At 46.9% G+C, this 288,358-nt stretch overlaps 1 protein-coding gene across 7 annotated transcripts; it reads right to left on the reverse strand.

The window, feature by feature from the left end:
- Nucleotides 1-31,628: 31,628 nt before the first annotated feature.
- Nucleotides 31,629-208,278, reverse strand: LOC116950725 (semaphorin-6A-like). 7 transcript variants are annotated; one of them, XM_076073000.1, is made up of 20 exons: nt 208,017-208,278; nt 204,262-204,317; nt 153,468-153,560; nt 126,976-127,169; nt 126,039-126,168; nt 112,590-112,650; nt 109,359-109,421; nt 105,215-105,316; nt 100,084-100,174; nt 99,458-99,577; nt 98,204-98,292; nt 89,069-89,286; nt 84,486-84,617; nt 80,153-80,308; nt 77,062-77,238; nt 70,878-71,018; nt 66,157-66,231; nt 56,775-56,833; nt 48,225-48,398; nt 31,629-44,630 (listed from the first exon to the last, which is right to left on the reverse strand). In XM_076073000.1, exons 4-20 carry the CDS (start codon nt 127,103-127,105, stop codon nt 42,829-42,831), a joined length of 3,720 nt encoding a protein of 1,239 aa, XP_075929115.1. In that variant the 5' UTR covers nt 127,106-127,169; nt 153,468-153,560; nt 204,262-204,317; nt 208,017-208,278; the 3' UTR covers nt 31,629-42,828. The 7 variants fall into 7 exon arrangements, with proteins under 7 accessions (XP_075929115.1, XP_075929114.1, XP_032824613.2 ...); XM_076072999.1 differs by having other exon boundaries at nt 204,262-204,352; XM_032968722.2 differs by lacking the exon at nt 153,468-153,560.
- Between the last annotated feature and the right edge of the window lie 80,080 nt (nt 208,279-288,358).

A 288,358-nucleotide genomic window follows, 5' to 3' on the forward strand; every position in this document is an offset into this window, starting at 1 on the left:
AGACGAATACATTTTCTCAGGACGGTTACATCAACAAGTGAACGTTCCTGGGAAAACCGGGACAGGTGGCAACCCTAGCCAGTGTTGGCGGGGCCCGTGCACATTAATTAATTTGGGGCCCCCTCTTTTCCAAATTCGTCGGCTCCGAGTGAGATGAGAGAAGATATCTAGACGAGAGAGAGGGATGTAGCGAATTGAGATGAATATAAGACCCAGGGTAGAGATTCAGCAAGATGAGAGATGCAGCCGATCGGGGCGAGATATTAATTGGCCCGATGTTAATTCGCTTGTCATGTTTAGCAGGATTTTCTTTTCGCCGATATTTGATGCTAATATCGGAGGCGCGAAATTCATTCGGGGGTGCGAGTGCCCGTCACTGGCTAGGCCATGGCAGTGCACGTGGGGGGGGTTTCCCCCCAATCCCAGTTTGTTCCTGCGGGTGGAGAATGAATTCGGGTTCACGGCTGTTAATTCAACCACAGTGCGATCTGGTTTCCCTTGTAATGGCTACACACACGCGCGTGTATATATACGTTTGACCAATTTATTGACCGGTTTAAATATTAAGCAATCTGTCACTGTGGGAAATCTCGCGGTACATTATGATTAGTAGCAAAGCAGAGGAGAGCACATTTTCAGAATGTAACATTTCATAGTGGGGGGTGGGGGGGTAGACTGTCTGATTCCGTATCGACTGTAGACCCCATACCGCTCGTGTGTGTGTGTACCGTGCCGTGGTATGGGGAGCGGTAGCGTCGTGGTTAGCGCGTTGCACTACGAACCAAGCGACCAGAGTTCGACTCCCGCTGACGGCCAACACCAGTGACGATTATCTGAACCGGTCCTGGGCCCCCCTCTAGGTCGGCTCAGCCTCAAATGAGTACCTGGTGCGGTGTGTAAACATCGCCACTGGGGAGACAAATGCGGTCCACGCACCCCCTCGTGTGCCGTGCCGGCATTCTTAGGTGCTAACAGCACTTGTCCCAACAGTCTGTTCAGGCTATACGGGGGCTCTTTGTCGTTGTAGTAGAGGTGAGTAGAGGTGAGTGGAGGTGAGTAGAGGCGGGTAGGTGGTAGGTTAGGTTGGTGGGTAAGATGGTTAAGTGGGTAGGATGATTCTGTAATGGGGTGAGTGAGTAGAGGCGAGAAGGTGGGTTCTGTAGATGGGTAAGTGGGTAGAGGTGAGTAAGTGGGTTCTGTAAGTGGGTAGGTGAGTGGGTTCTGTAAGTGGGTAGGTGAGTGGGTAGGTGAGTGGGTAGAGGTGAGTAAGTGGATTCTGTGAGTACGGGTGGGTAGTTTGGCGAGTGGGTGGGTGGTTCTTGAGGTGCGTCTGTAGGCAACTGCGTGCAAGGCCTCTCAAGATGGCTGACAGCCCATTGTGTCGTCACCCATTTACCCCGCGCCTTCTCAGCGACAACCTGCGTCTGGCCACCCACCCCCTCGTGTGCCGTGTCGGCCCTCCATCGGTGCCGCTCGATAACAGCACTTGCCCCAACAGTCTGTTAAGGCTACACGGGGTCGGGGTGGGAGAATCTTTGTCTTTGGTGCCTTCGTACAATTTACAACGCGAGGTTTTTATTTATTTATTATAAACTTGGCGCCGTTCTTCGCAAACGTTTGGCGAGCAACCTCGCAGCAAATTGATCCAACACGGAATGCGCCTTGCCCCGAGGATAGCGATTCAGAGCTGTTCTTCCGCTATGTGGATAGTTAAACGTTGTTGTTGTTGGGCATATACACGGTGATCCATTCATAGATAACCTACCGAGTTCTAATTTTCATCGTTTACAACTTGAAGGGCTCGCTTGAAAAGCTGAAAAGTTGAAAATATTACCTCCCAATTATGATCGGGCGGGGTGGGCTGGATCCACAAATGTTTTTCAGACGTCTCCAGCTATGGATGTTGACCCAACAATAAATGATGCAAACTGTCTATTATTATCACTATAATATACATCACTCCCGACCGCCTGTGACGAGTATTAGACAATCGACGATACGTTTCTGATCACAGTGAGCCTCTCCTATCCTTTTATGGCCCTCGGGCAGATTTGTAAACTCTACATTCCCATGACAGAGGTCAAATATTACTCCAACATGGTTGCCAAAAATGTGGATTTTAAAGTTTGCGTCGCCACAGTTTGTTGAAGGTTGGCGTGGGGATGGGATGGAACCCAGGACCGGCGCGGATATAATTTGCCACTGACGTTAGCCGCAGCTGGGAATCACACTCAGGCCACCGGGGTTTGTAGTCCAGTGCCCTCACCGCTGGACCACCGCTCGAACACACCCCCCTCGAGTTGCGGGCGTGAACTCTGGGCAATCTGAAACCGCGGAGTGAACGCGTTGGCGGCCCGGCGCGTTGTTCTCCAGGGGCAGCAACTACGTGGGGTCCATCTGCGAGGGCAGGGTCTTCCTGCGAGACGTGTTCGTGCACCGCCCAGTGACTTCCTTGCCCCACGCCGGGTCAAAGAAAAAACATTTCCACGGCCACGTTCGCCATCGGCGTGCAGAAATAAAAAGTTCGAGTGGCTACTTAGTTAAAAAAAATCATTTAAAGCCGAGTGGGTGAGTGGGGAGCCAGTGGAGACGGAACGTCTCGACTACAAGGAAAACCAGGGTAAGCAGAGTCCAACAACGGTGGAGACAACATCCCTGAAACTGGTCAAAAACAAAGGCAGAAGCATATATATACACATCCCGTGTGTATACGTTGGTGAAATTGATGGTGGGATGGCCTGTTGCTAAGCTCACCGAATGATTTAAAGATATTTGTTTGAGAGGCGCATATAGAGAAATATGCATAACTCTGGCAGTTGTTGAAGGCAGAGACCGGGATTAAAATGATGATTTAAAGAGGCGGATGGGAGGAGATTTCAGTGATTTTAAAAAATTTGATCCTACTAGGCATGTAAAAAATACACTGCATATCGTTTCAAATTGTGCATAGAAGATTCATACTCTTAGATTAGCATGCTGTATATATAGTGACATTTATGACGTATGAAACCTAAAGCCACGATAGATTCCAAATGCGCCATTGGAGCTAAACATGTTTGATTGCTTTTTTAGCCAGGCAGTGGTGGCTACGCTGCACGTGGGCTGCCTATAGCCCAGCCCCGTGTGGAGGCAGTGGCTAGGGTTGGTGGATCACACGCGGACGCTGCGAAACTCCCCGTGTGCGCCGAGGTGCCCTTCTCCTGACTAGCCAGGAGAAGTCAGCGCAGAAAATGTGGACTCCTGCAGATAGAGGGCACTCCCCCCCCCCACCCATGTGCTCCGCTTTCCTCCCACGTGTAAACACTCATTCATTGGCCGATAGCACCTTCATATGTAGAGGATTGCAGAGCTTGGGGGTGGGGGGTGTGGCTGCTGCTGCCCGCGACTGAGGTTGCTGTTGAGTCGCCCTCCCTCGTGGGCAGCGAGGAGAAAACAGCCGTGCTGCGACCTCGCATGTTGAAACTGTTATTTATTAAATTATCCAATGGGACCGTGACCCTGAATCGTGGCAATTAATTTGACCGTGAAGGTGGGGGATCGTTACAAGGCCTAGATGCTATACAAGTCTATTTGTTTGCGTCTCTCGAGCTACGCATGCCTCGACATCCACGTTTGTCTCAAGAGCCGATGTAAATCGATGGGTCCGATTCACGTAGAGATCTTTGGCCGTCAGTCCATCACTCTCTCGGCGTGATGACGGCAGTTTTTGTCTTACAATTCATGTAGGGCAAGATTCTGCATAAAACCACAACCATTCCACAACCGTCACTCGTTCCACAACCGTGGAATGGGCCGAAGTGGGTGGGGTTAATGAAGGGGATAGGGCGGAGCAAGCGGTGGTATGAATGTAAACCACAACTTCTGATCCGCCTGCATCACCACGGTCGTCTCGTGCCGGGCATCGAGTCTGCCCTGACAGCACAACACCGATCCACTGAGTGGACAACTCTGCTCAGATTCCCAAATGAAATGTCACATTTTTTCTCAATTGTTGCTGCAATTAAAAAAAAACTATTAACTCTTCTTTGGTTCTTTCGGTAAAATCACGTAGAATGAGAATAAAATAAAGACAATAAAATTCTAACGACGTTTCGGCCACAACACAAGTAGCCTTCTTCAGGTGAACAGAACTGTCGGGACGACAGAGCTTCAATGAACGCTGCTAGGATTCGTAGCGTTTTTAAGCTGGGTGAGAGAAGTGAGGCACCTTGACCATGGAGTTTACCTATCAAACAGGAGAATTTATTAAGTACATTTATTATATTGATGTAATTTAGACTTAGTTTTTTTCACATCGGTTTACTGTATGATAGTTGGGTAGTTGCAGCCCTTTGGCGTCCATGTACTGGGTGCCTCTGTTGATGTGTAAACTTTGACTTTAACATAGCTATCTCTGTGACTAGTCACAAGCTAATCCCTCAGCTATTTCAATGCTAAATTATACTGTTTGATATGTAAACTCCTTTGTCAAGATGCCTCACTTCTCTCACCCAGCTTAAAAGACGCTACGAATCTTAGCAGCGTTCATTGAAGCTCTGTCGTCCCGACAGTTCTGTTCACCTGAAGAAGGCTACTTGTGTTGTAGCCGAAACGTCGGGATAATTTTATTGTCTTATTTCATTTTATTATTTTATTCTCAGTCTACGTGACTTTACCGAAAGAACCAAAGAAGATGAATCGTTGCAGTCACGAAAGCTTTAAATCGAAACTATTAACTCTCTTTATCCTTCTTCATCACTACCCCGGTCTAATTGACACACACCACAAACAAAAGTTAGATCGCTGTCGCACGTTTTACGTTTTTAATTTGTTTATCAAGCTAAAACAAACACTTGCGCAAATAGATGAAACGGGTGGGGCGTTTAAAGGGGAACGTTGGGACCTCGCCTCTTTAAATCGAGAGCATCGCTCCGCGCCGCAATGGCAGTCAAGCGGATTGAGCGAACCCCCGCATCTTTACTCGACTTGTGGACATTTTATTTTTACGATTCTATGACGGGACCCCTGGTACGTCCTGACACGGCTCAAAACGAAAGGTGTGGGTGCGTCGCTTTCCGAGTCCACAGGCGTACGCCACCACTGTCACGCCGACAAGACGAAGCGATTCCAATTATATTATTTTTAATTTTAAATATGCACCTGAGAATAGCGATGTAAAATGTTCAGTCATGCATTTAAGCCAATTTAGTTTCGGCGGCAATAGGAACCCATATCAATGCGCATGACTCGTGAAATCCCGCCGAATAAATAATTGAAGGGGACAGAATCTGTGCAGAGTTGATGACTCTTCCGGTCATTTCCATCGCGCCTCTCTCTGCCCCTTTTTACCGACTGGGTCCCACACGGAGCGAGGCTCCTTCAATTCCGTGCATTCAAGCTCGCTGTTTGTAACGTCACCAAAAACGCACCTCCAATTCCTCCTTTTGAGGGCCACCTCTGGAACGTTTGATGGCGCTTCTCTGTGGCTCCGTCGGGTCGAATACTCGCACATTTCATTCCATCGCTCTCACGCTCATGCCGCGCCCCTGACACTGGGTTTGGATGTCCTCCCCCCGCGGTATTCGCGGTGGTACATTCGCCGCCGCCCGCGAAGTTTACAGGCGCCACGCGCATCGCCCCCAATCTCCAACCTTTGCGGAGTACACGGGAAGACCAACAGATGTCCGCACGAAATGAGGTTTCCTTTGAGGCGACGACGATAAAAGGCGAGAAACTGTGAGCCGACATTTTTGGAAGAGCGGGAATATAATGAGCTGCATGAATGGTTGGAGACCGGGGTGGCATGCAGCCCAGCACCTAGACTCTCCAGCCCAGCACCCAGACTCTCCAGTTCAACACCCAGACTCTCCAGTTCAACACCTAGACTCTCCAGTTCAACACCCAGACTCTCCAGTTCAGCACCCAGACTCTCCAGTTCAGCACCCAGACTCTTCAGTTCAGCACCCAGACTCTCCAGTTCAACACCCAGACTCTCCAGTTCAGCACCCAGACTCTCCAGCCCAACACCCAGACTCTCCAGTTCAACACCCAGACTCTCCAGTTCAACACCCAGACTCTCCAGTTCAACACCCAGACTCTCCAGTTCAGCACCCAGACTCTCCAGTTCAGCACCCAGACTCTCCAGTTCAACACCCAGACTCTCCATCCCAACACCCAGACTCTCCAGTTCAACACCCAGACTCTCCATCCCAACACCCAGACTCTCCAGTTCAACACCCAGACTCTCCAGCCCAACACCCAGACTCTCCAGTTCAACACCTAGACTCTCCAGTTCAGCACCCAGACTCTCCAGTTCAGCACCTAGACTCTCCAGTTCAGCACCCAGACTCTCCAGTTCAACACCCAGACTCTCCAGTTCAACACCTAGACTCTCCAGTTCAGCACCTAGACTCTCCAGCCCAGCACCCAGACTCTCCAGTTCAACACCCAGACTTTCTAGCCCAGCACCCAGACTCTCCAGTTCAACACCCAGACTCTCCAGTTCAGCACCCAGACTCTCCAGTTCAACACCCATACTCTCCAGTTCAACACCCAGACTCTCCAGTTCAGCACCCAGACTCTCCAGTTCAACACCTAGACTCTCCAGTTCAACACCCAGACTCTCCAGTTCAACACCCAGACTCTCCAGTTCAGCACCCAGACTCTCCAGCCCAACACCCAGACTCTCCAGTTCAACACCCAGACTCTCCAGTTCAACACCCAGACTCTCCAGTTCAACACCCAGACTCTCCAGTTCAGCACCCAGACTCTCCAGTTCAACACCTAGACTCTCCAGTTCAACACCCAGACTCTCCAGTTCAACACCCAGACTCTCCAGTTCAGCACCCAGACTCTCCAGCCCAACACCCAGACTCTCCAGTTCAACACCCAGACTCTCCAGTTCAACACCCAGACTCTCCAGTTCAACACCCAGACTCTCCAGTTCAGCACCCAGACTCTCCAGTTCAGCACCCAGACTCTCCAGTTCAACACCCAGACTCTCCATCCCAACACCAGACTCTCCAGTTCAACACGCAGACTCTCCATCCCAACACCCAGACTCTCCAGTTCAACACCCAGACTCTCCAGCCCAACACCCAGACTCTCCAGTTCAACACCTAGACTCTCCAGTTCAGCACCCAGACTCTCCAGTTCAGCACCTAGACTCTCCAGTTCAGCACCCAGACTCTCCAGTTCAACACCCAGACTCTCCAGTTCAACACCTAGACTCTCCAGTTCAGCACCTAGACTCTCCAGCCCAGCACCCAGACTCTCCAGTTCAACACCCAGACTTTCTAGCCCAGCACTCAGACTCTCCAGTTCAACACCCAGACTCTCCAGTTCAGCACCCAGACTCTCCAGTTCAACACCCAGACTCTCCAGTTCAACACCCAGACTCTCCAGTTCAGCACCCAGACTCTCCAGTTCAACACCTAGACTCTCCAGTTCAACACCCAGACTCTCCAGTTCAACACCCAGACTCTCCAGTTCAGCACCCAGACTCTCCAGCCCAACACCCAGACTCTCCAGTTCAACACCCAGACTCTCCAGTTCAACACCCAGACTCTCCAGTTCAACACCCAGACTCTCCAGTTCAGCACCCAGACTCTCCAGTTCAACACCTAGACTCTCCAGTTCAACACCCAGACTCTCCAGTTCAACACCCAGACTCTCCAGTTCAGCACCCAGACTCTCCAGCCCAACACCCAGACTCTCCAGTTCAACACCCAGACTCTCCAGTTCAGCACCCAGACTCTCCAGTTCAGCACCCAGACTCTCCAGTTCAACACCCAGACTCTCCATCCCAACACCAGACTCTCCAGTTCAACACGCAGACTCTCCATCCCAACACCCAGACTCTCCAGTTCAACACCCAGACTCTCCAGCCCAACACCCAGACTCTCCAGTTCAACACCTAGACTCTCCAGTTCAGCACCCAGACTCTCCAGTTCAGCACCTAGACTCTCCAGTTCAGCACCCAGACTCTCCAGTTCAACACCCAGACTCTCCAGTTCAACACCTAGACTCTCCAGTTCAGCACCTAGACTCTCCAGCCCAGCACCCAGACTCTCCAGTTCAACACCCAGACTTTCTAGCCCAGCACCCAGACTCTCCAGTTCAACACCCAGACTCTCCAGTTCAGCACCCAGACTCTCCAGTTCAACACCCAGACTCTCCAGTTCAACACCCAGACTCTCCAGTTCAGCACCCAGACTCTCCAGTTCAACACCTAGACTCTCCAGTTCAACACCCAGACTCTCCAGTTCAGCACCCAGACTCTCCAGTTCAGCACCCAGACTCTCCAGTTCAGCACCCAGACTCTCCAGTTCAGCGCCCAGACTCTCCAGCCCAACACCCAGACTCTCCAGTTCAACACCCAGACTCTCCAGTTCAACACCCAGACTCTCCAGTTCAACACCCAGACTCTCCAGTTCAGCACCCAGACTCTCCAGTTCAGCACCCAGACTCTCCAGTTCAACACCCAGACTCTCCATCCCAACACTCAGACTCTCCAGCTCAACACCCAGACTCTCCATCCCAACACCCAGACTCTCCAGTTCAACACCCAGACTCTCCAGCCCAACACCCAGACTCTCCAGTTCAGCACCTAGACTCTCCAGTTCAGCACCCAGACTCTCCAGTTCAACACCCAGACTCTCCAGTTCAACACCTAGACTCTCCAGTTCAGCACCCAGACTCTCCAGTTCAGCACCTAGACTCTCCAGTTCAACACCCAGACTCTCCAGTTCAACACCCAGACTCTCCAGTTCAACACCTAGACTCTCCAGTTCAACACCCAGACTCTCCAGTTCAACACCCAGACTCTCCAGTTCAGCACCCAGACTCTCCAGCTCAACACCCAGACTCTCCAGTTCAACACCCAGACTCTCCAACCCAGCACCCAGACTCTCCAGTTCAACACCCAGACTCTCCAACCCAGCACCCAGACTCTCCAGTTCAACACCCAGACTCTCCAGTTCAGCACCCAGACTCTCCAGTTCAACACCCAAACTCTCCAGTTCAACACCCAGACTCTCCAGTTCAACACCCAGACTCTCCATCCCAACACCCAGACTCTCCAGTTCAACACCCAGACTCTCCAGTTCAACACCCAGACTCTCCAGTTCAACACCCAGACTCTCCAGTTCAACACCCAGACTCTCCAGTTCAACACCCAGACTCTCCAGCCCAGCACCCAGACTCTCCAGCTCAACACTCAGATCTAGGAAATGAGGGACGAATGTTTGGTCGAACATCGGTCAAACGTTGCTCCAACGTTGGACCAACGTTGGAGCAACGTTGAACCAACGTTAGACTGTTTACGAGGGTGAATGCCAAATAAATAAGTGGCCCATACGCCTCCTTGCCATGTCGGTTCCTGCCCACTAAATATAGAACATATAAGAAGGATTTATTCCATCTACATGCCAACGTTGGTCCAACGTTGGCATGTTTGCCGGAGGTGAAGGCCAAATACATAAGCAGACAATACGCCTCCTCGCCACATCTGTCTCTCCCCACATTTTTAGTAATAATCATCATCATCATCATAATGTATGTTACACACTGCCCGTCAGCCGCACGGCCCCCCTTCTTTTTTAGAATTGCACAATTTTAGCGGCACTGTTCAAACGCAACACAAACGTTGGGTCCCATTTCGACATTCGGTGTCTCATCAGCAGTCAGGCATGCCCGGACTGGCGAGACCAAGTTGTTTATAGGCTACGACACTCTCTCTTTCCCTCTGTGTGTGTCTGCCACGGGTGTTCGTTAAACACGCAAACCACACGTGAAATACATCACCCGAAGGGACTTGCGTGGCGAGTGTAGAGGAAGGCAACGAGTAAATAATAATAATAATGTGAAGGCCGACGAGCTGTGGTGTAGCAGCAGTCTAGGCAGACCGACTGACAACGACGTGGCGCTGAGGCAGGGGGAAGTGAAACACTGCGGTACTGTGGAGGATAGGACTCGTGGTTGCCACCTGCCCGGGGTTCGAGGTGTTGGCACGCGCGATCAGGAGCTGACCTGTGCCGAGATGGTGGCAGCCAGCCCCGGACACCTTCGTCGTGCAGAACGACGACTGGCAGCACGTTTGGACGAAGCCGGGGCCGAGCGAGCCGTGTCGCAGCTGACGAAAGAAAGAAGATCGTGCAGTGGAACCAAGGAGAAAAAAAAAACCTTCGGGGTTTACTTGCCAAAGCTTTTGTTTAATCATTTATTGATATCCCCCACCGTGTCCTTGATAACGGTCGCGGCCGAGGAAAGATCTCAGGCACTGGGGTCAGGGGTCAACACGAGGTGGCAGCCTGCGTCGGTTTGTGTACGCGCCAGTCTAAAAAGGTTTCCAGTTTGGGGATAATAATTAATAATTAATAATAATTAAAGTCTATTATTGCGCATTCCATCCTAGGATCCCAATGCCCAATGCATGGAAAGCAGAAAAAAAAACCCAGTGCAGGAGGGGGCAACCGACCGAACGAGAGAGGGGAAGGCCACTTTAAAGAGATGGGGTTCTCAAAGCAGACAAATCGATCTACCGACTCCCATTGCCCCCTGATTTCAAGCGGAAAGGCGTTGTGGGTGCCGCGCGAACAGAAGCACTGATGGCCAAAAAGATGTGGCGTTGGAGATGAGAAGAGGTGAAGTTGTAGGTGAGAAGAGGTGAAGTTGGGGGTGAGAAGAGGTGAAGTTGTAGATGAGAAGAGGTGAAGTTGTAGGTGAGAAGAGGTGAAGTTGTAGGTGAGAAGAGGTGAAGTTGTAGATGAGAAGAGGTGAAGTTGGGGGTGAGAAGAGGTGAAGTTGTAGATGAGAAGAGGTGAAGTTGAAGATGAGAAGAGGTGAAGTTGTAGATGAGAAGAGGTGAAGTTGTAGATGAGAAGAGGTGAAGTTGGGGTGAGAAGAGGTGAAGTTGTAGATGAGAAGAGGTGAAGTTGTAGATGAGAAGAGGTGAAGTTGGGGGTGAGAAGAGGTGAAGTTGTAGATGAGAAGAGGTGAAGTTGTAGATGAGAAGATGTGAAGTTGTAGATGAGAAGAGGTGAAGTTGTAGATGAGAAGAGGTGAAGTTGGGGGTGAGAAGAGGTGAAGTTGTAGGTGAGAAGAGGTGAAGTTGGGGGTGAGAAGAGGTGAAGTTGAAGATGAGAAGAGGTGAAGTTGTAGATGAGAAGAGGTGAAGTTGGGGTGAGAAGAGGTGAAGTTGGGGGTGAGAAGAGGTGAAGTTGGGGGTGAGAAGAGGTGAAGTTGTAGGTGAGAAGAGGTGAAGTTGAAGATGAGAAGAGGTGAAGTTGAAGATGAGAAGAGGTGAAGTTGTAGATGAGAAGAGGTGAAGTTGGAGATGAGAAGAGGTGAAGGACCTTGATGGAATCCCGGCGAGGGTGAATTCTGGCTCGCGAACACCACAATCACGGCCTTCTCTGGGTTCAGCGGGCGGCAGATCGACCCGGCGAGGCTGTACAAGGCCAATGATGCACAGACTCGCGGTGCGGCCTTTTATAAGTCGAGGAGGTCTATTAAGGCGATACACGATCCGTGCCAAGAGGCCCGGGTATTATCGTCGGCCTATCAAGGCAGGACGTGACCCAAGAAACAGATCTTGTCGCTACACAACCGGTGTGTGTTCCGGGCCTCCCGGCACGGGTCTGAGGGGACCTTAATGAGAATTAAGACCTTGATGGTGACAGAAAGATGCCTCCATTATATCACCCTCCCCCCCTCGTGTGACATCGCTGCTGTGTCGCTCTCATGCAACCGGTCTCAGTTTTCAAAGCTAAAAGACGAACGCGTCACAGGCAGCCGTAACGATAACGACGATGGTGGTAACGGCACACAGCGCTCCGTCAACCCACCGGCGGATGAAGACCACAAGCACGTCGCGTCACTCAAGGGCGCTGTTTGACCATTCTTCACAACGCTGGCCAATGCAGGTTGGTGAAGGGGGAAGCGTGGGCGAAGCGTGGGGTCAGGTTGGTCCAGATGACAGTCACCCGTCGCTTCAGCTGCTGCTGCTCTGCAGAGAGTGGGAGATTGATGATTGATGGTCATCAATGTTCCGTCGCATGCTTGACGGTGGCATTCGCCGTGAATTCTCGCTCAACAGACCGCCTGGCAGCTTCCACTCGACTCGTCACGGACGTTCGCCGCGTCCCGGAGTCGAACTCAGGTGGCGGGGGATAGGGGTCATAGCGCAGCGTGCGAACCACTGACCTCCACCGCCCCACCCATTCACGCAGCCCAAACACGGAAACATCTCTCAGCCAGCCGAGGTCCGTTATCAGTTCAGTTCAGTTCCATTTATTTGGTATAGCCCTGTGAGCCATTCGGCTCTTGAATCGGGTGCAACCGCAACAAACTAAAAACATGAACAAGAAAAACATCTTAAAGTGACTTTGTGTGACTGTGCAAACAGAAAATACAGGAAAAAAACCAGCAAAAATATTCCTGAAATAGCACCGTACACCAAACGCTGTGTGCAAAGATCCCAGTGGGATGCAAGTCAAACAACAACAACAACCACAAGACAACTAAGATTAAGGTCATCAGTCTAACTCCGTACTACAATAAACAAAAACATGGCCAGACCAAAACAATGCCGGTAGGAGATCTCGGTTGCAAATGAACTCCTGTTGCCACCCGAACACCGCCGGCAAACCTCGGTCTGTCCGAATAATCCCGGGTTTAAGCGGGACCGGGTGGCAACCCCAGAGCCACATTATACCGATTTGTCGACATTGGCAAAGCGTTGGAAAAATAAACTGCCAGCGAATGCAGCAATGAGGCAACCCGCGCGTCACACAGCGCACAGGGGACACTTTGACGTGCTTTTATTTGTTTGTGTTGTTGTTGTTGGTGTGACAACGCATCGCACGGGAATCAACACGGGGGCTGAACCCGTTCCATTTGCCGCTTGAGCGCTCTCGAGCTCGGCATCACAGAGCGAGCGAGCGGGCGGGCGAGCGGGCGGGCGAGCGGGCGGGCGAGCGGGCGGGCGAGCGGGCGGGCGAGCGGGCGGGCGAGCGGGCGGGCGGGCGGGCGGGCGCCACGTGGTGGCCGCGTGGCTCTCCACGTCCCCTCACCAGCTCCCCAGGTTGTTTCGCGCGCCCGGTGTCCCAGCGAGGCTGCGTTTTTGGAACCAATTTTCGTCGCCCGGTTTTGTTGTTGTTGTTGTTGTCGTCGTCACGCGTCGTTAACGAACATCGTAACTAATGCGAGTCGTCGCCTCCTCCCCCTCCTCCTCCTCGGCCGCCTCCTGTTGATATAACAAAGAAATAATGAAACAGCAGCAGCAGCCGCCGTGTCACGTCGTGGAGCCGAGGGCTCAGTCCATCACGAGGAGGCCGAGCTCCCTGGGATACGAATCAGGGATATTGATGCCCCGGGACAGCGGGCAATACCCGCGCATCCATCCTCGCGGCTCCCCCGTGCGTCACGATCACAACAAAGACCCCCCCGTGCGCGTGCGCCTGTGAAGGGTCGACACGGTGCACGAGGGGGTGGTGTGGCCGGAAAAACCCACGCCCGGCCACCTTTGTCTCCCAGCGATGTTCATACATCGCACCAGACACTCGTTTTAAGGTTGAGTTCGAGCTAAGGGGAGGCGCCCATGACCGGGTTTAGATAATCATCACAGGCGTTGGCCGTGAGCGGGAGTCGAACTCGGGTTGCTGGATTCGGAGCGCAGCGTAGCTCTAACCGCTGCACCACCGCTCCCCACAAACACGCGAACCGCCTTTCACCACTCAGTGGCGGTGAAGTCAGCATGGCGCTTGTGCCAGGCTAGGTGCACTATCAAGGCCAGACGGAACAGAGCCAAATGCCATGGGTTGACTGCTATGATGGCTGGCCGATGAACTAGCTGTACTCGCCACTGTGCCATCCGTCTGCGTTTTAGGCACCCGGCGCTCCGCTAATTGTTGTGAGCGTCGCTCCTCTGCCCTCCGTTGTTGCTGGAGGATGACTGTACCATATCAATCCATCTCTTCTCTAGCCCGTGCCTTGTCCGTTTGGCCCCATCTATCCGACCGAACAGAAGCTGTTTGGGCATGCGGTGGCTGGGCATGCGGGCCACTTGACCCAGCCAGCGCAGCCTTGCCTGCCAGGGGAGCTCACTGTTGGGACTGTGTCCAGATCTTTAATGGATCTGTAAACTCATCACACTGTGCAGTCTGCTTAAACCCAGGATGGATCGTAGGCAGGCCAGCCTGAATGTTTTGAACCAGCGCAGATATTCCTTTAGAGGGCTCCACGTTTCGCAAGCATAGAGAAGGGAGGGCATGACTGTGTCCTAGAAGACCCGGAGCTCCATGTGCAGCGACAGGCCAGGTAGCTGCCACACAGCGTTATGCAGCCGATGTTCAGAAATGCCGCTCGACTCACTCGGCTTGAGACCAAACCGGAGCTGGTCATGAGCACCCTGCTCAAGTACAGAAACTTCTCCACTCTCTCCACAACTGCCCCACCGCAAGCACAACACGGACGAAGGCAAACACAACACGGACAAGCACACAAAAAACAAAAGCCACACAGGCGAGGCTACTACCGCCACTACGGCCATCTCCAACACGTCATCACCTTCACGGTGCCCCTCACCAGGGGTCCATCTTGACACGAGTCGAGAGAAAGTCGACTCCGCTCCACGTCCTCCTGGACCTCGTAACCCCGTGCGCTATCCCGGTGAACCCTCTCCATCTGCCACCGTTCCACGACTGAGCAAGGGGGACCCCACCAGGGCAATCTCGGCATCGTCGATGGAACCCGTTCTGCAGTCCAGGAAGCCGAAATTATGTTACGCAAGGCAGCCTGTGCGCATAATCGCCACCCTCGCTCAGCAAATTGATTGTAAGATCTGCCCTGGCCAGCGCTGTACCTGGCCTCAGGCTCCGGATCGCTCTTCGCGCATCATGAATAGGCGGCAGGAGCAGCCAACCGCTCACAGGGGTTAGCGACTGTTTCCAACCTTGCCACGTGACGTTGTTGTCTGGGCTGAAGGTGGTTTGCCTGAGACCTCACAGACATGGTCAGTATATCTGCAGACCTGATATAGAGCCCATCATTTTTTTTTACATTAAAAAAAATGTTTTTACCAGGCAAGACCCGCTGAGCTACATAGCTGTTTTTTTTTAGAAGCGACCTGGCCACAGATGATGGCTCAACGAAAGTGTCTCATCGCGTGGACACTCATAGCAGCAGTCGCATACTCGAAACGCACGTTTCTAAACGTGGAAGGGAAAAGACCGGAGGAGGACTTGGAGAAAAATCCACGCGACCACGGGGAGACAGACGTACAAACTTCTAATATTACAGCAGGCGTCAGGGTCGGAATAGAATCACAATTTCAGAGATCAGATCACAAATATCCTCCGTTAAAATACGGCTTCAAGGGTAGCGCTGTTACAGGGTGCCAGTACTCTTGGATGGAAAAATTGGTTTGCGATCGCGAGCCGTGACAAACAAATATTTGTCCATCTCTTCCGCAACTTTGCGACCATCAACTTCCACCCACGGTGGGAGTGGGGTGGTGCGAGGTGCCAAGCGGCTCCCCTGAAAACTCTTTGAGTCGAAGTGAATCCCACTGCTCGGACGTGTGTGGGATTCCGCTTTGGGTGAGAATGGGCCGGCCGCTCTCTCTCTCAGCCATGGAACAAATCCCCGCAACCACCCTCAAAAACATCACCAACCATCGTCAAGGCCACCACAGCCAGCCATAGCTTCAACACCGCTACACTGGTACACCGTCACCGCTTCTCACCACCACCAATATCCCTGCCATTCGACACTGAGTGACGGTGACGTCACCACGCCTGTGCCAGGCCAGGTGCACGTTGAGGCCACGTGAAGTGTCGAAGGCTCGCTGGAGGTCACGGGATAGACCCAGCAGGTGTCATGGGTTTGGCTGACTGAGATGACTGGTACTGTAGATGCACCACCTATACTCTCCCCACCCCACCTAATGTGCCAACTCGCTGAATTTTATATGCCCGTTCGCTCCGCTCGTTGTTGTGAGTGTCGCTCCTGTGCCCTCAGTTTGTGTTGGAGGGCGACTGCCTCCAACTGCTCAGCAGCGGCGTCTTTCACGAGCCTCCTTCCACCACCACCACCTCCTCCTCCTCCCCCACCCGACAACTGTAACCGCATTCTCCTTCTTTAACCACCTTGATCACGGCTGCCTCCCTCACTCCCTCCCTCCCTCCCGTGTTCCCGATGGTTTGGATTGTTGTTTACGTTACTGGATGAGTAATGCCACAGACTAGGGGTGACATTGCCGTATTGACTGACCGATCTCCTCTCCCGTGCGGAGCAGGCGCGAGCCGATGCAGATTTCTTATCTAAAGTGCGTTGGGGTTACGCACAGTGAGCGCAAGCGACCTTGGCCGACGCGTCTAAGTGGGGCCTGGCGTGCGGTATTCCCCGTCTGCTTTGTTCACACGCTGGAATTTTCCTTTTTGATGTTGTTTATGCATTTTTTTTTACATTTCGTACAAGTTGTAACCATGTGTAGTGACATGGAATGGGTCACATGCACCGCAGTTTCCACCCGGTGTTACGTGTGTGCGGTGGCTGCGTAACCGCGCTGTAATACGATAAAATCGTACGCATTAATATAAAAACGGACGCAAACATATAAATAAACATTAAAAATACCGGGGTTAATCGCATTGCCAATAGAGCCATGGATCGAGTAACAATGTGACACGCGCCCTTCTTTTGATGTCAGCAATTTCGGCGATTCCTTCGCAGTCCGCTTTGATTGTGACCACAGCGCCTTGCACGGCAATGGACCGCGTGAGTGAGAACCTCTGGAAGCTGTGCCCCCCCCCCCGCTCTCTCCCATGCCACACGAACGACCGTGGCAGCCGTGATGAGCGCGCCACTGTTGTACGGTACTGCTGGGACGCATGGACAGCTCACGATGAATGTGAGACCAATGCCATGGAATGCGCCAAAAAATTCCCCCTGTGACTGAAATCAATCGTGAAACGCGATACATTCACGGGCCGTGTGCCTTTCTTGCGGTTCCGCCGCGCCAGAATGGATGTCCGCGGATTTAGTTTTGGACCTATGTACCCTGTGTGTGTTGACCTTCTTTCGCACCGCACGTAGCCATCCGTGCTAATCGGAGGTGCGGGGAGAAGGACGAATCCGGTGGCCGGGACTTTTCGACGCGGCATGTCGGGCTCGCATTTTGTTGCAACAACACAAAAAAAACAGACCATACCGCCTCCTTCTCATCTTTATCTCTCCACGTCAATAAATAAAGGTGCGGTTTTTAACACATCCCGCCGGGGAAACTGCCTTCTGGGAGTGCAATTTGTTGTTGGTGGCGTTGCAGGATTGGTTGAATAGGAGCGAAACTCTGGACCGGTTTCGACATTCGGTGTCTCGACCAGGGCTGGAAAGGGAAGACGTTGACTGGGGGAACTCCCCCCCCCCCCATTCCCCACGAGATCTGGACCGTGCACTCGATCTGAGGAGCTTCACTCCGTGTGTGGTTATCTGAGCGTGTCTGTGGGTCACTGTGTGTGTCTATGGGTCTCTGACCGTGTCTGTGGGTCACTGTGTGTGCCTGTGGGTCACTGTGTGTATCTGTGAGTATCTGTGCGTGTCTGTGGGTCTCTGTGCTCGTGTGTGGGTCTCTGACCGTCTCTGTGGGTCTCTGACCGTGTCTGTGGGTCACTGTGTGTGTCTGTGGGTCACTGTGTGTGTCTATGGGTCTCTGACCGTGTCTGTGGGTCACTGTGTGTGCCTGTGGGTCACTGTGTGTGTCTGTGGGTCACTGTGTGTGCCTGTAGGTCACTGTGTGTGTCTGTGGGTCACTGTGTGTGCCTGTGGGTCACTGTGTGTGTCTGTGGGTCACTGTGTGTGTTTATGGGTCTCTGACCGTGTATGTGGGTCACTGTGTGTGCCTGTGGGTCACTGTGGGTCTCTGACCGTGTCTGTGGGTCACTGTGTGTATCTGTGAGTATCTGTGCGTGTCTGTGGGTCTCTGTGCGTGTCTGTGGGTCTCTGACCGTGTCTGTGGGTCTCTGTGCGTGTCTGTGGGTCTCTGACCGTGTCTGTGGGTCTCTGACCGTCTCTGTGGGTCTCTGTACGTGTCTGTGGGTCTCTGTGCGTGTCTGTGGGTCTCTGTGCGTATCTGTGGGTCTCTGTGCGTGTCTGTGGGTCTCTGTGCGTGTCTGTGGGTCTCTGTGCGTGTATGTGGGTATCTGTGCGTGTCTGTGGGTATCTGTGCGTGTCTGTGGGTCTCTGTGCGTGTCTGTGGGTCTCTGTGCGTGTCTGTGGGTCTCTGTGCGTGTCTGTGGGTCTCTGTGCTCGTGTGTGGGTCTCTGACCGTGTCTGTGGGTCTCTGACCGTGTCTGTGGGTTACTGTGTGTGTCTGTGGGTCTCTGTGCGTGTCTGTGGGTCTCTGTGCGTGTCTGTGGGTATCTGTGCGTATCTGTGGGTATCTGAGCATGTCTGTGGGTCTCTGTGCGTGTCTGTGGGTCTCTGTGCGTGTCTGTGGGTCTCTGTGCGTGTCTGTGGGTATCTGTGCGTGTCTGTGGGTCTCTGTGCGTGTCTGTGGGTCTCTGTGCGTGCCTGTGGGTATCTGTGCGTGTCTGTGGGTATCTGTGCGTGTCTGTGGGTCTCTGTGCGTGTCTGTGGGTCTCTGTGCGTGTCTGTGGGTCTCTGTGCTCGTGTGTGGGTCTCTGACCGTGTCTGTGGGTCTCTGACCGTGTCTGTGGGTTACTGTGTGTGTCTGTGGGTCTCTGTGCGTGTCTGTGGGTCTCTGTGCGTGTCTGTGGGTATCTGTGCGTATCTGTGGGTATCTGAGCATGTCTGTGGGTCTCTGTGCGTGTCTGTGGGTCTCTGTGCGTGTCTGTGGGTCTCTGTGCGTGTCTGTGGGTATCTGTGCGTGTCTGTGGGTCTCTGTGCGTGTCTGTGGGTCTCTGTGCGTGCCTGTGGGTATCTGTGCGTGTCTGTGGGTATCTGTGCGTGTCTGTGGGTCTCTGAGCATGTCTGTGGGTCTCTCTCTCTCTTCGTCTAGGGGTCTATCTGAGAGTCAAAAAAACATTCCTTGCTAGATTCCTTCCGGAACGCAGTCGTTCCCACCACGGCAAATGGGATGTAATATTTTATTTTATTTGGAGTGACAAACATGAAAAGGCATATTTTTCTCCACGCGACAGAGATTAGTTCACGGCAATATATGTCATGGTTTGAGGATGCCATGAGCTCGGGTCACTCACGATCTCCAAGAATGACAGAGTCCGTGATTCAGGCCCCGAAACAGCACAGTATACACATCTGAACTCTACACTACCGACCTCTTGTACCAAATAAACACTGTTGAACCATTCACTCGCATTGTAATAAATGGCGATAACGCAGTGCAACTACTTAGATTACACTGTAACAAAAAAATGTTGTTCCTGGTTAGTGTAATTTCCAAATTGCTTATGCCTCAAAAGAACAGAAAAGGGCTATTATTCCCCGCAAACTTTGCCAGTAATATAAATAGTAGTATAAATACAGGGGCCTTAAGCACACCAGTTCAGTTTAGTTTCAGCTGCCTAAGTGGCACATACATCTCTGCATCTTTCTGAGATGGCATCAAGAGGCTGCAAGCATCCGGCAGACGCATTTTGCTTTGTCTGTGGCCAATTTATCAAGACAAGAGCGAGAAAGTACTCTGTGGAAGCATCTGCTAAGATGTGTGAGGCCAACAAGACATATTTCGGCATGCCTGTCGGGGATCAGGACAAACCCTGGGCACCTCATTTCACCTTGAGCAATGCAAAATAACTCTGGAAGGTAAGATGTACAATTGTTGCTCGAAATTTTATGTTATAAAATTTGTTAAAATTGTGAAAGTTTTTAATTTTAAAATGTTTTACAATTCTCAATGTTATTGAAAAAATATATATCATATTTGAAAAATGTTACCAGAATCTCTTGCACATTAGTCATGGATGAAAGAAATTTATTTTTGTAGGATGGTACAAAGGGGAACAGAGAGCCATACAGTTCGCTATCCCAAGAATTTGGCGGGAATGTGGCGGTGCCACGACCGTGGTGCCACTCCGCAAGCGCCGCGACTCCCCCCCTACCCCCGCCCTGAACGCACACATGCACACACACACACACACGCCGCACATACACACACACACACACGCCGCGCACACACACACACACGCCGAACGCACACACGCCACGCACACACACGGAGTGCCCCATCGGGGGATCGCCTAGCACCACGAGGTTTCATCCAAAGGGCCCCTAGAGGGGAAGTCCCACGGTTTCCCGGTGCCAGGAGATTGGCCAATCCCCCCCTCCCCACCCAGGACAAATTACAGTGCGGCCCCCCTAAATTGCGCTTACAATTGTATGGGCGTACAGAAGCTCACCCGGGCTAACCGCAATGCGATGCTCACAGCACCGGGGAGGCTTCCGGGTGAAATGTTACGCGAGCAGCGCAGACGAGGAGGTAGGAGAGAAATCCCCGTGCACACCGCGGGTGTGTATTGGGCAGCCGGCGGCCTCCCGGATTAAACCGGCTGAGTCAGGGGTAAGGAATGCAGGCGCGGAGACAATGGGCCGGGAGATAGCGTAACGTAATGCCCTAGGTGACGGCAGCGAAACGTGTGAAAATTCAAAAGGTAGGCGCACGATTGGCTGCGCAGAATGACGTAATGTAACCCTGGATTTTCGAAATCCCAGGGCATAAGAAGGGGAACCGGAAACGGTTCAAAGGTCTTTTCTGACCCAGACCGACTCCCCGCCAGCCCACCTCTTTGAGCCGCTCACAGCGTCCGTGAGATGCCAGCGTGTGCCACCACGAGACAGCGAGAGGCAAGGTTCTCTCCTACCTCCGTCCTCCACCTCTCTCAGTGTCCGTGCGATGCCGTGAGAATGGCTGCGAGGTACGTAACAGGGCGCGTAAGTATTTGGGGGACTGGGTAGGGATAGGATAGGCTCTGCTCGCAGTATATTTCCCCCGGGCAGCGCAGAGTTTTTGCACCGCAAATAAAGACGTTAGCACAGAGCGTCGACGCAGTGTTGGTGTTTCGAGTGTGCGTGTTCGTGCAACTACTTTCCAGCGAGTCCTAGCGCGGGTGCAGGGCAGCGATTAATCACCCGCTGGCGCGCGCATTCGCGCAGCCATTTAACGCGAGCCTTTGTGTAGAACAACTGCGTGGGTGGACGTGTGGCGAGAATGAGGGCAGAGTCGCAGCACGAGCGCTCGTTAAAATAATTTCCTGCAGAAGCTCGCGCGTTGGTGCTGCCGCTGCAGTGCTGGTCATAGTGCGTGCTGCGGGTTAGGATATGAACCGCCTGCAGAAGCGCGCGCGTTCGCGCGGCCGTTTAGCGGCAGGCTTAGTGCGGGCGCATATTAGTGTCTGATCGCCGGCAGGGGCGTGTGCGTGCTCGCCGCCGCCATAATCTTAACATTGGTGTATGGGCACGGGGCGGAGTAACCCCATGCGGCTGTGAGCCAGCAATTTAGCGATGTCCCTCAGAGGGGGCGCTAACTCGGGGGGCCGATCACTCGGTCGGCGGGGGCCCGGCGGGGCCGATCGACGCGGTAGAGGAGGGAGTGGAAGGGGCAGACGTCGCGCCTCAACTGCCTGGCAAGGGCGTTGGGGTGGATGCCGGCCTCCACAGGAACCCTCTGACCACTCAAACAGCTGCTATTTCTGCATGGTGGACCCTTCCAAACGTCGGACTGGCAAGAATGCACCTGCTATCACGAATCCAGACCTTCCTTCATCCATCGCCCCGGTGCCACACTGCCATGAGCTCCCTGTACCCACTCCTCCGGAAAGAGAGCAGCCGTCTTTAGAAGAGAGCAGCAAGTCACAGAGCGAGGAAGACGTTGTAGATCAAGATGACAATTTCAGAGGTGGAGCTGAGGAGAGAAACCCATATTACCCCAACCAAAAAGACATCAACGACTTGATCAGAGATCTTGGTCTCACCAAGTCCAATGCCGAGATTTTGACGTCTTGGCTCAAGTAGTGGAACCTTGCTGGACGCCTTGAAGTATGATGAGTATGGCTGGGAGGTCATCAGAGACTTCAAAATGGTGGCATTCCTGATGGGTCTCCAAGGCGGTTTTACCAAGTTTCCCTGCTATCTTTGCCTTTGGGACAGCAGGGACACCAAGGCGCACTACCACAGGCGGGACTGGCCACAGGGACCGAGTTCTCTGTGGGGAGAAGCAGGAACCCGACATGCCGCATCGAAAAGTCCCGGCAACCGGATTTGTCCTTCTCCCCGCACATCAAATTGGGCCTTATGAAAAAATTGTCAGAGCTGTAGATAAGGAGTTGGCAGCCTTCAAGTAACTTCAAGACTTCTTCCCGAAGCTGTCTGAGGCAAAAGTCAAAGCCGGTGTCTTCGTCGGACCACAAATAAAGATCCTGGAGTGCAATGAATTCCCCAAGAAGCTCACTAGTAAGGAGAAAGCGGCTTGGGACAGCTTTGTCGCAGTGGTTCGTGGCTTCCTGGGCAATCACAAGGTCGAAAACTACGTGGAGCTGGTTGAGACTCTGGTGAAGAACTACGGCACAATGGGCTGAAGGATGTCCGTCAAAATCCTATTCTTGATGCTCATCTTGACAAATTCAAGGAGAACATGGGAGCGTACTCGGAGGAGCAAGGCGAGCGCTTCCACCAGGACATACTGGACTTTGAACGCCGCTACCAAGAACATTATAACGAGAACATGATGGGGGACTACATTTGGAGGCTGATTCGTGAAAGTTATTTACAGTATAATTGTAAATCTTGAAAAACTACTCACTTCTAAATCTGATAATAGGTTTTTCCTTTTTTCTGGCAACAACACAAGTGTGTTTTAACATCTTAACACCTGATTTAAAGCTTTCGTGACTGCAGGGATTCATATTCTTGGTTCTTTCAGTAAAGTCATGTAGAAGGGAAACAATCAAATAATAAAAATATATAACAATAAAATTATTTTATAACAATAAAATTGTTATATATTTTTATTATTATTTTATTGTTTCCCTTCTACGTGACTTTACCGAAAGAACCAAGAAAATCTTAACACCTGTTTTGTTGCCAGAAAAAATGGGAAAACCTATTCTCAGATTTTGGTACTGGCAAAGGAGGTCCCATGCTGTCGTCACTTCTAAATCTTTTGTAGTATTTTTTTTATTACTTTAGTATAAAGACATGTTAATTTTGATTCATATGTTGTTTTTTTCTGACTTTATGTGAACGAAAAGACACAGATTCGCTGGTTTTCTTATTGAAAATAGATACATTTCAAAATATAACTGTCCTGGTACAAAAATCAAAGTTTGTGGGGAATAATATGAATTTTCTATACTTTTTAGGCATAAGCAATTACGAAATTTTCTTACTACCCAGGAACAAAAATTGTGTTACATAGTGTTATAAACCATCTGAACGCACCACGATTCGGGGTCATGATTCGATTCGAGAATCTTCTTTTGCCCACTGGTGAAAGTTCTGCCTCTGGCAGCTGCGCAGGACGCACGCGGACCCACAGTACAGAACCAGACGAGTTGATCCGCCCGGCTCAGTACTGATGAGTATTTGAATGCGCACCATCCGATACGTGGCATCGCGAGTGTCGAGAATCCCGGTGTCGATGCATTCCTAAAATACACGGTGCCTAGACGTAATGACATGCGTCGCGTGTTACGTCTGACTTCGGCAGCTCGGGCGGGAAGTCTCCGAGGCACCGGGGGAGTTGCGTCTACAGGCGGCGGGACGCGTCAAGGTCGGCGTGCAGACGGTGACAGCTGAGCGCGCGCCGCTGCGCAGGCGCTGTTCCTGTCTCCGACGCCGCCTGTTGTACCCCGAGACCCACCGCCAAGCCCAGCGCTTCTCATCCACGTTCTCAATCGCAACACATTCCTCGCTCCTCTTCTTTCATTCCGTCTCTTCCTTCCTGTGGCCGCGCCTCTCTGTAAGTGCCCCCACCCCTACCACCTTGTTCTTCGCTGCAACTTCTCGCCTCTAACATTCATCCGCGTGCCACGGACAAGGCTACGGCGGCTGCCACCAGAGACAACGGGAGACGGATACGATTTGAGGCAAACGACAGTGGGAGGTGGTGGTGGTGGGGGGGGCCGAGCGGATGAGCCCGTGGTGATGCAGGGAGATGAGGAGAGGTGGCAGCGCGGCGATAAGCAGGCGATGGAAATGCGCGGAAGCTCCCCGCTCCCTGCTCCCCCCCCTCACCGAGTACGCCGCTCACCACTTCGCTGGATGTCAAAACGGCGAGGGAGGCGACTTCCGCAGGGTCGACGCACCAGGGCCCGCACTGAGACGCATTAGGCGCCAAGGGGCGAGTGCTTTTCGTTCAAGAAATAAATTAAACTCGCCTCAAGGTGTGTCCGTGAATTTCAATTGCGCCTGGCGATAGCGCCTGGCGATAAGGAATTGGTGGGGATGGGGAAGGGGGTGCCAGGAGCAGAGGGAGAGGCCGCTACGGCAGAGGGAAGCTCGTGGAGAGAGAGGGAGGGAGAGTTGGGAGGGGTGGGTGGGGGGGACGCGCAGGCGAGAGGGAGTCCGGACGAAGATCAAGAGACATGGACACGCTGAGCCGAGGGGAGGATGGAGGAGGATTGAGTGAGCCGGCGAGCGAGGCATTAATGAGGGGTGGCGCGCGCTGCGGCGATGGCAGAGCCAGAGTGGGACCACGGTTGTTCAGAGCGGTGGTTCTCACCCTTGGGGGTGCGAGATGCCCATTCTGGGGGTGCGAGACATGGCTAGAAGGTAAATCATCTAAACACAAATTAAGCACGGGACACTCACGCACAACTACTTTGTTTCATCAAGCCAATGTATTTATTAACATTGTACATTTGTTTCACAATTGAAAACCAAAGGGGTGCAAGGCTGCAGCAAAGTGTAAGAAGCACCGGTTTAAATACATCCATTCAAGCGGGCTCAATCAGCCGGAGCCTCCCCGTAAATCACGTGACTCGTGTGGCCACGCCCACTCTGAACCCCTCTCCCCGCCCACTGTGAAAACAGACGCCACTCCTCCGTGCAGCGCGCTCGGGGCCTTTGTGCAGCCCCCTTCGATCCGCATCTCTTCCCGACCCCTCTGCTACCCCCCCCCCCCCCCCACCTAAAACGTTTGCACATTTCTTTTTGGTTCTTTGGGTAAAGTCACGTAGAAGGGAAACAATAAAATTCTCACGACGTTTCGACTGCAACACAAGCAATCATCATCAGGTGTGAAAACCACAGCAAAAATTTTGAAAAAAGTGGCGGTTTTCTTTTTTAACGTTAGCACCACGGAGAGCGATTTGGCAGTTATTCAGATGGACGAGTCCATCTATGTTCGGAAGAGAGGAGGGGGGAGACGAAAATAATGGATGCGGTCTGAAAGCCACCGTAAGCGTCAACAATCAATTAAGACCCGAAATGGTTTATCAAATCCTTCCAATGATTGCTAAGCCAGAATCCATCTTCTCGGTTGAAATTGTCTCTGTGTTTGTATATGTGGATAGCCTCATGAACGAATCTCTCGTGGTAGCCAGATGGCTTGCAGAGAACCTCTGTCTTGGAGAAGTCAATGTCATGTGAGCCTACTAAATTTTAACAGTGATCTGCCATGGCCGAGGTGTTGGTCCTACCGTGTTTTAATTCTACTTTGTGTTCACGAATACGGTCCGAGATATGTCGTTTGGTTTCTCCAATGTAACTACTACCACAGAGGCAACTTAGTTTGTAGATGCCAGGGTACTGTATGTCCGGAATCACATCTTTTACAGACGGAACCAGATCATGGATTTTATGTAATGTGTTGAATCGGACCTGGATCTTGTGTTTAGTCAAGATTTTTGAGATCTTTTTTGTGATCCCCGCAATGTAGGGTAAAGTGATGGTTTTGAAAGGCTTCTCAAGAGGGTCTTTCTTCATGGTTTGAGTGATAGCTTTGCGGATTGTGTGTCCCCAGACGACCTGCTTGTCAGTTTTGATGTAGTTTCCTTATTCACCAAAGTTCCTGTAGCTGACAATTATTGAAGACTTGGTTCATAAAGGACTAAACACTGAGGTACCCCCCCCCCCCCTGGTGAGACACTGCTTAACCAATACATACTTCACTTGGAATGGAACGTTCTACAAACTGAGGGCACCCCAATGGGCTCCCTCCTATCTCCGGTTGTAGCCAACATTTTCATGGAGAAATTTGAGACTCACGCCATCCAGACTACCACTCTGCGCCCAACCTTATGGAAGAGGTACGTGGATGACACTTTTGTCATCTGGCCACATGGCCGGCCTGCTCTAGACCAATCCCTCGACCACATCAATTCCATACACCCAGCCATCAGATTTACCATGGAAGTCGAAAAAGATGGCAAGCTACCTTTTTTGAATGTCCTAATAAAAAAAGAGACCTGATAGTTCAATGAGCCACTGTCTACAGGAAAGCTACCCATACGGATGCTTATCTGAAACCGTATTCCCACCACCATCCATCCCAGAAGAATTCCCTCATCAAGACTCTGCACCATAGAGCCCAATGCATATCCGTCCAGGAACATATAGCCAGTGAACTCAAGCACGTACACCAAGCTCTTAAGGCTAATGGTTACTCCGACTACACAATCCGCAAAGCTATCACTCCAACCATGAAGAAGGACCCTCTTGAGAAGCCTTTCAAAACCATCACTTTACCCTACATTTTGGGGATCACAAAAAAGATCTCCAAAATCTTGAATGAACACAAGATCCAGGTCCGATTCAACACATTACATAAAATCCGTGATCTGGTTCCGTCTGTAAAAAATGTGATTCCGGACATACAGTACCCTGGCGTCTACAAACTAAGTTGCCTCTGTGGTAGTAGTTACATTGGAGAAACCAAACGACATGTCTCGGACCGCATTCGTGAACACAAAGCAGACCTGAAACACGGTAGGACCAACACCTCGGCCGTAGCAGATCACTGTTATAATTCAGTAGGCTCACATGACATTGAATTCTCCAAGACAGAGGTTCTTTGCAAGCCATCTGGCTACCATGAGAGATTCGTTCATGAGGCTATCCACAGACAATTTCAACCGAGAAGATGGATTCTGGCTTAGCAATCATTCGAAGGATTTGATCAACCATTTCGGGTCTTAATTGATTGTTCACGCTTACGGTGGCTTTCAGACCGCATCCATTATTTTCGTCTCCCCCCTCCTCTTTTCCGAACATAGATGGACTCATCCATCTGAATAACTGCCAAATCGCTCTCCGTGGTGCTAACATTAAAAAAACGCCACTTTTTTCCAATTTTCTTGCTGTGGTTTTCACACCTGATGATGATTACTTGTGTTGCAGTCGAAACGTCGTGAGAATTTTATTGTTTTATATTTGTATTATTTTATTGTTTCCCTTCTACGTGACTTTACCGAAAGAACCAAGAATATGAATCCCTGCAGTCACGAAAGCTTTAAATCAAAATTTGCACAGTTGTTAGGGATAAGCCTCGTACACACATAATAAGTTATTATTAATTCGCCCTTGGTTTTGTGCTTTAATTGAAATATTGTAACGTCCCTTTGACGCCGTGAAAAAGCCATCCAGGGCATCGGCACAAAGAGAACTTATCATCTTCACGTGGTGTTCACTTCCTGCTGGAGCGACTTTACATCGAACGTAGACATCTCCAGCAAGCAAGCGATGGTCCGCCAACATCGGCCCACAATATCTGTCATTGTCTGCAAAAAAATGTTAGAATAATTGACGTGCGCGTGTGTTTTGAGTAAAAAGGCCATTATTGACGACAAACAAGGTTCCTGCCGCAAAGCCAACCCGGGGCATAATGAACTGCCAAATATGCCGAATCAACGGCCATTTACTTTCATTGAAAGATATTAAATAAATAAAGTGCCACCACCTGTCCCCCCACCCACGCACCCGTTCATTCATTTTATAAGATCCATTTAAATGCTTTGCTTGGCATTCCATCGACTGAAAAATATTTTAAAATGAAAATCACAATACATGCAACATCGAGGTTAGAGTTGTTGAGTGTAATGCGAAAATGCGTGCGGTGCTACGAATTGAATTGATTAACAATGGAAATCTGTGAAGGACGCTTGCAAAGACCTCATCACCTTAACAAATCTTCAAGTAAACGGAGAAACAACAATGAATGGCTTGCTAAATATCTCCTTTTTTTGCACAGCCAATAAAAAAATGTCTATTTTGGTTGTAGCCTCTGTGCAGCAGAAGAGCAATAATTGATTATCTTACCTATAAACGTAATTTTTTGTCTGTCTGTCTGTGTCTGTGTGTGTGTCTGTGTGTGGACGAAAATTGCGAATTTGGCTCACAAACCGTGGGGTTTATGTTTTTTAAAAGTACCCAGGTACCACGCCATAAGTCCCGTGGTGAGCCAGCGCCATTCCATTTTCCCATCCGTCAACTTAAAAGTAGTTAAAGTAACAATTTAGTGCAATTGTATATTATTTATTAATTTCATTACGCCGCTCAGCGCTCGCCAAAGCACACGTTTGCTCATGCGCGACAAAGCTGACCGGGGGTTGTCCCTAGCAATGCACACGCGTTCGTTGCGAAGGGGGAAAATTATCTTTCACGTTTAAAATGCTAAAAAAATATACACAACGCGGAGGTAAATTCTAAGTATCATGTCCTCTTCTTCCCCCCCCCCCCACCCGAATGTGTGCACTTACTACTATAGGGTCGGTTGATATTCTTGGTTCTTTCGGTAAAGTCACGTAGATAGAAAATATAAATTAAAATAAAATAAGATTCAAAATAAATTAAGATAAAAGCAAAAAACCCACAGTGTTTCGATCGCAACACAAGCGGTCTTCATCAGGCGGAGGGAAAAGAGGGGGCAAGCCTCCAAATGCAACTCCTTATAAGGGCTTTCAGAGTGGGTGGGCGGGGACGAGAGTAGCGAGGCAGCAGCAAGGAAAGCTGCGCGGCGTAAACAGCAGGGGCGGGGCAGCCAGAGGCAATGTCGGAGTAAAGCGCGAGATAAAGGTGGAGCTGAAGGCGAGGGCGCAGTCCAAGTGTGTTAGACAATGAGAGGGGCTAGAGATAGGGGGAGAGAGATGGGAGGGGGGGCGGACATTGCACCTCGAAACACACATCCACACTGTTGACGGTAGGGGTTGACAAGGAAACACAAATCAAATCAAGTGGATACTAATATTATAGCGCTTAGATACTATTATTGTAGAGCAGACGGGAGGATGGTGGGGGTCAGGGGTAGCGGCCCAGCCCCCAGCCTGCCAAGGTGCCACCTCGGCCGGCTGGGCAATCTAGGCGAGGCCGGGGGCTCTGCACGGGACAAGGCCTCACGATGGCACTCTGTCAAGTTAGTAGTTTGTGCTATAGAGTCGATATATACTGCTATAGAGTCCGCATGTACTACTGTAGTGTCCATCGATTCCAGCTCAAGAGGACGACGTCTTGGGGCACCGCGTTGGGGAGATGTTAACTGCCTCGCCTGGTATGGAGGAGGTCGTGGGGATGAGCCCGAACCTGACGATGCCTGCTGCTATATATTTGGAGTCTGCGTGTGTCCCTTCCCGTGGTGGCGTGGATTTTTCTCCGGGGACTTCTGGGGGTTTCCCTCCACATTTAGAATCAACGTCACGCGTTTAGAGTGTTTGGCTGTTTTACATATTCCACGTGATCAGCCGCTTCGTTGAGCTATCATTTGTGAAAGCCAGGTCGCTTCTTAGAAAGAGCTTTTTAGCTCAGTAGGCCTTACCTGGTTAAATAAAATCAAAAGTTTGGTTTTAGTTCAGTCTTTACTCCACCAAGAGGTTCAGTTCAGCCGAGCCGGTGGCGTAGACGAGGCCGAGGGCAATGTTCGTACATGCAATGCGATGGTCACATGACACGCACGACAGGCATGATGGCAAGTCGTGCCGCCTTCCCGCTGCTTGGGAAGCGGCACACCTCGTCGCGTTGTTCAATTTGTCGGAGATCACGGCCATCACCCACGCGGTGCCATTTGAAAAACACCCAAACGGTACGGGGGGGGAGGGCGGACTCCTGGCGCAGCGAGACCCTCCCCGACTCCCCCCTCGAGACTCTCCCCTCGAGACTCTCCCCTCGAGACTCTCCCCTCGAGACTCTTCGTCGTGCGCCCAACCGCCACGCCTCGCGGAAGCCTCTCATGTTCGGCGACTTTGGGTAGAGGCATCGAGCCGACCGGTAGAGCGAGTACGTTCATTTTTGGATGAATACGCCTAACGCAGCTTACACTTTAATTAAAGGCCTGCAATCAAACTTCTTTTTGGCCATAACGTGAGGCCCGTTCAACGGATTCCCACCGCCAATTGTTGTAATAAAGAGACCTCGGGATCGGAGAGAGAGATAAAAAAAAACTTGCTGCTGTTGGAGTTTTGTAATCCACTCTGTGGAACGACAATGATTTTTTAATTTATCTCTTCAGAAAATTGGGCAGCGAAAAAAAAGATCACAAGTGGATTTTGGTCAGTCCTCTCTTCCAACAATAAGGCATAACAATGCTTATTTATAATCCAAATCCTACATTAGACTCTCAAATCCTATGAGTGGCATGTGCAGATTTAAACACATTCCTGCGGAGGGGGCTGGTAGGAAATTTTTCCTACCAGTAATGCCCACTAGGAGCGCATTTGTTATATATCCGGGTGTCCGGATACATGTGGACAGACATCCACAATTAATCCTCTGCCTCCTGGGAATTAATCCCGGTTGGGCTTCAGTACACTACGTTTCCTACCAGTATAATTATCCTTGCACTTGGTGGTGACATGGACGAGCGGCAGTCCAACTCCCGCTTGTTCGACAGATTCGCGATTCGAACTGGCAAGCCGCCCTGGTTATCACTGCGGCTGTATTAACCATGATATACCACGTTCCGTCTGCTTCAAAGTGGATGTTAACGATCCCGCAATGTCACGAGAAGTAGACCATTGTGCGCAGTCATCATGGTCCAAATTAGAAAAATTACTCGCAAATCACTTAACCGGAATGACAGACAGAAACATCACGGTGGCGAGATGTTAATTACCTCGCGTGGTATACACAAGGTCGTGGGTTTGATTCCGATCCTGACGCCTGCTGTATATTTGGAGTTTGCGTGCCTCTCTCCCTGTGGTCGCGTGGATTGTTTCTCCGGGTCCTCCGGTTTCTCTATCCGCATTAATAATTACGCGTTTAGAGTAGTTTGGCTGCTATAAATTTCCACACGACGATGAGCATTTCGTTGAGCCATCATTTGTGATAGGCAGGTCGCTGCTGAGAAAGAGTGGTATAACTCAGTGGGCCTTACCTGGTAAAATAAAAAAAAGTTTAGTTTTAAAGTTTAGTTGAACATCGCCCGTCCTGTGAAAAAAACCGTAGGACACCCACCTGAAAAATTCTCTCGAGACTCTGATGACGGACGCTTGTGTTGTGTTGCGCCCGAAACGTCGTGATTTATTTTATTTTATACCTACGTGACTTTACTGAAAGAACCAAAGAGTATAAATAAAGTGTGTAACCAATAACGAACAGCGCCTACCATCGGAGCTGACCTCAACCATCTGATCTCAACCATCCGTCCTTCCATCGGATCTGACCTCAATGGGATCTTCTGGCAGCGGCGTTCCGTCGGACAGTTACAGGGGAAGGGGTACACAGACTGGCGAGAAGGCAGCAGCAACAGCTTTCGTTGTTTTTATTCACCATTTAAAATGTTGCGTAACATCTTTGCACAATGCGTCTGACGATCAACGGGCGAGTGCCACCTCCCCATAGATAGAAGGAGAAGCACGACACACATCACAGCAAGTTGGGCCCCGTCGCTACGGGACGGGGGGGGTCCTCATGGGCGGCAGTACGGCCACACACACGGCCACACACACGCACGTACAACGTGGCATGTACATGAGATACCACCACACATTTATATATACTATGGTATTTATATATCACTGTGGCGCATACAAGTAAGGCCTATTGCTCTCCATATACAGCGGTTATGCATCAGTGTCAACGTAAGTCCATGCGGAAATTGAAATTCCGTTCCGGCTTGCTAGTCCGTAAGCGAAACACCTCGTTAATTATAGACAGCCCCGCTGACGTGTTCATACACAAGGTTGACCCCGAGTTGTTCGGGGGGTGGGGGTTGCCCCGCGTATCGTAATTTATTTATTTAATCTCCTTCCATTTGAATGGGCCGGTAAGTGGCGACGGTCTTGCGCAATTCTCGACGACTTGTGCCACGGACTCGTTACGGGATGACAATGTGCAACATTCGCCGACCAAAGGAGGAGGAGAAGGGAGGGAGGGAGGGGGGTCAAAGTCCCCTTGTAAATGTTCGCAGGCTCACTCTCGCATGTGCACGTGCGGTTTCATTTAATATCGATATATTTTGTTCACCGTTACGAGAAATTGGGGTTAAGCTATTAGGGAAAATAACGTGATGAGGTTGGGCGATAGGCCAGTGATGTGATGGTGTCCTAGGAGGTAGCGAGCGGCCTAATGCCGTATTTAGTGGCTCCGCGTTATTAACATGGAATTTGGTAAACGTGCCCCAATGAATTATAAGCAAAGCGGTCACAAAGTGGACCGGGTGTTAGAAAGTCAGTGGCTGATTCTAGAAAACACCACGGTGACATTTTGCCTTAAGTTGCACTACTTAAGCATAAACATCACGTGAACGGGTGCACTACTTGAGCATATTGGCACGAGACAGAGGAAAGTGGACACACGTGAGGAAATGTGCAGTGGATGCCTATTGCCCATGGATCGTGATGATGAACATGCCACTTGAGATTGCTATTCTTTATTCAATTCACGATTGGGACTGTGGGGCAAGGGATAGCCCCAGCTGCGTCTATAGCCGGACTAACAAAGAAGTTAACCTCCCCGTGATATCAGCCGGGCCAAACAAAGAAATTAGACTAAACCAAATCACACAATTTTTCTGGGTCAATGTTGGCCATCCAATTATGGCCTGGTACAGCATCCGAACTCAGCCAAGCCTTATCACTGTGAAATTCTCAAGATTAAATCTACAAATTTGGCCGTGAAAAAAAATCGCCGGCAAGCGTGTTCACTCCGCTCCGCGACCGCCCGCTCCCAACAGGTGACGCTTCACAGCGAGACCGCCTCCACCGTCATCAGCAACTTCCACCTCGACTCAGGGTGATAGAGACCCCTCCTTGCCAAGAACGAGCGGATAACGCCAAGGTCGGACGGAACAGAAGGTCGCGGGCGCTAATTAAGAACGCCCCGCGTGTGTGTGTGTGTTGCTTCAAGAGAGCGGGTGTGAAAATCCAGACCGCGGCTGCAGCGCGCGCCCCGCGGCCCCATTGTTCCGCACTCGCGTGGCCTTAATTGTTGACACTGGGCAAAAAATACGCCTCGTAAGACTTGGGGGAGGGGTGACAGGTGGAGGAGATGAGCCCTACGCGGGGCCGCGCGTGCACAGTGCTACCCCCCCCCCCACCCTTGACGTTCCCGATTTCCGCGTGCGCTCAGGTCGCGACTCGCATTTGTACCATCCGTGGAGGACAAATTAATTCCACGATTGTAAATCACTTTTTTGTTGTTGCGTGTAACAATGGCACACCTTTCATAGTGTTTTTTCTCCCTCCCCCCCCCCCCATTCAGGAAGTGCACTGCACAGTTGTGTTATTATATGAAGGGAGAATATTAGGTTACAAAAATGAATGAGCATCGCTGAATTCAGGGTTGAGCGTCATACCACGGCTGGAATGAACCTCCTGGTATGAATTGAGCCGCGCTGACAACGCGTGCCACAACCCTGCACACAGCGACTCGTTTCGTCACTTTGAACGTAACACGGGGACATTTACACAACACTTAGAAGTCGACTTATTCTGCTCACACACATTTAATTCCTTTAGATAAAACGTAGGTTGTTAGAATGGCAAAAAAAATGTGGCCTCAGAATCACTTCCATACATAACCGGATTATATTTTTTTAAAACGATGCTTGACGCATTCGGCACGCGCACTCCCAGCAGGGCAAGTCACATTTCCCAAACCGTATAACGCCGGGATCGGGACATTTTATGGGACAAACACGCTCCTACCCTTTTGCAACATCAATCAAATGACAAAGCCAATTGTTGTCCAGTTTACAACCCACTGGGGAGAAGACCGATGGATGTGTACGGAATACCCACTGCGTGAGCCACAAAAACTCGTGTTGCCAATCCTACTGGAGGAAATCCTCAAGAGGAAATTCTGCATTGCGTGCAGTAACACAGCACACAAGGGGGAAAGGGGGCTAGGCACGCACAACTTCAGGCCCTCAAGAGGACGCTGCCCATTCTTGATAGGAAAGTTTATCGGTCGGAAAGAATTTTAACAAAAACCCCTTCGCTGCACGAGAAATATCCACAGGAACCGAGACGCCGATGATCCCAAAGACAAAATGCGGACGGGAAGGTTGGAGCTGTGCATCCCAACCAGGTGTGAGCTGCTGCTGCCGCTTTACAGTGGAGCGCTGGTTACACTCACGGCTGAACCAAGTAGGTGGGGGAAGTGAGAAACGTGCCCACGGTTTCAACTGCTGCGCTGGGAGACAGAACCGGTGACCTGTGGACTGCTATTTGAGGGTCCTATCCGTTACACCATCGCAGCATCCCCCACCCCCGCCTCCTCGATTAGCGTGTTGGGGATTAATGCTGCGTGAGCTGAACAAGGGGCGGGGGGACGCAAGACGCTCCAGAGGCCACGAGCTGCGCCTTCCTTCCCCTACGGTGAACGCGCGCGAGCGCTCTCTAGCTTGACGAGTCGCTCGTCGCAACAGATTCTCGCCAACGACCCACGGACGCTAACTGCGAAGGTCCTTCCCCACTACGCGGTGGGACTTGGAGGGGGGAGGGGGCGAGCGAAAAATATTGAGAGGCAAATTAAGACGTCAGGACGCGGCCCAATTACGCACATAACGTGCCACGTAATAGCAAGACTTGTCTGGCTAATTAGGCACGCGAGTCGGATGGTTTCGGCTTCTGGCTGCCGAAGCTTCAGCCCGTGGCCTTCCCATCAGCGTGTTTGCGACTGTCAAAACAGCCCCTATGCGCGCGTCAGGAAAGCACCTGGGTGCCAGATCTGCGATGCGTCACGGTCTCGGTAACTCACGGGAGCTATGCGCATTCTTAAAAGAGAAACCGTCCTTACGTTCAACAACGCACCACCAACCCGCCCCCCCCCCCCCCAAATTAGCAGCCTTTGTTCAACGAAGACACGGACTGGAACTGCACCGGCGAGAGGCTGCGATGGCTGGGCGAGTTAACCCGCAGGTCATGTGGGGTTATTACGATCACCAGTGTGGAATGGGGGGGGGCAAGCATTGATTGGCGTACGCGTGCGTCACACGGGGGGGGGGGGGTCAAGAAGGTCTTTGGACTCGGTTATCGAGTCCGATGACTGGATGGAGAGAGGAAGAATAAACGTGGGCGAGCCGTATTTTTGGAGAACTTAGTCGTCGTGACCACGCAAAGAATAGACACGATACGATTCAGGTAATGTCCTTACCAAATTTTGTAAAAAAACAAAATTGTTGTATAATCATCCTAATTTTTAAGGACATCAAAGTATATTCATTGCTCGATTATTATTACTTATAAGGGGAAAAGGTGGGCAAAAAATATCGTTCATACCGAAATGCATTGTTGTCAGAGACCAATGTTTTACATTTGCCAATGTTGAGCAGCTGTTCTACGATTATAATATACAGAAATCAGTCGACTCTCAGTGTTGCATAAAATTGATCTAACTCATAAGACGACAACAACCACGGGCATCAAGGCTACCGAGGACAAACAGGAATCTTCTGGTAGTTACACTTTCCTTTCGTTTGTTGTCTAAAACAGTGCGCACTTTGGGATATTTTTTCATGAAGGATGTTTAATGCAGACTGGCCACTGGCCTGCAGGCTCCTGCCAAGACAAAGGAGTTACCAGATTAAAAAAAAAACACAAAAACAGGGGACTTAAACGAACAGGCAATCCAACGCACAAATGAGCTCTTATCTTCCGCTTACACACGCAGGCTGCGCTTCCAAGGCTGCCCAGACGGACATGGAGCTCGAAGCTTCGTTAATGAGAAAAGAGAGAAATTAAAGTAAAAGTCATGCGCTGCTACAGCGACGTCACCGTCGTTAATTGTAAAGATAACGTCGTCGTCGTCGCCGCCGCCGCAGTGATGTCACTGCGGTTGAACTCGCCCGTGAGTGTAAATCAGTAGATTGTTCTCATTAACGAGGCTTGAAACTCACATGGGATATGCCGGGACATGCACGTTAGGGTACGCATTTAATCATCGGCCACGATCAATCCACCGGTGGACGAAGGCCTGCCCCAGACGCTGCCCTCTCTCACGATCCTGCTGCGACTTTGCTAATGCACCAAGCACTCGCACACGAGCCAATTTTACCGCTCCATCTCCCCCGGTGGACGTGCCGTCGCGACGCATTCCATTCCTCGGCTGCCACTCCATCGTGACCATCGCCCATCATCCATTCGAGTGACGTGGCCTGCCCAAGCCGAGCAGACTTAACATTTATTAACAGTAGGCTCACATGACATTGAATTCTCCAAGACAGAGGTTATTTGCAAGCCATCTGGCTACCATGAGAGATTCGTTCATGAGGCTATCCAGATATACAAACACAGAGACAATTTCAACCAAGAAGATGGATTCTGGCTTAGCAATCATTGGAAGGATTTGATAAACCATTTCGGGTCTTAATTGATTGTTCACGCTTACGGTGGCTTTCAGACCGCATCCATTATTTTCGTCTCCCCCCTCCTCTCTTCCGAACATAGATGGACTCGTTCATCTGAAAAACTGCCAAATCGCTCTCCGTGGTGCTAACGTTAAAAAAACCGCCACTTTTTTCAAATTTTCTTGTTGTGGTTTTCACACCTGATGATTGCTTGTGTTGCAGTCGAAACGCCGTGAGAATTTTATTGTTTTATATTTTTATTATTTTATTGTTTCCCTTCTACGTGACTTTACCGAAAGAACCAAGAATATGAATCCCTGCAGTCACGAAAGCTTTAAATTAAAGTTTGAATGACGTTAATGGACCTCCGCATGTTCTCATATCGAAGAGCCATTTGGAGTCTTTCCATTACGTTTTCCCTTTAACTTTGTACGATCATAATTAGCACTTGTGTTGATGTGAAAAACCTAACATGTAGACGCACACAGCTTCAGGACGTGACTATGTTACACACACAGCTCAAAGCCCAACTTGACCTGGGACCACCCCCCAAACATGCAGGCACTTTATAAAAAAAACACCAATAAAAATAATTATAAACCTATTATGTGGTTCTCACAATAAACTTGAATTGAGAGGCTCCATTTTATCATCTGAGGCCTGAACGTGTTCACCAATGCCTGGCAGACAAGCGCAGGGGATATTCACGCGAGTAAAACTTTGCCCTTAAATTCCTGACGCAAAAAAACACAATGCCACTTGCAACAGTGGCGGTAATCACTGCCCCGCACACCCTGCAGAATGAGGACACCGTTCTGCACGTCAGGGTAGTATCGGTGCGCAGGACCTGTGGCGTTTTGGCCGATCATGTTCCGCCGTGGAATTTCGGAAACCTCAATTTGATTTTTGCGAGCGTGATGGGGAAAAATTTGCCGAGATTTGGGTTCGTTTGTTTTCGCTTGCGTGTGTAAAACTGTTTACCTCTTCAAATATGGAGTAAATATTTCGGTGAAAAAGGCAACAACACCACTGCCCGTGATTGTACGGGAGAGGATGGAGAAACGTTATGTTCCCATGGTGCTGCCACACACTTGGGACACAGGTACAATATACCGTACACACCTCGGTGCGCTTAACGCCGCGTAAGCTTACGCCGCGTTAAATGAGCCGAGAGCTTTGCTTGCCGGCAAAATAAGGTGATTGCAAGCAGCACTTGTGGCTATAACTGGAAGCACTTGTTGCAATCCTCATCAAGTCGCGAACATCTGCCAAACGCGACACACGTGAAAAGGCGAAGGAAGATTTGTACTCGAGTGTGCTGAACTTGGGAACGGTGAACCTCATAAAAATTCAACTTAGCGGACACTCAATTTATCAGATACACAAGTTAGAAACGAGTTAATTTAAAGAAAGGAAAACTCATTTCGTTAGATCATTGAAAAACAAGAGGACGGAATCAACATTCAAACAGATGCCCTCCTTCAAGATGGGGCTCAATTCTGTGCTCGACACTGCCAGCCAGCCAAAACGGCAATTGTTTTTCTCTGTTTAGGAGAACAACCCCCCCCCCCCCAACCCAAAAAACAATTCATATTTTGTCTCTCCCACATATAAACTACAATTATTTTCAGTGGCATCAGTATGCTGGAAGGCAGTGGACGTGATGAGTATGGATTTCCACAACTTGCGCTCGGTCGAAAGGACATTTAGAACTTCCAAAGACCATGGTGTGCTGGGCACCCCTGCCGTCCTCCTCTGGGATGATCAACGCCCAAGTGGGGTCGCACAACACCCAAGGAACCATCACTTTTCCTGTGCATTTTAATCCGTGCATTTGATTAGCAGGCACACGGCCGGTAGCCACGGAAAGTATATTCTCACTGCAGTGTGAGGGGTCCGTGGAAGAACGCAGTAACGACCCAACAATTTCAACGATTAGTAAGAGTCACAGGGCACCGACGCAAACGAAAGTGAACAGAAGAACACGCGTCCGTCCCGAGAAGCGGCACTTCCGTGTGCGACATAGCAAACAAATGAAGGCACAAATGAAAAGCCGGCTCCGTGTGTACGCACACCGTGTACATATATACAGCAAGCACATTGCACCTCTCTTGCTTAAAGGAAACTTCGTAAAATAAACGGTGAAATACACAATTCATATGTAAAAATAAACATATTCATGTTATAACATTTTGGAAGCAACATTCTCTTCAAGCAATGTAGTCAAATGTAAGGGCAAGTCAGTTTTCACAGTAGTCTGTGCAATTTTTTGTCTAGTTTTTTTTTTACAAAAAGTGACTGATAACACAATATTACAAGCCTCTGTATTATTATCATCATCATCACATACGCATGAACAACGGGGCTCTATTATTTTTGTTAAAGCTATGCATACGTAAAAAACAAAACCTTCGCCTTTGTTAAAACGGAACGGCTTATTATTTATCCTACGCCCGTATGGACCGACGGCGACGTAGCGCCACGCCGCCAAGACGCGCGGCGAGTTGGGAGTGCAGTCTGCGACGGGACACTTTGTCACGCGGCCTCGTCATCTCGTAATATTCCTCACCCGGCTTCCCAGTGCCCAACTCACACACACAACGCCTCCACTACGTCAGCGTGTTTTGGGGTGGGGGGGGGGCCACGCTCCGCATACGGAAGCGGCTCCGCTGAGCGTTGCAAAGGCGGGCGCTGAGAATTTTTCGCAAGGCCGCCCAGGTCGTGCCGAGCGTTTTGCATTACCCCCAACGCGGCGCGCGCGCTCGAGGCTGGCGTCGGGTGAGCTTCAGGACCTTTCGCAAAGCTTAGGGGTGGAGTTACTGGACTACGCGCCGCGACCAAATCAACTCCCGAGATAGAAAATAAAGCAAAGGAAAACAAAGTGTCCCTCCATTCGCGCACGGGGAGAGCTGCTACGTGAAACGTCTGGGGTGGGAGTTGGACTGTGTGCTTTTGTGATTATAGTATTAAAATAAATGTATACATGTAGATACAAAATTATTTGCAAGGTTACGCAGGGTTCAATGTTAAAGTCACGACCTGGAACTAACGGAGCCAAGTCTTCCTGTATTGCAGAGATCCTTATCGCACACTGTGCTCACACACTCCGGTGACCCGTGTTAAGAGTTTGACCTCAGTACCCAGCAAGGGCCCCCTCCAGGTTAGCTCAGCCTCAAATGAGCACCTGGAACCACAGATGCTGCGGGGGAGAAAGCAACAAACGCTGCCGGGGTGTGTGGTGGTGTCGATCACCAAAGTGGAAGTGCTTCCTCCCTATCGCACGCTGGTCGCACAACTCCGCACTTGTTTAAAAGGTTCTTATTTTTGTGCTATATATATAAACGAAACCGTGTTCTAATTACTCAATGTGTGGATTGTTTATATGGAAGCACTTTTTCCTTTTGGGGAATTTTAACACTGGACCAACGCTTAATTGGGAGTGGTAACAGCGGCAGTGTGCGGTAACTCTTCCTTGACAAAGGTATCGAGGAATATATATTTTTTAACGTCTGCAAAACGTTGCACAGGAATTCAATCAAGGCACCCTCCGTGTACTCGCGTGGTGCTTGTGATGTAAATAATGTAATAACACAAAAAACGTGAACTATTTACCCTGAGCCACTTGTAAAACTCCACTCCAAGCCACCCCGTGTCAAAGTCAGGAAAAATCGATTTTCTAAACAAGCAGCAACTCGATGAACTGTGTTCTCGTCAGCAAAGGGGGATTCTGATCACATTCGTTACGTGAAAGGCAGTTTTTTTTTCTTGAACGCAATGTGAAGCTTCGTCATTTTGGCCGCACATTTAATTAGCACACGCTGGCGTACTCTTGCAAATGCCGTCACAGCTTCTTATGAGGAGCAGACCACACAATTTGTCAATTACATGCACCAATTAGCTCTGTGCACCGTTGGCTTACTGGCCACAACACGCGGACCACTCGGCTACCCAGAATCCGTATAATTATCTGCATGACACGGGCAGCTAATCATCAGAGGGGCAAGAAAACAGAGCCCGGCCGGCAATGTATTGCCCTCGGGACCTTGGCAGCAAGAACCTTCTTGTTTCTCAGCATCTCATTCTGTATTCTGGACGGATAAATTAATTGAAATGAACCCCTCGCATCACCCGCCGAGGAATGTGTTAATCGGTAAATCCGGTGCAGCGATCTGAGCCACATCAACACGGCCACTGGCGAAACCCGGACTCTACGACTGTCTCGCCGCCACGCCAAGTTTTTTCACCGTAACCCCCCCGCCCCCCTCACCGCACCAAACGAGCGCACGCACGGAGGCGTTAATTGCCGAAGGATACGCGCGGAGCGTACACGCTCGAGGCGCTCATCCGGTGCAGCCGCAGCAGCAGCAGCGGCGGGGACCAATGGGCGCCGCTCAACCTGTGCAGCGTTGCAACCAGGTCACGTACGCGCGCAGGCGTACGTTAAGACGGCTGCGTGAGCTACTCCCCCCGCCACCCGGCCCCAGCCCCCCCACCGCCCCCTCTCTTGCAAACAACAGTGTAATAGGCTACCGTCGAGGTTAAAATATAAATTGTTGTTAATGAAATCTTCAAATGCCCCAATGAAGAAAGGGAGTTGCGGTACTGTCAATTCCGTGCACTCTTGCACCCACAACCTCGCCTGGCCTAACGTCAACGGGCCGGTGTTGTGTGTTTAAAATCAGATGCACATTTATCGTCTCAGTTGTTGTTATTAGGGGGAGGCGCTGGCGCAGTGGTTAAACTGGGCACCGTGCGACGATGGTAGCGACTTGAGTTTCATTTCCCGGTCACGGCTAACATCAGTGGCGAGTGGCATCTCAACTGCTCCTTCACCAACTTGCCACGGTCTAACATTGTGAAGTATGGTAAAAAAAAAATCACAATTCAATTGGCGTGCGGAGGCCTACAGCAATCAGTGGATTGACGAAGAGCTGTACATTATTAATTTTATAGTACGCCTGGGAATAAAACCTGGCACGAATGCTGCATTAAGTGCACTATCGATTAAAATAATTTAGTTATTCTAATGCACTATTTTAGAGGGTTTTTTTTCCCCTACGTAAAAAAAGAAACCACTGTGTAAGCGTACACGATCCTAGCACCCCCCTGGGCCCACCTACCCTTCCCCCCCCCCCCCCCGCTAACTCTGTCTGATTACTCCTTCGATAGCTGCCACAAGACATGTGCACCAAGCACTACCTTCACCACATGCCACATAGCTGCCAAATGCACCTTCAAATTGGCAGAAGGTACTGACCCCTAAGCCCGGCCCTCATCTACACCCAGTTTTGCGCGATGTCCTGGGCTTCGAGCGTTACTTCACCAGTGAACACAAACAGTAGTAAATTAAGGGACGCGTGTCAGTAGTGGCCCCATAGCGTGCGCTATGGGGCCACGGTGATGGCCGACGCGTCACCCTCCACTCAGTGTGCAGGGAAAAAGCGCACAGCTGTTCGACAAACAATTCCGAGTACAGTATTCGTCAAATTTAAGCGATACAGAAACACGTTCACGGTTTCCTGATTTTAAATTGGCTACTCTCTGCTTTTGCAGATTTCTACTGAATCATTGCTTCTACTTCTGGTAGGTTATGTTGAAATAAACTAGAACACTTGACGATGAATGGTAAGGTAATTTTTTTTGTTTAATTTTATATTCCATTTTTTTTTAGCTTTTTCTTTTCAATCATGAATAACAAAATATATACGTGGAATAGTCCTTTCTCTCCTTTTCTGAACGCACATTTTCTTTTTACTCGTGTTCATTTCACATTGACGTAATCTGTAAAATGTACAAAATGTTCCTAGAGTCGGGAGTGATGGGGCTGGCCATTTGTGACCTCTTCCATTCGCAAATTCCCTCAGTCCGCTCGGTCGACCGCTCGCTTGCAACACCCGCTACCAAAGCGCACAGCACAGCTGTGCAAGACCTTCAGCTCGGTGTCACGTGGCACTTTTAAAACGACTTAACTCCACCCGTTTAAAATCACCCGCTCTCTTACGCGCCACGCCAGCACACGGGCCACCCGTGGTGGCAACGAGTCCCTCTCGCGAAAGGCCGCGCACCCAGGCACGAACGGGCGCAGCTATTAAAATGCATGACGTTTAAATGTACAAGGATGAACACCTTGCGGACGCAGCCCCTTACACGATGATTTAATACTCAAACTGGTGCGAAGGCCCGGCCGCCTGGCTTGCCACTGTCAGGGAAGCAACGTTGGAGAAAGGCTTGGGCGGCACATCAGGCTTGGCGACCCTGGCCACGTGCCCCCTCCTACCGTGGGTACCCCTCGGCAGAGAATGGTATCCTCCGTTCGGCGTCGTGGCCATGTGCAGGCCAGTACCGATGAGCGATGCTGATGGGGAAGAGGCCGATGAGGGAGAAGCCAAATGAGGCTGCTGTTGCTGCTGCTGCTGCTGCTGTTGCTGATAGGTGGCGGCGCGCATCGATTCGGCGCGCGTTACCGGGCGCACGCGGCACGACTCGGCGCGGCACACCGGGTGCTGCCGCGCGTTGGCGTACGCCAGCGCCGTCTCCAGGGCGGCATCCGTCCGTGACCGTATCGAGTCAGTTCTCGCTGGCGCTGGCGGCGGCCGGCCGACCGCCAGCCGAGGACTGCAGCAAGACGTCGCCGGCACAATCATCGTGCAAGACGGCACGCCTAAGCCACCGCCGCCCCCGTTCCCACCGCTGTAGTTGCTGGAGCCCTGCTGCTGCTGCTGCTGCTGCTGCCGGTGGTGGCTGTGGTTGTGGTTGTGGCTGCGGCTCAGTGACCCCGAGCTGCTCCCAGAGCGCGTCGTGCTGGGCCGGCGCTCGAGCATCGGGCCTCCAGAGGAGGGCACGTCGACGCGCCGGCTCGGCGTGTGCTGCGAGGGCGTGCGCTTGAGCGACACGTCCCTGTGAGGCACCCGCGGCGGGGTCTCGTGCGAGGAGTCCGGCGACTCGACGCCACCGCCGCCGTCCAACCCGGCCACCTCCCCCCCTCTGCTCTCCGCCCGCTCGCCGCCCGCGGCCACGTCCAGGACGTCCTGGGACCTCTTTGCGTGCGGCGAGAAGGAGCCTCCCCCCGCCGGCGGCGGCCGGGGCAACGCCCATCCCGGGGAGCCGTGGCCCCCCACCACCGCGCCCTGGGGAGACTCGACCGTGGGGAAGATTGCGCCGAGGCGGACGCCGCGCTCCGAGTCGCTGTCGCACACGTCGCCGTACAGGAAGCTGCGCCCGCGCTCCGTGGGCAGGATGAGGGCGCGCGGCACCCGCTGCGGGCAGCGCTGCAGCGAGTGGCGGTTGGAGCCGCGGCCCGACGAGTCGCTGGAGCCCGAGTGGCCGTCCCTCTCCTGGACAACGACGACGCCGTAGCCCTGCGCGGCCGCGTCGTACTCGTTATTGTTGCTGCCCACGGCGGCGCTCTTCAGCTGCAGCACGGGCGTCGACTCGGGCGTCGGCAGCCCCGGCAGCTCCGGGTGCGGCGCCGGCGGCGGCGGCGGCGACGTCAACGCCTCGGGGGGCTTGCGCACCCCGTTGGGCACGCGCGCCTGCTTGTCGTGTCCCGGCACCGCCAGCAGGGCCGTGCCGACGGGCGCAATCAGGTGCTGGCGATGCTGCTGCTGCTGCTGCTGCAGCAGCAGCAGCTCGGACTTGGGCTTCTTGCGCTGGGCGGCGCCGTCCTTGTCCTCGCAGGCGGCGCCCACGAGGACGCCGTTTTTCTTGTGCGGCGGCGCCGGCACGCCCCGCGCGGCGGGGTGGAGGTCGCGGGGCTGCGGCGCTCCGTACAGCCGCCCCGGCGGGCTGTCCGAGGGCGCCTTGGAGTGGCGCTCGCGGCGCCGGCGGCCCACGTAGCAGTAGGTGACGAGCACGGCGAGGACGGCGCCTAACACGAACGCCGACACCACGCAGATGGCGAGCAGCGCCGCTGGCACCAGCGAGCTGCTCTCCGCCACTCGGGTCTCGCGCACGACACCTACGTCGTCGTCGGTGGGGGGGGGGTGAGGAAGGTGGGCGGTGGGAGGGCAGACGGCGGAACGGGGGACGAGAGGGGCCGGGGTCCGACGAGAAAGTGGGGGGCAAGCGACGGCGGAAGGTTGGCAGGGCAGCGAGGAGGTCGACAGCAGCGGCAGAAGCGTGTGGGCAGGCGGAAGCGAGGAGAGGAGAAACGAGGAAGCAAGGACATGCGGGTCATGTGGTGGCGGGCGTGGGAGAGTGAGAACGAGGGTGATGGGGGGTGTGAGATGTTGGTAGCCAAAGGCATTTACGTAACGAAAAACAAAAGTGGGGAGGAGAAGCGAGGGGGATAAAAAAAAACAGATAAAAACAAAAGTTACAAATCAAAAACTAAAACAATGGAGGTGGGGAGTTGCTGTGAGACGGGGAGAAATTCACGAAAAACGAACATCCACTCTAGAGACATCAAAGGCAAGAGAACACGGCCCACCTGCACATCCACTCGGTGCAGCGAAACCTGCAAATAAACAACCGCAACGGTGCCAATTACATCCCCATGTCTCCAAATGCCTGTGGAGATGAGAACGTAAGGATGTTAATGAGATGGAAGACAAGTATGTCGTGGGTCATACTCGTATAAAATAAATAAACAAATCGACAAAAGAAAACTAACAACAATTAACAACAACTTCCCATGAGCTTTGGCGTGCCAGTATGCGTGCGCAGGCACGCAAGGACACGCACACAACTAAGAACATAAACAATGCGACGCCAAGGGCGTTCAGCGCTGTGCGGTCTTGTCGCTGTCGTCGTCCCGTGATGAGCGGAGGGTAGTAAGCAAAAGCGCTCATTCAGCTTCCATACACACACACGCGCACACGTGTACAGCAATGCAAACTCTTGGTCTCGCAGCGTCACTCTGTGAACAGAAGGCAGCAGCTATGAAAACGAAAACAGGGTACAAGGAATGCATAAGCGCGTACAAAAAAAACACTTGTGCTCGCTCGCACGCACACACGCACGCACACACGCACGCACGCAACACAACACACTGTGCCTCGCCTGACATGCAAAGCAGGTGCGCGCGCACGCATACAAAGACGAGCACGCACGCACACAAACACATGCACGTGTATGCACAAACAAAAACGGATTACGGCACCGCCGAGATGAGGAATGGGGAGTGCTGGCAAGGTTCCCAGGACGACAGGCACAGGGGGCTGCACCGGGCCGTTCCTCTCCAGCAAGCTGCTACTAACGAGTCCCCGTGGTGAGCGGGACCGTGCAATGACACACGTGCGCGCGCGTGTACGCACGCACGCACGCAAACGTGGTTTGATTGGTGGGGGCAGGGAGGGAGGGAGCGGCGGGTGGCGCGGTCCACGGTCACCCACAGGCGGACGGGCGAGGGAGCGAGTAAGTAAGTGCGTTTCCTGTCTGCTCCTGCTTTGTGAAGAGAGTAGAGCGACGCGCGTTCAGAGTTGAAGCCAGGGAACAGCTGGTTGACTGCATTGTTTAGACTTGACTTAATTTGCGCTTTTGACAGCTTACACAGAATTAGTTTTTTTTCTCTTTCTTTTTTCCTTCAGGTAACATCCAGGTAGCAGCCAATTTTATTTAAATAAAATCAATAAAATACACAACAAAGCTGAAATGTGAAATCAATACGGAAATGAGGCAAAGATGCGAATGCAACAAAAACACACAGACATCAAAAAACGCATATCTCAACATATGCAAATGCAAAAGAGGGAGTTGAATTAAATTAAAATCAAGTTGCAATAACTCATGAACAGAAAGAAAGGGATGACATCTCAGGGGTACCCGATGCATTAGTGCTAATGGTGCTTGGTGTTACAGCCAAAACAAAATCCAATTAATTTTACGAAGCGCCACATACACAACACCGGCAAGCAGCGGCGAATGGGAGGAGCTGCTAATTCACCAGGAGTGCGGCGCACACGTAAGATTTGGCTTAACAAGAGGTATTGTAAGATCTTTTTTTTAAAATATATATTCTTGGTTCTTTCGTTAAAGTCCCGTGACTTTACCGAAAGAAACAAGAATATGAATTTCTGCAGTCACGAAAGTTTTACGTCAAAATCTTATTTTTTTTTTTACTCTTAGTTAAGTTCGCACGTTTGCACTTGCAAGTCCGATTAAAATACGGCACAGCTGCGCATTAAATTGCCAGGTAAAGTTGTAGCTGGAAAGAGTGCGACAGATTCTCCTCCGAGATCAAGTTGTAAAATGAAAGTGGCTCTCACACAAGGGTACCCCCCCCCCTTTTGCAACAAATGATAACATCATTAAAACAAAGCAAATAAAAAATGCAAATTTTCAAGTAAAATATAATCAGGCCTTTTGAAAACTGGAGAGGAGCAAGAGGGAATATTATATTTCGTGACACTTGAATTATATTAATATGCATAGACGCAAATTAATTAAGAAGTTTAATTAAAATACGTTTAATGCATATTACTAATATAATTGGTTTTGTGGGAACATAGATGGTAGTCAAAGAAGTCAGCATATGTAAGATTTTTAATACAAGATTCACCTTTGGAGAAAAATGAGTTCTGTATCCTGAGCGGTTTCATTTTTTTTGTTCATGTCGACAAGGGATTTGAGGGTGTTTGTTGTAAGCTCTCGCAGTTGTACCTGACAACGCAGTGACCGCATTTCATTCCATCGTGCGGAGGAATAGCCTGGTGTTCGAAAATTAAATTACTGGTCTCTGAACTCGGGTAAACATAAATATGTGAAATTTCTCCCAGCAGTCCTGACATAGCTAGAAGGCACAGTGATGTACGGAGGGGGGGGGGGGCAGCCGTCACGTGACTGTCCGAAGACATTTTCGGCAAAATCTAAATACGGGAGACGTCCTAAGTTAATGAGCCGACTTACATAAATCAAGCCAATTGTGGCAGGTGATAATTTACAACTAATCCTTGTGGAAAGATCGGCAGAGAAATTAACACTTTCAACGATAACGTTTAATCACTGTAGCAGCCTTTGTTAAGAGTCATGCACTGAGCGAGGCAAACACGAGTAACCCAAAATAGCCTCTTCACTCCTAATGAACAACGCTGTTGTCTGAGCAAAAGCTGGTGCAGACTTCGCGGTAAGGGAGGCTCAATGAATTAAATTGCCAGCAATTGATTCACACAGCAGAAAAAAGTTACTCACTGATGCCAATTTAACCGGCTTGCGGATAATCTCTAAGCGTACGAAACACGTCAACTGGTTTTATTTTATAAAGATCTATCTTGCTCTTGTTGCGCATATGTATAAAAAAAAATCTCCAAAGTGACAAGTACAAAAAAAAGCGAACAAAATTGAATCAAGAGACTTTTGTGGATTCTTTCTTTCTCCCTTAACCAATTTACAGCATCCCCAATTATCACGGGTGCTCCATCCCCTAGACATTCCACACCTTGGTTACAGAATCTCAGGTTTTCTCCAAAATTAATCGGCGTTGATTGGGCCTGAAAGGTGATGAGAGACAACACGCGTCTCTCAGTGACTTCTGGGTTCATTACAATTAGCTGATATTGAAAGTGGCTCTCCAGCCTCAAAGTTGACCTGGCTGCTCGCCTGAAGGCTGCCTTACCATCGGGGGGAAGCGCGCCCGTGGGCAGCGCCTCCGCAAGGTCATCGGCGTCGAGCCGGCGCCGGTCAGGGGACCAGGACCGACCGAGTGCCACCCGGCCCACATGCGGGGGCCTAAGGGGGGCCTCCGTTCCGACGGTGTCAGCGGCGGCAGCGCCATGGGCCACCTCTGTCACTGTCGGTACAACGGGAACATCGCCCCCTCCTTGAGAGTTACGCCCGCGCTGCCGTTCTGCCGTGCGTGCACGTGTGCCCCCCTTTCACGGGGAAGGGACTCCCCCGAGCGAAAGCGCTCGTCACTGGGGTGCTCGTGTGCGGATTTGTGCGCGCGCCCTCACACCTTGCGTATGCTCACGGGGAACTTTGAGCGAAACTGCAGACAAATTACGGAAGGTTGGCATACTACAAAACTTGCTGAACGAGGACGCATCGAGGGACAAATTAGGATGTAGCAAAGGATGTGTTTTTTTGCAAAAAATACGTATTGATTTCTTAATTCTACAAGTAAGTAAATGTTTTTTTAAAAGAAGAAATGCAAATGATTGAAAACAGGTTGCCATGTCATGGATATTTATACTCCAGAAAGAGTTGTAGGAATGAGCACAACTGCATACTGATGATGCATTTACACAATTTTTACGAATAAAGACACGCAACAGTTCTGCACCCTCACTGTACGTCTTGATAAAATACAAGATGCATGGACACAAGGGCCGCTAGGAAAATGCAAAGAGACAGAAAACCAACCAGAGGTACACAGACGCTGATAGATGGATGTCAGGATAAATGCGCGAATGAATGAGCTGGCTTCAAAGAACAAAGCAAATCGATGCTGTTTGCCCACAGACCTGTGTCCATATTCAAAACGCCAAAGACAGCCCTTAGTACAGCTAAGGGAAAAACATACTTCCATTGTATTCCGCAAGCCCATTCTGTGAGCTACTTAAGAGTCTGAACCAATTCTCTCTCTCGACTTGGCTGTTACCATTCTCACACGCTTTGCGTGGTCTCCGTGGAATTTGTGACGTGATGGCTACACAGCGGACTGCATCGCTGAAGATCACTGGGCCTCGGATGCAACGGGTCGGGGGAGGGGGCGGAAAAACGCTCCTCGCGTGTTTCCTGCACAGTTTTAAAGTTTAATTTCAAAACGGCGCCAAAAGATTTCGAGATGAAAACTGCTGAAGTGTCCCAGTGACACGCGATGGCAAGCCCACTGGCCACTGTACATTGCTAAGTTGGCTTCATTCACTGAATGAAATAAATTTTACAGAAGGGACAGCTGTTGAAACTGAAAACTCTCTTTCGCGTGGGGCTTTGTGCTCTCCCAGGCCGCTTGGGATGATGGCGGGTAACCTCGGCAATGACTTGACGTCAAAATAGATTTGTTGCAGAAACCCGCTGACCAAACACAAAAAAATATCTAATATTAAAGAATAAACTGCCTTTAAACGATCCAAAACCATATTTTATCCACTTAAAATAAGCAATGGAGTGCTTCAATGCAACAGTACGTAAGCAGGTAAGGCAGTCCCCACCCCCCCCCCCCCCCCCCGTTGTTGCTCATGCACGGGGTCCGGTTCGAGACCACTGCTGTCAGCGCAAGGAAAGATGGGAGGTAACATCCGTCCCGTCACCCCTCAAGCCGTGTCACGCGAGCCGTTTGGAAGGTAGCCAAGTACACGGTCATACTCTTCACACTATCCCATTCATACCCTCTGCCCCCAGACAACTAATCCCATTACTAGCGCCACTTGTCTGCCAGCCAAAATGCGGTCGTGTGGTAGAGGGGCACGGTGGGGAAGAAGCCCAGGCAGCACGGAGTATAAACGCTCCTTGATCTTGGAAGGTGGGTGGGAGGTGGGTGGGTGTTGGAAGACCATCTTCACTGGGCAGGTTGCGGTGTAAGAACATCGTCTGCTCGGAGGGTGTGAAATCCAGCGCAACGCAATAGATTCTCACGGCAATATCCGAAAACGCCTCGGGTGGTCTTTGGTTTTAGCGGCACTGCCGGATGAGTTGTTAGCGGCTGTGCGGGAAGCACAGATGCTCCGTGTGCTCACAAAAAAAAAACGAGGACATCAAGTTCCTCGGGCACTCTAGCAAAGCTTCAGGGTTGTAATTTATAATTTCCCTTTGCCGCTTTTGATGTTGTTGTTGAGACTCATTGTGGATGAGTCAGGCTCAAAACAAACCTGTCAAACCACTTTCTGAAACTGCAGGGGTTTCAGACTAACTTAATTAATATCTTTGAAATTGGGTAAAGGATTAGGCCGAATACGCCTGTAGTAAAATACAAGTAACGACTAAATGATGTACTATGGACCACAACAATAATGGGTTCATTTTTCAGCAAAACACACCTTCAGAGCATTTTTGTTGCTTAAAAATAGATCAAGAGTAGACCTGTCGGTGAAATAATAACTATTTAATGTTTTAGTTTTTTTCGCGTGGGTATGAAAATGAATAGCAACGATGTGTCAGTTTCCAGCCCCTCTGTAAGCAGAAGAAAAGCCCGATAACGCGATTTGCATGGAGAGGAAAGAATTAGGGAACAAAACGGAAAAACAGAAGAAAGACGAAGCTGCTGCTGACAAATGGAACAGGGGCGTTAGGAAAACACTGCGGAAGAAGCTTTTGTAAATGCTTTGGAAGTGACAACAGTGGTTTGGGGAGGACACAATGCAGCAAGGGTCAATATGCAACACCGGAGAGCACACACACACACACATTTGTAGAAGTACACACAAGAGCTCACGCACGTACACATGCACAGGGCACAAACACACGTTCGTGCAAACACACACACGGCACGCAAAAACACATACATTTGCAAAAACACGCGCGCGCAAACACACACACGTGTGCGTGAACAGCCTGTCCCTTTCCAGTGCGGACACGAACAAACGTATGCACCCCCCCTCCCCCGTCGCTTGCCCGTGCGCGTACCGCTGCGCGCGTACCGCTGCGCACGCACACAGATGCACCTCAACACGGGGAAATGACATTTTCACACGCTGGCTCACACTCTCTGCACTCTGAATAGACGGGGGGCAGTTTCACACACAGTGATTTTCCAGGCCCCATGCTGCGGGGCAAGCACAAAAGGAGCCAAAAACTCTGTCAATGCCCCGGCTGCCCCTCCCCTCAAATCCACCTCGCACTCCCACACGCCCAAGCAATATCTACTCCCACCCCCAGCATGTCCATCTTCAGATCAATAACAGATATCTCTTGCTATCCACCTACTCCAAACAAAACCCTAACTCCTCCTCGCCCTTGCATTGCCAGCCAAAGTGATTGGTGCACAAGCAGTTAATTGGCGTTAAGTTTTGGTGCCACCAAATGTCCGTTCTTTCTGTGTGAAACAAAGTATGAACACCTCTAGGGCTAGACGAGCAGAATCACACTTTGCTCTTTCCCTTCAGGCAGTCGAAAAGGGCAGCATTTTCTGCGTGAGCACGCAAATTGTGAGCAACTCCAGAGCAGATATGTGGTGTGTACAAACACAACTTTGATAAGCCTTGAAGGCTTGGAAGTGTACAGCATGAGGCACCGGCTTGGCCATGCTGCAGTAGCTGCAAGCTCACACTTTGCCAGTTAGTTGCAGCATGCGGTTAAATTGAGCTCCACACAAAGGCAAACATCTCATCGCAGATTTGCTTCATTGTGCCACAAAACTAAAATAAAGTGGCTTATTTGTTGCAGTGATTCTTTGTGACGTCCCATCAGCAAAAGGTGCCCCTAAGTAGGCACGCCATGCCTCAACGTGCAAACTATGAGCATGCAAATCGTTTGTGAACAATACTCACGTGGTTCAGGATCGGGTTCTACAGGCTTATCCTTTCTCCCCCCTCCCCCTAAAAAAGCCACCCTCCATCAAGGGATCCCCCCCCCACACACAGATATCGTGGGCGGCTGCTAAAGCTCGAGTTCTCCGCCCCAGCAATGACCAGACTCAGCGCCCGTCCCTCCCACATGAGCTCAGCTAGTCAATGGACAGGTCAAGGGGTCAAGCCGTGCAAAAAGGTTTTGAGGCCAGACAATGGGCCATCAATTCCACCATCGTTATGGCAACCGAGGTCAAAGGTGACCCAGCAAGATTGATTAGACCCAGTTGCGGGCAAGCCTTTAGGTGTGCTATAGTACTGCACTGCTTTAAAATCAGCTTAGTGCTTTATCGCCTTACTTACATAAGTCTCTTATATTGTTATTGTAACTCATAATAAAACTGGAATGATTTTTTTGCCATAAAACAATTCCTAGACCTCTTTAACCGCTTAAGGCCTCCGGTTACACGGCTCAGGTTATTTATTATTTTAAAGGCTCTGCAGAAAAGCGACTGTCATTATGGACCAATAGGCAGACAGCTGCTTCTGAATACTCCACTTACGGCGGTTCCAAAGTTGCCCATTGCCAGCATTGTGCAGATGAGCAGGCGAATTCAAGGGCAATGTTGCCTCTGGCAAAAAAAAACACAGCTTTGACGGCAGATTGAATTTAATGCCAAATGCCACCTGAGCTTTAGACAACACAGCATTGGGCAACCTTGGGCAGCTACCGATGCCTGCAACTCAAAACCAGCTCGAGCGCCACTCGCTCTTCACCCCACACCTTTGTGCTCCCACACCTTCATGGTCGACTCTTCCTCCGCGTTGCCCTCTGCTGCCCTCCTCCCTCTATCCTTCCACCTCTCAAACACCACGTAGACCCACCCTAAAGGTCTTCAACCTCTTTCAAATTTGTGCGTACCCTCAACCTCCCCCATCCAAAACCCATCCTCTCCCAAACGGCTGCAGCCTAAGACTATAAATGCGTCGAGGTACAAGGCTGCAGCCGATCGACCAAGCCTGGTCTCCCAAGTGCGACGCTTTATGGTAAAATTATGCTCATGCTCCCAGGAGGGAAAATTATTTTGAAATACATTAAGTCGGGTGTAATGGCAGACTAGCAGCACTCACTCGTGACCTCGTTTGCTGGCACCCTCTGCGGAGTAAGGAGTTTTCCCATGACAAATGTGGCTTTTTATATAATTAAAAAAATCCACAAAAAATTGTGGGCACTTTGGTTCTCTTCCCCCCCCAATTGACTGTCGAAATAAAGCCATATTGTCATCCTTGCACGAGACACACCGTGTGAAACACCACGTGGGAGAACGGTAAAACCCAAGTGTTTACTGCCAATGGGTTTCACCTCTCATGCCTTCCAATAACACAAAACCATCTGGTGTGTTGTGTGGAGGTGGGGAGTGCAAGGGCGAGCAGGGAGGCAGGTTGTATTTTCTTTGGAAACTAATTCTATGCATAACAAAAGGAACTATGACAAATTTTACTTCCACTGACGTGTCGTTACAGGTAAGTGTAGCAATATAACCTTGGTATATATTTTAAGAGTTGTCCAATTTATGCTGAATACAAATTTGTTTCCCCAGCCAGATAAGCTTACAAACTGGGTCACTGTAAAGCCAAAGCTAAACGTTTTGTATCATTCTCTAACCAAAATCTCCCCATCCGAAAAATAAACCACACCAATTTAACAATTATTCACAATGTTCTAAGAGATGGAATTGCTTGGCTGCAACACAATTAGTGTATTTTCTGCTTTCAATTTATTTAAAAAATCATCCCATTATCCCTTTCAAATTTTCTTGCTGTGATTTTCACACCTGATGATGATTGCTTGTGTTGCAGTCGAAACGTCGTGATAATTTTATTGTTTTATATTTTTATTTTATTGTTTCCCTTCTACGTGACTTTACCGAAAGAACCAAGAATATGAATCCCTGTAGTCACGAAAGCTTTAAATAAAAATTTATATTATGTCAAGCAGGACATTCTAGTGGACAGTGTGGCTCTGTCCATGTTCGGAGATCGTTGCTTTAAAAAAATCAATACTCTCTCCCATGATAATGAGCTGCTGGAACATAATCAAATACACATTACGTCTGCTAATTCGTGCAGACATAAAGAGCCCATGGCAATTGCAACAGTAAGCCATTGTGTGCTTGTGTCACAGCCCAACTTGAAGAATTATCCACAATTACTGAACTGCCCTTCCGTCAATGCTTTCGAGGGCTCTGTCACCCCCGTGTGTTGAGCTACCGAACAGACGAGCCTTGCGAAAAGACACGACGTTGATGATGACAACTACAACAATAACAAAGGCGATGAACATGGCACATTAATTACGGACACCTTTCCCACTACTTCACAATTAACGTGGCATTTGAAGGCATAATTTAACTGTGTACAGACCACATCACACACAGTAAATGCCTCCCCTTTCTGCTGTGGCCTCTCGTCTCTCGCTCTCTCTCTGGCCCCATAGAAATCACCATTTAACACGGGCATCGATACAACGTTCGCCTGAAAACCGCCCCCAGTGCTCGACAAACTGCATTCTGCCTTGAACCTTGCAGCGAGCATAATCCTGCTCGCAAGGGTGCCCTTCCCGTGGGTGTCTGCCTCGTGTTTTGTCGGCGTGCGTGGAGCGAGGTCTAACTCGTGGCTCCGGAGCGAGAGCAAGGACGTGCGCTCACAGCAATGAATGTGAGCAATGGCAGGCCATCAATTCCTAGAGAAAGAAGGGGACCAAGTGTATGGGTATCTAATGTAGTATGTAAACCAAATGGTACCACAAACCACCACCAGTCCTGACTCATACAAAGGCAGGGCACAGTTGCATGTCATATTGTGTTGAACCGAATGAAAATAAGGCCATGTCTTATTTGTCGGCGTTATAGAGATTGGATGGTATGACGGAAATTATTCAGTTTTTTTATTGTAAAGCCTGAAGTTGCAAAACTTTACATTTCAAAACTGAATTTTCCATTCAAATTGAAACTCTTTGACTGTGGTTCTAATTAACAAGGTTTACACCTTATATAATTAAACACTCAAATCAGAAACTATCAAAATATGTGCGTGTCCTCTTGTCCTTTTATTTGACTGGTGTAAAAAGCCACAGGTTATTTAGCACCTTGGACCACAATCCAGAGCTCGTTGTGTTCAGTCCCAGGGTGAGTGGCAGCAGGTTGCCAAAGGGGGTGTCCCGTTGAACAATGAAATTCCAGCTTGCCCATGCACCACTTTCGTTTTGGTAAAAATTCGGATGAGTTCTCTACTTTGAAGTTCCTTTCCCATGATGAGTTTTCGACCAGGAAATCACTCACCAGCCCAAGCAAGATGCTAAATAAAGAGTGCCAGATGACAAATCAATTCAGCCACACCGAGTCCAAATCCTACCAGAGTTATACATTGTGCACGAGCAAAATTATTGTCCCTTTCATTTTCATTTTCATCTCAAAAAGTGCAAAAACTTTGTGAAAACGCTTTGGTAAGGTGCTCGCTAATAAAGGTGGTGGGCTGCCAAAATGCACATCTGAACACTCTGTGACATTCTTTCAAAGGAAACGTATTCCAATTTCAACTGGTAAGTACCAGTGCCCCAAATCATAGCACTTAAGGGGAAGCGAAACAGAAGGCAAGAACATAAAAAAAAATATTATTACAAAGCGAAGAGGAATTATGTGACAATATTAAGGAAAATTGTGAAATAAAAACACACGGGCTTAGCCTTACGTGTGTTTCCATGTGCATACAAACACGCACAGATGCATACACACCCGTGTGTGTGTGTGTACACCTTACGTATTATGGATTCTCTCAAAGGCTATTAGGATTAAGCATTTTGGCTACAGTTGTATTCTCAGGGCCAAATACATTAGAGGTAAACGGGACCGTCTGTCAAAAGGGTCCAGAAAACCCACTTCAGGTGAATCTTTAATGAGGAATAGTTTTTGGTGCAGGCACACACGGTGTTACCATAATGGCCGCAAACAAAAATGTACCAGCTTTACACAGCAGCAATCGACACGACACAGCAAGCTTAAGAATTTTCTAGCCTCTAGCAGACAGAGATAACATGCAAATAAATGCAACATTAACACAAACTACGGCGTTTATTGTAATTGTTTTGGTTATCGGCTTGTTTCTGGATGCAGTAAACGTAGATGATTTCAGCTATTTGCGTGCTCTTTTTTTCCCCGCTTGCAGTCACCGCTTGATTAATTTAGAGTTTCCTTCAGGAAATGAGCATGCTGGGATGGGAATACTTCCTCCTCTTCTCACACACACACACTCCTTGCCCCATTTATGTGATTGTGCGCACACACACACACAGACACTGCTTTGGCAATGGCAGTCAGGCATTTATTTGGGCAGAATTGAAGTCCTGCCAAAAAAGTGTGGTAGTCTGCGGAGCGGTGAAAAAATATGACAGATTTCAATTTAGTTGGACGTGAACAAGTTATTGTCATTTCAAAATGCTGTGTGCTTGTAAAATTAACTACATTCTATGAAATGGCATTAGCGCTCCCACACATTTTCCAAGGCCTCGTTAATGTGTGCGTTGGTGCACGTGTGCGTAATCCAGATTGTGGCGAGGGGGCTGAGTGGTGAGGGGGCAGTGGGGGTTTAGCGTGTGGGTTTGGGTACTCGCCAAGTGGCAATGAATGAAATAAATAAAAAAAATATATGGGAAGTTTTCTGACCTTGGCAATCGGCCATCCCTTTCGTGTCACCAAAGTCCACATCCTGCTCATAGAGATCCCTGCGAGGAAGAAAAACAAAAAAAACGCCACAGTCGCGCCGCCGGAGGCTCATTCACGAGAACAACAGCGGCTGGTTTTTCACGTCTTAAAAATCCCGCCGCTTATTGTGCGGTCCTCCACGGAAAAACGCCGGAGCGTTTGAAAAGGCACCGCAGAGTGCGCCAGCATTCACTCCGGTGGCTTGCAATTAAAACAAGCGGTCCACTTACTCCACACTTGCCTTTCATTACTGCACACACACACAAATTGGCTAATTGTATTACAGGGAGGCTCTTTTTTCCTTAATATTAATTTCTACGAAACGCATTTTTGGTTTGATAATTGCATGTATGAATGGCATCTTAGTGACCGAATTTATCTGTGTGTGGCCAGTGGCGGCACAATGTTTTGCGCAAGGTACTACGAACCCAGCGACCCGAATTTATTCCTGTTCATTGACCACATTGGTGACCGATATCTGAACCGGCCCTGGACCCTCTCCAAGGTCAACTCAGCCTTAAAATGAGTACAGGTTTGCCTTGCGTTCTGCGGGTTCGGTTTGTGCAAATTTTGCGTATATGCGGCGAACCTATTTCCACCCAAAATTCGCTCTATGCGGTTTGAATTCACTCTCCACGTGGCTATGTGGTCAGACGTGGGACAACACTGTGCATGTACTGTGTGCGCTACTCGGTAGGCAGCTGTCCCCTCGTGCGGTTTCTCTTTGTGCACCCTTTTATTGGAATGTGTCTACCGCATAAAGCGAGGGAAGCCTGTACCTAGTGTGGTGGGTAAACCACAATGGGCAGACAAAGGCGTCTGGGCATGGTGCTGTCCACCCAACCCCTCGTGTGCCGTGCTGGCATTCAAAGCAGCTCACAAACAACACTTGCCTCAACAGCCAGTTTTTTTGTATAATGATTTTGTGGATTTTTTTTTCCACCAATAGTCTGTTAAAGGCTACATGGGGGAATCTTTTCACATGGTCTTACCATCTCAGGAACCTGGATTACATTCCCGGCTATCAATAACACCTTTAGCAACTAGCAATAATCTGTCTTAGAGCTCCCATAAGTAATTTAAGCCTTAAAATGAGAACTCTGTATAGTGCGCAAGTATTGGCACGGCGCAAATAAAGGTAGCCGAGTGTGTTTATGAGCACACCATCCTCTTCCATGAGATTCTGGCATTCACAGGAGATCGCTAACGGCACTCGACACAACATTTGGGAAATCTCTGTATGTGTGCGGTTGGGGAGAGGAATTCAATAAAGGCCGAGTTTAGGTTGCAGTGGCCACGGCACTACAACTGAACCAATGATGTGGGTCCAATCCCAAAAGGTAACTGCCTCGGGTGTGTGGCTTTTATAGGTCAACACAACCTAAACTAAGTGCACTGTGAGGTGTATTGACACAAAACGCCGGTAGAAAAACACAAAAGCAGTCGCGTGTTGTTATGTTTCCACAAAACCAAACCCGTGTGGAGCCAGCTGTAATTTGTGCTCACTCAAAAGAACTTCCGACAACGACTTGGGCAGTTTAAATAGGAAATTTAGCTAAATGTAACCAGAGATGAGAGCGGGTCTTGGCGGTTGGGTTAGCCGAGGTTTTCCAAAACCAATTACAAACAACGCACCGTAAACGACTCTGGTGGGAACTTCCGTAGACAAACAAGCAGTGCTGACTTAACAAGCTGCCACCCGTAGAACTTGCCATTAGGTTTGCTGACGTCGTGCAAACTGCCGGCGGAGCAAGGCTGACCTCTGACACGCTCTGGCAGTGTGGCCACAACTTTCTCACAGCTCTTTCAGCGCAGGTTTTTTTTTGGTTTTAGCCGCTTTGCAAATGTTGGTGGAGCCGTCCAAGTGGCTGGTACACTGGGTTGTTCACTCGGGTTGGCTGCATCGTCGCGAACGGGTGAGAACGCGCTCACTGGGGAGAAGCAATCGACGTCATGCGAAGAGCTTAAATGGGCCGTGACGTCAATGGCATCGAACTTGCTTGGTCTTACTGGGTATCATCGCACCTGTACACGCAAGTTGGTCTGCATTCGTTTGGCTTGTGTGTTTGACTCAATGTCAAATGATGCTTGCTCCGTGAATTTCTCAGTTCAAGGTCATCTATTTTAGCCACGTACCGTGGCCTCCGATTTGCCCGCAATCAAGCAATGATTAAATTACCAGGATAATAGTTGAATGTGCTATAGAAGTGAATGTTAAAGAGAAAATGTATTGGATGAAAAACACCCAGGAACTATGACCAGTGAACCTAACAGGCCATCTCTTTTCCCCACCCAAGTCTAAATTAAATTAAAAATGTCATTCAAATCAAATCTTGACTTAAAGCTTTCGTGACTGCAGGAATTCATATTCTTTGGGTCTTTCGGTAAAGTCATGTAATAAGGTTCAAAGAAATAGCAAAAATAACAAAAAACGACGACGTTTCAATCGCAACACAAGCAGTCGTCATCAGGAAAAGGGGGTTGTGGATGGGTGATGACGGCCGCTTGTGTTGCGATTGAAACGTCGTAGTTTTTGGTCATTTCTTTGAACCTTTCTATGTGACTTTACCGAAAGACCCAAAGAATATCATTCAAATCTAGATTTGAAGCTTTCGTGACTGCAAGGATTCATACTCTTTGGTTTTCATTCAAATCAATCAAGGAGCATCAATCAGGGACTTTCAAATAGCTGCCATAGTCACTCAGCTCATGACACAGCCGACATAAAAAGCTCATTGCTGCTTATTATGAAAACACACAAATGCACCGTTGCGTTATCTTTCCTCGCCAGCTATATTTGTTTTAGCGGGAACGGTCTGTGTACGCTGGATTGCTGCCAGCCAAGGCGCCGTTAATCTGACGTGGGTGAGAGATTTTCGTTATGAACTGTTTCTGCGAAAATTGTAAAGAAAACAGACACAAAAGTGTCCCTGAAAAGCAAAATAGAAATAAAACAAACAAACGAGCACGCACAGACACATAAATAAATAAATAAATGTCCGCAGAAACGACAAGCAGGCACGCACGTACTGACGGGGACACGGGTAGACAACTGTATGCACACACACGCACAAAGACCAAGATTCCCCCGTATAGCCTTGAGCTGATTGTTGGGGCATGTGCTGTTAAGCGAGTACCTATTAAGGCCAGCACGGCACATGTGAGGGTGGGGGGCCAGCACCACGCATGGCCTCCTTTGTCTCACCAGTGCTGATGTTTTCCATACCATACTAAGTAATCATTTGAGGCTGAGTCGACCTAGAGGAGGGCCCAGGACCAGTTCAAATATTCATCCCTGTTTTTGGTCATGAGCAGAAATAGAACTCGGGTCGCCGGGTTCGCGGTGCAGCGCGCTTATCGCTACACTACTGCTCCCCACACAAAACATGCTCCACATATAGTGAGGGAAAAAAGTATTTGATCCCCTGCTGATTTTGTACGTTTGCCCACTGACAAAGAAATGATCAGTCTATAATGTTAATGGTAGGTTTGTTTGAACAGTGAGGGACAGAATAATAACAAAAATCTAGAAAAACGCATGTCAAAAACGTTATAAATTGATTTGCATTTTAATGAGGGAAATAAGTATTTGACCCCTCTGCAAAACATGACTTAGTACTTGGTAGCAAAACCCTTGTTGGCAATCACAGAGCTCAGACAATTCTTGTAGTTGGTCACCAGGTTTTCACACATCTCAGGAGGGATTTTGTCCCACTCCTCTTTGCAGATCTTCTCCAAGTCATTAAGGTTTCGAGGCTGACGTTTGGCAACTCGAACCTTCAGCTCCCTCCACAGATTTTCTATGGGATTAAGGTCTGGAGACTGGCTAGGCCACTCCAGGACCTTAATGTGCTTCTTCTTGAGCAACTCCTTTGTTGCCTTGGCCGTGTGTTTTGAGTCACTGTCATGCTGGAATACCCATCCACGACCCATTTTCAATGCCCTGGCTGAGGGAAGGAGGTTCTTACCCAAGATTTGACGGTACATGGCCCCGTCCATCGTCCCTTTGATGCGGTGAATTTGTTCTGTCCCCTTAGCAGAAAAACACCCCTAAAGCATGTTTACACCTCCATGTTTGACGGTGGGGATGGTGTTCTTGGGGTCATAGGCAGCATTCCTCCTCCTCCAAACACGGCGAGTTGAGTTGATGCCAAAGAGCTCCATTTTGGTCTCATCTGACTACAACACTTTTACCCAGTTGTCCTCTGAATCATTCAGATGTTCATTGGCAAACTTCAGACGGGCATGTATATGCGCTTTCTTGAGCAGGGGGACCTTGTGGGCGCTGCAGGATTTCAGTCCTTCACGGCGTAGTGTGTTACCAATTGTTTTCTTGGTGACTATGTTCCCAGCTGCCTTGAGATCATTGACAAGATCCTCCCGTGCAGTTCTGGGATGATTCCTCACCGTTCTCATGATCATTGCAACTCCACGAGGTGAGATCTTGCATGGAGCCCCAGGCCGAGGGAGACTGACAGTTCATTTGTGTTTCTTCCATTTGCGAATAATCGCACCAACTGTTGTCACCTTCTCACCAAGCTGCTTGGCAATGGTCTTGTAGCCCAGTTCTACAATCTTGTCCCTGACATCCTTGGAGAGCTCTTTGGTCTTGGCCATGGTGGAGAGTTTGCAATCTGATTGATTGATTGCTTCTGTGGACAGGTGTCTTTTATACAGGTAACAAGCTGAGATTAGGAGCACTCCCTTTAAGAGTGTGCTCCTAATCTCAGCTCGTTACCTGTATAAAATACACCTGGGAGCAAGAAATCTTTCTGATTGAGAGGAGGTCAAATACTTATTTGCCTCATTAAAATGCAAATCAATTTATAACATTTTTCTGGATTTTTGTTGTTATTCTGACTCTCACTGTTCAAATAAACCTACCATTAAAAATAGAGACTGATCATTTCGTTGTCAGTGGGCAAACGTACAAAATCAGCAGGGGATCAAATACTTTTTTGCCTCACTGTAAACACACACATATTGCTATCAACTTCTCCGTTTGGTTCTTCTGAAAATTAATCTCTGAACTTGGATCCACTCCATTAAACAAAATGTGAAGGGCAAAACATGTATAAGCAGGTAGATAAACAAGATTTGGCTTTTACAGAAGTACAAAACAATATACTTAAGGGAGCCATTAAACAGAGACTACCAGAGTAGATAACGGTGTAAATAGATTTAAAGTATCCCAACTGGCTAGGTAGGAAAAAGCCACAATAAAAACATAGACATGAAGCCACACAAATACCCCTGTATAGCCTTTATGTATTATTGGGGCACACGTCATGAGTACCTATTCAGGTTTCCAAACTGCAAAAGGAAGCGGTGTAGCCAGCACCACGCCCAGATAAATTTGCATCCCAACAGTGGTGTTAGAAACAAAGACAAAGCTCCCCCGTTTAGCCTTAAAAATACTGTTGGACAAGTGCTGTTAGCGAGCACCTTTGAAGGCCGGCGAGGCATACGAGGGGGTGGGTGGCCAACATCACGCTCTAACATATATATGAACATATACACACAAAAAAACTAACGCATACACACACACTTATACAGGAGAGCACAAAGAGCCAAGGCCTTGCTATATGATTTGTTACCATACATTCCACCTTTCAAAACTGCAGAAGTCTCCCAACAGCGCCAAAACAATGAACTAAAGCGGAAATCAGGGGCACATGGAACAGTGAGACTACGGCACTAAACATGGAATTGTCTGAATGCTATGCACATTTGGTGACGTTCATCTCCACTTGAAGTCTTCAAAAGTTGAAATTCCACATTCCTTTGGTGGGTAACAGTTTCTTCACAGGACGACCACGATTGGCATCCGATAAATTGGTACTTGTTTTATTGACCTCGGAAGGATGATGAGCCAAGTTGCCTGCAGGCCGACATTTTACCTCGTAGTTTCCACTTTGAATTACATTGAGAGAAAGCAAAAAGAAACACGTGGATTGGAGAATATATGCAGGTCAAAGACAATTTAAGCTAATCCAAAACTAAACTATTTTATATTTTACCAGGTACGCCCCACTGAGCTATACAGTTCTTTGTCAGAAGCGACCTGGCCACGAATGACAGCTCAGTGAAGTGGCTTATCCATGAGGAAATTTACAGCAGCCAAATACCCTTCAACGCACGTTTCTAAACTTAAACTAGCAAGTGGGCTTGGGCAGGGCACATCGAGTGAAGGGACGATTGTCAGCGGTAAAGAAAAATGACGGTGTCGCAGCCAAGAAATTAAACGCATCCGAGAGGACATCTACCATGGAGATCAGCTCATGTCCAGGTGTAAGGTGGATTAATACATTGATCATTAGTTTCCACTTCGAGTCAATGCATCTACCCAGCTGGAATAAAACAGAAGAAGCTCTACCCATAGTAGTGAGACCTTCATTAAGCCAGTGGGCAGAGAACGGCTGCTGGTGGTACAGATCATATCCCCATATGCAAGCCGTCTGTTGTATACCAGCTGGCTGGGACAGTTGCTCTCCCTGGATTACTTAGCTGAAGAGCAGCCAAATGCAAGGACACCCAGAAACAATGAAAAAGGCATGTACTTTATTGCTGAGGGCCGGTTGGCAACCGAGTGTCAGGAAGGGTGAACAAACATCACTGTTCATGTGGGAAGCCTGCAGATGGTCGGAAAGGCAAGTGCTAATCAGCGCCGTTGGGAAATCCTCGGAAGCCCTAGCTCGTGTGATTGAGTTATGGAGGTCTGGCAGAATTTCTGACAAATGTCAATAAAATGTGGTCATGAACTAGTGGACCTGAAAAATAAAAATATGAACACTGTTCCCCAGAATAAATACATCGGGTCATATATTTTGCAAGCAGCAACATTGATTAACGCTTTGTGAACAGGAGTTGGGAGGTTCAGCAGATCTCTTTTGGCATCGGTGCAAGTGTATTTAAGAGATCGCCATTCGGTATAGAAGAGAGTGTGTGGGTTGTAAAAGCAGAGGGAGGCCCGTGGACTGTGGGTGTATTTAAAAACGATGAGAACTTGTCTGCTTTCACACCCACTAATTGCTTGTGCTTTCAAGATAAAAGAAAGAGACGAACAGTAAACAAAAAAAGCACTGTTACTTTCACACCCATCTCACTCCTTTCCATTTTTAATCTGTTTTTATAAGTCTCTACTTTTTGGCAGCAGAAAAATGCAAGACTAAACTCTATGCTGCCAGGTAGTGATGTCAGGCAGCTTAGTACAGCTGTCAGGCTGTACTGTGAAGAAAAAAAAATAACAATACAGATCTACAAAATAGCACAGATTCTCACGTAGCATGCATAACAGTGTCTGCAACTTTATCATTATCGCCAACACAAATTACAATCATGACATCTTCCCTATTATCCTCGAAAAAAATTTGGTTGAAATAAATTGCGGACAAAACAATAATGTCACGATCGCTTTCGGCTCAAAGTGAAGTTGCGTTTAAAAGGCCAGAGGAAAGTCTTAGGTAACAACGTCTGTTGTGGTGGGAAGCTTTTCTTGCAAGGTCACCCCAAAACAAATTTAATTTTCACAAATCCATCTTAACTGGATCTCCACCACGGTAGCCCGCACGACTCCCTCCATCCTTCTTGGCGGCAGATGCGACCTTGGTGATCCGCCTTTGCGGCACTTTTGGAGACAAACAATCCAACAAAGTCACTCTTTCCGCATCATCACACTAACCCACTGTAAGTTATAAGCCGTGTCCCTACCTCTGATCTATTACTATGCTAACTGTTTGACATATAGTCCTGCCAGTTTAGACTGGGATCATATGAATACCAAGGCTTTTTGAAAAGTACCCACGGTTGTATTGTCCCTGTTTAAGCATTGCCCTGCCTGTGATTGCATTCGTGTGCTAATGGTTTAAATATGTTCCACTCAGTCCATAATGATTTTCTTGTATTCCCAGACATCAGCCATTCAATTGCTTGCAAACGATGCTGCTGTAATACGTGCAGATTTAGCTCAACACATGCACATCAAGATGAAATCAATGATGCTGCTGCTGCTTAAGTTCAAGACTTTTACAAACTCCAATCAACTTGTGCAAATCCCGACGTGCAGTCCTATTAACATGTTTTGTCATACACTTACAAGACTTAAATCCTTCTTTTTAAAGCACAGATGTAAATATGACATCAAAGAATTGAACTCAGGACTGTAAAACTAAGCCATTATAACCAACCGGCCATGCTTACCAAATATATGAAAGGGAAAAGTCCTGCCATGACTGGATCGTCTGTATTTGCTGCCACTTAAAAAAAATACTCGGGTATAATGTGAATGTAAAACATGAGTAGAGGTAATTTGTATAATAATACAATAATTTACAGCTATTTGTCAACCCACTGCTGGAGTAAGGTCTCCTCCCTCGCTAACAGATTCCACAAATATTACCACACAAAGCACTGTTCCGTTTAGTTAGGAAGCCCTTGATGAGGAGGTAAGAACCCAAAAATGATAGCAAGTCTCTTGCAAAGGGGAAATGGGATTTAAGAAAAATAAATATTCATTGAGGTAAGAAGCAACAGCCAATGCCACGTGAGTTTTCTGAAACAATGCCGAGAAAGATGGGCAATCTAAGTGGTGAACTTCCAACCCAGAGGCGAGCACACAAACCACTGAAGCACCCGGCCACCCACTCTAAAAAAAAGACACAAACGCAGAGGAGACCTTGTATTGGGTGGCCCCTGATGGGCTAAACGCAGACAGGCAAATAAATAAGCCACAGTTCATTTGGCTGAGACGCCAACACACAGAGGCCTGTGAATTGCTCGACCGACAAGGTCGCTCTGTAGCCACTGTCCTTGTGGAAGTTCTGTACGATAAAAAATAATAGTAAAATACAAGAAAGCATAATAAATAAATAACCCCCACCACTGCGGGTGTACCTGACTCCCTGGAGAAATGTATCATCAGCGGACACAAAAGACGCTGTCCTAATTGTTTTGGGGAAACAGTTCTGTACCAGAGGCGACAGTCCATAAATTAAAATAATGCCAACGCGAGGCAGCTCATGCGGAGGAATGAAAAGCAGTGCAGGCTCACGATGACAAGCCCATTGATTAGTCTTCATCACCATAATAAATCAATTACAATGTTTCTAAATTGCTTCATTATTAAGGAGACTGTTTTTTTTTCTCCATCAAACACTGATGTCCATAAAGTACGCTCGTTCTTTTTTTTTCCCCTCCCCATTTTTCAAACGTCCACAGTCAACGGAGCGATTTGACCGCTTGGCGATTAAAGAAAATGGCTAAGACGGCGGTGAGCCCCACGCGAACGCGTTTCCCGGGTGTCGATGTACCCAGAGAATTAACGGCGCTAGTTAAACGCACTCACGTCGTGTGCGAGATGATTCGGGCGCAGGAGTCGTCCTGCCAGCCGCAGTATGGATCACGTGCCGCTATGCAGTTCCTGATGCACGATCGGGGCAAAAGGGCACACGCGCACACACATGTACGCCACATGTATTTAAAAAAAAACTGTCATCACAAAATATTCAATACTTTGAAAGTCATTCTCAGATATGAAACGTATAACACAGTTGTCTCAATGGGTTTCGAACGTGACTGAAGGAAAAAAAAGCGCAAGACCGTTTTATAGGTGGAAAAAATAAAAGGCGCATAAGTGTGACTTGGGGGAAATACACGAGAGTACAGGGAGCGTGTACGGATAAATACATGCAAACGGTGAAAAAAGACATCAGCACACGGGCACACAACACACTCTTGTCTCAATAACTTGATAATGGAAGCAATTACAGCTTTTTAATAGATATCTATATTTAGCAAGCCTGTATGTGTTAGGTCATAAATCCTATCTTAATGGAAAAATTCTTAAATAATTAACTTTTACATTAAGGGGTCACCTAATTAAAAGTTTGAACAATGCTTGTGTGCGTGGCAAGGTGAAGTGGTCGGGGAGGCGAGACAATGAAAAAGGTAACTGGTTGCATCTTGACAGTCCGCGTGCTCACCAACTTTCCCAGAGTCCGCACCCCCCTCCTTCTCCCCCCCCCGCACACCCCTCCCCCTCTCTCCCGCCAGCTCCCCAGCCGCACGTGGCATCTCAAACGTCCCCAGACTCCCCCGCCGAAGCCAGCGACCCTCACGGCACTTGGAAGTGGCGCGGTGCGCGAGGAGCGAGATGTGAAAGGTCTGCAGGCTTATTGGGACTCTCCCAGCCCCCAGCTGGGCGTGCAAAAAACTCATTGCCCGAGGCTCAAATGGCAACCCAAAGAGGCGGACGTGGGTCATTGTGAGGGAAAGCTCTAACTGGGGAAGGTGAGGCTGCAGATGGGGAAGGGGGTACCAGGCAGAAGCTTCCCCTTCAGAGGACTACACTACCACCAATGTATCACTCCCGCACATGCCGTGCTTTAATTGCAGTCTGCGTTACACGCAGGTGCGGGGGGGGGGTGGAATTAACTGGAGCGTACCATATGGCATGCAGAGAGGGCATCAAATCACATTGGTGCTGGTTCTGACGCCGGTTGGTAGGAATGGCACTTTGCAGCCACTGTCCGCTAGTGCTGTGCCACAAAGACTGCTGTGATGTGTAGGTAGGGGAGGTCATCGACTGGAGCGCGCTGCCTCATTGAGAGAGGCCTGCTTGAATCGCCACAGCCGCAATATGAATGTTGGCCGTTTTATGTGGAGATCGGGGCGTGGGAATGGTATGGCTCTCTATTGATATGCTGTCAGGCAGTACAGCTCATCTTCAACACGAGGTTGAAAACCTTTGGCCTATGGGCCTCATGCTATTTAACGAAACGGTTGACGGGCCAAGTGAATGGAACAACGATTTTCAATTTAGAAGATGCTCATTCTCTGATTAGAAAAAGTCAAGTTCATCTTATTTTGCATTCTTAATCAATACATGCTTGCTAACACATGCATGCAGGGTCTTTTTTTAGAGCGAGGCACTAATGAAAAATATTTCATCCCGGACTGGGGCGTGCAGATTAATCCTAAGTGATGATTAATTTATTTTGTCTCTCGGTCAAATATTTCTCATCATGGTTCATCTGACAAAAGCCACCAGTAAATAGTCCTTGGTGGCTGAGTTGCAAGGCCACAGCCTTAACATTTGTTCCATTTGCACTCGACACTGCTCTCCACATACATTGGTAAAAAAAACTGGACGATCGCAACCCAGGCTTCTGCAGCCTCGTTGCGATCTCTAAGGCTCAAAAATTTGGGCCATATCGCGAGAAGGATATCTCACAATACTGGAAGAGGGGAGGGGGGCCATGCATGTAAATTGATCGCCTTTAATGGTCTATTATTAGGCACCTGACAAAACTGGAACCTTTAGTGTGCTGGGGAAGACTTGCATATGCATGGCTACATAAAAAGGAGGATGTTCTGGGAAAACTGGGAATGGTGGCAAGACCCGTAGCTACAGAGCATTGCATACTACGCATCCAGAAAAGGGAGAAAAAAACATCCTCCCACTCAAAGCTGGTGGGGGCCCATCAATCCAGGCCTCTGTGTGCCACATTACAAGTGAGTGGCACTGTGCTCGGCGAAGATAAATAGTTTATAATCTCTTCTTTATAGGAAAGGGGATGAAGGAGGTGGTGGCTAAGGTGGGGGATTAGGAAGGTGGGTGATGAAGGAAGTTCTTTAGATTTCTCTTTATGAGTTTCTCCCCGCAGGGAGTTACTGCTATGGTTCCTCCAGCTATTATTATATATACTTATTTTTGATGTGTGTCAATACAAAAAGGTGAAAACTTTTCCATCAGTTTTTAAGCACGAAGCAAACCCACAGATGTGCATTTCAAAATAATTAAGTTCGTCTCAAAACTATAAACTTGGGAACTTTATTGCAATCCAAGAGAAATGTGCCTGGTAAGATGCGAGATACAAAGCTGGTCCAGAGAAGCCAGTGTTTGTTTAGTGAATGGCTGGGGAAATTTGGATCTGACGCAGAAACTGAAATGAAATTCCACTTGTTCATCTCTGCTCTCTCAGAATTTTGCAAGGAAGCCAAAATGCATTTTGCTAAAGGGCCTAAGTGCATACATAGCTTGTCATGGCTCTTGACAGCAGCAGCAATGTCAGACAAAACGTTATAGGACTGTAAGTGTTGCTGCCTTTTATGAGCTGCTGCTGGTGCTGAGGTCCTGGGTTTGACTGCAGTCAAGGTTTGGCGTTTATTGAAAGTCGATGAGAAACAATGGCAGGGCTTAGGCCACCTGTATATGTGGGGCTAAGGTACAGATTAAAGCAGCTGGCAACGTCCATACTCGCTGCCTCGCTGCGGTGTCAGCCTGGCACTGACACCTCTCACGGAGGCCTTCATTGTTAACTGTCCATCACTGTAGTGTAATATATTTAATCCAATTAAGGGAGAATATTTGAAGATTGTAATCTTGTGTGCAGTTCGCTGTCACCTGTTCCTTAAACCTCGCTGTACTAGCTATGCCATGTGATTTCACAATGCGTTGCACGAGTGTTGTTTTTACATTCACATTCAATGGGGCACAGACCATGAAGCTCACTGCACATGACAACCTCCGAAAGGCACCGGAGCTGAATGAGTTAAAATTTATCCTTCCTGAGTCAAAATCAAACTCAGAACCCAGAGGCACCAGCGCAGAACTCAGTACTGCGAGCACATCAAACCATCCGGCGGCCAGAAGAAACGCACGCACACACACACACATATGCTTACATATGCATAATTATGACTGAAATTTTGCCAAGAAGTCAAAGCCCCCTCACCCACAACCTCTGCATTTAAATTTAAAGAGCCTGGCATGAATCAGAATGACTCCATATATAAACAAGGCAAGGTCTCACGATCATACACTTCTTAATAAAGTATCAAAAGTTTGCCAGAAAAAGTAAAAATGTCCCCTGGACTAAAAAAAAAGCTCTCACCTTCAAGGTGAGTTTGCAAACAAAAAATTTCTGCACCGATTGCAGGCCTTCCCCTGGCACTGGCTGCTGCATGCAGAGAACCTGAGAGACTTTTTAATTGAGGCAGCACGCCCAACTTGATGCCTGTAACCACTTTTGCAGGCTCCAACCCAGTGAAGGATGCCAGCCTACATACTCATGAATAACTATATTAACCAGAAGCGCAAAGTGGAAACCGAAGAATATTATTAAATGGTTATTGCACCGTAACGATGACACCTCTTTCTACCTTGGGCAGTAAGATCTTTCCTTGCATAACCATCGAAAAATCCAAACTAAACAGCTGACACAAATATTTAAAGATGTAGTGGAATTGGGACGCTGACACGAAAAAAAATTATCTTGCCTATCTTTGCTACTAAGTAGCTGCTATCAGCTACCACGGTCCAACACATCTGAACCAGAATCCACGGATGAGCCATCCAATGGCCTGAGTATACATATGTATTATTATTTTGCCACGTGGTCTGCTAGTGGTAGCCTTGTGTTCTTTACTTATGGACATCAATTTAAGAAAATTCTGTTACTGAAGAAATATATGTCATGTATTTAAAACATTCAGTAAACCTTAATCCTTCATTAAGACTTTATGGTAAAAAACAGAGGTAGTACAGGATGCAACGTTATCCTAAGTTAAGCGTCCATTAAGAGCAATGTTTATTTAGTGTGTAAAATTACTTGCAGTGTGCCAGAAAACTCCCATTACCAGAAATGCTCTTCCCCAAATTCGTGCGGATTCAAGATGTTTTACTATATTTATACAATTGTGGAAAGGTTATGAAGCGCACTCCTCAATCACTCAGAAAATCTGAAGTCTTTGTACAGAACTCAGAGGCATCAATGCAGGGAAACCAAAGCACATGCAAGGTCAAAGAGCACGGCAAGAAAAAAATCCACTTCTTCCATGTCAAAGGTCAAAGGTCGAAGCCCTCAAAATGGCAAATGCAGAATGTGACTTGAAATCAAGAAAGCCTCATTACTCTTCAGTCCATGGGAGAATGCCTTCGCCCTTTTCAGACAGGTCAAACGCTGGGAGGGAAGGAAAATCGGTGACCCCTTTGTCACCACTGCATGCCGCCCCCCACCCCCAACTCTGAGGATGGTGCAAACCGATCAACTTAGCAGCGCTTACTTCCTACACCTGGCGTGGCGCTCGCAGCGACTCAGCGGCAAGCGAACGACGCAGGCGGAGAAGGCGACAAAGAGCGTGTGGCTCTCGACGTCCAGCTGGATGCCCAGGATGCGGCGGTCTTCCTTGTCCCCTCTGTTGCACCTGCAGCCAGGAGAATTTAACAGAGACATTGTCACATAGTTCTCCCATATGTTTTCTGGCTTTTTCCCGCATGTTGCTCAATGTAGCGTCTGACGGTTTCGCTGCACGTGATGGAACAGAATCGTATTTAGGCTGAAAACACATCAGAGAGACATTCAGCACAACCATAAAAAAAACCTAAACACCAAATGGTCAAGAGCTCGTTTACCACAGCGAATGGGATGGCAATTCAAAGCATGGTTTCCACTCGCAGCTATAGGCTTGGATGGGCTGCGTCTGGTACAGGCATCAGAATAAATTGGTCTCGCAACTACCTGAGTCCATGAGCTGGTTAAACCCCAGACTGCGTACGCACCACACCAGATCAATTACCGGTGTGGCATGTTAAAGTATGTACATTTAGATGACCTTTGGGGGAAAAAAACTGTCTACTTGTTTTGGATAACACATTGAATATTACTGGAATATTCCCCAAAATACTGTAGGGCAGCAGTAATGATAAATTTTTGGTTGGGACATGGAGCAATTACCTACAAGTGAAACTGCCTTCATCCAAAAAAACACAAATTTTCTGTAATGAGCCCAAATGACCTCAGTAGTGTGCAGTCTTGAACGTGTACACCATGATTAAGGAACTTAAAGTCCAACACGATGAGCGATTTCTCACAGAAATTTGGCCGCAGTGAATCACTGCCCCCCCAAACCCCCTGCTGTCCTCCACCAGCATTTGTCAGAAATGTTTGAATGATATGCTACTGGTCACAGAAAGGGATATAAAATGTGTAGATTTATAATAAAAAAGTCAGCACATTCATCAATAACACTGTGGCCGTAAAAAGAAAAAGTATCAAATAGCTGACGTTCTGGGCAATGGTCCTTTTTTCCCCAGCACAGACAAAGGCCAAAGAGGTATAGTAGCCTATGTGCTGTGAAGACAGACCATTGGCACAAACGTCGCCGATATGCTTTGCTTTTTTTTTATGAACGCTTTAAGATTTTTCGTGATTTGTGCTTGTGCGCCACTGCCGACGCGGCATCGCCAAATAATTTTACTTCAATAACACTGGTGTACAATTTTTTAGACGTTGTCTGCTTCAGAAATTAAATGTGCTGTTCATTATGGATTTTGATGCGCTGAATTCAAATATGATAATTAAAACAACTGATTGGCTACTGTTTCTAAGATATTTAACTTTTTACATTTTAAGTCGGTGTGACTGACATCGCGGATGTCAGTGTGGTGCCGGCCCTAGCGAGGCACGGCGTGCGATGTACTCACATCACAGACATCACGTGTGTAGTGACATCGTGGATGTGACATCGTGGATGTCACTGGGTAATTCCGGCTCTAGCGAGGCACGGCGTGCGATGTATTACCATCGCAGACACCACGTACATGTGGGTGTAGTACCAGCCCTATAGGGGCTCGGTGAGCGCAGATAGAGAGCGCCGAGTGGCACCACGCTCGGCGTGCAGTGCTGTCCCCTATAGGAGGGGGTGTGAGGGTGCCGGCCATGAATGTGGTTAAGGCCATGGCACTCTAGTTGACCCTGGAAGGCACGTGACGGGTAAGATCTACACAGGGGCCCCAAGTGAGGGCTAGGGGTGGTCATGTGTCGGGGCGAGATCCTGCTAGAGGGTTCGAGAAGGTGGCCGTGGCCAGTCATGACCAATGAGGATATAAACCGGGTCCCCAGAGGGACCGGGGTTCAGTGTTGCTGTTGTTATCCTGAAGATCTACATTCGACGTTCTACGTCCGAGAAGAGTCACCAACACGTGAACCTGGACCCAAGCCGGGGTCCTGTCCATTGTAGCTACTCCCAGTGTGATTAGTGTAGTTAGCGTGGTGGTCCACCACCATAGTGTGTAGTTAGCCTGGTGGTCCACCACCATAGTGTGTAGTTAGCCTGGTGGTCCACCACCATAATGTGTAGTTAGCCTGGTGGTCCACCACCATAATGTGTAGTTATCCTGGTGGTCCACCACCATAATGTGTAGTTAGCCTGGTGGTCCACCACCATAGTGTGTAGTTAGCCTGGTGGTCCACCACCATAGTGTGTAGTTAGCCTGGTGGTCCACCACCATAGTGTGTAGTTAGCCTGGTGGTCCACCACCATAGTGTGTAGTTAGCCTGGTGGTCCACCACCATAGTGTGTAGTTAGCCTGGTGGTCCACCACCATAGTGTGTAGTTAGCCTGGTGGTCCACCACCATAGTGTGTAGTTAGCCTGGTGGTCCACCACCATAGTGTGTAGTTAGCCTGGTGGTCCACCACCATAGTGTGTAGTTAGCCTGGTGGTCCACCACCATAGTGTGTAGTTAGCCTGGTGGTCCACCACCATAGTGTGTAGTTAGCCTGGTGATCCACCACCATAGTGTGGTTAGCCTGGTGGTCCACCACCATAGTGTGTAGTTAGCCTGGTGATCCACCACCATAGTGTGTAGTTAGCCTGGTGGTCCACCACCATAGTGTGTAGTTAGCCTGGTGATCCACCACCATAGTGTGTAGTTAGCCTGGTGGTCCACCACCATAGGCTGTTATTTGGTAAAAGGTCAGTTACCCCTTTGTGTCGGTATCAATAAATGTGTTGCCTCCAAAGAGGGCATCTGTGACTCAGTTGAATCCACTACATATGTATATTGTGTAGATAGTAGAGTTTTACTCATAAGTTGTAAACCTATGCGTTTTCATGTGTTTATGGTTGCTTAACATGATAACATGTCACCTGGCCTGTTCATGTAACACTTTAAACATCAGCAAAGGGGTTATATGCATAAAATGTATCATGAAACAAAAGGCAAAAAACTATAATGTATATATAAGAACATAGTTTAGTCCTTATTCAGTGTCTACTCTGCGCTTCTTGGCTTGTCTCTTGCATTCATTAATGGAGCACCTCTTGTCACTGTCCAGCCATAGTCTGCAAACATTGATGGGCTCCATTTGCCCTGATAGCGTTTCTCCATTGTTGCAATGTCCTGGTGAAATCGCTCCTCATGCTCGTCCCTCACTGCTCCGCAGTTCGGTGGGAAAAAATCTAGATGAGAGAGCAAAACATTTTTCTTTAGTGACATGTTGCAACCAAGGCTTTTGTATGCCTTGAGGAGGTTTTCCACCAATTCCCTGTAGTTGTTTGCCTTGTTTCCGAGAAAATGTGTTGCCACTAACTGGAAGGCTTTCCATTCCGTCTTTTCCTTGCCACGCAATGCACTGTGAAATGCATCATCTCGAAGATGTTCACGAATCTGAGGACTGACAAAGACACCTTCCTTTATCTTAGCTTCACTTAACCTGGGAGATTTTTCACGGAGGTACTTGAAAGCTGCTTGTGTTTTGTTCATGGCTTTGACAAAGTTCTTCATCAGACCTAGCTTGATGTGTAAGGGTGGTAATAAAATCTTACTTGATTCAACAAGTGGTGGTTGCTGAACACTTTTCCTCCCAGGCTCCAATGACTGTCAGAGTGGCCAATCTGTTTTGATGTAGCGGGAATCTCTCGCACGACTATCCCATTCGCAGAGAAAGCAGCAGTACTTTGTATATCCAGTCTACAGACCAAGTAAGAGGGCAACAACCTTCAAATTGCCACAAAGCTGCCACCGATGTTGGTCAAAGTTTATGCACCTCAAAAGTTATTTCATGTTGTCATAGGTTTCCTTCATATGGACTGCATGACTAACTGGAATTGATGGCAAAATATTGCCATTATGCAGCAAAACAGCTTTAAGACTCATCTTTGATGAATCAATGAACAGCCTCCACTCATCTGGATCATGAACGATGTTGAGGGCTGCCATCACACCATTTATGTTGTTGCAGGCTACAAGATCACCTTGCATGAAGAAACATGGGACAAGATCCTTTTGATGGTCAGAGAACATGGAAATCCCAACATCGCCTGCGAGGAGATTCCACTACTGCAGTCTGGAGCCCAACAGCTCTGCCTTGCTCTTGGGTAGTTCCAAATCCCAGATAAGGTCTTTCAGTTCACCTTGTGTTATAAGGTGTGGTTCAGAGGAGGAGGATGGTAGCAAATCTGGGTCATGTGACCTTGATGGTTCAGGACCAGAAGTCTCATCCTGTTCCTCTTCCTCGTCTGACTGATGTGAGAATAATTCTGGTGCATCAGGAACCGGCAGTCCTTCCCCGTGGGGTGCTGGGCGTATAGCTGATGGAATGTTTGGATAATGCAGTCCACTTTTTCTTCTTTGACACACCTTTCCCAACTGGAGGCACCATGCATGCTGATATGATCTGTTGGCTCTCTCTAAATCATTGGCACTGCAAAAGGCATAGATTTCCTTTTCCTGTTCAACCACTGGCGAAGATTTGTTGCACAAGTGTTGCAGCATGTGTCTTGTCCCGATCTCCAATTTTGCAGCTCAAAAAGCAAGTACTGTCCAAACCCAATCATAGATTTATTCATAGATCTAGTCAAAGATGTATTTGTCATTTCTGGTTTAAATTGAGATCCCTTCCCAACTCACTCATCCTCTGCCATTCCCAAGTCAAGGGTTGTATATACTGACCCAGTAACATATCTTGAAAACGAGAACCAATCAACAATTTTAAGCATCATTTTCATTTTTAGTGACCCAGAATTAGTAAAGTTGGACTAAATTTATTTCGGAAGCATTTTGGCTGTAGACCATTGTAATTTGACGTAGATAGAACATTGTTCTCACTTCCACGTCTTTTAAGAGTGTGCAGCAACAGCAGTAGCGCACCAAAAGTTATCCGGAGCTCTGCGCTACTCTTGGATCGGCATGTTGGCTCCACGTGATGCCAAACACACATCCCCCCCCACCTCAACCTTCAACCCCTACCTGCAAAATCTGGGGCACGTCGATCTCGAGCACTTATCCCAATTATAACCACTCGTGAGCCCGAGAGAGAGAGAGAGAGGGCTCTCACGGTGAAAATCAGCGTGCAGCGAAGTGAGGCATGCAACGAGAATGCTGCTGCAGGAAAATGGCTCTCGCAATTAAGATCCGCACATTGTTCGGGACAAAAGGGGGCAGCCGCATTTTTGTTAGCACAGAGATCTCCCCGCAGCGACAAAATGTTTGGAATTTTTTTATTTATATATTTTATATTTTTTACCGGGATAGCACATACTATTCCGTCGAGTATTCTTTTGTTAGCCAATGTCTTTGTAATGCATGCTAACAAGGAAAGTTTTAAAGAATCACTTGCTTTTGAAGTCATCTGTGTGAGTATTTTAATTTACCTTTGTCAATGCTGTTTGGATATATAAAAAACATTTTCATACAAAATCTTTTTTGCAAATATTTTCATGCATCTTCAACCCTGACATTTTTAAGTGTGGATATGCTTTCATAAGAATGTAATAATTACGTGAGCAAAACATTGAAGTGCAACTATAAAACAGTTATTTACAAAACAAGAGGCATAATGTAACTATTATTCCATACAAAAAAAGCAAGATGTATGCATTGTGCATGTGAGAATTCAAGTAAACTTATGGGCCTGCATGGGTAATACATCAGACAGATATTCTGCAAACTTTTCTTTTACTTGCAGTGTGGGAAAGTATTCAACAGTCCTGTACCATGGAACACTGGGAAATTTGGAGACATTTAATACGCATAGTATATGAAGACTGATTTTATACGCAACATTTTCAATTTTCACGTGGACTACTGGATGACACATGGGCCTCTCCCAACTTTAACCCGAACATTCTGGGTCTCCTATGTGGCCACAGAACCTGCCCATGAATGAACGAACCAACCTGCAGATGTGCCACTTTTACCCCCTTAACATTTGCACATCCAAACCCTGCCAGTATGGGGGCCAGCACAGCATGGGTGACTTTCCTTTGGTTATTTACTGAGTCGTGCTATGGCTGGCCTCACAAAACACCTCAATTTAGCTCGGGGCAGAACCAATGATTTGTACCATGGAGGGCTGACTTGAGGGCTGACCGAGGGAGGGGTGCGCAAGATCACCACGTATGCCAGTTGAGCTTCCGAAGAAATGTGGTAGCTTTGCACATCTCATGCACATTTGCACACTCACAGTTTGGGGTTATAGACGTCGATCTGCTCGAGGAGGAGGCTGCCAGGCGAGTCGGGTCCAGGTGGTGGCCATGACAACACCTTCAGCACCAGGCCCATCTCAGAACCCAGGAACAGCACTGTGTGGCGGCCGTGCGGGCCTGCCGAGGGGTCCACTGCCAGGCGGGTCACCCGGTATCTGTGGAGGCCCGGGATTGAAGTTGTCAGGGAACCAGGGGCACAGGCGGCAATGTCAGCAGCAAAGGCAACAGCTGCAGCAGCTGCAGCAATAGCTGCAGCAGTAGTATGAGATATGGTAACAAAAACTATTTTTATATTTTTAATTTTTGCAGTCACTTTTGTGACTGCAGAAATTCGTATTCTTGGTTCTTTCGGTAAAGTAACGTAGATAGAAAATAAAAATTGAATGAAATAAAAAAAGAAAGTTAAATTTAAAAAATTAAAGCAAAAACCCACGACGTTTCGATCGCAACACAAGCGGTCTTCATCAGGCGGAGAGAAAAGAGGGGGCAAGCCTCCAAAAGCAAATGCTTCTAAGGGCTTTCAGAGTGAGCAAATCTGTGCGGCGTCAACAGCATGGGCAGGGCAGCCAGCGCACATGTAGGAGCAAAGCACCGGAAGTACAAGTAAAACGAGTGCGTTCGACAAAGGTGGGTGGGAGGGGGCAGAGACAGGGGGAGAGAGAGGGGGGGGAGAGAGGGGGGGGTAGAGATAGGGGGAGAGAGAGGAGGGGGGAGAGGGGGGATAGAGATAGGGATGGAGCTGAAGGCAAGGGCGCAGTCCAAGTGTTAGACACGGTCTCGGACTGTGTTCGTGAACATAAGGCAGATCTGAATCACGGCAGGACCAACACTTCTGCCATGGCTGATTATTACTTTAATGTGGTTGGCTCACATGAAATTTATTTCTCTAAGACGATGGTACTTTGTAAGCCGACTGGCTATCAACAAAGATTCGTTCACGAAGCCATCCATATATACAGAGACAGACACAATTTCAACCGAGACGACGATTTTAAACTCAGTAATCATTGGAAAGATGTCATCAACCACTTTGGGTCATGACTCGATATGTGTTTTCTTGTCAACCTCTACTGTCAGCAGTGTGGATGGGTGTAGCGAGGTGCAATGCCCCCCCCCCCCCATCTCTACCCCCCTCTCTCCCCCTATCTCTACCCTCCCCCTCTCCATCCCCCCATCTCTACCCTCTTCCTCCCCCCATTGTTTAACACGCTTGGACTGCCTCTCGCCTTCAGCTCCACCTCTATCTCTACCCCCCCTCTCTCTCCCCCTATCTCTACCCCCTCACTCCCCCCCATTGTCTAACACTTGGACTGCGCCCTCGCCTTCAGCTCCACCGCTACCCCCCCCTCTCTCCGTGAAAGACTGGCTAAGTGTGTAAACACAGTTTAGCTAAATTTGAAACATACATGTAAAAATGTATGGTTTAATTGCTGCTAAACACTATTTTGGGCAGCAGGGATTCAAGAAAGGCATTTGAACAATCATGATGATTATGGAAGGATGTCCCCATAGCACTTTTACTTCACTGCCCGACATTAAAACGCGATTTGCGGTAAACATTTCATTTGTATAATTTCATTGGTGCGGTTCTCTTGAAAAAAAACAATGAGTAAGGAATCGTACTTATTTGTTTTTTTTATTAATTGTCTGGAGCATGGGATACTCGTATGTGATATTTTTCTTCAAAGGAGTTCATGAGAGAGCCATAGCAACCAACCGGCTGCTATGAATACCCAGATTGTTATAGGCAGGATGAAAGCATATTCGCCAGTCCAATGCCGGTGTACAAAACTCCATGGATACACAACATTTCTAAAGAACAAGCCATGCTTACAAATACAGTGAGTATTGCTTATAAAGCAATGCACTGTACTCGCTGTGTCAGGACACAAAACGTAGCAAAACAAAGTGCACCTTTTTGAAAACGTGTTCAACAGCCCTTGCCCAACATCAATCGAAATCCGCTGATGCACAAACATAAATTCACAAGTGTTGTACTGGCTTTTTCATTAAAAGGTTACAAAGCCACGGCAGCCTTTAATAGACATAACCAGGGGCCCTTTTTAAACCTTTCCAAATTTCGAACATTACTCCCAAAAGACGAGATGATGCTGTTAAAGGGAGTTTATCATTTCTTTCAATCCTCGTCTCTGACAACCGTAATATGTTGCCCACGGGCTAGTTACACGCATGCAATAACTCCTCGCTTAGACTAGATGTCCCAGTTATAGACACTCGTTCATACCACACGTGCTCAGATATGTCAGAACAACCAGGACATAAATACGGGAATAAGAATTATTTCACTATACCAGAATAGAGAACTACTTGTAAATGCAACGTCTTGAGTGGCATACTATCACATAGCTTACAAAAACTAGGACTTTTGGGCCTGTAATTTTAGTCACAGCTTGGCTCAGGCTTGGTTCTGGCTCAAGAGGGCTTTCTAAAAGCCACACTTAACTAGTGCTGGCTTCTAAGCATGGTCCCAATCATGCCCAGGAAGTCCATGAACTGAGCCAAGTGATATACGAAATGCTTATGCATCTTTGAGAGCAACCGAGTGGTCAAAGCATCAGCTGAGCCCATAGCCAAGCCATAGCCGAGCCGTGATTTGGAATATGGCCCTTAATGTGCAGAGAAGACCTACAGGGTGCACAGTGGCGAGATGTTAACGACCTCGCCTGGCATACAGAAGATCGTGAGTTCGATCCCGATCCTGACGCCTGTATATTTGGAGTTTAGATGTTTTCCCGTTGGTCGCGTAGATTTTTATCTGGGTTCTCCAGTTTTTTCCTCCACATTTAGAAACATGCGTTTAGAGTATTTGGTCGCTATACATTTCCCAATGGTAAGCCACTTCGTTGAACTATCATTTGTGGCCAGGTCGCTTCTGAAAAAGAGCTACACAGCTCAGTGGGCCTCGCCTGGTAATGAAAAATATATATATATATCCCTGGAGAGCTATCTCAACCAGAGGATGATTCTGGGAAAAACCAGGATAGGTGGCAACAGTAGCCTGATACCGAAGACATGAGCAGGCCGACCGACATACGAGAGTTGGCTCACCTGACGAGGGTTCTGATGAACCAAGGCTGCTCTGTGATGGAGCCCACGGCATCCTCCATCAGCGGGTGGGTTTTTATAAAGGCCAGGGTGTCGTCGGGGAAGTCCGAGGAACTCTTGTACTCGTCGGCAAAATCAGAGCCGGCGCAGCATCCCGGTCTGCGAAGAACGCGGGCGAAATTGAACGGCGCCTCAAACAGAATTTTAACATCAACCAAAACTCAAAGCTTCTTTTTCAAAGTCCAAGCTCCAATAGACTTCATTATGCTACCATGGCAACATCCGGGCCGAGAAAGGGATGGGGGAATTTTGAGTCTGGATGCTTTTTATGTGCGCACCCAGAATGATCTGAAAAGCTGTGTTCGCATTTCCGCTATATGCAACTCATTGGACATCGAGTCCAATATCTAAAAAGTTGAATACATAAGGTGATGTCGGTAGATGATGCAAATTCGTATAAAATCTACTGAAACGAATATTATTGTCCACCACTCTCATAGCAATTGTTAATGTGAGCAGACTCAGGCATGACATCTTCCCCAAAGAATTAACACACAAGGCTGGCAAATGATGAACAGCCAAGGAATATAATGCAAGGATAACACAGTTTGGTGAAACCAGTGAGATGCAGTCACAAACTATTATTAAATTCATATTTTTAATCAATAATTGACCCAGCGTGTGGAAGGCCATCCATCAGTGGATAGAGAATAGCCGATGGTGTTCATATTATATTCAAACAATTATTCCCACACTACACAGTGGCACACACAAATCTCCTCTGAGTTTTACACGAATAAATATAGAGGGGGGAAATCGTATGATAATGCGTCTCATTATAAACAATATTTCAGCTAAGCATGTTCAGTTTTAAATTGCATCAACAGGCCTATACATTCATCGTACACAGGGAATAGAGAAACGCACCTAATTTCACGTTATTATTAGGCCGAGGTATTCAACGTTACTAATTTCCATAACTGCGAATACTACACTTTTAATGAATCTACACTCACTTAATTCATGAGTCCAACTGCAAGAAGAATACTTGCGCAGTTCAACTTGGAACAGCTTATTAAGAACTTATTTATTGAAATCTACTGTGGATTCCTAAATCTGGCAGGGTTGTGAGAGGAAACCACCTCCTCTAAAATAGTATACAGAAGCGATCGTCCCACTTCTGACAAAAGCGACCATACGAACAGAGGTAACGCATGACCGTTAAGTAAAAACAAATCCTTATTATGACAGATGCTCAAAGTTCGCCTAAAACAGAATACGGGTGAGTGAGTCGATTACTTATTTATTATCAACTTTATTTTTGGTGACTGCCAACCGAGATAGTTCACCTTTGCCAGACAGACCAAAGTACGAACATAAATTATTACATATCCAATAAAAAAAGCAGCAATATGCCAGCAATAACACTCAGTAAGACGAACAAGAAGAAAACTTCAATCACAAAAAAAAACCAAGCACCACATAAAACAAAATCAAAACGACAGCCCTTTAAATTGTGAGCTTGAAATATAAAACTTAGTCAGGGAACACACAAGTAGCTTAATTGCAGAAAGTTGATTTGCTCACACACGTGTTTTAGCGAGGGAGTAATTTGAGTGAATTGATTGGGAAGAGGCCAAGCAGCGAGTGATCTCTGAAGAGGGAGGGTCTGCCAAATACATAAAATCGAATATAGAGCTGTTAATGGTCACTTCAAAAAGCTGCTTGCGGCGTGGAACTTAAAGGCTGTGCAATGGCCCAATAATGGAGCGAGTCAGATGCCAGCCATGGCTTTACTCAATAGGCACATGCCACATCCAGGCATAAACATACGCACACGGGCTACTGTGAGCCACTCAACTTTCAATTAATTTACAAAGTACAAAAAAATGTACGAAGCTGACTTTTACTTTATTTATTCAACTAATTCTCAATATACTACCTGATGAAGGCCTCTGTTCTGTTGACACTGGCTCATAGGCATGTCTCGCCGATATTTGTGTCACTTCCATTACTCGTTCACTGGTTCTGACTACAGTTATCTGCCCAAATATTCTTGTTTATACTCATGTTGATAATCATGCTTTGAATTCTTCAGTATTTTTATCAGTATTTTTTTATCCATGCATTCCTCCACATCTCCCTGGGTTAGTCAAAGCAGACATCTGGGTCACGCCAGTGTGCGAAGCAATGAAGGTGACGCATGGCCTCTAAACAATTAATTCCACAGCATATTCAAATCTCAATCCCAACCCAAATATATATTTTAAAGCCAAGCGCGGCATTGGCCAGCCAGAACCCTGGTGGGTGGGTGCGGCATCAGCGGTGCCGTCGGAAAAGATTCAGCCAGCCATGCGATGAGTCCGCACACATTAAAGATTCTACCACTCTCATTGAACATTGCGTACTGGTTCTGGTTACAAGCGGGAGCAGACCGTCACAGGGGGAGGCAAAACACCAAATCACCTTTTCAAAACAAATAAAAATGTTCCCAGGATTATTTTTAACTTCAAAAGACTGCATACTACGTGGAAGCACCTACTTTGAGGGAGCAATGTTTTTTTATACATCCAGGGTTAATAATGATTATTATTTGTATCACATCGCAAGACTTTGAGTGTTGGCGATGGCCCCCGGGAGGCCAAATCGTGGATTTATCATGACTCATGCTGATATTTTCACATCTGGACTCTCTTTTATATCACTGTTACCATGACACTTTAGTTTTTTTCGGGGAACTTAACAAATTTTTTAGATGTAATTGTCAAAATTAAATCTCTATGCTACTTGCAACCCAAATTTAGAATTTGAAAAGTATTTTTGGCTTTTTCTTTTCCAAACCTGTTGGGATCATGCTCACAAAAAAGTGACATTAAAGCAATGTCTGGCCTTGGAATAAGGTGAATGGAAACATAAAATTCTATACAATTTCATGGCACAGAAGTTTTATTTACCAAAAATATGCCAATTAACAGAATGTTTCAAAAGACCAAATTTGTTTGATATGATGCCATACATCTAGGGGTCTCTCTGATTACAGCTGAAAAAAGTAGATTGCAAATGAGTACATGCTGTGCAACTCCGGTGACTCCGCTTACAGAGTTTGGATTATATTCAGCACAACTCCATTTGGTATCTGGAGAAATGTAAAGACATTAAACTATTTAAAACTATTCAACGATTTTTTTTTTATCAGGTAAGGCCCACTGAGCTATTAGCTTCCTCTTCAGAAGCAACCTGGCCACAAATGATAGCTCAATGAAGTGGCTTATCATGTGGAAAATGTATAGCAGTCAAATACTTTAAACGTATGTTTCTAAATGTGAAGGGAAACACCAGAGGACCCAGAGAAAAATCCACACGACCACAGCGAGACACCGCACACCCCAAATAAACATTAGGCGTCAGGGTTGGGATCGAACCTGCGACCTCCTGAATACCTGTCGAGATAGTTAACATCTCGCCGCGGCGGCGCCCCATGCGGACGCGCACAAAGGCACTCACTCGCATTGGCATGTACAGATTACGCCATCCGAATGACAACTTCAATGGGGGTTAAACACGTAATCAACGTTGCCAAATCGTGCATTTCGTGAATTCAACGAAGTTACACTTGCACGTCGCTGCAAGATGCACGCAAAATGCCTTTGAAAAAGGCGCACTTATTGTTAATGGTGGGGTCCCAACAAATATCAAACAGGCATGCACGCCACGTTGCGCAGCACTCGAACGGGATCTGCTTGTCGTCGGGTGATAGGCAAATAAAAGGGCGCTCCCCCGCGGAGCAAAGGACGAGCTCTTTGGCTGCTCTTGGCCTTTTGTCTCCCGAAAGCTCACACGGCATGCGCCTGTCACTTGATTAAATGCAGCTTGCTGTGCGCACCCACGCACCGACACTCCCACATGCGAGCCATCCACGCCATCAACGCACGCATCCTTTGGCAATGAGACCTTTTTGCTTTTGAAAAAGTGATCTCATGGAGCTGACATGTGATCGTTGTAGCAGAAATTAGTGTACTATCTGCGAGTGTAAATAACCCGAGTGGGCGGGGGTGAGATACCGCAAAACACGCATTGCAAAATTATAAACATGGTGAACAAATATTCAGTTATCCCATGACCTTACACTTCCATTAGGACTACGATGCTAACGAGGTGCAGCGTCAGTGGAGGAAAATGGCAAAGCGACGTTTCTGTTACATCTGTTGAACCCGATTTCCAGCGTCAACTGACACCTCGGCTTGTCTGATGATATGTTAATTCCCGAACGAAGTTGATAATGGAAGCGGGAAAACACAAAGTGAAATGAACAAGAATCGAGGAAAGCGTGGCAGACCTGGGTTTGGGAAGCTTGTCCTCGGGCACTGTGGTCCAGCCCGAATCGGAACTTTTCTGCTCCTTAAACCGGCCGCGGAAGACGCTGAGCAGTTCCTCCATGTCGAACGCACACACGGCAGAGCCTGGGATGCTGGTCACGAGTGTGCACAACAAGGAGAGACGCACACACACGTACACAAAACACATGTTGAATGCATGCACGCACATACACACAGGACAATAATACACAAACGCAATACACACGCTCATACAAACCCTTACAAAGCACATAAAATACAAACACACGCTATTCACACAGGCGCACGTACATACGCACACACCCGTAAAGAAAACATGCAATACAGATGCGCACATAATGCACGCACGTACATCACACGCATGTGTGCACGCACAAACACACACACAGCACATGCAATTTCGACAACGCATTTCACACACACATTACACACACGTGCCTGCATGCCCACACACACAGTACACGCAATACACAAACACAGACACACACGCGCACCATGTCATACTTTCAGAACCGTGCCATTTTCGTAAAACTTTGAAATACCCATTGGGCAATTACATGACCTACACACAAATCTATAGAGCTGCACCAATGTCCACCTGCGCCTTTTCCTGACGGTGGGTCGTGGCAAGACGAGCGGCATTGAAAATCCATAAAAATCTATCCTCGCCGCAGGGCGTGTGGGCGTAGTTCATAATATAAGCGCAGCTCAGCGTGCAAACAAGTACCCAATACAATTCGGTATTACGGAGGACAACACAAAGACATCCGACAACCCTGCACGGTCATAATAGAGCAATGCATGAAAGAGCGAGGGAAGGCTCGGACATTTAAAAAAAAAATTACATAATAAGACGCAGACAGGCAGAGTGAAAGAATGTTTAATGAAATCAATCACAAAGGCCGAGGAGAATAAAACGCTTATCTACAAACGCAGGCAGAGGATCGTGAACAGGGGCAGCGCGGCTGAAGGCAACTCTAGGCTTGTGAAAATGGCAGAGGCGAAGAGTAACATCACAAATTGGAGATCCATGAGTAAATGAGCGACAAATCACTTTTACAAGCAGATGGGCCCCTTCTCTCCTCCTGAAACAATGGAAGAAGGGAAGTGGGCGCCATCACATTCTGCTTCAGACCCCCGCCAAGGCTAAGGAAGAAGGAGAAGCTCTGAATGCCTCGGCTGGCCAGATGTTGCCTTTAAAAAAAAGCAAACACTTCCTAACGACCAGATAAAGAAATCAGTGGTGCATGGCAGAACAAACACATGCCCCCAGGAAACGACTTCACCTCTCCCTGTTTTTATTTCTATTACTTAAGGACTGTCAAAACACAAAAGGGCTTATTTAATAATCTATTCATCATTCATCAAGAACGTAACCATTAAACCTGCTCTACCCACCCAACAGCCATGGCACGTTGTTGTTGTTGTTGCCTGGGGTTTTGTGTAGTGACTTGTAGAGGAATCTCTGTAGTCTTTGGAGCATGTTTTCTCTTTCAGCTGCGATTCGCTCACTGCGCTTCCATCGGATGTCATCCATCCCAGTGATTCGTCTTACCCAGTCCACTTGCTCCTTGTAATGGGGTGTGATGTCTTGGGCACTGGATTTTCCTCTGAACCATGCGTTTCACTTCATATCTTAGCTGGCGAGCTAGAACGCCAAAAACCTCTTCACGCTTCTCTGGGTGACTTGCAGCTGTCGTGCCAATTTACGTTGCCGCTGACCGCATTCGATGAGTGCTAAATCTGTCCTGGCAAATAATCAGTGGGGGGGGGGGGAATAAAAACCCCACGCACTTACAAAGCAGGCTCGTCTCTGTGCTTCCTTTGTATTCAGGTGCTAGTGGGCAATTTCTTAATTAACCCATTTCACCACGTGTTTAATCCGTGCCGGCAATCGGCGCGGGCATAAGTGAACTCATGTAAAAACACGGGCAATGTGCCAGTATCTGCTGCAACGGAAATTTTTTGCCTACAGCCTCTTGAGGAGCCAAAGCAATAGCCGTCGGTGCCAACTCGGCATCATGGCCAGGGGGACGGCGAACACGCGGCTCCATGTCCCAGTGAAACACCGCTATCACACACTGCCGAGGCTGAAAGAAGCAGATGTGGCTCGTTATCAGCTTTTAATTTATTCTAAGCATTTCAGCAAGGCATTACAATAATTCATGCCAATTTATTTCTGAAACCGTAGATAACACTGCCCAAAAAATTATAATTGCTAAATAAATAACGTCGACACCTGTATCCACGTACAAACGTGTAAACAAGCCAGGAAGGGCGAGATCGGCAGGTGAGCCCCACCGCACCTCGCGTGAGATTATAAATGCTGTGTCTTCCCACACACGCCAATCATCCTCAACAACACGGGGTTTTGTACCTATTCGCGCTATTGTTTCGCAATTTCTTGCAAATTGTACCACACGCCGCTGCTTCTGCTTTGTACGCCTGCCAAGTTTTGGTTTCCCAACCCCAAGCCTCAGGCATTTCCACTAAATCTCAACAATCCTGATGAAATCCCACACCCCGGCACAGCGTGCGGCTCGGATCAACCACACGTGCGTGCAATGGACAATTATATTTCTTCTGAAGCGTTTCCATCAACAGTGAAGGACATCTACGCATTTGTCTTGTCCATCATTCTCCATATATCACGGCGGCAACGTGGAAGGCCATTGCAACCTTTGTAAATCTCAACACATTTCAGGCACTCTTTGTTGGGGAGCATAAGGTTAGTCAGACACTCTTCCACTGTTCATGCAGTGCTCATCATGAGAATGTGGTCCGACAACAGCTAACTTGAAACCACTCAAATGCTTACTTGTATTAATGTCTGTAAATTATGAGAAAAACTGTGCAGGCTGAAATACTTTCAGTTTAAAACCACACACAAGACACTTCTAAAATGCACACAGCCATTTGTGCATATGCAAAAACCATCAGTATTTCCTAAAGATGTGCAGTGTAGAATTCTTGTCTTGCTGGTGCCCTAAGACAACAGGACCACAACGCACCTCTTCAGGAAATGCTGATTGTTTTTGCATAAGCAGAGAGGCTGAGTGCTGTTTATATGATTTTCTGAACTTAATAAATGTATATTCTTGGTTCTTTCGGTAAAGTCACGTAGAAGGGAAACAATAAAATAATTTTCTTGCTGTGGTTTTCACACCTGATGATGATTGCTTGTGTTGCAGTCGAAACGTCGTGATAATTTTATTGTTTTATATTTTTATTATTTTATTGTTTCCCTTCTACGTGACTTTACCGAACGAACCAAGAATATGAATCCCTGCAGTCACGAAAACTTTAAATCAAAATTTAATACATGTTTCACTTGTTTTCACAATTCGATGTGAGAAAAAAATAAAAAGTCCACCACACTCAATATATAATGAATACATATTTAGGTATTGTCTTTGCAAGATGGTTGATCCTTACTGTGTCTACGCACAGGACAGGTTATGATTAATGTCCATTAATTAAACCCATGTTCTGATCTCTAAACATCATTCAGGTAAGAGCGTTGAATGCTGGGGACTACCACACAGCCATGCAAAACTGGGTGCTTTTGACAAGCAAGGTGCAGGTGGTATTTTAAATAATATAATAAAAAAAGCCAAGGGTTCATTATACATGTGTATGAACAACCTCAGACCCAGGCGGAATAGCGACATTTTAATGAATATTTTACAAATGCCACGGATGGGTCACATGCTGCCTCAATTTCCTATTGTAAGCACGAGAGAGACATTTTTTTTGTTGCGCCTGCCACTGCCCTCTGACCGACACCAATACAAATAAAGGTGCCCAGGTCAACAGGTTAAAGGAGCCCGTTACAGAATCCACACTCAAAAGATAACAAGCACCGAAGCCAGCTGCCGTAATGTGAACATTAATCTTCTTTGGGTTCAAGGAGATGGTCAAGTAAATGTTTTACCAAGACTATGCAGAGGTCATTATTCAAAATAATAAGACAAAGAAGGAAAATTACGCAACCGCATGGATTGTCCTAAAACACTTTCCAACGTACATTTGTTCTCACAATTATTTACAAATAATGATAGGTGCAAAAGCAAAATATTGAGATGACATCGTACGGCACATGATGTAGGACATCGTAAGATGACATCACACGGTAATCGGGAGTGCATGCGCCAGTATGACGTGATGTAGAAAGATGACATCACACATAATGGTGTTATCGCCTTGGGCGCCTAGGATAATACTTTGAAGTTTGGCAAGTCCCTAAGAGAAAAATAACTTTATCATAAAATTGTATTTATATTGGATTATCTATACGGGAGTTATTGTACCCTTCTTCCAACAGCCAGGGCCATTGCATTAACACTGTCAACCTTCGTTGAAATGAGTTAAAACACTTACAGAAACAATAAAACATATTTTTTCTCAAAAATCCCCATTACTTTACAAGCTTTCTTTCTGTTAGAGCCAAGGACACTGAATTCAGCATCAAGGTCAAAATATGAGAAAAATAATTTGCACAGGGGACAAAAAAAAAGCGAGCAGAGGGTGAGGGGTCTGTGTCCGTCTGATTAAATGAGAGTACCTGTTGGCAGGGGTGGTGAAGACGCCCAGCACTACGTCTCTGCCGTTGATGGTGATAATGTCCGTCAGGGCCTGTAGCTCATTAAAGTAGAAGTGAGTGTCGCCGGGGACGGAGCAATTAAGGCGCGCTTTAACGAAGGACGTCCAATGCTTGTCCAGCACGCGCTGCGAGCCGCCGGCGTCGTCCTTGCACACGCGCGCCACGCGCGACACCACCACCTGGGGGCACGGGGACACGGGCACACATCAGCCACGCGCGACACCACCACCTGGGCACACGGGCACACATGCACACAGGCGCATGTGCACACATCAGTGGAGTGTCTTTCTGCGAGGAGTATGTATGTTCTCCCCCGGCATGGGTTTCCTCTAGGTTCTCTGGTTTCCTCCCACAGCTAAATAAAACATGCAGTGTAACTAGTATTGTCCAAATATCCAGATGCTGAAATTTTATCTGCAAATTACTCAATTGTGATGACGCATAGCAACATCATCCTCCCACTCCCCCCAACCTTCAATGTGAAAGCTTGGCAAGCATCTTCTAAAAAAGTATTGAGACCCAGTGAGGCTTTTCTGGGTAAAAAAGTATAAATAATAATGCTCACACTGAATGCAAAATGTCTAAATGCAATTCCATTTCAAGACATTTACATTTTTGATTTGCATCTTCCCCACCAATTTTATCCCAATTCTACAATCAATATCATGCCACTGATTGCAGCGTGACACTTCTTGTTAGAGAACTGCCAATGGAAAGATATGATAGAGCTACCTCTGAAATCCTTTTTAAGTGACTTCTGGTCAAGAAATTAGGGGGCAGCCCTTCCTATCCACTCTTGTCATTGAATGTAATATTCATTACACTCATATCGAAACGATATTTTTATATATAAGGCCTGCAATTAGGAACATTTATATGTAAACCAAATGGAATGTGGTGGAGGTGGGTGGGGTGGCGACGGTGCTGAGACTATCAACTCACTACGCTTGAGAACCCGGTATCAGCAGACAGGCGGATCTGAACCCAGGATCTCAGCGGTACCGACTCATTACTTTGACCTCTGCACCAACCATCACCCTTAACCAAGATGATGTAAATTAAGCGACGAGCATTAGATTTGAGGCGAGAGAGGTGATCACGACACAATTTGTGGTGGTCTTGAAGTTGTATTGGAAACTCCACATGACTATGACAGGGACTATGATGACGAAGGGAGGTGATAACCTTCTACATGAAAGAAGATTATCTATGATCTCGATCAGGCTGGAGGGAAAAGAGTTAAGAATTAGGTGTGGACTTGAAGATTGAAGAGAGGGAGGGAGGCAGCCACGTGGTCAGCCAGGGGGGAAGAGATAGCAATCACTCTTATTATTAATGGCTGCCTTTGCCAACAATTTTCACTGTCCCAAGCCTGCACTCAAAAATGTCTAAAATTACACTTCTTAATGTAAAAAAACTATAGAATTAAGACTTGAGAGGCAAAAAACTTTATATCAGTTTTCAACAATTGCCTTTTTTGCACAGAATACTAAATGCCACACGAACACGGAAAAGCCAATATTGGGTAGATTTCCCTTACACATGAATAACTGGCTCCATTAAAGTACCCTTAGAAATTATGCGTTGGGTTAGAAAAAATGCTGAACAATAAAAATTGTTAACTCGAGTCCTGCAGAAATGGGGGAATAGCCTGGTTATTTTTTTCAGCTTTCAAAACAGTTTATGCTCCTGCCACAATAATGCGACTGATAAAGACAGCTCAGTCACCACCCTCCACCCCACGAGCTCGCGGCTCTGCGCGCTCGCACACACCCCTGTGATTATTGGTCCTTTGTGTGTCATGAAAACGTCACAATACTTTACAAGGTCAAGGCCGACCTACACCAACTCAAAGAGCCAACAACTCGAAACCCTCCAGACAAACGGAGGGGGCTGGATAAATACAGCGTACAATGACAATGACGCTTCATCCATTCAGCCTCGACCGGAGCAAGCCGCTTCAACACAACCCAGTAATGAACCACCATCCCCCCCGCTCCATGACATGCGAGTGATAGAGCGGCAAAACATGAAAGGCAGGCACCCGGGGGTCGGTAGGCCCGGTAACCCAGATTTAGCGGCTATGACAAACTTGAAAATTACTACACGGGGGCACCCACAGCCGCCAATTGGGGACCGGGTCACACAGCATCAATCAGCCACCGAGTGCAGTGCCGGTGGAAGGGCACCAGTCGCGCCACCGTGCTCACTGGAGCTCACAGCGGAGCCGAGGCTGAGCAGCCATCCGTCTGCGGCACAGCTGACCCCGCCAATGTTTCATGTAAGGACGTGGAGAGTGTCGCGCTCGCGTGGCCCACGTATTCAGCTGCTTGGGTATTTGGGCCCTATTATAATGCTAATAAAATGCAGCTGGTTACATTTTAATTTTTTTAATTTAATGAGTTTCCCCTCCATCTCCTCTCTCACGCAGCTTTAGTCTGCTTCGCTATTATGCCGGCAATTAGAATGGCATCATCGCTTCAAGTCGAGAGAAGAAGAAAAAAACGCCGGGTTGATGTCTCAATCAGTAGTGACATGGCCCTTGAAGATATTGAAAATGATGTTTGTAGAGGGGGAGGGAAAATAAAAATGCACGTAAAAAAGATTAAATGAGAATGAGAAATTTAATTAATAATCAGGCCGCATATATATCTTGGCTTTGTGCATCGTGTTTACAAACAGAATTAAATGGGCAGCTTTTAGTTAGAACAACTGCCACATCTGCGCTCCGTTCGCTGGTTGGCTGTGCAGCCATGCAGATGGAGAACTGCCAGGTCTCTTCCATTAGCATTTGGAAAGGTTAAGCGATTCTGTCATTCCCTGGGCGCACGCCACGCTTTGACAGACTCAGGCTCAGGTGCCGGGCTCGACAAAAACGGGAATTTAATTCGGCTTGTTTCTATTTATTACCTCCATTACCGTTGGCTGCTGAATTTAAATGCGGCAGAGCGGGCGGGTAGGGTGGGATGGATTCCTGCGCAGATGGTGGTAATTGGATTGGGCCCGAATAGGAAATTGTGTTTGCAATCTGCATCTCTCGCAGTCTGGACCTTGCGATAAAAGCCAGTCTCCTATCCACCGCCCCTGCAGGCCGAAACTGGTCAAAGGGGCGCTTGAGTTGTTCTTAAAATGAGCGCGCGCGCACATATGCGGGCACGCGCTCGTGCCAACGCGCAACGCAATGCGAGAGAGGCTTAAGGATCCGCCAGGGTCTGGGGCTTATCCGTCTTTGGTGGTTCATCCTGCCGTGTCCAGGCTGTAGATCTCAGCGATACACTTGTGCACGCGAGCAAGTTGTGTTTAAAGAGGCGCGGGAGGTGCATCACTCCGTGTCGCACCGCCGCTGGCGACGCTCATGCTGGCCCACGGGCCGGGTGGGCGGGTTGGGGTTGCAGGGTGATATCGCCAGTGCGGTGTGCGCGGCGGCGGGCGGCACAGCGCGCCAGCAGGGGGGCTTCCCAATCTAAGCCTGGACTCAGGAGCTGCGAGGATGAAATCAACGCTAAGGGGAAGGCGCCCTCGTGAAACGTCGCTCGCTTCGCCTTTGCTCGTTTATATTCCGTTCGCACTACTCTCGCCATCCCAGGTTCAGAAGTCAAACAAAGGCGGCGAGATTGAAGTAAACCGAGTGAACTCTATTACAGAATGCTAATCCAGTTGGCTTGAGACGCCGCAATCTCATCCTACTCCCTGAGAACGTTTGTTCAATGACGAGGAAACAAAGGAATGTTTTTTTTTTACGCACAGCGTTAACCCCTTCTAGCAGAGCCTTCTCCATTCTATGCTCTATTCTTTGACAAGTATTCCACCAAAGCAGAAGTTGCAGGCTCAATAATTTGGTCTGATTCAGTTCAGCTTTTGTTTACCATCCCCACAGAATGGCAGAAGAGCAACACTGTTGGTTACACTGTGTGCAATGAGACGATTACTAACCACTGGCCTCTTTCATTAACAGCGCACGGTGTCAGAGATGAAATGAAGATTATTAAGCAGCAGCCCCGCAACTAGTTTACTTTGCACTTGTTTCCAGTAAGGTGCTTATGCTGTCTCGAACGAGTATATTCACAAAATAGCCTGTTGTGCCGACGTGATGCGTAAAGACTTTTTGCTAAAAAAAAAACCTCATGCAAGTATGGCTTTCAGTGCGTAATCCAGTGCAGAGTCCCGCAAAACCCTCCGCGATTATTTTGGCACGATCTAAAATTGTATTAAAATTACATGCGGTCGATACCACCACCACACCCCCACCACCCTCCCCCCACCCGCTCATCGGCCGCATCGCAAGCCGTTCATCATGCCAGGGCTGTGCCGCAGGCACAGCATTTAAAACTTCCTCGCGGCTGGTGGCAGGTTTTGCTTTAAGAGATTAGAGTCAAGCCTGGGAGGTGGGCGGACATTTCTGTACCTCCTGAAGAGGCAGGGTTTGATTTTTTTTCAGATGGGTGTGGAAAGTGCTGCTGTAAGGGTAAGTTGCGTCTGAAGAGCATTTATGGCCTACAGCTGGAGGCCTTATGTTGTCAGACTGGGGCAATGTGAACAACAAAGTGGCAACATTTAAAAGTAACCGTTCTTGTAAAAAAAAACCAGAGCAATTATTGATCCCAAAAAAAGACTCCAAAACCACATACCTAAATAATGGAGTGTTCTTTTGAGATTGCAGCAAGTAAAGTTAATAGGTTTTGGGTTAAGCAGATGGCCAGTATCGTGCAGCAGGTTATTTATGGAGCTTGGTCAGACCAATGTGAGTTATTGCTCAGAGAAATCTGGACCGTACAGAGCTAATGAAACACTTCCTAAATTACATACGCACGGTGTGTTCCTTTGAGCGTAGGGATAGTGCAAATTCAACGACGGGCTTGTGTATTCACTTTGTTTACAATTACCATATTGAATACCCGTGGGGAAGGGGAGAATAGAAACATAGGCATTTTATTGAAGTTACGTATCGCTGCGCAATTACATTTATATTTATAAACTTGGTGCTCTTACACGGAAAGTTTTAGGCCTAATGATTAAAAAAAGTTTACTCGGGGGGGGGGGGGACTGTCAACGTTTTCACTTTCTAAATTCCGTCATTTCCAGATGAAAAATAAACAAATGTCACCGTCATTGGATTCGGGAACTTCTTTGTGTGGTTTCTGCAGCTTACCCCAATGCAGGGCATGTAAGAAACCATTGTTACATCTTGCAGCCCCTTCTCGACACTTAAAGAGCTGTGGAGAATTTGGAGGCCTAGGTATCAAACCTGTCCCAAGACAATTGGCAGAGAAGAAACGATTTTGAATAAGCTGCACATATTTTCAAACTCGCTCTGCGCTTAATTTGATCTTTCTTGAAAGTAAAACATGCGCCTAGCTTTAATTAAATCTGTAATCGGACATTTATTGTAATCATAGCAATCGCCCAGCACAGAAATAATGTTCGTATAATATTCCCCTGCAAGCTTAACATTGCAACATCAAACAAAGGGATGTACAATGCTTGACTGAGACAAAAGAGCTAATAAACTAGGTGTTTTGAGGACACAAGTAAACACAGACAAATCTGCATGACGATATCAAAGGCTGCAGAGTAGGGCAGCTTTTGCGGATAGTGCAAGTGCCCTTGAGTAAAGACATACAATCTTGATTTGAATCTTTCGTGACTGCAGGAATCCATACTCTTTGGTTCTTTCGGTAAAGTCACGTAGGTAGAAAAATAAAATAATATATTATTTTTATATATATTATATATATTTTATTTTTCTACCTACGTGACTTAACGGAAAGAACCAAAGAGTATAGACATACATTCTTCCGTAATCCATTTAAAGCACAAAACAAGTACTTTTCTTTTTGGGTGGCGGCTGTGCCACGACACATGGCCACCCTTCAAAGAGAATTTCAGGAGAGGAATATACGCACACATCCACAGTGTGTTGCGAGCAAGAAAAACAAATCTGACTCTCAATAATCGTCACTTTCATTTTACCTTCCTCCCACCTGCTAATTCGCATGGATTTCTGCAGATGGATGTCTGGAATGCATCGGGGGTCTTTGGGCCGGATTGTAAATGGAGCTGAAAACATAATCGCCCACCCTCTTTCCCACCCCTCCTCACCTCTGATGGGTTCTGTGCCTACTTAAGCCTTTTTGAACGGTGGGGAAATGTTATACTTATGACTACAAGATCCCCTTACTGTAGAAAACACGCGTCACTTGTTAAGGCTGGTGAGGTTACGACTGCCGTACTCCCTAAATACAAACGCGACAAGAAATCCAACGTTTTGTTTTACAAGATTAGGCCAATGTGCGATGCTCTCATGGGCAAAACTGCTACACCACAATGAGCAGTTTCTCACCCACCACTTAAAATGCCCAATACACTGTTGCTGTGCCCTAAATGACTATCAAAAGCAATATTTAATGTCACTTAAAAATAAAGCAATGATTGTCGGTGGAAAGGAAATACTGTTCAAATGTGAGTACTGTACTCTCGCCTGGATGGATTATTTTTACCCACTGAATCCCATCACATTGGAAAATCGAGAAAATCATTTTGCTATAAGTCTGATCGAGTTAGGCGAAATTAATTCTGTAAAGCAAAATTGTTGGTTGAGTGATTTGAGGAGCCTATGGGCAGTGCTAACCAAGATCAAATATATATACTGAACCAGACATGCCAAGCCCTAGATTATAATCTTATGCCCTCAAAAGGTAAAAGCTTGTCATTGTGGGTATTTGGCCTTTATGGTTTCAGCCTGGTTATGAATAACTGAACTAAACAGTCATAAAAAATTGGTTTGCACTAACATCAGCTACTTTCGTGTGCGTTTCTTTCCTATTTTCTTCATTGTTGTACTTTTTATGCTATTGCTGTTGTCATTTTGGTGACCTGTGTCACTCATTCTACGTACTCTCCTGGTCTCTTGAAGATCTGGCCTGGCTAAACGAAATAAAAATTGAAACTTGAAACAGGCGCTGCTCTGAACCGCTTATTCAGCAAATGTGCGCATAGCAAAAAGCTGAAGAGAGCAAAGTTGAGTAGCGGAGTGTGAGACGACGCCTTGAAGGATGCCAAGTAAAATGTACAGATTGTCGCAACTCCACTCTCTCAGAAATCAATGTAAAGCCAATTGTCGAGAGATTCAATATTCTTCACAGTGCACTCGGCTGCCAAAAATTTGTGAAAATGCTTTAAAGAGATGAAAGAGACAAAAACACGAGGCATGGAAGTAACTTCTCGCTCTGCAATCTCTCTTCAAGGAAACACGTTGTTTGCAAGCGTCGTTTGGACCTGTGTGCCTACGCGGTCTCAAACGTTGTTCATTTTCTACAACATCCCACCTCCTCTTTCCATACTTGGGCTCATTAGCACCTTCAAGTGCTGCGGTCACAACGAGCACAGCGGGGAGGCAGGTCTCTCCTCCGCGAGATTTATTTTCATAATTCTTTTTTTTTAACCTCCCATGACGTCAAGCGTGAGTCAGCGGGGAGGGAAAAGATAAAGTGTTCGCACGTTGGCACGGTTGGCAGCGCGTGGGCACCGCTCACAGGCGTTTCCATCAGCATCGACGCAGAATGGGAACGGCTGTGCAGCTAACACCAAAGTTGCTCCGCTTACCACATCTTTGCGGTTTCCCGGCCCACATCTTTGGTCTTGTTCCACTCTTCTCTGCCTAATCCGGAAACACGTCTTGGGGCGGCATTCTCGCTCAAGGTCTGGTTACGTGGGGACCTGGCTACGGAGCCTCGAATTGGTTCACGTGAAATTAATTACGCGGGGAGTGGCTTGGTGCCCGCTCTTTGCGCGATTGCTGTGAATGCAGCAGCAATGGCACAGCAATGGCACAGCAAACTGCACTCCGAGGACCCCCAAATGAAATATAATAATTTGAACGGTGGCTTTGATGTAGTTTTTAAGAAATGTCCAAAACCATTTCCCAAGAGGTTGTAGTTGTTGAGTAATGTTCTCTTCGTTAAATGCATTATACTGACACAGAATAATGTGACCGCTGCCTCATTTACATCGCAAAACCTTTATAATAAAGTGAAAACAAAACAAATGTTAAATACAGTTTCTTGCAATGATTATGAATAACCCTTCACTTCAAACACCCTCACCGCAGTCAAGAACCTGTCAACAAGGAACGTCCAATTTTAATTCTTCCAAGGGAAGCACGTATCATGCGCATTAACCATTAACTGTAACGGTTAGATTAATTTGATGGATTATAAAGAGGAAGAAAACTTGTATTGGGCCGTGTAGTAGTGAGAGGGAATGGCTTGCTGAAGGAGATGATCGAGGGAACGTTATCGGGGGGGGGGGGGGGGGGGGGAATGCCGAGAGGAAGGAGAAGAATGGAGATGCTAGAAGACGTTCAACAAGGACGTACATACAGAAGTAGAGAGCAGCGGAGGACAGAGCAACACGGAGGAGAGCAGTGACACGTGCAAGTTGTTCATTGCAAGTGTGCAGGCATCCTGTGGATTCTCTGGAAGGAGGCAAGTTGGGCACAAATGGGCAGCTCCATGGCTGAGCGCAACACGGCGTGTGCGTGTTCACTAAAGCACAGGCCTGGTTCGTTGCAACACTCAAGCCCGTGAGATGCATTAACCACGCCCTGGGTAATCTTCAACGAGAAGACGCACACGCAAGATCGCCACTCTGTAGACACTTAGGCGCTGTCATGCAAACACGCGCATCCATAACACTTGTACGTGTCACTGTGCAAAAACGCAGACGGTAAAAAAGCAAACTGGGCTCAGGGATAATTTTAACAGCGCTGGGGACAAAGCCTTCCCACCAGGGGCACAGGCCGACTGCTATGTTTCCTTTGGTTCTCAAAAGAGCCACTGAGATTCCACGTGGACTAGCTTTCAGTTTACTTTTCTACGACAGGATAGCTGTCGCGCACTTTCACCAAAGTTTTGCCTTGGAGTTATTGCTATCGCGAGGACATTGCCTGCTACGTTAGCCACATGCACTCCATACAATGTACAAAAAAAGCCCTCACTATTGCCTGCACGCAGACACAAACGAGCTGTGTCACGTGGCGGCAGGACCGTGCCGCGCGTGTCGCTGGGCTGAGCGAGAAGTCTGCTGCTGCTGCTTTACCTTGCCGAAGACGCTGTACTCCACGGCGATCTCACGGAAGAAAAAGTAGACGTGCTCCCCGTACTCCACGGCGTGGACAAAATGGGGCTCTGCATTGTGCCCACACAAAGTGAGGGGACGTGGACCACGTGGGTGGGTCGGGGGGGGGGACCACGTACAAACATTATTGAACAGGGGGGCCATTACATACACATGCATGGCACCTCCAGATTGGCTTCGTATGGTGCGAAAGAAGTTCAACATACAGAGACACCCCGCCAACCGCATAGCTGTACAGACTTTTTGGAGAAAGTGCTGCTATCGCAAGCACCGTTAAGGCCTGCACGGCACACGAGGGGGCGAGTGGCCGGCACAACGCCCGGCTGCCTTTGTCTCCCGAGTGGCGATGTTTATACACCACACCAGGTACTCATTTAAGGCTGAGTCGACCTAGGAGAGGCCCAGGACCAGTTTAAATCATCGTGACAGATTCGAACTCGGGTTTCAGGTTTGCAGCGCAGCGTGCTTACTTTTGCGCCACCGATCCCCGCATAACATACGCACGAGTTGTTAAGTGTTTGAAACGCAAGCTTGACTGGTTGAGATGTTGCGATTTACTGTTGCCGGCGCTGCTGTGTACTGGGCCTGCCAATCGATTACACGTGGGTGCCGTCTCACACTGCATTGCGTGCATAATCAGAGGTTTGCTTCACGGGGGCGTGTTGGCCTGTCCTACTGCATTGTGCGCGCGTATGTGAGGAGTGGTGGCGGAGTGGTTAGCACGCTGCGCTACAAACCCCGGCGACCTGAGAAAGCACCAGTCAAAAGTGGGAAGGACACACAGCACCTGCCTCACATGATCATATTCTATTTAGTACGTCCTCATGAGGCACTGCATGCACGTCTTGAGACAGCAGCAGCACATTGGATTAATAAATGTATTCACGGAGGCTCACTACCTGCTTGTCTCATGCAACTCATGTGCCGCTTAATAACAGGTCTGTAAGATGACAGGTTATACAGCTAACGTACAGCCACTCATATCTGCTCCACCACGAGGCATAAATTGGTCTCCGCGTAACTTTTAATTCATCTCGTTTCAATTTCAATCTGACCTTTTCAGAAGCAGAGCATGTTAATATCCCGACCGCTGTAGGATGTCTGTAGCTCATTTATGTGGTAAATTATGAGGAGCAGGGAGTGAGTGCTAGGCAGGGGTTTAGAGGGAACAAGGGAGCTTAACGGTGACAATGGGTGGAGACAAAACAAGTGCACCTTTGAGCCACTTTGAGTCGTGCTTGATAGTTCTCAGTGTAGGACCCCCACCCATACTTCTGTACACGACTGCATCTATCGCCAGAAAGTCCGTGACCGTTCCAGAATACATCATTCCATCTGGGGAATAAAAAAAAAATTAAAAACACGCGTACGCACTCGAGTCAATAACACACGCACACCTGCCACAGCCACAGGGTCACAGATGTCGGCGCAATACCACTTTGCGGTTAATTGCTCAATGCATTATGTGGTCGCTTTGCCTGTGACGCACAAATTAATACGCTGAACGCAACATCTGTCAGCGCGGAGCGCGTGCGCGGGATTCGGTGCTTTATGGGAAATTGCATTACATCATTGAGCGGAAAAACCAGATTACGTGACCGCGACGTCCCCCGCCACCGTGCGCTAACGTGGCCTGCGTCGCAACCTGGGTCGCTTCGCAGCCATTCAGTCGGGAGTGCGCCAGACGACAGCCACCGGAACACGGCGAAAATATCAGAAGCGTAAACACTGCGGGGAGCAGATCGACGAGGCGTGCGCAAATGTCGGGTGCTGTTTGACGTCCGCCCAGCGACCACGCACGTGACGACCCGTCGGAGGGGGAAGAAGCGAGAGGTGCTCACCAGAAAAGAGTGCCACGTTGCTCTGCCGTGAATCGTAGGGACACTTTGCCATGCCACTGATGTCTTCTCCTTCCACCTCCAAGGTGTCAAGCTGTGTATCAGCGAGCACGAGAAAGGAGGAAGGAAATGGAGCAGTAGCACAGGTGAGAGAAAAAGCTTTGACAACAACTCCACAGCTGAAATCAAATTTTAAAAAATCGTAATGAAATCTGTGGGAAAAATAAACGCACACACAAAAGAACTTCTAACCTGATAAAATAACTGCCGCTGCTGTCAAAATGCTGTTGTCAGTTAATTAGTTTACCTCGAATGACATACGTTTTTATCTGCAGTGAGGAGTGCATTTTGGGGCTGTGGGTACACGTTTTCGGGTGTTCACGTGTTTTTTGCCGAATTTGTTCAATTAGCTGAGGTTTAAGGTGTCGGTTGAGAATTAATTTGAAAGGCACAAATTTGGTCCGGCGCCATCGGAGGTGATGGCCACAGAATCACCCCCCCCCCTTCCTCCGCCGCATTTCTCCAACACAGACAAGCGCTCAGGTTATAGCAGGCAGGCATCCACTTGGTTTATCATTCCAAGGGTGGGGCATCATGGTTTCTACTCCAGTCAATTTTACTCACCGATCCATCCACCCATGTTGAAGGCAGCCGTCTAACAGACAGACAGTTTCGTCCCATCCACACTTTGTTTCAACCACCACACTGCAGGTCACCTTACTTCTCTTTCTGCTTCTTTGCTCGTACTGCTCCACTTTGGAATTCCCTCCCATTGTATCTTTTTTTCCCAAGCTCTTAACAACAACAATAAGAACCATTCACAAATCAAGAAATATGTTAACTATTGTGAATTACAACTTTTAAAATGCTATTTTGTTGCTAAAACAATGATGTTTTTTCCATCCTTTGGGCCTGTGCTGGGCAATTGTGTTAAAAAAACATAAAATAAAAGTGAAGACAGGGTTGCTTCCACCACTCTAACATAAAACTGAAGCCCTTAACTGAACCAACGCGTGCAAACTCACGTCATGAGGCACAGGGCCCGTGTTCGCTCATCGTGATTAAATTTAATTTCCCTCTACTCTCTGCCAATTTATTATTACTAATACACACTTTTTAAGATTCGTTTCTTTTTAACCCACGATTTAATTTTTAGATAGCACAACTTTGCAATTAAGTAGACCTTGCGGCATGCAAGATAACGAAGTGGCAAAAAAATAGGGTTCCAAAAACAACCCAAGAGATTTTATCCAGATTAAGTATGCCATTTAAATGAAGTACAAAAATAATGCTAAATGATGGGGCAGTTTTTAAAAAGTGACTGCTAAATTGATTTGATAATGAGCAAGGAAATTATTCTATCAAGGTCACATAATTATGTGCAATAGTAAATTATGTGTCACAGAATTAATTATCAACTCATATGGGCACGCAACATTTATTTCACATTTACATACACCACGTGTGACAACACATAAGCTAAATTATTTTTAAAGCAAAGGAAGTGTGTATTTTTTTTATTTAAACTCTATCTACCACACCACAAAAGGGTTTAATAAACCACAATATATCCAGCTGCCAAAACGACTTTGTGGCCAAATAATGATGAAGTGCGTTCATATTCCCTGACACTGAACGCAAACGCATTTGTCTTCAATAAGGCTGATAGCACATTAACGGGAACGTTATAAAAAATTCTGGCAGGGTGATTAAATGCGAAATAATTAATTAGCATCGTAGCAGAATCGTTTAGGTGTACAACAGGTGACATGGCTGGTTTTTAGGGGGGGGTGGGGGCCTGAAAGTTAAATGCATGACAGCTGCCACACCTTGTCTTCACTCACACGATGTACAACGACAAAACCCCGACCTTCTCCTGCCTTCACAGGACGCATCCTTCACCAACTGCCACCCGCCGGCCCATTCGATCTGACATTTAATACTCATTCCTTGGTCAGGAGGCAATTACCCACTTCATTATTTCCAAAGAGCCCCAGAAAAACTTATCTGAATGTAGGTTGCCGAATGCGGGGAGAATCCGGCGCTGAAATCAATATATTTGAACCAAACCTCTCTTGTGATTTTGTTAATTTAATCAACTTTAATGTTACATGCGGAAAGCCGACGAGACACTTGGGAGATTTTGCTTGCACGTTTTACATTCGATGGTTACACGGTGCAATGGTGCCTGGTTTCTCAGGTGATAACACCTTAATTCTGTGACACAATTAATCCTAGACACACCTACAGGAGGCTCGATTAAGAATTCATTAGACATGTTGTAAATTGCCGTTCCGCTTTCATAATTCTACGAGGGAAACGAAATACCTAACTTCAGATTATTTTTTTTACGAATAGCCTATTAGTTTAACTGAAAGTCATTCTTTAAATGTGTTTTTATTTACAATCAATTTCTTTTTATATTATGTCTATGGGCAATAAGCAATATAATAGTATAGCAATGACTCTGATCTGTATAACAAAGTACATATATTTTGTTTTCAGGCCATGCCTTATGTACAATTTATTGAATTACCAGAAGTCTCCAATTGCTTCAATTATGGTTGTACATTTATGGGAAAGCTGCCATGCAGGGAGTTTGGTTTTGTTCAGATTTTGTATCATAAATATTTACTCTTTATGAATAAGGGTATTCAAAACAGCATTAAGTGCCTGCATGCTGTGATTCATTGCACTCTCTCCTACTGTGCATCTATATTTCTGAAAAGTGCTGATCTCTGCATTTGAACAAATTTGGTTCCATGCATACTCTATGCCGGAGGCAATTAACACCGCTATTGTAAACACTATAAGTCAGCAATTCCAGCACCTTCACCGCTATTGCTGTTGTCACAACTTTCGTTCACCACCATCAACACTATCATCATCCCCAACCACTGACATTTTAAATGAGCTAACAGCGCATAGAGCAGCAGTCTCAAGCAATGCATGTTTTTCATGTGCAGCGACATTTTTTTCCTCCAACCTCTTATAAAATAGGCACAAAGGAAACAATAGCCACAAAGGGTGACCTTCTCATGGTGCTGTGCCAGAAACAAGGAAGCATTCAGCTAGACGTTTTATTGTTTGTTTGATGTACATTAATCCTCTTTGCCATAACAAAGACATCAACGCGGCCTTTGGACCACTGAGCCCCCATGTAAGCTAATCCCTATTGAGGCAGAATGGCTTCTTGGGTAACATCAAGGCCGGTTAACCAATGCGAAACCGTCGCAAGTGTTTATTAATTTCTCCTCTGTTAACTTATCCCCGAAGCATGTGGTTTATACATTTTTCACAAGACCACCATTTTAGAAGGTTGCATAATTTCCCGTGGAATTTATTAATTTTTAGCCATGGATGCATTAATTATTTGGCAACAAATTCACGAGCTAACCTGAGGTTATTCCTTTTTTAAAATAAAAACCATTAAGTCCTGTTTTATACACGTGTATAGTACCGGAATAGCAGCTTTGACGATGCGTGTGCAAACGGTTTATTTGTTTCTTGTTACAGTTGCTTTTATTGCCACTGCAGATGCTGAATTAGATCATTCGTCCATCCTCAGAACCCCCCACCCCAACACCGACCACTGAGGACAAAGCCAGTGCAAAGATAACCCAAGTACAAAGCAAGTTTATTTTGAATTAATGGCAACATCACAGGGCCAATGATCTGGCCAGCAACTTTAAGGGGTTTCTCCACATTCATTTTGTGAGGCAGATCAAGGATAGGTACGACAGTGGGGATGGTCACTTTACTCACGGTCCACTTTAGACTACTCAAAAAGTTTACAACGTGTACGCCCATTTCTTTAACAGTGTATTTCTTTCCGGTTGCTAATAACACATAGGCTGAGGGATCAAAGTAAGCCTAAAGGCACAATTTGTTCTGTGTTTTTCAGGAGGAGATGCTCATTAGTAGGAAGCTACAAAAGCCTCATGCCGATAGAATTGTGTCTACAACAGTTGAAGTTAATTTAATTTTCATGTGCCTTTTGTTAATTAATAACATGCCACAGACATGTGTACATTTTGTACTATGGATTGACAGGACTTCCTAACGTGTATGTCTGTGATACAAATATGCTATGTTTAGCTATAACACTGTTCGGCGAGTGCTGTCAGCGAGCACCTATTAAGGCCAGCAGAGAACCCCAGGGTGTTGGTGTGACCAAAACTGCACCCAGTCATTTGCAGGTGGTTAGTGCACTGCTCAACAATCACCGCTACAGGGTGTTAGTTCAACTCCTGGCCACACAAAACACGAGTGGTAAATGGTATATAAACCTGATCTGGGATTCCCCTAGGCCGATTCAGCCTAAAACGAACAACGTACGTGATGGAAGACATGCTGCAACTCGCCGCTCAATCCACGTGATTTATTGAACTTGTCATGACCTGGGGATCATGGTGAGCTTCAGGAACGATTTTTTGTGTCTTGGTTATACTCTCCGTCTCATCTGTACTGACCTGGTCGTTCTGTTTCTCTTCATTCAAACCGTTAACGTAACGGAATAAGTTGCAGGAAGAAAAACCAGTCAAATTTTCCACGCACATTTCAAACCGCGTGTCACAGATTCAAACATCTATGTAAATTAATGAATTGTAACATGCATTGTGCATGAAGTTTCATCATCGCTACTTGAAAGACAAATCTGGTGGGACGGAGACATGGTGCTGACCACACCTTGCCCTCACGTGGCTCTCACGTGCCATGCTGGAACTCAAGAGGTGCTCGCTAACAGCACTGTCTAAACTATTTTTGTAACTAAAAAATGTTTTATTTTATCAGGTAAGGCCCACTGACCTATTAGCTCATTTTCAGAAGCGACCTGGCCACAAATGATAGCTCAACCAAGTGGAAAATTATAGCAGCCAAATACTCTAAACGCGTGTTGACTGTAAATGTGGAGGGAAAAAGTTGAGGAGCCGGAGAAAGATCCACGCGACCACAGGGAGAACATGCAAACTCAAAATATATAGGCGTCAGGGTTGGTATCGAACCCATGACCCCCTGTATACGAGGCAAGGTAGCAAACATCTCGCTTCCCAAGAGTCTCGACAGGAGTTGGGATTGTGTGCGTAAAAGTGTATGTTATACTGCGCATGCTTTTTGTGCTTTTTAATCTTACCAGGTAGTTCCTGCACATGGGGTTGAAGGCGTTGGTGCCACACACGAACATGCTGTTGTCTCCTCTCCTGAGCAGCACTTTAATGTAGTTCCGGCACTCCGCCTAGGCACAAGGGGTGAGCGTTTCTTCCCTCGGCACGATGTAAACACGATTTTGACGCACGAAAATACGACGAGTCATCCTCAAATGGAAACACCACTGGCTTTGAACAAATAGCCCAAACCCACAGGCGAGCCTAAACTTCGCAAGCAAGTGACCAAGAGAACCAAAGAGGCATGGAACGATTCACTACCCCCCCCCCCTGCTCCGAGATACTTTGGGATTTCCAGGATATAGGTCACAATTTGATTCAAGGAGTCATTAGCACCATCTTACTTGTAGTGTTTGTTTCATTGTCTTGTCTCATTCAGTCCGTTAGCCTAAAGTTAACATTTGCATATCATTTCCCTAAATCACCTAGCTGATCAATCCGTAGAGCATTATTTCATGCAAGTTTCATGAGCATGAGGAACTGTAATCATGACAAGCCGACAGTAGTTGTCGATACGTTATAAGCAATGGAAGTAAAGCGAGTGGATTTAATCCATCTGTGTGGCACTCGGCATTATCCCCTTCCATGTGTGGTTTGTCCACACATACTCTGGTTTCCTCTCGCGTGAAGCCAAACACACAAATTTAATTAGTCAATAATCCTAATGAAGGACCCTTCAACAAGAAAGTCTCAACATCGCAGTGAGGCTTCCCTGGATAAACAAAGGTTATTTTACCTTTTAAAATTGTCGGGACATAATTGGTGGTGCCAGGTAAAACGTGGACCTCACTAATGCCGCCCAAAGTAGAGTGATTCATATCTCTGCAAGATGTGTGTGTGGTTTGAAGAGTTAGCAGTGAAACAAAAAAAGGCCATTAACAATTTGAATGTAAATCCTTTCTCTGTGGGTTACTGAAGTTAATAATGTAAAACTGCTTTAATTTAAATCTCTATTGATTCAAAGTTGTACCAAACGTTCAGAGGATCTATTACAAAGACTCTGTATAGCCTAAGACAGGGGTCACCAAACTTTTTTCACAGTGGGCCGGATAACTGAAAGAATGACGAGCGCGGGCTGCATAATAAATAAATAAATATTTCTGGAGCGTCGGACCTGTGCTGACAGCTGGAAAATCTGGGGGCGGGAAAGATGCGTTTTTGTGTGTGTTGCCATGGAAACCATGGTAACGTGTTGCCATGACGTTGCCATGGAAACCATGGTAACGTCAGGGCGTAGGCGGAGCTACCACGAGCCGGGGAAGTACTTGGGATGGCGCGAAATAAGCCAACTTTACAAGAAACAAGAAAATCTAGATACAATAATTTAAAATTTAAAATAGTACATTTAAGGAACACAGCGGTAAGGAGGTCTTTGCACGCGTGAAGATCTCCTAGTATTCTAAACATAATATTTAAATTCTATCACAATGTCTCGTGTTCCATACGTTTTATCAACCAAATTCAAGTACCGTGTACCGTCGGCGGGCCTGATGGACTGACGTCGCGGGCCGTATCCGGCCCGCGGGCCGTAGTTTGGTGACCCCTGGCCTAAGAGACTAATTGACATTTGATTGTTTAATGAGAAAAAATGAAAGTGGGGCATTTTCTTTTTGTGATAAGAAAACAAAAGGTTCCTGGATTTCTTGTTCCGATTTAACATAAATCAACACGAAATCATAATTAGAGAAGTTGTGGAGAATCTAAGAACTACATCCCCCCCTCCTCCCCGGGTTGTCTGCTTGCCCCCCCTCATGAACCAGGACACGTACATGGTCCTGATGAATATTCGTGTGTGGTTATTGTTTGTCTCCCAACGTTCTGCATCGGGTAGCCTTTGTTCTTGTGTATAGCAAAAATTAAAAATAAAGCATGTTTTTTTTTTAAAGTTGCAACGACATAAGCAGACAATACACACCCTTCCACATCTGTTTCTTCACATAAACAAGAAATATTTAAAAAACATTTTAACACATCCCATCAGCCATACAGCCTTTTCAGAGTAAATAATTTCAACAGTATTTCGTCAAATCTTGACTTAAAGCTTTCGTGACTGTAGGAATTCATATTCTTTGGGTCTTTCGGTAGCTCTCCCGCTATATTTTTTAACCTGATGACGATTGCTCGTGTTGCGATCGAAACGTCGTGATAGTTTTCTTATTTTTCAATCTACGTGGCTTTACCGAAAGACCCAAAGGATATAAACAGTATTTCGTCAACACAAACTCTGAACCAGTTTTGACATTCAGTGTCTCATCAATAGTGTCAGGCTCAGCATCGCATCAGCAGATTCAGGTTCAGTGTCGCATCGCTGAGACACTGCATGTCAAAATCAATCCAAAGTCTGCTTTTTTTGAACCCATGTGGCCTAATGTCTGCTTATGTATTGTTACAAAAATTACCCGTTCCATTGTTTTAATAGCTGCGTTGCTACACCTGTGGGGAAAGTGTCTGGCCAGGTTGGGAAAATTACAGATTGGCTATGCGAGCGGTGGTTGTCCTAGCTATGTCTGGTTAGACCAAACAAGTGTCTCTCAGATGCCTGAAGTACCTCCTCACAGTATAACTGCATTTATTTGAACTGTACAACAGTCGGGCAAATAATATGGGTGATAACTGGAAATATCAAGTTCCACAGTTTATTGTTAATTTTCAACTTGAAAAGTGATATCTTTAGAAGGGCCCCCAAAATTGGATTTGAAAAACATGCAAACATTCCATTACATTTCTCCCTGTGATTGTTTAACATGTACATTTTCAAATGACTTCATCTGGATCCTTTCATTTTTTTATCGAGAAGAAATGAAGGCAACTGTAATGACAAGTTTAATTATAGTCCAGTGAATATTCTCTAAGTGGACTCGTTATTCCAATTGTATTTTCTTGTCTGCCTTGAGTGAAATTTTACCCAGTGCAACGCTGTTATCTATCCACAATTAAACAGAATTGCTTCACATTATTGTCACTTATCACAAACAACAACATACCTCGGGAGATGTTCACTGTTTGTTTCACTATGTTTCAAATTTTGCCATATAAAACAAATTTTGGTGACAGTTACATTTCTTCTTTCATGGGAGAGCAGTAGTGCAGTGGTTGGCAGAATGTTTTATGAACCCAGCTAACATAGTTTGATTCCGTGCCACTGTTAACATCAGTGGTGTGTCATATCTGAACTGATCCTGGGTCCCCTTGATATTAATCAATGCCCTTCATCAACCTGCGCTGACCAGTGAAGGTGAAGTATAGTGAAACAACCCCTATGACTCATCTGTTTTAGAGGGTCTTCATCCAGAAGTCGTTTTTACAAAAGGTGACAAATTATAAATTGTATTTATTTTATAAAACGTGACCACAAAACATCGGATGATTATAACACTTACGTGGGCTATCTTAGCCATGTGTATTCAACTTAAATGCTGTAAAAAATTATAACCACCCTTTTAAAAGCAACCATAACAATAATGTTTGTGGTGTATAATATTGATAATTATATAGTTTAAAAAAATGTGCATTTCAATCATAGCTGTGGAAAGATTACTGTAAAAGCTCCTAGTTTTTCTATCAGGTGAAATTCAGCTCAATGATGTCCATGGACAGACTGAAAGTGGCATTGTGCAGTCATATATCAGCGTGATGAAGCAACTCCTCTCAATACAAGATATGCCAAATGAGTGAACTGTATAACGAAATCGGGGAATGGGGGCATGGGGGCCTGGTGCATGCGGCCTCCTGCTGTCCTTGCAACCAGTGAGTGCTGAAATATGTATGAAGCCCTTCTGTTCATGCAATGTTCTGACCTGTAATGCAAGACCCCTGAGGGATGGATGCACCGCTGCTCCGGAGCACTAAAACCCTGCCAAAACCAGTGGCCACGTGCACGTGTGATGTGAGGGATAAAGAGAGGACGCCGGGAGCAGGAGGAACGGTGTGGAATGGAAGTGGACAACGGTGGGAATCAATGTAGGTGACTGTGGTTCTTAGGGGAGGGGTGAGGGTGGGAGAGGGCATAGACGAAATGTGAGCGAGGGGTAGAGGCTGGTAGGGGTGGGTAGAGGCTGGTGGAGGCTGCAAGGAGAGGAGGAAAGAGGGGTGTGGGCACACAGTTCGTCTCACCTCCTGTTTACCCTTCATGAAGCACGTCTCCCTCTCCTGTTTACTTGACCTCCAAGTTAGCCTCTGAGAGAAGGAAATGGACAAAGCAGCAGGATTTACACTTTACAGAGCTCCCTTCCCCCCTTTCAGAGCACACAGACAGGCCGCCACAGGGCTGCACGCTTTTACTGCTCACACTGAACACTGACAACCCTAAACCAAGGCAGTGCTAAGATTGATGCGATAAACTTATTCAATCAATACTCGAGTTTACAACTGTGTGTTGAGGTGAAAAAAAGGAACCCATAATATAAACATGGTTAAATTAAGGAAAGAAGTCTATAGTTTCAACAGTAGAGCCTCAACAGACCTCAAGCAGCTTTGGCAAAATGTAATTGCACTGCTATTAGCAACTCTGGACAATGCTGAAACAGCAAAGGTGCATGGTACAAGCAAGTGCTTGCTCACACCAGCCTAACGAGCCAATTTAGAGGATACTTGGCCTACTGTTCCATGCTGGCCAGACATGTTGGAAGGGCTGGGAGGAGCACTCACACTTTGCTCCACCACAACGAGGCGGTTGGGTGGGTGAACGTAATAAACGTTCACCTCTGGATTGCAAGCCCAGTGTGCTAACCATGACACCACGGCAGTATCGTTGCAGACTGTACTCGACAGCAAACACAGAATCTTGATTCACGTTGATTTTATTTTTGGTGGTGGATCACTGTTATATTTGCAAGCATTGTAAATCACTGAATTTTGTGGTCGTCTCATTTAAAGGTGAAAAAAAACCATCAAATCCGTTGCCTGCTTCTCTTGCAACGCAACCCAATACGTGCAACGGAGACAGGAAAGCGGGCAAAAAAAAGATCCCCGCAGGATGTCGAAGCCACACGTTTATTTTTATTTGCAGAGAAACATGGTAAACGCTATGCTTCCCAGCAATGCAAGCTTAACACACAAACCAGGTGTGGCTTCCTTTAGCCTTCCATTGTGCCAAGAAACATTAATCATTCTAGCTTCCGTCACAAATGCTGGCATTAATCTTAAACTGGCTACGAGCGTGCATTAACGCTTTCCACGCGTCACCGTGTATTCAGGCTTACGTACATAACGTTCAGCACGGAAATACAAATGGATAAATTTTAAACCATTTGGCACTTTTTTGTGCATCTCTGTTGTGTTTTTCAACTTGATCATCTTTTTTGATCCCTTCTGCATTAATGCACATGAATGGTGTTTCATTCCAATCGCTGGTCAGAAGAATTTCGGCAATCTCAGGGTTATGTGTCCCAAAGGCTTACTGCAGCCAATTTGATTGCAGTTAATTTGTACACTGTAATTACTGCTGTAAAAAAAGCCTTGACTGGGAAAGCAATTTGGCAGTTTTACCAACATAATGCGTCAACATCTTTTAGCAAAAATAAATGCACTGTGAAATTTGGTGAATAAATTTAATGGTGTTTGAATGGCCTTGTTAAATATGGAGAATTGGCCCAAAAATACGCTGAAAAGCTAATCACAAAACTGCCAATTATCATTAATGTATTTTAAACAATTGCCACAATTATTGAAAGGACCTTATTGTATGATCTCACTGTGAAACAAAAAATAAAAATTTTTGTTCCTGGGTAGTAAGTGTTATTTTCTAATTGCTTATGCCTCAAACGTACAGAAAATGGTTATTATTATTCCCCACAAACTTTGCTTTTGTGACCAGGACACAAAAGCAAAGTTAATAATCCACTCCATTAATAACACTGTGTAACAAATTTAATCATTTTTTGTTCCTGGGTAGTGTTATTTTTTAATTGTTTATGCCTCAAAAGAACAAAAAATGGCTATTATTCTTCACAAACTTTGCTTTTGTGACCAGGACAGTGATATTTTGAAATTTACCTATTTTCAATGAGAATTCGTGGTGTGCATTTGTGTCATTCCTTCACATAAAGTCCTGGTCACAAAAGCAAAGTTTGTGGGGAATATTAGCCATTTTCTATACTTTTGAGGCATAAGCAATTAGAAAATAACACTACCCAGGAACAAAAATCGTGTTACAGTGGATCTTTATTTAGTCTAAAATCAAATGAGATAAGAAATCAGGTTAAAAGAGAGATTTCATCCCACCTCTGTCTGTAGATTAATCTCTTGCACGAGCGATGAAATCATAGGTGCAAAGGCAGAAATTTGACATTTTGGAAGCTTAATTTGTATCTTGAGCCTTCATGGTAATTACACTGTAGCGGAATGCGTCTCCCGAAGCACAGACATAATAGCCTGGCACTTGTCATCTGGCTGTGAATTTTTTTTTTCCCTCATGAAAAAGAAAGATCAGAGAACACGCTTTTTTAGAATTATAATGTAGGTGTCAGACACTCTGCAAGTTCAAGACATTTTTTTTGTTCTTTCCCGTTTAATGGGCATTATCGGTTTACAGTCTTTTTTTTAAAAGGCAGAGGCACTCCGTGCGGACTTGAATATGGCGGAAGCAGCATCCAAACACTTTATCAAGGCAGAGTTTGCCATCTACTCGGAAATGAAATAATTACAAAAATAATTAAGATAAACAGAAACTGCAGCTACCACAACACCAGCACATTGAACTTTGTCATTAGGTGCACAAGGGTATGCAATTCACAACCTAAACGGCCCTGAATACGTTAATAGGGCAATGGAAATGAAATACCCCCCCCCTGCCCCCAATACTTTTCGCGTATGTAAATGGAAAGTTAATTAGACAAGAATTCTGGTTTGCTGCAACCCTGGAGCGTTCATAATTAGCAAATCAGTAATTCCCTGGTGAACGTGCAGTGGCCTGCTTGCCCATTCTTAATAGGTTCAACAGATCAAAGTGGGAGTCTCAACCAAATAAAAAAATACATTTTGTTAGTTTGTCTATTAAAAAAATATATAACACTGCAGACCTCAAAACAGTCCGGATGCATTCAAGCTCTGCTGCCTCAAATGTGTAACCAGGAAAAGTTATGCGGCCGAGCATGAGTGTAGCCGATGTGACTTAACAGGCTACCCTTTTAAACACACACACACACACCCTACCAGCCACGGAAATATTGCAATTAATGCATCGTCTAAAATTAAATTCAAAACTGTGCTCTCTTGCAAGCCGCACGAATTAGTCGGCAAAGTCGCTCTGCGGACCACTGCTCTCTCGCAGGGCATCATGCCGCTGAAACACGGCAACTGATCAAAAAAAGTCGCGCAAGGCAGTGATATTTCAGTTGACCTCACCTTGTCGTAATATATCTCATCTGATAGGGGCGCGTCCAAGTCGAGGCCATAGATGTGATCTCTGCAAAGGGAAAGGCACAAAGCTTCACGTGGTAGCTTTACATTTTTTCATTGAGCAATTTCTTTTTAAGCGAGCTTCCATGCGGAGCCTCACTTACTAAAACGATCAACTGTGCATGTGTTTGCATGAATACGTCTGCACATTGTCACCATTCATGCACGCGAGTGTGTGCATGGCAGCGCTGTGCTACGTTAAGTGCAATGGCCAGATAATTATTTAACTGTAACAGAGCCAAACTTTTCCACGACACCCAGGTGATATTTAAAAAAACTTTCACAAATGAAAACCCACGTCAGGCTCATGAGTGTGAAGTGAAAAGTAGAGGCGTGTATTGTGGTGTTAGCCAATCACCCTCTTTACTTATGAGGACCTGTTAATTATTTGGTGAGGCTGCTGCATCTGGCAGCGATGCAGACAATTGCCACAACAACTCACGTTCGTCAAGCACTGCCTTCACATTTTTTAAAAATAGGCGACGATTCAGCCATGGGCTCTTCTAAGAGCACACAGAGAGAGGCCTAGGTGCTGTGAATAAGAGCCATTGAAGGAAGGGCCATTACCAGAAACATGACCTATTATATTGTTATTAATGCGGTTTTATTGATGAATGTGTTTACATGTTTAGCGTGTGGATAAGTAGGCTCAAGTGGCATTTTGTTAAACATCATAGGCAACATCGTCCTAATAAGCTCAAAAAAATTAATTAAGAAAAAACTTCCAACTCAAAACAAATAAATGACAAGTACACTCCTGTAAAAGCTCTTGCCCTAGTGTAATAATTATGTAGATGTCTATCAGCAGAATGCAAATGCATATAATAACGTATTTTGTTCTCAGAAAAATGGAAAAAACCTCACACAAGATAACAGAGCATCACAATGCTGCCCTTTATGACTGAGATAATAAAATAACATTACTAATTGCCCAGCACACAACAAAGTACACAACAAAGGCTCTTTATTAAACTGGCTGGCCCAGTTTGGTTTCGGGGCACTTAGGACGCAACAGCTATTGCCGAGAGTGCCGTCGTCAAGGGCTGTGGGGGTGGTCCAAGGAAAACGCTACCCGAGCCCGTTTGCGCCACACATTTGAAACCCACACGCACTGCACCGCCCATACACGGCCGCCACCGGCGTATCCCTTACAGCTGTGCCGGTCCGCACGTAGGCACTTAACAGGTGGAGCGCGGGGGCCCACCTGTTAACGCACCACGGAGTGCGCCAACATACGTCAAGCCGAATGAGACTGCGCATTTTTTTCTCATCGAGCCGCACCTGGTATGTACCTGTTACCAGGTTACCCGCCGTGTGTGTGTGTACACGGTCGTCTTTGGCATACATCGCAGAAATGTTCAGCAGGTGACATGAGGGTAATCAACACAGAAACCCGTTCACTACTCCCCGCTTTGACATGGACCCTGTCCGTGATGATGAATAAAAACAAACAAACAAAAACTGTTTGCTCAAATAATTTAAACAATTTTCAACCAAAAAAATGATATGGGTCATATGTATCTTGCTTTTATTTCAAACAATATAAACCTTCCTTTTTTGACGGCCCCCAAGCTACCTGTGTAAATATTATATTCGAGTCACCCACACACCGTGCGCTCCCATTCACCCCCGGCGAGGCAACTCAATTTGCTGTGCACGTAGCATGTCAGCTGCAGTGCTTGTGAGAGGCTGCTGATGGGGTTGGTGGGGGCAGGGGCTCCGGGCGAGGCCAGGGCGGCTTTAAGGAGGCAGCCGGCAGCCGGTGGGGAAAGAGCGGGCGATGGGAGGGACTGGGACTGAACATTTGGGCGAAGAGCTCCGTCTTATCTTTGCCAAGCAGGGAGAAACAAATGCCCGCACCAAATCTCGGGCAGCTTTAAAGTGCATGGCTGCACCCTGCTCCACCGTCCCTCCCCTGCGCAGATAAGCTTGAATGGACAGCTCGACAGTATCTCTTGTGATTTTTCTCTTCTCCCCAGCCCAGCAAGCCTCCGTTACAAGCGGGAACAGAGCGGCAGTGTGCGAGACTGTCACCGCACTGAAGCGTGAGTGTCAGATGCACCCAAATCAGATTTTGCACGGTGGCATAAGGAGCGGAGTGTGGGGGTGGAGGGGTGGGAGGGAAGGTGGGGATGAGGGGCCCTACGATTGATGTTCCCGATTTCATCAATTTCATTTCCCGCAGCTCCCCGGAGAGCTGGCGGGGGTGGGGGTGGATGGGATGGGATAATTTGAGCAGCTCGGCGCACGACGCTAGATTGCTCATGGCACGGTCAGATTGAACGGTGGCGCCTGCAGCCGGCGCGATGGCGGCGGGTGGGGGGAGAGAAGCGCTGGCGGCCGGCGCGTCAAGCGAGCGGGCTATCCTGAAAAGCCATTTACCTAAAACACGCGGGCCTCGCTGGACACCCACACGCGAAACGAATCCGAAAGTAAGCGCCACGGGTGGGAGGGAGGGCGATTAAACACGGGTTAGGGGGCGCGATGGTCACACACATCTGTGAATCCAGTGCTCAAGAGGTGGGCGTTTGTGGATCGCACAGATGTCGTCAGTGTGTGCACGAGTCACCCAACCTACTGGACTAGGTGGCTGGTAGTTGGGAGTACAGCAGGTAGGCTCTGGAATTCTGCATGGAATGTTGATAGTTTTTTCCTTTAACATGTAGGCGTTCACGACCAATATTATTTATAGGAGGTTTTTTGGGTTAGATCGCATATATATAAATGCGTCGTTAAACCCCCCACCACCCAGCACAGCCAATTAGTAAGGTTTGTCACGTAAACAAAACGTGCCAATTAGTTACTAGCACAGCACATCGGTGTGTTGGTGAGTAAACCCACAACATTTACAATTCGAGTACGACGTTTCTCCAGCAATTATGAGCATTATCAGGCGACAGCCACATTTGTGGAGAAATCCTCCTGCTTCGTTCAAAATTACGAAATGTCACGATACTCGAATTGTAAATGTTGTGGGTTTACGCTCCAACACATTGGTGTGCTGTACCAGTCATGAATTGGCATGTTTTATTTACGTGACAAACCTTACTAATTGGCTGTGTCGGGTGGTAGCGGGTTTAACGACAAATTTATATTTACGTGATCTAACCCAAAAAAACCTGTTGAGTAATTTCCTTGTACCCTTTGATTTATTTAAGCGATCTGAATTCCTCGCACGCACAAAAATACTAGCAACGGACTGGCCAACTATCACAAAGGACACTGCTGAAAAATAGTCGTTGCACTCAGTGAGGGTTTCACGGCTAAATAAATATTGCATCGTTCATTACGGTTGTGGAACTCTAATTCACCATAAAACATACTTGTCCATCCAGGAGTTCATCTTTCAGTGAGTAAGTTTCGACGGGGAAAAATGCGTGCTCATTCTGACTGAAAAGAACCAAGTCCCTATGATATTCATCCTGAACAATATATGACATTTCACCTCGGTCAAAAAACATGTGATCATGTTTTTTAACCCTGCGAATATCATGGGGTCTGAGCCATTTGGGAATGGTTGTGTAAAAAAAATTGGTTCACATATGAAGGGGACAAAAGGAGTAATTTCAGTGGGCTTAAGCCATAACCTTTGTGAGGCATATTCTAATGAATTAAAAGCAGTTAAAATGGCACGGATAATTTCCTAGGCTGGAAGTTGTGTGGATATCACATGGTTGACATTTTATTATGCTTAGTGTGCGACACCGTGACATCCAAGCTATTTTTATTTTGATACGTTGACTGTAAATTTTACGAGACAGAAAGGCTTACCAAACCACACGTAATATGGCATTTTTGTCAATGTTTTAAAATCCCCGGCTAATGCTTTTTTCTGATTCCTTAATACCCCTTCTTACATGTAAACAAACAATGCGGTAAAAATACATTTTAAAATCCCAGGAGTTGCCAACAAATCTTTTAATCTGTGTGCAATACAAACCGATAGGATACTGTGGATGAAAAAGAACAGACGCAAAATTAAAGTTTATTTTCTCTTCTGCAAAAATTGCAAGTAATCCTTTTTCTTTTCTGATTAATTTGAATATCCTCCTGTATACTGGCTATTGGCCCCATTTTCAGAGTGAAAACTTTCCGTGCTCTATGAGAAGAGTATGCTTCTAAATAGCTGTGTAGATCCAGGATTTTATTTCAGAGCGCCAACTATTGTACGAATATATGTTAACTCTAAAGTTGGAGGTGTTGGCAACATTCATCAGCCTGAATGACAGAAGAGGCAGCTGCATTTTCTTGGCAGATATTATTCGTCGGGGCGTTATCTTTGCCAGGCTATTTGATAAGTCTGTGAAATGCAGTTTTTTTTTTACATCGAGCATGCAGGAAGTTTAAAAAAGAGTTAAGAAACATTTCTATTGCCAGAGTTTTGTATATGCGAAATAAGCCATCACATTCCGTGCTCAACCACGGAGTGAGATGCAATGTCTAAGTGGCATCTACTCGTCCACCAGAGGGTCTGTAGGGAAAATGTAATTGCAAGCTAGTTTGAAATTCAAAGCCTATTTAGGAATTCAATTCGGAGTGGTTACAAGCAACGAGTATCCAGTGTTTTTATCCACAGCTGATTACATCAGAACCTTGATGACATTTTATCTCAGACTTGCGGTTTCCCTTGGGCCTTTCAAGCAGCTTGCAGTTCAGGACTTCGGCACTGTTTACAGTACTGGACAGTGACATCACTGTTGGGTAAAGGCGCAGCCCTGAAATTGCTTGCTCGTGGCACTGCTGGCAGAAGAGCCTCCACGAAAGGGAAATATATAAAACCCCTTTTCGAGGCCATTTTTGGCCCAGTGTCTTGCTGGAGGTGGGAGTACCTACATTTTACCCCACCACTCACGACTTTCTGCTTGACTGTGGTGTACTCATTTCACCTGCTGGGTGGATAAGAGGTGGGGGGGGGGGGAGCGGAGAATTAAGAAACTTGCCCCATTGTTTCAACTGCCGTGCCGGGAGATTGCGCAGCGAATTTTGGATTGCAAGCCCAGTGTGCTGACCTGTTACACCCCCGGCAGCATATTAGTTAATAAATAATTGTATGCTTCACTCAGCGCAACTGAAGAGCCACATTTTACTGCAATTAAACGATGAACAAAGAAATACAAAGAATACACCGATAAATATATTTGGTGAATAGGGATATTATTCTGGTTCTTAAATGTACCAGGTGATATCTCTTATTCACAAGTGGGTCTTGGTTGTGTGACCGGGCACAATGACAGTCAGAATCAAGTATAAATCATGTGGAGAGCTGCACTGTTATGTGGAATAACAATGACGCATGCTCAGGATTTGAACAAAGCAGATAAGCCATAATTATGTTCTAGAAAGTAGCTTGTTCCAAATTGAAACAGACATTAGATATTCCATTTTGTAAAATTGGGACTTTATATACCATGTATTTATTTATTTATATTCCATTATTATTCCTTAATAAATTCACAGCGCGATTTTGTGCTACCAGGTATTTTATTATGAAAATGGGAAGCAAACAAAATGTGACAACTTCCCAACTTTTTCAGTAAATTATTTCATTGTCCGCAGCATGTCGAGCAAACATACTGAGCACAGAGGTAAAGTATAAACGGTCAAAGAGCTGGCGGGGAGAAGTGACCGTGTGAAATTCTGAAAGATTCCCACAAAAATAGTGTGTGTCAGACAAATAAAGTAATCTCTGTGGCTCTTGGCGTGTACACTACATTATGAACAAAAAACCTTTTGAAGGGTACGGCCGATGTGTACACGACTTCGATGGTAACACAATACGTTGGCGATGCACGTCTCTCACACATTGGGATTTCAACCAACATCAATGCCGTTACCCCCGTGGTGCAGTTCCTCATTGCATGCTGTACTGAGTACCCTACTGATTTCCACAGGAAGATACAATTGCATATAATACACACTCGTGCCTTGTCACATGCTGTGTGGCCATCGATACAACACCCTCAACCGCCACTCCCATCCCCTACCCACCTACCTACCAACCTACACAATAAGCGCAATGACCTCTGGGCAAGTTGGATTACTGCACTGGCAACTAAATATCCAAGACTTAATATTACTGCCTAACCGGGCTGCAAACTGCCACCCGTGCGACACTACGAAGCAACTTTTTACGTGACGGCTCTGCTCGGGCCAATTAAGCGGGAAGTCAGCCCAGTCTGTCGAGTGTGAAGGTGTCATCACTTCATGTGCGCAGCCAACATCTGCCCGTGCAGCAGCCGTGGGATGACACGCACTGGCGCGTGTGTGGCCGTGCACTGCCAGCCGGTGCCAAAGTGAGAGAGGGCCTCGATTTATCCCCGGAGCTGGTCGACTGGAGGGATAGTCTCATCGTGTCTCCATCCTGTCAGTCCGTCTGGCCAGCCATCTGCGTGCGTTCGTCCACCAAGCGGTCGGGGGGGGTGTGTGCGGGGTGGGGGGCTGGAGAAAAAAAATCTCAAGTAAAATGATTGAGTGAATACTCTGGGACGTTTTGGGGTTCCGAGCATGAAATGAACATAACACACCACTAGTAATGTTTATGGCCACTAGATAGCTCCTTCCTGCTAAATAAAGTTTTAAACAAATGTTCACGTCTCCAATTGCATGAACTTTAACCAAGAAATTCTAGCTCACATTTTCACGGATATTTAAATTTTGCATTAGTTTGTGTTCTCAAGTGGGGAAAAAAATGTACTCTGACCTTTTCGTAAGCATATTCATACAATGTGGTGGTTTTCACATACCAGGCCAAGCACCCTGAGAAAATATGCAAAACTACAAAAAGGTCAGTACACATGTAACGTGTACTTAAATATATATAAGCCTCGCGTTGTCTGTATGTATATATGCCACTTTGTGGGGAGCGGTAGTGTCGCGGTTAGCGCGCTGTGCTACGAAACTGACGGCTCGAGTTCAATTCCCGCTCACAGCCAAGACCAGTGACAATTATCTGAACGGGTCCTAGGTGTTCCCTAAATCAACTTGGCCTCAAATGAGTACCTGGTGCGGTGTGTAAACATCACCACTCAGGAGACAGACGGCCGGGAGTGGTGCTGGCCACCCACCCCCTCGTGTGCCGTGCTGGCCTTCATAGGTGCTTGCTAACAGCACTTGCCCAGTCTGTTACAAATCTATGGGACCTTTTGCATGCTATACGAGGGGTCTTTGTACGTGCCACTTTGAATCTTATAAACATCCACATTTTTAAGCTAAGTGTACAAATTTGGTGTCGATTTGAAGCCCGTTGTCTGTAGATGTGAAAGCTTGACTACGTTCTTTCCACGACCTTTCCTTGCAAAATTCTGGGTGCGAAACAGGACTGCAAGATTCAACCCGGGTACCCAAAAGCGCTTAAATGCATTGAAAAACCGTATGTTTTGCTCCTGTTCGCAAAGACTAACAAGTAGATCCTAGAATGAAGCCACACCCAGATGGCTTAACAGTTGTATTGTGTCAGTGTTTGTGTTGTGAAAACATTTTGGAAGCAAATTGCGATTCCTGCTCTAGCACAATGCACAAGTACATCTACGGTGGCTATGTTAGGAAAGATCTTCCTGAGAAAGCAAGCATATGGGGGGGAAAGAGAGAAAAAAATCTGATCGTCAACTAATGAATCTAAATTCAAAATTCCACTATACAAGGTTGCCGCTTAAAATGTAGGTAAACCTAGCAATCCTGTACCACGGTGTAAAGCTGAGAACTCAATTTCTAGGTGCGTCAGTTTTAATCTTCACAAAAATAAGTCAGCCACGATGTCATCAAGCCCTGTGGGTTTTGGGGACCGTCTTTGGAAAGCAAACACGTGCAAGATCTGTATTACCAACCCATCACAATAAAGCGGACAATTCATCACACTGTACACTTGAGTTTCGTTTGATATTGGCTACAATAAGGCAGCCAAGCCAACTCGAAAGGAAAGCATTCTCCTCACTGTGTGAAATCCGAGAAATGCTAACGACCGCTGTGCATAAAAAACTATAAGAGAAATGTTTTTGAATTGGGAGTATTTTACCAGAACGTCTGAGAATACAGCAATGATGTTTGCAGATTATAACACCGATAACCATATATCCCTTGGCGCATAATGGCCTTCTGACAGACCTGATGGTGGTGTTTTAAACATATCCTTTTTCCCAGATCTCAGAGAAAATAAGATTTAAATGTAATGTGCATGAATACAAGCGGGAGAAGACAATATCCTGAGGCGAACATGAAATTTTCAACGTACTCATATTTTTTACATTTCTAAATAGATATTGATTTAATTGGCCAGTAAACGCCACCACCAAGCTGCCATTACTATGCCAAAGCAATGAGCCCGACAGCAGAAATGAAACTACGCAGACACACAGTTGCACGTACGCACACACATGGGCGATCTTATCAAGTAGTTTCTGCATAAGGAAGGCTCACTTAAAAACATATTCCAATGGGCTGATAAAGCAGCAGGGAATTTGATAGAAGCTGTGGAGGCCCAGGCCTCTATTTTATACCACAGTGCCCTCTTAAATAGGTCACTCAACTACACTCAAGTGCAGCTCGAGTCCCTTTCCACCCCACTGTTCAGGGACTTATACGAGAATCGCAATAGAATTGGCAATCAGGGGCAGTATTGTGCAAACAGCTGTGGAGATTTTTTTTTCCCTTTAAACACTTGAGCATCTTGTTATTTATAGCATGTGCCCCTTTATTTCTGAATTCCTTAGGTACGGCAGACTCCCACTGCAGGGAGGAGTACACATGGACACTAAAAATATCTGCAAAATGTATTTAAAAGACACACAGTTGTGCTAGTTATGTGGGCTATTCCGACCCAACCTTGGAGTGGGAGGTCAACTAATGATGGATGAAGTAACACATTCACTTTTCTCCTCTTTCCATGCAAAGGCCGTTTTGATAAAGGGGCAAGATTGTAGAATAGGACATAAGTTGACATTATCATGTGCCCATTTCCATTATCTGCAGAGCAAATATGTCAAAATGGACACGGCACTCCTTGTATAGAAGCAAAGGGGGTGCAGGACACTTGTGCACACAAACACACAGAGTTGTCGATTTAAAGCTTTCGTGACTGCTAGGATCCATACTCTTTTGTTCTATTGGGTAAAGTCACGTAGGTGAAAATAAAATAACAAAAAATCACGACGTTTCGGCCACAACACAAGCGGCCTTCATCAGGTGAAGGGACGAGACTGTCTGGAGGACAGCGCTGGAGTGAGAGAAGCCACGTTTAGATCACGACCTTTAAGCTGTGTGAGAAGAAAACAAAGCGCCTTGACAAAGGAATTAGCATATAATTTAGCATTGAAATGGCTCATTGACATAGCTAAGTTAAAGTATACACATCCGCAGAGGTACCCCTTGACAAAGGAATTAGCATAGAATTGAAATAGCTGAGTGATTAGCTTGTAACTGGTCACAGAAATAGCTATGTTAAAGTCAGAGCATATACATTCACCAAGGCACCTAGTACTAATCAAACAGGAGAATTTAGCGAAACACAACCACGCTCAGACAGCGGACCTTTAAACTGTGTGCGAGCAAACAAGGTGTTCTGACAAAGAAATTAGCATAAAAATTAGCATTTGATTGGCCGATTTTAGGAAAGAGGTGGTGTACGTGCCGGTGGACTTGCCGTTTGGCGCGGGGGGGGGGGGGGGGGAGTTTACCTATTGATGGTGTGAAAAGGGAATTTATAAGAGCTGCGAAAGTTTGGGGTACCCACTACTTGAAAAAATATACTGTACCATTGAAATTAGTTTAATGTTTAGTTCGATTTAGAACATCTTTACAATGGTTGCTTAATTTGAAACCATCTTCTCGGTTGAAATTGTGTCTGTGTTTGTAGATCTGAATTGCTTCATGAACAAATCTCTGATAAAAGCCCGTGGGTTTGCAAAGAACCTTGGTATCGGAGAAAATTATATCGTGATCACCCACAGCGTTGTAACAGTGATCAGCAATGGCAGAAGAATTCGTTTTTGCCGTGTTTCAAATCTGATTTGTGCTCGCGAATTCGGTCAGAGACATGTCGCTTTGTCTCCCCAATATAGCAATCACCGCAGGTACAACTAAATTTGTAAACCCCGGGGTACTGTAAGTCAGGAATGACATCCTTCACGGATGGGATCAGATCACGAATTTTGTGTACTGTATTGATCCTAAAATCGGCCAATCAAATGCTAATTTGTATGCTAATTTCTTTGTCAGAACACCTTGTTTGCTCGCACACAGTTTAAAGGTCCGCTGTCTGAATGTGGTTGTGTTTCGCTAAATTCTCCTGTTTGATTAGTACTAGGTGCCTCGGTGAATGTATATGCTCTGACTTTAACATAGCTATTTCTGTGACCAGTTACAAGCTAATCACTCAGCTATTTCAATTCTATGCTAATTCCTTTGTCAAGGGGTACCTCTGTGGATGTGTATACTTTAACTTAGCTATTTCAATGAGCCATATCAATGCTAAATTATATGCTAATTCCTTTGTCAAGGCGCTTTGTTTTCTTCTCGCACAGCTTAAAGGTCGTGATCTAAGCGTGGCTTCTCTCACTCCAGCGCTGTCCTCCAGACAGTCTCGTCCCTTCACCTGATGAAGGCCGCTTGTGTTGTGGCAGAAACGTCGTGATTTTTTGTTATTTTATTTTCACCTACGTGACTTTACCCAATAGAACCAAAGAGTATACAGAGTTGTGTTCATCCTGCCCTCAAGACAGGATTTAAACATTAACGAGAAAATAATACACATGCAATAAGATGTGGTTGTTTTTGACCGCAGCTTATATTAGGGAAACATGCCAATTAGTATTGGATAGACATACTGGACAATGTACGCTAGTACAAACTTCATTTATAAAGTTGGAATGTATCATTCTTTTAGCTCTTCCAAACCCACACAAGGAAAGTGGCAAAGATGACTGGTCTTACATGCACACACTATTGGCTGGATGATAATGCTTTTGACTGTAATGTGCTTGAGAAGAGATTAAAGTTTGACAACGACTAAGATAGCAGGGCACACATTAAGAGAACTATAAGCTGCAGAGATGCATAAAACCAACGGCAGATTTTTGAACGGTAACTTTTTAAAAAGTACATATAAACACAGTGACAGTAAAATTAAGCAGCGGCTAGGAGAGACACATTGAGCTTAATAATGAAGCGGGCCAAAGTTTCCTCACCATCTCTACTAACAGAGGTGACAAGAAGAGCAATACCCTAATAAAAGCCAGCTACGTCTAGGTCAAAACACTAAAGAGCATTTTCACCTTGTCTAATCAAGGAACATCTCATCACAGCAACCACTCCAGAGCCACAGAGCAAGGCGTGTGTCTGAACAGACTGGCAATCCCGCCCTTGAATGGCACCAAATCACAGTTCTAAACATAAGCCTCTCCACGATGAATACAAATGCAAAAAGGCTGAAAAGCGGCCCGTTTGAAGACGAACACCGAGTGCACTCTATTCCAACCTAATGTGAATGTACGACTCGTGTGTGGCACAGTCGGTTACCGCCTGCTGCGAAGCGCGCATTTGTAAGTGTGTGTGTATGTGTGGTGTCGATGTTACTAACTGCCATAAAAAAGCAGAAACATAAATACAATGAAACTCAGCTATTTGGGCCCTTGCCTCTTTTTGCCACAATTTGAAAGGGTTCACACGTACATTGTGACAAAAAAACCCAAAACATTTGCAAGAACAATTTCAGAACAAATGTACAATTTAGTGCATGATACACAAGGTGCCCCATTGTAGGAACACTGACTTTAGAAGGAATTTAGAACACCGTGTCCTGCTAGACAGCTGAACATAGAACAAAGACAAAGATCACCAGTATAGCCATAACAGACTGTTGGGGCAAGCACTATTAGCGAGCACCTATGAAGGCCAACACGACACGTAAGGTGGCCAACATCACGGGCCAGCCACCCTTTGTCTCCCCAATGCTGATGTTTACACACAGCGCCAAGTACTCATTTAAGGATGAGTCGACCTAGGGGAGGCCCAGCCACAGTTCAGATATTCGCCGCTTATTTTTCCCGCAAGCAGGAATGGAATTCGGGTCACAAGGTTTGTAGCACAGTGCGGGCTAAACACCACACTCACACCTTCCACTTGCAAAAATACAAACACAAAACCTTGCCAAGACCAGCACTCCCACAAGTCTCCAACATCTAGAGCACGTATAGCACATGGCTAGACATGTTGATGGTCCGACCTCATCACATTGAGTACTGCCACCTTCCTCTGTCGCCCCAATTACCGAACCTCTAGATATGTCACTGCAAGGAGTGAAAAAATAATAAAGAGAAAAAAAGGCACTCACCTCAATCAGCCACGATGGGTTTCCTGAGCTTATGAGGGCCCAACACACTCAACGATCACTCACAGTGCGATAATAGCATCGTTGGTGGATGTCACCGCACTCACGCATTAAACACCCCCCCACCCCCCCCATACAGAGGCTCAGGGCCTCTGTAGCCGGGCTGCCTGCTTGTGATGTAAAGTTATCTCATATGCGATCTATTATTTAAGCGCCTTTCCATTCAGTGGGGCCCCACATTAACGAGAGCGCCATGCTGCGATGCAAACGCGCGCTTCTTTCTATTCTTTATTTCATAGCTGTGCCCTTTTCCCCGAACGTAAAAAGGCTTGGGAATGCTACTCTCGCATAACGCGTGCTCGGGCATTCCAATGCTGTAATAAATAACAATACCAGGGGACATGCTGGCTATGTTATTAGGAGGAATATGGTTTTGGTGGCACTTCTCAATGCAGTAGTGGACATTCTTTCCTTGAAAAAAAGATTGAAACAGATAACTACGCAAGAAATAATGGGACATGGGTGGCATATATTTATTAGCACCCTACACAGCAATGGTAAAACGATTCTTGGCAAATATGAGAACGCGTGCTCTTCCCTGGGTGAAGGATTTATGGGTATCATATATATTATGTAGGACTAAGAAAGGGGCAAGTGATCAGTCTTGGCACGATGACTTATTTTGTACAAGATAATTTCTTGAACAGATCATTCACAAAATAATTCATAGGAAAGGACAACACAAAAGTATATTTCCAGTACTATACACAATATGTTTACCGACAATACCATATATTTTACATGCTCATGAAATGTATTGTTGCGAATAATCAAAGTGCAATTATCGCCCGCAAATCCATCTTTGGAATAATAAGCGAGGCAATTAGGGGGGACTTTTGGCGAGCGCATATTTCACGCCAACTGCAAGATTTTTCCTATTAAAAAAGCGACAGCCATGATGAGGTTATTGAAGGAGGGAAAGGTTTTTTTTTTAATAAGTCAGCACACAAAAGACAAAGGATCCGAGATAATGGAGAACGAAGGCTGGGTGATGGATAGCCGCGTGTTTAATGTACCTCTCAGCGACGAGCAGCAAACGATCGAGCTTTAACATGAGCTGGTAATCGAGGCGGTGTGAACGGGTCTCCCCAATGCTGTCGTTCTCCTGCACCCGGTGGCCCAGAAACACCGGGTAACGACTGCTATCTGTCAACGAGAAAATTTCATAAAAACAACAAAAAGCCGATTTATTGTGGTCACAGGCCTAGCGCCTAGATTTTTAATTATCTTCCGGAGTCTCCGCCAGGCTGTAAATCGACGGCTCCAATTCCATTTCCTTGCAGTTTCGGTGGCAAGGAAGGGCATTTGATAAGAACAATAAATCTGCAAATGTAACAGATTGCCTGGAAAATTAAAAGACACGTTTTATTAACAGAGAAAGGTCACCGCTGCCTTGAATGCATCCATCAGGTGTACAAGGAGTTTTGAATGACCTATTCCTTTAATCAGAGTGTGTTGTGTGTCAAGAATTTATATTTAACTGTAACGGTAGCGTCGTATTAATTTTAAAATACATCATTCTGCATTTTAGAATGGAGTTTTTTTCTTTCAAAAAGATGAACTTGTTTTAAATCTTTCTTTTAAAATAATGAAACATTTTAACAGTACCCTAAGTTGATCACTATGATTATTTACACATAGAACATTTAAAATTGTGAAATGTAATAAAAAATACTTTGTAAAACACAAATTAGTTCAGCAATAGTAGTACATTTTATGGAACAGCAATAATACTATAAAAATACTATACACAGTAGAATAGCATCTAATAAAACATAACACTATTGACTTTCACATTTATGACCATCAAACTGCCCATGTGACCAGTTCCCATGGTGACAATAATGGACTTTGACAACAGCGTTATGAATGAAAGGTACACGCCGTTTACGGAAAACGTTTAACCACACAAGCAGGCACGGCGGGGGCTGGGCAGGACGGACGGCCACTCACATTTGGCGTCCAAGACGCTGATGGGCTTGGGGTCCTCAGGGAAGCAGCAGAGCGGAGTCGGGCGGAGCAAGGCCAGGAGGATGAGGGCCGTCGGGGGCAGCACCGGCAGGTGGGCCCCTCCGAGGCCCATCGTTACGCGCGGTGGGGGGGGAGGGGCGCGCGCCCGGTCGCTCTCAGCACGGCGCCTCGCTCACCTGATTGGTCACAACGATGACACGACGTGTGAAGGGAAGGCGTCGACCCCCCGCCGTGTCCCCGGTTCCCACTAACGCCGCGTGCACGAGCGTTCGGACTCTCGCCCTTGCCCTCTACAATTACGGTGAACTCTTGTCACCCGCGGGATTACTGTCCATTTCCCACCGATTTCGTGAACCCCCCCCCACCCCCTCACAGTTAAGGAATCGTCACGTAGGTGTCGGACCACCCCCTCTTGCAGCGCACGCACTACATCGCTGATCAATTCACATCAATCACAAGTGTTTTAACCTTTTATTCTATAAAATACTTTAGCACTAAAATTTGTCAACGTCTGTCTATGCTCAAATGCTTTTTTTATTTTTTAATGAAAAATTATCATTTTCCGTGAACCGCCATGTGGTAGTTTTCACTGGGACCAAACTGCACATAGACACCGTCCCCGATACCAGCAGTTGTGGGCATCTTGCGAAAGAAACAAAACGCCAAATGAAACCCATTATGAATGTCATTTTACCAATGGCACCCAGGCAACTGAAGGAGGAATGGTTAATCTGCTTTTTCTGCCTTACGTGCGACACAATTGAGGATGAAATTTGCAGCGAATTGCGGGTACGCGGCTACTCGAGCCATTTCTTTCCAATCTTACAGACTTACTGGCTTTAGTAGATTGCACGGTTTGAGCAGGTGATAAATAGCAACGGGCAATCACGGAAAAGATTGCTGCAATCACACAAAAAACCCACCTCAACACTGGCACTGACAGAATACACGGCGATTCCTAAGCCCTTAAATTCCAAGTTATTCTGATTGTGGTATGGGGGCCTACTAACTCAGATGAAGTCAACACTTCCAAACATTTACACTCAACTTGATTCGCCACAGGGCCCTTTTAGATGCTACACAGCACTGTTGAAAAATCAAACACTGAACAATTTTTTTCGGTGTTTTGCCAAGACAATTGAAATGCTGCATAGAAGGAATGGTTTCCGGAGAGGGTACAGAAAAAAATACCACTACAACTTTGTGCTACAAAGAGCCAAATATCATATCAATCATGTGACACAATGGATACACGAATCCTGTAATTTACCCCCTCTTCCCGATATAACTTGTAAACTTGTGATGGTAGACGCTCCACACACACACACACTATCAATCTCTGTAGAGCTATGCTGTGAGAAAAAGCAATGCGAATGAAAACTATGGGATTTAAATGTACACTATATGTAACCTAGCAAGAGACCCACACCACTTCTGATAGGAAACAAAAAAGCTATTAATCCAATCTCCAGAAAGTCAGTAGCCAGTAAACAGGTTCAAACTTTCAACTACTGCAGCCAAAGCACTACTTAAAACATCCAAATGGTCTTAGCAGCATTTCTGCAGCGTTGCAGATCAATTGACATCAATCGTGAGAGTGTTTTAAAGTCATGAGCTATGAGAAGCCAGGCCCCTTGCAACGATAGTTCTGCCCAAAGGGAGGTAAAAAAAGGAACACGCACGCAAACACACAAATTGGGTGTGATGCCAAGCAAAATCAGCAGAATACAAAAATTATCTAGGACTGATCTCATCAACTTTCAAACTCACTATCCACCACAGCCCAATTGAAAGAACGAAGTAAAACAAGCACAAAGAGAACACCGCAGTTCCAAGGGCTGTCTATGTACCAAAATAACATGGTTACATCACAGTAAATGTATATTTTTAGTATGAAACACACTAAGAAACCTAAAAATCAACACTTACCCAAACACCACTTATGCTGCAGTACTATAATCGCCAAATAAATACAGGTAGAATGATAATTTATTGAAAGTTTTACAAATACGAATTATTTTTGAAAATATTTAGTGCACCTGAAGCATAAGCATTGATTATTTTTATGATTAGCATTGCCATAGGACATAGAAGATTGGAAAAAGATCAACAAGATCCACGTAACGAGCATAATTAACATAAGATATTTAAAAAAAAAACGTAAAATTGCACAGAGAAACATGGAGAGATGCACGTCTGGAATCACAGTGAGAGACAGAAAGAGGAATACATGGATTAGAGAACTAACATGTGCATTAACAAAACCATCAAGAAAAGTAAAGTAGGCTCGGGCAATACACGTCGCTAGAAGGAATGATGGACAATGGCCAACAATAATAACTGAGTGGCAGCCAAGGTATGGAACGTGTCCGAGGGTACGTCAAATATTGAGAAGGAACAATGAGATCGGTGCATGTTTAGGCGCTGGTTGGATTGTTAAAGGTGGCGGTGGCTTGGGGAGGCCTTCTTCCAGCAGTGGATTGATCATGGCTGATGATGAAGATGATTACGAACGAGCAATAGCCCTTTTCTTTAGAGGAGAGATGGCGTTGTGAAAGTGGGTCAGGATGTACCTTCAGCATGCAGCTCTGAGAGTGCTTGCAAAAAAGATAACCTCAGAACTTTTCTTTAAAACTGTCACCGGGTGATAAAGGTACATTAGCACATTGAAAGATCCTTATACAGCACACTCGATTAGTCTGACAAACCGTGCACAGCCTTTCTGATATTACCCTAAAATGTGAAGGAATACTCAATAACCTAATAGGAAATTTGGTACAGTATGTCATATAAAATGGAGCAGCATTTCTTTTGTCAAAGCTACGAAGGTTATATATACGTTTTGAAGACTTATGTTATTGCACACCGTATCTGTAATGTAAAAAAAAGATCTAAAGGTACTGCGCCAGTACAATAATCTGAAAACCATCTACGATTCATACACAGGACAAAAAAAACCGTGCCATTAAAAAAAACACATCCCTTATCCACAGACGTTTGGTAATATGAAAACAAAACAATTATGACAAAAAAGTGGGATAAAACGTCAAATCAATAGAGCTGTATCAGCAAAAAAAATATACCGCTCCAGTAGCCTCACGCACACAAAGACAATATTTCCTTCCACAGAGACCGGCCCTAAAAGCTTTGAGCGACACGTGTGGTGGGGGCAATCAACAGCTGTATATCCGATCGCACAGACATTGCACGCGTCTGACATTAAAGCCCACCTGGCTCCAGGAACGGCTTTTTTGTTTTTGCATCATCTGCCAGCAAGCAAAATGGCTAAAAAAAAATGTGTGCTTGCCTCCACGGTCCTGGACAAAGTTGTAAGGTATTACTTTGGCGTGACTGCCATGCAACTATTCCCACGCCATGATTGGACCTCAAACAACTGATCACGTCAAGATAAATTTTGATTTAAAGCTTTCGTAACTGCAGTCATTCATATTCTTGGTTCTTTCGGCAAAGTTACGTTGATGATGACTGCTTGTGTTGCGGTCGAAACGTCGTGAGAATTTTATTGTTTTATATATTTTATTATTTTATTGTTTCCCTTCAACGTGACTTTACCGAAAGAACCAAGAATATACACGTCAAGATATATTTGTATATTCTGAGCCTTTAAAGATAGTTTCACTTTAGGCTACTTGTGAGCTTTGATAAGAACAACTTAGCCAAGTTTCACAGCTGTACTCTACCCCTAAGGTTGTAACGTATTCTAATTATTGATGACTACTGATCCAGAACACTCACGATCATTGCATTTATCTGAAACCTCGTCACCCACTCACAGTGCAGAGATGCGAGTGAAGCATTGTGGGTAGAGGGTAGGATAAGTCAGGAAGCAGCCCACTTTGTGCCCGTACCAAAAGCCTCTTTATGCACATGTCCGTGAGACCCTGCGGTAATTGCTAAACGTAATTAATCAACGTATACCGTAAAAAAAAACTCCCGTGGATTGGCGGCATTGATGGTGAAACACTTGGTTTTATAACGCAGCTGTTGGAAAAGTCCTTACAACGTGATTTTGACTCTTGTGCACAGCCACACCACAGGCCTTCAACCCGCAATGCAACGACTGCCTTGGAGGCAACGCCTGTCACTTATGGGGCCCCGCATCACACCCCACCGGAAGCCCTCAGTGTTGGAATATTTCTGTTCTGGCTGAGGCAGTGTCAGGTTCGTGAGAAATAAAACTAAACTCGTTTTTATTTTACCAGGTAAGGCCCACTGAGCTAGAGAGCTCTTTTTCAGAAGCGACCTGGCTACAAATGATAGCTCGTCGAAGTGGTTTATTTTGTGGAAACTTATAGCAGCTAAATACTTTAAATGCATATTCCTAAATGTGGAGTGAAAAATCAGAGAGGGAGAAAAATACACGCAACCACAGGAAAAACATGCAAACGCCAAATATACAGGCGCCAGGGTCGGGATCGAACCCACAACCTCCCGTATACCAGGCGAGGCAGTTAACATCTCGCCACTGGGACGAGAACATGCCGAAGATAAAAACATGCAGTGAGACGCATGCGTGTTAATTTACTATTTGTGTGTTAAATGATTTTGGGTTTAGCCACGTAATGATCTGGATAACTATTTGTTGTGTAACGTTCACCACCCAACACGGCCAAAATAATGTAATTGTCACATCTACAAACATTGAACGCACCAATTATTTTGATTTAAAGCTTTCGTGACTGCAGTAATTCATATTCTTAGTTTTTTCGGTAAAGTCACGTTGAAGAGAAACAACAAAATAACAAAATATATATAAAACAATAAAAAAATTCTCACGACGTTTCGACCATAACTCAAACGGTCATCATCAGGTGTGTCGGTTTGCATAAATTTATTTTGAAAACGGCATATTTATTTATATATATAGAAATAACGTTTGCGTCACGCGCAACGATGGCAGTTTGCCAGGACTAGTCCATCTATTTTTTGAAAAGAGGAGGGGGGAGACGAAATTTGTTTTTATGTATGCTGTCTGAAAGGCACTGTAAGCGTGAACAATCAATCAAGAACTGAAATGATTTATCAAATCTTTCCAATGATTGCTAAGATAGAATCCATCTTCTCGGTTGAAATTGTCTCTGTGTTTGTATATGTGGATAGCCTCATGAACGAATCTCTCATGGAAGCCAGATGGCTTACAAAGAACCTCCGTCTTGGAAAAGTCAATGGCATGTGAGCCTACTGAATTAGAACAATGATCTGCTACGGCCGAGGTGTTGGTCCTACCGTGTTTAAGGTCTGCTTTATGTTCACGAATGCGGTCCGAGATATGGCGTTTGGTTTCTCCAATGTAACTACTACCACAGAGGCAACTTAGTTTGTAGACACCAGGGTATTGTATGTCCGGAATCACATCTTTTACAGACGGAACCAGATCACGGATTTTATGTAATGTGTTGAAACGGACCTGGATCTTGTGTTTATTCAAGATTTTGGAGATCTTTTTTGTGATCCCAGCAATGTAGGGTAAAGTGATGGTTTTGAAAGGCTCCTCAAGAGGGTTCTTCTTCATGGTTTGAGTGATAGCTTTGCGGATTGTATAGTCGGAGTAACCATTAGCCCTAAGAGCTTGGTGTACGTGCTTGAGTTCACTGCTTATGTGTTCCTGGTCGGATATGCATTGGGCTCTATGATACAGAGTCTTGATGAGAGAATTCTTCTGTGATGGATGGTGGTGGGAATCCGGTTTCAGATAAGCATCCGTATGGGTAGCTTTCCTGTAGACAGAGTGGCTCATTGAACCATCAGGTCTCTTTTTAATTAGGACATCCAAAAAAGGTATCTTGCCATCTATTTCGACTTCCATGGTAAATCTGATGGCTGGGTGTATGGAATTGATGTGGTCGAAGAATTTGTCTAGAGCAGGCCGGCCATGTGGCCAGATGACAAAAGTGTCATCCACGTACCTCTTCCATAAGGTTGGGCGCAGAGTGGCAGTCTGGATGGCGTCAGTCTCAAATTTCTCCATGAAAATGTTAGCTATAACTGGAGAAAGGGGGGAGCCCATTGGGGTGCCCTCAGTTTGTTTGTAGAAAGTTCCATTCCAAGTGAAGTATGTATTGGTTAAACAGTGTCTCACCAGGGGGGGTACCTCAGTGTTTAGTCCTTGATGAACCAAGTCTTCAATGATTGCAATGGTGTCAGGTACAGGAACCTTGGTGAATAAGGAAACTACATCAAAACTGACAAGCAGGTCGTCTGGGGACAGGGAAATACCCTTGATTGTTGATACCAGGTGAGTAGAATTTTGTACCGCAGAGGTGGTCTTTCCAGTGAAAGGACGCAGGATTTCAGACAAAAAAAAACGAGCTAGTTTGTAGGTGGGGGAGCTGATAGTAGAGACTATGGGACGAAGAGGTGTATCAACTTTATGTATTTTTGGTAAGCCGTATAATCTTGGTGGCCTGGCAGCAGAAGGTTTCAACGAAAACTGTTTAGATTGATCAATTAATGCGGTTGAATCAGAAATTATTTTGTTGGTTTGTGTGACGAGGCTGTTGGTGGGATCTCTTTTTATTTTTGTATAACTACCATCGTCGAGTAATTCTTTAATTTTGTTGTTGTATTCTATTTTATCCATGATAACAGTAGCATTGCCTTTGTCAGCTGAGAGAACTACAATATCATTCCTCTTTTTTAATTTATATAATTCAAAACGCTCATCTTTGCTGAGGTTGCTAGCTGGCATCTTAGCGTTTTTGAGGGTTGCAGCGATTTCAGATCTTGCTACGTCTGCAGCGATGTGACCCAGGCCCCTGAGAGCAACGTCTACTTGGGCAATTATATCATTAACTGGTATGTGTTTAGGTGTGACTGCAAAGTTTAGACCTTTAGCTAAAACGGATTTCAGACCATCGGAAATAGAACTGTTACTGCGATTAATTACGACTTTATTAACGTCTAACTTTTTGGTGTGTGGGTCCGGTCTTTTGTTTAAGAGGAGGTTAAATTTGGAAATCAGGTTTTCCTTACATTTGGTCGACATAGCAGCAGCTGAAGAGGCAGTCATATTGTCTACATGTTCCCAATCCGATGTGGACATTATTGCCGTCAATGATAAGTGTGATTTGTAGAGTGTCTTGTCTAACTGATCTAGTTCTGTGCGTATAAGTCTGATTTTTTCTGAGATAAGAGCTAAGCTAGTTTTGAAAAGAATTCGTTTCGCATTAGAAGAAGTTACAGTAGCAGAGGTGAGTGTAAATGCGATTGGTATTACCCCAGAGTCGCGGCATCTCTTCAGGAAGGTGAGAGACTCGATCAGCTGAGCTTTCTTATCCCGGAGTTTGTTGAAAGATCTTAAAGTTATGTGAAAACCCTCCCCGTAGAGGCGATTAAATTTTGATTTAAAGCTTTCGTGACTGCAGTAATTCATATTCTTAGTTTTTTCGGTAAAGTCACGTTGAAGAGAAACAACAAAATAACAAAATATATATAAAACAATAAAAAAATTCTCACGACGTTTCGACCATAACTCAAACGGTCATCATCAGGTGTGTCGGTTTGCATAAATTTATTTTGAAAACGGCATATTTATTTATATATATAGAAATAACGTTTGCGTCACGCGCAACGATGGCAGTTTGCCAGGACTAGTCCATCTATTTTTTGAAAAGAGGAGGGGGGAGACGAAATTTGTTTTTATGTATGCTGTCTGAAAGGCACTGTAAGCGTGAACAATCAATCAAGAACTGAAATGATTTATCAAATCTTTCCAATGATTGCTAAGATAGAATCCATCTTCTCGGTTGAAATTGTCTCTGTGTTTGTATATGTGGATAGCCTCATGAACGAATCTCTCATGGAAGCCAGATGGCTTACAAAGAACCTCCGTCTTGGAAAAGTCAATGGCATGTGAGCCTACTGAATTAGAACAATGATCTGCTACGGCCGAGGTGTTGGTCCTACCGTGTTTAAGGTCTGCTTTATGTTCACGAATGCGGTCCGAGATATGGCGTTTGGTTTCTCCAATGTAACTACTACCACAGAGGCAACTTAGTTTGTAGACACCAGGGTATTGTATGTCCGGAATCACATCTTTTACAGACGGAACCAGATCACGGATTTTATGTAATGTGTTGAAACGGACCTGGATCTTGTGTTTATTCAAGATTTTGGAGATCTTTTTTGTGATCCCAGCAATGTAGGGTAAAGTGATGGTTTTGAAAGGCTCCTCAAGAGGGTTCTTCTTCATGGTTTGAGTGATAGCTTTGCGGATTGTATAGTCGGAGTAACCATTAGCCCTAAGAGCTTGGTGTACGTGCTTGAGTTCACTGCTTATGTGTTCCTGGTCGGATATGCATTGGGCTCTATGATACAGAGTCTTGATGAGAGAATTCTTCTGTGATGGATGGTGGTGGGAATCCGGTTTCAGATAAGCATCCGTATGGGTAGCTTTCCTGTAGACAGAGTGGCTCATTGAACCATCAGGTCTCTTTTTAATTAGGACATCCAAAAAAGGTATCTTGCCATCTATTTCGACTTCCATGGTAAATCTGATGGCTGGGTGTATGGAATTGATGTGGTCGAAGAATTTGTCTAGAGCAGGCCGGCCATGTGGCCAGATGACAAAAGTGTCATCCACGTACCTCTTCCATAAGGTTGGGCGCAGAGTGGCAGTCTGGATGGCGTCAGTCTCAAATTTCTCCATGAAAATGTTAGCTATAACTGGAGAAAGGGGGGAGCCCATTGGGGTGCCCTCAGTTTGTTTGTAGAAAGTTCCATTCCAAGTGAAGTATGTATTGGTTAAACAGTGTCTCACCAGGGGGGGTACCTCAGTGTTTAGTCCTTGATGAACCAAGTCTTCAATGATTGCAATGGTGTCAGGTACAGGAACCTTGGTGAATAAGGAAACTACATCAAAACTGACAAGCAGGTCGTCTGGGGACAGGGAAATACCCTTGATTGTTGATACCAGGTGAGTAGAATTTTGTACCGCAGAGGTGGTCTTTCCAGTGAAAGGACGCAGGATTTCAGACAAAAAACGAGCTAGTTTGTAGGTGGGGGAGCTGATAGTAGAGACTATGGGACGAAGAGGTGTATCAACTTTATGTATTTTTGGTAAGCCGTATAATCTTGGTGGCCTGGCAGCAGAAGGTTTCAACGAAAACTGTTTAGATTGATCAATTAATGCGGTTGAATCAGAAATTATTTTGTTGGTTTGTGTGACGAGGCTGTTGGTGGGATCTCTTTTTATTTTTGTATAACTACCATCGTCGAGTAATTCTTTAATTTTGTTGTTGTATTCTATTTTATCCATGATAACAGTAGCATTGCCTTTGTCAGCTGAGAGAACTACAATATCATTCCTCTTTTTTAATTTATATAATTCAAAACGCTCATCTTTGCTGAGGTTGCTAGCTGGCATCTTAGCGTTTTTGAGGGTTGCAGCGATTTCAGATCTTGCTACGTCTGCAGCGATGTGACCCAGGCCCCTGAGAGCAACGTCTACTTGGGCAATTATATCATTAACTGGTATGTGTTTAGGTGTGACTGCAAAGTTTAGACCTTTAGCTAAAACGGATTTCAGACCATCGGAAATAGAACTGTTACTGCGATTAATTACGACTTTATTAACGTCTAACTTTTTGGTGTGTGGGTCCGGTCTTTTGTTTAAGAGGAGGTTAAATTTGGAAATCAGGTTTTCCTTACATTTGGTCGACATAGCAGCAGCTGAAGAGGCAGTCATATTGTCTACATGTTCCCAATCCGATGTGGACATTATTGCCGTCAATGATAAGTGTGATTTGTAGAGTGTCTTGTCTAACTGATCTAGTTCTGTGCGTATAAGTCTGATTTTTTCTGAGATAAGAGCTAAGCTAGTTTTGAAAAGAATTCGTTTCGCATTAGAAGAAGTTACAGTAGCAGAGGTGAGTGTAAATGCGATTGGTATTACCCCAGAGTCGCGGCATCTCTTCAGGAAGGTGAGAGACTCGATCAGCTGAGCTTTCTTATCCCGGAGTTTGTTGAAAGATCTTAAAGTTATGTGAAAACCCTCCCCGTAGAGGCGATTAAATTTTGATTTAAAGCTTTCGTGACTGCAGTAATTCATATTCTTAGTTTTTTCGGTAAAGTCACGTTGAAGAGAAACAACAAAATAACAAAATATATATAAAACAATAAAAAAAATTCTCACGACGTTTCGACCATAACTCAAACGGTCATCATCAGGTGTGTCGGTTTGCATAAATTTATTTTGAAAACGGCATATTTATTTATATATATAGAAATAACGTTTGCGTCACGCGCAACGATGGCAGTTTGCCAGGACTAGTCCATCTATTTTTTGAAAAAAGGAGGGGGGAGACGAAATTTGTTTTTATGTATGCTGTCTGAAAGGCACTGTAAGCGTGAACAATCAATCAAGAACTGAAATGATTTATCAAATCTTTCCAATGATTGCTAAGATAGAATCCATCTTCTCGGTTGAAATTGTCTCTGTGTTTGTATATGTGGATAGCCTCATGAACGAATCTCTCATGGAAGCCAGATGGCTTACAAAGAACCTCCGTCTTGGAAAAGTCAATGGCATGTGAGCCTACTGAATTAGAACAATGATCTGCTACGGCCGAGGTGTTGGTCCTACCGTGTTTAAGGTCTGCTTTATGTTCACGAATGCGGTCCGAGATATGGCGTTTGGTTTCTCCAATGTAACTACTACCACAGAGGCAACTTAGTTTGTAGACACCAGGGTATTGTATGTCCGGAATCACATCTTTTACAGACGGAACCAGATCACGGATTTTATGTAATGTGTTGAAACGGACCTGGATCTTGTGTTTATTCAAGATTTTGGAGATCTTTTTTGTGATCCCAGCAATGTAGGGTAAAGTGATGGTTTTGAAAGGCTCCTCAAGAGGGTTCTTCTTCATGGTTTGAGTGATAGCTTTGCGGATTGTATAGTCGGAGTAACCATTAGCCCTAAGAGCTTGGTGTACGTGCTTGAGTTCACTGCTTATGTGTTCCTGGTCGGATATGCATTGGGCTCTATGATACAGAGTCTTGATGAGAGAATTCTTCTGTGATGGATGGTGGTGGGAATCCGGTTTCAGATAAGCATCCGTATGGGTAGCTTTCCTGTAGACAGAGTGGCTCATTGAACCATCAGGTCTCTTTTTAATTAGGACATCCAAAAAAGGTATCTTGCCATCTATTTCGACTTCCATGGTAAATCTGATGGCTGGGTGTATGGAATTGATGTGGTCGAAGAATTTGTCTAGAGCAGGCCGGCCATGTGGCCAGATGACAAAAGTGTCATCCACGTACCTCTTCCATAAGGTTGGGCGCAGAGTGGCAGTCTGGATGGCGTCAGTCTCAAATTTCTCCATGAAAATGTTAGCTATAACTGGAGAAAGGGGGGAGCCCATTGGGGTGCCCTCAGTTTGTTTGTAGAAAGTTCCATTCCAAGTGAAGTATGTATTGGTTAAACAGTGTCTCACCAGGGGGGGTACCTCAGTGTTTAGTCCTTGATGAACCAAGTCTTCAATGATTGCAATGGTGTCAGGTACAGGAACCTTGGTGAATAAGGAAACTACATCAAAACTGACAAGCAGGTCGTCTGGGGACAGGGAAATACCCTTGATTGTTGATACCAGGTGAGTAGAATTTTGTACCGCAGAGGTGGTCTTTCCAGTGAAAGGACGCAGGATTTCAGACAAAAAACGAGCTAGTTTGTAGGTGGGGGAGCTGATAGTAGAGACTATGGGACGAAGAGGTGTATCAACTTTATGTATTTTTGGTAAGCCGTATAATCTTGGTGGCCTGGCAGCAGAAGGTTTCAACGAAAACTGTTTAGATTGATCAATTAATGCGGTTGAATCAGAAATTATTTTGTTGGTTTGTGTGACGAGGCTGTTGGTGGGATCTCTTTTTATTTTTGTATAACTACCATCGTCGAGTAATTCTTTAATTTTGTTGTTGTATTCTATTTTATCCATGATAACAGTAGCATTGCCTTTGTCAGCTGAGAGAACTACAATATCATTCCTCTTTTTTAATTTATATAATTCAAAACGCTCATCTTTGCTGAGGTTGCTAGCTGGCATCTTAGCGTTTTTGAGGGTTGCAGCGATTTCAGATCTTGCTACGTCTGCAGCGATGTGACCCAGGCCCCTGAGAGCAACGTCTACTTGGGCAATTATATCATTAACTGGTATGTGTTTAGGTGTGACTGCAAAGTTTAGACCTTTAGCTAAAACGGATTTCAGACCATCGGAAATAGAACTGTTACTGCGATTAATTACGACTTTATTAACGTCTAACTTTTTGGTGTGTGGGTCCGGTCTTTTGTTTAAGAGGAGGTTAAATTTGGAAATCAGGTTTTCCTTACATTTGGTCGACATAGCAGCAGCTGAAGAGGCAGTCATATTGTCTACATGTTCCCAATCCGATGTGGACATTATTGCCGTCAATGATAAGTGTGATTTGTAGAGTGTCTTGTCTAACTGATCTAGTTCTGTGCGTATAAGTCTGATTTTTTCTGAGATAAGAGCTAAGCTAGTTTTGAAAAGAATTCGTTTCGCATTAGAAGAAGTTACAGTAGCAGAGGTGAGTGTAAATGCGATTGGTATTACCCCAGAGTCGCGGCATCTCTTCAGGAAGGTGAGAGACTCGATCAGCTGAGCTTTCTTATCCCGGAGTTTGTTGAAAGATCTTAAAGTTATGTGAAAACCCTCCCCGTAGAGGCGATTAAATTTTGATTTAAAGCTTTCGTGACTGCAGTAATTCATATTCTTAGTTTTTTCGGTAAAGTCACGTTGAAGAGAAACAACAAAATAACAAAATATATATAAAACAATAAAAAAATTCTCACGACGTTTCGACCATAACTCAAACGGTCATCATCAGGTGTGTCGGTTTGCATAAATTTATTTTGAAAACGGCATATTTATTTATATATATAGAAATAACGTTTGCGTCACGCGCAACGATGGCAGTTTGCCAGGACTAGTCCATCTATTTTTTGAAAAGAGGAGGGGGGAGACGAAATTTGTTTTTATGTATGCTGTCTGAAAGGCACTGTAAGCGTGAACAATCAATCAAGAACTGAAATGATTTATCAAATCTTTCCAATGATTGCTAAGATAGAATCCATCTTCTCGGTTGAAATTGTCTCTGTGTTTGTATATGTGGATAGCCTCATGAACGAATCTCTCATGGAAGCCAGATGGCTTACAAAGAACCTCCGTCTTGGAAAAGTCAATGGCATGTGAGCCTACTGAATTAGAACAATGATCTGCTACGGCCGAGGTGTTGGTCCTACCGTGTTTAAGGTCTGCTTTATGTTCACGAATGCGGTCCGAGATATGGCGTTTGGTTTCTCCAATGTAACTACTACCACAGAGGCAACTTAGTTTGTAGACACCAGGGTATTGTATGTCCGGAATCACATCTTTTACAGACGGAACCAGATCACGGATTTTATGTAATGTGTTGAAACGGACCTGGATCTTGTGTTTATTCAAGATTTTGGAGATCTTTTTTGTGATCCACAGCAATGTAGGGTAAAGTGATGGTTTTGAAAGGCTCCTCAAGAGGGTTCTTCTTCATGGTTTGAGTGATAGCTTTGCGGATTGTATAGTCGGAGTAACCATTAGCCCTAAGAGCTTGGTGTACGTGCTTGAGTTCACTGCTTATGTGTTCCTGGTCGGATATGCATTGGGCTCTATGATACAGAGTCTTGATGAGAGAATTCTTCTGTGATGGATGGTGGTGGGAATCCGGTTTCAGATAAGCATCCGTATGGGTAGCTTTCCTGTAGACAGAGTGGCTCATTGAACCATCAGGTCTCTTTTTAATTAGGACATCCAAAAAAGGTATCTTGCCATCTATAAATTTATGCAAACCGACACACCTGATGATGACCGTTTGAGTTATGGTCGAAACGTCGTGAGAATTTTTTTTTATTGTTTTATATATATTTTGTTATTTTGTTGTTTCTCTTCAACGTGACTTTACCGAAAAAACTAAGAATATGAATTACTGCAGTCACGAAAGCTTTAAATCAAAATTTAATCGCCTCTACGGGGAGGGTTTTCACATAACTTTAAGATCTTTCAACAAACTCCGGGATAAGAAAGCTCAGCTGATCGAGTCTCTCACCTTCCTGAAGAGATGCCGCGACTCTGGGGTAATACCAATCGCATTTACACTCACCTCTGCTACTGTAACTTCTTCTAATGCGAAACGAATTCTTTTCAAAACTAGCTTAGCTCTTATCTCAGAAAAAATCAGACTTATACGCACAGAACTAGATCAGTTAGACAAGACACTCTACAAATCACACTTATCATTGACGGCAATAATGTCCACATCGGATTGGGAACATGTAGACAATATGACTGCCTCTTCAGCTGCTGCTATGTCGACCAAATGTAAGGAAAACCTGATTTCCAAATTTAACCTCCTCTTAAACAAAAGACCGGACCCACACACCAAAAAGTTAGACGTTAATAAAGTCGTAATTAATCGCAGTAACAGTTCTATTTCCGATGGTCTGAAATCCGTTTTAGCTAAAGGTCTAAACTTTGCAGTCACACCTAAACACATACCAGTTAATGATATAATTGCCCAAGTAGACGTTGCTCTCAGGGGCCTGGGTCACATCGCTGCAGACGTAGCAAGATCTGAAATCGCTGCAACCCTCAAAAACGCTAAGATGCCAGCTAGCAACCTCAGCAAAGATGAGCGTTTTGAATTATATAAATTAAAAAAGAGGAATGATATTGTAGTTCTCTCAGCTGACAAAGGCAATGCTACTGTTATCATGGATAAAATAGAATACAACAACAAAATTAAAGAATTACTCGACGATGGTAGTTATACAAAAATAAAAAGAGATCCCACCAACAGCCTCGTCACACAAACCAACAAAATAATTTCTGATTCAACCGCATTAATTGATCAATCTAAACAGTTTTCGTTGAAACCTTCTGCTGCCAGGCCACCAAGATTATACGGCTTACCAAAAATACATAAAGTTGATACACCTCTTCGTCCCATAGTCTCTACTATCAGCTCCCCCACCTACAAACTAGCTCGTTTTTTGTCTGAAATCCTGCGTCCTTTCACTGGAAAGACCACCTCTGCGGTACAAAATTCTACTCACCTGGTATCAACAATCAAGGGTATTTCCCTGTCCCCAGACGACCTGCTTGTCAGTTTTGATGTAGTTTCCTTATTCACCAAGGTTCCTGTACCTGACACCATTGCAATCATTGAAGACTTGGTTCATCAAGGACTAAACACTGAGGTACCCCCCCTGGTGAGACACTGTTTAACCAATACATACTTCACTTGGAATGGAACTTTCTACAAACAAACTGAGGGCACCCCAATGGGCTCCCCCCTTTCTCCAGTTATAGCTAACATTTTCATGGAGAAATTTGAGACTGACGCCATCCAGACTGCCACTCTGCGCCCAACCTTATGGAAGAGGTACGTGGATGACACTTTTGTCATCTGGCCACATGGCCGGCCTGCTCTAGACAAATTCTTCGACCACATCAATTCCATACACCCAGCCATCAGATTTACCATGGAAGTCGAAATAGATGGCAAGATACCTTTTTTGGATGTCCTAATTAAAAAGAGACCTGATGGTTCAATGAGCCACTCTGTCTACAGGAAAGCTACCCATACGGATGCTTATCTGAAACCGGATTCCCACCACCATCCATCACAGAAGAATTCTCTCATCAAGACTCTGTATCATAGAGCCCAATGCATATCCGACCAGGAACACATAAGCAGTGAACTCAAGCACGTACACCAAGCTCTTAGGGCTAATGGTTACTCCGACTATACAATCCGCAAAGCTATCACTCAAACCATGAAGAAGAACCCTCTTGAGGAGCCTTTCAAAACCATCACTTTACCCTACATTGCTGGGATCACAAAAAAGATCTCCAAAATCTTGAATAAACACAAGATCCAGGTCCGTTTCAACACATTACATAAAATCCGTGATCTGGTTCCGTCTGTAAAAGATGTGATTCCGGACATACAATACCCTGGTGTCTACAAACTAAGTTGCCTCTGTGGTAGTAGTTACATTGGAGAAACCAAACGCCATATCTCGGACCGCATTCGTGAACATAAAGCAGACCTTAAACACGGTAGGACCAACACCTCGGCCGTAGCAGATCATTGTTCTAATTCAGTAGGCTCACATGCCATTGACTTTTCCAAGACGGAGGTTCTTTGTAAGCCATCTGGCTTCCATGAGAGATTCGTTCATGAGGCTATCCACATATACAAACACAGAGACAATTTCAACCGAGAAGATGGATTCTATCTTAGCAATCATTGGAAAGATTTGATAAATCATTTCAGTTCTTGATTGATTGTTCACGCTTACAGTGCCTTTCAGACAGCATACATAAAAACAAATTTCGTCTCCCCCCTCCTCTTTTCAAAAAATAGATGGACTAGTCCTGGCAAACTGCCATCGTTGCGCGTGACGCAAACGTTATTTCTATATATATAAATAAATATGCCGTTTTCAAAATAAATTTATGCAAACCGACACACCTGATGATGACCGTTTGAGTTATGGTCGAAACGTCGTGAGAATTTTTTTATTGTTTTATATATATTTTGTTATTTTGTTGTTTCTCTTCAACGTGACTTTACCGAAAAAACTAAGAATATGAATTACTGCAGTCACGAAAGCTTTAAATCAAAATTTAATCGCCTCTACGGGGAGGGTTTTCACATAACTTTAAGATCTTTCAACAAACTCCGGGATAAGAAAGCTCAGCTGATCGAGTCTCTCACCTTCCTGAAGAGATGCCGCGACTCTGGGGTAATACCAATCGCATTTACACTCACCTCTGCTACTGTAACTTCTTCTAATGCGAAACGAATTCTTTTCAAAACTAGCTTAGCTCTTATCTCAGAAAAAATCAGACTTATACGCACAGAACTAGATCAGTTAGACAAGACACTCTACAAATCACACTTATCATTGACGGCAATAATGTCCACATCGGATTGGGAACATGTAGACAATATGACTGCCTCTTCAGCTGCTGCTATGTCGACCAAATGTAAGGAAAACCTGATTTCCAAATTTAACCTCCTCTTAAACAAAAGACCGGACCCACACACCAAAAAGTTAGACGTTAATAAAGTCGTAATTAATCGCAGTAACAGTTCTATTTCCGATGGTCTGAAATCCGTTTTAGCTAAAGGTCTAAACTTTGCAGTCACACCTAAACACATACCAGTTAATGATATAATTGCCCAAGTAGACGTTGCTCTCAGGGGCCTGGGTCACATCGCTGCAGACGTAGCAAGATCTGAAATCGCTGCAACCCTCAAAAACGCTAAGATGCCAGCTAGCAACCTCAGCAAAGATGAGCGTTTTGAATTATATAAATTAAAAAAGAGGAATGATATTGTAGTTCTCTCAGCTGACAAAGGCAATGCTACTGTTATCATGGATAAAATAGAATACAACAACAAAATTAAAGAATTACTCGACGATGGTAGTTATACAAAAATAAAAAGAGATCCCACCAACAGCCTCGTCACACAAACCAACAAAATAATTTCTGATTCAACCGCATTAATTGATCAATCTAAACAGTTTTCGTTGAAACCTTCTGCTGCCAGGCCACCAAGATTATACGGCTTACCAAAAATACATAAAGTTGATACACCTCTTCGTCCCATAGTCTCTACTATCAGCTCCCCCACCTACAAACTAGCTCGTTTTTTGTCTGAAATCCTGCGTCCTTTCACTGGAAAGACCACCTCTGCGGTACAAAATTCTACTCACCTGGTATCAACAATCAAGGGTATTTCCCTGTCCCCAGACGACCTGCTTGTCAGTTTTGATGTAGTTTCCTTATTCACCAAGGTTCCTGTACCTGACACCATTGCAATCATTGAAGACTTGGTTCATCAAGGACTAAACACTGAGGTACCCCCCCTGGTGAGACACTGTTTAACCAATACATACTTCACTTGGAATGGAACTTTCTACAAACAAACTGAGGGCACCCCAATGGGCTCCCCCCTTTCTCCAGTTATAGCTAACATTTTCATGGAGAAATTTGAGACTGACGCCATCCAGACTGCCACTCTGCGCCCAACCTTATGGAAGAGGTACGTGGATGACACTTTTGTCATCTGGCCACATGGCCGGCCTGCTCTAGACAAATTCTTCGACCACATCAATTCCATACACCCAGCCATCAGATTTACCATGGAAGTCGAAATAGATGGCAAGATACCTTTTTTGGATGTCCTAATTAAAAAGAGACCTGATGGTTCAATGAGCCACTCTGTCTACAGGAAAGCTACCCATACGGATGCTTATCTGAAACCGGATTCCCACCACCATCCATCACAGAAGAATTCTCTCATCAAGACTCTGTATCATAGAGCCCAATGCATATCCGACCAGGAACACATAAGCAGTGAACTCAAGCACGTACACCAAGCTCTTAGGGCTAATGGTTACTCCGACTATACAATCCGCAAAGCTATCACTCAAACCATGAAGAAGAACCCTCTTGAGGAGCCTTTCAAAACCATCACTTTACCCTACATTGCTGGGATCACAAAAAAGATCTCCAAAATCTTGAATAAACACAAGATCCAGGTCCGTTTCAACACATTACATAAAATCCGTGATCTGGTTCCGTCTGTAAAAGATGTGATTCCGGACATACAATACCCTGGTGTCTACAAACTAAGTTGCCTCTGTGGTAGTAGTTACATTGGAGAAACCAAACGCCATATCTCGGACCGCATTCGTGAACATAAAGCAGACCTTAAACACGGTAGGACCAACACCTCGGCCGTAGCAGATCATTGTTCTAATTCAGTAGGCTCACATGCCATTGACTTTTCCAAGACGGAGGTTCTTTGTAAGCCATCTGGCTTCCATGAGAGATTCGTTCATGAGGCTATCCACATATACAAACACAGAGACAATTTCAACCGAGAAGATGGATTCTATCTTAGCAATCATTGGAAAGATTTGATAAATCATTTCAGTTCTTGATTGATTGTTCACGCTTACAGTGCCTTTCAGACAGCATACATAAAAACAAATTTCGTCTCCCCCCTCCTCTTTTCAAAAAATAGATGGACTAGTCCTGGCAAACTGCCATCGTTGCGCGTGACGCAAACGTTATTTCTATATATATAAATAAATATGCCGTTTTCAAAATAAATTTATGCAAACCGACACACCTGATGATGACCGTTTGAGTTATGGTCGAAACGTCGTGAGAATTTTTTTATTGTTTTATATATATTTTGTTATTTTGTTGTTTCTCTTCAACGTGACTTTACCGAAAAAACTAAGAATATGAATTACTGCAGTCACGAAAGCTTTAAATCAAAATTTAATCGCCTCTACGGGGAGGGTTTTCACATAACTTTAAGATCTTTCAACAAACTCCGGGATAAGAAAGCTCAGCTGATCGAGTCTCTCACCTTCCTGAAGAGATGCCGCGACTCTGGGGTAATACCAATCGCATTTACACTCACCTCTGCTACTGTAACTTCTTCTAATGCGAAACGAATTCTTTTCAAAACTAGCTTAGCTCTTATCTCAGAAAAAATCAGACTTATACGCACAGAACTAGATCAGTTAGACAAGACACTCTACAAATCACACTTATCATTGACGGCAATAATGTCCACATCGGATTGGGAACATGTAGACAATATGACTGCCTCTTCAGCTGCTGCTATGTCGACCAAATGTAAGGAAAACCTGATTTCCAAATTTAACCTCCTCTTAAACAAAAGACCGGACCCACACACCAAAAAGTTAGACGTTAATAAAGTCGTAATTAATCGCAGTAACAGTTCTATTTCCGATGGTCTGAAATCCGTTTTAGCTAAAGGTCTAAACTTTGCAGTCACACCTAAACACATACCAGTTAATGATATAATTGCCCAAGTAGACGTTGCTCTCAGGGGCCTGGGTCACATCGCTGCAGACGTAGCAAGATCTGAAATCGCTGCAACCCTCAAAAACGCTAAGATGCCAGCTAGCAACCTCAGCAAAGATGAGCGTTTTGAATTATATAAATTAAAAAAGAGGAATGATATTGTAGTTCTCTCAGCTGACAAAGGCAATGCTACTGTTATCATGGATAAAATAGAATACAACAACAAAATTAAAGAATTACTCGACGATGGTAGTTATACAAAAATAAAAAGAGATCCCACCAACAGCCTCGTCACACAAACCAACAAAATAATTTCTGATTCAACCGCATTAATTGATCAATCTAAACAGTTTTCGTTGAAACCTTCTGCTGCCAGGCCACCAAGATTATACGGCTTACCAAAAATACATAAAGTTGATACACCTCTTCGTCCCATAGTCTCTACTATCAGCTCCCCCACCTACAAACTAGCTCGTTTTTTGTCTGAAATCCTGCGTCCTTTCACTGGAAAGACCACCTCTGCGGTACAAAATTCTACTCACCTGGTATCAACAATCAAGGGTATTTCCCTGTCCCCAGACGACCTGCTTGTCAGTTTTGATGTAGTTTCCTTATTCACCAAGGTTCCTGTACCTGACACCATTGCAATCATTGAAGACTTGGTTCATCAAGGACTAAACACTGAGGTACCCCCCCTGGTGAGACACTGTTTAACCAATACATACTTCACTTGGAATGGAACTTTCTACAAACAAACTGAGGGCACCCCAATGGGCTCCCCCCTTTCTCCAGTTATAGCTAACATTTTCATGGAGAAATTTGAGACTGACGCCATCCAGACTGCCACTCTGCGCCCAACCTTATGGAAGAGGTACGTGGATGACACTTTTGTCATCTGGCCACATGGCCGGCCTGCTCTAGACAAATTCTTCGACCACATCAATTCCATACACCCAGCCATCAGATTTACCATGGAAGTCGAAATAGATGGCAAGATACCTTTTTTGGATGTCCTAATTAAAAAGAGACCTGATGGTTCAATGAGCCACTCTGTCTACAGGAAAGCTACCCATACGGATGCTTATCTGAAACCGGATTCCCACCACCATCCATCACAGAAGAATTCTCTCATCAAGACTCTGTATCATAGAGCCCAATGCATATCCGACCAGGAACACATAAGCAGTGAACTCAAGCACGTACACCAAGCTCTTAGGGCTAATGGTTACTCCGACTATACAATCCGCAAAGCTATCACTCAAACCATGAAGAAGAACCCTCTTGAGGAGCCTTTCAAAACCATCACTTTACCCTACATTGCTGGGATCACAAAAAAGATCTCCAAAATCTTGAATAAACACAAGATCCAGGTCCGTTTCAACACATCACATAAAATCCGTGATCTGGTTCCGTCTGTAAAAGATGTGATTCCGGACATACAATACCCTGGTGTCTACAAACTAAGTTGCCTCTGTGGTAGTAGTTACATTGGAGAAACCAAACGCCATATCTCGGACCGCATTCGTGAACATAAAGCAGACCTTAAACACGGTAGGACCAACACCTCGGCCGTAGCAGATCATTGTTCTAATTCAGTAGGCTCACATGCCATTGACTTTTCCAAGACGGAGGTTCTTTGTAAGCCATCTGGCTTCCATGAGAGATTCGTTCATGAGGCTATCCACATATACAAACACAGAGACAATTTCAACCGAGAAGATGGATTCTATCTTAGCAATCATTGGAAAGATTTGATAAATCATTTCAGTTCTTGATTGATTGTTCACGCTTACAGTGCCTTTCAGACAGCATACATAAAAACAAATTTCGTCTCCCCCCTCCTCTTTTCAAAAAATAGATGGACTAGTCCTGGCAAACTGCCATCGTTGCGCGTGACGCAAACGTTATTTCTATATATATAAATAAATATGCCGTTTTCAAAATAAATTTATGCAAACCGACACACCTGATGATGACCGTTTGAGTTATGGTCGAAACGTCGTGAGAATTTTTTTATTGTTTTATATATATTTTGTTATTTTGTTGTTTCTCTTCAACGTGACTTTACCGAAAAAACTAAGAATATGCACCAATTATTGTTTTAGCTTCCCGGTATGTTGAATAATCCTCACAACTAAACTTAGCAGATACTATAATCTTTGTTCTTTCGGTAAAGTCACGTAGAAGCGAAACAATAAAATAATAAAAATATAAAACAATACAATTCTCACGACGTTTCGACTGCAACACAAGCAATCATCATCAGGTGTGAAACCCACAGCAAGAAAATTTGAAAAAAGTGGCAGGTTTTTTTTAACGTTAGCACCACGGAAAGCGATTTGGCAGTTATTCAGATGGACGAGTCCATCTATGTTCGGAAAAGAGGAGGGGGGAGACGAAAATAATGGATGCGGTCTGAAAGCCACCGTAAGCGTGAACAATCAATTAAGACCCGAAATTGTTTATCAAATCCTTCCAATGAATGCTAATACAGAATCCCTCTTCTCAAAATTTAGCAGATACTTTTGATTTGTACAGCTGTGGGGTCAGGAACCTGCGGCTCTGCAGCCGCACACGTCTCTTTGAGGACTGTTCCATGACGTTATTTATCGAGGACCGTCTCATAATCACGTGCATTGCAGCTCTTGAAATATTGGGTTTTACCGAATTCGAAAAAAAATTCACTTTGTTATTTTGGTTACCAACCCCTGGTATTGTTTGTACGTAATGAGTTTAAACGACCACAAGGCCACCAGGCTTCACTCTATTTACATCTACACAACAGCATGTAAATTTCCTTGAACACTTGCTGTTTTATATTTATTTAACACCTCTAGGTTCACTTCTTAAGCACCTTGGACTGATATATCATTGCTACGCAGATGATACAGATATATCTCCATCTCTGCCTCCAATTCACTACAGCTAACTCACAACTCATCACTTCAATATAATTAATAAAGTCACTGCTGAATCAGAACTAGCTACAACTCAAAACATCCAAAACAAATATTTTAATAATCGGATCTCTGAAACAGCTGCTTTTCTGAGTGACTTAATAAACTGGAAATTGATCATGTACCCATTCGTTCTGTGAAACCTTGCCGTTTCTTTCGACCATTCACACTCCTTCAATAGGCATGTTTCTATGGTGGTCCAGACATCTTTCGTTCACCTAAGAAACATTGCCCGCTTACGTTACATTTTCACCTACTAACCTGGAATGACTAGTGCACATCCTCTTGTCTTCTTTCACATGGATTATTGCAATGCTTTGTTACTACTCAGCAAGGCCATAATCATCATATGCTTAAAATGTCCCCCCCAATATATTGCTATAAAATACATTTCTACTTATATGATTGTGGTTATGGTTGTACTTTATAAATCCCTAATCTCTGCCATTACATACAATGAAACAAGAGAAGGTAAAAAAGAAAAAGCAGAGCAATGTAATCCAATAGACTATTAGACACTATTGTAAAAAATAAATAAAAAGTCAATCCAATGTGTTAGTGAATTATTTTAATATTTTAGGCAGGAAATTATTTTACAAATTTAGATTTTTTTTTCTGGGGGGGGGACCCCCACACCCCCTGGAAGATTTGGTCTCACCCAATGTTGACTCTATGGCTACGGCCTTGCTACTCAGGGTTGCTACGAAGGTCTTGGCTTGACTACAGCTGGTCCAGAACGCTATTGCCAGGATGCTCACATGAAACTCATCCCGTGAGCACATTACCCCGATCATAAAATCTCTGCATTGGCTTCAAATTAAGTGTCGGATACAACTTAAAAGTATTGCTGCTAACATACCAGACCTTAAACGGCCTTGCACCATTTTACATTCAACAATTGATACACCTGCACGCACCGTCACGACCTCTCCGATCCACTGATTTACATCTGCTTCACGTCCCGAGAACTCGCCTCTATACCTGGGGTGACCGAGCCTGTGCATGCACTGCTCCAAGACTATAGAACACCCTCCCACCAGTGGTTAGAGAGGCGAGCTCACTCACCCCGTTTAGGTCTTCTCGAAAGACTCGCTCTTTTTTATGGCTGTCTTATACTTTTCATGTATGAACCAGTGGACTCTGGACGTTGTAGTATTTATAATTCCTAACTTCATGCATGGCGTACTAAGATCCTTAGATGAATTGCGCCTTATAAATGTAAATTATTATTACCTATCCTAGACTGTGCTAGATTATGCTGACATGATATACAAATCAATCGACACAAATCTCAAAAACAATTTGGATTTGCCTTACACGTTATCTTACAAACTATTCCACTCACCACCGTCACCTCTACTCCAAAGTGTTTATTCAGAACCCAACAACCTCGAAAATCTTGAAAACATCCACAAAACTAAAATGCATTGTACCAAGGAGAAAGCAAATACAGTACAAGGTTCTCCCTCATTATCTGTTATCGCCCCAAACTCCTGGATTTCCATCACTTCAAAAATGTCCTTGGTTACTCACTCTTCCATCCAAATTACAATTTTAAGTGAAGATGTCTAGTCTTTATTAAATATATAAGTAATCCAGCAGTGGAACTTAAAATATTTATATTATTTTATATTATTTATATTATATATAATTTTTTCCACCTGAGGACGATCGCTTATGTTGCGATCGAAACGTGATCTTTTTTTTATTTTTCTATGTACCTGAGGTTACCGAAAAACCCAAGAGTATGGATTCCTGCAGTCACGTAAGCTTCAAATCAAGATATTCTTTACAGCTTCAATTTCATTTGATATCATATATCCTTGTCTGTTTACATGCTAGTAAAATAATTACCCTATATCTGTTTCATGTACCTGTAACTTAATTTGTAATTGTACTACCATCGGTCTAAAAATCATCTGCTGGAGCACACCTGCGCTGCTGGGAATGTATTATTTTACATTGATTTATGTTTGTGCGATATTATTGCATTTTCTATTTATTTCATTGATTTACATTTGTTCAATTCCTGCATATTATTTTATTTGTTTTGCTCTTGTCATTTTGAGGACCCAAGTCACTCTCGCAAATCAGACTTATCCTGGTCTCTTGAGTTCTACTTGTAGAAAAACCACAGTGAACGTGAAACTCCATTCACTACAGGATAGGAAAGATGGAGTAAAACGTGACGTCCCAATCCCATCGCAAGGGCATCAGGTTGTTAAGCCTCAATAAACTACAGAAACCTTCCGACTACAGTCCTCTCGGAGGTCGTTTGTGTAATTTACACTGATAAACAGAGAGCACACACACACACAAAGAAATCCCTACGGATACACAGTGGCACACTTGCACCTAACTATAGTAAACCAAGGCAGGGGCTGGTCAAAACAACTGTTACAGAAGCTGCACACACACTTCGGGCCACTTCCTATTATTGCTCATGTAATTGAGTTTTTTTTGGGGATAACCACACTTGCACAGAAAATAATTTCAACGCCTTCATCGCTAACAAATGATGTACACGTAATGACGAGTGACACACTTCTCTTGAGATGGCACTTTATTGAAGACACGTTCACTTGACATCAGGCAGAGATCCCACTACAACAGCAGTCTCCCACGCATCTGCCTTATAATCAACACGAGACCACGCCCCGTTCTCGAGCATTCTCGCTGGCTCTGGATGGTTGCTCTACTGGCACTCAACCGTCCTCTTCCATCACCTGACCACGCTCCCTTCTTGAACATTCCCGTAGCCACCAGTCCCTTCGCACTCACAACAGATACCCGTGATTACCTCCCGTTGCCACTAGTGCATTCGTACTCTCGGTTGACCTCTCCATCATTACCTCCCGTGGCCACTCGTCCCCTCACACCGCATGCAGGCTCTACTGTCATGACATACGTATGTAGAACTTCTTTCACAGACGTACGTAGCCAACCGTGCTAATTAGAGGTGCGGAGGGGGCCTTTTGCTGTTCTTTCAAAAATATTGAGGTGTTTGTACGTAACTTTACTCGTACAGTACACAAATACTATCAAGCCTTAAACTAGACTGTGGCGTATTATTATAGCGTCTTGATCTCAAAACGTTTTTAACAGCACTTGCACGTCACAACCCATGCGCAATTTATACTGAATGAGTTTAAAAGTTTCTGTTCAAAAAGGTGAATGTTTGGCCAATTCCTTCTTTTAAAAAGTATTTGGCATTTGTGAGAGGAAGCCAGAGTACCTGGAGAAAACCCTCCCATACGGGGAGATAACATTGACAGATAAATGAGTGCCCACACCAGATGTGTTCACAAAACTACTTGCTGTCCTGCCATCACCTCGCAGCACAGCAGGTTTGGGAGTTTCACAAAATCTGTGATTATACCAACCCATGCCTCCAAAGTATACCGGGTTACAGGCATGCATATAAACACCATGCCCTGGCTCTTTGCATTCCTGTACAGATGCACTGGGACCAGGGGTTACAGATAGAGTCAGGGATTAAGCACAATACACAGTGTATGCGCATGTGTACCTGCATATAAACACAATACACGGCTGTGCTCTCTAAAATTACAAGGGCGCTCACCATATTCCAGAGGTTTATGTAATGAATGACCCGTAGTGGTCAGGCACTGAGCCATCATTGCCGGTCATCTGGTGACGGCTGCATTATTGTATTCTGGAGGGTGAAAAAAAAGACAGCCAAATTACAACATTAAGTAGAAACAAAATATAAAATGGTATTCTATTGAAAGCAGGCCTACTATACAATATGCTTTGTGTACAAAATACTATGTTTGCAATATTTAGGTTCATCCATACTGTGTTATCCGGGCCAGTGGCTCAGCGGTAGAGCAGGAGAGGCTCGAAATCGGAAGGCTTGCGAGTTAAAATGCTGGTGGAGGGTTTATACAGCCCATCATCCTTATGCATTGATACAATGAGTACCGGTTTGTTGGGGAGTCAACAGTCGTTGTCCTATGCATAGACTGGTCCCCGCCATAGGAGCAAGGAATTTCCACTGTTGCCTCAGGGCTGTAAACAAGAGAGGAGCTCTTTCGCTAAATTCTCCTGTTTGATTTGCACTAGGTGCCTCGGTGAATGTATATGCTCTGACTTTAACATAGCTATTTCTGTGACCAGTTACAAGCTAATCACTCAGCTATTTCAATGCAAATTCTATGCTAATTCCTGTGTCAAGGGGTGCCTCTGCGGATGTGTATACTTTAACTTAGTTATTTCAATGCTAAATTCTATGCTAATTCCTTTGTCAAGGGGTGCCTTTGCGGATGTGTATGCTTTAACTTTAACATAGCCATTTCTGTGACCAGTCACAAGCTAATCACTCAGCCATTTCAATGCTAAATTATATGCTAATTCCTTTGTCAAGGCGCTTTGTTTCTTCTCACACAGCTTAAAGGTCGTGATCTGAGTGTGACTTTTTTCACTCCAGCGCTGTCCTCCAGACAGTCTCGTCCCTTCACCTGATGAAGGCCGCTTGTGTTGTGGCCGAAACGTCGTGATTTTTGTTATTTTATTTTTAACCTACGTGACTTTACCCAATAGAACCAAAGAGTAAGAGAGGAGAACTACCTCGATGCTCATCTCACCAGAAAATCTCTTTGATTATATATATATTTTTAAAGCTAATGCAATGTAAGAAATAAGTGCAACTAAAATAGCAAAGCTGCTTTTAAAATATTACACTACAGTAGCGATGAGTGGCTCAGGTTGGTTTCTTGGCCTGGGGTCTCTGACAAATCTCTGCCACAATACGCTGGCATCAACTCATGGGACCCTTCAGATTAAAATAGGACTCCATCAAGGCTAGAAGATGCTATTCCTTTCGCCTTCTCTTGTGATACCAGCCGCTGGCCCAGTGGGCGGCAGATGCCAAATGAATAAGAGATTAAACAGTACTTTTGATCAGGGACAGTGAAACATGAACGTGCACCCCCACACCCCCCTAATTATGCTGCATTACACCCACAATGCACAGTTTGGGTTTCCTTATTTTTGTTTGGACACAATCACTCTTTTTATTGAAAGCCACCCGCCATATAAACTTGACCTCTGTACGAACTCTGGCTACACTGTAGGATGCCATCTCGTGTTTATAAGTTAAGAGCCAAAGCCTTTATAGAATGCAATGCAAGAATGCACACGAAGACAAATGACTTAACATCTTGTGCTGCCACTATGATTAGTCTATCAGGAAAACCCTGCTGAAGCAATGCACTAACATATCTACAGGGCGTGGGAAAATCTGGTGACATTGTAGTTAAAAAAATATTTTGTTAACAATTAGGCATATTAATAGACAACATGTCCATTGACACTCTAGACACCCTTGTAAACGAGATGTTCAATGTGGAGGGATTATTCCAGTTAAAGCACTTGAATACATAAAAAAATCGTTCATATGTATTATTGTGATACAATTCTTCCCAAAGTCTGCTGAACCAAACACCAATAAAAACCTACTTAAATATTGTGGACGCAACACATTTCATTAAAAGCATGCTGTGTTAGCAGATGGGTCACCTTTACACTGAGCCCATAATCAGGCTTCATCCTATCTTGAGAACAATTTCCTCCGGTTGTCAATGCCTACTTTCTCCGAAAACCCACCAATCATCTTTGACGTACCATAAACGGGGGTTAGCATGTGATCGTGTGATTGGTCGATTTAGTTTCTGACAGGCAGGCGGGCGGTGTGGGGTTATTGGTGTGAATCGGTCTAATGATTGAACAATGAGCCAGATATGACAGCAATCGCAAATCGATTGTAATAGAATTTCAGAAAATCAAGGCCCTTGTAGTGCACACACTACCAACCTCTAATGGTCTTAAATACCACGGTCACTCACGCTGATTTTATGGCGATGTCAGAAAGTGTTTCTGGATCAAGTCTTAATTTAGATTTAACAGTGGCTGTCTGAATCCAGGTTTACGAGGATGAAGTGTTTTGTTTACAAAAGCCTGGGCAGGTAATCTTCAGTGTGAGATGCACTGAAAATGACCTTAAGGGTGGCCCAAAATGTAGGACATTTATTTTAGCAAACGTTCAAACTGACTACCATTAACATTCATGCATGCATGAATTATCTTTTGCAATAAATGAAGGAAATAAGAATAAGATTTTAAGTGTAATATTTGAACATGATTCAATAGTTTTGTCTCAATTCATTCAGGGTCCTTGATCGAGTTTTGTAAACGACAGATTTGAGGTGACCCCACAGAAAGACGAAAAATATATTAACAATGATAATAGATCAAATATTCACTTAAACCACAAACAATTAAAATTGTATAATGGCAGTGTTAAAATGCATCAATTAACTCTATGCACCCTGACTTTTGGGCCACCCTGTATATACAGTAAATGTATACTTATATCAAACTGCAAACGGCGATCCAGCCCTGTCAACACAAGCCCAGATTAACTCCGTACCGAACGAGCATGACGCGTTATACTCTCAGCTGCCGCTGCTGCACTCTGGATACTGAAAACCACCGTCTTCCTCAAAAGGTCCAGATACAAAGTGCAAGGTGATCTGCTTTTGCTCCCAGTGCGCGCACACACACAGAAGCTGTATTTAAAAAGTTGCACTCTTAACACTATTTAAACAAAGAGCAATAAAATGGTTTGAACCGTTATGGAAAACAACTAAATATCAGACTGCGCTGGCAGTGGTGTACCATTATAAATAAACAATCGTTTTGGCCAGCGGTCGTCCTTCCATACGACAACAGACATAAATTAGGCAAACGTTTTGGACCATGGCCCTCCTCCACGGAGGCAGAGTTCGTGGCGAGAGTGGAGCCTTTTGTGTCACCGTTAAAACGGTGCTGCCCCTTGGTGAGCTTTGAGGATGCACCACTGACTGTATCCTGAGAGATACCCTCATGCTCAACACTTACCCTCCTCCCCTCGGACAGACTGGTGCCTTCTTCCGAGTAAAGGCACTCTCAGGGGAGAAGCCGCTTAACCCTTACCGTGAAACAAAGGCCACGGAATTGCACGGCTGCCTTTTCATATTGAGAAAGAGGGGAGAGCTTCTACAAAAGAGGAAATTAAGTTCAGAATGAAACCATTTTTAAATACTGCTTGCACAGTAAACATTAAATGCACCATCAGTACACACGACAAAGTTTATTAGTTTCATGTTCATATTTCAATTTAACACAGCTATAAACTCATCTTGCAAGCCAAAAATAATTAATTTAAATTCTCAATGAAAAGTACCATTATTGTTTTCTGCACAGCCACCAGGCATGCATTACATCATGAGTGACACGCCACAGCTGAACAACTGTTGTTAGATGCCCTGCAGGTTGGCTGAGTATATACTGATTCAATACATTTCCGTCAACTTTTTAGTTGAGAAAATATTTCCATCCACAAATGGGCACGAACCCCACCGACTTTCTTTTGACATAACATTGAAGAAAATATATATTTTCAAAGATTGTACTGCATATAGTTATTCAATTGCTCTAAACATCATGGAGTGTAAAGCTTGCTACCAGACATAACAATTTCTGAGCGGAGAATGTCTGCTATTCGCATGAAACAGGAGGAGAAAGTGCTCTCTTCATTATTCCCGTGTTGAAATAAAGAGTCCGTTTCACATTCCAAACACGTGAACACTGCTTGTGTGTTTAAAGCACGCATACAAAGGACAATTATGAGCTGTGTCAGTGGTGAAGGGGACCAACCGCTGTTGTTTAACAAGCGTTGCGAACACCACGCAACACGGTCAACAGACTCTGCACACAATTGTGTTTACCGTTCCTTCAGTAAGATCCTCTCTTACATGTGCAACCATGACATATTATAATGTCATTTAAAAATAATTACACGCTTATGTGTGTGTGTTGTGACGCAAGTGTACACGCGCCCGTGTGCTCCAAATGCCCGTCTCCATGTGGGCACACGCCACTCTTACACGAAGACAAAGATCACGCAAGTAGCCTTGAACAGACTGTTGGGGCAAGTGCTGCTAGCGAGCACCTATCATTATCATGGCGCGCGTAAGGACCCTCATTTTAACGGACGAGTGCCAGACCTGTAGGAGTTCGTGTGCGATTGCGTGTAAATGCGTGTGCAAGCCGTGTACACGTGTGTACCTCTGAGCTCATTAGGGAATTAATCTGACTGCCTCGCCAAAGCTGTTAACTCACTCGCTGCCCGTGAATGCACTTCCACCTTATTCACGTGTGAAAACGTCGCTCTTTTGTACACAAGCTATTCGGATACAAACATGAATGCTGTGTTTTTTATTATGACCAAGACCGTTGACTCTCGATTATCCGAGGGGAAGATTATCACGATTGCAGATTAACCACTCATCCAGACCTTTCACGTGCACAGCGCTGATTATGCGCTGATTATATTTTTTGCTGTTCTCCCTCGCCGAGGGGCAGTGACTCAATGCCCAAGTGACCACAAAAATGTCAGCGAGTAAACCGATTACTTAAAGAAAAACAATAAAACAGACATTATTATTCGTCTTCATGCCCAAACTACATTCATAAAGCAATACGTGTGTTTTAGAGCATAATTTTCTTCATTTTTTGCACTATTTGTGTTTTTGTTTTATACAGGCCACCCATCCAACCTATTATCTCGGTTAATCCAGAGTTGACCGTACACGGTACGTTAAGTACAATGCATGGTAATTGTAAACAAATATTCCAATGCATTATTCATATGCACCAATATAAACATGTGAGAAACCGGCCAAATTAACGGTCTTATGCCGCGAATGTTCATCCAGCCAATGAAGTAATGGCACAATAATAGTCCAATCTAGCCGTCTCCTCTCCTGTCCACTCACAAATTCCATTACACTCATTATTGCTGAAATCGATAATCTTGGAAATTAGTGCTAGCCGTCACGCTGGAGAGCTAATTAAATTAAATCCGATATGCATGTCACAGCTTCTAATATTGTACTACCCCACGATCGGTGCCATACGCTGCAAGGTGCTTTTCGTTAACGCCGAAATGAGCAGCAGAAAAGGTTCCGGATCATCATGATGTGATACATCGATACGACCCATCAGAACATTGATAGTATGGTTAGCATTGATGTATCCGTACTGTCCCGGCACACATGTGCACTCCCACAATACATAAATAATGCGCGCAGTAATGCACACTGACAAGGTGAAAGATGTTGCTTCACATTTCAGTACTAGACAGTTCCACAAATTAGTCAACCTTACAGTCGAACGTTTAGAAATCACCCTCATGATAATCATAATTAGGTGTTATTTTGTTGGTAATTATCTACAGTTTTACAAACTGTGGCCTATGTATGGAATATGTCCGTGAGTTGACACGTAATAAATTGATTTCCCCATTGCCCATCCCCGCGTCCATGAAAAAGACAGTTCGTCTAGAGTACGTCCGATAATGTGTTCTTTATGGCCCTTACTGACTTATCAAGACAGGTCGGCAAATTATTTACATCTCAAATTCCTGAATGGTTGATACACTATGCCCAAGTAAAGCACCACTCATGATTACAAAAATTATTTCCCACATCTTAAAAATATCTGAAGCGTACATCCAGAAATCGTCGAACCACCCTCCTACAATACAGTAAAGATGCAGGGCAGGGCAGAGCGAGCTACACAATTAAATAGCGCATATTTGAATAGTGAATGATTGAAGACCTAAACACCAAATCCAATATTAACAATGTCTAGGGATTTAGTTTCTCAATTAATACATGGATCCCAGTAAATCTCTTCATTAGCTCCACACACAATCACCAGCCAAGACCCCAATTACCATCTGCAAATTATTTTGTTGGAAAGCCTCTGAAGGTGACCACTAAACAACCGTACATTCTCCACAAAAACCCAGGAGGACCTTCTTCGGCTCTGGTGCAGTGTGGTCTGCTTTTTCATTTTTTCTTCCAGCTATCCAATTGGAGCACCATCAACGACGCTCATAGCCTGCGACTGTGGAAGACGTGACCGTCCCAAAAAAGTCTCCCTCGTCTCTAAATTATTCATAGCTGGGCTGTTTTTCATGGGAGGTTGGGCGCTGGCTCAAGTGATGTTCAGACACGAGACCCACCAACAGCCAGACACAAGTCCCATTGCATCCCTGGATGCGAATGCATTCCCTGTAATTTCACACGCACACACCACACGACTCATGCACATCCCTCACAACTGTAATACGTGGTCTAATTTTTACCATTTTAAACAGCCACTTTTTTCCCTTTACACCTGGCTGTGCTTGACTTTCAGAATATTTTTTATTTATTTATAATCGAGAGATCTGATGAGCTAGAGCTTTGTTTCACAGATGTCCAGTAGGGGAGGGTAAGAACGTTACAACAATACAACGTGCTAGTAGTGCAAAGTACAAAGGTCAACAAATCACCCAAAAACATACAAATACAACTAAACAATCCCCATCCTACTTTTAAAAGCCAATGAATTCATCGTATTTCTAAATTACCAAATGTTTCACTTTTACAATGTTTTTTTTTCTGATTAGATGGATTATCTGCTCCTGATGTTAACTGTTGACAACATAATGCACATCAGACAACTACTGTTTTAAGGTACTATCACAATTTTTTTTTTACTTTCAAGCATTACATACAATCAAAAAAAGTGCATGTAATTTAACAATATGAATAGTTGGTGTCTTGTTTGCTCACAGTAAATGCGCTTGCACGTCGATTCACAGCCTAGCCAATTGAAACACAATGTCGCTCCTTTGCACGGAGTTGGTGAGGTAGGGATAAATACTGGACATATAATGTTGCAACCCCTCATCGTGTGATTTTTGACGAGCTGTCATAATTTAGTGCAAAGATTAGATTTAATAACCAAATCTATTTTCGTATTTTTTTCGGAGTCTCGTCGGTTATTGCCCGTCACCTTTGCACCGTCTAATTCACACTGTCCGTACTGTGTTCAAGTGTTTCATATAATATATACCATCTTCAATGCCACTGCACGCAATCTCCCGTTTGTATTGTAGGTGCTTGAGCTTACACAAGGATGAACATAGGCAATTGTGAACATGGGCAATTACGTTATGGGGGGAGGGGTGGCAGTATGTTTCTGCCACCAGCAACAACTCCTCTTGCAAGCGCGCCTATGCCAATGCACTGCGAAACACATCATCATTTCGAAGCGCCGTCAGCTAATGTAAGCGGGTGCAAAAATATCCAATGACGGGAAGCCTCGGCTAGCATCGTCACGTCAAATAATGCGAGATGAGACGAGCAATTAAAACACTCCTCCTGTCTCCAGGAGCACATGTGCTATAAGCTTGGGGGGGGGGGGGATCTCCATACACGGGAGTAATACAATGTACCTGATCACTGACGATGGTGCTTTGTTAGTGAAAGTATAGATGGTGGTGTAGCGTGGTCGACGTGGGGCCCAGCAAGGTACTACATGGGCCCCCCCCCCCCTCTTTGTAGCCGATGCCTAGGACACTCCAGAATTGGCCCACGCCGCCCATAAACCGGATAGCTACACCACTGAGTTATGTAACAATGTTTTTTTGGCTCTAGATTACATCCTTTCGGAAGTGGTGCGTATAATTTATTACCCGTAGCATACTTACAAAAAAGTACAGTTGATTTGTTTTTTTACAATAATACAGAGTACTTAATACGGACTAAAATGCAATCTGGCAAAGTCTCTCAGACACAAAGGCAAAGCGTGCCACAGGATTGCTTCTTCACGGGTAGATTGGCCGACAGCGTCTTTCTCAATACGAATCAAAACATTTTCTCCTTTCTTTAGATTCAGCTGAGATTAATAATGAGATACAAAAGCTCTATTAAAATAAAGAGCACCCCCCATACGTTATCAGGTTGGTTGAGATAGTGCCGTGTGAATCCTGTGACCGGGAGGATCGAGAACTAGGCCGACCTCAATGACACACGTAACCGCCACTGCAAGGAGATCATCTTGTGATTTATAACTGAACTGCCAGTAAGCGGCTCACAGACTTCGTGAACTGCCGGTGCAGCTAATGATTAGGGTTATCAGATCTATACAACATTGTGTAATGTGATTGTACTGGGGTAATCTTTCTAAGCAAGGTGTTGCCTTTGAGATACATTGCTTTTCTCCTTCGCCCCTATTATTAAAAAGAACGGCGTGTGTTGTTCTTCGGTGCACAATATGCGAGTGGATTTTGCTGAAGCTTTCACGCAGCTTTGTGCCCAGCAAAAACCTCAGTAAGAGCCCCTTGAAAGCAATGGGTGTTCAAGATATACAGCCCCCTGTGCATGAAGACTGTATTTCTGAAGGCTGCGTCAGCCATGGGAATTTTTTTAGCATACTTCACCACGCTGGTCAGTGTGGATTGGTGAAATACATGGCTGAGGACCGGTTCAGATATCAATCATCAATCATGTTGGTTGTGACCAAAAATCACTGTCATAATTCTGGAATTATTGTGCAGTTTGCAAATCACGTACACACTTATTGTTATAAATGCCAGACGTAATCAGCCACATGCAACGCTGTTAACATCAATGGTCGGGCTACGTTTGTGGCACTCAAAACACTGGTGCCCTCCACACGATTACAAAATCTGCGCTGCTCACGATATCTGCAAATATGTTCATTTCTTGCCCTTCACCCGCACCTCTGATGAACACCGTTGTCTATGTACGGTACAAAAGAGGTTCAACATATGTACATATTGGCAACACTGAGCTGCATTGACGCCATGGCCTTATCTGTTTTCCCCTTAGTCTTGTTTTCACCGTAATGGGCCACTGATGCAATTTGGTACTGAATTAGATGCATTCATTACGATGTTTGTGCAACACTGCTGTGAAGCATTAGATAGCGAGAAAACAAATTAATAAAGGGCGCAGGGACACATCGGGCAGCTGCGGTAACGACGCACCGGCGTGCGCGAGCACTACGGGCGTCGCCGCACGCATGCGACTACAGAACCGTTAAAATCGACAGAGTGACACGGTCGCAATCGAACTCAAAAGACTATTTGTACACCGCCTAGGGCTCCCGTCACGTGAGGCATGGCACATCGAGCGTGGTGCGCTTCGGTGCGCTTCGCTGCGCCGCGCAGCCCGCAGCACCGGTTCGTGTCGGGAGCACGATCTCTGCCGCGGGAAATCAGTGCCAAAGGCGGCAGTCATGGCGAGCGTCCGCCCCGCGTCGAATGGACAGAGACTCTGCCCCCACTCCTCTCACGGCCGTGCCGCACCAGGTCGCCCCGCGTGGCCCAAACTGGGGCTGTGGTGCGGGAATTGTGCCGTGTCGCTGGGCAGATGCGCAGCTTAACGTTCACCATGTTAACGTGGCGCTGTGAACTGGTGTATGGACTCCCTGGAGCATAAAGAGCCCCTTTGAAACGATTTATATTTGCCCTCTGAGGATGGATCTGCAGTGGCATGCCCCTAAGGAGTAATTTTTATTCATGACCATATATACGCCTAAGAGTTACTAACATTTAACTCTATCCCTCGTAGCCAAACGTGGCCAGCTATGACAACGAACGATATGTCTATGTGTCTCTTTGTGATTCTATGGGTCTTTGTGCAAGTATATTGTCCCTGTGTGAGTCTATGGGTCTGTGTGTGTCTGTGTCTCTTTGTGATTCTATGGGTCTTTGTGCAAGTATATTGTCCCTGTGTGAGTCTATGGGTCTGTGTGAGTCTATGTGTCTCTGTGTGATTCAATGGGTTTTTATGAAAGTATTTTGTTTCTGTGTGAGGCTATGTAAGCTGTTATTTCCGACTCTGTGCGTCTTTCTCTCTCTCTCTGTGCATCTCTCCGATCTCTACTCCAGTGACCCGGGTGCTGCCGCGGGGTCCACTTTCTGCCCCGCCTCCTTCCCCCCCTTCTCTCTCCCCGCCTACTGCCGAGGCCCCTACTACTACGGCAGATCTCTCGCCTAATTCAGCAGTTTTTTTATTGCTGTGGTTGTCCCACCTGATGACGATTGCTTGTGTTGCGATCGAAACATCGGGATCTATTATTTTTCTACCTACGTGACTTTACCGAAAGAACCGAAGAGTATGGATTCCTGCAGTCACGAATGCTTCAAATCAAGATAGAATAATAAGAGTACAGTTATATCCAATAACGTGTGACCAGTACTCTAAGGTAGAGAGCACACATGGCCACAAACCTGTTTTTATTAAAACAAGTGCAAGCATAGGAACAATCCATCCCCACTTGTTTGGGTTTATCCAAAGGACACGCTGTCTGCATGATGCCAGGGTTTGTCACATCATTGAACGGCTGCCAATTTGGACATGGGCAGCCGCGGTGAAGTCAAGTCCACGCAGACTTTACTTATGGGATGCCTTCCTGGAGCCTTGTGCAAATTTTACCAAATCTGTAACATTTCAGTAGTTTAAAAAAAAATAACCTACTTAGAGCAACTAATAGTGACAGAGAACTGCTTTGTCTGTGGCACGCCTGAAACAAACATTATTGACTCCGTCCAAAGTTCAGGAAATGATTAAATGACGCAGTCACAATATTGTATTTTGGTTCGTTAAAACACACAAGAGAGATCTGTTGTATAAAAAGGCAACTATTACTGCAGCTAAATAGAACTATTGTATTAAATGTGCATGCCTGGACAGCTAAATATATTGCAATAGAGCACCAAGTGTGTTATATTTCTGGAAAATTACATACAGCATGTAAAGAACATGTTATAGCAGCTTCTTTGCACAATAGCAGGCAAAACAGCACAGTTCATAAAAAATCTATTCAGAAATGCTTAGAAAAATAAGTTGATTGAAATGAAACATGCTAACAATACGACAGGAACACAATAAACACGATTGTGATAAGTGAGGCGCTGCTAATGGACTTACTCAAACAGATTGATCTAATCTCAGCAGTTGCAGCAGACAGTTCACATGTACTAATTGTCAAATACTAAAGCATTTGTTCCAATATATACAACTTTCTACAACATTTGAAAAGGCATTAAAATATAATCTCATGAAAAATATAATGTATATGCTAAATAAAGTGGGAAAAAATATTTATTTATAGCTGAGAAAAATATGAATTGATGTTTCCATTGGCAGGTGTTTCCAGGTTATGAATGAATTCATATCCATAAACTGTACTTATTACTTCACATGTTGTTAAGTGTTGAGAAATGCTGTGAAACTCCCTTCCCGCGGGCATCGAGGTGCCATACCCCTGGCTTTCCAGATGCAGAAATAGTATGGACTGATATAATCTGTCCCTGTTGTATGGGATAGAGCGTTGCTCCCTCTCACACGCGTGGGATTTCTCCGCGTGCTGCGTTTTCCTCCCACATGTATAAACACTAATTGACTGCAATATCGTAAGATGTAGAGCACTGCAGAACTTGGGCCATTGTTGGTGCCGTCACATCGCCTGGCTGCCATCCAACTTCTCTGTAGCTCCTTAGTGATGCACTATTTGCATGAACAATTCTCAATAAAAACCTAAACATTATCATTACTCTTTGGTTCTTTCGATAAAGTCACACAGAAAAAATACATTAAATAATATAATACGACGTTTCGATTGCAACACAAGCAATCATCATCAGGTAGAAAACAAACATAGTGAACTTAGAAATACAATGCAATACAACACAGAGTCGGCTAACACAACAGTAAGCACCTTACCTGGTTGATTACGTTCTTCCAAAGATTGCTAAATTTTAGAGAGACAAAACACAGACACGGAGACACACAGACACACAAGCAGAGAGAGACAACACAGAGACACACAACATAGACAGACAGAGACCCAACGCCTCTGTATCGAGACCTTAAATAGAGAGGGGGGGGGTGGGGCAGAGAGAGAGGTGGGTCTGCTGGAGCAGAGAAATTATCATGTCAATGAGAGAACTGTGTGGAAATCCACCACTCGGCGACGGGGTAGAGAAAGACCGAACAAGCCTGGTAAATTTTAGAGAGAGTTGTGTGGAAATCCACCCCGAAGCGGCCAGGGGGCAGACAGAGCGAATGGACCGATGAGAGCCTGGTAAATTTTAGAGAGAGAAATAGGCAGTTTGAGAAAACAAACTTCGGAAATTTTTGGAAATGTAATGCAATGCAACACAGAGAGTCGGCTAACACACAGGCTAATACACAGTTAACGCATAGCCTGGTTGATTACGTTCTCCAAAGATTGCTAAATTAGAAGTTAAGTGTGAGATTTGACAGAGAGAGAAAGAGAAAACAAACTTAAATCATCCCTGTAGAGGTGGTTCAAACTTGATTTGAAGCTTTCGTGACTGCAGGAATTACTCTTTATTATCATTACTATCATACTGAATAAGGCCACTTGGCCAGATTTTTTACTCTTGCCTTTTGTCTCAGAATTGCTTCCCATGTTTATAATTTTTGTATTCTTTGGGTCTTTCGGTAAAGCCATGTAGTAAAAATATAATAAAAATAATAACAATATGACGTTTCGATCGCAACACATGATGATGATTGCTTGTGTTGTGATCGAAACGTGGTAATATTGTTATTGTTTTTATTATTTTTAGTAGTTTTTCAATCTACGTGGCTTTACCGAAAGATCCAAAGAATACCAGTGCCGAAAGCTTTAAGTCAAGATTGAAAATTTTTGGTTTAACACATAGTAGTTTTTCGCGACCAATATCCATAAGAGGTTTTTTGTTGTTCGATCGCGTAAATATAAATGTGTCATTAAAACCGCCATCACCAGACAGCCAATCAGTAAGGTTTATCACGTAAAAAAATGCGCCAATAAGTTGCTACATCAACACACCGATGTGTTGGAGAGTAAACCAACAACATTTACAATTCGAATATGACGTTTTGGCGGAAATTAATAAACTATTTCCTCACTATTTTTATTTGATCATGTAAGGCCGACTCAGCTAGAGAGCTTTTTTTCAGAAGCGACCTGGCTACAAATGATCGCTCAACGAAGTGGCTGCTTATCATCACGTGGAAATTTCGAGCGGCCAAATACTCAAACGCATGATTATAAATGTGGAGGGGAAAACCCAGAGGACCGGGAGAAAAATCCATGGGACCACTGGGAGAACATGGAAACTCCAAATATACAGCAGCAGGCGTCAGGGTTGGGATAGAACCCACGACCTCCTATATACCAGGCGAGGTAGTTAACATATCACCACCGTGGCACCCATAATTACAACCAACCTCATCAGGCGACAGCCAGAATTGTGGATAACGCCTCCTGTTTTGGTCTTAAATGTTTATTTATATAGCATGCATGTAGCCGCTAAATTAACAACAATAAAACATATAAAGAGTGCATAAATGCCAGCCTCCGACCAAATCACGTGGGAAGCACAATCTCTTCAGACCTCGGCAGTACAGCAACATCCATTGTTGCAATGTGGTTCTATGCTCCCCGCCCTTCATCAACCCTCATAGACGAGCGTGGTGTAGTACGGTCAAACAGCCCACACGACCTGCATGCGTAGGGAGGCCTTCGTCCAGCAGTAGACTGACAAAAGGGCTGTGCATGTACACGTGCATACAAAGGTTCCTGCTTAAAATGGAGAACAAAAAACCTTACAGAATAATCAATTATAAAATGCAAATTGCAATTAATGAGTCCCCTCAAATGAAATCATGTAATTGCTTTGTCAAAAAGACGGCTGCATTTGCATGCAAGTCCCCAGGCTTCCAGTGCAGGTACACTGAAATAATGTGATGTAACTGGCAAACAGGACTGTGGACACTAAACTGCAAACCTATCAATCACAAAACCCTCCAGCGGCTAGGTCCAACAGGGCTCAAGTCTCACACCAATCGAGCCTTAACCCACTCGTGCCCGAACTGCTTTTTTAAAATGGCAACTCGGTCTAACCGTAGTGTTGGCGCAACGAAAAACCACGCAACCGGTTTAAAGTGTACCCTGGTAGAATGAATTGCACATCCAAACTGGAAACACAGGTTCCCGAAAGAAAGGATAGGGAACAAGGCTAAAATTTAACGGAACCCATAAAGCAAACGGTTTATTTTAATCAGTGATAACACTTTACAAGGGGTGGTTTCAGACCACTTGGCCAAAGTAGGTCAAAGAGCATTTTCCTGCAGTTTGGCAGTGAAAGGCTTAACCCATTGGTTGGCCAATCCAAAGCAAACACTGTTGGTTGCATGGAAGAAATGTTTGGTTAGGGGCCTTGCAGATGCTGGCAGTTAAGAGTGCAGTAATTTATCCTGGGGGGCAATAAAAAGTAAGAAAATAAATAAATATGTAGGTATAGTGGCTTCCTCAGACGTTTTTTTGTTGGTGCCACTAGCGTGGTTTTGATGACCTGCACAAATGGGCGAGGGTGGTCTCACCATGGATTTTCTTGATGCAAACAACACAAGAAACAAACCCCCAACACACACCTCCATTTCATGAGGCCTGTAAAGCTAATCATTAGAAAAAATGGGGCTTTAAAAATGTTGAAAAACCAGCCGCAATGTCGAGTCCTCCTAGACTTGCAATGATAACGAGAATTTGTTATAGTTTTCTATGTAATGAAAGAGAATGGAATGGATTTAAGCCTCCTACCCCAGTTTCCAGCTGGTGATGTGTTTGGGATCATATCAATAAATCGTGGGCCAAGAATATAAACAAAACATTTAAAGATTTAAGGCAAAGAAGTCCATTGGGGGGAGTGGATGGAAGATGAAAAATATGGCACCAATTTTCATTACACTATGTTTACGCTTTGCAGCTCACATCAGCAAAGAGACGGTGCATAATTTATAACAAAAATGATCGATGATTTTTAAAATATATAAAGAAACTGAAAGCAAAGCAATGAGAAGATCCGATAGATGGGGATCCCTTTAGATTTAGATTCAATCACAAGACATTATTACAGTGATAATTTGGAATAAGCCTTCACTGTTTTCTGATCACGAGACAGATTTGAAATCTATATGATTATCCCATTCACCATTGCCAAATCATGAATCGTTATAATGCGACTTAATTTGGCTTTGTATTCTCGAGGGAGCAGATTTGTGCCTGCAGTGGCCACCACCACCCACGTAGCATGGGGTGGTGGTGGCATGGGCCCTGGGTCCAAGGAATTAAAATGTCGCCCTCATCCCCCATCTGATTCCCCACTGCATCAGTCCAAAAACTGGGCGCCCCTCTGGCCCGTGGGGCCACTGGTACAGTTGCACCTGCTGCACACTTTATAGCCACACCACTGTGCCCCCTTTCACATTAGACTTCAACATCACACACACACTCATATATATGGTGATATAACGATAGCGTACCTTTGTCTTATTGGTAGCCAACCAAAGAGTTCACTAAACAAAAACTTAAACCACAGCTGAAGGACAAAGCAAGTGGAGCAATGTTCCCTCTAATGAGAGCCAAGCACTTTCATTTTAATGTATTTCACCTCGTGTTATTTAAAGTTGAATAATGCATTTCCACCATTTACAAATTAGTCCCACTACGTAAGCTTGTTACGTAGTGGGACAATTTTTTTCTAGAAATCAGTGCTGTATTTCATTGATGTATTCCCAGTAACAACACGGGATCATGATACTGAAAAAACAGCAATGTCATCAGTGATTGACATAGTATAATTCAGTTTTAATCGACACATTGCATAAAAATAATTCCATGAAACTCGAGTCGGATAAAACAACCCTGGATAGCTGAATATGCAGAGTTTGAGGGGAGAAACCTAAATAATTGATTATCAGTTTTAACATCTTCTCGGCTTTCACATTGGCAAACAAAGATGAAAACACAAGCCTAGAGTTTTATGCTCGGCAATTTCACTTACGCACACTGAATCCAGACTCCTGAAATTAATGCAGTTCAATTTTATTGTTCAGTGTGCATCCCAAAGATAGTTTTTTTTTCTCCCTTGCATTTTACAGAGCGCCGAAATGGGATACGGGAGGTGACCCATGCGTGAGGCCGGCAATGCCCAGCAGCCGGGCTGCAACGGGTATAAATTATTCAGGTAACAATTGCCGATTGAGAGCCCTGCTTCAAAGCCCAAGCAGAGTAGACCCTTTTCCACCAGTATCAATTAGTTCCAGCAGGGGGTCATGAAAGGGGGGTTTTGTCCTCTCCAAGGGCGCTTTTAGTGCAGCTGGGGTATCGTACCTCGAAGGGAAAAAAAATCACCACCGCGAGTCATACGAGGAGGCTCGTCGTGTCTGGCTGGTGCACAGATTTAGTCCATGTGTAACGTGGAACACAGATTTAAATGTTGAAAAATTGTCTGCACCCACTATCAGAGCCCCCTTTAATTCATAAGAGTAATACCTGCTGAGGAGGATCAACCTCACTGTTAGAGGATTGGATGACTTGAAGTGTTTATGTATTGAGGTTTTAATATAGAAATATTAAGGGAATATGGGACTAAATAGTTTGAGTGGTGATTTCTTTGGACGTAACATTAGTTTTGTGGTTTATTTATTTTCTTCATAAATTGTCACCTGTTTTATCATCTTTCAGTGTTTACTGGTCCTCTACATTAGAGTAGTGTTTCCCAGAAGCATTAATCTATTATCTGCTTAAAGTTTGCATCAAGTTCTGCTGATTTATCTCTGGCCTGTGGCATGGCCAATGAGGACTGCATTATAATGCCATTATGTCACGCATTCAGTTTACTGTTAGTTACAATAAACACAATTTGTACAAAAGTATGAATCCTCATTCGTGAAAAAAAGTTGATTTCGTCAATTAACACCAGGAAAGTTACGTGCAAAAAAAAAAAACCTTTACGCTGAAAGATTTGGCTAGAATCAGAATGGGTGGCAGGGTGTCCTGCCTTAGAATTGTACGTGGCTATAATTGGAAAGGGGATAATCGTGCTGGTTCTGGGACATAAGTGTTGTGAATGCTGTTCAAGGGCAAGTGGGGGGTCCAGGCAGCAACACCGTTTCAGTGGGGGATGCAGAACTGGTAGCAATATTAATCTTTCAATATGTCGCTGACAGGCAGGTTGAGCTTTACATGCTGCAAATATATTTGCGCAGTGACATCTGTCACGCATTTAGGTCAAAGCTATGCTGGGGCATTGCACTGCAGGATGAGAAGGTGCATTATCCCTTATTAGGAACCCACCTGGTTTTCAGGGACCATATCGCAGGATTCTAAAACGTAAATATGGATTTACTGTACACACCGTGTACACGGTGCAACTCCTCATTTACAACCACTCGTTGTGGGACTATAGCGGCTCGTTAAATGAGGGGGTGGCCTCTCGCGAGAGACATCATTCGCCGAGTCGAGAAAAAATATAAGCGTGTGATCGTGGCTGGGAATTAGAGGAGCGGTTGTTAGGGTAGAGAGGGTCTTGAAAGTGGGGTTCCACTGACTGCCGTTCTAAGCAACACTGCTGCAAAAGGCCATAAATGTAGTCCGATGATGATGATGATAACAAACGATACTGACCATCTGTGTGTGAAAAATGTTGGCCATGTAAAAAGCGAATGTAATATCACACACTACAGCTGGCAGGCATTGAAGGGAAGGTGGATGGGGTTGGAGGTGAGCGGATGTGCAGGGACACTGGATTTCATAATAAACCACTTACTATTGAACTTATAGGTGCTCTCTGTGCTTCGTGGAAAGACCAATGCTGCTGCTTTTGCTATTTTTAACACAAGCAACTTATCTTCCAAATGCACCTGCAACTTGGGCAAGTTACTTAATTAAACATAGGACACATTCTATGTCAAGAGAGCACTTTCTCGTCACGTACGTTTTGTATAGACCTTCTAAATTCCAAGTACGGCCACCTCGACTTTAGTAATTTTCTTCCGAGGCAGCTGCTCAGAAGCAGAGGAGACATGGCTGACTCGCCGCGAGGTTTTGTGGCTAAAGGATAGCACTTCAACCTTGGGGTGCAATGTGTCATGGGTTCAGTTTCCTCAGCTGCTGTTTGCCTGGCTCACCGAAATAATTTGGCACCAGCTGCACTGCCACTTTGTACATATTGCAGCAAAAGTGGAATCGGAGAGAAATTCCATCAGCCACACCAGACATTTTGTTTACATACTTTTTTTGACCTCTCATGTTCATGCCGTGCCAACGTCCTTTATAAACTTAATTAATGTCCAGTTTGATAGGTGTATGTGTGAACGCAGTTGCTCTTTAGAACCCGTTATTTTCAAACTATTTCAAAGTTTGTGGATCAAGCATTAACTCACATGTATATGGAATACCACGTTTTGATTACATTTATTTAAAAGTGGTAGTTAGCAAAAAATAATTCAGTGTTGTCGAATGAAGGCAACACGATGGAATCATTTTGCCCCCCCCATCACGCAGTGAGTACCAAAATTAGCGTTGCACACACGCACTCACACACTAAGCCAGCACCTCTCGTAAAGCAGCTGTGTAGCATCTGCTGCGGGTGTGGCAAATGCAGGTTTGACACCCAGGCATGGTGGTACATGCCTGTTGCAGTCCAGCACTAAGGAGGCGGAGTTGAAAGCAATATCCATTCCGTATCTTGGTATAATCAATTCCTGCCACCTGAACACAGATGCCAATTCTCAAGACTGCCCATGTTAAACTCAGGTGGAAACCCGAACTACGTCGATGTGAAACAAACCCGCTGCACTGCGAGGTGGCCAGGAGGTGGCAGTATAGCGGGCAGGTTTGTACACAATCTGTGTTGACCCATACTCTTTGGTTCTTTCGGTAAAGTCACGTATGTATAAAATAAAATAAATCACGACGTTTCAGGCGCAACACAAGCGTCCTGCTGCTGATGCAGACTGTTTAAACTGTTTAAAAGTCTGCATCAGCAGCAGGCCATGCTTTCCCACCTGATGACGGACGCTTGTGTTGCACCCGAAACGTCGTGGTTTATTTTATTTTATACCTACATGACTTTACCAAAAGAACCAAAGAGTATGGATTCCTGCAGTCACGAAAGCTTCAAATCAAGACTGTGTTGACCCTTTTGAGTATTATCTGCTCTGTGGTTGACACCAGATAACTTGTTCCCTTCCAGACACAAAACACTCCTTTAAATGAAATTGGTTAACAATCACAATGCAATAACCTTATTATAACAGGTCAGGTTTTCTTGGGTAAATGGGATTCGTCAAGCACACATTAATTTTGGGGGGGAAATGCATATCTGAAGCAATCATGGATCCCTACATCAAATAAGATCTGTTTCTCGAGAAGGATTCCTTGGATGTGGTAGATTGGGAATAGAATTGCCACCTGTCCATCTTTGACCCGGACAGTCTGGAAACTGGCATCTGTGTTCAGCTGGCAAGGAATTAATTTGTAGCGGAATCTGGTGGTATTAAGTTGAACATGATTATAGTATACTGCAGTTGTTTTTAGAAACCAAGGCTCATTGAGAAATGTGTCTGGGTTTGGTCTGTGAAAAAGGAGAAAACCCTCACTGGGGCTCCATCAGAAGCTGAGTTACAAGAGGTGTGCTTTCCATATAAAAGTGTATGACAAAGCTTCCAGTAATTCGTAGGTTTGCAGTTGGCCTCACTCAGGAAGTGGCCGCAACTGGATGGTTTCGCTAAGCTTTGTTCTGTGCATTACTCAACCACTTCCCTTCGTGACTCATGGACAAAAAGTGTAAGCACTGAAGGGACAAAAAAAACAAAGTAAGCATGGTAGCATCTCCACAATTCTTATTTCTCTTTACTCTACACGTGTTTATTTCATTCGCCCATTCTATGCATGGAGCATGTCAGCTGGCCACTTGCCGATGAAGTATAATAACTAACTCTTCTCATCAATGTCACTTAAGAGATAGCAAAGTTGCACAATATTTTTACTTTCATAATTTAAAACCAACTCCTGTTTTGTTACTTTTGTGGCAGCAAGGAAACCGATGAAACTGCCAACCAAAAGTCAAGACATAACCCGTGGTTTATGGTGGGCAGGACACAACTGTTCTTGATGTTTTTGTACAATTCATTTATTGCAAGAGCAAAGGACTAATGAACAATATGCAGATGTTGCATGTTAAATGACAATGTCTACCCTTAAACAGTGGCCATAAAGTTGTGGTGATATGTGCATTGTTTAAGATACACCATGAAAAATACTTACAGTACGATGATTTATACTGGCAGCTGTTGAGAAACCTCAGTAATGTAACAATTCAAATACTACAACAATACATTGACATTGGTTAACAGTTGTAGGATTTTTATACCTTTGAATTGCATATGTCACAATGAACTCTCTAGCTCAACAAAGGCAGTATTTTGGTAACGCATTATTAACTTACATCTGCACAGCATTATTCATTACCAGGTACTGCTTGATAAGTAACTTAGGATCGATTCATAAGCGATAACCAGAAGACTGATATCACGACAGTATTTAACAAGCCGCACGGTTTGATATTCGCATTGCCTCTATCGCAAGCATTACTGGTCAGAATTAAAACAAGGCTACTTCAATTGAGGACATGCAAAAGCAGTCTTCCCGTATAATAATGCAGCAGATGACAAAGCCCTCACGGCAATGGCTTGGCTTTCAGCTCCCCTGGGCAGCCTGGCTTATGGATGAGGTGTTATAGCAACCAACAGAGTCTTCAGTAAAATATTAATGCCGCACAGTATTACTACACTGTAGTTAAATAATTTTAAAGAAACACCATACCAAACCATTAAGATAGAAACATTATGTTATGATGATTATGTTTTAACTAATGGTGGAGTGATAGCATCGAAGGCTGATTAAACCTTAATTTATTCTGCATGTACCTTTCTAACAGTATTCCAATGATGTGCTGCGTCCAATGATAAGCCAAGCAACTTCTTTTGCTGTTATTCTTCAAAGGTAACACACTCTCCGAGCCAATAAAATCAATGGCAGCCCACGTCTCCAAGAAAGGCGTGAAGGGAATGGAGCAGAAGTAGCCAATCCCAAGGAGCCACACAATCACGGGACACAGATACAGGTCCTTATGTCCACTTCTGGGTTGTTCCTGAGCCGGCAGAGCAGTTTCCAATGAACATTGGAAAATAAAGCAACGGGAAACAATGCGGAGGAATGGTACCACACTGCCATGCATTGCTGCTGCATCCCCGCTAATGCCTCTTTTGCCGTGAGGTGGACAGTTCACAGCAATGTCGCCAGCTAATTCCACCACCACCAGTGGCTCGGGGAGAGATTTCTGTGAAACGGCAATGAGTCATGCAGGTAGGTGGAAACTTTACGTTTGGCCATTGTGTAAAACTTTGCCTGCCAACAACTAATCCATAAACATTTGGTTGGGCAATGGTCCTGAAAAGCTGTTAAATCAACAGCTAACAAAAGCAACACACACAACTATGACTGCAAATGAGCTGTTGTGTATGGTGTTAGTAATATTACACAACAAGGGAAATGGGTTAATGTTTTTAATTGATAGGCTGAGATATAAAAGGAAGGTTAATCTCACTTCCATCTGCTCCAGTATGAACTGCCCTACTATGAACACACTGCCCTGCATCAACACGGTCAAAACCAAGAATTTCTTACCCATTCAATAACCAAAAATCAGAAATTAAAAATCTTGCCACAACATGTTAATCCATCATTGGAATCAAATGAAATCAGTGGAAGGATGGACATTTGTAAGCAATGCTGTAACATGAATTCTTTGGCCATTTCCCATAAAGATCGCATAGTTATAAAGAGTAAAATAGTATGTGGGGGGAAAACCCATTTTCAATATGTTACTTAATTTGAAACAATGTTTTCAAGTACTCAAATGCTCTTTATATTTTAAAATATGTGGTCCCATTTTAAATGACTCTATGTGCAGTAAATATAAGCGCCACAAGAATTGACACGTAATGTGTAGTCAGCAACGTTGCTACTTAGAGATTGCATGATTTTTGTTTATCCCTGCATTGCTGTGAAGCAGATTTTTCGTCTTAGCTTGCAATGACAGATAGCTCAGTTGCCTACATCTCGATGAGGCCAACACAGGACGAATCTGCGACGTGCAATTTGTGTACTGTGCCTATTTGGCAAGTACCTCGACAGCAATTAACCTCCTTGATCTCTGCATCCCCTTTCAAGCTTCGATTTGGTTAGAGAATATTCTTTAATTATGAATGTGCATCCTACCTTTCTGTCAGCATGGAGCACCATGTTTTTGGAAGTGGCAACTCATGGTGATGGTAATTCGCGGCTGGCGGTTAGACGTGGCATAAAAAATGAAGATCGGCAGTGGCTTCACATTAGACCGTGCATATCATGGGTGACAACGGATGACCTTCCTGAAATTACATCTGCAACGTTCGCCAATGCAGAGGGTGGGAATTCAACACAGTGCAAGACACAGCACCGATGACTCAGAGCAGAAATGACTGGGATTTTAATTGTTATGTTTGTTTGTGCAGCCCCCCCCCATCCCGACTGAAATAATTTAGCACCCTGAAGTCACAAATGTCATTTACAAATCAAAGAAGAAAACAGCTAAAGGGAATTAATGTGTTTGCATTTTGTTTGCGCCCAAGGTAGTACAAACAAGACAAGCGGTACCAAATGGGACCAAACATCACAGCACATCCTGCACCACTTCCTTGGGGCAGGAAACGAGGTCTCCTGATTAACCCTTTTGCCCTATACCGCAAGACTTAATGTCCTTAATGACTAAGGGTTATAAAATCATGGGGTGTAATTCTGCTCAAGAAAATGGGATATAATTTGGAATTGTGTTATTTTAAGTCACAAGGTACCATGGGGCTGAAGTCCACTATGACAAACCAACAAGATTGAGTGCATGGAAGACAATCCAAAATGTTGATTTTACTGTTGGACAGACTGTTGTAAACGATGGAGGTGGAACAGTTAAAACCACTGTCCAAAACATAATTGCGTTTTACACGTACCAAGTGATGCTGAAGCTAGTGATTTCCACGCTGTATATGAGTTTTTAATACAGTGCATTACTTTTCTCTCATTACAAAGTATCGAACTTAAATGCATATGCAATGACCATTAGGGTGAGATATTAATTTTACACAATTAAGAATTCCATTATATTTCAATTAGTGCATAATAACAATTGTGGGTATATGCATATTCAATATATACCTCTAAAATGGAATAAATCATTATAAGAAGCTTGGACAAAACATAAAAAGCCAACTTTTGTTAAAGTAAACACCTATTAACTTAGTTTAATTACAAAAATTGTATTAATAGCAATTTAAATGTAAGTTACTGACCTACACAAAGGTGGTAATTATCTTTTTGTCATATCAATGCTACTCTACACAGCTTGAAAGGTCCACATGGCCACTTGCTATTAGCAGCTTCTTAATCAAAATAGGGTAAATGCAATTTGGTGGTTACCAATTGAAACCACTTCCAATTGCGACTAATTAACATTTTCAAAGGTCTTCAGCAAAATATCCTTTCATCCACAGCACCTTCAGTTCGTTTTTCAGACATGCATTGTTGTTATGCATGTAAAGCGACCAATTATATTATATTTGGGAGATTTTATGCATGTCTTAGGCCACCATTTATATGTAAATGCATTTATTAAAAGTCACCGATTTCCAAAGTAATATAAAAACTTGGCTGATTAATCCATTACATGGGCTTTTCTTTTTAGCAGTTATACAAGAGGAGGGCTTATCGGCAGGAAAACAAATCTCCTTACAAATAATCTCTCCCCTCATTAAAACATGCTCGGTTGGACAGAGTGCTCAGCTGGGCACAGCGTCGGGAATAATTCACACTCCCCACACCGCCCTTCCCCCAATCGCCCCCCCCCTTCCCACAAGCCTACTGCCCCTCACCCAACCAAACGCCGCCGCCACTCTCCCATCCATTACACAGTCTCCCTCCCAAGCGCTAACTCCACCGCAAATCCCACCCCACTTTTCCCTCTCACTGTCTACACGGGGCCCCATATGCGCCGAGCAGAGCAATGAGAATTTTTTTGAAGAGCGTAAGACCGACTGAAGGTCGATTTGTATTGTACGTTGATCCCAACCGTGAGATTATCGTGCCTTGACAAAGAGGCAGCACTTAACAAGTCAAAAGTTATTCCAGCCCAGAATTCCCTGAATGGAACGCTAGGGACAGGCCTGAAAGAATCAACGCGCGAGACGTGCATATTAACGACTATCACCACCTTAAATTAATTATGGGCACGAAAGCGATGAACATGGTCGAAACTTAATAATCGAGCCATCTGTATTCCTCGCTTTGCCCCCACACTTTAGGAAACTATGCCCACTATCATAAAACAATATTACTTTCCTCACAAATTGCCTGTACACATACTTGTTTTTGGCAGTAACCATCAAAGGCCAGTGATGGCATTTGTGTTATTAAATATTTTTGTCATGTAATAAAAAGCCTACGTGCATTATTATTGATCTTGTTTTTGGCTGTCAATCAAACAAGTGTGCCTTATTGTGCAATGTCACAGGCAATTTGTGAGCAGCACACACTAGCATATATCTTGCACCAACGCTATCTTGCGCTCACTCGTACAAACAGAATATTAAAAGCACTTTATATTACTCTTTAAAATATTCACTGTGGTATCTTTCTTAACACTTCAGTTTTTGTTAGCTAGCTTTGCTTAATATCAGCCTTAATATCACACTCTGAAAGGTGAATGATCTGATTCACTGACGATGGGATTATAAATGTACAGTATCAGTGTTCATGAATATAACCAACTTTTGGTGGGGCCATCAATTTTTTTAATGTGTTTTCAGATATATGTATAAGAATGTATATGACTATACAATATGGCAAATTTCAGCGAACCATTCCTTGAAGAACCTCAGTAGAATTGATCATCCATATATATTAGGTGTCGAAAAATGTATTGATGTTTTGGGAAATAACTTTATTATGAAAGCGCCTAAATGTAAAGTTCATATATGAAAAATAGATTTTGTTTTAATTATATTCACATGTATGTTTACCTGCAAACAATTGTTTCAATAAACATGAGAAGAGGTTCAACCAAAACTGTGTAATAAAATGTGTAACTCTCCAGGAACATATTTTAACAGGCCTCAGAAGAAAGATTGTCATACTTGTTCATTCTGTGGGGAATTTGATTTCTTATCAAGCCACGTAATGCCTGTGGTTGTAAGAACGCCAAAATCACAAAATACACAAAAAGAAGATTAGGTAAAAATTGCAGAACTGTAATTCAATATCCTAGCAAACAGCAAGTTGAAAACTGCCTGAGCAATCTCATCACATGTAAAAAAAAACACAAAAGCAAAGAAGGGAAAGGGTTGGCTATGGGCTTTTGGAAATAGGTTACAATTCGACATCGTGGACACGAAAACTATAAACATTATGTTCGGGAAAAAAGGTCTTAACTGTGGCCACCAAAAGGTTGCGGATGTGGGCTCACGACAGACCCTGAGACTGACGTGCAGAATAACCAATTTGTCAGTGCAAACCCATTTACACAATCCGATGTTCGCCCCAGAGTTAGAACACAGGGCACGTGTTCAACGTTTCAAGACTCGAACACAAAAAGATGAAAAGGTAGCTTTTGTTGCAGTCAAAAAGCAGGCACTGATCCAAACTGTACACACAGAAAGGTGACCCGTGTCACCGTGTGTCACACGAATATAAAATATGTTATATTTAACTATATAAATTAAACGTTACCTAAAAGCATCTATACAGTAACACTAAAATTGCTGTAATGGGGTGTAATAAAATAAGGCACCAACAAACGGTAACCGTAAAAAGACATTTTTTTTTCTAATGTATTGCTGCTGACTCACGGAAGTTGGGACATATGAATTTATTTCCCAGCTGGAAATAGAACGAGGTTTGATAAAACATATACGCAGTGTGCTAAGACCACAATTATTGGTATATGGCCCAGAGCCATTCTAGATTAGAATCATTCATCAACAGTTAAAATCAATGTTTCAACTGTTAACATGCATTAACGAAGCAGACATTTGCCAGTCGAAGTATGATTTTTTTAGTTCAAATAAACCTGCACGCTTCCCCCACATGAACATCGCCTTGGCCCAAACGATGACACTAACCGGTCAGCAACTTCAGAGTTTAGTTCAAGCAAAATATAAGGACTCCGTTTAAAGAAAATCTGCTAACAGCCTTGCAGTAATCTGCCAGATGTGCAATAAAAAAAACCCGCGACGCACCATTTACCCAGAAAGCTCAGGTCCTCATGCAGATAAAATTCCTGATTTAGTAATGAGCTAACCCTGAATAGTTGTGCAAAGGTAAGTCTCTTATCTTACAATGTAAGTGTCCTTCCTATAGTCACCTGGCAATTGCAATACAGGAAGAAAGAGACTGTAATAATACTTCAGTCGGTCTAAAACATAACGCAAAAAAATCACCTTTTTCATTGCAAAATTGTTCCAAGCTTTTAAATGTTATAATCTGGAGGCAATGGACAAACTTAAAAAGAGAGCACTAAAGAGATTCAAAATTAGTTTTCAATTTCATGAGCCTTAACAATAAATCAACTTTTGAATATTACCAATTACTTCTTACATTAAAAGACAATGAAGAGTCAAGGCTTGCTTGCGTTGCATTGGCTTCATGATTAATGCACTCAGCAATTGAATGGTTAGTTTAATTTTAAAATGTTATGCTTTAAAGCACAAAAATTATAATTTCATTTAAAGATAAGTTTAATGTAGTGTCCAAGATGGCATAATAAATGCCATTAAATTCTACCGTTTTTTGGTCTATGAGTTTTTTTATATATATACATTTTCATTTCCATCTAAGGAATGCTGAATAAGTCAGAAGGTACTATATGTGGTTCACGATGTTTGATATTTTGCATTGAATCACTGAACAAACTTACATTTACATATTAAACGTGCTATTTTTTCCATTTGTAAAGATAATCCGTGTGTAGACAAACACAAATTTGGACGAATGCTGAATTAAAAAAACTATGATTTGTGGGGTAAGAATCCAGTCCTGAAAACATTTTAAGAAGCGTGGCACAAAATTAATAATTTCACCCTAATGCATGCTACGATTTTTTTTAGGGCATGTTCCGTCACACTAAATTTAGAGCCAGTCTACAAGGACCGCTGTTTATGACAACACTCATAACCAAAATATTGCAGACATACAATAAAATAGAGAAGTAATGTAATTTCAAATCTCCCCCGAGATTATCTGTGAAGGCGACTGGACTCCCAATTTGCATTACATTGGAAAAACAGACGACCTCTCATCGTACTATTACTTGTTGAAATCTGGGCCTTGTGGAAAAAAAAAACATTTATTGTGCTCATACCCCTTGTGGCGCATCACAACATAATGAAGACTCCTTGCAAAGGAAAGAACAAGCACCGCATTAAACCATGAAACTCTCTCCTTCATTTACAACATTTGAATGTGCACATAAAACCGCTGCTTCTAAGTGAACACGAACAACAAGGTCAGCTTCTTGCAGATACAAAAAAATGGACTGCCTCAGGGGTGTGTTCTTGCCCCAACACTGTTGAACATTTACATTAGCGACCTACCAACTACAAAGTCACGACAATTTGTCTAGGAAAATGACATCTGCATCACAACCCAAGCTTTTGACATTGGCAGCCTGGAAAATACCCCGAACAGTGACCTGGCCATGGTATCAGACTACTGCAGCAGATGGCGACTCCAGCAAAGTACAAGCAAAATCGTGTGCAGTGCGTTTCACCTGCACAACGCCAGATCCACCTATGAGCTCAAAGTGCACATGAATGGCAAGTTGATAAAACATGATCCAAAGCCGGTGCTCCTTGGAGTAACGTTGGTCAGGAGTTTGACACCGTACTGTCCACACCTCAAGAAGACAGCCGGCAAGCTGCGCTCACGGAACTGTCTGCTCACCTGGCTGGCTGCATCCATCTGGACTTGGTCAGCTCACACCAAATTGGTGGACACTCGGCTGAATATCACCATGAGAACCACCTCCGGTGCAATCAGAACCCCACTACCGTGGCTACCAGTACAAGGCAACATCCTCCCACCAAATATTTGCCACCAAGCTGCAGTGGCGAAGATGCTGAACAAGGTATATGTTGCCTCTTCCCGTCGATACCTTCAAACCTCCACCTGTGCATCTAAAGTTCCGACACTCAGTGTGGGCATTACCAAAGCCTAAAGGCTTGAGTATGTGGGATACCTGCACTCTCTGGAGCAAGGAATAGAGATGTGTGGATGTGCCTAATAAGGACCTCATCAGTGCTCCGTCTGTCTAGATGCCTGGCTTCAACCTCCCAAAGCACCAGTGGGTTCAGTTGAACCGCTTCCGGTGTGACCAATGGGTGTCTACCGCTTCCGAACATCGATAGCCCCGCTGTGTGAATGTGGGGAGCAGGAGACCGTGGCGCACATCGTCTCAAGCTGTGAAATACGTCAGGACGTGCCGGGCAGACTGGTTGCCCTGCACGTGCTGGAGGAGGAGGCTGTCACATGGCTCTATGGCTACATGGGCTGAGGTCCACGCACGTAACCGTTGACCAACATATGTATGTATTTAATTATGTATTTCCCTTGTGTATCTGGTGCTCTAACTGTATGAAAGTCACGTGTAAAAGCATTCGCTAAAAATATTTGTAAAATGTGCAGATACTTGGTCGTCATTATTTTGTAGGTCTGCTGGTAACTAAGTAGTAAGTAGCAGTCAACTGGCAACATTTGGCAAGGTGAATTCGGTTTTCACAAAAGTGAAAAATGTTACAGCCTTAAGTATTGCACATTTATTAGAATCTATTGAAACACCACAATAGTTGCAGTGGTAACATTTGTGCCTCAGTAAAAAAATATGAGTTTGATTTCTGACTCGGGGACCTTTGTGTGGAGTTTGTAATGGCTGGTGTTTCCTCCAGGTTCTCCAGGTTCCTGTAATCGTTGAAACAAATCATAATGTAACTGCTATGGGACAAACATCTCAATGTTAAGAAATTACCTGCAAATTAATCAATTGTGATTATACATTGCAACATCACCCCCCACTTGGAAAATTTGGCAGGTGCCTCTTGAAAAATAGTCTTGAGGCTTCTCTGTGTGAACAAGTGTCATAATAATCCTTGAGACTAAATGGCCGTGCAGCCTTTTGACACTTTTAAATAGGGTGAGAACAAGAAACACTGCTATTTGCTCTATTTCTTGAACTTGCCATTCATGTGCTCTATTGCTTCATGACATTCATCCCACGGACCTCCTCCACCTAGAATGCTTTTGGAAAGATAAAAAAAAACCTTCTAAAGTTATCCTGCGACACTGACCCTTTACGTGGCTAAATTCAGTATAAACTAAAACTATTTAAACTATTTTTAATTTTACCAGATGAGGCCCATTGAACTAAATATCTCTTTTTCAGGAGCGACCTGGCTACAAATGATAGCTCAACATAGTCAAATACTCCAAACAAAACACTTTAAAAGCATGGGAATGTGCCACATAACACCAAGATATATAATTAGTAAAACACGAACATATATTAACTAGCATGTAAAAATATACATTTTTACTTTAACCCAAGATAGCTAACTCTGACACTCAGAACCTTCACTTCTCACAATAAAACCTCGAATTTGGAAGTGATGAAGAAAGGCAATGGGAACATATCAAAGATGTGCACCAGAAACCCAGCAAATATTTGTTCTATACTCTGCTCTTTAACTTCTCCTGTTGTCAAGCCTAAACGAGGATGTCTCTTCCAAACAAGAGCTCTTCCTAAAACGGTGTTTCACAGATTATATGTTCTGAGATACGGCTAGGCTTCCTTTCTTCTGCCAGAGGGATCATTAAGACACTACATCACAACCCATATACAAACGCAGACCCTTATTAATTATAGGATAGAACTCGATGGCCAAGGCTCGAAGGTACTGGGATATTTTTCACTCAATGCTGAAGAAGGTTGGATTGACTTAAACCTCTTTTGCAAAAACCTGCCGGCGTAAACAATATACAAAACGGTCGTGATGCAAATTACTGCCGCTGTACGGATCCATTCTGGCCTCCGTCTGTTTCCTTGTCCACAGGCTCCTGCAGAAATTAAGATAAGTCCTCGGCGATATCCACACTGTGGAGAGCCCAGGATAGGGATGTTCACTGTTGGAAGCAATGCCAACTTCATCTTATGCAGATCACTGATGGTGCGGTGATAAAACACCTTCAGTGGATTTAAACTGCTTGTACCGTTCCCTGCGTATGACCTGCTGCATATGACCTGCAGCACATGCTCATGCAGGGCCAGAGTAGCAGACCTAGAAGGCTTGTCCTCTGAGAAGAGAGATAACTCCATGCTTTTCTTGAATGTTGTGGTCATGAGGATTTAATCCCAAGCAACAGAAAGTGTCTTGCTGTAAATGCACACCCCCCAAAGCAAACTGGCTGTTTTGTAATTTTTGTCCTCTATAAAGAGAAGCCAGATTAAGTTGCCCTTCTCCATCAAACTTGCCATTGAGAGGTGTGGGACGAAGAGCTTGAGGTCAAAGAAGCTGACATCTGACTATTTTCCTTCATTACGAAGGCTTTCCTTCCTACTCACATGTACTCTTAACCTTCTTATTTCACTTCTTCTTGTCCTCCTCCTTTCCTCTGAACAAGACTGAGAATGTGAACATGGAGACAAGCAGGAAGCGTGCTTCCTATTTTTCTTCTGCTCGTCACTTGTCGGAAACTACTTCCATGATGCGTGAGATTCCAAAGATTGCAAAATATCTTCTTGGCCAGATGAGAGGATAATACTCAGATGTAATCGGAATTGTTCTTTGAGTGAAACATATTTTGGGTGAGACATGTACAGTAATGAAGTTTATTAACAGCATTGTAGTGGGTTCACGGGACACGAAGACGGTGGAGTAGAGGCAGCACTGTTTATTCAAGCTTAACAAGGGTTACACTGGAAGGGGTAATGGCCTCTTCACCCATATACAAGCTGGGACACCCCCTAGGCTATCTAGCCTAATTCCTGTGCTCCCAGTTCCTCCGCTACAGGCGCAAGAGGAGGCTATCTGATCTGGCCCTGGTCAAGCACAGATCACGACACCCCACCAACCAGACCGGCCCTTAAAAGGGCTCCGGCTCTTGAGGCTCTGGGGCCGCACCACCGGCTTACCCTGCCGGCCCTCAAAAGGAGAGCGGTGAGGGAAGTCCCAGGGTCTATCTAGCCGGCCTTCCTTCTTCACTGGTTCTTCATTCTTGGCCCCAACACACTGCCCCGAGCTCTCTGGCTCCCCGCCCTTTATACCCATACACCACTGAGGGCGGGGCTATAGCGGAAGTGGTTGTAGCCACCATGGTGTGATTGTGTGTTACCTTCCCACACTGTGTGTTTCCTTCCCACAACACCCCTAAAGCATATCAATGACAGGCATTGATAAACTGCAATAGTTTGCTATTATAGGACAATCTTAACCAAATATTGAGACATCTTCATTATTATTCTTTGGGTCTTTCGGTAAAGTCACGTAGATAGAAAAAATAACAATAAAATAATAAAAAATAACAATGAAAATAAAGTGAATGAAAAATAATTTCAAAATAATATCACGATGTTTCGATCGCAACACAATCAATCGTCATCAGGTGAAAAAAGATGGAGAGAGCTGCTGAGGCAGGCTGTTTTAAAGGTTTGAAATGGGTGTAGCCCAAAATTCGAAAACGAAGTGGGTGGGGCTAGTGATGTTAAAGTGAGAAATTTACATGTGAATGTAACATGGAGAGATTAGCATGCCAATGCAAGATCGCAGCGCTGCCGTCACATCGTGGACACGAGCAACGGCGGCTGTGTAAGTGCGACACATTTAACCTATTAATGTAAAATCAGAGATTAGCATGTCAATGTAAGATTGCAGAGCCGCCACAACATCGAGGACACGAGCAACGGTGGTTGTGTAGTGTGAGCCATTTAACCTGTCCGAAAAGAACTGCCAACATTGGAAGGTAGGATGGAAACATCACAGCCAGTTATGATTTAAACTGGTTAATAACGTCCTTCCAATGATTGCTCAGTGTGTACCCATCTTCTCGGTTGAAATTGTGTCTGTATATATATCTGGATGGCTTTATGAACGAATCTTTGCTGATAGCCAGTGGGTTTTCAGAGTACATTCGTCTTGGAGAAATCAATTTCGTGTGAGCCCACTGCATTAAAACAATGATCACCCACGGCTGAGGTATTGGTCCTACCGTGTTCAGATCTGCCTTATGTTCATGAACACGGTCCGAGACATGTCACTTAGTTTCCCCAATCTAACTACTGCTGCAGACACAGCTTAGTTTGTAGACGCCGGGGTATTGCATGTCAGGGATCACATCCTTCAGAGATGGGATCAGATCACAAATTTTATGTGCTGTCTTAAATCGAACCTGGATCTTGTGTTTGCTCATGATTTTGGAAATCTTTTTGGTGACCCCTGTTATGTATAGCAAGGTGATGGTTTTGATTGGGTCCTCAGATGGTTCTTTCCCAACGGTTGGGGTGTAGTTTGAACATCCATTCATCTTGAGGGCTTGGTGTACGTGTTCCAGTTCACTGGCGAGGTGGTGATGGTCGGAAATACATCGAGCTCATGGTGTAGAGTTTTGATGAGGGAATTCTTCTGGGATGGATGGTAGTGGGAGTCATGTTTTAGGTAGGCATCTGTATGGGTGGCTTTCCAGAGTTTCCCATTGGGCCGTCTGGTCTTTTTTCGATTAAAACATCCAATAATGGTAACTTGACATCCTTTTCCACATCCACTGCGAATTTGATGGCTGAGTGTTTGGAATTGATGTGGTTGAGGAATTGGCCCAGAGCTGGTAGGCCATGTGGTCAGATGATTAACGTGTCATCTACGTACCCCTTCCACAAGAACAGACGTACAGTAAATGCCTGGATGGCATGTCTCAAATTTTTCCATGAAAACATTCGCTACAACTGGAGATAAGGGAGACCCCATTGGGGTACCTTCAATTTGTTTGTAGAATGTTCCATTCCAGGTGAAGTAAGCGTTGGTGAGGCAGTGCCTAACCAGGGCCGGTACATCAGCATTCAGTCCTTGTTGGACCAAATCTTCAATGATTGCAATGGTGTCAGGCACATGAACTTTGGTAAACAAAGATACTGCAAACTGACGACCAAATCACCTGTAGTGAGATGTCCTTAATTAACGAGACCAAGTGAGCTAAATACAGCTGAGGTGGTCTTACCAGTGAATGGTTGTAAGGTCTCAGACAGAAATCGGGCAAGTTTGTAGGTCGGTGAGTCAATGGTGGAGATGATAGGACGAAGTGGTGTACCTTTATTATGGATTTTTGGTAAGCCATACAATCTGGGTGGTCTAGCAGCAGGGGGTTTTAAGGAAAACCGCTTGGTTGGTTCGATTAAATATGTCGAATCAGTGATGATATTGTTGGTTTTCATAACGAGGCGGTTGGTGGGATCTCTATTGATTTTGGTATAGCTACCATCATTAAGTAGGTCCTGAATTTTGTTATTGTATGTGGTTTTGTCCATAATGACTGGCATTGCCCTTGTTGGCTGAGAGGATGACTATGTCATCTCTTTTTTTTAATTGAGAAAGCTCAAAGCGCTCATCCTTACTGATGTTGCTAATAGGTGTCTTAGCGTTTTTGAGGATTGCAGCGATTTACGATCTTAGCACGTCTGCAGGAATGTGTCCCAAACCCTTAAGGGCTACGTCGACCTGGGCAATGATATCATCAACTGGGATGTGTTTAGGGGTGACTGCGAAATTCAACCTTTTAACTACAACCGATTATAGGCTGTCGGAAATTGGACTTTTACTTTGATTGATAACAATCTTGTCACCGTCTAATTTTTGAATGTGTGGATCTGGCTTTTTCTTGGAAAGGAGGTTGAACTTGGAAATCAGGTTATCATTGCATTCAGCTGACAATGAGGCAGCTGAAGAGGCTGTCATGTTGTCTACATGTTCCAAATCAGATGTAGACATTTTTTCTGTCAATGTTAAGTGTGATTTCAAGAGAGTCTTGTTTAAATTGTCTAGTTCAAATCAGAGCAATCTTATCCTCTCTGAGATCAGGGCTAGGCCGGCCCTGAACAAGATCCGTTGAGCAATAGGAGAAGTGACATCAGCAGATGTCAGTGTAAAGGCGATCGGTATTACCTTAGTGTTGCAGCATCTCTTCAGAAATGTGAGCGACTCGATCAGATTAGCCTTCTTGTCTCGAAGTTTGTTAAAAGATCTAATAGTTGTGTGGAAACCCTCCCTGCAGAGGCGGTTAAATCTTGACTTAATGCTTTCGTGACTGCAAAAATTCATAGTCTTTGGGTCTTTTGGTAAAGTCACGTAGATAGAAAAAAATAATAAAAATGAAAATAAAGTGATTTATTTTATTATTATTTCTATCTACGTGACTTTACTGAAAGACCCAAAGAATATGAATTCCTGAGTCACGGAAGCTTTAAGTCATCTTCATTATTGTTGTTATGGTTTATTTATTTTTTGCCCAGGAAAGCCTCACTGAGCCCCATGACTATTTTTCAGGAGAATTCTGCCAAGTTGTGTGCAGTAGGGGGTGATGCTGCTGTGTAATTCCAAGGGAGTCATTTGCAGGCAATATTTCAGCACTGAAATGTTTGGCCAATACCAGCGACATTGGAAATATATATTTGTTAGCTACGAGAGGAAATTGTAAAATTCAGAGGAAACCCATACACAACAGGAGGAGTGTTCCCACTGTGCCACCCTCATAAACTCACAATCAAAACAAATCCATAAAAACACCTGGTATGAAATTATTCATCGCATTCAGAAATTCAGAGCTGTGATTGATTCAAGAATGGATGTATAGTTTGTACTGCCTTGTTGGTATTGTTTCTAGTTTTTTTTGTATTTATTTTACAGTTTTGTCTACTTAATGTGCCTAAATGTAACATTAGCATACAACTTATATACGTGTGCATGTTACAGCCCTTTTGTCAACCCACTGCTGGATGAGGGCCTCCCCATGCCACGTGTATAATGTACACGTTATAAGCGTACAGTTTACACGACACGTCTGTGTATCCGTTAAACCAGGATTTTTAAAGATGAAAATGTAGTAGCACTAAAGAGTTTTGATAGCAGGTTTCACAAGTTGTGCATGAGATATGTTAACTTGCCAACTGACAAGCAAACCTGTCAATTAATTGCCAGCTGAAATTATTTCAGCAAAACTTCAGGAGGTAGCAAAAAAATATTTCAAGTGAGATGGTAAAAATGTCTAAAAGATCTAGTTAATTCACTGAATCTAAGGTGACAGTACCATACATCATTTGTCAGCTTGTGCCAATGATTCCCAGCATCAGCAAGGTAATGCCCAAATTTCCCTAACGGTTATAGCCTGGGTTGATTGAATGGACCTGCTAAATATTTAACATGCTTCCCACATGGACCAAGCTGTTTGCAGACTGATTATTCCCCCATCACAACATCAAGTTTTCCTTTATTACAGAAATTAAATATTAACCAACTAAGCTCCAAACCGAAAGATTTGCCTGAAACTTGCACAGCAACCAACTGCACTCCATTGGAACCTCCTTTGCCAGTAGCAAAATATGATCATTGGTTTTTTACCCTTTTATCTGGCAACAAAACTGACACCTTTTTTTACAAGCAGTCATGTTTGCATTGACCACAATACCTGCGGTCGGAATGCAAATAAAAAACATAACTCTGATAATGTATGCACTGTCCTTGAAACTGATTGGTCCACACCCGAGACAGCTTTCCTTAGAGCCTAGTCTCACATGGTGTTGGACCAAATGATGCCAAAAGGCGCACTCTGGACTCCATTGAACATTTCTCAATACACATTCTGTTGACTGCATTACTACATACTGCCAGAAATATGTCCAGAAAAAGAAGAGCACAGGAATAAAAATATAATACTGCAAACTCCCCCATTCTTGGTGTGAATTTACTATTTATATCATATGCATCACAAACATAAAAACAATATTCAACAAACAGTGGATATGACATAACCTAAAGCATTACTAATGGCCAGATTCTCACAGCTGTAGGCACCATTAGGAATAAAATGAAAGCATAATTGCGGTACTGTAAACCTCGCAGGAGGAATTAGATAAATACAAGCCACAATATGCACTACAAAAATTGTGAATATTTGAGAGAGAAAAAATGTCTGGGAACTAATCAGCCAGAGTGCAAACTCATCAGATATGGAAAGGATAGACAGGGGTGAGTCTGGAAAGTGGTTGGATGGTCAACCACCACACAAAGTGATAAAGGTGACTGCAGGACTGTACGGTGGACGGCAGAAACAAGTGCAGGAAATATCCATTGTTGTACTGTACTCCTATGCAACCGTATCTACGCTATGACCAACGTGGTGTAGTATGGCCAAATAAAACTCCATGAGCTACACAGCACGGGCAGGCTCTCATGCAGATTGACAAAAAGGCACATTTAAAACATAGGTATTCAAACACATGCATTAAGACTGAACACTTTGTTAATCTAACATGGCGTGATTCAACTGTCGCCAGTAGGTCAGAGCACACAGCACACAGAAAATCTGGCGCAGGCAACAGATGGGGAATGGAAATGTTCAATATTGCTTTATATGGTGCTGCCTCTTGTTTCCCCACGTCTTGGCACTGTGACGCCAGGCACATAAATCCCTGTGCAGTAAAAGCAGCGTGAGAGAGCCCTGTTGGGTTGTTGGGATTGCTCCCCTTGCTGTCTCGTTGCAATGTGTCAAACCGTATAAAACCCAGCAAATTACAAGTGGACTGACACAACAACAAAAAAACGAACCAGATTTTGTTTTGTTACATTAATTCAAGAAAACGAAAGATTTTTGATTTTAAGCTTTCGTGACTGCAGTGATTCATATTCTTGGTTCTTTCGGTAAAGTCACGTTGTTTCCCTTCAACGTGACTTTACCGAAAGAACCAAGAATATAAAACTAAAGATATAATTTAAGTACAGGGAATAAAAAAAGAAAACTACCATGTGTGTCTAAAGAATACAATTGATTGATTTTATGCTTCATTTGTTTGGGACAGATAACTTATTGTTAAGCCTTTTGAATAACAGCGCTTTACTTACAAAAGTAAATGAAAAGAGCAGAAATATTTAAAAAAAAAATTACACGCCAAACAATTCAGAATGTGGCCCCAACAGTTTTTTTTCCAACCACAGTCATGTGGAAGGTCTCAGCAATAGGATACTGTCCCCACTGTAAAATCATGCAGGAAAACAGTTAAAAGTTGTGCTTGCCACTGTCCAGACTTATCAGCACGTACAGACTGAGATGGCAGAAATCGATCAGTCACCATTCAGGTCATCAGAACGATGTTTTACCATGGGAGTGACTCCAATGAGGAACATTCTGCCTCAGCGATCCTAGAACATTTTGAAATCGTGTTTAACACCAACAAAACACCTACAAAAATCATGTCACAGCACTTTTTTGCAGCATTTTTTACACTTTCAGGCATAAAACATAATCCCGCACGCAGCCAGCAGAAGCCCGTAAAATTTTAAAACGTGAAAATATTTCCCATTCCTTCCTGGCGCTGTCAGACATCGATTATAACGAGAAAGTTCCACTGCAGCCCTCAACGATATCGATTCACGAGATTAAGAAAAAAATGGTGGCAAAAAACGTGGCGAGACTATTAAAGTACATCAGTGTAGTGCATTACAAAGACCGCCTTGCCCATGCACTCAATGCCAGTGACATTGCATAGCCAGGTCAGTGATTCCAGATGATTTTTCTTCCAGGACAACATGAGTCTCCATCAGTGCCTGTTTGTAAGCTGGGTCCTAAGCTCGTCAACGCTACGAATGGAGCATTTGTATCATAACAACTTGCAACGATGTTAAAATTGGCTGAAATTTTCAAACACACCACTATATAGTAGCCAACTACACCAGAGCATAAGTTATACAGAAAACACAATGTGACGGGAGTCAGAAATAATTACTAAATTGTGTTTATGCTCTACCTGTGCCAAGGAAATCCACGCAAAAAAGCCTGCAGCTGCCAATGCAAAGGGATATAAGGTAAATGCACTCCAGCTCGAAGCAGGTGTTTATTTTTGATCAACATGACTCCACTCCCTGGCTTCTTCCTGGCAAACAGCACCGGGGCTTTAAGCTACCCACAGTAGGCTCGTCGTCAATCACCGGCGCAGCTCAGCGTTCGCATTCCAACCACGGAGATGGAAAATCACAGCGTTCCTTTTCAGTTTCTCCATACAGAGACACCAATGATTTTTCCACTTCGTATAAACTGTAGATTTTTCTTGGGCATCAGGGTTTAAACATTTCCACTGCGGTATTTGTACCTTTAGACCAAATCACTCGGAATCTGCACGATATTTTCACATCTCAGAAACTAAGCAGGATTGATCGTCAACAGTACTGGATAGGTGACCACCAATATTCTACATAAAGTTTAATTTGTTTAACCAGGCGAGAACTCAAGAGACCAGGATAGCCTCATTTAAACAAATGACCTGGAGCATTATTCTGAAAGTCAGAGGCAATGATTGCTGCATATAATCCCAGGAAATTTTAGAATTTTGGGAAATCTGAACCCTCAAACCGACACACGATGCATTTCTCTCTTGCAAATGTCGCAGGATCTTTAATGTCCACTGTGAACCAGAAGTATGATCGTTTGTACACCCGCAGTAATAATCAGGGCGGCCACTGAATTTCAAACCTGTGCAACAAGTAGTGAGCAAGCTACCATTAGGCCGTGTCACCGCCAAGCTTGTCCTAGGCATGCATGCCCAAGTTGCCATAGGCGGGTGCAGGACTGTGCTATGCCGTGGTCAGTAGAGGGCAGTGCAACAAAATCCATTGTAATTATACTGCACTCCTATGCTCCCTACGTCTATGTTACCCACCAACACCAACCCGCACTGACCAGCATGGTAAGGTGGAGTAAAATAATCCCCACAACGAGCACGGCGGACATAGCTCTTCATCCACCAGTGGATGGACGTGTACATGTGCCTTCAGAGTATCTGATCCCTAAGTGTCGTGTAACAAAAACAAACGCGTTAATTCATGAACGGAGATGTCATGAATGGAGAGCAAGGTAATGAGACAAGTTGCAGTGGCTGCCTCCTACCACGAACAGTGGGAAAAGGAGCTAGCTCCACACTGGCACTGGGTTGCAGAGTCCACGTTCCTAAGGCAACTGGCCGAACAAATCCCCAAATGGTTTACAAAACCAGGCTCCCTCATGTAATTAAATTATCCGCCTTTACCCGGGCCGACTATAGTGCCGGTCATGACGTCACAGAGTAAACATAAAAATAAGAGCTAAAATAAACATACAATGTAACTGGTCTTGGGCCAAACATGCCAAAGCTAAAAATTGCCCACAAATTACCCAAAATGGAATACACATAACAAAAATCGCCCTTGACTGTGAAAACTTGGAAGGACCCTCCTGACAGTCTTGCTACTCGGTGAGGCTTTCCTGGGAAACAAGTGTAATAATAATAATCAAATGTGTACACATTATGGATTTCCTCACAAACTTGAACATGCCTTCAGGCTGCGTTGGTGTTCTGAGAGCAGAAAATTTCCATGCAGATTAACGAAAAATGCTCGTCTAGCATAATGCATGCATAGTGAACTTTGTTCAAAATTCATCTTCAGTTAGAAAAATATATAGTATTCACCAGGTAGCCCAGTATCACAGAAGTCAGAGCTGGCACCACTGAGAACCTGTGTTCGAATCTAGGTTTCAGTCTTCTGTGATTTAACCAGGTTCAAGTGTGATAAGCCGATCTTCTCAGCTCTGTCACCCATGACTTATCAAAACATTTAACTTTACATTTTTCTTGCTTATTTTGGCTAAATTCCATCTCTGGCAATTCATATATATTTGACTGTCACGCAATAAGCATTACTCTCTTTATGAGGGTGGGAAAGTGGTGCCCCCAAATGTGGATAAGAGGTCACTGGAAGTGAATTTTGTGATGCAAAGTAGTTCTGTGATATTTTCTTCCAGAGACCATTCTCTAACAGTGAGATATACTCTGCAAGACATCCAAAGATGTTCTTTGTCTCAGGACATGAGGTCAATAGAAAATTGGGATCCCATTTGGGAAGATACAAAAATTCAAATAAACTGCATCCACCACCTGGCAAGAGAACGGTTTGGGGGGTTAGGCTTTTGGGAAGATAGATTGGCAGCAGCTGAGTTCAAGGAGCTTTACTGCAATTGAGAAAGGGGACAAACCAACTGGAGATCTGTGGCATCCTGGGTCAGCCAGCGGCTATCCTTGAGCCACCCAGAGCCCAGTCCTCAGTGGCAGTGAAAACTCCATATTTTACTTCAGTGCCCTGGAACGGGAACTCTGCTGTTTGAACTGTCAGTGGCTCCTAGAAGTCCCAAGCATGCTGCAGTCAACATAAAAGTAAGAAATAAACCTTGCAGAGATGGCATGGTAGATTTATACAAGGCTTACATGTCTGGCAAACAACCAGTGAGTGCACACCAATTTAAACACAAACCGAGGACAATTCAGGAAAAAAATCTAATGCTATCCCCACTGGTGAGTAAACGGGTCATTAGCATTTATATTTAGGTATGAGACACGCTATTTGAAAACCGAAAAACAAAGACGTTTGCTTTTCCATTTATTGAGTTACCATTTCACACTTGTACATCCATAAACAGCTATCAATCCAGGCCATAATAAACAGAAGGAATCAATGGAGTACCGAGGCAGGACAGGGAAGTGGAGAGGAGGCAAGAGAGTGTAAGGAAGAGTCAGTGGGAGGTTTTTGAATCGGCTAGCTGATTTATAATGCATGTTCCTAGGTTACAGACAGGCTTGGTCACACTGTCACAATACAATACAATGAACGTTCTATTTGAAATACAAACGGTACAGATATAAATTAAACAAATGTATTTAGTTTTTTTGCTTGCGTTGTTATGCAGTTTTCATTTATATTTTGTTAAGACAGTGTTTGCACACGATTTGATTCCATCCAATGACTGATGTTCTAATGGCCAGAAAGCCGTATTTTCTTGTAGTCGATTGATATTGGCTGGAGAGTCATACAAATGCAGAAATTTTGAACAAACATTATGAAAAGTGAAATTTTTACTGACATATTTAGATTTCAACAGGCAATTTAAAACTAAACCTGAGGTTGGAAATATTTTCAAATAAACATATTACTTATTTACGGTCACCTTAAAACTTTTCCATCGGGGAAAAAAATAAAACACATCTTAAGTTTGCCGACTGCCGCTGCAGGTGATTTCTTCCCTTCAATTTTATATTTTATATTTTTCATGACTCCACAAATCAATTCTCTGCTCCGTTTGAGCAGATACTGCTAATGTGCACCTCGGCGCTCTGGCACTCTATCAATTCTTCCACTTCATTTCCCCACTGGCCACGTTAGCTGGCCGCGTGATAGCCGGGGCTAAACGGCTCAACGCCCTTCCTGAATAAGCACAGTCAGCCGGGGCGTGCGGAGCTTGCAAAAACACAGGGCCCCATGATGGGCACACAAGACCAAGAAAACAAAATGGTGAGAAAAGTAAAAGAAAAAGGGTCTCAAAAGAAGAAGAAAGAGAATCCTTATTTGTATACGGCCATGAAATGTTATAAACTTGTAAAGCTCAGCAGGATCAAGAAAAACTCTTACAACTATTCAAATTCGGGTTTTTTCTTACTCTATGATGAATCATATTCAATATAAAATCCAACTGATGTATAAATCAGAAATGACTCAGACTATTAACTATAAATACTTTTTATAACATTATCATATCAATATAGGCAATTTTTAGAAATATAAATTAATTCTTTGTAATGCCATTAGTTTCCTGTTAAAATGTTCAATATGCTCCGCCAACACATTCTCAGGTTGACGTAAAATAATGTAGGGCAAGGAAGCTACAGAACCATAATGACTGAATCAATGAATGTTGAATGTTCTCACTAAAACCTGTTCGAAATTTTGGAGTATATGCGGAGCTAATAAAACCTTTGTTACTACTTTACTGCAGCCTGAGGTATGATTCGTGTATTTTATCCCAACCTTGGAGCATTCACAATTATATACCACCACAAAAAATCCAATTACACCATGAGCCCCCTGATGAGCCAAGACTTCACAGTCTCTCTTTCAATTAGCTGCCTCTGCTTCCTCAGTGGCAAGGTTCACACGAAAACCGTTCATCAGAAACCCGGTGCCAAGCGGGTGAATTATCTTCATTGCAATTCTAAATAGTGCCAAGCTCCCAGGACTGAAGACCACAGAATTATTCTGATGCCAACAATACTTGTTTTGCATAAGTTCGTCCCTGCGGAAATACACACAATGTTTCCAACAATTTGATGGAATGAGAGACAAAAGACTACATCGCTGTGGTTTTCAGAGTTAAATATTTAAGCTTTGGTTATTCCCCTACCCTTCCGAATAGCACTTTGTTACACAACCAAACTTATTCGTTTGAAAGATTACTGGTAAATGTGTCCCCAGGTGCACCTTCAGATTATCTGTCCGATGTCAATTGCTCTATTAAAAAATAAGGTCAAAAGTTTGGTGGTTAAGAGTTGATATATCTTGATTGCCAATCTCAGTAGTATTGTACGAAAGTCAGTAATGTATACCTGAAATGTATCCTTTCGAAGAGAGAGACTACAAAGATTTGAAAAATGCGCTGGCCCATTCATCAAGGCCTTTATAAATATATAGTGTACAGTGAGGGAAAAAGTATTTGATCCCCTGCTGATTTTGTATGTTTGCCCACTGACGAAGAAATGATCAGTCTATAATTTTAATGGTAGGTTTATTTGAACAGTGAGAGACAGAATAACAACAAAATACAGAAAAACGCATGTCAAAAATGTTATAAATTGATTTGCATTTTAATGAGGGAAATAAGTATTTGACCCCTCTACAAAATGACTTAGTACTTGGTGGCAAAACCCTTGTTGGCAATCACAGAGCTCAGACGTTTCTTGTAGTTGGCCACCAGGTTTGCACACATCTCAGGAGGGATTTTGTCCCACTCCTCTATGCAGATCTTCTCCAAGTCATTAAGGTTTCGAGGCTGACGTTTGGCAACTCAAACCTTCAGCTCCCTCCACAGATTTTCTATGGGATTAAGGTCTGGAGACTGGCTAGGCCACTCCAGGACCTTAATGTGCTTCTTCTTGAGCCACTCCTTTGTTGCCTTGGCCGTTGTTTTGGGTCATTGTCATGCTGGAATACCCATCCACGACCCATTTTCAATGCCCTGGCTGAGGGAAGGAGGTTCTCACCCAAGATTTGACGGTACATGGCCCCGTCCATCGTCCCTTTGATGCAGTGAAGTTGTCCTGTCCCCTTAGCAGAAAAACACCCCCAAAGCATGTTTCCACCTCCATGTTTGACGGTGGGGATGGTGTTCTTGGGGTCATAGGCAGCATTCCTCCTCCTCCAAATACGGCGAGTTGAGTTGATGCCAAAGAGCTCAATTTTGGTCTCATCTGACTACAACACTTTCGCCCAGTTGTCCTCTGAATCATTCAGATGTTCATTGGCAAACTTCAGACGGGCATGTATATGTGCTTTCTTGAGCAAGGGGACCTTGCGGGCGCTGCAGGATTTCAGTCCTTCACGGCGTAGTGTGTTACCAATTGTTTTCTTGGTGACTATGGTCCCAGCTGCCTTGAGATCATTGACAAGATCCTCCCGTGTAGTTCTGGGCTGATTCCTCACCGTTCTCATGATCATTGCAACTCCACGAGGTGAGATCTTGCATGGAGCCCCAGGCCGAGGGAGATTGACAGTTCTTTTGTGTTTCTTCCATTTGCGAATAATCGCACCAACTGTTGTCAACTTCTCACCAAGCTGCTTAGCAATGGTCTTGTAGCCCATTCCAGCCTTGTGTAGGTCTCCAATCTTGTCCCTGACATCCTTGGAGAGCTCTTTGGTCAAGGCCATGGTGGAGAGTTTGGAATCTGATTGATTGATTGCTTCTGTGGACAGGTGTCTTTTATACAGGTAACAAGTTGAGATTAGGAGCACTCCCTTTAAGAGTGTGCTCCTAATCTCAGCTCGTTACCTGTATAAAAGCCACCTGGGAGCCAGAAATCTTTATGATTGAAAGGGGGTCAAATACGTATTTCCCTCATTAAAATGCAAATCAATTTATAACATTTTTGACATGCGTTTTTCTGGATTTTGCTGTTGTTATTCTGTCTCTCACTGTTCAAATAAACCTACCATTAAAATTATAGACTGATCATTTCTTTGTCAGTGGGCAAACGTACAAAATCAGCAGGGGATCAAATACTTTTTTTCCCTCACTGTATATATTATATTGCTTTTATACAGTCATTCATAGAACTGCCTCAAACCACGCTGTGCAATGTCCAAACACAGAAGCGGATACATGAACCTTATGGCGGGACCCCGGGGTCCCATAATCCCCCGGCTCTCACATAAACCGCATTGCGACGTCATTTTATATCTGTTGAAGGCGAACAATACGGCAATCTATTCCTCTCGACGATCTCTACACGATGCGCTAATCAAAGTTTTGTTTATTCTGCGCATTCGTCCTCACTGCGCTTGGACGACATGACAACAGAATGATCCGCACGGTCGGTCGCGGCGTTTATGTGCGTGGTGGGACGGAGTTGCCAAAAATAAATTAATTACGATTTGGACTTCCGTTTATTCGGGACCCCGGGGTCCCGCCATGAGGGTCATATTAATGTCTTCCACCAATTCGTGATGAGTGTTTATACCTGCAAAAAAGCAATGCATGCAACACACTATCGCATACAAATAGGACGGATGAAGATTAGTCCACACTTATTGTACCACCTCCTATGAAGCTCTTTTTCACAGAAGTCCAGTTGGTTTGACACCAATCCACGCCCCCAGTGCTGGATTACAGGCGTGCGCCACCACCGCCCAAGCAAATAGAAATGATCAAAACTATTTATAAATAACAGCTACACCGAGATAACTTTAAATAACAAATTACAGGCAAGAAGATATGCTCACACCAAGTGTATTCACAGTGATATGAGAGGACGTTTTCTCAATATTTGATCAGAGAAATAAAGATGTAACCATGAAAGGAGAAGACAATAATCATCTCAGATTTGCTGATAGCATAGTCATGATAACAACCGATGGGCAAGATCACCGGGATTTCATTGAGGAACCTAAAAAACAAGTCTACAAAAGTCGGGCTCGTGAGAAATTCGCAAAAACAAAAGCATTACACAAAAGTTAATAAATAATATAAAATAATCGTTTTGAGGGACATAACCAGGAACACAACAGAATATGTATACCTAGGGTAATTATTGAAGGCAGATTCGAATCTTACTTACAAAAGGCATTGTTTGTCTCTCTGTGTGTGTCTGTGTATGTGGCCGAAACTTGCGAAGGATTTGGCCCGCAAACCGTGGGGTTAAAGTTTATAAAAAGTAGCCAGGTAGCAACGCCATAAGCCCCGTGCTGAGCCAGCGCTATTCACGTCCGTCACCTTTAAAGTAGTTTAATTAACGATTTAGTGCTGTTTTCGGTTATTAATTTCTTACATAGCGCGTGCTCGACCCAACCAACTCAAACGCGTTCGGTGGGGGTGAGAGGGGAATTCTCGTTCGTGTGGACACTGCGCATCGTAACACACACACAGATTTACAGCTCCCTTCAAGCATTTATTACCATGACTGTTTATTCATTACAAATTGCCTTTTATAGGTTAAGATTTAATTACAGGAATGAACCAATGTTTATGAAGAATAGCCTTTTTCGATACTCGTGAGGCATAAGCAGCCACGCAATATCACTTACTGCACAGGGGCAAACCAATAAATATACTCAATTACATCTTCATTCTATCATATTTACACTTGCCCCCTCAGTACGGAGGTTGAGCGGTGACGTTATGTCAATTACGCTTGATTGGTGCGCATCTGCTCATAGTTACAGGTAGGTTATGGTCATGTTGTATTCGTTGACTTTCATTCATTTGCCGCTCTTGCTCGAGGCAAATGTTTGTACCAAAATGGTGGAACACCCTCGCAGTGGCTCCTAAATACTTACTTATTATACACGCGTGTATTTCCCCTCTCCCTTGCGTCTTTCGCTAAAATCACGTACATAGAAAACTATAATTTGCAAACTTATTTAGACTATATAAAAGTTAAGAGTGTGTGTGTGTATGTCCATGTGTGCGTGTGAGTCCATATATGTGTGTGCGTTGTGTCTGTGCGAGTCCGTGTGTGTGTGCGTCAGTGTGTGAGTGACAGTCGCTGTGTTTGTTTGTGTACGTCCATGTGTGTGTATGCGGTGTGTGTTTAAGTCGATGTGTGTGTGTAGGTCCATTTGTGTGTCTTAGTCGATGTGTGTGTGGAAGTCCATGTGTGTGCGTAGTTCCATGTGCGTGTGAGTCTTTTTATGTGTGTTTAAGTCAATGTGTGTGTTAAACGATGTGTGTGGGTCCATGTGTGTCAATCGATGTGTGTGTGTGTACGTCAAATGTGTCTGCGTGAGTCCATGTGCATTTGTAAGTCGACATGTGTGTATAAGTCGATGTGTTTGTGTGTGAGTCCATGTGTGTGTTAGTCGATGTGTATTTGTGTAAGTCCATATGTGTGTGTGTGTGCAGATCCATGTGCGTCTGACTATGTATGTGTGTGTTTAAGTCCATGTGTGTGTGTGTTTAAGTCGATGTGTGTGTGTGAGTCGCTGTGTGTCTGTACGTCAATATGTGCGTGTGTAAGTCCATGTGTGATTAGTCGATGTGTAAGTCCATATGTTTGTGTGTGTGTGTAGTTCCATGTGTGTGTGTGAGTCTATGTGTGTGTGCGTCGATATTTGTGCGAGTCAATGTGTGCGTGTGTGGGTCGATGTCTGTGTGTGTAAGTCGATGTGTCTGTGTGTCTTTTTCGCCCGGGCAACGCCGGGTACTTACCGCTCGTCAAATTATAAGATAAAAGAAGCGCACGAGAGCAGGATGGAGAGCATTTTGGAAAACTGAATTTGATAATGAAACGCAACATTCTAATGCACTTAAAGACTAAAGTTTTCAATTGGTGCATAATGACATGTGGATCAGAAACATGGAACACTGACAAATAAAATGGAACATGGACTAAACGTTTTGGAGCGATGGATGTTAGCAATTACAGTGCCTAAGAAATACAATGACTATCGACAGTGCATTGACTGTAAAGGAAAATAAGCGAACGTGAGAAGGGCACGTGCGAAAAGGGATGACCAATGGACGAAGCTGGTGAAAGAACGGGAGCCAAGGGACAAAACGCACCTGGAGAGGATGAGCACTGTGGAGATGAAGCAATGATAAAACGTAAATGTGCAGAAGTCAGATGGACTGTGGAATCGCAAGGACCATCAGGAAAGATACTGACATGGGGAGACCTTCAACCAGCAGTGGATAGATCATATCTGATGATTAAAATAAATCTACCTTAAAAACCCAGCCGATAACGAATAAAACTATATTAAGTATTACTCTGACTATATATTCAGTATGTGTCATTTCCTTTGCAAGTTATAATGCATCCGCTTGAATTCACCTGGGTAAACAAAAGGAAATCCATTTACCATATAGTTTGTATGAAGGGTTTTTTTATGGCATTTTACCAGCCACTCAATTCTTGTGCAAAGTGTTACAGTGTGAATCTTAACACCACTGCTCATAACTAATGGGATTAAAACAAATCAACTCCTGCACTCATTGTGTATTGATTTACCAATGCACTTTAACTTTGCCACTTCTCGCACTGAATTCTAAAACAATGGTAGTGCGCAGAACATTTCCATTTATCATTATTGAACAATACCACATTACAAAATGTTATCACAGGTCATTCAGTTCGGTAGGAGGCTGCTCCTTTGAACTACCTAGCTCCATCTACCACATGTGCACTTACTATTTCATCTTTCAATGGATCTACTTAACAGCATTTCATATCACTGTCCTGAAATGATAAGCCTTCAGGGTAAAACAACAAGCTGTTGTGCCTACGCAGCATGTATTTCCAAATAAACTCCGCGTGGTGTTTCTTATGCATGTAACGATTCACCTCCACCCACCACAATCCCACGAATTGTCAAATGAGTTGAAAACACAATTTGATTAAAAAAACAGCTTTTGGTGAATATGCAGTGTCCGTCTTATATGTTTATTCCATTAGAATGAAAGTAACGTGAGCACATAACTACATATAATTGGCATGAACTGTAAATGATTGATTCTTGCGTGCAAGATTCAATGCACATATCATGAACATACTATTCAGTTTCACTGAATTATCGCATACCTAATACTTCGACAGCACATGCCAAGGGTTTTTGCAAAAGGACGCTTGTATTGCGTCCGAAACGTCGTGATTTATTTTATTTTATACGTACGTGACTTTACCGAAAGAACCAAACAGTATAGGGTAAAAAAAAAGTTAGTTTTACAATAACAACCATACCGACCCCCCACCCCACCCAATGTGTATGCACACCTAAATGTACACGTTCTAGTGCACAACCAGATAGCTCTGCTAATCTAATTTAAACAAAAAATGCACCGCCCACCACCCCTACCACCTCGGAAGCTCAATCGATTAATAACGTCACGTAAGTGGGGAGTTTCATTGTGGCCATAACATGTAACTATCCATCTATCTATTCTCTTCTATCCACCGTCTGTTGGAATTTGGGAGGAAAGGTCCGCTATCTCTGAGCTTCAGCGGAACCCTGCATCACACCGAGCGAGGAGGCACTGGCGGCTTTTGACGCAAATAAAAAATTAAGCGGCGACACTTCAACTGATGTATTATTTAGCAGCGACACGGACCACCAGAAGGTCAAACTGGCAGCGTTTTCTTGTAAAAAGTAATGAATGGTTCAGTTTATGGTTGAAAAAAGGACCTGTGTAGACATTGTGGAATAAAATAACATCAATCAATAATCTAAACACGTTTAATACAGCTAAATGCAAAAAAATGTTAAATCAGCATTGTATTACTGTGTAATTCGTTTTTTAAAACAATACCTTGTACATTTATGAGAAGATTCGCTCCAGAAAACGTCAGACAATGTTAAAATTCTACACTCTTCTTGAAGGGCAGCAGTCATTGACATGTACTTCTGTGAACTGACTGATTTGCAGTCTTTTATTTAACTTCATAAAAGCTGATTGCAATTCAAAACCTAAGCCTGCCATTTGTAAAAGTATTTTGCTTAGGTTTGAGAAAGCTATCTGCATATCATTTTCCAATGTGCCGTTTTGTGCAAGAAGGTGCCGGACAATACTTCGTTTACCTGCGCTCATAATGACATCACAGTTGGGCTTATTTGCCAACCAGGTCAGTCTGCATTGGCAACATGGAAAATATTTCTGAAAACGGTTCACCACATTGCGTATAACTCGCGCTCTGGATGTGGCTACAAGTCAGGCGCTAACTATCCTGTCTACCAGCTACCTAGAAATAAAGCCCCTGTATTACAGGATTTGACATCCTCCTTTACAATAAACGTTCTATACCATCCTGCAGAAGTAAACAGATGCCCATGGAGAAGGGAATTTTTATGCGTTAATCATAAGGTGGCTCGGTAGTTAACTCACCAAATACTATGTTGACTGCATATGTTACATTCTCTTAATTCCATTTTTTTGGAGTTTCCATTGCTGGCCAATAGTTATTAATCAAGTGTGTTTTTCTGTTATGACATTTTGCTGTTGTTAAAGGCTGCCTGCCCATGTGTTTCCCCACGAATAATAAAAAAATACAATGCCCTTTATTTATCCAGCAAGGCCACGCTTGGCTGCATTATTCATTTTCAATACACCCGTGTTTGGGATATTTTGTTAAAATTGTCTATTACCTCGGTGGGTCAGTGGCAATCACAATTTCCGTGCAGAATGTTAAATGCTGCAACATTTAAGTGCCTATGCAGGAACGGTGTACTGGCTATAGTGCACAGAATATATAATATTTAATGTATTAGTGACTACGATGACAACTGAGTTGTGATGAACAGCCACAGGTGATCCGTGCCTTCTGAAATGCCGTGGTTTTTGGTTACAAAAGTACTTTGCTCCCTGTTTTAGTGCCCAGTGTACCGTTGTAGTCCAAGCCACATTTAATTACTGTGCGGAATGACGCACGGCACACATGCACACACAATTTGTATTACTGGGTGCATTCAAATTTAACGTTGGGGAGGATGGGGGGCGGGGGTTGTTTTATTTTAGTAAGCTCATTGTCACATTAAATATATTTCTTTACACCATATTGTACACCACAGTGTGTGTATCCATATACATGCATGCACACATTGTAATATTTACAGTAATAGATGCTGTCAAAAGAAAACCCACACACAAACGTGCATGACGGAACAGCATAGCGGTAACCTATGGCTTGAGCTTACCGGGGACTTAGTGGCTTGCCGCGTAATCTCGGACGCTTCTCACGTTTTTGACATCCCTTTAATTAAGAAGGGGGGGGGGGGACAAGAACAGCTGGAGACACACAAGCACATGCATCCACACGGACAAAAGCACACGTGTAAATATCTAGTCGTAACTGCTATGCCCCTTCACGTGAGGCTACCTCTTTTCCATTACCATCACTCTTATTTCCATAATAATCGTTACCACCATCATCATCAATGCCATCATTATCATCAACATCAAACAGAAACCTACTGAAATATTATTGAGACTCAGCGAGGCTTTTCTGAACAAATAATTGGTATAATTATGTCACCATCATCATATTCACTGCCATTATTATCGCTGTTACCATCGTCATCGCTGTCTTCACCATCACGATGTGTTCTCAGCATGTATCGATTCACCCCTCACCCCCCCCCCCCCCCACAGGATTTGCATTAATCGTCACGTTTCTGAGCCACAATTTAATTTCAAGAATCAATGTTTTAGCGTCTCTTTTTCCCGTCTTATAACTGTAACGTCTCTCGTTTTTTCCCGTATCATTTGTCCAGCTGTGTTTACCGCATTAGCATAAACGTGACATTACCATGTAACTTGCGTATCGTAAATAATTGAATTTCACACGATTTGATGCATGTACCAACGAGTGTAATAATCCATTTAACCAATGAATCAACACATTGTTTGCGCGTGTAATGTGCCACGAGGGGTGATTGAGCCAGCATGATTCTGCCGTCTCAATCAGTCCTTGAGATAATCCACTGTGCTATGCACCGAAAGCGAGCTTATATAAAATAGCATGTTTACTTGGTAATATAAGCAGACATTTTGGTATTGTATTTACTTTCTTGGCAAATTTACATTCGCCTGTGTTTTTGTCCCAAGTATGGATCGCAAGGAATATGTAGTCTCTGCGGGCTCTCGCTTGGGCAAATAAAGGATTGAATGAGAGAGAAAAAAGCATAAAGGACATTCCGTATTTTCGCTCGCCTTTAGTTCCTGAAACCTAACCATGGGCTATTATCAGCAGAAGCCGAGCCGCTTGGGAAGCCTTGCAGGTACAGTTCTCTTGAGAAAGTACGAGGGGGGGGGGGGCGATGCTAAACAAACACGAAATGAAACGACTGATGCAAAGCTTTATATATATAGAGCGTCACTACGTTACAAGGGGGTGCGAAGGCTCCATCCACATGGGGCTCAACTCCAGATTTAAAACTACCAAAACAAGTAAAAACACCCCAAAAAACCCCTTAGTCAACACCACCCCCCACCTCGTTGAATTACCGTGTTAGTCCCAAACAAGACCAGTCAATAGAGCCTCTATTGAATCCAATGGTTAATGCATAACGTACGTTGAAACGGCACGCTTTAAATTGGAACCGGACAGATGTCAATGCGCGTTGTAAAGGAAATCCGTAGTATGTATTTATTGCAGCTGCACCGCCAATCATAACGTTATTGTGAAACTGGTGGAGTAAAGAGTGCGCTAAGGGGGTTTTGTAATACGACTGCAAATGTGAATTCCTCCCGTGTGTGATCTCTTACGGGAGAGGGCGTCTCTTGCATATCATTTTTTTTAAACACAAAACGCCCATCTCTCTCTCTCGGGAAGAGAGTGGGGAAGAGCGTTGTAGCCTCGCCTTTCAAGGTTAAAACAAAACAAAAAACACAAATGCCCCGAATATTCCTGCCTCCTCGACTGAGCGCTCCGTGCTGTTTCGGCAGCAACGGGTTACACGTTCGCATCGCCATCAGGCGGAGGAGCTGCGCCATCCACGTGATGTTGTTGTTAGGAGGGGAGAAATAATAAGCAGCAGCCCAGACGGACCAACATCAATGCCGTCTGCTCTTTATTCTCTTTACCTGCTCCACGTACTGATGATTCGAGGCGACACTCCGAGAACGAACGTGAGGTGTTATGGCACGCATACAGTATTTATATACTGCCTAAACAAGCCGGTTCTCTTTGACAACCCTCGTCAGCGCGAGAAGGTCTCTAGGTGACGTGTTTACAAACGTTTCATTTCGGTGCGGCAGTGGGAGAATAGTGCTGTTACTTATATCTATACCTCCCGAGCCCGTGGATATGATTTAATGTATTAATAAGACATTTCCGGTCCAACCTTTACAATGCGCGTATATAACGGATGGGGGAGCGGTGGCGCAGTGGTTAGCGAACCGCGCCACGAGTTCGGTTCCATACATGGGATAACATCAAGCGGTGGCGACCTCTCCAAAACAATCGGCAATGACCCAGTGTGGTGAAGTATGGTCAATCTCCCTATGTAGTGTCTAACCAGTGCAAAGTGAGTACACAATGCTATCTGCTGGGTTATACACATACTGTACTAGGTATGATTAATGATAAAAGCGAGTTAAAATGGTATGTTCGTTATCTATACGCAAGATGAAATCTTAAGATTCACCCCGTCTCCTACCACACACAAGAACCTTTTTTTAATCTCGTCAGGTCACTTACCCCTCATTGTTAACGAGACACTATGTACAAGATCTTTGTTATTTTTCTTGTATCAAACAGGAAAATCCATTAAATGAAATAAGCATAGTTTATACATTACACAAACTAGAGTGCAGTATATGTGAATGTACAGTATTACGAACACAGAAACATGAAAGGCAGTCACTATCTGGACTTTAATCTTTACTGTGCACATCCCCTTACATCTTTGAAGTTGCAGTGCAGCACTTTCAAGCAATGTGCGATCATATAATTATAGTCGGTGTAGAAATGCAGTTTTAATATTGAGCGATCTCATCGTTTAATTTGTTTTGTCCATTCACAGCAACAACACACGTGGTGGTGGTGGTGAGGGCAAGGCTTGGTGTCAATGTAAACATTAAGAGAGCATAGCTGCACCAAAACGCTGAAAAACCGTGAAACTAGATCGTGCTCAATCGTGAAAAAATCTCACCGCATTCGTCAATAACAGCGTGACCCTAAACACGGGGACAAAAATAACCGGCGACGTTTCGGGCAACGGGCCCCCGTTTCGCCGTCACACCAAAGCAAGAGTGTTGAGTATTTCTTGCGTGTGCTTGCGTAACACAACTGGCAACGCCGCATTACAATCTTGTTGTTAGTAATCGATGTAATAAGTCCCGTAATGTGTCCGTATTCCACACAGTTTTGTTAGAATGTGTAAAAGATAACATTCTAAAACACATCAAAGGGTGGGTGGGTAACAGCTGTGGCTTTCCATTACCCCGGGAAGCTGTGGGGGTACGACACACACAGAGGACGAACACAACTCTGTGCCCGTGCGCGTTTTCCACTGCTGGATGATGAGGACCCCCGCCTGCACACCGCCGTGGGTCGTGAGGGCTATCTGGCTATACTTCACCACGACTGTACACTTCCATCGACGCATTTAAATAGCTTACATCGACAGTACAAGATGCAGAGAAGACACACAAGCTATCGGCATGTTCATCGTGTACACCGTTTTGTACAACAAAAAAATGTAAATAATACGAACGGAAGCGATTAGAAGTCGCATCGAGAAGTTACCGCAACGCGCACATAGACACGCACTTTATTTGTGTAGACGCATAAGCACAAACAACACTAACGTCGGTCAATGACGCTAACCGTTAAAGGAAACACACGAGTATTAACCGACGTTTCGAGCAATGGCCCTTCTTCAGAGCGCACTTTGTTATTTAAACTGAACAGAGACAAGAGAGGCGACGGGACGGAGTTCCTTCTTACCTGTCTCACAAGTTTCGCTGCGCGCTTTAAAAAAAAACGCTTCCAAAACTGAGGGGATTGTCGTCGCTCCCGATGCTGTTATTAACCGAGCGGTTTGCCTTTAAACGTTTTGCACTGTGACTGTAACGTTTTGAGTGTTTGAACGGCGCTGCAGTTTGTTTATTAAATCTCCCGTCACGCGTAGCAGCGCGAGGGAGACTGCGCGCGCGCGCTCGAAGCGACGCGAACAACGGCGGCGCGCGCGCTCGCTCTGCCCCTCCCCCACCACCAGCACCCCCACCCCGCCCCTACAACCCAGAGCCCCTCCCCCACCACCACCCCGCCCCTACAACCCAGAGCCCCTCCCCACATCCACCCCGCCCCTACAACCCATCACCCCTCCCCCACCCACCCCGCCCCTACAACCCATCACCCCTCCCCCATCCACCCCGCCCCTCCAACCCATCACCCCTCCCCCATCCACCCAAACAGCCCATAGTCCCCCCCCCCCAATCCCCCACACTTCCCCCGCTCCTCCACCCAGTACCCCCTCCCCACTCTGTCCATTTCCGACCCGCTCTGTCCCCGCCCCCATCCTTCTTGCTCTTCCATTGGCCAGTGCTCACTATTAACATAATGTACACCCGGGAAGGCGTGACCCGGACGGAAGGATTAACCAATGGGGTGCAGCTCCTAGCCTCGTACTTCTTATTGGTTAATAATTAACATAATTTATTACCGTGATAAACCGTGGAAGGAGCAGGACAGCTTTGACTCATTGATCACCGGCCGTGGTCTATCAACTGCTGGATGAAGGCCTCCCCCGATGTTTTTACCCACCCAGCACCCCGCACATCCACCTCACTTCATGGCTCCATCTTCCTCTATGGACGTTTGATCAGAAACGTTCCAACCCCTTGGCTGACACTTTCCGCAGTGTGTGCATTGAACATCGGGGCCAACGTCAGTCCGACCACGTGCCAACGTTGCCCCAACGTTGGCACATTTACCGAGTCGTCACTTTGCTTGGTCCATCGGCTTCTAAAGTCGTATCTCTTCAACCTGGCGTTTCATTCTAAAACTCGGACCTAACAAAGCGACGCGCCTGCTGGTGAATACTACAAGCAGCCCACTCTAAAAGTTACTTTCGTACTTGGTATGACCTGTAATGCACACCTACATTTTCCCTACACCGGCGTACGCTCTCGACTCCACGTGTTCCGCTCTCTGCCTCGCATTGCAGCCATACATCGTCGATCCACTCCTGGATGGAGTCCTCGCCACACGCATTGCTGATTAAACGACGTTCGACCGAACCTTTGGGGGCGACAGTCAAAGCATTGGAACGTTGGGAACGCGTCAGAGAGAGGGGTACATTCGCCCGGTGGAGACGGAGCGATGAAGTCACCTCGTGTTGACACGATGCTGGCTGCTGGATTGCTACGTTTGCTCGAATCTATCAGTGGATTTGGCTTTATTGAACGCTCACTTTAAACGGGCTCGCTCGTGATTGGTCAAGTCATGGTTGTAATTATTTTGATTTTCTTATCCTCGGAACGTTGCGCTCATTCTATTGGCTTAGACTTGTCAATGTCATAGAAGGTAATTAACATAATTTAATCCCAGTTTTTTAAAGAGGGGGTCCAGGTTTATATTAACATAATGTATGCGCTGTTCTCGTCGCCGATTGATTAGAATTAACTGCCGTTGGTCAAATTTCGATTTAAAGCTGTCGTGACTGCAGGGATTCATATTATTGGTTCTTTCGGTAAAGTCACGTAGAAGGGAAATAATAAAGTAATAAAAAATATTATAATAATATTAACCTGTGCGGCTGTCGGGGAAAATTACGTGCCCGTCAGCTTTACAAAGGACGTTAAAGATTGTGTACATAATCTTTGGTTCTTTCGGTAAAGTCACATAGGTAAAAAAATAATAGATCACGACGTTTCGATCGCAACACAAGCAATCGTCATCAGGTGGGACAACCACAGCAAGAAAAAAAAACTGCTGAAGTATGCGAGAGATCTGCCGTGGCACAAGGTTATATAGGCCTCGGCAGAAGGGGGGGAGAGAGGAGGGGGGGTGGAGGCGGGGCAGAAAGTGGACCCCGCAGCAGCACCCGGGTCACTGGTGTTAAGTGGCCCACAGCGGCAGCACTGAGTATGAAGTATGGATTCCTGCAGTCACGAAAGCTTCAAATCAAGATTGTGTACATGTGTAGTGACATAGCGCTGACTGTTGTACAGCGGCTGCCATTGCAAGTGGGCACTTAGCGTACACGCCGCTAAGCATACACGTGGGTGTGCCGCAGCAGGGTGGAGGAACTGAGGCAAGGGTCACGATAGACCTCGTGGGGAAGCCCCTGGAACCCTCTGGAGGGTTCGAGAAGGGAGGCGCGGCTAGGGCGGAGCCAAGCCGCGCCGAGGGGAATAAAATCAGCGGAGAACGAGAGCTCCGGGCTGCCGGTTCTGGGAGTGGACTCGTCTCGTCGTCGCTGCCGCCTTTGTCCGATCACTGCGCGGCCGGACAGTAGTTGGCTGTCCCGGTCGTTGCCGTCGGTGCAAAGCGGACAGGGTCGTGTCTGGGACGGGTCGTGCGGCAGCGTGGTCGTGAGAGAGAGGGGGCCAGAGTGGTGGCGTGAACTCAACAACAATCAAAGGGGAGGACGGTGCCTCCTGCGACCACCTCGTCTCCGACTGAGTGTGTGTGCGACGCACGCCACCCGCACGCACACACAAGCCTCGAGCATCGAGCAGGAGAACGAGAAGAAGAGACGCATTGACACTACACATGTACTCATTGCATACCTCTCAACCCTTTGTCAGTGCTTACCTTATTATAGAGCAATTCAGACCTTATTGGTCAACCCGTGTCCTTATGAATCTCAACGTGCATCCTATAAAGTGCCATCACAAAAGAGAAACACAGATAAATAGACCAATTTTTTTGCCCGTATTGAAACGGCTGTACGCCGTATGGACCTGAAAACTAAATTTCCCTGTACAAGAATACGGGGTAAACCGTATGGGTTGACAGCTTCAAATCTAGAAGCTATTTTATTGTGTGCCGGCATCACGGTTCCAATGTGTCACATTTGAAAATGACTACAACAACTAAAATGTATATTCACAAATGACTAACATTGGAATAAACCACCTCGCAATGTTCGCCCGTCCCTGCTGTGACACTTAGCAGGACGCTCCATAAGAAAGAGTCTTGAGACTCGGGGAGTCTTTCCTGGGTCACGTTTACAAAGTTCACATCCTGGTTAGTGAGGGTTGATTCGACCCATCATCCCTCCGGGGCCAATACAATTATGTATACCATTTGATCGCAAGTCAACAGTGATTGTCCTATGGACAGTCTCGCCATCGCCATAGGAATGTAGAATATCCACCACTGACTCAGCGGGACTGTACACAGACGAGTACCAATACCTCAATAAATCACTCATATTTCGAATTAATGAGCATCATTGATACAGATTCATGCAGCCCGGCTGTCTGATTTCTCACAGCAATGAGTGCGATTAGCTTTCCAAAGGATGATTATTATGATTCAGTGAGTGGATTTTGCTCCCAAAATATATTGTTTGTCTTGTACGGTGCAAATTGGAGGGGTGGGTGGGGGGTTATCGGGCTGGGGGGGGGCAACCCCGACACCCCACCCCCTTACCCCTGCACACGTGAAGTAATTTTATTCCATTATTAAATGAGTTGCACTTCAATAAAAATGAAGAGCGCCGTTAATATTACAGCTGCGTGCTCCCCGCGAACGCGGAAACCCCGTCGCAATCATTCCACGAGCACATGAACGACGGTGGGGTTTTTTTATTGTTGTTGCAGGACCATCCACACGATACGATGACCGTCGGCAGGCCGCGTGTGGAGGGGTAAAGTGTGGGTAACGGCCACGACTTCCGAGACGTTGTCAGCGTGGAAGAGGATTCCAAAGAATCCCCCCAGTTCAGTGATTCTTAACCTGGGGTGCACGCACCCCCTGGCGGTGCGAGATGCCCTTTATGGGGGTGCGAGACATGGGCAGATTTTTTTCAGAAGGTAAATCATCAAAACATTAATTAAGCACGGACACTTAAGTACAACTACCTTCTTCGTTGGTTCTTTCGGTAAAGTCACGTAGAATGAGAATAAAATAATAAATTGATAAAATAAAATAACACAGTAATATTCTCACGACGTTTCGGCCACAACACAAGCGGCCTTCATCAGGTGAAGGGGACGAGACTGCGCTGTCCTCCAGACAGTCTCGAAACGTCGTGAGAATATTACTGTGTTATTTTATTTTATTAATTTATTATTTTATTCTCATTCTACGTGACTTTACCGAAAGAACCAAAGAAGATGAATCCTTGCAGTCACGAAAGCTTTAAATCGAAATACAACTACCTTGTTTCATCAAAACCTATGTATTTATTAACATTATAAGATTGTTTTAACGATTGTAAATCCAAAGGGGTGCAAGACTACAGTAAAGGTTACGAACCACTGCCCCAGTTGGAATGCCCATCTACTGGCAGTGGCCCGACTGAGCAATTGCAGGACTGTGCCTTCAACTCGATGGCCAAATCGCCCAGAATGGAGTAGCCTGTGCTCCGACCAGCACACGTACAATGGGCTGTTATTGACTTCTGCCATTGAGCAGAAAGCAGTGCAAAAAAATAAATCCATCGTCATACGGTACTTCTACGCACCCATGTCTACACGAAGTCAAAGCAGCAGCATGGGGAGGCCCTCATCCAGCAGTGGATTTACAAGAGGCTGTACATTTGCAAGCGTATAAGGCAGAGTAGCCAATTACAATGTGTACTGTATGAAGCACCGACTCTGTAGAGAGTGTCGTGTTTTGGTTGGGCCGTGAAGACAAGGTGAGAGACAGCTCTCCGATTGTTTATTGACATTACTCGACTTGATGAGCTGATCCTCTCACCGCTGAACATGGCGCTGGATTCAGATGTTCAGAGATGTGATCTTACTTGCCTGCTATGCAGGAGGTCATGGATTCGATCCCGAGACCCTGACGCCTGCTGTATACTTGGGAGTTTGTGTGTCTCCCCGTGGTCGCATGGATTTTTCTCCGAGTCCTCCGGTTTTCCCTTCACATTTCGAGTCAACATGCGTTGAGAACATTTGGCTATTGCTATAAATGACCACGTGATGATAAGTCACTTGGTTGAGCTATAAATTGTGGCTAGGTCGCATCTGAAAAAGAACGAATACTCAGTGAACTTTAGCTGGTAAATGAAGTAGTTAGAAACTTATTTCATTGATAAAATACGGCAGCAAGGTTGGTAGCGCTGTAGGAACAGCCGTTTTGCCTCAAAGCAAGATGGGCCTCGATTCGACTCCCCCTCTCGAGCACCTTTCAGTGTGTAGTTTGTATTATCTCCCCCTGCTTCGTATCGGTTTCCTCCAGCTTCTGTGGTTTCTTCCATGGTTATAAAAAAAACAATAACGATACACTGGCCAAGACGCACGCCTGCGTGGGGTGAATTCAAATTTTAGAGGTCAAGTAGTCAAGGGGGTCTCCGGCGAAGGATATTAATTGAAGGTACACGACATCATGACTTTCCCCCCGATGCCCAACAACCATCTCTACCAAAAGCCTCCCCGATCTCCCATGGCGCGTGCCAAGCTGGTGGACTGCCAGGACGTCAACCGTACGAAACAGCTGCTGGAAAAGATCATGGTACAAAACATTAAAGGGACCACACCAGCGGTCGTGGCTCGTTTCAAGCAACGACACTTGTACAGTGAATTGTAACCCAATCCTCACGCTAAGCGTTTCGACCGTGGCCGTTTTGACCCAGACACAGGGCCTCGTGACGGGCGCGGGCGCGTCATGCCCCAGAGAAGGCGTCCAAGTCGACTTTGCAATTTGGCGGGGTAATTTTTTTTCTGACGCTGAATGCCCAGAACATTTAGAGGCGGCAAAAACAGGGCAAATTCCCCTCTCGATTAATATGAATATTTGGTGCGGCGAATATAATGTCCTTACAATACAGTATTCTTTACAATGGTGTACATTTGCCCACTAAAATACCCTATTATGTATGTTGATATGGCCCTAAAATTGTTCGGAGTCATTCCAAATGGCTATACTTAATCACATCCGCACTAATGATCCGACGGTGTTGTTCAATTGGGGTGGAGCTATGCACCTCGCATTCTGAGTTGAATTCGCGGTCACAGCTGACTTTACTGCTGATTGACATCTGAACCGGTACTGATCCTCCTTAACCCCACTTCTTCAAGCTGAACTGATCAGCGTGGTGGAGTATCGAAACTCCTCTACGTACGAATGAGGTAGGTTCCAGAGGTCTGTTCGTAAGTCGATTTGTTCGTAAGTCCACATTTTCTCATATCGATCCCAAACATGTACGACATGTACACTAAACACGGGGAATGACTTTAACAGTTGTATCATCTCCTGTAGATGTAGATGCCACTGGTTCTTCACGTTCTGTCGATGTAGATGCCGCCACCGCCATCTATTTCGCGGCGGTTGAACTTACGACTCTCGGTCCGAACAGGCAACGGACAAGTTTGTTCGTATCTCTGAAACTTCGTAAGTCGAATGTTAGTAAGTAGAAGAGTTCCTGTATAATCAAACAACCAAGGTTGCGTTGCCTGTCCTGCTTTGACTTGGACAGTCTGGCAATTGGCATGCGCGTTTGGGTGGTAGGAATTTATTTGAACCGAGATCTGGTACCGTACTGGTATTGTGTTGAACTTTAGCACAATTTGGATAGACCTCGTGCTGACAGAGAAGTGTGACTGGGTTTGGACTACAATGGGAAAGGGGCTGGCCTTACAAACAACCCGAATAACTGATACGGCGTGGCATTGCCTTGATCCGGCATCGGAATTAAAAATAGCTGTGAATTATTTTTTTGTTTTTCAGAATCATAATCTTTTTTTATCCTGAATAAATCCAATGAGACATGCAGCTCTTTTTCATAGATGTCCAGCAGTGGTGGGTCAGAAAGTTACAACACCAAACAATACCAAAAAAACTATAGGAGTGCAAAAAGAGAGAAAATATAAGTAAATATCTACGAAATGTAAGAAAATCACAAAACATGTACGAAAACTATTTTTGTTTTTTACCATGAAAAGAACACTGAGCTATTAGTTATTTTACAGACGTTACCTGGCCACAAATTATAGCTCAACGGAAGTGGCTCATCACGTGGAAATGTAGAACAAGCAGGCCAAATCATCTAAACGCGCGTTGCCGTTTGACCACCGTGACAACGGCGATTCGTCAATTCAATATCGGTCGCGATCGGCTCTGGCAGATGCCAAGCGAGCCCCCACCCCGGCTTCAACGACTCCGCACCACGGCGCAGGTCTAAGGGACCGTCCATAAATGACGTCATGCACCTAAGTGGGGGGGGGGTCAGACATTTGTGACGATGTGTGACGAGGGGGAGGGGGTTGAGAAATGAGACGTCACATAAAAATGCGCAACTTTAAATAAATATAGACAACACGTTCTACTTAATTAAATAGACTTTTTGATAAATGTTTTCCCCGACAAGAGCAGAGTGCAGCGGCACATTAAATACGCACTACAATAACAATAGTTTAAAGCGATTTGAAGCATGTTTTTTTTTTGGGGGGGGGGCAGAGCTTTGTGACGTCATATTTGAGGGGGGGGGGTCTGACTTTTTATGACGCCGTGTGACGATGGGGGGTCAAAAATCGTCCAAAATCGCGTGACGTCATTTATGGACGGCCCCTAAACGGTCGGCGCTCAGACGGCCGTGACGACGTCTCAGGCCGGGAGGCCCGCCGCTGCCGTGCGTCCGTGATGACGCCGCGCCGATGTTTGAAGGCCGCACGCGCGCTCAATTGCGCTTCCCTTCAAGAGCGCGGGCTCACGGGACAGCGCCGTTCCGATTCACCCCCCTTCAGGGCGCTCTCAAGAGATTGATGACAACAACAACAACGAAAAGGAGGGAAGGGTGGGGGGGGGCGACTGCTTCGTATCGACCACAAATACCCGCAGCGCACAGAACACGCACACAACCGCGTGCAGCGTGTGCGCGCCTATCGGCATCACAAGTGCATCAAGGACAGCGCTGCATATTATATATTTATATTAATTGCATTTGCCCATAACTGAGAGTGGTGTCCAGATCACCCCGAAGCTCGATGCCACGTCACCCCTTTACATTGCCTCCCAAGCGAATCTCGTATCGATTTCAAGATCGGTTCTCGAGGTGTTCACGATCCTCCACGCGCTCGCTCCTGCCTACCTCTCTCCCCTCTCACCTCACTCTACTCCCCTCCACACACTCTCCTGTCTCTCCCCTCTCATCTCACTCTACTCCCCTCCACGCACTCTCCTACCTCTCCCCTCTCATTTCACTCTATTCCCCTCCACGTTCTCTCCTGCCTCTCCCCTCTCATCTCACTCTACTCCCCTCCACGCACTCTCCTACCTCTCCCCTCTCATCTCACTCTACTCCCCTCCACGTTCTCTCCTGTCTCTCCCCTCTCACCTCACTCTACTCCCCTCCACGTTCTCTCCTGCCTCTCCCCTCTCACCTCACTCTACTCCCCTACACGCACTCTCCAATCCAGCAGACGAGGCCTCCTCTTGAAGCTCTCCCAGTGGCTGAGCGGGAGGTCTGTCCATCGGATCTGCTGCCCCAACAATTGGGAGCCTCCTCCCGCAGACAACTGTGCTGTCGGCTCCCTGTCCAAGTCCAGGCCAATGACTATCCCGTTGTTATCATATAGACGCGCAAATACACGCGATATAGCATCGTCTAAATGGTGCGCGTATCACGCTGTTCGTGTTACAGCATCTCCGGACACAGCTGTATCGATTATCACGGTTGGTTACGTATGGCGCGATAGAAGTCCATACATTGAGCTGCGATATAAATCACAGCCGTATTGAGGCACATCCAGGGCATCGAGTGGTGGCTGGAGACTCCACGAAGGTCGTCTCCCTTCAATAAACGCCTCTGGGGGAACTATTATTTATTTAAAAAAAAACATAAAAAATATAAACTCCCACATCTACTGTTCATTCTTTTCATAATGTGTAAATAAAAAATGTTACACAACCCTTTGTCAATCCACTGCCGGATGAAGGTCCTCCCCACGCCATGACGGTCGTGGGGGGTTGTTTGGCCATACTTCACCGCGCTGGTCAATGCGAGTTGTTGAAGGTATGACGTGAGGGGTGGGTGGGGGGGTGCTGTTCAGGACCAGTTCAAATACGTTGACCATGGGCGGGAGTCGAACGTGGAGCCCCGATGCCATCATCATCATCAGCATCATATCGCAGTGCGCTCACCACAGTGCAGCCACCACTACCGCTCCAGTCGTTCACCTTGCTTCTTAAATCGCTGCCCTAATCTCCAGACGTAACGACTGCATTGCTTTGCGATTTAGGTGATAGGCGTCTCGCGGGCAAACAATTAGATAACAATTCTGGTGTCCGTGGACGGCGTGCGAATGTATTAGACACACGCCTGCACCGTGTACCCACGACAGTGACGGGTGTGTACACGTGTGTGTGTGTGTTTGTACACGTGTGTGTGTGTACACGTGTGTGCGTGTGGGGGGAGCGGTAGTGTAGCGATTCGCGCTACGCTGCGCTACGAACCTGGCCACCCGGGTTCGATTCCAGCTCACGGCCAATACCGGTGACGATTATCTGAACCGGGTCCATGGGCCTCCCCTAGGTCGACTCGGCCTCAAATGAGAACCCGGTGCGGTGTGTATACATCGTCACTGGGGAGATACAAAGGCGGCCCAGCGTGGTGCTGGCCACCCACCCCCTCGTGTGCCGTGCCGGCCTTCATAGGTGCCGCTCTTTAACAGCACTTGCCCCAACATTCTGTTTGGGCTATACGGGGGATCTTTGTCTTTGCGTGTGTACACACGTGTGTGTGTGTTTGTGTGCACGTACGTGCGTGTGTGAGTAAATCACCGCAATCTAACAATAGCCCGCGCGGTACCAGGGGATTATAGAACACGCAAAACATAATTGGGTGGCCCAAGTCCCTGGGCCCATTCAATTTGAACTCTGTCCAAAGTCGTCGTCGCCTCACGGGGCGGGGCGAGCGGGCGGGGGGCGGGGCAAGGGGAGACGGAGCTGGCCGCGTTGCCTTCTGTATTCATCGATCCCAATCGATTCTTCCACGGAACGGCACGCGCGTTTAAATCGATGCGTGTGCAAAGAAACACTCATTTGTGTGAGAGCCACGCGTTCTACGCATTGGGGGTGGGGGGGGGCTGGCACGTGACGTCCACGCATTCGCACGGCGCGCAAGGACGCAGGTGAACACCGCTGCGATGATTTGAATCGTGGACCCCTGTGAATTGTCACGAAGGAATCGAATCGAGACTTGGGTGGAGCAATGAATCCTCAAATGCCCTACAGGTCCAAGGTGACATTTGACGCCTCCTGGGGGCCCGGATATGGAGGAGGAGTGCCCGTGTTGCCGTGACTCTCCAGCTCAGCTCTCGTATTGACAATAACCACACTGCATGCTCCGCACATCCTATTGCCACGTTAACTACCCCGCCCGGTATGCAAGGAGGTCGTGGGTTCGATCCCGACCCTGACGCTTGTTGTTTTTTTGGAGTTTGCGTGTTCTCTCTTCCCGTGGTCGCGTGGAAATGTTCTTCAGGGTTTCCCTCCACATTTAGAATCAACATGCGATCTAGATTTGAAGTTTTCGTGACTAAAGAGATCCATACTCTTTGGTTCTTTCGGTAAAATCACGTAGGTATAAAATAAATTAAATCACGACGTTTCGATTGCAACACAAGCAATAATCATCTGATGACACAAGCAATGATTGTGTTGCAATCGAAACGTCGTGATTTAATTTATTTTCTTTTATACCGACGTGACTTTACCAAAAGAACCACAGAGTATGGATCAACATGCGTTTCGAGTATTCGGCTGCATTACATTTCCACGTGATAAGCCGCTTCGTTGAGCTATCATTTGTGATAGCCAGGTCGCTTCTGAAAAATAGTTACGTAGCTCAGTGGGCCTTACCTCGTAAAATAAATGAACAAATTAACAATAATTACTGTTTCTCAACTTCCCAATCCTAGAATGTGTCGATGTCTCAAAGCGATCTCCTTACTCCATGAGCCCGGAGGTGCAAATTCCACATTCCCATGGCGAGGTCGAGATTTAAATGAGTGAATCATTGTGGGCACCTCCATTAGCTTTGATAATTTTTATTTTTCTCTCTTTATTGCAAACACAATGACTTACAATATAATAATGTGTTTCACTCACCAACGTTTATGCTGCTTTTGTGGTTAGCGCACTGCAGTGTTCAATCGTAAGCCTACATCACTAGTGAGTGATATCTGAACAGGACCAGCGTGGTGGAGTATGGTCAAACATACACCAGTGATCGAAACAGTGTGTGGAGGGCTTTATCCAGCAGTTAAATGGCTGTGAATAATTATTATTCTCGAGTGTTGTAAACTTTTTTAATTGGCATTGCACGTGGTATTTTTTTACATATATCGCAATTTTCAGCGTAGCCGTGCTTACAGTGTTTAAATAAATCTGGTCTCAATGGGCTCGTAAAATAATAAATAACACACTCAGGAGATGTGTTACTAATTGGTAAAAAACGCGACCTGATGAGACTGATAAACATGAAAAGCTGAACCACACAAAAGAAGAACGCCTGGGTTATTTATTTGTTAAATATTAACCATCCTTCATTCACCCAGGAAGCCATCCCACAAAGATTCGAGAACGTTTCTGGTGGGTCCGGCTTGGGATGTTTATCCGACTTGTGGCGCGTTCTTCATGTAAATAACACTATGTAACACAATTTTTGTTCCTGGGTAGTAAGTATTATCTCGTAATTGCTAATGCCTAAAAAATATAGAAAATGGCTATTAGTCCCCACAAACTTTGCTTTTGTGACCAGGACAGTGATATTTTGAAATGTACCCATTTTCAATGAGAAAACTGGCGAATTTGTGTCTTGTCATACACATAAAGTCAGAAAAAAGCAACATGAATTAAAATTAACATGTATTTATACTAAATTAATAATAAAATTACTACAAAAGATTTAGAAGTGAGTAGTTTTTCGAGATTTACGATTATACTGTAAATCACTTTCACGAATCAGCCCCCAAATGTAGTCTCCCATCATGTTCTCGTTATACTGTCCTTGGTAGCAGCGTTCAAAGTCCAGTATATTCTGGTGGAAGTGCTCGCCTCGCTCCGAGTACGCTCCCATGTTCTCCTTGAGTTTATCAAAATGAGCATCAAGGACATGGACTTTGAAGGACATCCTACAGCCCATTGTGCCGTAGTTCTTCACCAGAGTCTCAACCAGCTCCACATAGTTTTCGACCTTGTGATTGCCCAGGAAGTCACGAACCACTGCGACAAAGCTGTTCCAAGCCGCTTTCTCCTTACTAGTGAGTTTCTTGGGGAATTCATTGCACTCCAGGATCTTCTTTATTTGTGGTCCGATGAAAACACCGGCTTTGACCTTTGCCTCAGACAGCTTAGGGAAGAAGTCGTGAAGGAACTTGAAGGCTGCCGACTCCTTATCTACAGCTCTGACAAATTGTTTCATAAGGCCCAATTTGATGTGCAGTGGTGGCATCAGCACCTTCTGGGGGTCCACCAGTGGCTCCCACTCGGTCCGCTGTGGCCAGTCCCACCTGTCGTAGTGAGCCTTGGTGTCCCTGCTGTCCCAAAGGCAAAGATAGGAGGGAAACTTGGTAAAACCGCCTTGGAGACCCATCAGGAATGCCACCATTTTGAAGTCTCCGATGACCTCCCAGCCGTACTCATCATACTTCAAGGCATCCAGCAAGGTCTTGATGATGTTGTAATCCTCTTTGAGGTGCACCGAGTGAGCCAGGGGAAGAGACGGGTACTTGTTACCATTATGGAGCAGCACGGCTTTGAGGCTCCTGGATGAGCTGTCAATGAAAAGGCCCCACTCATTCTGGTTACAGGCGATTCAGATTGCCTCGAACAGACTGGTGACATTGTGGCAGAAACAGAGCCCATCTTGACGGGTGAAGAAGCTGCAAAAAGGTTGGTGACGTTTCCTGTAACTTGCAACTTGCACTTTCATCCAACAAGTTCCACTGCTTGAGCCTAGACGTCAAAAGCTCAGCATTGGACTTGGTGAAACCAAGTTCTCTGATCAAGTCGTTGAGGTATTTTTGGCTGGGGTAGTATGGGTTTCTCTCCTCAGCTCCACCTCTGAAATTGTCATCTGGATCTACAACGTCTTCCTCGCTCTCTGACTTGCTGCTCTCTTCTACAGACGGCTGCTCTCTCTCCGGAGGTGTGGGTATGGGGAGCTCATGGCAGTGTGGCACCGGGGCGATGGATGAAGGAAGGTCCGAATACGTGATAGCTGGTGCATTCTTGCCAGTCCGACATTTGTAAGGGTCCACATTGAAGAAGTAGCAGTTGCTTGAGTGGTCAGTGGGTTCCCGCAAAATTCTTGGGATAGCGAACTTCATGGCTCTCTTTTCCCCTCTGTACCATCTTACAAAAACACATTCATTTCACCCACGACTAATGTGTAAGAGATTCTCGCAACATTTTTCATATATTACATATATTTTTTAATAACATTGAAACTTGTAAAACATTTTTAAATAAAAAAAACTAAAATAAATTAATAACATAAAATTCCCAGCAACAATTGTCCATTTTACCCTTTTTCATTGTTCGCAGGTGAAATGAGGTGCCCAGGGTTGTCTTGATCCCCGACAGGCGTGCCGAAATATGCCTTGTTGTAGGCCTCACACATCTTAGCAGATGCTTCCACAGAGTACTTTCTCGCTCTTGTCTTGATAAATTGGCCACAGACATAGCAAAATGCGTCTGCCGGATGCTTACAGCCTCTTGATGCCATCTCAGAAAAATGCAGAAATGTATCCACTTAGGCAGCTGGAACTAAGCTGAACTGGTGGGCTTAAGGCCCCTGTATTTATACTACTATTTATATTACTGGAAAGTTCTAGAATGTTCTAGAAGTTACTCCAAGTTTACTCACCACTGAATCTATCTGGAATGTTCTGGAAAATAGGTAAATTTCAAAATATCACTGTCCTGGTCACAAAAGCAAAGTTTGTGGGGAATAATAGCCATTTTCTGTACTTTTGAGGCATAAGCAATTAGGAAATAATATTTACTATCCCGGACCAAGAAAAAAATGTAACACAGTGTAATAATCGTCGTCGCCATCAGTCATAATCCGCTTTAGGGACACCTTTTTCAGGATCGTATCTGCTCCGTATACAGAGGGGGTGCACCATATAGAGGGATGCCCGTTATATGGAGGGATGCTCCTATATAGAGGGGTGCTCCTATATAGAGGGGTGCTCCTATATAGAGGGATGCCCGTTATATGGAGGGGTGCTCCTATATAGAGGGATGCTCCTATGTAGAGGGGTGCTCCTATATAGAGGGGTGCTCCTATATAGAGGGATGCTCCTATATAGAGGGATGCTCCTATATAGAGGGATGCTCCTATATAGAGGGATGCTCCTATATAGAGGGATGCTCCTATATAGAGGGATGCTCCTATATAGAGGGGTGCTCCTATATAGAGGGATGCTCCTATATAGAGGGATGCCCGTTATATGGAGGGATGCTCCTATATAGAGGGATGCTCCTATGTAGAGGGATGCCCGTTATATGGAGGGATGCTCCTATATAGAGGGATGCTCCTATATAGAGGGAAGCCCGTTATATGGAGGGATGCTCCTATATAGAGGGGTGCTCCTATGTGGAGGGATGCTCCTATATAGAGGGATGCTCCTATATAGAGGGATGCTCCTATATAGAGGGATGCCCGTTATATAGAGGGATGCTCCTATATAGAGGGATGCTCCTATATAGAGGGATGCTCCTATATAGAGGGATGTCCGTTATATGGAGGGATGCTCCTATATAGAGGGATGCTCCTATATAGAGGGATGCTCCTATATAGAGGGATGCTCCTATATAGAGGGATGCTCCTATATAGAGGGATGCTCCTATTTAGAGTGATGCTCCTATGTGGAGGGATGCCCGTTATATGGAGGGATGCTCCTATATAGAGGGATGATCCTATATAGAGGGGTGCTCCTATATAGAGGGATGCTCCTATATAGAGGGATGCTCCTATATAGAGGGATGCTCCTATATAGAGGGATGCTCCTATATATAGAGGGGTGCTCCTATATAGAGGGATGCCCGTTATATGGAGGGATGCTCCTATATAGAGGGATGCTCCTATATAGAGGGATGCTCCTATATAGAGGGGTGCTCCTATATAGAGGGATGCCCGTTATATGGAGGGATGCTCCTATATAGAGGGATGCTCCTATATAGAGGGATGCTCCTATATAGAGGGATGCTCCTATATATAGAGGGATGCTCCTATATAGAGGGATGCTCCTATATATAGAGGGATGCTCCTATATAGAGGGATGCCCGTTATATGGAGGGATGCTCCTATATAGAGGGATGCTCCTATATAGAGGGATGCTCCTATATAGAGAGATGCTCCTATATATAGAGGGATGCTCCTATATAGAGGGATGCTCCTATATATAGAGGGATGCTCCTATATAGAGGGATGCCCGTTATATAGAGGGATGCTCCTATATAGAGGGATGCCCGCATTGCCGTGACTGTTCAGCTCGCATTGTCAGCATCGACACAGCCCCGAGGGACGGCGCGCTCCGCACATCCCATCGCCACGTTGTCCAAGTCCACTCTGATAGAATCTTCCCGGGCGCCGTTAGTGCTGTTATAGAGAACGAACAAAAAGGTAGGCTAATGTCAAATGGCCATTTAACAAAACGTGAAATCATCCTCGAAGCAAACTGCGAGCGCCGGCGCTCCTCATGGTCGCGAGCGCTTCGGGCGGCCGAGATCGCGGCCACTGCTGTCGAGTCTGTCCGCTCGGGCGATCGGCGCGGCGGACGAAAAGAAGACCGGGAGAAGGAGCCGGAGTGCGCAGTCTGCGTGCGTTCACGGTCGAACCCGTTTGGCAACAAGGCCACCAACCAACGTGGTTTTTAGGAGGCTGCTTTAAACTTATTTGTTGAAATTATTTTACCAGGTAAGGCCAACTGAGCCGTACAGCTATTTTTCAGAAGCGACCTGGCTATCACAAATGGTTGCTAAAACGAAGTGGGCTCGTCACGGGGAAATTCATTGCAGCCAAACACTCTAAACGCGTGATGTTGATTCTAAATGTGGAGGGAAATACCGGAGGACCCGGAGAAAACTCCACACGAACACGGGAGGAGAGACACGTAAACTCCAAATATACAGTGAACGTCAGGGTCAAAATCGAACCCACGGCCTCATGTATACCAGGCGAGGTAGTTAACATTTCACCACCGTGGTGCCTTAACCTCAAACTACCCAACAAAGCAGATCAAACGACGTTGTATTCCTTAAGCCATTCTTGGTGCACCTCCGATTAGCACGGTTGGCTAATCGGAGGTTACATGGTTGTACATGGTTGTCACGCCGTGGGGAAATATGCTAATTGATTTTCGGAAAATCAGAATGTTGAGAAGTGACATTTCGCGACGTTTCGCTGGAGATTCCATCCAGTGTCATCGTCATGAGCACGTGCTGATGTTTACATGTCAAGAACATCATACGGGTCTATCGGCGGCAAGTATAAATGGTTATTGTAAAGCAACAACAAAAAAATCGATGATATATCTAAACCATCCAACCCAGGGGTCGGAAACCTGCGGCTCCGGAGCCGAACACGGCTCTTTCAGTACTACACTGTGGCTCTCGAAGTACTGAGTCTTTTTGATTTTTTTTTTATATCGAATTCGTAAATCATGTCTCTTCTTGTTGTTGTTTTGGTTTTGCCGACCCCCTGATCTTACCCCCCCCCCCAAAAAAAAACCTAAGTATCAATGGAAATGTTGGTGGTGAAGGCCTAATGTAGAAAATCAAGAGGTCATAATCACTCAGAATATTTATTTAGACTGGAGGAATCCAATGAGCTAAGAAGCTCTTTTTCACAGACGTCCAGTAGGGGCACGGGGCCAACAAGTTACAACAACAAACAATACAAACGAAATGAGTGCAAAATAGAGAAATGGCAAGAAAGCCGCGAACAGCGTATTTTTTTAAAAATGTAAAAACTAAATGCGGTAAGTGCAAATTACTTGGGGTCATCATCGCGGGCAAAGAATCTCAAGCACTGTAATTCCAGGTCTTTGGCAATAGGTGAGCAAAGTTCACAAATTAGTGAGGCGCTATGTCTAGCAAAACACTATGGTTAGCGAAGGTGCTATGGCTAGCGAGGCGCTATGGTTAGCGAAAGTCCTATGGCTAGCGAGGGGCTATGGCTAACGAGGGGCTATGGTTAGTGAGGTGTGTTATGGCTAGCGAAGGTGCGGTGGTAAGTGAGGCGTTATGGTTAGTGAAGGGCTATGGTTAGCGGGTGCTATGGCTAGTGATGTGCTATGGCTAGTGAGGTGCTATGGCTATAGAGGGGCTACGGCTAGCAAGTGACTATGGCTAGCGAGGTGCTATGGTTAGTGAGGTGCTATGGTTAGTGAGGGGCTATGGCTAGCGAGGTGCTATGGCTAGTGAGGTGCTATGGCTAGTGAGGTGCTGTGGCTATAGAGGTGCTATGGCTAGTGAGGTGCTATGGCTAGCGAGGTGCTATGGCTATAGAGGTGCTATGGCTAGTGAGGTGCTATGGCTATCGAGCCGCTATGGCAAGCGAGGTGCTATGGCTAGTGAGGTATGCTATGGCTAGCGAGGTGCGCTATGGTTAGCAAGGTGCTATGGCTAGTGAGGCATTATGGCTATCGAGGTGCTATGGTTAGTGAGGTACGCTATGGCTAGCGAGGTGCGCTATGGTTAGCAAGGTGCTGTGGCTAGTGAGATACGCTATGGCTAGAGAGGGGCTATGGTTAGCCAGGTGCTATGTCTAGTGAGGTGCTATGGCTAGTGAGGTGCTATGGCTAGTGAGGTGCTATGGCTAGTGAGGTGCTATGGCTAACGAGGTTCTATGGCTAGTGAGGTGCTATGGCTAGCGAGGTGCTATGGCTATAGAGGTGCTATGGCAAGTGAGGTTCTATGGCTAGTGAGGGGCTATGGCTAGTGAGGTGCTATGGTTAGCGAGATGCTATGGCTAGCGAGGTGCTATGGCTAGTGAGGTATGCTATTGTTAGCGAGGTGCGCTATGGTTAGCAAGGTGCTATGGCTAGTGAGGCACTATGGCTATCGAGGTGCTATGGTTAGCGAGGTGCTATGGTTAGCGAGGTGCTATGGCTAGTGAGGTGCTATGGTTAGTGAGGTGCTATGGTTAGCGAGGTGCTATGGCTAGTGGGGGGCTATGGCTAGTGAGGTGCTATGGTTAGTGAGGTGCTATGGTTACCGAGGCGCTATCGCTAGAGAGGGGCTATGGTTAGCGAGGTGCTATGGATATGGCTAGTTAGGTGCTCTGATTAGTGAGGGGCTATGGCTATAGAAGTACTATGGTTAGTAAGGGGCTATGGCTAGTGAGGTGCTATGGCAAGTGAGGTGCTATGATTAGTGAGGGGCTATGGCTATAGAAGTGCTATGGTTAGTAAGGGACTATGGCTAGTGAGGTGCTATGGCAAGTGAGGTGCTATGGCTAGTGAGGGGCTATGGCTAGGGAGGTGCTATGGCTAGCGAGGCGCTATGGCTAGCGAGGTGCTATGGTTAGCTAGGTGCTATGGCTAGTGAGGGGCTATGGCTAGCGAGGGGCTATGGCCAGTGAGGTGCTATGGCTAGCGAGGTGCTATGGTTAGCTAGGTGCTATGGCTAGTGAGGTGCTATGACTAGTGAGGTGCTATGGCAAGTGAGGTGCTATGGCTAGTGAGGTGCTATGGTTAGCGAGGTGCTATGGCTAGTGAGGGGCTATGGCAATAGAGGTGCTATGGCTAGTGAGGTGCTATGGTTAGTGAGGGGCTATGGCTAGTGAGGGGCTATGGTTAGTGAGGGGCTATGGCTAGTGAGGTGCTATGGCTAGTGAGGTGCTATGGCCAGCAAGGCGCTATGGTTAATGAGGTGCTATGGTTAGTGAGGGGCTATGGTTAATGAGGTGCTATGGTTAGTGAGGGGCTATGGTTAGTGAGGTGCTATGGTTATTGAGGTGCTATGGCCAGCAAGGCGCTATGGCTAGTGAGGGGCTATGGTTAGTAGGCGCTATGGTTAGTGAGGCGCTATGGTTAGTGACGTGCTATGGCTAGTGAGGTGCTATGGCTAGTGAGGTGCTATGGTTAGTGAGGTGCTATGGCCAGCAAGGCGTTATGGTTAATGAGGTGCTATGGTTAGTGAGGGGCTATGGTTAGTGAGGGGCTATGGCTAGCGAGGTGCTATGGCTAGTGAGGTGCTATGGCTAGTGAGGTGCTATGGCTAGTGAGGTGCTATGGCTAGCGAGGTGCTATGGCTATAGAGGTGCTATGGCTAGTGAGGTGCTATGGCTATTGAGCCGCTATGGCTAGCGAGGTGCTATGGCTAGTGAGGTATGCTATGGCTAGCGAGGTGCGCTATGGTTAGCAAGGTGCTATGGCTAGTGAGGCACTATGGCTATCGAGGTCCTATGGTTAGCGAGGTGCTATGGTTAGCGAGGTGCTATGGCTAGTGAGGTACGCTATGGCTAGCGAGGTGCGCTATTGTTAGCAAGGTGCTGTGGCTAGTGAGATACGCTATGGCTAGAGAGGGGCTATGGTTAGCCAGGTGCTATGTCTAGTGAGGTGCTATGGCTAGTGAGGTGCTATGGCTAGTGAGGTGCTATGGCTAGTGAGGTGCTATGGCTAGAGAGGTTCTATGGCTAGTGAGGTGCTATGGCTAGCGAGGTGCTATGGCTATAGAGGTGCTATGGCAAGTGAGGTGCTATGGTTAGCGAGATGCTATGGATAGCGAGGTGCTATGGTTAGTGAGGTATGCTATTGCTAGCGAGGTGCGCTATGGTTAGCAAGGTGCTATGACTAGTGAGGCACTATGGCTATCGAGGTGCTATGGTTAGCGAGGTGCTATGGTTAGCGAGGTGCTATGGCCAGTGAGGTGCTATGGTTAGTGAGGTGCTATGGTTAGCGAGGTGCTATGGCTAGTGGGGGGCTATGGCTAGTGAGGTGCTATGGTTAATGAGGTGCTATGGTTAGTGAGGTGCTATGGCTAGTGAGGTGCTATGGCTAGTGAGGTGCTATGGTTAGTGAGGTGCTATGGTTAGCGAGGCGCTATCGCTAGAGAGGGGCTATGGTTAGCGAGGTGCTATGGATATGGCTAGTGAGGTGCTATGATTAGTGAGGGGCTATGGCTATAGAAATGCTATGGTTAGTAAGGGGCTATGGCTAGTGAGGTGCTATGGCAAGTGAGGTGCTATGGCTAGTGAGGGGCTATGGCTAGTGAGGTGCTATGGCTAGCGAGGCGCTATGGCTAGCAAGGTGCTATGGTTAGCTAGGTGCTATGGCTAGTGAGGGGCTATGGCTAGCGAGGGGCGAGGGGCTATGGCCAGTGAGGTGATATGGCTAGCGAGGTGCTATGGTTAGCTAGGTGCTATGGCTAGTGAGGTGCTATGACTAGTGAGGTGCTATGGTTAGCGAGGTGCTATGGCTAGTGAGGGGCTATGACAATAGAGGTGCTATGGCTAGTGAGGTGCTATGGTTAGTGAGGGGCTATGGCTAGTGAGGGGTTATGGTTAGTGAGGGGCTATGGCTAGTGAGGTGCTATGGTTAGCGAGGTGCTATGGCTAGTGAGGGGCTATGGCAATAGAGGTGCTATGGCTAGTGAGGTGCTATGGTTAGTGAGGGGCTATGGCTAGTGAGGGGTTATGGTTAGTGAGGGGCTGTGGCTAATGAGGTGCTATGGCTAGTGAGGTGCTATGGCCAGCAAGGCGCTATGGTTAATGAGGTGCTGTGGTTAGTGAGGGGCTATGATTAATGAGGTGCTATGGTTAGTGAGGGGCTATGGTTAGTGAGGTGCTATGGTTAGTGAGGTGCTATGGCCAGCAAGGCGCTATGGCTAGTGAGGGGCTATGGTTAGTAGGCGCTATGGTTAGTGAGGCGCTATGGTTTATTGAGGTGCTATGGATAGTGAGGTGCTATGGCTAGTGAGGTGCTATGGTTAGTGAGGTGCTATGGCCAGCAAGGCGTTATGATTAATGAGGGGCTTTGGTTAGTGAGGGGCTATGGTTAATGAGGTTCCTATGGTTAGTGAGGTGCTATGGCTAGTGAGGTGCTATGGCTAGTGAGGCGCTATGGCTAGTGAGGCGCTATGGTTAGTGAGGTGCTATGGCTAGTGAGGTGCCATGGCTAGTGAGGTGCTATGGCTAGTGAGGCGCTATGGTTAGTGAGGTGCTATGGCTAGTGAGGCGCTATGGCTAGTGAGGCGCTATGGCTAGTGAGATGCTATGGCTAGTGATGGGCTATGGCTATCGAGGTGCTATGATTTTAGCTTGATACAGCAGTGCCGCACTGTCGCGTTCACGGCGTCCCAGATCTCTCGCAGGAGTCTGCTGGTTGCGGTGCGTGCGGGCGCGCACGTGGCGAAACACGCGATGCGCCACTACGCGTACTCTGGTTCATTTGCGGTGTTTTAATAATAAATGCGTGAGAATCTGAATGCTTCACACGGTGATTTTAGGGCATTTTTAATACGCCGCACGCTTGTGTAAACGCATGCATTTTAAACAGTTAACGGGCGCTGCTATTGGGATCTGGGGAGGATGATGTCTGATTCAATGTAGAGTGGGGTTTTTTTTTCCTGCAGTGTGGAAATGCCTCGGTTCTGTTACACATCTATTGACTCGCTCATCTTTTTTAAATTGCAGGTTGCTTCCCTCTCCCTCCCCCCCCTGCTGTGAAATTAACGATGCCAGGAAATTCAGATTTTTTTTTTGGGGGGGGGGGGAGTTTTGCGACCCAGGTTTTGTCATTTGGGACACGTGCCACCACAGTTGGAGCCTCACGTGGCCACACTCAAATTATCCACAACGTAATTGAGCCAAATAACACGTTTGGGGAAATAACCCGATACGGATACACCGCATTTGGCACGGAGATGGGTGGGCAAAGTCCTTCCGGTCCGCCGGTCCTCTGCTGGACATTTCTTTTGAGTTGAGATTAGGATAGTACGGAACACGGGGGAGAGAGAGAGAAGGGAACAAACGGGGGGGAACGTGTTTAAAATTTAGATTGTATGTGTAGTGACACCGACACACGTTCTTGCTTTATTAAGAGCCTTTATTCGGACACAACTCTATTTCTAGGCCCGGGCTTTGGTTCTTGAGGCTTGGACTTCGTCTTCTCTCCAACCGCCCTCTCTCCTCGTGCTGTCCCCTTTTATATCCTCCGAGCCCCCTTTCTGGAAGATTCGCTGACCCTACTCCCTTCAGCCAATCCTCGTCCTCCTCCTCCTCCTCCAACGGTCGTCAACCGTCGCCCCGACAGTCGCCCCTCGTTCCCCGCCTTTCACGTTTGAATTTCTCATCCAATCCCCTTTTAATCTCGTATCTTAACCAATCGTCTTTGAGGCCTCCCTGCACCAATCAGAGGCCTTGATTGACTTCCTGACTGTCCGTTCACACGTACGCTTATTGTGGTGTAAGTAGTCGCTTGCCTCGGTCATTATATATTTATGTACCAGGGACGTGCGGTCTGGCCACATTTAAAGAGTATTCTGGCTAAAGAATTACATCAATAGGGACACAAATTGAAAAGTTAGAGCGGTAACTCCCTTCTCTTCTGTGCTGCTATCCACTATAATTAGAATGACTACGGCTTCCGAATTATTATTACGCCTTCGGAACTTTTTATTCCGCCGTTTCAATTAAATTCAACGTTGATTTGTTTCACGGGCGGAAAAAAAATATCCGTGAAGCCAGTTACCCAGCTAGCTTCGGTGGCAATGGCCCCGCAGCAGCCCAGTAACAACGACAGAGTTGTCGTTGGGGTGGACGGGAGCCCAGCCAGCAGCCAGCCAGGACACTCGAGGCGTAGGTTACGTTTAATCTCCTTCTTGTCGTACGGCTGATGATGTAGATGGCAGAACAACGACCACAAATTCCCATCCAGGTGGTCAAGCCAGCAGACAACCGGGTCAGGAGCAGTAGCGGAGGCGTGTATCGCTGCGATTTCTGCCTTCGTATTTTGCGGATCGGGGCACTGCGTCGTTATATCTTGTCGTGGTCGGTTCTGGATGACCACAGTCGCACGTAATTTTCCGTTTGTGCATCAGGTATCCGCGTCTGCCATAAGGTTTGTACGGATGTGATTTAGGGTGGACCATGAGCTTCGTGGAGAATCAAAACCAGGGATCTTATTTCGTTCAATAGTGTAGTAGTATGATGTTTAGGACGAATGATGCCACTCGGGGTACCAGTTAAATAGTACACAACATTCTACACGTCGGGATTCTAAGTGCGTACGCCACAATTGTCCATTGCAGGGGGTTCTCGACCAGGGGCTGCGAGGGCCCCATAGGAGGAGGGGTCCACAGGAGACCCACACAGCGAGAGGGACTTCACTCACGCCGAGTGTGAGACAGACACGGGCTTTGGGCTGCATTGGCACGTGACCTCTAAGCAGCGGTAGGGGTCACGGTAAAGGCGCAGCCCCTGCAACCCGCCTGGCTCGCGTCACCGCTAAGAGGCAGCTCTTGCCGCCCGGGTGGGTTACCTCGGGCCGATTCTTTCGTGCTGGTCTTGATGGAAGGGGGTGGGAGTTTGGGGCCGTCCATAAATGACGTCACGCGATTTTGGACGATTTTTGACCCCCCCCCCCGCGTCACACGACGTCACGAAAGTAAGACCCCCGCCTCTCAAATATGACGTCACAAAGCTCTGCCCCCCCCCCCAAACAAAAAATAAAACATGCTTCAAATCGCTTTAAACTATTGTTGTCATTGTAGTGCGTATTTAATGTGGCGCTGCACCCTGATGTTGTAGGAGAAAACATTTATTAAAAAGTATATTTAATTAAGTAGAACGTGTCGTCCGTATTTAATTAAAGTCGCGCGTTTTGATGTGACGTCACATTTCTCAACCCCCACCCCCGGCGAACTTCTGGGCTTGCAAGTCCGCCGCGCTGCTAATAACCGTGACGCCACACGATAGTTTCTGCGCGCTGCGTTGTGCGTCCAGGTGATGACGCCTCTCGGTGGTCTCCGCGGAGGCTTTGCGGGTGCGTTCAGGGAGCAACTTGCTCGAGTAGCTCCGGTGCATCAGGACGGAACATGCAACCTTCACTTCGCACTGGCGAGCCAAACAATACAGAGACGGTGGTCACTGCATCGAGCTGGGGGCCTTCGGATGCGCTCTGCGGCCGTCCGGAACGCTCTGCCTTCCGATAGTAGGATGCACCTGGAACCGTGCACTTTTAATCATCATCATCATCATCTAGGTAGACAAACTCAGTTGTTTCGAACTGCTTTTTTGTGTTTGGTTTGTTGGTAATTCCGCCGCACCTCCGATTAGCACGCTTGGCTACGTACGGTGCGATAGAAGTTAAAAGTGCATACAAGACAAATATCCCCTGTGTAGCCTTAACAGACGTTTGGGGCAAGTGCTGTTAGCGAGCACCTACAAAGGCCGGCACAGTACACGAGGAGGGCGGGTGGCCAGCACCACGCACGTCCGCCTTTGTCTCCCCAGTGGCGATGGCTACGCTCCCCACCAGACACTCATTCACTCACCCACTCGCTTCACCTCAATTCCCCGCTTTGGAATTCCCATCCCTCGTATCTGGTCCCTCTCACCGCATCATCCCTCCCCCACGACCCACAATCTCCGATAACAATAAATAACTTCGCTCGATTCCTCCTCGAACGCGTTCGGACTTCCTCCCCGACCACCTCCCCCTCCCCCTCCCCCCTTTTTCGTCGTTAAACTTTTTCCAAGAAAATTAAAAATATATATATTTTTTAAAAACATAACTCCGTTTCGTTACCGGTGACCGACGCGCCGGGCTGCACGCGCTTCCAGAAACGCTTAGCGGGGAAGTGATAAAATCGGTGCGTGGCGGCCACAGGTGCCGCCACGCTTCGTCTCAATTCGCGTTCAAAGAGGCGCGATGCTGCTGTCGAGTCGTGTGATCTCGTGCGAAGGTTCCCTCTCTCACTCCTCAAAGGAACGCGATTCCGAACAGACGCTACCTTGAAGAGATGCCCCCCACCCCCCACCCCCCACGTCGGGTTAAGGGGATTGCATTAAAATTAAAATATGCAACGTAACGAGATAAGTTAAATGGTTTCATAAGCCTGAAATAAAAGAGGGAGAGATAAGGAAGTACCTGCAATCGGAGTAGAACATCACAAAGCATTTGCAATCTGGTCGAAGCACGGGAACACGGAGTGAAGATCGTATCGGCCCGAGTCTCGCTCGCAGTGTGTGTGTGTGTGTACTATAAGTGGGGATCGGTGGCGCTGCGATTAGCACGCTGCTCTGAACAACAGACGACCCACGTGCGATTCCGTGCCACGTGCGATTCCGTGCCACGTGCGGTGACGCCGAGCGGCAAGGTGCTGGGAATAGTTGGCTTCTATAGTTACACACAAAGACAAAGATCCCCCCCCCCGTATAGCCTTAGACTTGTTGTGGCAAGTGATGTGAACGAGCACCTATGAAGGCCGGCACGGCACAGGAGGGGGTGGTTGGCCAACACCACGCCCGGCCGCCTTTGTCTCCCTAGTGGCGATGTTTACACACCGCACCAGGTACTCATTTGAGGCTGAGTCGGCCTAGAGGAGACCCAGGACCGGCTCAGATAATCGTCACCGGTGTTGGTGGCCGTGAGCGGAAATCGAACTCGGGTCGCCGGGTTCGTAGCGCAGCGTAGCGCTAACCGCTACACCACCGCTCCCCACATATATACACACACACACAAAGACAAAGATCCCCTGTGTAGCCTCAACAGACTGTAAGGGCAAATCCCTTTGCGAGCACCTATGAAGGCCGGCACGCCACATACACATACATACTGTGAGCCCTTTGTAAATCCACTGCTGGATGAATGTGGCTCCACACTGTGTCGATCGTGTTTGGCCAGACCTCACACGCACGCTGCTGAATGCGAGTTGCTGGAGGTTTATATATATACATATATATTTATGTTTCGACACACAAATGGATTGCACTATACGGTTCTCATATCCCGAGCCGCCACCATCAACATCATCCTGAGGCTGGGAATGTCTCCCACCCGCAACGTCCGACAGAGTCGAGCGTCCTACGTGGAAACAGAAGAGACCGCGAAGACGCGGAGTGGAGTCGAGAGGGAGGGAGAGGGGAGGGGGGATGGGGGGGAGGGGATGGGGGGAGGGGGGGGATGGGGGTCCGCATCAACACGCGCAGTTACAAGTACACGTAAACACAACAACAACAACACGTAAACACAGCAACAACAACAACACGTAAACACACAACAACAAACACGTAAACACACAACAACAACAACAAACACGTAAACACACAACAACAACAAACACGTAAACACACAGCAACAACAAACACGTAAACACACAACAACAACAACAACAATACGTAAACACACAGCAACAACAAACACGTAAACACAACAACAACAAACACGTAAACACACAACAACAACAACAAACACGTAAACACAGCAACAACAACAAACACGTAAACACAGCAACAACAACAACAACAAACACGTAAACACACAACAACAAACACGTAAACACACAACAACAACAAACACGTAAACACACAACAACAACAACAAACACGTAAACACACAACAACAACACGTAAACACACAACAACAACAACAACAAACACGTAAACACACAACAACAACAAACACGTAAACACAACAACAACAACAAACACGTAAACACACAACAACAACAAACACGTAAACACAACAACAACAAACACGTAAACACAACAACAAACACGTAAACACAACAACACACACGTAAACACAGCAACAACAACAACAAACACGTAAACACACAACAACAACACGTAAACACAACAACACACACGTAAACACAACAACAAACACGTAAACACAACAACAACAACAAACACGTAAACACAACAACAACAAACACGTAAACACACAACAACAAACACGTAAACACACAACAACAACAAACACGTAAACACACAACAACAACAACAAACACGTAAACACACAACAACAACAAACACGTAAACACACAACAACAAACACGTAAACACACAACAACAAACACGTAAACACACAACAACAACAACAACAAACACGTAAACACACAACAACAAACACGTAAACACACAACAACAACAACAAACACGTAAACACACAACAACAACAACAACAAACACGTAAACACACAGCAACAACAAACACGTAAACACACAACAACAACAATACGTAAACACACAGCAACAACAAACACGTAAACACAACAACAACAAACACGTAAACACACAACAACAACAACAAACACGTAAACACAGCAACAACAACAAACACGTAAACACACAACAACAACAAACACGTAAACACAACAACAAACACGAGTGAATACGACACGCAACCAACAACAACAAACACGTAAAAACACAACAACAAACACGTAAACACACAACAACAAACACGCGTGAATACGACACACAACCAACAACAACAGCAAACACTCAGCGTGAGACGGCGTGGAGGAGCATCAGGAGAGAGAGGACGCGCTTAGTCTGAGCTCCCCGTGTTTACTCTATAAATCTAACATACACACTTCTATTTAATTGATTTCTTTCAAGATTGTACTCAGCAGGAGTAAGCATTCTGCCTCTTGCACACACAAGGCGTACTATTTGTGTCTTTATCTATTTTTCTATACTTTCTAAGGCTTAACAGTTCAGGGTGAGGCATAGCATTTTAAAACAAATTGGTGTTTCTTAGGCGCTGTGCTCAATTCCATAGTTAATGAAAGTATCGTTTTCATACTTTGCAGGCTTTTATTCTTTTATATGTTGCTTATTGTTCCTGTATTCTTCTCCTTATGTTGTTAATCTCAGTTTACGAATCTCAAACTATTTGAGATTTGTTATAACTTGTTTCTTGTGTGAGACACGTGGAGGCATCTGTCGCTGTAGCACAGAGATTTAAGGCCACGCAAGCAATTAGAACACAATTGTTGACTTTGCGGCTAAAGCAACCTAATAGTTAATGATTCCTTCACACACCGCGTTGTTTTTTTTTTGCCTCCACGTGTGTGCAAGGGCTCTAAGTTATATTTATTTAACGATGAGTGAATGTATCTAATAAAAAAAATTCTAAAAAGTAGATTTGTTTGAAAAATACATTCATTTATTTAACACGTACATGTATAATTAGATCTCAAACTTGATTTATTTATGTATAGCTTCATATGTGTTTTTTATCAATAGGTTAATTTATTCAATAAAAAAATGTGTATTGAATAAATAAATATATTTCTTTCATGTCGTTTTTCTTTCATTATTTTCTTAAACGAGGATTATTTATTCATCCTCAGTTTACATTCTCTCGATGGGAGCTCTGTATAGAAGCGCAACACCACAGGCAGAATTTGAAGGTACGAGGAACAAAATGGTCACCTACGCAAAGGTCGCAGCTGCCAATCTGCCTGGAGTCACGAGGCCCCCCACTAGGGCCTCTGCTCCAAGGCCAACCCCCCCAAGCGCGCAGCGACCACTGCCGCTGCGTGAGAACGGAATCTGCTGCTACGCCTCGAGCTCCGTCACGATCGAGGCGTACGTCGAGGCCCCGGCCGCCATCGTCCCGCCAGCCACCATTACCCACGCCTCGAAGGTCAGTGGGAAAGCCGTCTTCTTCCTGACGACGAAGAAGGTGGCCGATGCGGCCGTCGAGAAGGGGATGACCGTGGGGGGACTCCACGTCCAGCTGGAACCCGTCGCTTCGGTGGCGGCGCGAATAGTCGTTTCGAACGTGCCGCCCTACATCCCCGACAAGGTTGTGTTGGAACACGTGTCCAAGCTGGGCACCATCGTGTCGCCAGTACGTGCCCTGCCACTGGGGTGCAGAGACCCTGCTCTGAATCACATTTTTTCTTTCAGGAGGCAGGTGCACGTCCTGCTGACTCCCAGACAGCAGGAGGAGGGCTCTTTTTGTGATTGTTTATGGAGGCATTGCCCATATACTGTTTTCTGCCAAGGATTGCATCAAATGCAATCTTTGCAAAGAAGAGGGGCACTTCCGAAGGGAATGGCCTAAACCGACGATGGCAAGGGTCGGAGAAAAGAGTGGGGAGGAGGGAGGCAGAGCAAGGGAGGCAAAGCAGCAAGAGCCCCCATTGCAACAAGGCCCCCAACACCCCACACCGGACCCGCCAGGCACGCAGCCTCCTACACCTGAGGTTGTGGCCCCAACATCATCGCCGCCTCAAGCGACACATCGCAAGAGGAAAAATACAGACGGATCCAGATCGCAAGGGTCAAATTCAGAGGAGGAACCCCTCCCAGATCTCGAACCGGAAGAAGCGGTAAAACCCCCCACACCAGGGGAGGAAGCAGAACAGCTGCTAGACGCCGAAGACGCGTTTTTTGCCATCTCGAACGCCGTGCCGAGTGACGCTCGGGCGGCGAGGAAGAAACCCACCAAGAAGAAGAAGCAGCGTGCGTCTGGGGAAGGGTTTCCACAGCAGGAGACCGTGGACGATGAAGGCGACATTGCCACGGAGATCGACCCATCTACTGTGGTCATAGAGACTCACACCCCACCATCTATGCATGAAGCGAGGACAAATACCATCTGCTCCGGCCTCGACCAAGAGGAGGAGGGGGAAGTCAGTGGAGAGACATCGACCACACTCACCAAGGGCAAGGGCGAGGACGAAATGGATGGGAATGAGGAGGAAGGTCCCTGTCCCACTGCTGACTCAAAACCAGTAGAAGAGACACTGGGCCATCCACCCGAAGAGCCTGGGCAGGAGCCATCTCAGGCCATCCCTGACACTGGGGGAGAGGACGCCGCTGGGCCATGCACCAGCCCAGCCGCTGCAGCTCTTCCCGCTGAGCCAGACGGCGGGGAAATCGACTCAGGTCGGGAAGACTGCTTCAGCGTTGGGAGCGAGAGCTGCCAAGGGTCTACACTCCTTGACCCTCAGACTTCCCTGGTCTCCCCGGAAGATCTCAGGCACTTCTTCGATGAGACCAACGTAAGGAAGGACATAGCGAACTTTGCCTTGGCTCGATGGAAAAACAGCAAGGCAATAAAGGCCTCTGTGACTCAAGCAGGAGTGGGGAGGGGACTCCTTCTACAGCCACCTTGACAACACTTCCTGTGGAGTCGCGACCCTGTTCACTAAAGGGTTTCATCCCGAGCTCATTACCCAGACCGTAGTGGTGAAGGGAAGGCTGCTCGCGGTAACGGTCAGGGTGGGCGATGTCACCACCCACCTACTGTACATGCACACGCCTGTGACCAACAAGGAGAAGATCCCGTTTCTGCACCTCCTGAGGAGGCACCTGACCGGGATCCCGGTCGACGAGTGCGTGATTGTGGGTGGTGACCACAACTGCACACTCGGCGCCCTGGATCATTCGGGGAGGCAGCCGGGGGGGAGTTGGGCCGAAGAGAGAAATGCAGGGACTCCTGGAGGACGCCGCCTTGTTGGATGTGTGGCGCGTACATCACCCGGGCCAATGCCAGTTCACATACACGAGGCGCGATGGCTCGGTGACGCAGTCCAGGCTCGACAGATTTTACATCTCTAAGAGCTTTGTGACGTGCGCCATAACGTCTGGCATCAGGGCGGCACCCTTCACGGACCACAACCTCATCGTGCTCCATGTCAGGCTGGAGAGGGCCCGCGAGGGCGCGTCCCACTGGCATTTTAACAACTCGCTGCTGGAGGATGGCGCCTTCATAGAAATGTTCGAGGATTTCTGGGAAGCGTGGCAAAAAAAAAAAAACGCAGTTCGACTCTCTGGCCCAGTGGTGGGATATGGGCAAAGTGCACACCAGGCTGCTGTGCCAACAATACACCTGGGGGAGCACCAGACTGAAGAACGCGGACATCACCAACATGGAAGCCGAGTCCTCGATTTGGAGGGTCGCCTCGCCGAGGACAGCGACCCTGCTCTTCTCCAAGAATACGAGGAGAAGAGGGAGCATCTCAAAGGGCTACAGGAGCAGCAGACAAGGGGGGTGTTTGTGCGATCCCGAGTTAAGCTCATCACCGACCTCGACACGGGATCCCCACTTTTCTACTCCCTCAGGAGGCAGAACGGGAGGCGCAAATCCATGGAGTGCCTCTTTGATAGTGACGGTGGCCTGGCGCACAAACTCCAGCAGAAGTCGACCATCAGAGATATCTACGGCCGCCTATTCTCCCCTGAAGAAACAACGGGAGCGGCCCAGGCGGAGGCATGGAGTGGTCTACCCACCCTGGGGGAAGACGGGAAAGAGCTGCTAGAGCAAAAGCTCACCAGGAATGACCTTGACGCAGCTGTTAGAGGACTGGCCCCAAATAAATCCCCAGGGTTAGACGGGCTAACAGGGGAGTTTTACGCCGCTTTTTGGCCATCCCTATGGGAGGACTACAGAGAGGTGCTGGAGGAAGGGTGATGCCTCAGTCTTAGAGGAGGGCGGTGCTCACTCTGCTTCCCAAGAACCTGAGGCACCTACAAAACTGGCATCCTGTGTCCCTCCTGAACACAGACTACAAAATATTGATGAAGGCTCTCCCCCTGCGACTAAAAGGGGTGATTGCACAAGTCATTAACCAGTCCTACACCATCCCTGGACGAACCATCCATGACGGCATCTTCCTGGTCAGGGACCTCATCGCGGTGTCCCAGAGGTTGGGCATCCCAATCGCGTTTCTGGCCCTTGACCAGGAAAAGGCTTTTGACAAAGTGGACCACAAATACCTGCTGGGGATGCCTTTGTCCGAACGATCCTTCTACGCTACACCAAGGCGGAGTGCATGATCAAGGTCAACGGCGCCCTCACTGCCCCAGTCAAATTCGAGCGAGGAGTGAGACAGGGATGCCCTTTGTCAGGCCAACTTTATGCCCTGGCATTAGAGCTTTTCCTGAGTCTCATAAGGCGGAGACTCAGCGGCTTGGTGCTCAGGGAACCAAGCGTCAAGTTGGTCCTGACGGCATACGCCGACGACGTCCTCCTCATCCTGCGCTCCCTGGATGATGTCGCCCTGCTGCATGAGTGCCAGGAGGTCTCGTCGAAGGCCTCCTCATCAAAAATTAACTGGCAAAAGTGCAGCAGCCTGCTGGTTGGAGTGTGGGACATAACCGAGTGTCCCGAGAAGGCAAAAGCCATCAATTGGAGTTACAACATCGCTGCACCACCTGGGAGTGTTCCTCGGACCAGAGGAAGAACCACCGCAGAGGAACTGGGTCGAGCTGGAGGAGAAGGTGAAGGAGCGGCTGGGCACCTGGAGTCGCCTGTGCAAGTTCCTCACCTTCAGGACAAAGACGTTGGTGGTGAACCAGCTGGTGACGTCCATGCTGTGGCACCGACTCTTCTCCCTGTACCCGCCCATGAGCCTCGTCAACGCGCTTCAGAAGCAAGTCCTCGACTTCTTCTGGTCGGGCGGAGGACACCGGGTTGCGGCTGGGGTCCTGGCCCTGCCACTGGACGAGGGCAGTCAATTGGCTGGTGTGTGTGCGGAGTCAGCTGGCCACCTTCCGACTGCAGGCCGCGCAAAAGTTCCTGCACGCCGGCCCTGCACCGGCCTGGAGCGTCACGGCCTCCTTCCTCCTGAAACAGCTGGGGGGTCTGCAGTGCTCCAAACAACTATTCTACATGGACCTGCAGGGCCTCCCACTGGGACAGGTGCCACCTTTCAACAGGAGCGTCCTGCAGACATGAAGCTTCCTCGCCGTCAGGAGGCTGAACCAGCCGCGATCGGCCGAGGATCTGGTCTTCGAACCGATCCTCAGGAACCCACAGACAAAGCTGCCATCCACCACCGCCACCCCAGGCATGGAGAGGCGCCTCACCAACGCACGACTCACCAGGATGGGAGATCTGGTGGAGCCTGAAACACAGGGCCGGTGGCTCGGACCAGCAGACATGGCCGCAAAGACAGGGGGGCTGCAGTCGCTCCGAGTGGCTGCCCAAATCCTGGCCGAAGCCCATCGGCGTTGGGGATGACGAGGCCCCTCTCGGTCCCCCTCCACCGGAGCTCTCCGTCGTGCCACTGCATCGCCAATGCCGACAAACGAAGGCGGATCACAACCTGTGCCAGCTGGAAGACCTACCGGAGGTGGCCTTCGCAAATGTAAAGAGGAAGGTGCTCTACTCCTAGATGGTCTGGTTTCACCAACAGGACAACCTGAAGAGCCACAAGGACCATGCCTGGAGGAAAGCCCTGCCCTGCATCTCTCCGGAGAGGCCTCGCTGGAGGCAACTCTACTCCAGCCCGACGTACAACCGCATCGGCGCCCTCAGCTGGAGCATCGCCACGGCACTGTCACCACCAACGCCTCCCTGACGTGCTTCACCGACACGTCCCCGGAGTGCCGGTTCTGCGGTAAAGTGGAGACGGTGGCGCACCAATACGTGGAGTGCAAGAGCCTGGACTCGTTGGTCAAGGTTCTGAGAAACATCCTCCTAAGGTTTAGCCTCCACTTCTCCCTGACGGTCCTCATCTTTGGATACCCGAAAGGCGATGGATCCCAACATCTTCAGGGCCTGGTCAATGTGCTCGTTGGCTATGCCAAGCTCGCCATATACAGGGCGAGGAAGGTGTCCCTGGAGGGGGAAACATTCGGCCAGCAGCCTGGGCATCTTCCGCGCTCTGGTCGGAGCCAGGGTGTGGCTGGAGTTCTGTCATGTGCGGCTGACCCACGCCGTGCCGCCCTTCAAGGAGCCGTGTGTTCGGTGGCAGATGACGAAGAGCTCTGCATGCAGATATGAGCTACCCGTCGGAGGCCTTTGGACTGCGAGGACTGCGTGCAGATGCAGCACTTGTCGTAGTTAAAAAACACTAGCAAGAGAGAGCGAGAGAGAGAGCGAGAGAGTGAGCGAGAGAGAGCGACATGGAGTAGGAAGAGAGGGGGTAGAGAGAGAGCGGGGGGGTAGAGAGGGGGGGCAGAGAGGGGGGAAGAGAGAGAGGGAAGGGGTAAGGAGAGCAGAGCGAGAAATCTTTTGTTAAATCTTTCATTTAAAAAGGGGGGGTTACATAAAGCAAAGCAACAAAAAACTAAAAAAACTGAAATTATTGAAGCAAAGTGCCAACTACACCGAGCATCTTCTTGTTTCCTCTGATCGTAAAAAAAAGAGAGAGAGCATCAGGTGGAGCGCCGCTCTCGGCACGAGAGGGCTGTGGGGAAGACGCCGCTCTCGGCAGACGCGAGGGGCATTCCCCATTCCGCACACGGGCGCAGTCTCGGCTAACAAGGCACGGCATTCTGTGCCGTGGTCCATTTCCCAGGCGTCGTGGTTAGTTAGCAACAGACTCCCTTCGTCCCCTCCCACCCCCCTCTACCCTACCCCCTGCACCCCCCCCCTGGCCCCACTCCCTTCTCAGCTACGGCCCCCGTCGCTGCTGGCCACGCTGGCCTGGGTTGCCGCGGAGTTGGAATGATCCCGCCAGCCGGGGAACATCGCCAACGGATCGCGCCACAACGTTCGAACCTTGGTTGGCCGGTAACGTTGGAACAACGTTGGGCCCAATGTTGGCCAGGAGCTTCCACGTTCGACGGAGGGCGCACGTATGTGTGCTTGAGGCACCTGCTGGGTCTGCCACGTGACCTCCTGTTGCCAGCGGGCGTTCGACACTTGGCGTGGCCTCAACGTGCACCTAGCCTGGCACAGGCGCCGTGATCACGTCGCCGCCACTTAGTGGCGAATGGCGGTTGTTGTTGCTTTTGCTCTCGCGGTCGAGTCCGCCAGCCCGGCAGGACGGCCGGGGAGAGAAGGCGGTGGGTAGGCGGTGTTTGGCTGTCCGTGGCTAAGAAGAGGTGGGGGGAGAGTCCACGAGGTGACACAGGAACGGTCTCTGCCGGGATCAAGCAGAGATTGAGGGGGCGGGGTGGGGGGAAGTGGCGGGGGGGGGGGGAAGTCGTAAAGAAGGAGCGGAGTGAAAAGTCGCAGTGATCGACAACGGAGAGAAATGTGCAGCGATGAGAGTGGCCAAGGTTCGTGTGGCCGTGCGCACGACGCGAACAACAGAACGGACATCGCCCCTGCAGCCCTGGCTGGCTGGGTGGGGGGCCAAGTGTCGTCAGCGAGCGCCTATTCACGTGCAGCGGTCGCGGCACACGAACGAGGTGGTGGGGGTGGCCGAGCAGCAGCAACAACATCAACAACAACAACAATCGCCGTTCGCCACCGAGTGGCGGTGACGTCACCACGGTGCTTGGTGCCAGGCCGGGTGCACCTTGAGCGGCCAACGCGAACACACCGTATTTGAGGCTGAGTCGACCTACAGGAGGCCCATAACCAGTTCAGATAATGAATCGTCACCGGTGTTGGCCGGGAGCTGGAATCAAACTCGGGTCGCCGGGTTCGTAGCGCAGGGTAGCTAACCGCTACACCACGGCACAAAGACAAAGATCCCCCGTGTAGCCTGTAACAGACTGTAGGGGCAAGTGCTGTTAGCAAGCAGCACCTATGAAGGCCGCAACGGCACACGAGGGGGTGGGTGGCCAGCACCACGCCCGACCGCCTTTGTCTCCCCAGTGGGGATGTTCACACACCGCACCAGGCACTCATTTGAGTCTGAGTCGACCTAGGGGAGGCCCAGGACCGGTTCAGATAATCGTCACCGGTGTTGGCCATGAGCGGGAATGGAACTCGGTTCGCCGGGCTCAGCGCAGCGTAGCGCTAACCGCTGCGCCACCGCTCCACCACGGCACGCACTCACTCACACAACTCATCGTATATAATTCTTAACGAATATAAATTACGACGCATTTGTCAGACGGATCACTCCCCCTATGATGTGTGCGGTGAGACAAAGGCTCGCGTCATAATGGGCTCATTGCTCACAGCACGCAGAAATCATTACAGCGGAGACAGACGCGCTCCGAGACACCTCGCGAGACGTAGGGGGCGGTGGGGGCAGCGCTGCGCCCAGCCAGGGGGGGGGGGGCGAGCAAAGTGGGGCGGTGGGGGGCCACTCGGGGCCACCTCGCGGTGTCGCTCCCCGCCACCAACCTCCCAGGACCGCCCGAGTTCGATTCCCGCTCACGGCTTGCGCCAGTGACGATTATCTGAACCAGGATCCTGGGCCTCTACCTAGGTCGAATGATCCTTAAAAGAGTACTTGGTGCGATGCGTAAATCGTCGCCACTCGGGGAGACAAAGGCGTGCGGGCGGGCGTGGTGCACGAAAGGGGGTGAGGTGGCCGTGCCCGGCCTTAAATCGGTGCTCGCTGTCGGCACTTGCCCCATCAGTCCGTCAAAGTTGATACGGGGGGGGGGTCTTTGTCACACACTCGCAGCACGCCGGCCGAGTGACAGGGGCGACGCAGTGCTAACATCATCTCCCAGTGGGCTTCCCCCCGGTGAGGAGCTAAAACACACACACACGCACGCGCACACACGCACACGCGCAACAACAACAACAACCGCCACTCGCCACTAAGTGGTGGTGACGTCATCACGGCGCTTGTGCCAGGCCATGTGCACCTTGAGGCCACGTGAAGTGTCGAACGCCTGCTGGCAGGAGGTCACGGGGCAGACCCAGGTGCCACTGGTCGACTGACTGAGATGACTGGCTGATGCACCACCTGTGCCCTCTACTGTGCCAACCTGCTGTGCTTTAGCCACCCGGCGCTCCGCTCGTTGTTGTGAGCGTCGCTCCTCCGCCCTCCGTTGTTGTTGGAGGGCGACTGCCTCCAACTACCCAGTAGCGTCCTTCACGAGCCTCCTCCACAGAGGCCGATCTTGACACCGCTGGTACCAGTCATTGGCAAGTCCACTCAGCTCCTCGTCCTCCTGTACCACATCACGCCATTTCTTCTCTAGCCCGTGCCGCGCCCGCTTAGCCCCCTCAATCTGGCCGAACAAAAGCTGTTTTGGCATGCGGTGGCTGGGCATGCGGGCTACATGACCCAGCCATCGTAGCCTTGCCCGCCGGAGGAGCTCACCGATGGGACCTTGCCCAGATCTTTCAAGGATTTGTGAGCTCCTCACACAATCCAGTCTGGTTAAACCCAGGATGGATCGTAGGCAGGCCAGCCTAAATGTTTCTAACCGGCGAAGATGTTCCATTAGGGGGGTCCACGTTTCGCAAGCGTAGAGAAGGGAGGGAATGACCGTGGCCGAGAAGACCTGAAGCTTAGTGCGGAGCGACAGACCAGGTAGCTTCCACATAGCATTACGCAACCGATTAAAAGATATTGCCGCTCGACTGATTCGGAGTGAGACCTCTGCTGTTAAACTGGAGTCGGTCATTAGCACACTGCCCAGGTATGGGAAACTCTCCACTCTCTCCACAACCGCCCCATCACCGATTTGGAGTTGTGGGGGTGGAGTGTCCGATGGTACAAAATACCCAGGCAGGTGCTTAGTTTTGGTGGGGCTGATGGTAAGGCGCCACCTCTTAGTGGCATGCTCCAGTCTCAGCAGCAGCGTCTCCAACTCCTCCTCTGAATGAGCAGCTATTACCAAATCATCAGCATATATAACGTGGTTAAGCAATAGGGAGCCATCCCTTGACCGCACCCGGGCATCGATCAGCCTCCCATTATATCTGTACCATATGGAGATTCCCCCGGTACAGCTATTGAAGGCTTCACGAACTACGTGGTCAAAATAGATGTTAAATAATGTGGGAGCCAGAGGACATCCCTGTCGCACCCCAAGGTGTACAGGGAATGGCTCTGACTCCCGGCCACGTAGTTTTACCCGGGCCCGCTCACCATCATGAAGGTCCTTAATGATCGTGAGCAGAGGGTCAGGTACTCCAAAAGCACGAAGAACAACCCAGAGCCCAGGCCTACTGATGGTATCATAGGCCTTGACCAGGTCAATAAAACAGAGATGTAGGTCTTGTTAGAATTCCCTACATCTCTGCTGTAGCAGACGGACAGAAAATATGGCATCTGTGTAGGACCGCCCTTTCCTGAAACCGCACGCACACGCACGCACACACGCGCACACATACACACGTACAAACACACGCACACACGTACACACACACGCACACACGTACACACACGCACACGCGTACACACACACGCGCGCGCACAACGCAACGGAACCCGGTGTGCGCGAAAAACTCCCAATGTGTACAAATCGCGCGGCTAATTCTCCTGTTGGGATCGCACGCAGCAGCAGGAGCAGCCGAAGCAGCAGGACTAGCAGCAGTAGCAGCAGCAGGAGCAGCAACGTGGCCACAGGCTGCGGACACTTCAGCGTGAGGACCTTCCCGACGAGGTGTCTCGAGCAAGCGGAATCAGAATCAGGATCTTTATTCGCACCGGAGGAATCCGATGAACTACAACGGAATTTCCCCTCCCCCCCCCCCCTGTGGTTATGTGCCGCACCTCCGATTAGCGCGGTTGGCTACGTACGCTGCGAAAGACGTTCACCATACTGTACGTATAATGCTAAAATATATATACAGTCTATCATAGACAGTGCTAAGCGGTGACCTCGTTGTCAGCGCACTGCTGCCTTACGAACCCGCAACATTAACCAGGCTTATTAATGGATTTCATCCCATTCCGGTGCCGCTCACTTCGATTTCAAGACCGCAACAGCAGCATCAGCTGCTGTTGCTGGGGGCACTCCCACGCTGACAAAGCCCAGCACTGGACTCCCAACAGCCCCGCAGATTTCCACGCTCTCTCAAACCTCTCTTCCCTCGGAGATGTCCATTCTCAACACCGCTGATCTTCTCAAGAAATCTGCTGCCTCACGGCGACTACTTCATCTGTCGTTCTAATCCACCACTCCCTTACATCCACCACTCACATCCACCAATCACATCCACCACTCCCCTACATCCACCACTCACATCCACCACTCCCTTACATCCACCTCTCACATCCACCACTCCCTTACATCCACCACTCCCTTACATCCACCACTCCCTTACATCCACCACTCACATCCACCACTCCCCTACATCCACTAGTCACATCCACCACTCCCTTACATCCACCTCTCACATCCACCACTCCCTTACATCCACCTCTCACATCCACCACTCCCTTACATCCACCTCTCACATCCACCACTCCCTTGCATCCACCACTGCCTTACATCCACCACTCACATCCACTACTCCCTTACATCCACCACTCCCTTACATCCACCACTCACATCCACCACTCCCTTACATCCACCACTCCCTTACATCCACCACTCCCTTACATCCACCACTCACATCCACCACTCCCCTACATCCACTAGTCACATCCACCACTCCCTTACATCCACCTCTCACATCCACCACTCCCTTACATCCACCACTCCCTTACATCCACCACTCACATCCACCACTCCCTTACATCCACCACCCCCTTATATCCACCACTCCCTTACATCCACCACTCCCTTACATCCACCACTCACATCCACCACTCCCTTACATCCACCACTCCCTTACATCCACCACTCACATCCACCACTCCCTTACATCCACCACTCCCTTACATCCACCACTCCCTTACATCCACCACTCACATCCACCACTCCCCTACATCCACTAGTCACATCCACCACTCCCTTACATCCACCTCTCACATCCACCACTCCCTTACATCCACCTCTCACATCCACCACTCCCTTACATCCACCTCTCACATCCACCACTCCCTTGCATCCACCACTGCCTTACATCCACCACTCACATCCACTACTCCCTTACATCCACCACTCCCTTACATCCACCACTCACATCCACCACTCCCTTACATCCACCACTCCCTTACATCCACCACTCCCTTACATCCACCACTCACATCCACCACTCACATCCACCACTCCCCTACATCCACCACTCACATCCACCACTCCCTTACATCCACCTCTCACATCCACCACTCCCTTGCATCCACCACTCCCTTACATCCACCACTCCCTTACATCCACCACTCCCTCACATCCACCACTCCCTTGCATCCACCACTCCCTTACATCCACCACTCCCTCACATCCACCACTCCCTTGCATCCACCACTCCCTTACATCCACCACTCCCTTACATCCACCACTCCCTTTCATCTCCCACTCCCTTACATCCACCACTCCCTTACATCCACCACTCCCTTACATCCACCACTCCCTTACATCCACCACTTACATCCACCACTCCCTTACATCCACCACCCCCTTACATCCACCACTCCCTTACATCCACCACTCCCTTACATCCACCACTTACATCCACCACTCCCTTACATCCACCACTCCCTTACATCCACCACTCCCTTACATCCACCACTCACATCCACCACTCCCCTACATCCACTAGTCACATCCACCACTCCCTTACATCCACCTCTCACATCCACCACCCCCTTACATCCACCACTCCCTTACATCCACCACTCCCTTACATCCACCACTCCCTTACATCCACCACTCACATCCACCACTCCCCTACATCCACTAGTCACATCCACCACTCCCTTACATCCACCTCTCACATCCACCACTCCCTTACATCCACCTCTCACATCCACCACTCCCTTACATCCACCTCTCACATCCACCACTCCCTTGCATCCACCACTCCCTTACATCCACCACTCACATCCACTACTCCCTTACATCCACCACTCCCTTACATCCACCACTCACATCCACCACTCCCTTACATCCACCACTCCCTTACATCCACCACTCCCTTACATCCACCACTCCCTTACATCCACCACTCACATCCACCACTCACATCCACCACTCCCCTACATCCACCACTCACATCCACCACTCCCTTACATCCACCTCTCACATCCACCACTCCCTTGCATCCACCACTCCCTTACATCCACCACTCACATCCACTACTCCCTTACATACACCACTCCCTTACATCCACCACTCACATCCACCACTCCCTTACATCCACCACTCCCTTACATCCACCACTCCCTTACATCCACCACTCACATCCACCACTCACATCCACCACTCCCCTACATCCACCACTCACATCCACCACTCCCTTACATCCACCTCTCACATCCACCACTCCCTTACATCCACCACTCCCTTACATCCACCACTCCCTCACATCCACCACTCCCTTGCATCCACCACTCCCTTACATCCACCACTCCCTTACATCCACCACTCCCTCACATCCACCACTCCCTTGCATCCACCACTCCCTTACATCCACCACTCCCTTACATCCACCACTCCCTTTCATCTCCCACTCCCTTACATCCACCACTCCCTTACATCCACCACTCCCTTACATCCACCACTCCCTTACATCCACCAGTCCCCCACCTCAGCGGCCGCCAGGGCCCTCGTCCGCGTCATCGTCACAATCCAACTCGGCTCCTGCGACCGCTCCCCTCGAGGCTGAATTATGGACCAGGCCAGTGGGGCCAGTGCCCCGGGGCCTTGGACTGCCAGGGGGCCTCCAAGCCTCAGACCGCACGCGGTGCGTGGCCCACGACTTCCGAAGGAATTTGAACGCCAGGGCCCTCAGTGCGCACAGCGCAAGCTGGCCACTAGGCCCCTTTTGTGCTGACAGTGTGAGCTCACCACTAGGGCCCCTTTTGTGCTGACAGTGTGAGCTCACCACTAGGGCCCCTTTTGTGCTGACAGTGTGAGCTCACCACCACTAGGGCCCCCAGACCCCTCAGTGCTTACAATGTGAGAGCCCCCGGGCCCCTTGGTGTTTAAAACGTAAGCTCACCACTTGGGCCCCTAGGCCCCTGGGGCTTAAAGCGTGATCTGACCACTAGGGCCCCCAGGCCCCTGGGTGCTCACAGTGTGAGTTGACCACTAGGGCCCCCAGGCCCCTGGGTGCTTACAGCGTGAGTTAACCACTAGGGCCCCCAGGCCCCTGAGTGCTCACAGCGTGAGTTGACCACTAGGGCCCTCAGGCCCCTGGGTGCTCACAGTGTGAGTTGACCTCTAGGGCCCTCAGGCCCCTGAGTGCTCACAGTGTGAGTTGACCTCTAGGGCCCTCAGGCCCCTGAGTGCTCACAGTGTGAGTTGACCTCTAGGGCCCTCAGGCCCCTGGGTGCTCACAGTGTGAGTTGACCTCTAGGGCCCTCAGGCCCCTGAGTGCTCACAGTGTGAGTTGACCTCTAGGGCCCCCAGGCCCCTGGGTGCACACATCGAGCTTAACGCCTCGGCCCCTTGGTACATACATTGCATGCTTAAAACGAGAGCCTCTCGGAGAGTACACTGCTTCTGTACAACCGAGCCACTGGTTGGCACGCGACAATACGCTGTGACATGATACGATATTCACCAACGAGTCAGTTCATTCTGCATAACAGGACAGTTTGAAGGGCGTCATATTATGGCAAGCTGTTCGTTATTTGACTTACCGTAACTAGCTATCCCTTTATTTTAGCTAGATGCCCATTTTCCTTAGCTAGCTGCCCATATGATTTAGCTTGTTAACATAAATTAGTTAGCTAGCTTCCATTTTTGCCAGCTAGCTGCCCTTACAACCAAATTAGCTGCACTAAAAAGCCAGCTAGTGAGACCGAGGGCTCGTCGTTTGTTGAGAGCTTAGTTAACCGTTGACAATTCAATTATTAAAAATACACCGTGGTTTTGTGAAACATTAAAAAAATTATGCCAAAAACTATATCTTTTTATACACTAACGCATATATAAGAGACGCAAATCAAACTAAAAAATTAAGGAAAACCCCATTAATTTTGTTTCCATAGACCGTCTGTTTTTAGATCCACGGAAGTAGACAATGCTCACGTTGACATGCAAATTGTCGTCAGCTCTTACAACGTCTTTTACTCCCCTCCCCATCGATGGGGTGTGGCCTATGGGGTGTGGCCCCTCCCCATCGATGGGGTGTGGCCTATGTGCATCGTCTCCACCAAGTCACTTCACTGACATATCATAAACTTTTGTTGGTTGTTCAGCCAATGAAAAAAAAGTTTTCTTTTGAATTTCAAGCAACATAATTATCTCTGTGTCAGGCAGGTATCTAAGAAATTTCTTGGTAGGAAAAGCCACAGACAGATGCCTGTTTTCTTGCTTGGCACACCACAGTAATATATTTAGAGAGTTTTTCATATTCTTCTAAAACAACAGCCTTTTTTAAGGCTATTTCAGCAATCCCTCCTAAGGGCTATTTTCTAACAGCCTTTTTAAAGGCTTAGGGTTATTTTATTTTACGTGTTTTTCTATTTTTGTCTTTTATCTACTCAAAGCTGCCTGTAGGTACAAGTAGACTATAAAATACTAGCACTTGATTGTATTTTCCAACAACAGTATTTGAAGGGTGTTGTCATTATGAATATATATATTAATTCAATTATCATTTGATAAGTATTGATATATGCTATAGATATATTCATATAAATAGCATACTAGTTCTGAAACATGGACCACAAACGTTGGAATCGTGGTGCTTCTAAAAGGAAAGCCAAAAAAGAAAAGGAGGCAATAGAGGCAGTTTTGCTTCAAAGTGTTCCACTCATTGCCAACTTCTTTCAAAAACCCTCTGATAGTAATAATGATGACAGCAGCAGCACTATTGTCAGCTGTGAGGCAGGAACTAGCACTAGTTCAGTTTCCATTAATCTTGTCACTCCCCCAGAGACATCCTTTGAAGGCGAACCCTCAACAGCTAATGGTATACAAGAACCGTCATTAACACCTCAGGAGCAGTTGGGCAGTTCACAAGAATCAAATCAGCAACCAAGCCATTCCTGGTGCTATGAGATCACTGACCTTGCATTATGGCAAGGCACTTCCAGTGACATTGTTAAGTCCGTGCTGATTGAAAGAGGAGCAGTCCCGTTCCAAAACCGCAGTGAAAAAGTACCCAGCTTGAGTCCGAGATAGAGCGCTTGGTGGAAAGATGAGAAGTTTCAACAATGAACTTCTGAACTGTATATTGCCAAATGGACAGGTTTCTCGACAGTGGCTACTATACTCACCCTCAACAGGTTGTGTGTGACTGTTGTGCATGATAACTGTTCTCCAGCAAGCTCGGTGCCTTTAGTCAGGGGTTTAGTGACTGTAAGCACTCTGAAAGAATCGGGAGACACGAAAAGAGTGCAGGACACAGATCACGCATGCTTGCCTTGCACCAGCGGACAAAGGGCAGTGCTGTAGATGCAGATCTCATGCAGCAACTTGATGGGGAACGTAAATACTGGAGGGACATTTTGAAAAAAGTTGTAGCAGTGATCAAGTTCTTGGGTGAAAGAGGACTTGCGTTTAGGGGAGATGATGAACGGTTTGGGTCAACCCATAACGGTCATTTCCTTGGCATCCTAGAATTGCTATCACAATTTGACCCATTCCTAGCTGAACATTAAAAAAGAGGCACAGTGTCCTATTTGTCATCGACAATATGTGAAGAACTCATTGAGCTAATGGGTCAGAAAACTCGCCAAACAATAGCAGATGAGATTCGGTATGCCTCCACCCCAGACCTCTCACATGTGGACCAATTGACGTTCATATTCCGGAGTGATTCCTGGGCTTTGAGCCTATTGAGAGCCACACTGGTAAAAGTTTAGCAGACTGCGTGACTTTGATGGTGGAGGGCATTGGGTTTGACCTCTAAAACTATAGAGGTCAGTCATATGACAATGCAAGCAACATGTTAGGAAAATACAATGGGCTACAGGCCCACCTAAAACAAAACAAAAAACCCTCTGATAGAGTCTGTGCCTTGTGCAGCGCATTCACTTACCTTAGTTAGTGTTGACACCTTAGACGGCAGTGGCCCAGAGGCTGACGAGTTTTTTTAACATGTTGCAGTCACTGTACACATTTTGCTCTTCATCCACACACAGATGGGGGAAAGTCTTTCAGAAGACAGATGTCAGACTGGCATTAAAATTGCTGTCCAGTACTCGGTGGAATGCTCGGGCAAAGTCAACCAAGGCATTGTGGAGAAATTACACCCACATTAGAGGGACCTTCGGTGGTATGTGCAATGATGATAATGAGAAAAGAGATACTCGAATTGAGGCCGCTGGACTATGCGCTAAATTGGACACCTTCGAGATGGTGTTCATGGCACATTTCTGGGACGTGAAACTTGACCGGTTCCACGCGACAAGCATGCACCTACAGAAAAGTGACATTGACATCTCTGTAGCAGCACAGCTTTTGTATTCGTTGAGGGATTTTGTGGCGGGACAGCAAGACCACTTTGAGGCTTTTGCAATGGCAGCCTTAAATGTGACAGGTGTCTCTCAGTCATATAAGCACGATCTTCAGCGAAAGAGGAAACGCAATACATTTGCAGATAAGAGCTCAGAGCCATACTCTTTGGTTCTATTCGGTAAAGTCACATAGGTAACAAATAAAACAACAAAAATCACGACGTTTCGGCCACAACACAAGTAGCCATCTTCAGGTGAAGGAACAGAACTGTCGGGACGACAGCACTTCAATGACCACTTGTGTTGTGGCCGAAGTCGTGATTTTTGTTGTTTTATTTTTTATCTACGTGACTTTACCGAATAGAACCAAAGAGTATGGATCCTTGCAGTCACGAAAGCTTCAAATCTAGCTCAGAGCCAGCTATGACACTTGAGGGGAGGGAGAAGTTCAAAATAGAAACATTTTATGTGGTCATTGATAAGCTAGTGGCATGCCTTGAACATCGCTCGGACGCTTACAAGCGGTTTACCAGTCTCTTTGGAGTTCTGTTTATGTCAGATCAGGTGTCTAACAGTGATGTCATCGTGGAAAAGGTAAATGCACTCTCCGCTGTATATCCATCAGACCTGGACATGAACTTTACCAACGAACTCATCCAATTCAAGTCTTTCATGTCTGGCTGAGGGTGAGAAGTGCCCAACTAAATTGCTTGAGACGTTGCAGGCACAGTCAGTGTTCCCCAATGTGTTCGTGGCACTTCGGATATTTCTAACTTTGCCAGTGACAAACTGCCAGGGTGAGCGGACATTTTCCCTTTTAGGCAGAATAAAAAAAATAGCTGCGGAGTAGCATGTGCCAAACACGTCTCAGCTCATTGTCACTCGTGTCAATAGAGCCAGACCTTGTAAGACAGCTAGATTTTTTGACGATCTAGTGGATGATTGTGACGATCTAGTGGATGATTGTGATGATCTAGTGGATGATTGTGACGATCTAGTGGATGATTTTGCGAGGAGGAAGGCAAGGGAGACACCAATATAGGAAAGCGGGGGGGGGGGGGGGAGGGCCTCCAAAAGACATGTGACCAGGGTCCTCACGGGACCATGATCTGGTCCTGCCTTGAGGGGGCCACCTCTGGTCCTGCGTTGTCCCGAACCACAAGGCAACATCACCCGGATCGAATGTCAAGATCCACCACTTACGTGTTCTTCTTGTTCCGTGCAGCACGGTGACAATCTGCAAGGTCATGTGCGTGGATTTAGAGGTTGTCTCGAAGCCTTTCCAATTGGCCCCCTTTTGTGGACTGCCCGCCGGACGTCAGTGCCACGCGCCACACGCCTACAATCGGCGGTGTGACCAGTGCGGGATCGCGTGACCCAAGGCCTGGCTCCGCAAGTGACCACAGCAGCCACGTCGCCTCGTCGTGCCTCCCATCGGGCCAAGGAGGCGGTGACCGTGATGTCTGGGGTGCCGCTGTTCTGCGGCGGGTTGGGGTCAGCGGTCGAACCGCGGGAGTTCGCGATGACACTCGGCATCGTCTGGAGCAGCGTGGTTATTATAAACCTTCACAGCAGCCTTACACCCTTTGGTTCTTAATCGTAAAACGAACAAACAAAAAATGTATGATGCTAATAAATACTTAGCTGTTGGTGAAACAAAGTAGTTGTACTTACGTGCACGTGCTTAATTTGTGTTTCGATGATTTACCTTCTAAAAAAAAATCTAGCCACGTCTCGCACCCACAGAAAGGGCATCTCACACACCCAGGGCGTGCAGCGGGCACCCCAACCACTGCCTGCCTCTCCCCTCTCATCTCACTCTACTCCCCTCCACGCACTCTCCTACCTCTCCCCTCTCATCTCACTCTACTCCCCTCTACGCACTCTCCTGCCTCTCATCCCAGTCGACTCGCCTGCACGCAGTCTTTTGCTTGGGAAGCCAAGGATCTATCACAGACCCCAGTGAACCCTAGCTCAGAGGGAGGTCGTTCATTGTCATCTGTTGCCCCCCATGGTCTGGACCTCCCCCCGCTTATCGTGCTGTCGACTCCCTGCCCCCCCCCCCCCCCCCCCTCCTAAAGCACGTGCTCAGGACACTGTCACCATACCTATGATTGGCTGCTTGTCTCTCTCTCTCTATAAACAAGAACATCTGGCCACCATTTCCGTTCAATAGCTTGAGATTCGGTCACATTCATTCGCTCGAATAAATTCACATTTTATTCCATCACGTCCAGAACTGCGCATTGCTCTTATCACTCCCCACTGTCGCTGCCGCCGCCGCTGCTGCTATCGTCAACGGCACCGTCACCATTGTGACGTTACCATGCTTGTCGTCGTCGTCGTCATCATCGCCATTATCGTCGTCGTCATCCGAGAGTGATCAATAAACAGAATCCGCCCTCATCAGCTAAGCGGCTTCTGGCAGCAGCAGCAGCAGCAGCAACAGCAGGGACGTGACGCGCATGAACGAGCGTACAGGCTCCAGTGCATAGCAACTGGAATCTTATTAAGCAGCATTTACAATCAACACGGCACCCAGAGGACTCTATGTGCTGTGAAATTATGGGACAGCGAGAGTGAAGGGTGGGTGAGGTGGTGCGGGGGTGGGAGGGCTGCTGCGTGCTTCATGAAGAACACGGTGGGCTTATGTTGGTGATGTTGGTGAGGATGAGAATGGCTTGGGTGAGGAAGAGGCGGGGGTAGGTGGAGGTGTCTGAGGCACTTGATAGGATCATCGCCGACACCGCGTGAGACGCGGCAAGCCGGGCAGCCCAGGCCAGCGAGCGAGCCTCCCGTTACCGCAAAAAAACAACGATCTCGATGGCAAGCACCACCCACCACCACCACCACCACAAACAACAACAACAACCGCCGGTCGCCACTAAGTGGCGGTGACGTCACCACGGCGCCTGTGCCAGGCTAGGTGCACCTCTCGGCCACGTGAAGTGTCGAAGGCTCGCTGGCAGGATGTCACGGGACAGAGCCACCTGTTCTCCCCACCTGTTCCCCCCACCTATTCTCCCCACCTGTTCCCCCCACCTGTTCTCCCCACCTGTTCCCCCCACCTTTTCTCCCCACATTTTCTCCCCACCTGTTCCCCCCACCTGTTCTCCCCACCTGTTCTCCCCACCTGTTCTCCCCACCTGTTCCCCCTACCTGTTCTCCCCACCTGTTCCCCCCACATTTTCTCCCCACCTGTTCCCCCCACCTGTTCTCCCCACCTGTTCTCCCCACCTGTTCTCCCCACCTGTTCTCCCCACCTGTTCCCCCCACCTGTTCTCCCCATCTGTTCTCCCCACCTGTCCCCCCCACCTTTTCTCCCCACCTGTTCTCCCCACCTGTTCCCCCCACCTGTTCACCCCACCTGTTCCCCCCACCTGTTCTCCCCACCTGTTCCCCCCACCTGTTCTCCCCACCTGTTCCCCCCACCTTTTCTCCCCACCTGTTCCCCCCTCCTGTTCTCCCCACCTGTTTCCCCCACCTTTTCTCCCCACCTGTTCCCCCCACCTGTTCTACCCACCTGTTCTCCCCACCTGTTCTCCCCACCTGTTCCCCCCACCTGTTCTCCCCATCTGTTCTCCCCACCTGTTCCCCCCACCTTTTCTCCCCACCTGTTCCCCCCACCTGTTCCCCCCACCTGTTCTCCCCACCTGTTCTCCCCACCTGTTCCCCCCACCTTTTCTCCCCACCTGTTCCCCCCACCTGTTCCCCCCACCTGTTCTCCCCACCTGTTCTCCCCACCTGTTCCCCCCACCTGTTCTCCCCATCTGTTCTCCCCACCTGTTCCCCCCACCTTTTCTCCCCACCTGTTCCCCCCACCTGTTCCCCCCACCTGTTCACCCCACCTGTTCCCCCCACCTGTTCACCCCACCTGTTCCCCCCACCTGTTCTCCCCACCTGTTCCCCCCACCTGTTCTCCCCACCTGTTCCCCCCACCTTTTCTCCCCACCTGTTCCCCCTTCCTGTTCTCCCCACCTGTTCCCCCCACCTGTTCCCCCCACCTTTTCTCCCCACCTGTTCCCCCCCACCTGTTCCCCCCACCTGTTCCCCCCACCTGTTCCCCCCACCTGTTCTCCCCACCTGTTCTCCCCACCTGTTCCCCCCACCTTTTCTCCCCACCTGTTCCCCCCCACCTGTTCTCCCCACCTGTCCCCCCCCCCCACCTGTTCTCCCCACCGTGCCGACTCTGACCACACACGCGTCACACGTCACGTGTCGATACCAACGTCAACAGCGATGTCTTTTTATCAAAAGTCTATGAGGAAGGTGACGGTTCGGGCAAAGGCCCTTACTTCACAGCAGAGAAAGAAGCCGGTTCCACGCACGCTACGTGGCTGCGTTAAAGTGGTGCCGATTTGTCTTTGTACGCAATTGCCAATGCAGTCCGTGAACATTTCTGTTTAAATTCAATACGGTCTGTGTGTCCACGTGCCGGGCGCCATGGCGGTGGCTATGAGACGGTAACCTACCTCGCCTGGTATGCAGCAGGTCGCCCATTCGGTCCCAACCCTGGCGCCTGCTGTATTTTTGGAGTTTGCGTGTTTCCCCCGTCGCTATGTGGATTTTTCTCTGGGTCCTCCGGGGGTTTTCCACCCTCCACGTTTAGAATCAACATCACGCGTTGAGAATTATTTGGCTGACATGCATTTCCACGTGATGTGCCCACTTCGCTGAGCTATCATTAGTTATAGTCAGATCGCTTCCGCGTAACGAGCTATATAGCTCAGTGGGCCTTGCCCTGGTAAAATAAATAATAAATAAAGCATACGTGTCTCACGAACTGCACCATGGACCCAGCAACCTGGGTTTGACTCCTGGGCCATGGATAGAAATCTGTGACTCGGTGGTAAACCCGAACCTGTTCCGCACCCCCCCCCTCCCCCCGCGTTCAACTCAGCCTCAAATGAGCACCTGGGGTGCAAACGCGAGAGAATACCAGCCCCGGGGGAGACAAAGGCGGCCGAGAATGGCGCTGGGCACGCGGCCCCACGCGTTTGCTCACGCCGTGCCGGCCTCGGCGCGAGCGTGTGGGCGTTTGAATCGTTGTCTGTGTGAATAAAAGTCAAGGTTAGAGAATGAGATAGGTTACAGTCTCACCTCAATGGGCTATTGTATCATAGCGTGCGATATATTAGCAAGGGAAAGGGGGGAGGGGGCAGTAAGCCGCGGTGGGTTTGCTGGTTCAGCACGCTGGACTTGCTGTGCAATGCCAGAGGTGTCCGGTTGGTCTCTTCGCTCCCGGTGCGGTAGTTGGACAAAAATGAGGACACGTTGACGCCCCCCCCCCCGCCCACGTGAGTGTGAATGGGTTCGCCCATGGACGCAACCACCTTGAACCACCGATTTCAACTGGGGAGGTCTATGCAAGATACTGAAATAGCTACCACGGATGTTTTTGTAACCCCGTATACAATAACAATGCAGGCTATAACTACGTGTATATTTTTTTTGTTAGTATCACCGTGTATTGGGTGTGGAGGAAGGCGGTCTTTCAGTGACAGTTATTCATGCAAACAGTTAAAGGTAACAATACTCACAATTACGTTACTGTGCGTCATGCTTTCATGCTCGCATGTAAGTTAGCAAGCCACGTCTTGTGGTGTTCAGTAGCAAACAACAGCAGGAACAGTGCTGCTGCTGCTGTATCTCACGCTGTGTGTAGTTTTCGTAAATGTCACTTTTTCATTTGTAACAAAGTTTTGTTTGGGGCATTCATGGTTAATTGTTTGAACACAGGGTGTTTAAAAAAGCTAGACCCGATTTGAAATCGCTATATCACTGCAACCACGGACCGCCCATGAATGAAATTCTTACCACTTAAAAGGGCGGGGCATAGAGAGGGCGGGGCATAGAGAGGGCGGGGCATAGCGAGGGTAGGGTATAAAGAGGGCGGGGCATAGAGAGGGCGGGGCACAGAGTTTCCAATGATTACCGCAAGATGCCTCTCAGCGCACAGACAGCCCCTAGCCTCAGTCACTCTCTAGATGGTGACCCCACAACACAAACAGCCCCTAGCCTCAGTCATTCTCTAAATGGTGACCCCAGCACACAAACAGCCCCTAGCCTCAGTCATTCTCTAGATGGTGACCCCAGTGAACAAACAGCCCCTAGCCTCAGTCATTCGCTAAATGGTGACCCCAGTGAACACAAACAGCCCCTAGCCCCAGTCATTCTCTAGATGGTGACCCCAGTGAACAAACAGCCCCTAGCCTCAGTCATTCTCTAGATGGTGACCCCAGTGAACAAACAGCCTCTAGCTACAGTCATTCTCTAGATGGTGACCCCCAGTGAACACAAACAGCCCCTAGCCTCAGTCATTCTCTAGATGGTGACCCCACAACACAAACAGCCCCTAGCCTCAGTCATTCTCTAAATGGTGACCCCAGCACACAAACAGCCCCTAGCCTCAGTCACACTCTAGATGGTGACCCCAGTGAACACAAACAGCCCCTAGCCTCAGTCACTCTCTAGATGGTGACCCCAGTGAACAAACAGCCCCTAGCCTCAGTCATTCTCTAGATGGTGACCCCAGCACACAAACAGCCCCTAGCCTCAGTCATTCTCTAGATGGTGACCTCAGTGCACAAACAGCCCCTAGCTTCAGTCATTCTCTAGATGGTGACCCCAGTGAACACAAACAGCCTCTAGCCTCAGTCATTCTCTAGATGGTGACCCCAGTGAACACAAACAGCCCCTAGCCTCAGTCATTGTCTAGAATCTAGATGGTGACCCCACCGCAACACAAGGGGCGTTTTGCGTTCTGCAGTTCAGCAAGACTGAATCCGTAATTGCGGCGCAGCGTGCGTTTCAACGGCGTTTTGGCATTGATCCGCCAATGTCAAAGAGCGTTCGTCATTGGTAGTGACAATTTGAGGATACGGGCTGCTGTTTATGTAAGGGGAAGAGCACAGGGCGACCACGCACGTCAGGGGAAAACGTGAGAAGAGAGGCGTTTGGAACCAATTAAACTATCGCCTCTCGATGTTGTTCGTACAGCAGGTGGAGGGCACATAGAGCATTTATACAATGGTTAGTACAACTTTATAACTCATTAAACCTTTTGTAACTTTTTGTGTAATTGTAACATGTTGCCATCGTGAAATATACTGCTTTGAAGAAATTGGGTCCATCTTTTTCAAACACCCTGTACTTTTCATTTGTCTCAGATTTTTTTTAAACTTGTTTGTCTGTTCATTCGGGGTCCCCATGTGGACGAATGGGCTCCTACGCGTCGCTGAACGCTCACCACACACCCACTCCAACCACCGCCCGGGGTTCACCACGTCCAATCGACGTGTGGGCACGCTCACCACTTCAAACAACACGGAAGAGTAGACCAAGTACCCCGTGGAGTTTGCTCCGAGTGGGAGGCTCGCTTTCACCAGCAGCGGCGTGAGCGAGATATTGCAGGGCTGTGCCCCTTTGCATACGAACAACTTAGACGAATTAAGTCTTACAAGTAACGAGAAGATATTACGGCTCAAAGAGGCAGCCTTTGCAGCAGTGAGCATCGGTGGCTCTGCTGATGAGTCTTCATGATGACGAACCCCGGTCCATAGTCGTCTATCTCTGAATCACTGCTGCCCGCTGTCAATTGGTCACATTTGCTCACATTTATTGTGTGTGTATGTTGAACGGGGGGGGAGCGGTAGTGTAGTGGTTACGAACCTGGCGATCCGATGTTCGATTTATCTGAACCGGCCCTGGGCCTCCCCTAGGTTGACTCAGACTCAAATGAGTACCTGGTGCGGTGTGTGAACATCGCCACTGGGGAGACAAAGGCGACCGGGCGTGGTGCTGGCCACCCACCCCCTCGTGTGCCGTGTCGGCCTTCATCGGTGCTTGCTAACAGCACTTGCCCCAACAGTCTGTTCAGGCTATACGGGGGATCTTTGTTGCTTTGTTTGCTGCCCGCTGTCAATTGGTCACATTTGCTCACATTTATTGTGTGTGTATGTTGAACGGGGGGGAGCGGTAGTGTAGTGGTTACGAACCTGGCGATCCGATGTTCGATTTATCTGAACCGGCCCTGGGCCTCCCCTAGGTTGACTCAGACTCAAATGAGTACCTGGTGCGGTGTGTGAACATCGCCACTGGGGAGACAAAGGCGACCGGGCGTGGTGCTGGCCACCCACCCCCTCGTGTGCCGTGTCGGCCTTCATCGGTGCTTGCTAACAGCACTTGCCCCAACAGTCTGTTCAGGCTATACGGGGGATCTTTGTTGCTTTGTTTGTATGTTGAACTTCTTTCGCACCGTACGTAGCCAAACCGTGCTAATCGGAGGTGCGGGGGAATGATCACGAACTAAATACGAACAGTTCTAATGAAATTAGTTTTCAATCTATATTTAAAAGTGCATAGCTCCAGTGGCTTCCTACTATCGATTATATAAGCCACGTGTGATGATGTAAGCCACGTGTGATGACGCAAGCCATGTGTGATGATGTAAGCCACTCCGATGAGCTATCGTGTGTGGCCAGGTCGTCTCTGAAAAAGAACCGTTAGCTCTGTGAGCTTTACCTGGTGCAATAATAAATAGTTTAGTTGAGTTTGTATATCGTATTGTGTATATCCGTGCGTGGCCACGTCTCTGGTCTTGTACGAATGTCTACGTCTGTGTGTGTTGTTGTTGTTGTCTGCGTGTTGTGTGCGTGGCACTTCTATGCGTCGTGAATAAACAGCTCGTTCAACACAAGAACTGGCACACACCCAGGACATTGTCCTTTTTAGAGTTTGTACTCCCCCCTGCTCTTGCATGAGTTACCTTGGGGATTTGGATTTCCTCCCATAGCTAGAGAAAAAAACCCATACAAAGTAACAGATATTGACCAAAACTTCTCAGTGCTGAAACATCGCCTGCAAACTACTCAATTGGAATTATTAGAAAGTGCTTTATTTATTTATTTTTATTTTACAAGGTCGGGCCAACTGAGCTATTTAGTAATTTTCTTTGTCAGAAGCCACCTGGCTTGTGACAAAACGATGGCTCAACGAGGTGGGCTCATCATCGTGCGCCAAAACGAGTGGCAGGACCCTCCTGGAAACAAAAATGTTTCTTGAGACTCGTTGAGGCTTTTGTCAATCTATATGATCTAAAAGTGCATAGCTTCATTGGCTTCCTAAGATCGGAAGAGCGTTCCAGACGGCCGCAGAAGCACATCTGAAAGGTGACTCAAAACAAGAGGGACTACAACGTACTTCGTTGTTGTTGATATTGCTGTTGTTTTTGTTGTTGTCGCAGCTATTGTTTTTGCTGTTGATGTTGCTGTTGTGTTTGTTGCCGCTGTTGTCGTTATTTTTTATTGTTGCACACAATGCACAGGCGTCACGTGCTCCCCCCCCCCTCCCCCTCTGTGTGCGTCCTCTGTGACACTTAAAAGAGGCGACAAGTGAAAGCAAAGCGGAGTTCATCTCCACAATCCTCCGTGCAAGCATTGGCAGCGTTGGTTCCCGCGTCTCTACGGGTCGATCACATTCAGTTCAGGATTCTGACCGATATAACGCGTGGATGCACTCTGTACGTAAGCCCAACATCAGAACCAGGATATGTGTTTACACTGCAGGAATCCGTAGAGCTATAAAGCGCTTCTTCACAGATGTCCAAGTCGGAGGCGGCAGGTCAGAGCGTGATCACGAAACAAACAATACAAAAGCACCCGACAGGATTTCAAAGTATCACCCTATGGCCAGTGCCGGATTTAAGCGAGTGCGGGGCCTGTAGCATTTGTTATAAAGGGGCCCTAAATATATAAAAAAAAAACATAAATATTAAAACACATTTTTTTTACTTGCGCAGTAAAGTAATTGAATATTTATTTTATTTGCTATACAGCCAGATAATACGACAAATCGCCAACCTTAACACACAGTCGTTCATAAAAGTTTCAGGCAGTGTAGTACTCTAGTAACAGAGCAAGTGTAGAGTCGCCGAACCGGAATTGATAGCTTGAAAGCATTTAGCGCGGGGCCCTTGAAAGTGCGGGGCCCGTAGCTACTACACATGTAGGGGGGGAGGTCTGCTACTACACATGTAGTAGTAGCTACTACACATGTAGTAGTAGCTACTACACATGTAGTAGTAGCTACTACACATGTGTAGTAGCTACTACTACACTACATGTAGTAGTAGTAGTAGTAGCTACTACACATGTAGTAGTAGCTACTACACATGTAGTAGTAGCTACTACACATGTAGTAGTACTATAGTAACAGCTACTATATGTGTAGTAGCTACTACATGTGTAGCTACTTGTGCTACTAGGATAATCCGGCACTGCCTATGGCGTCGTTCGGCTGTCAATTGACGAGACGATGATTACCAGTGGCCGTGGCGGTGTCTGCATGCACACCACGACCGGACACCGGGGGTTCAACACGTGGACTCTCACCACCAATGTTAAGAACTGAGAGGGGGGGGGTGGGGGTGGGGGGGATTTCTCCACAATTCTGGCTGCCGCCTGATGATGCTGGTTGTTGTAATTACGGACGGAACGTCACAGTACACCGAATTGTAAATGTTGTTGCGTTTACTCTCCAACACACGAGCGGTGTGCCGCAACTCGCAACGGATTGCCACGTTATGCGTACGTGAGAAACCTTTAACGACGCATTCACAGTTACGCGTTCTAACACCCCCAGCACCCTCTGTCACGGAGACCGTGCAACCACAGATTGACTCGAGCAGAGCCGCGGAGCTGCAAGTGGCAGGCGTCGCCCGTCGAGGCGTCGGCACGCGATCTCGGCGCCTTCCTGCGCCACCAAAGCCACGGTTCGAGCGCGCATCGTCACCACCAAACCAGCGCAGCCATCGAATAAATAAATAACGGAGACGTCGAGAGAGGGAGGTGGGGGGAGGTCTGCCCACACACGGGCCAGCGTGCGAAACTGGTGCTGGCCGCAAACGTGTTAAATAACAAAGGCTCACGGCTGCGCGCCTACCAATTAACAGATGCACCTGCGTCACGCTATACCCAACCTTGCACGCCGCCTCCCCATCATCGTCCATCCCCCTCCCAACTCTCCACCCACCCCCACCCCCTTCTCCGTCGCCCTGGCAAAAAAAATGTGGCAGGACGCTCACAATGCAGGGCACGCGCCGGGCCAACACCTGCGGTGAGCGACTCACCGGTAATTAATGCGGGGACGTCCGGATCGTGATGGTGAACGAGGGGGGAGAGGCGAGCGGCGACGGTGATGCTGCTGCTGCTGCTGCACGGGGCCTGGTCTGAGACATTCTCAACAACTCCCCCCGAGAGAGAGAGAGAGACAGAGAGAGCTCACGTGGGCCCGCTGCCGTCTTTCTTGCAAGAAATAACCCAACTAATCATTGAATAGACGTCCATGGGAATGTTAAACACAGGCGGAGATTGACTTCCATCCTCGGGGGGGAGGGGCAGGGCTTCGCTTTGTCCCTCACATTAGGAATCGTGCATGTAATTAATTTTTAATCTCAATTGTAAACTACTGACAATAAATTAATTAAAGTGTTCAGTTTGGGGTGGGGGGGGGCTTGCACCCCCCCCCCCCCCAGTAAACTCCGCCCATTGTAATTTACATGAATACATTAACCACCCCCAGCCCCGACACTCTGATCCTGCGCGTCTGATTGTCTCACAAGTGGCACCATCACATTCACCCCCCGTCGATTTAGGGCCGCAAGAGCAGGGGGATTTCTGCACAACTCCTGGCTGTCGCCTTACGATGCTGGTTGTAACTGGCGGCCGAACGTAGTACTCGAATTGTACAAGTTGTGTGTGTCCTCTCCAGCACACCGGTTATGCGTCGGAGAGTAAACCCACAACGTGTACAATTGTTCTAAACGTTGTGGGTTTACTCCGCAACGCATAACCGGTGTGCTAAACTAGTCACTAAACGAGTCACGAATTGGCATGTTTGTTTACGCGGCTTACTAAATGTCGGGCAATGGCAGGTTTAACGACGCACTGATATCTATGCGATCTCACCCACCCCAAAAAAAACCTCTCTTACGAAATAAATGATTTGCTTTTCGATTTAAAGCTTTCGTGACTGCAAGCATTCATCTTCTTTGGTTCTTTCAGTAAAGTCACGTAGAATGAGAATAAAATAATAAAATAAAACAATAAAATTCTCACGACGATTTGTACTAGGTGCCTCTGTGGATGTGTAGGCTTTGACTTTAACATAGCTATTTCTGTGACCAGTCACAAGCTAAATCCCTCGGCTATTTCAATGATGAATTCTCCTGTTTGATATGTTAACCCCTTTGTCAAGGTGCCTCTCTTCTCTCAACCAGCTTAAAAGACGCTACGAATCTTAGCAGCGTTCATTGGAGCTCTGTCGTCCCGACAGTCTTTTGTTCCTTCACCTGAAGAAGGCCGCTTGTGTTGTGGCCGAAACGTCGCGAGAATTTTATTGTTTTATTGTATTATTTTATTCTCATTCTACGTGACTTTACCGAAAGAACCAAAGAAAATGATTTGCTGCTTCTGCTGCTGCTGCGTTGGTGGTGGTGGCTGTGGCACGATGAGCAGAGAAACTCACTCACCACGCTCCTCGTCATTAACACTGTGGCTTCAAAAATTGAGGTGAAAAAAAACGTTTCAGGCAATGGCCCTACTAACATTCTTTCGCATGTCATTTGAAAAGCAAGCCGATTCGATTTGATAACCGGTTTGTTTGTTGTTGTTTAGGGCAGTTGCGAAGCGAAGCCCCCAAGCAGCGGTACAGCACCGTCAAAGGTTGCAAATCGATAAAGAACAAACTCGCTTTGAATTGAGTGGCATTCTTATTAGGAGCCTTGGGAAAGCAAAACAAAGTATAATAATAAAATAATAATCAGACCATCGGAGAGAGGGAATTCCACGCTGTTCGTCCCGACGGTCCACCCCGTGGCGTCGGGGAGTTGCCTGACGGACCGCGCCCCTGCGCCGAGGTGCTGGCGCGCCAAGTCCATCACGGGCAGCGGTCGCCGCGTGATGATGAACAGATTGCGTCTCGCCACGCTCACAACGGGGCACGACGACTCCGCTCATTCCCAAAGATCTGAGAAGGGGACAGCCCGCACGCACTGCCCGTGTGCTCTGTGCGCGTGGTGTTGTAGAATCAGAATATTTTATTTATGCTGGAGGAATCCGATGAGCTATGAAGCTCTTTTCGGGGCAGGTAAGAACGTTACAACAACACAGTACAAAACACGATAGCAGTGCAAAGTACAAGAAAGACAAACAAATCACCCAAACACTTAAAAATACAACTCAACCATCCCCATCCTACCAGGCAAAGCCCACTGAGGTATGAACTTATTTTTCTGAAGCGACCTGGCCACAAGGTGACATTTACGATGGCAGAATGTTTCAGCCCCTTCTCAATCCGGGGCTGGGTGAAGGCCACCCCCACCCCTCCCCCATGCCCGTGTCGGCCACGAGAGTTGCACGACCAAACTTCGCCAGACCGTTGTGGTGTTAGTGGGTGAAGAGGAGTGGGGTGGGGGAGAGGCGCTGGGAGGAAACTATCGTTGTTTTGCCAGTTAAGGTCAACTGAGCCATGCAACTCTTTTTCAGAGGCGACCTGGCCACAGATGATGTCTCAACGAAGTGGCTTATCATCACGTGGACATTTATAGCAGCCAAATACTCCGAACGCACGCTTCTATATGTGGAGGGGAAAACCCAGACAAAAATTCACGCGACCACGGAGAGAGAGGCCACGCAAACTCCAAATGTACAGGCGTCGTCAGGGTCGAGATCGAACCCACGATGTACCCCCCCCCCCCCCCCCCACCAAGAGCATCACGATAGAATATTTAATAAACGAAGGGGTAATTTTACAAGCAGCGGTAACCGCTGACCGGGGCGGCAGCAGCATATATAAATACATAGCGATGTTTTAAACCGAGCCACGGTAAACAAAGGGGACGCGCCTTCTCAGCCGACGCCGAGGGTGAATAAACCGCGTGCGTACAGAGCAATGCACGAGTCTCCGTCTTTGTCTGCAAACGCCTGGCGACCCGCATAAACAAACCCGGACGCGTGGAGCGGTCGGTCGCCCTCGTGGTGCCGGCAAGCGATGTCCGCGCACGGCCGCGCAGCTTCCCCGGGCTGCACTTCCACCGCCGTGACGCTAGGACCCGAACTTCCCAAGGCTGCGGGTTGGCGACGGCGTTGGCACAAGCGTGGGTGTCGCGGCACCCGCCTTCTCCCTGCAGAGCCTCCACAAAGCAGCCTCGAGCACCGATGGAGTTAACGCGCGTAGCAGGCCTTTCGCAAGCAACGCTCCGATCCGTTGACGGTCATTTGAATCATATAATTTTTTTGTGTTTGGGAGGCTCAGACCGCGTGAGTAAAACGCGTCTCGACAATCAATGAAATTTGTCACGTGAACAAAACCGATTTTTCACGCGTGCCGCATTGACACCCCTCCCCGCGTGCGCGGATCGCTGTCCAGCAACCGGTGGTGCTGAAGCAGCAATACACTGCCAGGTTTGTTCATCACGTGGCGACCTTGTTCATTGGCTGTGTCAAGGTGGAGGAGGGTCTTACAACACACATTGTACTCGCGCGATCTGACTCGTGAATACAAAAAAAACACACACAAACCCCAACGACGAATGAGCCGAGAGCATGTGCTGGTGTTCGCTGCTGCTGGACCCATCCAAACGCTGTCCCGGGCCCAAACGGCTGACGGGGGAACGGGGCGTCGTGGGCGAACAGAATGAGTCGGCTTCACGGGGAAGAGAGCGGGGATCATGGGGAAGATTCAGTCCATCTGTACGATACAACTATTAAACTAGTCTTTATTTTACCAGGTAAGGCCTCAACTGAGCTATATAGCTCTTTTTCAGAAGCGACCTGCGTATCACAAATGATAGCTCAACGAAGTGGCTTAGCATGTGGACATTTATTGAAGACAAATAGTCTAAACGCGTGTTTCTAAATGTGGAGGGAAAAACCGGAAGACCTGGAGAAAAATACACGCGACCACGGGGAGAGAGACAGAGACACGCAAACTCCACATGGGCTGCCCAATAGTAAAAATGGTAGATCTAGCATTGATTGAAACGTTTCCCCCATGCCGTATCGTTTGTGAAGGTTGTTCGACCATACTTCACCACACGGGCCAGTGCGGGTTGGTTGGTGAAACGGGGTGGGGTGACTACTTCAGGCGTGGCAGGGAACCCAACTCTCGCCGCGGTGCCGAGATGTTAACTACCTCGCCTGGTATACAAGAGGTCATGGGTTCAATCCCAACCCTGACGCCTGCTATATATATTTGGAGTCTGCATGTTTTACGCGTGGTCACGTGTATTTTTCTCCAGGTCCTCCGAGTTTTCTCTCCACATTCAGAAGCATGGGTTACTAGTATGTGACTGCTATACATTTCCACGTGATAAGCCACTTCGTTGAGCTATCACTTGTGAAAGACAGGTCGCTTTTGAAAGAGAGCTATACAGCTCAGTCGGCCTTGCCTGCTAAAGAAATAATAGTTTAATAGTTTTTATAAGTGGACGCCGAGTTAATGTCATTGCAGTGGGCTAACCACTTCGCCACCACTCTTAATCCCTCGGATAAGAACCCTGCATAACCCCCACGCCCCCCACAAACCACACAGAGTACAACACCCCCCCTCCCCACCACCTTCTCGATCTCGCAATGCCATTATTTATTTATTTCTTTGTACTCCCCTCGGTCCAAGACAGCAGCGGGTCCAGGGGCGAGGGCGCTGGTGGCACGCGCTCCGCCGGCCACGCGGCAAGAGGCGAGGCACCGCAGCCAGGCGAGCTCCGCGCGCTGCCCCCCACCCTCCCCAGCCCCCCCCCCCCACCCTCCTCAGCCCTCCCCCCCCCCCCCCGATGATTTAGTGGCGGGCACCGCGGCGGCACGCGACAAAAGCCCGGAACTCGTCGTGACGGATGCGCGGCTCGCGCCCAGCCGCCGCCGCCGCCCGCGAGCCCCTCCCCCGGACCGGCCCCGTGGCGCTCCCCTCTGATCGCGAGCTCCACTCGTCACCATTCTCCAGACTGCCGCAATGAGTGAAGGACGCCGCCGCGCGGAAGAGACGAGGGGTCCAGAGAGACAGATGCGGAGAGAGGGCGGGGGGGGGGGAGAAGTGGGGGGGGGGGGGGCGATTGCCCCCTCCCCCCACCTAACTCCCCCTTCCTTTGAGACTCTACAAATGAATATTTACCAGAGAGGGTACGCGAGATGGGTTGCTTGTTTTTTTAATCACGTGAGGCTTTGTGGGGGAAAAAAAATCTTGACGCTTTGGGACTGCCCCTTGCTCTTGAGAAGTCGCTGACTCCGCCTGCGGAAGAGGTAAGTACAAAGCAGGATATAAAAGCCGTGCAGACGGGAATCGTGCGAGCAACCCAGACAATCCGTCCACCCAGTGCACCGTGGAAGTGGAGGTTGATAAAAAAACTTTTCGATTTCAGGATATTTTGCTTGGGTGCGGCCGAAGCGGTAAAATAACACAAACACACAGCGTTTACTGAAATAAAACGCACAATGACGCCTATCTGAATGTAGAGTCACACCATCACCCCACACAGAAATCCTCTCTCATCGAAACGCTCATACATCGGGCTAAGAAAGCATCAGATGGTGAAAGTCTGAGAAGTTAAATTCAACATGTTAAAGAAGCGCTGCAATTGAATGGTTACAATGATGCACAAATCAACAGGGCACTGAATGCCAAAACCAAATCAAAGAGCACACGCGTTCAAATCGATCAAGCAATTCAATATAATGAATAACCTAACATTGTGGGAGTAACTGATAAACTAGCCAGAGTGAGATTTAGCACTGTACATGAAATACAAAAACTAATACCTGGTCCTAAAGATGTATTACCGAAGCCATCAACATAAGGTATGTGTAATGTAGCTCTCAGAGACACCGTCTTGTTCAGCTATATGTATATTTATTATGAATAAAGTCCACCTACTCACTGATAACGAGTAACCGCGAGTGACTATATACACTTGAGTAACTTAGGTAACTCTATCCTGAGACAACATAACTCTAAGCCTTGCAAGACTACAAGGTGCCCACTGCAGGATGATGAAGACGACCCACACCGAGGTGACGACGGCGACAGCAGTGCCCCCACAACAGCAGCCCAGAGCCCCGATTCACGCCGGCTTTTATCCCCCTCACGACCCGGCCACGCCCATATTCCTGAACCTTCTTTCACCGCACCTGGCCCTGTCTGTCTCTGCCCTTATTACAATTTCCGACTGTTAGGTCATGTGCTTTCTCTCACGCGACCCTGTCAACGCTTGTTGCATCAATCATTATTAGCGACCACTTAGGTCCGACATTACCCTAACGTGATCCTGTCTGTTCCCATTACGTTAATTAGTAACCATGGTCACGGGGAGCCATACTGTCCCTTCATCACCCCGTACTGTCCTGACATATGGACCGGATTAATTGTTCCTGTGACAAATGCTATGTTGGTCAGACGGGACGAATTATTAGCATGAGACTAAAATACCACGAAAGGAATATTAAATACCCAGACACAACTGTCGGCAGTGGCAGAACACACGTGGCAACAAGGGCACTCAATTTATTTTTTGATAATGTGGAGGTTTTGTGCAAAACTAGTTACTACTGGCCGAGACTAATTAGAGAATCTATTGAAATTGAGATTTAAAAAATTAACCGCTCTGATAGATATAAGTTCAGTGCTGCTTGGAAGCGTATTAGCAAGTAATACTAGTGTAGTGACTGTACTTGTCACTGTGTGGTGCCGGGAGTTGCGAAGTCACGGCCGGTAATGTTGTCATTGCGGGCAGCCCGGGTTGCGGGCTGCAGATCCAGCACTAGCGGTGGTTGGCTGAGCGCTGGTTAGCGCGGAGGCACTGCGAGCAGTGTGCGGTGCCGGCTCCCGGTGAGGGAGCGAGAGCGAGCGTCAGCCAGCCAGGGTTACGCTGGGGCATGGTACTCTGGCTGACCTGTTGTCACGTGACCGGACGATACTGGAGGGGGGCCACCGGTGGACGGGGGCCAAGGGGTGGTCACGTGGTCCCGGAGAGCTCTCGGGAACATTCGAGAAGGAGCTCGAGAAGCCTGGAAAGTGGGCGGGGCTAGGGGTGGAGCCAGCCCTAGCCCGGGGGCATATAAAGAGAGCTCCGTGAGGAGCTCGGGGTTCTTCAAGTGTTGATGTTCGAAGATCCACGTCGGGGAGAAGAAGCCTCTAGCCACGCGGTCCGGGACCCAGCAGTGGTCCGGACCGGGATAGCAAACCTTGTCTAGTTCTGCCGTAGCATGGTTAGATGGGCATTCGAGACCCCAGCGTAGGTTGTGTTATGTTGTGTGAATAAAAAGTGTTGCACCCAAGATAACGTCTGCGACTCAGTTGGACTCACTACACTAGCACACTGCTTAACTGCATGCCTATACAGGTCACCATACGTCGGTGGTGATTAACTGTGAGCAGCCAATAGCAGATATTGCGATTTTTGTACATAATGTACGTGCATAATGTAGATGCATAATGTGCATGAATAATGTGTAGGCGTGATGTACATACATTGTGCATGTTGATTGACTGTGAATAACCAAACCAATAATAGATACCCATACATTAACCCCCCCCACCCTCCAGTCCTCGCACCTGATTGGCTCACAAGTGATGACATCACATTTACCCCCCTCTATTTAAGACCTAAACAGGAGAAGGATTTCTCCACACTTCTGGCTGTCGCCTGATGAGGCTGGTTGTAATTACCGGCGAAACGTCACAGTGCCCGATATGTAAACGTGGTGGGTTTACTCTCCAACACACCGGTGTGCTGAACCCGTAACAAATTAGCACCTTTTGTTCTCGTGACAAACCTTACGAATTGGCTGTGTCGGATGGTGGTGGGATTAACGATACATTTATATTTACGCGATCGAAGAATAAACACCTCTATTGTGAACACACACAAACATCAATAGCACACACACACACAGGGTGGACCCCGAACGAGCCAAGTCGCGATTGCGACCACGAGATGGGCCCTCCCATCGCGCCTCGCGAGGCAAGCAGATCGCATGGCCACACGGCGTGGGCAAGGCAAGTTCAGAGCCCTGGGTGCGAACCGCCACGTCGAACAGCGTCGAGGTCTGTGGCCGCGTTAAATTAGACAGCGGCGGCGGCAGGACCGTTGAGACAATTGTACAGCAGTTTCATCCTTGCTGGGAATCATCAGCGCAGCATAACCATCATAAGGGGTAGTGAGTCGGGCCTGGATCCAGATCATCCTGGATGGTCAGGTGAATAAGGAGAGCTGTTGTATGAAAATAAAAAAAGGTTTTACCCTTTCTGGCAATAAAACAGGAGGTATTAAGATGTTCAAACACGAAATACATACATTTTGCAAGGAATCAAGTCTGCATTAAGCACTTGTGGTGAACATGCAAACAAACATGCTGACAATTATATATGCGTTGTCCTTGAACCCGATTGGCCTGCACTAGAGACAGCCTTCTGTATGGCCCTGTCTCACCAGCGTCAGACTAGAGAACGCCAAGAGGCGAACAGTACAAAGACAATGCACATATCAGAGCATTTCTAGCTCGGGTTAAGCAGCTATCATATATATCAGCAGCTATATGAAGCTGTTGTGTGGACGACCATGATAACAGAAGCGTTCCGCAGAGTGAGATTGGCTGGGTAGTTGATTGGTTAAACTATAAAGTATTTTTTATTTTATCAAGTAAGGCCCACTGAGCTATATAGCTCTTTTACAGAAGCGACCAGTTCACAAATTATATCACAACAAAGTGGCTCAACACGTGGAAAAGTATCGTCGATTATAAATGTGGAGGGAAAAACCGGAAGACCCGGAGAAAAATCCACGCGACCACGGGGAGAGAGAGAGACACGCAAACTCCAAATATACAGCATCAGCAGGCGTCAGGGTCGGGAAGGAACCCACAACCTCCTGCATGGCAGGCAAGGTAGTTAACATCTCCTAGCCACCGTGGCGCGCCCTGGTAATGTCCGGCCGACTTTGTCTCCCAGTGCTGATGTCTACGCACTGCTAAGAGACACTCACTACAGGCGAGAGGAAACCCAGAACCAGCTCGGATTTCAACCCGGGGAGTCGGGTTGATGAGGGGCAGTGCGCTAACCACTGCGCATCGCTACCCACACGGACACACACAAGACAAAGATCCCCCGTAGAGCTTGAACAGACTGTTGGGGCAAGTGCTGCTAGCGAGTAGCACCTATGAAGGCCGGCACGGCACACGATGGGGTGGGTGGCAGGCACCACGCCCGGCCGCCTTTTGTTTACCCAGTGACGATGTTTACACACCGCACCAGGTCGTCATTTGAGGCTGAGTCGACCTAGGCGAGGCCCAAGACCGGTTCAGATAATCGTCACTGGTGTTGGCCGTGAGCGGGAATCGACCTCGGGTCGTCGGGGTTCGTAGCGCAGCGCCGCGCTAACAGCTGCCACCGCTCCCCACACCCACACAGAACAAAAGACAAAGATCCCCCGTAGGGGTTGAACAGACTGTCGGGGCAAGTGCTGTTAGCGAGCGCCTATGAAGGCCGGCACGGCACACGAGGGGGTGGTTGGACACCACCACGCCCGGCCGCCTTTGTCTCCCCAGTGGCGATGTTTACACACTGCACCAGATACTCAATTAAGCCTGAATCGACCTAGGGGAGGCCCAGGAGCGATTCAGATAATCGTCACCGGTGTTGGTCATGAGCGGGAATCGAACTCGGGACGTGCGGATTCGTAGCGCAGCGCCGCGCGCTAACCGCTACGCCACCGCTCCCCACACGCGCACACGCACCCACACACACCCACGCACCCACACACGCACCCACACGCGCACACACACGCGCACACACACGCGCACACACACCCACACACGCACCCACACACCCCCACGCACCCACACACGCATCCCCGCACACACACGCACCCACACACCACACACGCACACGCACACACACACGCGCTGTGATGTTGTCGCTGTTGAGCTCTGCTTTGTTTTTAAAGCGTCATCATTTTTCTTACTTTACATTCAGGAGCGCTCCACGTGCTCCCAGTGGACCCCCCCCTCCTCTCTCGCGCTCTCTCGGTTCGACGCGGAACCTTTGGCCCCCCGCAGACGCGGGGAGTGAACGGCCCGCTGCATTATGGATTTTGATTTATTTACGCGCTATCAAGAAGGGCCATTGCCCGAAACGTCGCCTATTTAATTATACGTATTTAAAAAAAAATTGGGGAAAGAAACACACACACACACGCGCACGCACGCACACGCACGCACGCGCGCACGCACGCACACGCACGCACGCACGCACACGCACACACACGCACACGCACGCACACGCACACGCACGCACACGCACGCACGTGTGTTATCGAGACGGAACGCGTTGGGCTGCTTTTGTTGGGAACCGTAGAGGAAAGAAGATCGATGGAGAGTCGCACGCACTGGAGGGGCGGCGGGGAGGGGGTCGTAGATTCGCCGCACGTGTCAGCGATCGTGCGCACACCGAAAGACAAAGATGCCCCGCACAGCCTTCCACAGACTGTTGGGACGAGTGTGCCTGTGAGCGAGCACCAACGAAGGTCTGGCGCGGTGTTTACGCACCGCGCGCCCCGGGTGCTGCTCATTTGAAGCCGAGTCGAGCTGGGTGGGGACCCAGGACCGATCCAGGCAATCGTCACCGGCGTTGGCCGCGAGCGGGAATCGAACACGGGTGTCGCTAACCGTGGCGCCACCGTTCCGCCCGCTGAACCAATACCCAGCGCTATTCGTCACCACGTGACGGTGACGTCACCACGGCTCCTGTGCCAGGCCAGGTGCACCTTAAGGCCACGTGAAGTGTCGAAGGCTCGCTGGCAGGAGGTCACGGGACAGACCCTGCAGGTGCCGTGGGTTGACGGAGGGCGACTGTCTCTAACTGACCGGTAGCGTCCGTCACGAGCCTCCTCAATAGAGGCCGATCTTGACACCAATGGTATCAGTCTTTGGAAAGTCCACTCAGCTCCACATCCTCCCGTACCGCATCAGTCCATCTCTTCTCTAGCCCGTGTCGTGCCTGTTTAGCCCCCTTTATCCAGCCAAACAGAAGCTGCTTGGGAAATGCGGTGGCTGGACATGCAGGCATCATGACCCAGCCAATGCAGCCTTGCCTGCCGGAGGATCTCACTGATGGGAATGTGTCCAAATCTTTCAAGGATTTGTGAGCTCCTCACACAATCCAGCCTGGTTAAACCCAGGATGGATCGCAGGCAGGACCAGCCTGAATGTTTCTAACTGGCGCAGATATTCCATTAGAGGGGTCCACGTTTCACGTGCACGCACACACACACGTGCGCAAACACACACACACACGTGCACGCGCATGACACACGCACACGCCGTCCGCTCGATTTAAGTCTAGTCTTCCGTGCCGTTTCTATCAGTGCCGGCTATCTGGGACACAAACGCACATGTTTTTCTGACAGATAGCGCGACTGTCATGTGTATAACTATATCCAGGATATATTATTATGTGAATGCGAAGTGGAAGCAGCTACGCATCTTGAGCTGCAGTCGTTTAAAAACACACACGCACACACACACGCACACACACACGCACACACACACACGCACACACACACGCACACCGACACGTACACACACACGCACACACACACACGCACACACGCACACCGACACGTACACATGCATGCACATCCACACACGCACGGGCATTCATACACAAAGACGACGATCCCACGTATAGCCTTTTACAGACTGTTGGGGCAAGTGCTGTTAGCGAGCACGACACAGAGAGGGGGTGGGTGGCCAGAAGCACGCCCGGCCGCCTTTGTATCACCAGCATTAATGTTTACTCCACCCCGCACCCAGTTGCTCACTTACAGACTGAGCCGACCTAGGGGGAGCCCCGGGACCGTTTCGGATATTCGTCACTGATATTGCCCATGGGTTCAGAGCCCTGCGTACACACAACTCAACACACTCATCAATAACACTGTGACCTTGAAAGAAGATGGAAAACATCGGAAACGTTTTGGGTAAGGGCCATTGTCCGGAACGTCGCCTATTATGTTATATTAAAGGCCACAGTGTCATTGACGAGTGTGTTGGGTTGTTGTTGTTGTTTTGGATTGTGCGCCACCGCCAATGCAGCAACAGCATCACCACCACCAAATAATGCGTTACATTATGAAGACACAACAAAGATCAAGATAACCCGTGTAGTCTAAACAGACTGTTGGGGCAAGTGCTGTTAGCGAGTAGCACCTATGAAGGCCGGCACGGCACACGAGGGGGTGGGTGGCCAGCACCACGCCCGGCCGCCTTTGTCTTCCTAGTTGCGATGTTTGCGCACCGCACAAGGTACTCATTTGAGGCTGAGTCGACCTAGGGGAGGTCCAGCACCGGTGTCGGCATTGAGCGGGAATCGAACTCGGAGCGCCGGCTTCGCAGCGCAGCGCGTTACCGCTCCACACACACCCACACACACGCACACACACACGCACACACACACACGCACACACGCACACACACACACACGCACACACACAAACACACACGTACACACACCCGCACACACGCACACAAACACACGCACACACGCACACACACACTCAGACACACGCGCACACACACACGCACACACACGCACACACACACACACGCACACACACGCACATGCGCACACACACGACACACACACGCACACACGCACGCACGCACACACGCACATACACACGCACACACACACGCACGCACGCACACACACACACACGCACACACACGCACGCACGCACACACGCACACACACACGCACACACACACACGCACACACACACGTACACACGCACGCACACACACACAGACGCACACACACACACACGCACACACACACGCACACACACACACGCACACACGCACGCACAAACACACGTACACACACACGCACACACACACGCACGCAGAAACACACGCACACACACGCACACACGCACACACACACACGCACACACACATGCACACACACACGCACATACGCACACACACACGCACCCACACGCGCACACACACGCGCACACACACCCACACACGCACCCACACACACCCACGCACCCACACACGCACCCACACACGCACACACACGCACACACACACACACGCACACACACACACACGCACACACACACACACGCACACACACACGCACACACACACCCGCACCCACACGCACACACACAAGCACACACACACCCACGCACCCACACCCGCACCCACACACACACGCACACACACACACACGAACACACACACACCCGCACACACACACCCACACGCACAGGTGTACGAAGATAACCGACCTCGATGGCCTGGCTAAAATACCGCTGGAACGGGCCCTGCTCCACAGCGAACCTGGTCAATGCCACGACACAGAAATGACAACAATGAAAAACGAGAAATCGAAGTGAGACACCGGGGCCAACCAAACGCATCGGACAAGAGAGTGGGGTGGCAATCACACAAATCGCTTTCAAAGTTTTAAAAAAGATTATCAGAACGATAGCTCCCCCCACCCCGCTCACCCCCCCCCCCATCTCCCTCTCCCAACATAAATAAAACAACTCGCATTACTAAAGCGGAACGGGAAGCAGTAGGGTCACAGCGGGGTGAGAGTTGTGGCCTGGCTTTTTGATTTAACAGAAAGTTCCATCAGCGCCCGACGGAGTTTTAACAAAACCCACCAAGGGCCTCGAGTTGCTGAGCGAGCGAGGGCCCAGAACAGGCGCACGCCACAAAGAGCCGGCACGGGAAAACCCGCGGCCTCGACCAGCTGCATTCCCTCGCTGTTCATCGCGGTTTTGGCTATCCGCGAATCGCATTTGGAAATCTACGTCCGTGCGGGAGCAACATCGACATCGCAACAATCGTCATCATTGTCATCATCGTCATCATTGTCATCATCGTCATCATTGTCATCATCGTCATCATTGTCAACATCGTCATCATTGTCATCATAGTCATCATTGTCATCATTGTCATCATTGTCATCATCTTCATCATTGTCATCGTCATCATTGTCATCATCGTCATCATTGTCATCGTCATCATTGTCATCATCGTCATCATTGTCATCATCGTCATCATTGTCATCGTCATCATTATCATCATCGTCATCATTGTCAACATCGTCATCATTGTCATCATCATCAGCATTGTCATCATCGTCATCATTGCCATCGTCATCATTGTCATCATCGTCATCATTGTCATCGTCATCATTGTCATCATAGTCATCATTGTCATTGTCAACATCGTCAGCATTGTCATCATCGTCAGCATCGTCGTTACTGCATCCATCAACCTCTCAGCATCGTTAACATTTAAGGTAAGTACATTTATAAACTATTATTGGATACTTTTATTTGTTTTATTTACTTTACTACATATAACCATTTTTTGTGGTTATGATCATTTGCATGTATGTAACAGCTAATGTTTGTATTTTTTTAAGGTAATGCATTTAAAAGATCGTTTTATTTTGTAGTCCAATATCATTGTCCGCGAAATTTGCTATGCATGAGCATCTCCGGAACGTATCCCTCGCGAGAAACGAGGGAGCACTGCTAACCAAATAGAACCGACAGCTCTGATCTCAAACGCACCTATCAACGACGCATTACCCTTGGGATCAGGTGGTCCGACTTCGTCACAAACGTCACCGTGACAACCGCACAGGTTTCCCCAACACGTGGGCCTATTGATGGCGCGTGGCTCGTCTTCAACGAGTGAAAGCTCGTTGGAGACGAGGTCTCGAAGTCAGATCCGGGACCACGTGGGCTCGCTCCTCGCCACTCGAGGGGAGGCCACACACTCAACCTGGTGCTGCTCACGGATCTTCGTCATCGTCGTTGTCATCATCATCGTCATCATCATCGTTGTCGTCATTGTCATCACCATCGTTGTCGTCAGTCATTATCGTCGTTATCGTCATCATCATCGTCGTCATCATCATCGTCGTCATCATTATCGCCCTCGATGAAGCTAATGTGGTCATGAATCCTACCCAGGAGGCTTGGCCAGGGGCGATGGATCACAGAGGCACCTGGAGGGACATTCGAAACGGCAGCCCTCCTGATTAGCTGGGCGACTACTGCACGGCTATTGCCGTACAGGACTGTAATGTACTTATCTGGTAGCTACAGTGGGGGCAGGGGGTTGGTGGCCGGAGTGGTGGGGCAGTGGTTAGCGCACCGCGCTTTGAAACAAAGATTTGAACCCATGAGTTTGATTCCCATGAATTGTATTCCCATGCCACGGCTACACCCAGGAGCGAGGTGGTATCTGAAGCGTTCCTGACTGAATTGGAGCTGCTGCTGATGAAGATGATGATATACAGGAAGCTGACATGGGAAATGGTCATGCTTCACAGTGGAGGGATTAGAGAGAAAGCGCAGAAAGTTTGACAGGCTTAAGAGTTTTGTAACATTTCACACCAGTGGGAGGGAAATTGCATACGAGTGACAAATGAAGCGTCTTCTATTTGCAGCAGCAGCAGCAGCCTGGCGGACGGCGTTCAGTCCTCAACCCGGTACCGGGCCAGTGACCGCCACGGCAGGGAACAACGCCTGCTGCCTGTACCACTCACACCGCTCCTGCTGCCTGTACCACTCACACCGCTCCTGCTGCCTGTATCACTCACACCGCTCCTGCTGCCTGTATCACTCACACTGCTCCTGCTGCCTGTACCACTCACACCGCTCCTGCTGCCTGTATCACTAACACCGCTCCTGCTGCCTGTATCACTCACACCGCTCCTGCTGCCTGTATCACTCACACTGCTCCTGCTGCCTGTATCACTCACACCGCTCCTGCTGCCTGTACCACTCACACTGCTCCTGCTGCCTGTATCACTCACACCGCTCCTGCTGCCTGTATCACTCACACCGCTCCTGCTGCCTGTATCACTCACACCGTTCCTGCTGCCTGTATCACTCACACCGTTCCTGCTGCCTGTATCACTCACACCGTTCCTGCTGCCTGTATCACTCACACCGTTCCTGCTGCCTGTATCACTCACACCGCTCCTGCTGCCTGTACCACTCACACTGCTCCTGCTGCCTGTACCACTCACACCGCACCTGCTGCCTGCACCACTCACACCGCTCCTGCTGCCTGTATCACTCACACCGCTCCTGCTGCCTGTATCACTCACACCGCTCCTGCTGCCTGTATCACTCACACCGTTCCTGCTGCCTGTATCACTCACACCGTTCCTGCTGCCTGTATCACTCACACCGTTCCTGCTGCCTGTATCACTCACACCGTTCCTGCTGCCTGTATCACTCACACCGCTCCTGCTGCCTGTACCACTCACACTGCTCCTGCTGCCTGTACCACTCACACCGCACCTGCTGCCTGCACCACTCACACCGCTCCTGCTGCCTGTATCACTTATACCGCTCCTGCTGCCTGTATCACTCACACCGCTCCTGCTGCCTGTATCACTCACACCGCGGCTGCTGCCTGTACCACTCACACCGTTCCTGCTGCCTGTATCACTCACACCGCTCCTGCTGTCTGTACCACTCACACCGCTCCTGCTGCCTGTACCACTCACACTGCTCCTGCTGCCTGTACCACTCACACTGCTCCTGCTGCCTGTATCACTCACACTGCTCCTGCTGCCTGTACCACTCACACCGCCCCTGCTGCCTGTATCACTCACACCGCGCCTGCTGCCTGCACCACTCACACCGCTCCTGCTGCCTGTATCACTCACACCGCCCCTGCTGCCTGTACCACTCACACCGCGCCTGCTGCCTGTACCACTCACACCGTTCCTACTGCCTGTATCACTCACACCGCTCCTGCTGCCTGTATCACTCACACCGCTCCTGCTGCCTGTACCACTCACACTGCTCCTGCTGCCTGTACCACTCACACTGCTCCTGCTGCCTGTATCACTCACACTGCTCCTGCTGCCTGTACAACTCACACTGCTCCTGCTGCCTGTATCACTCACACCGCTCCTGCTGCCTGTATCACTCACACCGCCCCTGCTGCCTGTACCACTCACACCGCTCCTGCTGCCTGTATCACTCACACCGCTCCTGTTGCCTGTATCACTCATACCGCGCCTGCTGCCTGTACAACTCACACCGCTCCTGCTGCCTGTAGCACTCACACTGCTCCTGCTGCCTGTATCACTCACACCGCTCCTGCTGCCTGTATCACTCACACCGCGCCTGCTGCATGTATCACTCACACCGTTCCTGCTGCCTGTATCACTCACACTGCTCCTGCTGCCTGTATCACTCACACCGCTCCTGCTGCCTGTATCACTCACACCGCCCCTGCTGCCTGTACCACTCACACCGCTCCTGCTGCCTGTATCACTCACACCGCTCCTGCTGCCTGTATCACTCACACCGCTCCTGCTGCCTGTATCACTCACACCGCTCCTGCTGCCTGTATCACTCACACCGCTCCTGCTGCCTGTACCACTCACACTGCTCCTGCTGCCTGTATCACTCACACCGCTCCTGCTGCCTGTATCACTCACACCGCGCCTGCTGCATGTATCACTCACACCGTTCCTGCTGCCTGTATCACTCACACTGCTCCTGCTGCCTGTATCACTCACACCGCTCCTGCTGCCTGTATCACTCACACCGCCCCTGCTGCCTGTACCACTCACACCGCTCCTGCTGCCTGTATCACTCACACCGCTCCTGCTGCCTGTATCACTCACACCGCTCCTGCTGCCTGTATCACTCACACCGCTCCTGCTGCCTGTATCACTCACACTGCTCCTGCTGCCTGTATCACTCACACCGCTCCTGCTGCCTGTATCACTCACACCGCTCCTGCTGCCTGTATCACTCACACCGCTCCTGCTGCCTGTATCACTCACACTGCTCCTGCTGCCTGTATCACTCACACCGCTCCTGCTGCCTGTATCACTCACACCGCGCCTGCTGCATGTATCACTCACACCGTTCCTGCTGCCTGTATCACTCACACTGCTCCTGCTGCCTGTATCACTCACACCGCTCCTGCTGCCTGTATCACTCACACCGCCCCTGCTGCCTGTACCACTCACACCGCTCCTGCTGCCTGTATCACTCACACCGCTCCTGCTGCCTGTATCACTCACACCGCTCCTGCTGCCTGTATCACTCACACCGCTCCTGCTGCCTGTATCACTCACACTGCTCCTGCTGCCTGTATCACTCACACCGCTCCTGCTGCCTGTATCACTCACACCGCTCCTGCTGCCTGTATCACTCACACCGCTCCTGCTGCCTGTATCACTCACACTGCTCCTGCTGCCTGTATCACTCACACCGCTCCTGCTGCCTGTATCACTCACACCGCTCCTGCTGTCTGTATCACTCACACCGCTCCTGCTGCCTGTATCACTCACACCGCTCCTGCTGCCTGTACCACTCACACCGCCCTCCGCTTCCCGATGCCCCGGGCCACTGAGGCAGCAGCGTTCCCACCCACGCCCCTGGCCCATCACAAACAACACGCAACGTGCGGGGCGATAATGCCCCTTCGCTGCTGCCATTGGCGTGCTACCTGTGCGTCCTCTGTGGGGCAGCAGGGAAGCCAGTGGGGTGGGTGGGTGAGTGGCAATATGGATGAGTGGAGAGGTGGATGAGTGATACGATGCGTTTTTGATGTGTGGGTGAGTGGGTGGGTTGGAGAATCGGCGGGCGAGGTTGATGTGTAGGTGGATTATTGAGTGAATGGGTGAGTGGATGGGCGAGTGGATGAGTGAGTGTCGAGGTGAGCGGGTGATTCGGAATATGGATTCGTCAATGGGAGGGCAGATCAGTGGAATTGGCGTTAAGTAGATGGGTGAGTGGGTGGATGGGTGGATGGGTGGGTGGATGGATGGACGAGGTGGGTGGGTTGGTTAGTGTGAGGATATGTGGGTGAATTGATACGTGGGTGGGTGAGTGGATGAGCGGGAAGCCAACATTAGTCAATTGTTAGTCGGGTGAGCGAAATGAGGGTTGAGTGAGTGGGTGAGTGGGTGAGTGGGTGAGTGGGTAGGTGGGTGAGTGGTAAGACGCATGAGTGGATGAATGGGTGAGTGGTGGGTGAATAGTTTGGAGAATCGGTGGGTGAGATCGATGTGCAGGTGGATTATGAAGTGATTAGGTGAGTGGCTGGGTGAGTGGATGAGTGGGTGGATTGACGAGTGCCTTGGGACTGGGTGAGTAGGTGGGTAGGCTAGACGTGTGGGTGGATTATGCAGTGATTTGGGTGAGAGGATGTAGGTGAGTTGGTGAGTTTTGAGAGTGCACGGAAGCCGGACGACACGTGGTGTCTACAGGGGAGAGAGAGAGAGGGCACGGGGGGCAGCTGCCCTCTCTCTCTCCTGCCTCTGTCGTTGGATGTGTGGGTGGCTCCATCGGATGTGTGGGTGGCTCCATTGAGAGCGAGCGAGTGAGCGAGCGCTTGACCCCCACGGAGGCTGATTTGCACGTTAAGTGGTTGGAAGGGAGCGGCGCTTCTTTGGGAATCGCCCTCGGTGCTTGCGAAGGAAGCGATGCGCAGAAGGGGTTCGGGGGTTAGGCCGAGGGTGAGGTTTACTCGCGTTAATGCAACGGCTCGCGCGGGTGGGGCACGGGCTCGGAAGGAGAGGGGCAGGGTACGGGCTCGGATGGAGAGGGGCAGGGCACGGGCTCGGAAGGAGAGGGGCAGGGCACGGGCTCGGAAGGAGAGGGGCAGGGTACGGGCTCGGAAGGGGAGGGGCAGGGCACGGGCTCGGTAGGGGAGGGGCAGGGTACGGGCTCGGAAGGAGAGGGGCAGGACACGGGCTCGGAAGGGGAGGGGCAGGGCACGGGCTCGGAAGGAGAGGGGCAGGGCACGGGCTCGGAAGGGGAGGGGCAGGGCACGGGCTCGGAAGGGGAGGGGCAGGGCACGGGCTCGGTAGGAGAGGGGCAGGGCACGGGCTCGGTAGGGGAGGGGCAGGGCACGGGCTGGGAAGGGGAGGGGCAGGGCACGGGCTCGGATGGAGAGGGGCAGGGTACGGGCTGGGAAGGGGAGGGGCAGGGTTACGCGTGGGAGTTTTTATTTGGGTGAAGAGCTCGGTTTGGTTGTGGCTGAGGCTTAGTTTAATAATAACAGGGGTTGGGATTTGGGGATAAGCTGATTTGGTAACGGGTTAAGGTTAATGCAAATTTTAGTCGAGGGTGAAAGGTGTAGGATTATGCTTCGATGTATGAGGATGAATATAAGATAAACGCTCGGCTTGCTCGGTTTAAGGGAGGGGTTCGGCTCAAGCTAAGGGTAAGCGTTCGGATTAAGGTAAAGGTTTAAGACGTGTTAGGATTATGATGATGATGATACTAATTTCAACTTGTAACCCTCCGCCCCCACACAGCATTCGCTCCTCGCTCTCTCAGAGAGATAGAGAGAGATAGCGCGAGAGAGACCGAGAGAGACCGAGAGAGACACAGAGAGAGAGACTGAGAGAGAGACACAGAGAGAGAGAGAGAGAGACCGAGAGAGACACAGAGAGAGAGAGAGACACAGAGAGAGAGACACAGAGAGAGAGACACAGAGAGAGAGACACAGAGAGAGACAGAGAGAGAGAAACACAGAGAGAGAGAGACCGAGAGAGAGACACAGAGAGAGACACAGAGAGAGACACAGAGAGAGAGAGACACAGAGAGAGAGAGACACACAGAGAGAGAGACCAAGAGAGAGACACAGAGAGAGACACAGAGAGAGAGACACAGAGAGAGACACAGAGAGAGAGACACAGAGAGAGACACAGAGAGAGAGCGACAAAGAGAGAGACCGAGAGAGACACAGAGAGAGAGACACAGAGAGAGAGACCGAGAGAGAGACACAGAGAGAGACACAGAGAGAGAGACAAAGAGAGAGAGACCGAGAGAGACACACAGAGAGAGAACAACTCATAAGCGCGAGGAATATCACACGAGCTGGAAAGGCAGCGAGCACGTGTCCGAAATCACCCCCCAAGCTGTGACCAACTGGTTCGTGTGTCCGTGGAAACCGGAGTGACCGGAAGAAAACGCACCCGTGCGAGGGGAAAACACTCTATCCCATCAAAACGGAACAGGCGGGGGTTGGTGGATGGATGGGGGAGGGGTCCACATTCGTTTTACCGCCGTCTGGCGAGCCAGGGGTACGGGCTCCTCCTCGGCGCACACGGGAGGGGTGGACAGGTACCAAGAGCCACGCGCCACGCGCCACGTGCCGGCGTTCGGGCGAGAGTGATACCGAGGGTGATACCGAGGGCGAGGGTGATACCGAGGGTGATACCGAGGGCGAGGGTGATACCGAGGGCGAGGGTGATACCGAAGGCGAGGGTGATACCGAGGGCGAGGGCGCTACCGAGGGCGAGGGTGATACCGAGGGCGAGGGTGATACCGAGGGCGAGGGTGATACCGAGGGCGAGGGTGATACCGAGGGCGAGGGTGATACCCGAGGCGTTCGGCTTGTCCCGGGGGGCGGCTATTCTCGTGAACCGCCGGGGTCAGCTGCCACGTTTGCGACGGGTCCCGTGGCCGAGAGAGGTAAGAGAAGACGCGGCCGAGTCCTCGTTAACGCGCGCCATCGGTTTCCATAAAAAAAACCGCGTGTAAATTATTCAAAATTAATTTCCTGCGCGTGTATTATTTTCGCCGGTGGAAGTATTTTTTCCCCCTGCCCTGTTTACTTATTTCACCCCCCACCCACCGCCCAATCCTCCCTAGAGCCTCGCAAATTTCTTCCTTCCAATTATCAGTCAGGCCCCTGCCACTCAAACGACTCCCCGTTTGTGCACCAACTCGGTCTGACTCTCTCCCTCTCTCCTCTCTCTCCTCTCTCCGCTGCGTCTTCTATCGCTGTCGAGTTGCGAGCCCCGCGTTTGAAGATTCCGCCTCTCTCGGCTGGAGGGGGATCGGTGGGCGGGTGGGGATGAGTGGGTGGGGGACGGCTTCTCAATTCAATTATTTAAATTGGACCCCAAAAAAATGAATAACAACGTAAAAAAAAGAGAGATCCCTGAACAATTTGATGAGATAAATAAATCCTCTCCTTTTGAGTTTGTCATCGCAGCACCCCTCGACTCCGCCAGGACGCCCCCAGGAGGTGCCCGGGAAGGCCCCCAGGAGGTGCCCGGGAAGACTCCCAGGGCCCGTGCCCCCTCCCCTTTGGGATTTCGATCCCAACGGGATGTCAGAATGAGAATTATACTGGTGGTAGGAAACGTAGTGGACTGGAAGCCCAACCGGGATTAATTCACAGGAGGCAGGGGATTCATTGTGGATGTTCTGTGGATGTCTGTCCACGTGTATCCGGACACCCGGATAAAATGGGTGGGGAGGGGCTGGGTGGGGAGGGGAGGGTGGGGAGGGGCTGGGTGGGGAGGGGAGGGGAGGGTGGGGAGGGGAGGGTGGGGAGGGGAGGGGAGGGTGGGGAGGGGCTGGGTGGGGAGGGTGGGGCTGGGTGGGAGGTGGGAGGGTTGGGGCTGGGTGGGGAGGGGCTGGTCACCCCGTGGTGCCCTTATAAAACTCAACGTTTCACCTACTCACGCCGGCTTGTGCCCGCCCTCACAGTCGGGCATATTTGCGGAATACACCACGCCGCCGTTGACCCTGGCCATTGACCGAGAAACCCAACGTTCCTACCAGCTCCCTCCGCAGGAATGGGTTCATTCATACTGGGAGAAATCCGATGAGCTATTAAGCCTTTCACCCCCTAACAACAGATGTCCAGTACGGGCGCAGGTCAGAAGGTGACAACACACAAAGCAAAAACACGACCGGGAGTGTGCCAGTGCAGGAAAGGTAACCACATCACGAAAACAACACAAATTAAAACTAAACAATCTAATTTTATTTTACCAGCTGAGGCCCACTGAGCTATTTGCTTCCTTTTCAGAAGCTGAACCCGGCGAGCCGAGTTCGATTCCCGCTCATGGCCAACACCCTGTGACGATTACCCGAACCGGTTCTGGACCTCCCCTAGGTCGACTCGGTCTCAAATGAGTACCTGGTGCGGTGTGTAAACATCGCCAATGGGGAGACAAAGGCGGTCGGGCGTAGTGCTGGCCACCCACCCCCTCGTGTGCCTTGGCGGCCTTCATAGGTGCTCGCTAACAGCACTTGCCCCTACAGTCTGTTCAGGCTACACGGGGGTTCATGACACACGTTTTTTGGGTTAGATCACGTAAAATATATAAATGTGTTGTCAAACCCGCCACCACCCGACACAGCCAATTAGTAACGTTCGTCACGTAAACAGAACGTGCCAATTCGTTACTAGTGCAGCACACCGCTTGTGTGTTGGAGAGCCACGCTCGACCAGCCTACGTGTTAAACTATACGGGGGATCTCTTTGTTCAGTACTGGGTTCTCTACACAGGGATTAGTCGTCTCAAGGTCCCCTCGTTGTCGTGCCGCGAGACGACGCCGCGGGACACGGAGCTCGCGTGGCGGCGGTGGTGGTGGTGGCGAGGGGCGAGGGGCTGGCGGATCACCGCACAGATGTCGCGACGCTCCGTTCCCCGTGAGCGTCGAGGAGGAGAAAGGTGGTACGGGGAGAAAAAAAAAGAGTAGATTCCACCCGTTCCGTTTTGTATGGGATATAAAGCGTTTCCCCCTCGCGTGTGTCAGTTTCAGATGGGCGCTCCGGTTTTCCCGCCACATTGCAAGCACTCGTGAATTGGCCGGTAACACGTTGACGTGTAGAGGACCGCAGAGCTTGGAAAATTGGTGCCGGCTGCCTTCCCGCTCGTCCGTGGTCCCCGGCGCCTCCCGAGTCGTTGGCGCTGTTGGAGAGAGAGCGGACACATTGGGGGTGTCACGTGACAAGTTGACGACGATGACCTTGGGGGGTGTCACGTGACAAGTTGACGACGTTGACCTTGGGGGTGTCACGTGACAAGTTGACGACGATGACCTTGGGGGTGTCACGTCACAAGTTGACGACGATGACCTTGGGGGTGTCACGTGACAAGTTGACGACGATGACCTTGGGGGGTGTCGCGTCACAAGTTGACAACGATGACCTTGGGGGGTGTCACGTGACAAGTTGACGACGATGACCTTGGGGGTGTCACGTGACAAGTTGACGACGATGACCTTGGTGGTGTCGCGTGACAAGTTGACAACGATG

This window comes from Petromyzon marinus, chromosome 40 (assembly GCF_048934315.1).
Source record: "Petromyzon marinus isolate PM22_M1 ecotype Great Lakes invasive population chromosome 40, UKy_Petmar_22M1.pri1.0, whole genome shotgun sequence".
Taxonomy (NCBI): Eukaryota; Metazoa; Chordata; class Hyperoartia; order Petromyzontiformes; family Petromyzontidae; genus Petromyzon; species Petromyzon marinus.

Bases quoted from the DNA above. Each gene is read 5' to 3' on its own strand.
- LOC116950725 (XM_032968723.2), bottom strand. From the start codon at position 127,105: ATGGGCCTCGGAGGGGCCCACCTGCCGGTGCTGCCCCCGACGGCCCTC. The intron at 112,651-126,038 runs GTACATTAAACA...TTCCCTTTGCAG, and splicing joins TTGCTGCTCGTCGCTGAGAG to AGATCACATCTATGGCCTCG. The intron at 98,293-99,457 runs GTGCACTTGTTT...GGCACAATGCAG, and splicing joins CGACTCAAAGTGGCTCAAAG to AGCCCCATTTTGTCCACGCC.